At 47.1% G+C, this 283,042-nt stretch overlaps 7 protein-coding genes, 3 long non-coding RNA genes and 4 other non-coding genes across 28 annotated transcripts in view; 9 read left to right on the top strand and 5 right to left on the bottom strand.

Moving 5' to 3' along the window:
- Window positions 1-9,852: 9,852 nt before the first annotated feature.
- On the bottom strand, window positions 9,853-18,249 carry LOC141577990 (uncharacterized). The gene is made up of 3 exons (XR_012507748.1): window positions 17,958-18,249; window positions 10,286-10,465; window positions 9,853-10,029 (listed from the first exon to the last, which is right to left on the bottom strand). It is a non-coding gene; the product is annotated as an uncharacterized LOC141577990 (long non-coding RNA).
- On the top strand, window positions 17,845-54,005 carry IGDCC4 (immunoglobulin superfamily DCC subclass member 4). 5 transcript variants are annotated; one of them, XM_074366313.1, is made up of 20 exons: window positions 17,845-17,980; window positions 26,919-27,269; window positions 27,973-28,114; window positions 34,327-34,463; window positions 35,739-35,879; window positions 38,661-38,816; window positions 39,596-40,009; window positions 40,520-40,684; window positions 41,233-41,370; window positions 42,238-42,408; window positions 43,408-43,647; window positions 43,805-43,906; window positions 45,500-45,683; window positions 46,405-46,532; window positions 47,453-47,623; window positions 47,838-47,975; window positions 48,752-48,857; window positions 49,358-49,586; window positions 50,348-50,509; window positions 51,032-54,005. In XM_074366313.1, exons 1-20 carry the CDS (start codon window positions 17,911-17,913, stop codon window positions 51,449-51,451), a joined length of 3,765 nt encoding a protein of 1,254 aa, XP_074222414.1. In that variant the 5' UTR covers window positions 17,845-17,910; the 3' UTR covers window positions 51,452-54,005. The 5 variants fall into 5 exon arrangements, with proteins under 5 accessions (XP_074222414.1, XP_074222415.1, XP_074222416.1 ...); XM_074366314.1 differs by having other exon boundaries at window positions 43,426-43,647; XM_074366315.1 differs by lacking the exons at window positions 43,408-43,647; window positions 43,805-43,906.
- A 3,224-nt stretch (window positions 54,006-57,229) lies between these two features.
- On the top strand, window positions 57,230-97,593 carry IGDCC3 (immunoglobulin superfamily DCC subclass member 3). Of its 2 annotated transcripts, none has more exons than XM_074366318.1 (14): window positions 57,230-57,517; window positions 59,915-60,220; window positions 88,813-88,957; window positions 89,288-89,418; window positions 89,794-89,931; window positions 91,249-91,407; window positions 92,535-92,700; window positions 92,997-93,244; window positions 93,432-93,596; window positions 93,910-94,101; window positions 94,262-94,366; window positions 94,854-94,992; window positions 95,137-95,344; window positions 95,622-97,593. In XM_074366318.1, the coding sequence occupies exons 1-14, from the start codon at window positions 57,403-57,405 to the stop codon at window positions 95,820-95,822; spliced, it is 2,418 nt and encodes an 805-aa protein (XP_074222419.1). In that variant the 5' UTR covers window positions 57,230-57,402; the 3' UTR covers window positions 95,823-97,593. The 2 variants fall into 2 exon arrangements, with proteins under 2 accessions (XP_074222419.1, XP_074222420.1); XM_074366319.1 differs by having other exon boundaries at window positions 95,625-97,593.
- Window positions 97,594-108,167: 10,574 nt separating this feature from the next.
- TRNAG-ACC (transfer RNA glycine (anticodon ACC)) lies at window positions 108,168-108,240 on the bottom strand. The gene has a single exon. It is a non-coding gene; the product is annotated as a tRNA-Gly (tRNA).
- Window positions 108,241-113,919: 5,679 nt separating this feature from the next.
- Window positions 113,920-114,035, bottom strand: LOC123617047 (U5 spliceosomal RNA). Its single transcript, XR_006725136.1, has one exon. It is a non-coding gene; the product is annotated as a U5 spliceosomal RNA (small nuclear RNA).
- A 1,201-nt stretch (window positions 114,036-115,236) lies between these two features.
- LOC123616902 (uncharacterized) lies at window positions 115,237-179,570 on the bottom strand. 3 transcript variants are annotated; one of them, XR_006724959.2, is made up of 4 exons: window positions 178,364-179,569; window positions 164,853-164,945; window positions 159,530-159,681; window positions 115,237-117,499 (listed from the first exon to the last, which is right to left on the bottom strand). It is a non-coding gene; the product is annotated as an uncharacterized LOC123616902 (long non-coding RNA). The 3 variants fall into 3 exon arrangements; XR_012507749.1 differs by lacking the exon at window positions 115,237-117,499 and adding an exon at window positions 146,355-159,424 and having other exon boundaries at window positions 178,364-179,570; XR_006724955.2 differs by lacking the exon at window positions 115,237-117,499 and adding an exon at window positions 146,355-158,101 and having other exon boundaries at window positions 178,364-179,567.
- On the bottom strand, window positions 120,007-120,122 carry LOC123617048 (U5 spliceosomal RNA). The gene has a single exon (XR_006725137.2). It is a non-coding gene; the product is annotated as a U5 spliceosomal RNA (small nuclear RNA).
- PARP16 (poly(ADP-ribose) polymerase family member 16) lies at window positions 124,425-146,227 on the top strand. 6 transcript variants are annotated; one of them, XM_074366321.1, is made up of 7 exons: window positions 124,425-124,609; window positions 125,345-125,646; window positions 136,222-136,359; window positions 138,614-138,820; window positions 141,600-141,771; window positions 143,291-143,432; window positions 144,760-146,227. In XM_074366321.1, exons 2-7 carry the CDS (start codon window positions 125,473-125,475, stop codon window positions 144,893-144,895), a joined length of 969 nt encoding a protein of 322 aa, XP_074222422.1. In that variant the 5' UTR covers window positions 124,425-124,609; window positions 125,345-125,472; the 3' UTR covers window positions 144,896-146,227. The 6 variants fall into 6 exon arrangements, with proteins under 6 accessions (XP_074222422.1, XP_074222423.1, XP_045372760.2 ...); XM_074366322.1 differs by lacking the exon at window positions 124,425-124,609 and adding an exon at window positions 124,720-124,735; XM_045516804.2 differs by lacking the exon at window positions 124,425-124,609 and having other exon boundaries at window positions 124,832-125,646; window positions 144,760-144,841; window positions 145,189-146,227.
- On the top strand, window positions 125,655-129,542 carry LOC123616904 (uncharacterized). The gene is made up of 2 exons (XR_006724960.1): window positions 125,655-128,349; window positions 129,005-129,542. It is a non-coding gene; the product is annotated as an uncharacterized LOC123616904 (long non-coding RNA).
- CILP (cartilage intermediate layer protein) lies at window positions 177,850-191,674 on the top strand. 2 transcript variants are annotated; one of them, XM_010955717.3, is made up of 9 exons: window positions 177,850-178,165; window positions 179,601-179,769; window positions 181,550-181,642; window positions 182,298-182,567; window positions 183,816-183,995; window positions 184,389-184,703; window positions 185,480-185,588; window positions 186,357-186,514; window positions 188,566-191,674. In XM_010955717.3, the coding sequence occupies exons 2-9, from the start codon at window positions 179,691-179,693 to the stop codon at window positions 190,932-190,934; spliced, it is 3,573 nt and encodes a 1,190-aa protein (XP_010954019.2). In that variant the 5' UTR covers window positions 177,850-178,165; window positions 179,601-179,690; the 3' UTR covers window positions 190,935-191,674. The 2 variants fall into 2 exon arrangements, with proteins under 2 accessions (XP_010954019.2, XP_045372745.2); XM_045516789.2 differs by lacking the exon at window positions 182,298-182,567 and having other exon boundaries at window positions 177,857-178,165.
- Window positions 187,104-187,177, top strand: TRNAS-AGA (transfer RNA serine (anticodon AGA)). Its single transcript has one exon. It is a non-coding gene; the product is annotated as a tRNA-Ser (tRNA).
- Window positions 191,675-206,594: 14,920 nt separating the features above from the next.
- CLPX (caseinolytic mitochondrial matrix peptidase chaperone subunit X) lies at window positions 206,595-242,279 on the top strand. Of its 2 annotated transcripts, XM_010955356.3 has the most exons (14): window positions 206,595-206,878; window positions 214,101-214,261; window positions 215,244-215,361; window positions 222,922-223,076; window positions 224,756-224,915; window positions 226,499-226,540; window positions 229,746-229,922; window positions 230,282-230,446; window positions 231,290-231,378; window positions 232,336-232,500; window positions 235,369-235,668; window positions 237,276-237,368; window positions 239,196-239,302; window positions 240,530-242,279. In XM_010955356.3, exons 1-14 carry the CDS (start codon window positions 206,800-206,802, stop codon window positions 240,618-240,620), a joined length of 1,902 nt encoding a protein of 633 aa, XP_010953658.1. In that variant the 5' UTR covers window positions 206,595-206,799; the 3' UTR covers window positions 240,621-242,279. The 2 variants fall into 2 exon arrangements, with proteins under 2 accessions (XP_010953658.1, XP_074222424.1); XM_074366323.1 differs by lacking the exon at window positions 226,499-226,540.
- A 4,256-nt stretch (window positions 242,280-246,535) lies between these two features.
- On the top strand, window positions 246,536-258,279 carry PDCD7 (programmed cell death 7). The gene is made up of 5 exons (XM_010955338.3): window positions 246,536-247,458; window positions 249,464-249,602; window positions 254,895-255,131; window positions 255,399-255,486; window positions 257,109-258,279. The coding sequence occupies exons 1-5, from the start codon at window positions 246,589-246,591 to the stop codon at window positions 257,230-257,232; spliced, it is 1,458 nt and encodes a 485-aa protein (XP_010953640.2). The 5' UTR covers window positions 246,536-246,588; the 3' UTR covers window positions 257,233-258,279.
- A 136-nt stretch (window positions 258,280-258,415) lies between these two features.
- The window catches only part of UBAP1L (ubiquitin associated protein 1 like), a 25,421-nt gene continuing 794 nt past the window's right edge, over window positions 258,416-283,042 (top strand). Inside the window, exons 1-5 of the mRNA XM_010955345.3 lie at window positions 258,416-266,554; window positions 271,461-272,099; window positions 274,169-274,375; window positions 279,914-280,015; window positions 280,965-283,042. The exon at window positions 280,965-283,042 is cut by the window's right edge and continues 794 nt beyond it. Of these exons, the coding sequence (XP_010953647.3) occupies window positions 266,435-266,554; window positions 271,461-272,099; window positions 274,169-274,375; window positions 279,914-280,015; window positions 280,965-281,099 (1,203 nt within the window). The 5' untranslated portion in view covers window positions 258,416-266,434 and the 3' untranslated portion in view covers window positions 281,100-283,042. The remainder of the gene's footprint in view (window positions 266,555-271,460; window positions 272,100-274,168; window positions 274,376-279,913; window positions 280,016-280,964) is intronic.

Raw genomic sequence — 283,042 nt, forward strand, 5'->3', positions numbered from 1 at the left:
CATGATGAATTCACACTTTCCCGCTCCAGTCCCGAATCAAATCCCTCTTGCGCCCCAGTATTCAAGGCCCTGTGTCACCTGACCTAGCCTCCCTTTCCCTCACCTGGGCTCTTTGCTCAGCCACAAGCATCCTGAGGCCTTCCTCTTCCAGTAGCACCCATGCTTTAAAGCCAGACCCAGGTTCCTCTCGGCACCCTACAGAGCTTATCCGGCCATCTCCATAGGTGGTGTTGCAAAGTGACACCAGCATCCGCTCGGGAGCCTGCTTCCACCCTGGCCTCTGCTACTTGCTAGCTTTCTGGGCTTGTGCGTGTTTACGTAACGTGCTGGTCCTGGGCTTCCTTAGGTGTGAAATAGGAATAACAGCAGGACCCTCCCCAGTGGGCTACTGTGAGGATTAAATTCCTTTCATATACTAGAAAGCTCTTGGTGCCTGGCATGCAGTAAAAGCGCTCAATAAAGGTTATCTTAGATTTAGCACTTAGTTTTATACCATTCTGGTTTTGTTTCCACAGTTAGGTTGCAGGCTGTGAGAGAAAGCGCCATACTGCACTGGGCTAGTTCTCCCCACCATACCTGCTAGAGGCAGGTACGTAGGAATCACTTATTAGATACTTGAATACCAAAACTTTTTAATTTTTTTAATAAAAAAATTTTGACTTCCCTCATTTAGGATTATCTGATTGATAGATTATAGGTTCCTAAGCATTCACCGACCGATCCACTTGTAATAGTGACAAAGAAACCAAATTCTCGCCTAGTTTAAGCTTTTAGGACTCCTCTGAAAGGTCGCTGGAATTTTTATTCTTTGTCCCCCACTGAGGCTTTAGGTTTGGAAGGGCGATGCTTCTCAGCCCTAGTTGCTATTGCAATTGCCGGGGAGCTCTTAAAAACTCTGATGTCTGAATCCTTCCTACGATCAATTACATCAGCATGGGGTGGGGGTGGAAGTCTGCCATCTTTCAATAATTTTTTATAAGCTCCTGAGGTGATCCCAATGTACAACCAGAATATACAACCTTTGGAGTAGAGCAATGAAAGATTGCATTTGTGGAATATCAGAGCCAGAATAGATTCTTCGAAATCATCTCATCTACTGCCTTACTTTACAGATGAGAAGCTGAGGTCCAGAGCCAGGAAATGATTATACCATAGCCATCCCAGCTGCTTAGACTCTGCGTTTAAGCCCAGGTCCTCTAGCTCTGTCTTCACCTCCCAGAGCAATGTTCTCCCAAACCAGAGCTTAACAGAGAAATTTGCCAAAGTGAGGAAGTTGATGATGGCCCTGGCAGGGCGGAGGGAGTTGAGGAAACCATAGGGTTCCAGGCCCTCCCACCCTTACTTCAACCAGAGCAGCTGAGCTTTTTACTTACATATGATTGGGGAACCATGTTCTGTAGCTTCAAAGAAGAGGTCAAAAAATCAGTGACTTCCCATCATTTTATAGATGAAACTGAATCCCAGAGGGGATGGCAAAGCCACAAAGCTATCAAGTGGCAGAGCTGGTACCAAAAATCAGGCCAATGCCCTGAGGCACAGGCAGGTCTAGTGACTTCCCAAATGTACAGCACCAGTTGGTAGCTGAACAGAGGCACCCGAATGCAGTCTCTAGGACTCCGACTAAATTTCCTAAAATCCAAGATGTTACCATTTTTAAGATCTTCATATTGGAAATATAAAACTGTGAATAAGATTTTATCTTAGAATCAAGGAAATACGGTATTTGCCTGAAATCTGAGTTCCTTCAGGGATTGAGCTCATGCTGAGCTCAGGAAGCTTGTACTGGGTGGGTCTTGGAGAGCAATCTCCCTGAACTTGCCCAGAGAAGGAAGGGGGAGCATGGGAAAAACTAGAGAATTTGGAATCTGATAGACTTGGGTTTAAGTCCAACAGTTGTGCCCAGGAGCAAGCCCTCTGCTTCTCTAACTTTAGACTCTAAAGGGGGTTCTAATATCTTCTTCGCAGAGTTGCAGTGAGGCCAATAAGTTGGAAATGATTTATGAAGTTCAAGTTGGCACTCCTGCCATTGACCTGACCTCATCCCCTCCGAGGAGTGCAGGCTGCCAGTGGGAGCAGTCTGCTCTCTAGGACGTCAGCTGTCAGGCCCAAGCCCTGGGGAGAAGATAGATGCTGGGTGGGGAGAGGAACATGACTCAGCCCCAGGGATCTTGGGAGAACAGCAGGTTCCTGGACATGAGTAAGGAGTGTGGGTACAGAAGCCTCCCATGGGGGTAACTGGACCCTACCTTGACCTCAAATATTTCCCACCTGCCTGACCCAAGGCTGATCCTCCAGAATGGCATATTACTTTGGATGAAGGTATCATTAGCTGTAAGACCCTTGTTAGGGATAACGTTACCTGTGAGCAGGTGGCACATTTCCCTCTGAATACCAACTGCTGGCATTTATATGGTGTGTGCCCTACCACTTAACACTGTATTTCTCCATGACAGTAGCGTGCTCAGAAATCATTCTTGCCTATAATTTCAAAGGGCACTAACATCAGCAACTGCTATAAAATGTCTTACTTTGCTCTTAACTTACTCTATTAAGTGAAAGCATGTGTAGCAGATGCTGTTAGTCACAGATTAGGTGCTGATTTTGCACCTTACTTATTTGATCTTCACAATAAGCTAGAAGACATCAGTTAGGTAGTGTTATTATTCCCCTCATGGTTCCTCCCCACCCCAGAGATAGAAATTAGAGCTCAGAGAGGTTGTGTGCCTTGCCCAAGGTCACAGTGCGGAAGTGGAAGTCTAATCCTGGCTTCACTCCTCCTTGAGCAACACGAGTTGAGCAGCTGCCACGGCCTGGCTCGTGTGAAGGGATTCAGGGATCTGGGGACGCTCGGAAGAATCAGACACATTCTCTGCTCTCAAAGCATTTTCAGTGCAGAAGTGGAGATGGACGTGTAAACAAAAGAGCACAAAAAGAGATGTGTTGTGTGAGCCCCCAGCAGGCAGGGCAGGACAGCAGTTCGGAGTGCAGGCTTTGACCCAGAGTGTCTGCCACACTGTCTCCCACTGAACCACTTCCTCCTGTGTGACCCCAGGCAAGGTACTGAACCTCTGTGTGCTTCAGCCTTCTATAACATAGGGTTAATAATGGTACTCCTTCAAGGAGTTGCTGTAAGCTTCAATATGAAAAAACTCACACAAAGCTCCTCGTATCTGGCACGCAGCACTTGACAAATGTGAGCAACTGTTTCCTCTGAGCAGTGGAAAAGAGGATGGTCAGCGAGGACTAAGGGGGTGGCATTTGGATTAGGTATTAAGGAATGAGTTTCTCCAGGTGGGAGGAAGTCATTCCACACAAGGACTACTTTACATACAGACGCGGAGGGATAAAGGCAGGGAGCTGGCACACCGGGAGGTGGGAATCCGAGCGTGTGGGGGGCGGCGGGGATATGGTAGGAAAAGGTGGGAGTGCTGGGATGCAGTGTGAGCGGCTTGAACAGCGGGAGATGAGGGGGCAGTGCACCTGCCCCGGCTTTTCCGGCTCTTCCACTGGCTTCACCTCAAAGGCTTAGTTTGTCTGAAAGACCAGAGGGGAGGGCGGGTCATAGGGCAGACGTGCTTTCATGTTTGATGGGGAAAGTGAGGGGAGAAAGGCTGTTGGGTGAAACAGGCCCAGGCCGAGGACCCTGGGGAGGCTGGAGAGGATACAGAGTCTCCAGCAGAGAGGGTGCAGCTTCCAAAGAGGGGCGGGCAGTGTGACCAGCGTCACCTCCCTTCAGTCCTGCTGAAGTGCTCCCACGCTGCCATGGTCAGTGTGTCCGGCTGCAGGCAGAGCATCCAGAGACCGCGGGAGAGAGCAGGTCTCAGCCCACTGAGCCAGGTGGGCAGGGGCCCTCATAAAAGGGGACCAGAAAGAGCCTTCAGAATCCCAGCTTGCTAGGGTAGGGTGGCCTTGAGCAGCAGTGCGTGTCAAAGAGCAGTGATTCCAGCAGGTGCCGCAAGGCAGTGTAGAGAGCTGAGGAGGAGGATGGTTCAGGGCAGGGGGGTGTCTACCCGAACAATACAGAGACCTACATCACCTTTTTTTAAGTTTTCATTTTATTATGGTTACACAGGAACATAGCTTAAGGAGTCAAGTTCTAAAACAAATCTCTAAATAGATCTTAAATAAGTTAAATTTGTAATGTTTCTCTGATTTTTTTGTTTTTTATTCATTATTAGTTGTGTCCCTACTATGAAAAATGAGAATTTAGCTGTTTTCCCTTCCATCTCCACCCACATTCCCCATCCCCTCATCTTTTCAATATAGTAGCTCTATCAGAATTTTACTTAGACTAATATTCAGTGTTTACATCATTATAAACTATATTAATGTATTCAGAGGTAAGTCTTGAAATAAACTGAATATTTTCTATCATGCAGAACTTTGTTTGACCTAGTTAATTATCTTTTTTAAGTGTATGTATTTATTATTAACTCAATCCCAAACTTGTCAACGTTTCTACTGATTTTTCTGTTTTATTTAATTGCCGGTATTTTCAATGTTTTTATTAAATATATTTTCATTGCCAATATACAATCGTTCAGATAGTTAATGAATTTAACAGGTTTTGATTGGCTGGTCTGAGAACGTAGCCATCATTTGTAGTGATGATTCTTTAGGGGTGTCTGAGCCATGAGGGCTCCAACTCAAGGGGTCCACTTCTGCCGGCAGCTAGGCTCACCTGGGGGATGGCTGCAGGGAGAGCCCGTCCTTGGGTGATTTCCCAGCTCCCCGGCCCCCTCAGCCCCCCACCCCCTTGGATGGTGTTTCTCACCTGACGGGCCTGCCCTGGGGGAGGGGTTTAACCTTCTATGAGATGTCAGTGTGGCACTTTGAGAGCCCCAGGTATCTCTGGAAGCTCAGGGGCCACAGCATCAGGCATCTCCAACACTGGGAGTCACAGGGCATTTGACACAAGCCAGACACCAGGCTGAAAAGGGGAGGAAGCCGGCCCCTTCCTGCCCCACGGAGCTAGGATGCCCCATGTGCAGGAGGACCCCAGACTCAGCTTCACTACAACCTGGGGTCTCCTATACCTCCCCTGGTAGAGGGGCCCTGCAGATTTCAGAGCCCTGAGACCACCCCAACTTCTGACCCTGACTAAGGGGTTGGAGATCCTGAGACCACCCTGGGTTCTTTTCTCATGGAGGCTCCCAGGACTCCCTGAAGCTTTATACTCAGGGGCAGGGTTTGTCATGGTGAAAGGACACAGAGACAATCAGCTGAGGGCAGAGGTCAGGAGTAGGGTTGGGGGGTCCATCAGGTGTGGCTGCCTAGGGAAGCCCACCTGAGTCCTGGGGTGCAGGGTTTCATTGGGGTTCATCATATCAACATTGGGAACAGTGCACAGCCGACCTTTGACTCCAGGCCCTGCGCAGGGCTCAGGAAACCCCACCATGGGTCACACTGTCAGTCCCCATTCCGTGTGGTCAGCACGGGCACACTCCGGTCAGCCAGTGCCCGTGTGTCGCAGCCTGCAGCCACTGACCCCACTGTCCTGCTCTGAGGCCAATGGAGGGACAACGAGGGGGTGTCAGTGAGGCCGGGTCATGGTCAGGCAGGGTGAGAAAGTCTCTGGGAAGGGAGAAGGTGGCTGCCCTTGCCTGGTGAGCTGGGACCTGACATCCACCCTGTGGTCAGTCATGCTGCCCCACATCCTGGGGCTGCCCCTTCCCACGTCCTGAGGCAGGGTCACATGTGTATACAGCAGGACGCACCAACTCAAGCTGTGCATTCGGGAGCTTAGTGACAATGGAACACCCCAGCGGGACACGCGGCCAACCCCAGGAGGATTTGGGGTAAAGCATTTGGAGGCATCTGTAGGGAGCCCTCACCTGTCAGCACAGGTGGACTGAGGACACTGACAGAGGGTGGGCAGGCGGGGGAGCCCAGGGGAGCCAGGGAGGGTCCTGGGTCAGCTCTGAGGCTGGAGGAGGGTCGTAGAGCTGGGGGCGATGGTGGTGGGGATAAGGAGGTGACCACGCGACAGGAGACAGACCAGCCAAGGCAGCAGGGGAGGGACTGGCTGGCCGTGTGGTAGTTGCGGATAGGCAGGCTGCCCAGCACGCACCCAAGCTTGGCTCTGTCCAGCACCCCCGGAAAGCACCCCATGTCTGGCCAGAAGAAAAAGGAAGCCCTGTTTCCACCACCAAAAACGCCAATGTGGGGTGTTCACCATGGTCTTTACCAGGCTAGGGACCCAAACATTTAATTGGGGAGAGTAATGGGGTTAAGTGGGAAAGTGTGATGCTTAGACCTAGAAAAGAGAGTTTCCTGTGGCGAAGAGACCCCGGGGAGCCAGAGATGGATAGAGGATGGGCGTGGACAGGGATAGACATGAACAGAGGGTGAGCATGGGGCGGGGGGATGGAAAGGGGCGGGGGACAGGCATGGGGTCAGACAGGGATGCACACAAGCTGACAGACATGGACAGGGAGGTGGACATGGGGCAGGGGGACAGGGTTGGACAGGGGGATGGTCAGCGAGTCCAGTAGTGGAACACATCTATTCTCCCTTGGGCCACCCCTCCCCACAAAGCTGAGTCTATAAACACAGGGGACCCTGGAAGAGGGGGTTCCATCTGGTTGGTTTGCCGAGGCTGGACGTTGATGGGGACACAAGCATGTCTGGTGGACCTGAAGACATCATTCTCTCTGGGCAAAACAGATGGACACTCAGTCCCCATCTGTGGATAGTCTAGTCCTCTGGGGGTCATGTCCTGCCGAGGGACGGGGTGACCCCACCTCGGCCTCCGTTATCACACGGCTTCTTTTCTGTGTCTGTGTCCAGATTTCCCTCCTCTTATAGGGACATCAGCTGTTGGGTTTCAGGCTGTCCCTAGTCCAGTAGGTCCTCATCTTAACCACATCTGCAAAGACCGTTTTCAAAATAAGGCTTCATTCTGGGGTTAGAAGGGACATAAAATTGGGGGGACACTATTGAACCCGCAGCTGCAGGTGAGGTGTTGGAGGACAGAGGGAAAGAGAAGTGCCCACAGAACTGAGACAGCATCTTGAGACTGAAAAAGGAGGCAGGCAGCTCCATGTCATCAATGGATTGGTTTATTATCCGTAACTTACTCCCCGGGTGGGATCGGGGATCCAGTGGACAAAGATCAGAAGAATTTGCAGCTGCATTCCACACAGCCGAGGGGCCAATGGGACAATTTATGGTTAACCTGGGGGTGGTGGGGTGAGTGGTGCTTGGAAACATGACATGCATTCCTAAGTCAAGATTCATGAATGGGTAACTGGTCTCATGGGCACTAGCCATAAGTCAGCGAAGGTTTTCATTCTTTGGGGATTAACAGAGCACAGAGGCCACCCGGTCCTAATGATTATTAAACAGTATCTATTAACTAGAAAGGCCTTGAGGACAGAGAAGTGATTGACCGCACAGTACAGCCCTGGGTAGGGTCAGAGGAAGGACAGGAGATGCTGTAGGGAACCAGGACGGCACCAGCTATGCTGACAGCCTTACAGGAGGGGAGGCCAGGCTGGAGAAGGTGCAGGTTTGAGTCCCACAGGTGCCACAGGAAAGGGACGTGGGCCGGGCAGTGGGGCAGGCCTCGCTCCTTGAGCTAGAGGGGGGCAATGGCCCTAAGAAATTAGCTCACACCGGCTCGTAGGGACCCCTCTGTGCACAGTGGACATGCTGCTTCAGGGGCCGACTACCCAGAGCTCTGTGTGACCGCTGCTGGCCAGCCTGAGCCGGAGCACATGGTGTGGGGAGCCTCAGGCAGGATTTGACCTCAGGGTTCAGTGAGGGCCCCCCAGGAGGCCTCAGTGGCAGATTCTGCAGGGCAGGGGCAAGGACTCAACTCCAACCACCATAGGGAGGGTGAGCAGGGTGGGCAGGGGCAGGGTGGTGTTATCAGCTCACCTGAGAAAATAAACTTTCAGGGCTCCTGTACGTTATGTAAAAAAAAATACTTTTTTCTTTTCTTTTTTGGCAGGGGGAGGTAATTAGGTTTATTTATTTAAAAAAAATTCTAATGGAGGTACTGGGGATTGAACCCAGGACCTTATGCATGCTAAGCATGCACTGTTCCACTTGAGCTATACCTACCCCCCAAAAGTCACTTTTTTAACGTGAGGGTTTTCAAGCGGCGGGAAGTGCTCCAGCCTCACTCTGTGGCCGGGTCTGTGCTCCAGCAGCGCCTGTGGACTGACTGCAGCGCCGGCCACTTCACCTGGCAGGTCCTGGCCCCAGGACAAGAGGAATGGGACCTGGGCCCCGGCGAGCAGGGCTGTGGTTAGTCAGTCAGTGCACAGCCACCAGCCACACAGGACTGTTGGCAGTGCGATGATAAAGCCGGTCACCCCTCCAGGCACACTCTGTCCCACGGTGTTGCGGACGCATCTACGTGCGGGCCGAGCGCTGTGTCTGCCTCTGGACCATCCCATTTACACTCCACAGCCCCCACATTGTCACCTGGGGTCTCAAGAATCATGTGGGCAAGCAGAGGGTGTCTCTTGGCAGAAATGGGAATTCCTTGTGGTGTTGAGTTATTGATATGACGAACAATGATTTTTTTTAATTGTGGTAAAATATATGTAACATAAAATTCCCTAGTTACCATTGAAATGGACAACTCAGTGGCATTTATCACATTCACAAAGTTACCCAAGCACTACCTTTGTCTGGTTCCAACACATTCCCATCCCCCAAAAGGAGACACCCTTCTCCCTCCCCAGCCCCTGGCACCACTAAGCTCCCTCCTGTCTCTGTGGATTTGCCGGTCCTGAGTGTTTCCTATAAATGCAATCATACAGTTTGTGATTTTTCTTATTGAAGTAGAGTCAGTTTACAATGTTGTGTCAATTTCTGTGTACAGCACAACGCTTCAGTTATATATGACACCCTGACCCCTCCTACGTCAAGTATTTTGTAACACTCCTCTCACTTTCTGAAGTCAAATGCAGAAATAACATAACCTCTCTACACATATAATTTAAATATATATGTGTGTGTACCTATGCAGCTATAGTTCCGATAGTGAGGAGAGTTAAAGATGAATACTTTTTAATAATACACAATTTAATGGGTGAGTGCATGGCTTCAACTACACTAGGTCATCAGATGCTTGCTTAGATTTTTCTTCCATTTAGATTTAAGAAAAGACAGATGACGTTCAACTTGATTCAATCTTCATATTTAGTATTATCAAATGAGAGCAAATAGGCTTCTTTGCTTATAATTTGAATTACCGTGGTGACAGCAATCCCAGTGAATTTACTGACAATCCAGAAACTCGGAGCCACTTTACCAGGAGCTTGATTTTCCAACATGTGGGAGAATTCTTGGCAATGGTCTGAATGACACTAAAAACAAGTTTCGATAGAATCGCATCGTCACTATATTCCTGCAAAATTAAGTGTACCTTAAAGCCATACAGAAATAACTTGTGTGTGAGGTAGAACAGAGTCAGGTCCCAGTTCAGAAGATCACAGGTAGGTCCTTCCCACGAAGGGTGGGCAGGCACAGAGCAGCCCTTCCTGCAGGACGCCTGGCGGCTCAGGGTACCCCCACCATGTGCCCGAGAACCCTAACCTTTGTGTGGACCACAAACGCACAACTCCACATGCTCACGGGAGAACCCAGCTGCGACCAGAGGTTCCCAAACTGGGACGTGCGCCACCTTCCATCCAGGGAGCAGGAGAGTGCATGGTTTGGAAGGAGTCATTTTGCAGGTGGTCCTGTAACCGGCCTGCCTGGAGCCCTTGTGTGCAGAGACACTCATATGCAAAGGGACCCTGGTGTAGCCCCTCTTCCTAGGACATTAAATCCTTAAGGCCCTATAAACATAATGCTTCTTAGCTTGGCTACCACAACAAATGCAACACACTGGGCTGCTTTAACAGCAGACATTTATTTCTCACAGTCCTGGAGGCTAGAAGTTCCACTTCAAGGTATCAGCAGGGCTGGTTCCTCCTGAGGCCTCTCTCTTTCGTGTGCAGACAGCCCTCTTCCCCCTGTGACCTGGGCTGGTGGTCTCTCTGCGTGCTTCTGTGTCCTAATCTCCTCTTCCTATTAGGACAACAGTCATGTCGGATTATAGCCCGCCTTAGTGACTTCATTTTACCTTAATCACCTCTTGAAAGACCCCAGCTCCTAAACACATTCACATTCTGAGGTCCTGGGGGTCAGGACTCAACGTGTGAATTCTGGGGACACAGTTCAGCCCGCAGCAGGCGTGTGCCCGTAACACAAGGCTGCTGGCTTTTCCCAGCCCAGAGACATTTGTGTTAAGGGTGAGGACTCGACATGGAGCAGGTGGCCTCACCTGGTGGCTGGAGCCAGGATGACGCCTCGTCCATCCTTCAAGGACACGAGAATCACCGTCCCTGTGTGGGGAGCCCGTGAGGGCAAGGCATCCATAGTGCTGGTGAGGGCGGTGATCACAAAACTGTCTCACGTTTTTAACATTAGCAGTTCTTTTCAGCTTTTCTCAACACGAAAGATCCTGGGAAAATCAGAACAGGATGGGTTGTCAACCAGCACACTTTCCGGGACTGGGGTTGTGCCCCAGAGCAGATGCTCTGTGATTTCCGCCCGTTGGACGTGCTTTCCCGGAGTGGCCAGAGCTGCCTTTGCTTACTCCAGCTGTGCCTGGTCCTCATCGAGCCTTAGAAAATGTTTATAACTTCCTCTTATTATAGTATCTGTCTGTATATTTTTCTATTAATACAGTGTACTCTACCTGCTGATCTGATCTGCCATGCCCCACTCTCAGTAAATACCTTTATATTGCATTGACGTTTGACTATGACAGTCATTGAGAGCATTTTTAATTTTTAATGTCTTCTTAGTTACTTATTCTAAAGCTGAAAGCCAAACTTTAATACATGCTTAGTGCCCCCAAACGCCCCCTAACACACTTGCATGTACATTTCCAGAAAATGTAAAGTAATTTGTAGTGACAGAAAGCAGATCCGAGTTTGTCTGGCTGGGGGAGGGTGGGAGGGAAGTTCTGGGGATGAGGGTATTGATGAAATAAAAATTCATTTTTTAAAACAAGACAAGAAAAATTTAAACATAAACTTTTCCTCTGTCCTCTGGCCTCCTCCCTCCCCACTAGCGTGCACTGTGCGTCGGCATTACGTGTTAGCCAGACCTCCCCAATGGCAGAAACAACTGCTCAACCATAAAGATCAGTTTTTTCTCCTTCTGGTGCCAGCCTTGTAACTCCTTAGAAGATAACACTCCTTTCTCAGTCCTGTAAGGGGTCACGATGACCCACCACTCACCTTACATGTGCAGATTCCTTTGGTCGACTTTATGTACAATGCCAGTATATCATTCCCCTTAAAGACATTGATGGACGCAGAACTGACTAAGTCAGATGAACTGGGGAGACCCTGGGCCACACCTAATGGAAGTTCTTAGCTTGAAGACTTGTTTATGACAGTGTTAGTGTTACTAGCCATATTACTTGTATTCTGCATATTTTGCATTACCAGATGTGTGACTGGGCCCTCCCTAAAAGTCATGATGACTAGGTGACCTGAAACAATTGACAAAAGATACAGTTCTGTAAGATCAGTGATTTTAACTCGAGATGTGGGAAGAAGCAACATGAGGGAACCATTTCCTGGATCATAACATACTAGTAAGACAAACTGTTCAGAGCCTTTTGGCTACTGCTAAGCAGGTCTAGTTTCGTAACAGCACATCGAGTGGCCTCGCAACAAAATCCTCACCTGACTTGGGAATGAGCATTACTGGCACCTTGGGACAAACTGGTCACGAAATGCCTCCCAAACCTTGGTAAAAATTAAGACCAAAAGGGAGGGGATTGTAACATAAAGATTGTTGCCCACCATCCAGTTCTATAAGAGTCAAATCATTCCTTCAGACTATACTACAAAGCTACAGTAATCTAAACAGCATGAAACTGGCACAAAAACAAACATATGGATCAATGGAGCAGGATAGGAAGTCCAGAAATAAACCCACACACTTATGATCAATTAATCTACGACAAAGGAGGCAAGAATACACAATGGAGAAAGGACAGTCTCTTCAATTAAGTGGTGTTGGGAAAATTAGACAGCTACAAGTAAAAGAATGAAATTAGAACATTAGAACAATTAGAACATTCTCTAACACCATACACAAAAATAAACTCGAAATGGATTAAAGATCTAAATGTAAGACTGGATATTATAAAACTAGAGGAAAATATAGGCAGAACACTCTTTGACATAAATCACAGCACCAGGATCCCAAGGTTCTGCTGGGAGTCCGGGGGTCTGATTAGGATTCTGGGGGGTCTGATGGGATTCTGGGGGCTGAGCAGGAATGCCACTCAGCACAGGTGGATGTTAGGTTTTGCTTCCCAGGAATGACTGAGACATACTGTGTGCCAGGCTCTGCTTATTCTGCGCTGGGACAGAACACTGTAAGGTGTCCATTCTGTCATCCCTCAGCGGGGCTGCCAGCTCCACAGTCAGCTGACCCCTCAGCCTTGGAGAGGCTAGACCCTGAGGAGGAGGCCTGAACTCACGCTGGCCTGTTCCATAGGGTGGGAGAGGCTGTGACTTTGCACAGGTTCCCACAAAGCTCAGAAAGCTCCCCCTGCCCCCTGCAGCCCAAAGCAGTTTCTAAGTGTTCGCTCTGGAACAGACCCTCCTGTGACTTGACACTTTGCTTACTGCCCAAGGGCTGCTGCCTCCTGGTCTGGAGACTGAACATGTTTGCTGGAGGAAATTCTATTTGTTGGAGGAAGGCCATGCTGTTCCTGGGGTGATGGGCATGTTCGGGGCAGAGCTGAGTGTGGGGAGAAGAAAAGAGATTCCTCTTTCTAATAGTGAACCTAACCCAGTAAAAACACCAGCAGCTGTTCTGGTTGTCTAGCACTAGATTACAAACCACCTCAAACTCAGCGGTGGACAACCACCACCACCATTTGTTATCATTACGATTTCTCACAGTGCTGGGGGTTAACTGGTCTCGGGGTCTCATCGGTGGTTGTGGTCAGACAGGGGCTGGGGCTGGACATAGGAGGGGCTCCCTCACACATCTGGCTTCTGGGCTGGAACAGCTGGGGCTCCTCCAGCATCTCTGTCTCCGTGTGGTCTCCCCACGTGGTCTCTCCAGCGTGGCAGCTTCAAGTGGCCAGATTTCTTTCATGGTGGCTCAGGGCTCCAAAGAGAAAGCCAAGTCTTCTTTTATGACACACTTCAGAAGCCATGCGGTATCACCTCCACCACGTTCTATCTTTTAGAAATCAGTCACTAAGATCAGTCTATATTCAGAGGGAGGGGAAGTAGACCCTACCTGAAGGGAGGAGTGTCAAAGACCTTGTACAGCCTATGGATATGTGGCTTCCGCATATGCAGATTCAACCAACCACAGATGAAAATTTCAAAATAAAAAATTCCAGAGGGTGTGAAAAGGCAAAACTTGAATTTGCACCCACTGACAACTGTTTACATAACATTTACATTGCATTAGGTATTCTACGTAACCTAGAAATGATTTAAAGTATATGGGAGGTTGTATGTAGGTTATATGCAAATATTACGCCATTTTATATTAGAGATTTGAACATCTGGGGACTTTGGTATCCATGAAGGGTCCTGGAACCAATCCCCCATAGATACCAAGGGATAACGGGCGACTGTATTTTAAAATCATTACAGTGGGGGATTTTGCTATCCTAGAATCGTGTGCACACCACAGACGCCCACCGCTGGTCCTACAGAGCAAGTGGTCATAAATTCCTGATTTAGTGTCAGCGGGCCTAAGGAGACTTAGGGATTACTCAGGCAAGTGCTTCCCAACACTTGGTGATGCTCAAACCCCTTTCATAGCAACCTGCTATCCTGAGAACTCCCTTAGTGATTTAAAACTCACTAGTTTGGCATGGTGTATGTTAAAGGAGTAACTTTTAAAAAAACATTCATTGGGATCTTATTATATGCTGTACACTGTGCTAGATACCAGGAAAACAAGAGTGAACAAGATACACATGGTTCCTGCCACAAGGAGCTTACGACTGGCAGCAGAGCCAGACAATTTAATGAAGTATATTATAATAAAGTGTGTTAGATACTGTGATAGAAGTACCAGCTCACAGAGTAATTCCTCTGGTTCTGATCTCTCTGCCCAGATCAAAACAGCATTTCCAGGGTTTCACTTGGATGCCAGGCCACGTAGGCACCATACATTCAACACGTTAAAAAAGCAGATTATCTCCCCTCTGTCCAGGTCTTTCCTCTGTTCTCTTTGTTTGATAGCATCCTATCCACCTGGTCAACTAATAGAAACTGCAGTCTTCTAGCCGCTTCCCAGTCTCTAGACCCCTTTGTTGACTTCTCCCCAGTATGTTAGCTCTATCTCAGACTGTCTCTAGGAAGTTATTTTAAGAAAAAAAAAATTATAATATTATATTGTTAATTGAAGACAATTTTAACATTTAATTAAACTGATGATTTAAAAAGCACTCTTCCCTTTTTAAGAAGTGACAGGTGCTGATTTTAAATTGATTGCAAAAAAAAGCATGATTCGTCAACAAATGAGACTATATACCACATTTGGAGACCAAATGTACATTGAAATTTAACCATGTGTTTAGGATCAAAAATTCCTTTCACTTTATGATTGCCTTTTGTGCTAAAGTGAAAAAAGAAAAACCTAAAAATGTTGAGTTGTATTTCTAAAATACGAAATAAAAAATGTTAGAATCCATTGGGAAGTACATCTCCACAAATAACATACTGTAGGCCAAGCTGGTCTGCCTTTCTGGTAAACAAAAAGCCAATTTAGATTGGATTATCATTAGATTTTATTTTTTTAAACATTGGCTTTTGACCTATTAGTCACTGATGACTTTGACTAGAAGACTTTACCATTCTTTTCTGATGATGATCAACTTGAAGCAAATTTGCAAAATTATCATTTTAATCATGACTCAGCATCAGGTTTTTGTAATTTAGCCATCAATGCTCCTCATACTTCCTGTCATATAGCTCATGATCCAATGTGCCTATAAATTAAACAATCTATAAATAAGATTGAAAACAATTTAAGCTGTTCAATGTTAAAAACCATGACAGTGGCTAACGATGTTTACCTGAGCGTGTCCCCCAAGCCGACCATCCATAGACACCTCACACACACCTGGAGATGTCCCATGGTTCCATTTGAAAGGGGAGCATAATAGAATACTTTATTCACTGATTTAAAAAGAAAGAAATTAAGACCCGTGCCACATCCACTTTTAATGGTGTGAACTCTTTGGAACTCCTGGTTAGAAATGTGCATTGTATCCCAGCCCTCTTATTTTTCTCATTAATGCAGCTGAGGTTCAGGGAGGGGAAGGAAGCTGCCCAAAGTCACAGAGCAAGCCCGTGCTCCCTACCCAGAGTCTGTGTCCTGAGATATGAATACAGAGGAATTAATTGGATTTTTGTGTGTGGCCCTCCTTAAATTGTCAAAACTCAGGTCAAACATCTACCACAATCAGTAATTCTGTGAAATCTTTTTCCTCAAAACCCTCCACCACAGACAGTCCTTCCTTCTCTTGCTCCCATTGTCCCTGCCATACCACCTAGGACACAGTTGTCCCTGTGGGCAGTAACTTGTATTTTTTTTCCTGGCTCCCTGGCAGATACTGGTCTAGGTGCTTAGAATTCAGCAGTGAACCTAGCACACACAAAAAATCCCTGTCCTCATGAAGCCCACATTCTGGCTGGCAGGACAGTCTATAAATAAAATAAGTAAAATGTTGAGTGTGTTAGAAAGACGAGGGATAGGGAGAGTGTGTGCTCGGGGGCGGGGGGGGGGAGTTGTGAGGACATGAAGTGTGGGGGACAGAGTTCTGGAACTGCACTAGGTGGGCAAAGTTCTAGAAGCTGGAGGGAGGGGACTGGCTGTGATCAGGTTACAGCAAGGAGGCTGGTGTGGCTGGAGAAGCAGTGAGCAAAAGGGATGGTGTAGGAGCTGAGGTCAGAGAGGTAAAACAGGCCCCCAGAGCAGACAGGCTTTCTTGTCATAATAAGGACTTTGGCTTTTGCTCTGAGATAGGAGGCACTGGTGAGTTTGGAGCAGAGAAGTGACATAATCTCGTTCCCATTTTAAAAGGTTCACTCTTGATGCTACATTGAGAAAAGACTGAAGGGAGACAAGGACAGAAACAAGTGAGGGGGCTAATGCGACAACCTCAGTGAGAGGTGACGGTGCTTGGATCAAGGTAGTAGCAGGAAAGTGGAGAGCGAAGGATGTGAAAGTGAAGGGTCAAGGATGACACCAGTGTTTGTGACCTGAGCAACAGGAAGGATGGAGCTGCTAGCAACTGAGACGGGAGACTGTGGGAGAAGCAGGTTTAATAGAGAAGATCAGAGCTCGGTATTGGACATGTTAAATTTGAGATGCCTGTTAGCCAATGGAAATGTTGAGTAGGTTGGTGGATACACAAGTCAGGAGTTCAGGAGAGATGTTCTAGGCTGGAGATATAAATTGTGGGCATCTTCAGTATAAAGATATAATTTAAAGCCCCAATGACCAGATGAGATCACTAAGAGAAAAAACGAGTGATGGGCTCAAGTCAAATGCTGCTGATGGAACTGGCAAGGAATGAATAAATCCCATATCCCATTAGACCTGCAGAGTGCACGTCATTATTAAGGGTTAGCTAGCAACAGATGGGTAAGGTACCTATTAGGTACAGAGACAAAATAGCTGTAAGTCTTGGGAACACTAGAGACACAGAATGAAGAACCATGGCATCCTGGTCATTGGATCTGTACTCCTCTCCCTGCCTTAGCCTGACTATTGACTCTCTGGCTTTAGAAAAAGAAATGAGTGTGGGATACTTTGACAGTCTGGCTAGGACAGAGAAAACACAGTTGAAGAATGAGTGGGAAATGACCTTCTGGAGTCAGAAAACCAGAGTTCTCCACCTGCTGCTCCATAGCCTCATGTCCTTAAGCAAGTCACTTCACCTCCTGCAGCCTCAGTTTCCCTGCATATAAAATTGGAGCGATCAAACCTTCCTTGTCTCTCCCAAGGGTGCAGAGAGGTCTGAGTGTGGCAGTGGTAGAGTACATGCCCTGCCTGGGCTGGTTATCCAAGTGCAAAAAAAGGTCAAGAGAAGCCATCAGCTTGCAGTGGCAATGGAAATGGGGATGAGGAGGGAACTGTCATGCCCTCAGTCTGTCCAGGGTCTGTTGGTGCAGCATGTGGACGAGCTAAGGAGGATTCAGGCCAGGACCTGGTCTGGAATGGACTGGCTCAAATAGCAAGACGAGGTTATCAAGACAGAGACTGAGACTTTGAATCTGCCTCCCAGCAGCCTGGAACCGAGATGGAGGAGACCCTGAGGCAGCAGCACAGAAAAGAAACAGAGACACTGAGGCAGAAAGAGACCCGGAGACCCAGAGTCAGGCAGACGAAGAGACAGACCCAAAAACAAGTTGTCCAAATGGGGGGCCCAAAGCGACCCGGTGAGAGCGAGGCGCAGAGGCGCAGACCCAGGCAGAGCTGAGCCTCCACGCGCGCAGGTCAGGGGGAGCGGGCCGGGGTCCACGGCGGGGCCTGACCGGCCGCACTCGCCAGGCGCCCCCGCCCGGGCTGCTCGCCCAAGATGGCGATGGAGGGGCGGGCGAGGCGGCGGCGGCGGCGGCGGCGGCGGCGGCGGCGGCGGCGGCGGCGGCGGCGGCGGCGGCGGCCCTGGCCCCCGCGCCGGCCCCCGCTCGGGCCCGGGCCCCCGAGGCCGCGCCCCCGCCCGCGGCGCCGCGCCTCCCCGGGCTACTGACGCCCGGCGCGCCCTCCCCCGGCGGCGGCGGCGGCGGCGGCGGCGGCGGCGGCGGCAGCGCCGGCGGCAGCGCCGGCGGCGGCGGCGGGCGAGGCGCGGGGAGGAGGCGGAGGCGGCGGCGGCGGCGGCGGCGGCCCGGGCCCGGCCCCATGGCGCTGGGGGACGCTGGCCGCGGCGGCGAGCTCATCGCACTGACCTTCTGCCTGCTGGCCGCGCGCGGTAAGGGCGGGCGCCGCGGCAGCGGCGGGAGCGGCTGCGGGGTGTCAGTGCGTCCGCGCCCCGGGCTGCGCCGGGCTGCGAGGCCAGCGCGTCTCGGGTCCCCGAGCAAGTGCCAGGGCCATGGGGCGCGGGCTGAGCGGTCTAGCGCCTGCGATGCCTACGCTCAGGCGTTTGCGAGACGCGGCCAGGGGGGCGATTGCGGCGCGTACTTGTCCGCAGGGGGTGTGTGTCCTTGGTTTTCAGAGTCTGAAATGAGTGTGTGTGCGCGCGCGTGTTCAGAGGGTGGGGAGGGGTCGTACGTGTCCGCAGTGCGTGCCCGGTCCCGGCGTGGCATCGCGGGCCGTGGCTGCGGTGCTGGTGGCTCGCGCCGGGCGGTCTCTGTCTTGCCCGCGCGTGCCTCCGGGTTAGGAGTGTGTGTGAAAAAGGAGGGGTTGGGGGGGGTGCGTCTGCACCACCATTTGTGTGTCGGGAGAGTGTGTAATTGTGTCTATAGAGCTGAACTAATATTTGGCCTTGGCTTTTGGGGGGTGTCCTTGCACATGGTAGGGGTACTGAGCAGATTCCGGATTGACTAGGGGTAGTCGTGATAAAATAGTCAACTTTGTCCAGTGGGTGTGGTCCCTGAGGCTGATTGGGCCCTGGGGTGGGGGGTGCGGGTGGCCAGGGGAGTGTGGCTCCCCCATACCCGAGGCCTGGAGTGGGCTCGGGGAGGAGGCAGAAAACCAGTTGCTTTCGTGAACGTGTCCAACACTCGCTCTCAGGATGGGACGCGTGTCACTCACTCCTGCCTCACCCCTACTGGGGCATATCAGGGAAGTGTTGACCAGGTCTGCAAGGCCTCCTCCAGCCCCCTAACTCTCTGCGGGGTGGAGAGGGGGGTGGGTAAGAGTCAGAGTTGTCCTCGCTGGAGAAAGGGGTGGGGTTGGGGTGACGGCGAACCGAGTGCCTATGCCTAGGGCTCCTTCCACCCCAGCTCTCTCGCTTTCTGTACTGAGTGCGTTTGGGGGCGGCCCATGGGGAAGGTGGGTGGTATGGCTGGGGAGGGGGATGGGCTGCCCGCTTTGTTCGCCTAGTTCTTGCCTTCCCTGCGGAGAGGGGGAGCTGAGGATGTGTCCGGGGCTAGTCGGGGAGGGACTTGGAGGTGGGGGTGGGGAGGGGGATTTCTCTCCAGCTGCTGCGGCTTTCCAGAGACTCAGCCAGGCCACGTGGGAGGGAGGCGAGGACGGCGGAGGGGGAAAGGAGCCTCCGCCAGGCCGGCCCCAGGCCCATCACTAGGAAACCCAAGCAGCGGGTGGGAAAGTGTCAGGAAGCACTCGGACCTCTTCTCTCCCTACAAAGACACGCCCCTTTCCAGACCTAACTGCGGACCCGGCTGGAGGCCGCCTGGGGGCAGGGTCCTGGCAGCTAGGCTAGGGAAGTAGGGGGCCTGGGGTTGTCAGGTGGAGGGGGCGGGGAAGTGCCAGAGGGGCGTCTGTCCTCCCGGAGGCCAGGGGATTAAGGAGTAGTTGTGCCCACCCTCCTCTGCTCTTCTAAGAGCTCCGGGATCACGTTCGGGTCATCCAGCAAAGCGGAATCGTGGCTGGGAACTAAACTCGCTGGAGCATTATGGAATACCGGTGGTGGGGCCTCCTGCAAGGGGCTCAGTTTGCCTCGGCGATCTGGCCTCTCCCTGCTCCCCAGTGTACAAGGCAGGGGCAGGGCTCGAGCTGGGGCTCCCGTGGCAGCAGTGTGCATGGCTGAAGCAAGTATGATGGCCCTCAGCCCCAAACCCTTTGAGTGTGCAAAGGTCATCAGTCCTGGGGGAAACTATAGAGTTTTGACTAAGCCACCCTGATCTGGATGGAGGTCATTTATTCATTCATTCAACAAATATTTACTGAGTACCCCTTTTGGCTAGCATGTGACTGGTGCCTGGAATACAGTAAACAAGGAGAAGACTGACATGTAGTCCAGAAAGGTCAGGAAAGTGTTCCTCCAGGAAGTGATGAATAATAGAGCTCAATGCAGAGGGTCAGTTAGCCCTGCAGGAGAGTGATGATGGGGAGAGTTTTCTGCAGAGAACAGCATGTGCAGACACTCAGAGGTGACTTGGTGCAGACCGCTGAATGAAGCTAACTCTGGCTGGAGTTTAAGGCACGAGGCATATGGGTGGGGCAGGTTGGGGAGGAATGGGACAGGGGCCACGGGATGTCAAGAGAGAAGGCTTCAGATGGGGGCTGGACCCAACTCACGAAGGGCCTTGTAAGCCGCACCAAGACTTCTGGCCTGAGAGCGCCCACGAGCCCTTAGAGAATGTTAAGATCAGCTTTGTATCTGCTCACTCCAGCCAGTCTGGAAAATGATCGAGCAGGCTGGAGGCGGAAGCTGCAGCTTCTTGGGAGGCTGTGATAGTAATGAAGAAGAGGGGATGGTGGCACCTGAAGTAGTGGCAGTTGGGATGACCAGAGTAGCTGGATTCTAGAGATATTTAGGAAGTAGAATCAGTAGGACTTGAGAATAGACTGAGTTTATAGGGATTGAGGGAGAGAGAAGTCAAAAACAATAGGCACTGCAGCAGCCTCAACATGGCAAAATGAAGGACTGGTGTCAGAGTCAAGACAGTGACTGCCTGTCTCTCCTGAACACTGTTCGTAGATCAGGGCTTGGGAATTGGGGAGATGTTGTATGGAAATGGAGCTCGACCTGGGGTTGTGTGGGATGCCAAGTGCTTTGTTTTTACCACAGGCAAGAAGTGGGGCTCTCCCTTCCACCCAGTCAGAATTTCGGGGGGTGGTGATGCCTGAGGTCAGTAACACGGGGGCTCTAAGAACAGAAGAGCCACTTTCTCGTCACCAGGAAACTCCCCGCCCCCAGCCCATCAATCAGGATCAGAGGCCAACCTCAGTCAATCGCGTGTTGGGATGGCCCTCTCTGACCTCATCTTAGAGGTTAGGAACCAGGTCAAACATCTGGATAAGATTTTTCTTAATAGTGAATCTTCTCTGGAAGTTATCTAAACCTTCATAGATCCTGGATGTATTTTCATTGTCCAATTATATATATTATGTGTAAATTAGCATTTTCTTTCTTTTTTCCTAAAGATATATTGTTTCCAGTTGAGCAGTCTCACAATTAGCTTCACTGAATGTCAGCACTGAAGGGAACTTAGAAATAATTTAATGTACCCATTTTACAGATGAGAAAACCGAGTGACTTCCCAAAGTTACATGGATGGGGATTCAACTGGGGCTGGAACCAGTCTCCTGGCTCTTGGAGCAGCCACACTTTCCCAGGATTTGGTACACATAAGCCCAAGCTCAGTCTCTGCACCCATCCCCCTCACATGAGAAATTATCAACAACTTTGGGCTTGGCCTGCCTCAGTTGGTTTGTCTGGGCCTGGGCTCTGGAATCCACTCTCCTCCACCCATCTCCACCCGCTGCCTCCTGTTCTGCCTCCACTGTTTCTGAGGTGCAGCAACCAGACTTGACACAGAATTCCAGATGCAGAACAGATGTCATTGCCAAGCAGGCCTGGGGGCTCCTAGCTCTGTGGGTTGGTGGAAAGGAGGAGGAAGAATGGCTCTGATGGGGTAGGGCCCCAGTCCCACTGGCCGGGGTTGGGGGTGGCGGTGATGACAGTTGGAGGGAGAGAAGAAAACCAGAGAGAGAATGTTCTGGGCCTGACATGCAGAGAAGTGGAATCCTTGTCCCTGGGGCTGGCTGGCTGCCACCAACTACTGCCTCACCGCTGAGGCCAAGGCATCCTCTGGATTTGAGGGGATGTGGGGTTGCTGGGGTCCGGGAAGCAGAGGCTCAGTAAGCCCTCTCTCAAGTGCAGGCCTGAGCACACAAGCTGGTGCAGAGCCAAGACTTCCAGATGGTTCCATAAAGGGCTCAATTACCTTGTCACATAGTTTGGAGGATGGAACTCTGGCAAGTGAGTGGAGCATAAAGGAGAAAAAGGTGGTCACAGGAGGCAGGTATTTTTAATCATACTACCCACACGGCAGGAGAAGAGGTGATGTAGAGTGCTCCCCAGTCCCGGGAATGTTTGAGTACAGAATTTCTTTCATTGTGAGTTTGCTGTTCTGTCTCGATGCTTTTTAAGGATTTTGTTAGGTGTCTAATAGGTGCCACATCGTATGCTAGGTTTCCATGTGTATTATTCATGTCATGCCTAGCCTTGAAGGGAGTCCTATAATTTTTACGGATAAGGAAATTGACGCTCGGAAAAGCATAAGGAGCTATGTGTCTTCTCTTTTTGAGTGCGTCTTCACATGTCCACTCATCTGTTCAAGGAATGCTTATTGAGCACCTGCTGTGTACCAGGCACTGTTTTAGGTAATGCTGACTAGAACAATAACCTCCAGCTTGTTGCCCCGCTGGGGAGAAAGGCAAACCAAAAATCTAGAGCGCTAACTGCAGTGACCCAGGTGCCCAGGTCCCATGGGGCAGAAAAGGGAGAGGCATCTTAATCAGACCCCGGGATGGCAGAGCCATTGAGGGGCGAGAGGGCAGCACGAGCAGGGCACATGGAACAACAGTGTACTTTCAGAGAACGGGAAGTGGTGTGGCCTGGTGGGGACACAGGGTCCCGGAGAACAGGAGGGAGGCAGGCTGAGTGTGGCTTTCCTGTCAAGTCCGCTGAGGCTGAGCCTGTCTCCTCAGGATCACAGATGAAGGCAATTCTCCCTTCCCTGTGTCCCAGGCAACCGTCCCAAGCTCTCCTTCCAGCTGTTGTGGGCGGGGCTTAGTGTGTGGTAAGGGAGGTGGCCAAGGTCGGGGGCAGGGAGGGAGGTTTCTGGAAGAAGCTGACGTGTCTCCTGGGAGAAGAGAGAGGTGATGGTGTCATGGAGGATTTGCCCTTGCTGACCGAAGACAAGTTATAAATCTGTTGGGCCCTGAAATTCAAAAGTGACAAGGCACTGATGTTTGCAGCAAGTTCTCGGCTTAATGAAGGAGGCCTCTTTGCTTCGTCCCCCACCCCTACCCCCTAGCCTCTTTCCAGAGAGTTCACTGAAGAATGGAATCCTGGCTAATGCCAGGCTCCCACTAATCCGAAGAAGCAGCATTGAGCTGGCCCCAGGGCTCAGCAGTGAATCTCATTTCTGTCTGGGTTCCAGTTGGCCTCGTAAAATCTAATTTATCCTGTAAGTGGGTAAAATAATCTGTCAGAGAAAGCAGATTTGAGAGATGGCTGTGGGGCTCCCAAGCAGAGAAGCTCTGTGTCTCTGGCAGAGTCCCACCGAGGAGACTGAGGAGAAGGGATTGTGGGAGAGGGAGGGCCCCTCAAGGCCGAAAGCTGGCCAGCAGCAGGTGTGCGGTGTGTCCGCCCCAGCCCGGACAGGGAGAACTGCGAGGTACTCATGGGGGTGCTTGGGGGTCAGCCACGGCAGAGAGCTGGGGGTGGCAGGAGAGGGGTGGCCACGAAACCACGGGGCAAACATGGCCCACTCCCCAGAGCATCACCTTTACAAGATTTGGCGGTGAAGGGACCACGTTTTGATGAAAACAAACGTGGGTGTGTAATGGAGCAGAATGCAAAATGTGCCAAAGGTTTAAAAAATAAAAACATTTCAGGTAGTCAGCAAGCCTCCTGAGCATGCTCTCCTCTGCTGCTGGGAGAATTTTGGTTAAAATGAGGAATGTGGCAACTCTTAATTTTAAGGCTGGGGAAACCGAGGCTGAAAGGAGGAAATCGGACCTGAGGTCATACAACACGTGATGCGCCCAGGACTCTGACTCCAGGCCAGGGCTTGTCTGTCCCACCCAATCCTGCTGTCTGTGGAGGCGAAAGGAAGGATGGTGAGGGACTTCCACGTGGCTCCGTGATGTGAGACTCAGGGAAAAACTTTCCCCCAGGGGAGGTGGGGGCAGCTTCGTGGAAGGACGTGGCACCTGAGCTAAGCCCCTGGAAATACACGTCCCGGGCACAGAAGGTGCATTGGGCACTGAGGCAGAGAGAACCCTCTTACTGGGGAGCAACTGTCTCCTCAATGCTGGGTTCATCCCCAGGATGTCAAAGAAAGACCCCCCTGCCACCGCCCCGTTCTGGGCCTCAGTGTCCCCATCTATAAAATGAGGAATCTTAGGCTCCGTGTCCATTTCTGTCGACGTGGGTGGCTTGTACTCTCGGCACAGCCTTGTACTCTCAGAGGGGGACCCCGGTTTCTCCCCACTTCTCCATCCCTGTTGGTTTCCCATCCCTCCTTGCCTTGTTGGGTGCTGAGCTCCTCCGAGGTGGGGCAGCCAGACATCTGCTGATCCATGAATATTCAGGAAGGGAATCGGAGCCTCCTTTGGGCTCCCCAGCCAGCCGCGGCCCCTCTGGCCGCCGTCCTGCCCGAGCCCGAGCCCAGGCTGCTGACAGACCCGGCAGCTGCTTGGGCCCCAACTGTTCACATTGTTTGTTCTGCACGGCGGGGGATTTTCCAAGCCCCGGACGTGCTTTGGGGGGCAGGGAGGCTGCTGGAGGGCTCAGGGATTCGTGTCATGTGGGGCTTTTCTACCCCTGAAACTCAAACCGACTGCTCACTGGCTGGAACGGGGCAATTGGAAGCCTCTGGGCTGAGAGCCCGGGCTGGCCTTCCCCCTACCGTGTTTGCATCAGAATCGAGGGCCTCAAAGATAGGAGGGACTGGATGTTAAGAATAACGATTAGCATTTATGCATCCCCTTCCAGTTTATGAAGTGCCTTTAAAGCAGGAGCTCCCATCTCTTGACTGATGCCCGTTAGGCTCTGGGCTGGAGCCCTAGCATACATCATCTTGTTTAATCCTCACAGGCTCCATACTATCACCTCCACTTTACAGATGTGGAAACTGAGGCCCAGAGAGGTTGAGTGGCTTGTCACATAGCTGGCAGGTGGAGCATCTTGCAAGACTGGAACCTAGATCTTCTGCCCCAAGGTCAAATGCTCTCTCCACCGCAGCAAGTGGCCCTCAGTGATGCAAATGCCGGTTTGGTTTCCCAAATTAGAATGGAAACCAGGTGAGGGAAGGGCTGCCTTCTCCTCACTGCACCCACCAGTGAGGCTGAGCCCAGTTGTGTAGTTGGAGGTGTAAGCAGAGCCTTTCTGACATATTAAGAAAGGCAGTGGGGGAGGGTATAGTTCAGTGATAGAGCGCATGCTCAGCATACCTGAGGTCCTGGATTCAATCCCCAGTACCGCCATTTGAATAAATAAACAAACAATCCAAACTACCAACCTCCCCCCAAAAGAGAGAGAGACATCTGTCTGTCTGTCCTTCACACTGCAGTGTCAGAGCCCAGCCTCCTTATCTTATCCAGTCAGGATTTCTCTTTGCCTCTCTGTCTTGTACCCCTTAAGGGGTGGTGGGAAGAGGGCCTGGGGACAGACACAAGTTCTAAGTGTTGCCATATACGTTGTGTCCAGGTGTTGACGAGTGTGGTAGAGATTGGGGTGCACATGCTCAGGTGTGGAAGGTTGTCCTGTAGTTTTGTGTCTGGATGATCTGTATTTGTTCAGGAATGAGTGTGTCCGGTTCACGGAATAACCCTAACATCATAGACTCTCAGACCTCACCTGCTACATTTGAATAAACTAGAGCCCAGAAGGGGAAGTGACTGGCCCAAGGCCACACAGCTAGATTGTGACAGTCAGGTCTAGACCTGAGCGTCGCCAGATTCCCTAACCCTTGGGGAGCTCTGTCACTCATGCCTGCCTTAAAATGAGTGTGGGCCATTGTCTTTACCTCTGTCCCTGGCTCACTCTCAGACACACAATTGCCTTTAAGCATGGTGTCAGGTCAAAGGATAAGAGGAGACCTTGGGCCACTGAGCTTTGGTGGGACAGGGAGGCAGCAGGTCAACCTTCTGGGAGATACAACTTGGGGAACCAACCATTTCTCTCTGAATAGCAGTCACCAGGCCTTGCTGAAATGTTGGTTAAAATAATAAACATTGACATCTGTGTGTTTTTGCCTTAACGCTGGGATGGCGTTCCCTTCCTCCGTTGTTCCCCTGCTCTTCCCTTCGTGGCCAGGGCGGTGTTGGAGCTGCAGGCTCTTCTGGGGCATCTGGAGAGGGTCAGGGGACTGGGTTCTGGCACTGGCTTGCTGCGTGGCTCTGGGGGAATCAGCTGCGGAAAGGAGTGCTTACCTCCTCCAGTCCCTGGGGCAGAAGTGGGCGGGTAACAGCGGGCGAGAGAGATCTGTAAGATTCCAGGAGAGGGGGTGACAGTACCGAGCCGGCCACCCCTCTGCTGCACTCCTTTCCCGCACAGCAGCTCATTTAATGCTCACCCTGATGAAGGAACGACTGTGTCTTTTTAAACTGAGATACAATTCACATACTGCAAAAGTCACTGTTTAAAGTGTACAAATCAGTGGTTTTCAGTACATTCACAAGGTTGTGCAACCATCCCCACTCTCTAATTCTAGAATATTTTCATCACCCAAAAAAGAAACCTCGGTTCCCTTAGCCATCATCGCTCCTCATTCTTCCCTCTCCCCTGTTCCTGGCAACCATTAATCTACTTTCTGTCTCTATGGATTTGCCTATTCTGGACATTTCACAGAAATGAGATCATGCAATATGTGGCATTTCGTAACTGGCTTCTTTCATTTTGCATTAAAGTTTCAAGGTCTTTTCACGTTGTAGCAAGTATCAGTACTTCATTTCTTTTGATGGCAGAGTAATATGTTTACCCATTCTTCAGGTGACTGGGCATTTGGGTTGTGTCTACTTTTTGCTAAGAACTGTGATATTTTGTGGATGAGGAAGTTGAGCAGTGGGGGAGGATGGGCGCGCAGTGCAGCCATTGGCCCGAGATCAATTTGTAAGGGGTAGAGCCAGGATCCTGACACAGGTCTTTCCATGAGACATCTTTCTGTACAGTTTGCCCCAACTCCCTGGGGTGGGTGACTCGGGAGCTGGAGGCTGTGGGAGGTGGGAGGACACACACTGATGGCCCTGGTGCCCCCTCCTCTACACAGGGGAGCAGCCGTTGCCCCGGGAGACAGTCGTGTTGCTGAGCTGTGGAGCAGGGCCGCTGCAAGTGATCCTGGGCCCAGAGCAAGCTGCGGTGCTGGAGTGCAGTCTGGGGGTGGCTGCAGCCGGACTCCCCACCAGCGTCACGTGGAGCAAGGATGGGGGCGCCCTGCCTGAGCACAACCACCTCCGCTTGCTACCCAATGGCTCCCTGTGGTTGTCCCAGCTGCCAGCCCCCGAAGGTAGTGACGAGCCAGCCCCTGGAGCCCCGGAGGTCATTGAGGGCAGCTATTCCTGCCTGGCCCGAGGGCCCCTAGGAGTGGTGGCCAGCCAGGCGGCGGTGGTCAAACTTGCCAGTAAGTGCCGTATCTGGGATGAGCTGAGACCCACGAGATCTGGGGTGTGGGAGGTGGGGTCTGCTGCTAGTTACTTGCGCAAAGGCTTGTCTCTGAGCCACTCCCCCTTTCCCTGCCTCCCAGCCTACTCAGTGGGTCCCTTCCTGGTATGGTCTGCCTCACTGTTCAGTAGTCCCAATTCTTCCCTGCTCCTCTCTTCCTCCTCCTTTTCTCTCCCTGTGAGTTCGAGAGTCCAGACTTGTGCTCTCCTCCAGGAAGCCTGTCAGAGAGGCTGGTAAGAGTGTCAGGGGCACAAAGGTTCTCCCCACTCCCATAGCAGGTGGAGTATGTGGAGCCGAGCTGCCTTGTCCAGCCCACCCCTTGAGGGGCTCTGGGAAGGCACAGATCACCATGAAATCATTTGGAGGCTGGAAGAAATGTGTACCTTACTGGAGTCTGACCATATGGTGGCGTAAGGCAGGGGGACTTTGAAATTCATTCTGCCTGCAGCACCTGACCAGTCATCACCACTTCTCCTCCGACCGCCTCTTTCCAACTGTGTCTCCGTCGATCTGAATTTGCTCTGCTTGTGTTTCTATTACCCTGTGTTTCTCTGTCTGTGTGTCTGTGTTTGGGTGCGTGTTTCACCGTCTGTGCTCGCTATGGCCTCCCTTTCTCGTGTTTTTCTCCTGTCCCCACCCTTTCTCACTGTCCCCATCCCCAGCACTCGCGGGCTTCACTCTGCACCCGGAGTCTCAGACGGTGGAGGAGAACGGGACCGCTCGGTTTCAGTGCCACATTGAAGGGCTGCCAGCACCCGTCATTACTTGGGAGAAGGACCAGGTGACAGTGCCTGAGGAGCCTCGGTGAGTGTCCTGTTGGGGAGTCAGGTATAGGTCCCAGGGTGCAGGCAGAGAGGGCTGGGGTTCTTAGAGTCAGGGTGGCTCTATTTGCTCCATTGCCTTTTTTTTTTTTTTTAATTCCTGCAAAGACTTTATTAGAATCACATGGAGGGCTGCTGCTCAAAAGCTCTTTGCCTTTTAAGACCACCTGACTTAGGAGCCAACCACCCACTGATGCTCAGCTCATTTCTGGTCCCAAAGAGAAGTTAGACAAGAAGTTTTTGCTCCCTGGGAGGAACGCCACCCACCAAGCTACAGGGCTTGGGTGGAGAGTAGTGAGTGAATCCTTCAGCACCCGACCATTGTAGTCCAACCACTTGGTTTATTGAGAAAGAGACCGAAGGCCAGAGAGGGGCTGTGCTTTATCCAAGGCCACATGGTGAGCAATTGGCAGAATATTCGTTGTTCATTCAGGTCCCCAGAGGCTGCTGGGAGGGTTTCTCTTTGCAGGTTTCTCTGGAGTTTCTACCCTAGGTGGATAACTTCTCTTCCTTTCTCGGTTCTATCCAATAAAGTGCAGCATCTGATAAATGGGTTGTGGAGGTCCTTCCTGTTTCACGCTCCCCTCTCCCCAGAAAGGCAATGGGGCCATCCCTGAGAAGCACTTCTAGGGCTAAAGAGAAGCAGAGGCTAGACCCAGGACCTGATCCCTAGTGCCGCCCCCTGGGCAGGCCCAGATGTACATGCAGCTTGTCCAGAAAGCATAAGGCTCCTTTGCATCTGTGGTCTCAGAATTGGTCTCATGACTCGGTTGCCACCCCAGGAATTCATACATCTTTGGAAATGTGGCTCCAAAGGCCTCTCCCAGCCACCCTGCTGTCAGTCGTCCCCCTGCATCTCTCCAGCTGTATTACCAGCTCGCTCTCTCCTCTCCTGGTGGAGGTGGGTTTCCTTAGGCTCAGAAATGCTGGTTTCCAGATCTCCCTGCCCTGGAACTGACCTGTCTTCAGCGTACTGAGTTGTCCCAGCTCCTCTGACTTTTGCCCATGTCTGGGTAGGGGTGAAAGTGTAAGAGAAACTTGTAGATAGAAAAGCCCCAGGACATAGCTCTGCCACAGTTTTGAAGGAGGAAGAAGTAAGAGGTCAAGACATGTAACCCTGTTGACTTTGGTGATCAGGCAGCCCCACTGGCCCTCTGCAAGTCACTGCTTACTCAGCTTCATTCTCCCCATCTAGAAAATTAAAGGGGGAAAAAAAAATGAAAGGGTTGGACTAGATCATGGTTTCCAAAGTGTGTTCTTTGTAGAACGTTCATCCCAAAAGGTAACTCTTGAAAAAAAAGTATTCCATGGTCAAATAAGATCAGGAAACTGCCTATAAATCCCCGCATGCTTTTTTTAAATTGAAGTATAGTCAGTTACAATGTGTCAATTTCTGGTGTACTATACATCTGCCCTTTGGAATTAACAAGGCCCTGAGAAGCCCTGTACTGAACAAAAACCTGTTTAACTTGTTTAACCAAGCACTTCCTAGATTCGTTTGCCCAGAGCCTCTCTTGCAGGAACCCTGTTAACATCCCAGGAATGAGCATTCTAGGCAGGGGACCGTGGGAATGCTAACCCAGCCTTCCTAATGCTGACATTTTAAGTTCTGTGCTTTCCAAACGTGCGGCCTCTCAGCGCTGTTCTGTGGGTGCTTTCTGGCGGTTGCTGGGTGACACCTACTCTGCAGCCCCCGGAGAGGGTGGGAGAGAGCAGGAAACTCTCCCTGTGTTAAAAGCCACAAGAGGCTCCACTTAATGAGAGCAGTGTTTTCTCACTTAATCCTTCCCATCATCCTTCAAGATAAGCATTCCTCATTTTCCATATTTTCTCTAATTGCTTTTAGTTTATATTCCTAGTAGAAGCAGTTTTCAAATTCATATAAACACACAATAAAAGAAACAAAAATGCCTCGTCGTCCTATCACCCATAGAAAGCCTCTGTTAGTTCTGATGTCTGTCCCTTGGACTTTTCCCCTGTGTGTTTATAAATATTCTCTTTAAAAATCGGGATTATATTGTAAATACTGGGGTTTTTTTTTCAATCACTTTTTTAAAAAAGACAGAAATGGAGTTATGTTGCAGCTTTTACTTTTTTTTCACTTCACACATAAGGAACATCCTTCCAGGTCTCTACTTATGACTGTGGTGATCTGGATTGTTAATGAGGGAATTGAGGATCAGAGACAGAAGTCACTTGCCCCAGGTCACACAGCTAGTGCAAGAGTGTCGGACGCCGGAGCCCCGGTGTGGATGACACAGGAGCCTCGTGATTTGGTTGGGGTGGGGGAGCTGCAGGGTCTGAAGAATTTCCTGCTGCAGGTGGGCTTAGAGATCAGGTGGTCCAGCCGTGGCTCAGAGCAGAGAACTTCCCCAGAGCTTCTCAGCAAACAGCAGAGTTCCTTCACCTCCCAACATCTAATTCAGGCATCATCCCAAGACTCCACAGGCCTCTTCCAGGAGGCTGGAGCTGCCAGTTCCTGGGCTCTGGGAGTGTTTGCCCCCAAGTCCTCTGAAAAGTGATCCTCATCTATAAATAAGCTGGGCTCACATGTCCCGGCACATTGTGTGGGGGAAATAAAGAAATATCTAAAACAGCAGTTTGATTATGCCCAAGGTATGTATTTTTACACATGCCCAGATATAGTTCACGTACAAATATGCTATTCATAAACTCAGCCCAGTGGTTTGAAGGAGACCATTTGCCTCGGTGGAGGCTGTGCACATGTGCAGTTAATAAACACACTCTGTCAGGGTCTAGGGGCATATTTTGAGAATTTATGGTAAAGGCTAGACCCTGAGGCAATTCCCTGATACTTACACTAATTTCTAATGATAGGGGATAATTTTTCTTCCGCAGGAACCGGTAATCAGTGAGGGCAGTGTTTCCCAAATCCCAGGCATTCACAAACCCCTTTCGTAATTTTGGCCACCCCTGAGCCATTTATACCATCACTTACTTAATACATTTCTTTAAATCAGCTCTCTCTTTTGGAACTTTAACACATACTGAAGAGGAATATTATCTCACTGCAATAAAATGAAAAACCAGCAACACTGACCATAAATAGAAGCTCGCCATAACAAAGAAATGTATAGCTGCAGGAATAAAAATGTGTGTCTGGATCCACTTGAAATCATTTTGTTGTCACCATTCACTCACGCTTTAAAACCACAGCACTAATGGATTTAATTACTCTAGGCTCCCTAGTCCAGTCTTCTGCCCTACTCATCTCCCAGGGCCCATCGTGTCTGTCAACCTCATGTGACCCTCAGCTAGTGTCGCTTTTTTCCCTGGGTGGATCTCCGAACGGCTTAGGGTGGAGGCTCCTTGGGCCTCCAGAAATTCAGGGCAGCTGTCATTTCTTCTGCGTTTTTGAATCCCTGGGTCCAAGTGGCCATTTGAGGGGTAGGGGCAGCAGACTTGAGCTCAGGCTTAGAAAGAGAATGATCCCTTCCTTTTAGATAAAGGTTGCTTTTCATTCTCTAAGGAGCTATTTTGTTTTATGTGAAATTCGAATTCATTTTTAAATGATAAAATATACCAATTTAAAGCAGAGAAAAGTCACCTACTGGCTGAACACAAATATCTAATGTGAGTTCATATCACATTAATAGGGTTGGGGGTGTGAAGTAGGCAGGACAGGAATAATGAAACCCATTTCGCAGATGAGAAACCTGAGGCCCAGACACGTGATGTTATCTGCTAAAATCACATATGTTGAAACCAGTTCTCTTCACAGTGCCACAGCTGCTTCTCTATTCGAGCCAGGAGTTACAAAACAAATGCACAAGCGCACATGCTTTTTTTCCATTTAAATATTTTTTAAGTTTTATATTTCCACACTGATAAATATTCAGTATAACAAAACATTTTTAAAACACAACAAACAGGAGTCCACAGTAATCCTGCTCCCAGAGAAAACCTCCATGAATGACGTGAGCTTTGCCATCCTTGACTTTTTCTGCGCACATCCTAGCGTATCATTTATCTATTTTCCAAAAATAGAATTGCTTCATAAACATTGTTTTGTGATTCCTCCCCCCGCACCCCCACTAACCAATATATCTTGGCCATCCTTCCAAGGACAGAGCTTTTAAAAACACATTTTAACAGAACAGAAAAGATTTTTTTTTTTAGAAAAGATTTTAGATAAATATTGAAAGTGGTTCCGTCTCACTTCTGTTGGCTGTAGCAACTGCACCACTCATGAGAAAAGGTACCCACTCCTTCATTCATTCATTCCTTTGTTTGTTCCTCCAACATACATAATTAAGGCAGTGTTACTTGTCAAGGGAAATATTAGCTCATGGGTACAATTTCCCTGAAAAGACTGGGAAAATTTAGGATTAGGGAGTGTGGGCAGCTCCTGGTGGGAACCCTGCTGGTACACTCAGCTAATTTGACTGAGGCAGGAGGAAGGGTCTAAGAGGCAGAGAATATTAGATGGGGGAGACCTGGATGGGGATGGGGGCCTGGTTTCCCAGATGGGTCCTGCTTATCCTTTCCCATTGAGTTTTCCATGGCAGCAGGCTGGGTCCTGGCCCAGGATTTTCCCTCCAGCCACCCTGTGCCTCCTTGTCCCCTCTCCCCGGCTGGCCCCTGCAGCTCTTGGAGCTGAGGGTAAGATGCGGGGGCAGAGGTGAATGTGCCTGTGGGGTGAAGGAAGGAGTCATGCAGGTTCATTTTTTTTCTCCAAGTCTTTGGGCCACAGCAGATTTCCAGGCCCATGGCCAGAACTCTCTCCTCACACCCTCGAGCTAGCTCTCCTCTCCTGTGTTTAGATTTTCTCATAGCCCGCTTTCCCCACTAGCCAAGGGATCTTCACCAAGTGCACAGCTGCCCCATTCCCTCCCTGACCTCGGCCCAGCCTATTATCCAGAGGCCAGCACCGTTTGTTCTGGTGAGAAACTGAACTCTCACCCTCGAGCTGACCCTGCAGGGGTCCCAGCTAGAGGATTCGGGAGGACCCACTCCCCACCCCGGCTTCCCTGGACACTTCCCTACCTTGGATTGCATTGTCTCTCAAGCAGTGTCTCTGGGCCCTTCTAGCCCAAACCACTTTCCAGCTCTCTAACCAAAAGGGCAGAGAGTACCACCCTCATCCGTCCTGCCCCTCCATAGTCACGTACGTGTTGACAGGGGCTTGCTGAGGACCACGTCCCTTCCATTGGCACTCTCGGCCATCTAATGGCTGCTGAGACAGGCAGGTGGAAGGAACATGGGATTTGGCACCAGAAGACCTGGGTTCCAGTTTTAATTCTGCCCCAGCTGTGAGACCCTGGGAAAATACCCTACTCCCTCCAAGACTTAAGACCTCCAAGTTTTGTCACCAATAAAATGAAGTCTGTGATCCTCTCTATCTCTTGGGCTTGTTTCGGGGGTCAGATGAGATAGGGATTTTATCAGGGGAGAAGGGAGGTAATATAGGCAGGGGTAAACAAATTCAAACTATAAAGAAGTTTATATAATAAAACGTCTCCTACCGACAGCTCCCAGGCTCCCAGGTCCCCTCCCTAGAGACAACCACGATGACCAAGGACATTCGGTGCAAACATATAAGTGAACGCATCCCCTATACATGGTCCTGTACAGTACACATTTTGGAGATGGTCCTATATCAGCCCACATGGAGCTGCCTCCTTTTAACAGCTGCCTAGCATTCCATTGTATGAATGTATCCAAACAGATTTAGCTAATTCCCACCCTACAGATGGACTCTTGGATTGTTTCCAGTCTTTTGCTATTACAGACAGTGCTGGAGTGAGCATTGCTATTACAGACAGTGCTGTAGTGAGTATCATTTTCATACATTTTTGTGTACGTATATGAGAATATTCATGGCATGAAGTCCTCGAAGCGATGTTGCTGGGTCAAAAGGCACATGCAGGTTTGATTTTAAGATATCAAGAGCTTGCCCCTGAAAGAGGGTGTATCAGTTGGCATGGCCACCAACAAAACAGGACTTCCTTCCCCCAATCCCTCATCCACGAAGGGTGTTTTGAAACCTTTTGACCTTTGTTAATCTGATAGATGAAAATGGTATATTGTAGTTTCAATTTGTATTTCTTTTATTAGGAAGGAAGCTTGAAAGTGAGCTGCTGGAGGGGAGGTGGGCCCAGGACAGTTTGGGCACAGCCACCCTCCCTGCAGAGCTCCTGCCAACCTCACAGGTGCCCTCTGCCCCTTCCCAAGGCTCATCACGCTTCCCAACGGGGTCCTCCAGATCCTGGATGTTCAGGAGAGTGACGCCGGCTCCTACCGCTGCGTGGCCACCAACTCGGCCCACCAGAGCATCAGCCAGGAGGCCCTACTCCACGTGGCCCGCAGAGGTAAGGGGGCTGGATGGGCAGGGAAACCTGGGGGTTTCTGGAGTCCTGCCTTCATATAGGTGACAGGGAGTTGATGAAGCCCAGAGAAGGCAGTGCCACCCAGCAAGTCAGAGATAGAACTGGGGCAGGAACCCAAGACTCCTGGTCCAGGGCTCCCTTCCTACGGAGGCTCTGTGTGTTCCCTTTGGTTTGAATGACACTTGCGGGGCTTAAGAAGTGAGGCGTGTGAGGATGGGTGTGGTGCCCTGAAGCCCTAGTCCTCGCCCATCTGTGTGCCCCGAATGCTGTGGGCACTGGGGGATTCACTTGCTGGGCACTGGCTCCCTGTGGTCTGGGGCCCCTGTTTTCTGCATTTCTCTGAAAAGCTCTTGTCCCAGTGTGATGCAGTAGGAAGGGCATGGGCTTTGGGGTCAGAATGACCTGGCTTGAATCCTGGCTTCTCTACTCTCCATCTGTATGACCCTGGGCTCCTTATCAAATGTCCAGCTCAGGGAGGTGGTGAGGATAGCTGAGATAGGGTTGGGAAGTGCCTGGTGCCTAGTGGGTACTCACTGGATCTCACTTCAGGCCTCCCCCCAAGGGCCCCTCACTTGCCATGGCATCTCCCTGCACCCCCAACCCCTCCACACATCTCTTCCCATCCTGGACACCTCCCCTCCCACCCTGCTTCCCGGGCTTAGCTGGTGAGCTGCTCTCTCTCAGTCTGGTTTGCTCTCTCTCCAGCTCCCGGGGTCTCTGCCTCCACCTACTGGACAAGTCGGGTATTCAGCATATCAACCCAGGGACCCAGGGTCACGCTGAGAACTTGGCAGGGATTAGTCTTGGGGGGGCTGCCAACCTGGCAGAAACTCGAGCCCAACCTCTGCCTTTCCCACATGGGAACCGAAGCCCTCTGGAGAAGGGACTTTCCCAAAGTCACACAGCGCACTGATGGCAGCACTGGAACTAGAAACTATGACTGTTGACTGCAAGTCCGGACTCCAAGTCTACTCATGACCCTGCCAGTCCTCTGCCCGGAGGGTGGGTTTGATCTGACAGGAAGAATGGGGTGATGTGTCGGAGGCCAGGTTATTCCTTTCCTGGCTCCAAGAGCAAGAGCTCTGAGCTCCTGTCCCAGCTCTGCTGAGCAATGCAGCTGCATTCCCCATCTGTCAGATGGAACCCTGACTGCTCCCTGCCCCACCTGCCTCACCAGGTGACTGTGAGCATCAGGTGAGGTACTGCATGTGAAGATGCCTGATGGTAAGGCTGCCTGCTGGCCTGCCCTCTCTCCAGGGTCCCTGGCATCCACCGCAGGGCAGGACGTGGTCATTGTGGCAGCCCCGGAGAACACCACCGTGGTGTCTGGCCAGAGTGTGGTGATGGAGTGTGTGGCCTCGGCTGACCCCACCCCTTTCGTGTCCTGGGTCCGACAGGGTAAGTGGAGGGAGGGGACCTGAGGGCACGGGAGAGGGAGGGTGTGGCATCTCATGCATCCCCAAGTCAAAGAGCTGTAAGGGTGACTCTGCCACAGTCACCGACCTTTGATGTGGCAGAAACTCCTCTCCCAGGGCTGAGTGTGGGTGGGGGAACCTGGGCAAATTCAATCATCAATCCGTGTAGCAAGTTTCCTTTGTGAATGAAGCGCGCTAAGCCTGGCACTCACAAAATCACGCTTGAGACCTTACTGAAGATGGGCAGTGGGCTCGGTTCTCCACCTTACGTGTTTCCAGTCCTCACAATAGTGTGTGAGAGGAGCAGAAAGGTGCCAGCGAGTCGGGTGGAACTAGGACCCACTGCTGATCTGTTTAACTGCACAGCACCTCCTGGTCCACCCAGTGTGCTGCCACCTTTGTGTGCCTGGCTTCATGCTGGCACAGTGAATAAAATACCTGGATGAGAGTCGGCGGGGTGGGGTGCCGCACTGTGAACTCACAGTCTGTGTGAGCGAGATAAACACACACCCATGAAGAGAGGCTTGACAGCATCAGGCAGCAAGTGATGAGTGCCAAGTGGGACTGCATTACAGGAGATGCTATCGGGGTAACGAGAGTGCCGGGCCAAACATCGCCTTGCATGCAACTCACTCTCCTGCTGGAGCCTCCCGGAGCTCCTGGGAAGAGGGCAGGCGCCAGGGCTATTATTCCCAGGGGGCAGGCGAGGAAACTGAGGCTCGGAGAGGCAGGTGGAAAGCTAAAACCCAAACTTTTGAGCCTGCTCACTTTCCGGGACACTACTCCCTGCAGCCCTGCAGGGAGGAAAAGCTAGGATTATTTTTGTTTCCATTTGTCCATAAGACGTGACTTGTCCCGAGTTGACGGCAGAAGTAAGTCTTAAGCTCAGCTCTCTTTACCCTTCTTCCCTGGCTCAGTCTGTTACCCTACACTGCCTCCTTTTTGTAATTTTGTGTCTCACATTCAAGTGTATATAATGATGAATACAGAGAGTTTAAAGGAAAATAATAAACCAGCTATGTACCCCCACCGAGCTGATGAGAAAGAACAGCGCTGGTGTCTGCGCCTCTGTGACCTGCCCAGCCTCATTGGACCTGTGACACTTGCCTAGTTAAGGGGATCCTGGGGCCGGCAGGACCCTCGTACCATTACTGGGGTTGCCTGGAAGTTCTGTTATCAATGTTTCTGAAATCCTGACCAGGCATCAGGGTGACCTAGGGAGCATCTTAAAACTGCAGACTCCCTCCCTTCACGCCTCAGGAGTTATGACCCAGGATTCTTAATGCTTAACAAATGCCCTAGGTCCTTGCTACCAAAAGTTTGGTCTTCGGACCTACCTCCTGGGCATAGTTAGAAGTGTAGAATCTGAGGTGCCCTAGGCTTCTGCATCTTATTAACAAGGTCTCCTGTGATTCTGTGATTTGTGTGCATGGTAAGGATATATGCTATCCCAAGAGGGTCCTGACACCTCTGGCTCAGGGATCTCACTTAGAAAAACTCTGCTAATAGCATCCCTGGACAGAGACTGGGAAGAGAGAGTCTGGAAGAGGACTTCATTCCTGACCCTGGGCACTACTCCTTCCCTAGGAACTTACCCTACTAAGTCAGGGAAGGGGGCATGACATTTTTGTTTTGTTTTGATTTGGTTTCTTCTGATGGCAAAAGTTGTACGTATTCACTGTAGAAAACTAGGGAAAAGCAGAAACAGAAAACATCCCACCACTCAGAGATTAAAATTGTTAACATATGAGTGTATTTTCTTCCAGACTTCTTTCCTATGCATATGTACATTTTTGCCTCAAATTGAAAGCAGGCTGTATTTACAGTTCCAAGTCCTGTTTTCATTCAACAGTGTATCATAAGCATCTCCCCATCTTAAAAACTTTTTCAAAAAATAATTCTAATAACTGTGATATTCCATCATTCGGATTTAGCCATAATTTAATTAGCTAGTTCCTACTATTGACTTTTTCAGTCCTTCCCAGTTGTCCACTACTACGGTTAAGAATGCAGGGATCTGCCCTATTCACAGCTCCCCAGCGTGGGTGCCCACGCTGGAATCCCTGGCTTCAAGGTCAAGGTGGAGCCCCTGTCTAGCCCTATCAGCATTTACTTTTTCTTCAGTGTTGCAGCATACTGGTTTTAAAAACTTTCCCTGGTTGATAGGTGAAAATGAACATCTGTGTTTTGATGTGCATTTCTTTGATCATGTGAAGTTGCAGACTTTTTTGTTTCTTGCCCATTTGCATTTCTTCTCTGGATTTTCTGTTTATGTCCATGAGGCAAGGGGTTTTTAAATGGTTTTCATTTCACATCAAGATAAAAGTCTGGCGTGTATTCAAATGTTTGGTTCTGGTCAGACCTTTCCAGCCATATCTTATCATAGAACTGGCCTAATCCCATATGGGGGAGTGTATCCTTCTTGAGACAAAGGGATTTAATAATGATGGTAATAGTAACAACTGATGAGTGTCCTGAGCACCTATTATGTGCCTGCATGGTGCTTGGCAAACTCACAGACCTTACTCATTCCACCCTCAGAACAGCCAGCCCTTCCAGCTACAGACTACCTCCCCATTTTACAGACAGAGACACTAGGGCTTGGAGAATGTCATCGGAAAGTAGAGGAAATGAGATCCCAACCAGAGACCGTTGCGTTCTCTTAACTTGGGCGTAGAGGACCGCCGCCCTTCCACGAGGTCCGGAGAGTGGATGGAGAGGCAGCCCTTAGCTCCCCCCTCTAGCGCTCTCCCTCCTCCCGCAGATGGGAAGCCCATCTCCACGGATGTCATCGTTCTGGGCCGCACCAACCTACTAATCACCAGCGCGCAGCCCCGGCACTCTGGCGTCTACGTCTGCCGAGCGAACAAGCCCCGCACGCGCGACTTTGCCACCGCCGCTGCCGAGCTCCGCGTGCTGGGTGAGGGGAGGGAGGTGGGGGGGAGGACGGAGAGCAGATGTGGGGGAGATCGGATTGGGGAGGATTAGCTGGGGCCGAGGGAGGGAGGACTGGGGAGGGGGGAAATGGGCAAGTGGGTGTGTTAGAGGGACTGAAGGGAGATACTGGAGGATGAAAAGGGAGTAGGGTTACGGGGTCGAGCTCATGAGGAGGAGTACTTTGTGGTGCGGGAAAGGCTAGGTAATTAGAGGAGAGGAAGTGGTGGAAAGAGATCGGAGCGATGGAGTGAGGAGAGTTTAATCGGGGAGAGGAGAGGAGTGATTAGGAAACGGCTTGAGTGATTGAGGGGGTGTGGAGGGGTGTTCTGGGTGGGGTAATGGGGGAGGGGTGGGATTGAGGTTTTTGGGGGAGATGGAGTAGTCTTGGTGGAGAAAACTGGGGGACAGGGTTGCTCAGGGCTGGCTGAGGGATAAATCCGATAGGTGTAGGATACACGGAGGTAAGGGAGAAGGAAGCGTAAGTGCGGGAATGCGATGAGATCCTGGAAGAGCCAGGGTATTTAGGGGAGGCTGAGGAGGCCTGGGGAACAATTCGGGGAGAAGAGAATGGTCATTGTGGGGCTGGGGCAGGAAGAGAGCTATGGCTGCGCTGCTTAGAGTGTTTTGGCGGGGACGGGTGAATCAGGGAGAGGTTAGAGTGAGTGGAGGGGATGTGGGAGTCGTCAGGTATTTGGGGGCGGGGGCAGGGCCCGGGCCCCTGGTGGCCGAGCGCGCAGTTAGCGTCCCCCTCCCCGCCCGCAGCCGCCCCTGCCATCTCGCAGGCGCCCGAGGCGCTGTCACGGACGCGGGCGAGCACCGCGCGCTTCGTGTGCCGCGCGTCCGGGGAGCCGAGGCCCGCGCTGCGCTGGCTGCACAACGGGGCGCCGCTGCGGCCCAACGGGCGCGTCAAGGTGCAGGGCGGCGGCGGCAGCCTGGTCATCACACAGATCGGCCTGCAGGACGCCGGCTACTACCAGTGCGTGGCCGAGAACAGCGCAGGCACCGCGTGCGCCACCGCGCCACTGGCAGTCGTGGTGCGAGAGGGGCTGCCCAGCGCCCCCACGCGGGTCACCGCCACGCCGCTGAGCAGCTCCTCAGTGCTGGTGGCCTGGGAGCGGCCAGAGCTGCACAGCGAGCAGATCATTGGCTTCTCCCTCCACTACCAGAAGGCACGAGGTACGTCTTCCGGGGGACCAACACGCCCCAGCAAAGGCCTACGCAGGGGCGCGTGATGAGGAGGCGCGGGAAGCACAGATTGGATGACTGAGGGGCTGCCTGGTGGGTATCTCTGGGGATTGGATGGGGTGGGGTGGGAGCCCACAGGAGAGATCTGTGCAGATATGGGTCAGTGCATTTACCCCTTGGCCACAGTTTGTTATGCGAGAGGTGAGAGGGAATGCTTCTCCTCCCAGGGAAGGTGCCTTCGCATTCCTGGAACCATTTCATTAACTGCAGGAAAAGTCACTTCAGTTAGAAGCCAGAAAGAACCAGTGGAGGAGTTAATACACCAAGACTAGAAGTCAGGAGAGTATATACTCCGCAACTCAGATTATCTGGGATGACTTAGCTATAAGTAAGGCTATTCCGGAGACTGGGACAATATGAAGGATCCTTCGACAGCCTCCAGCTGACAGGTCCATGGGATGGCCCAGTGACAGTCTCTTTGTCCCTTATGTCCCCACTCAGGCATGGACAATGTGGAATATCAGTTTGCAGTGAACAATGACACCACTGAGCTGCAGGTTCGGGACCTGGAACCCAACACAGACTACGAGTTCTATGTAGTGGCCTACTCGCAGCTGGGGGCCAGCCGCACCTCCACCCCAGCGCTGGTCCACACTCTGGATGATGGTAGGGCCTCTGCACCTGCAGTGGGCACCTTGGGGCCCAGTGAATTCCCTGGGGGTGGTAGCTCAGCTTCTCTTTACTGGCGTACACCAAGGCACTTTTATCTGCTTGGTGTCATCTTTTGTGCCCTGTAAGGGGGTAGGCAAGGGTTCTTCTCCGATTTACAATTGGGGAAACTGAGGCCCAGAAATTGAGTGACTTGCCCAAGGTCAGTAGTACAGCTGGGACTTGAACCCAGGTCTCATGATTACCTATATCACATGGCCCTTCTTCCCTATACCCACGTACCATCATCCAGTCAGGCAGGAGCCAGTGACAACCCAGTGGATGCAGAAGCTTGTGCCCACAACCGTTTTCTGGCTTTGGGGTGGGAAGGATGTCCCCTCAACTCCAGCTTGTGGCTCCCCTGAGAGGCTCCCTTTCCTCCCTCAGATCCTGGTCCTGAGCCTCCTTCTGACTTGCTGTGTGACCTGGGCAAGTCTCTGACCGCTCCTGGGCCTCACCTTCCACGTCGGTGGAGCAGAGCTCATGCTGATGTTCTTCTGTCTCAGTCCCCAGTGCAGCGCCCCAGCTCTCCCTGTCCAGCCCCAACCCCTCGGACATCAGGGTGGCGTGGCTGCCCCTGCCTCCCAGCCTGAGCAATGGGCAGGTGGTGAAGTACAAGATAGAGTACGGTTTGGGAAAGGAAGGTGAGTGGGGACGAGGTGCGGGCTCCACCTGGCTGGGAATCACTGATGCGAAGGGTTGGTCAGAGCAGCTGGGCACCTGAGCAGAGCAGTGGAAAGTCCGAGGAAAGTAGGGAGAGCAGAAAGAGGGCAAGGTGAACCTGGAAAAGGGGAGTGTGGCCGAGGGGGAGGGAGGGCAGGAGTGAAAGAGAAGGCTAAGAGGGCTAGCTCAAGACAGGAGGAGGCCTGGGGTCTAGCCCCATCTCCTCTACAGCTGCAGTGGGTAATCCTGTCAGTCCCTGCCTCAGTTTCCTTATCTGTGAAGTCAGGCAGGTAGCCCAGGTAATCCCTGGGGTCCTTTCCAGCTGAAAAAGCAGATGAGGGATAGGGAGGTGGAGGGTGTGCTTGTGGGACTGGGGGAAATGAGGCATTGGTTGGGCGGGTGTTAGGGCAGGTGTCGGGAGTCTAGGGGTGGGGGTGTGAAAGGGATGCAGAATCAGAAGGCAAGAGGCTGGGGGCCAGAGGGAGGGTGGGGAGGGAAGGAAGGGTGAGAAAGCATCCTTGGGTGGTCCTCAGGGCTCTGGAAGGTAGGCGGTGCTTGATGGTCTTCACAGCCAACCCCTTGTGCCTGCGCCCTGGTGTGTGTGTGGTGGTGGGGGGTCATTGACAGCTCCGGGGGACGTGGGGAGTGCCTGCTGTGATTCTCCCCACCTGAGCCAGCCCTGGAGCCGGGGAGTCCATCCTGGCACTGAGGGGTCGGCGCTGAGAAAGCCTCAGATTCCGATGGGCCCTGAGGACTCAGGATCTGAGGTGGAAGGGTCGGTGGAGAGGTGTTTAGGAGTCGTGGTCCTTAGGTGGCCACCCAGCAGCCAGTCTTTTCTATCCCGGCAGATCAGATTTTCTCCACCGAGGTGCCGGGGAACGAGACACAGTTTACACTGAACTCACTTCAGCCCAACAAGGTGTATCGAGTGCGGATTTCGGCTGGCACGGGGGCCGGCTATGGGGCCCCCTCCCAGTGGATGCAGCACAGGACGCCGAGTATGCATAACCAGAGCCACGGTACGGGGTCAGAGGGGACAGGGGGCCGGGGGGGGGGCGATGTGCGTGACTGTATGGGTGTCAGTGTGCGCTTGGCACCCAAACCCAATCGCTCCCTCCATCAGAGACCTTCCCTGGCTCCCCCTGCTTGATGGGCAGGGGAGGATGGGGGTAAAGTGGCAAAGAGCTGGCCTTTGCAGACACCCCTGGGCTCATGTGTCCCTTCCGTCTCCTGTGAGACCTTGGACAAACCATTCACAACTCTAAGTCTTCATTTACTGTCAGGCGTGGGCGTGAGGATTAATGAATGTATTGTAGACAGAGTGTTTAGTACAGTCAGAACTTGCTAAATAGTAACTGCTTCCAAGATTGCGATTGTTGTGGGTTGGGTTGAGAGGGATTAAATGCAGCCAGACCCATAGCATGTACTATCTGTGTGACCTTGAACAAGTTACTTAACTTCTCTGAGCCTCAGTTTTCTTAAATAGGGGTAATAGTATTTCATTATTTTACAGGGCTGTAAGAGTCAAGTTACAATACATGGTACAAAGTGCTTAGAATAGCATCGGAGCTGTAGTAAGCCACCCCTCTCTTAGGCTCCAAGTTGGGCTCCCCACTTCAATGGCTCCATCCCTCCTTCCCAGCTTCAGCAAATCCTATGATCCCCTTCCAAACCAGTATCTATTTAGTTGTTCCTTCAGAAGAATTCTAGAGCCCTACTCTGTGTCAGCCCTGCCCCAGAGGTGCTCCTTGCTAACCTCCTTGCAAATGCCCCGGAGACATTCCTGCATTCCCAGCACTCTGGGCTGGTGGAATAGTGAGTTCTCCTCCAGACTGAACCTGGCACTTAGGCTGCTGGCTGAGTGGCGATGCTTTGGGAGAAGGCTGACAAGGCTCTCACTCTATGCTGTCTTCCTGCTTTTTGCTTCCTCCTGCCTCTTCCCCCTCTCCCATCCCTGGCCTCTCCTCCTCTCTCCCCATTCTCATACCCCTCCTCCCCTCCTGCTCCTCTGCCTCCAGTCCCTTTTGCCCCTGCAGAGCTGAAGGTACGGGCAAGGATGGAGTCCCTGGTCGTGTCGTGGCAGCCACCCCCTCACCCCGCCCAGATCTCTGGCTACAAGCTATACTGGCGGGAGGTGGGGACAGAGGAGGAGGAGGCCGATGGTGAGAGCCCTCCAGGGGGCCGCGGAGACCAGGCTTGGGATGTGGGGCCTGTCCGGCTCAAGAAGAAAGTGAAACAGTATGAGCTGACCCAGCTAGGTGAGGAGGGCCGGTGGGGTAGGGAATGAGATGGACATAGCTTTAGTCGGGGACTGGACAAGCTGGGCCGGTGGTTGGAGATGGACTCTCTCTGGGGATGAGAGAATGACCTCAGAGGCTCCTCTAGCCAGTGAGTGACCCGCATGACCTTCTCCAGTCCCTGGCCGGCTGTACGAGGTGAAGCTGGTGGCATTCAACAAACATGAGGACGGCTATGCGGCAGTGTGGAAGGGCAAGACAGAGAAGGCTCCCACGCCAGGTGAGGGTGCTGGGGAAGCGGGGAGGAGGGCTCTGCCGAGGGGTCTGTGCGTGGCCGCCTTCCCCTTTCCTCTGGGCCAGCCCTGGTGGGCAGGCCATCTGGAAGCTTCAGCCTCTGGCTACAAACTGTACTCACCAGGCAACCCCCACCTCCCTCTCCCTCCTCCCTGCCCCCAGCCACTCTGCTAGGCTCTTCCAGGTCCAGACAGCCTCTGTCGCAGAAAAGCTCCTGTTTGTGCCTCTTTTAGGTCTGCTAGAGTTTTCATTATCCATGAGCTGGGCTACTTTGGAAAGTTTGAACAGAGAGAAACCCCGTGGTTCATCAGTGACTTCTGATCCCAAGTTTGATCTTTAAACAGTTTTTATTTACAGTGCATCCACCCACATCACACTGTCCATCAGATTATCCCTCTGCTCTAGGCAGGGAGGGGAATGTGGCCCACCAGGAAACTGAGGCTCAGGGTCTTAGTTTGGGCTGCTCTGACAAAACACCACAGATGGGGTGACTTAAACAACCAGCATTTATTTCTCACAGTTCTGGAGGCTGAGAAGTCTGGGATCAAGGCGCTGGCAGAGTCAGTGTCTGGTGAGGACCAGCTTCCTGGTTCATGGGCCATAGGCCATCTTCTCACTGGGTCCTCACATGGCCGAGAGGGCTGGAGAGTTCTCAGCAGTCTCCTTTTATAAGGGGCACTGTTATGGGCTGCAAATCTGTGTCCCCCCAGAATTCATGTGTTGAAACCCTACCTGCCAATGTGATATATTAAGAGATAATCAGGATTGGATGATGTCATGAGGGTGGAGCCCTCATGAATGGGATTAGCTCCCTGGTAAGAGTCACAAGAGAGCTTGCTTCACCTTTCTGCTCTGAAGATGCAATGAGAAGTTGGCAGTCTGTAACCCAGAAGAGGGCCTTCACCAGAACTTGACCATGCTGGCACCTTGATCTCAGAGTCCGGCCTCCAGAACTGTGAGAAATAAATTGCTGTTCTTTCTAAGCCATCCAGTCTATGGGTCTTTGTTGTAGTAGCTGGAACAGGCTAAGACAGGCACTGATCTGATGCATGAAGGCCCCACCATATGTTCAGATATCCGATATATGAGCTTTGGGGGACACAAACATTTAGGCCATAACACTTTTCTACACACTTCACAAATATTTACTAACTTAATCCTCATAACAACCGCATGAGGTATAGGCACTATTATCAGCCCCACTGACAGAATAGGGAATGGAGGCACAGAAAGGTTAATTAACTTCTCCACAGTCACACAGTAAGTGGGAGAGTTGGAATTTGAACCCAGAGCAGCTTGGCTCCCAAATCCGTGCTCATAATTACCATGGTTTGCTGTCTCACTCTGTTACAGTCTTACAGACTAGTGTTCCACAGTCTGCTGTCTGTATGACCTTGGCAAAAATCACTTAAATTCTCAGCGCCCTCAGTTTCCTCATCTGTAAAATGGGAATGATGCCACCCAATTCACAGGATCAAAAGAGAAAGGGTAAAAGAAACTTGGGAACCGCAAACCACTGTACCTGCTTAGGGATGAGCATCCTCCCTCCCTTCCCCACGCTCTAATATTCACCCTCCAGACCTGCCCATCCAGAGGGGGCCACCCTTGCCCCCGGCCCACGTCCATGCGGAATCAAACAGCTCCACGTCCATTTGGCTTCGGTGGAAAAAGCCAGACTTCACCACGGTCAAGATTGTCAACTACACTGTGCGCTTCAGCCCCTGGGGGCTCAGGAATGCCTCCCTGGTCACCTATTACACCAGGTGGGAGGAGGGACTAATGCTGTGAAGAGGGAGGAATAGCAGACGATGGGGAAGAAGGTGGCAGGGGGTGATGAGGAGAGGGTCCTGGGTGTTTAGGGACATTTCATGACTCACGTGTTCAACTAGGGGCACGTTGAGGGTCTGATGACCTGATGGTGACAGGTGGAAAGGGGGAGTCTGTCCAATCCCATCCCCTCACAGGAGAGCCTTATACTCGACCCTAGGAAATGTGAGGCAGCACAGACCTATTTCCTCAACCTCAGAAGACGGAGAAAAGCTGTCCAGCTGCTGTCCTGAGAGGCCCCCAGTTGGATGGGGAGACAAAGACCCTGACCTGGGGAGCTGTTAGGTTGGCAGAGGAAACAGCATAAAAAAGCAATGGATATATACAGTTGCAGCTAAAGTAAAATTAAGTCAGGGAAAAAATGCATCAGAGGTAGTTCCCTGGGTGGGAAATGACATGGATTAATCCAGGAATATTTCTCGGAAGAGCAGGCCTGGCTCGGAGCTTGGACATGGCGCCTGATATCCTGGGAACAGCGTACATCCAGGCCTCTCTGCAGGTCCTCTGGATGCTGTTAGTGGCCCCAATGCCAGGGAGCAGATTTGCTGCCCAGTGTAGGGGCTGGGGTGGGGCTGGGGTAGGAGAGTAGATTTGGAGGGACCTGCCCTGCTAGAAGGGTGTCCCTGAGAGTACTTGTCATGTTTCTTGCCTCGGCAGTTCTGGAGAAGACATTCTCATCGGCGGGCTGAAGCCATTCACCAAATACGAGTTTGCAGTTCAGTCCCACGGCGTGGACATGGATGGGCCTTTTGGCTCTGTGGTGGAGCGCTCCACCCTGCCTGACCGTGAGTGGCCCTCGGCCCTCTGGCCACCAGTCCATCTTTCACCGAACTCCTACTTGCCCCAGCAGCCCTCTTCTGAAACGCCCCCGAGAACCCCATAATTGTCTGTCATTTGATTTGCATTTATGTAGGCCAGTCTTATGCTGGTCCTAACCATTTACTCCTAGACCTAATAACTTAAGATCTAAAGGAGGGTTCTGGCAGCCCATGATGATGTGGCTCTGAGATGCCTTAGAGCCCTGGGTCCCCATCCTGCCCTTGGTTGGGCCTCAAAAACCTGAACCCCCAAATCTCTGTCCCCTCCTAACTCCCCAGTCACCTTATGTCCTTGCTTCTCATCCTTCCGCATTCACCCCTGCCCCACGGGGATCAACTTCTCTAAAAACAAAACACAAAGTCTTCCAAGGTGGTACTTCTCACATTAGGGTTCCCGGGACCATGGAGGACCTGTGCCAGGGGCAGGCGTAGACAGAGGCTACACAGGGCATCAACCAACTTTATTTGAAGATTTGGGGTGGCAAGGGGAGTCAGGAACCTTAAATGACAAATAATTTCAAATACTTTTTATATTAAACTTTACCATCGAATAGATGGCAAACTTAGTGTGAGAGTTTAAAGTAAAATGTAAGCTTTCCAAAACCTTTTGAGCTCTACCCCAAGGGCCCTTAGAGTATCAGACAGTGTCTTCAATCCTTGGAGATATTTGGGTGTGGAAGCTGGCGGAGCTCTGCTTCTGAGAGGGAAGAAGGGTGGTGAATTGTTTTCCAGGAATTCCCCAATGAGAGGCCAGACCTCACTTTGCTTTGTGGTTTGTTCCAGTACAGGAGGAAGGAGGGAGGCCATGCCCTCACGCCCTGGCTCCCAGCTGCCCCCCCGAGCTCTCAGTGACCCTGCCTCTCCCCATCTCCTTCCCTGTACCCCAGGGCCCTCGACGCCCCCATCCGACCTGCGTCTGAGCCCCCTGACACCGTCCACCGTTCGGCTGCACTGGTGCCCCCCAACGGAGCCCAACGGCGAGATCGTGGAGTATCTGATTCTCTACAGCAGCAACCACACCCAGCCCGAGCACCAGTGGACCCTGCTCACCACAGAGGGTGAGGGCTCCCACCCCAGGGCATCTGAGCAAGAGCTTCCCCACCCTCTCCCCACTTACCAGCCTCCCCAGTGGCTGGGTTTGTTTGGAGCAGGCAGAAGCCACTGCCTGAGTGGGAGAAGCAGATTTCCTCAGTGCTGCTTCCCAGCGCATCCCTGCCTCGCACCCCGACCCAGTTCACCAACTCTGCTCTCCCTGCCTCCCTCTGCCCCCAGGGAACATCTTCAGTGCTGAGGTACACGGCCTCGAGAGCGACACTAGGTACTTCTTCAAGATGGGGGCACGCACAGAGGTGGGGCCCGGGCCCTTCTCTGGCCTGCAGGATGTGATCACTCTCCAGGAAAAGCTCTCAGGTAAGAGGCAGGAGGGAGGAAGGAGTAGGGTCCATCCTGGGGCAGCTCAAGGTCTCCAGAGGCTTCTGGAGTTGACTTCTAACCCTAAAGTCATCTCTTCCAAAGCCTTGCCTCAGGGCACGACTACACTTTCACTGTTTTGGACAGCTGCCCTCCTACTTAGGTGTGGAAAGGACAAATGTGAAGAGGCAATGAGTGTGGTCCGGCAATGGTTCAGTAGTGAGGTCAGATTTGTGGGAGACTGGCTTGGTTTCTTTGGGAGATTGCTTTGATTGGAAGACTGGCTTGGACTGGTGATGAGCTTTATGTGGTGGAGGTGTTGGGCAGTGGGACTGGCTTTGTAATTTGCAGGACCTAGTGTGAAATGAAAATGTGGCATCTCCTTATTTAATGAGGAAGAATTTCAAGATAGTGACGGCAGAGCATAAACCCAAGCGCGGAGCCCTTCTAAGCGTGGGCCCTGGGTTACTGGACATGTTGCACACTTGTGAAACCAGCCCTGCTGGGCAAGCAGGAGGTGTGTTTCCCTGAAAGGCCAGGTTGCTGGGGAGGAAACACAAATTCTGGATGTCCATGGTAGGCTCAGTTGGAGAGAGAGGTTGTGGTGGTCCCTCTGAGTCTGTGGGGCCCTCCTGTCCTTGCATCAGATTTCATGTGTCCAGAGGGTGAGACTCAGGCTGGTGGTCTCCGGAGAAAGCCACAGGAAGTCCTGGTCTATGAACCCTGGGTCTTCTCCTGTTCCTGATCTGTTCTGCTCCCTCCCTCTCTCCCACCAGACTCTCTGGACGTGCACTCAGTCACGGGCATCATCGTGGGTGTCTGCCTGGGCCTCCTCTGCCTCCTGGCCTGCATGTGTGCTGGCCTGCGCCGCAGCCCCCACAGGTGGGTGACGGAACCAGTCTGACTGCAGACAGGAGGGATTTCCAGAAGGGCTGCAGAGATGAGAGAGCAGGAAAGTGGCCATGACTTGTGCTAGGCACTGCCAGGAGCCCATTAAAGTTGACTGGGATGAAGGGGACTGGGGGATGGAAGGCGATGTCCTCATGACAGTGGGGGGTGGGTTTAGGGAAGCCCCCGGCCTATCCCCTCAGCAAGGGCAGACACAGAGCTGCTTCTCTCCCACTTCCTTGGTAGCTGCCGGCGTCTTGGAAAGAGGGACCGCAAATCTCCAGATGCCTGGAGCCAAGAAAGCAAGGAAGGATCCCCTCTGCAGTGTCCCAGATGTTTTGAACAATCTGAGTTTCTTATTCATTGCACAGACTAGGAAACCAAGTCCCAGAGAAGGGCAGGAACTTGCCCAGGGACATAAGCTGGACTAGATCCCAGTCCCACCCCGACCCCACTCTTTGACCACTGTGCCTGTTCCCCATCTTCCCTTCCAGGGAAGCCCTCCCGGGCCTGTCCTCTACGGCCACTTCTGGGAACCCCGCGTTGTACTCCCGAGCCCGCCTCGGCCCCCCCAGCCCCCCGGCTGCCCATGAACTGGAGTCCCTTGTGCACCCCCGTCCCCAGGACTGGTCCCCACCTCCCTCAGATATCGAGGACAGGGCTGAAGTGCACAGCCTTATGGGCGGTGGTGGTCCTGACTGCCGGGGTCACTCCAAGAGAAAGGTGAGCCTGGAGCCTGGGTAGGTCCGAGCCCCACGCCGCTCATTCCTGAATGGGACACCAGGGGGCGCAAGAGCACAATGTGTGACCCTGTGAGAGACGGGCCCCCCCACCCCACCCCGCCCCTCCCCTCCGCCTTCCTGGGCCAGCTGCAGAAGAAAAGACACTCACTCCCTCCTCCTTGAAAGGGTTGGCAGGGCAGGGGAGCAGATGGGCCTCCATCGCCGGCAGAATAGGTCAGCCTGGCTCTCAGGAGGAGGGGAGGGCCCCCCACGGGCTGTTTGCGGGTGACTGAGGGTGGCCAGAATACCCAGCTCCCTCCTTATCCTGGAAGCTGGGGAGACCCCTAAGACCCAGCTCACCCCAGTATGGGGAAACGAAGCTGGTCAGTTTGGCTTTGGCCATGTGGGCCCAGGATCCTGATAAAGTGGGCCCACACAAGGCAAGTCCCCCCGCTGTTGGCCGTGGTGGCTCATCCCAATCTCTCTGACCAGCCAGCTCGAACCCCTGAGTCCTTCCTCCCCATTTCCCTGCCTCTGTGCTGAAGGAGACCCTGCCTGCCTCAGGAGCCTCTGGGCTTTTCTGCAGGACTTCTCCATCCTCAAACTCACCCCTAAGCTCTCAGCCCACTCTGTGCTCGTCCCCACAGCCTTGGGGAGGGAGGTAGTAAGCGGGGGCAAGAGTCTGTGGAGGGGGATCCATCCACTTCCCCGTCTTAAGCTTCCCAGCCCACCCTCAGTGCTCCCGCTTCTTTCCCTGTGCAGATCTCCTGGACTCAGCCAGGTGGGCCAAGCTGGGCAGGTTCCTGGGCAGGCTGTGAGCTCCCCCAGGCAGGCCCCATGCCGGCTCTGACCCGGGCCCTGCTGCCCCCTGCTGGAACCGGGCAGACGCTGTTGCTGCAGGCTCTGGTGTACGATGCCATAAAGGTCAGTGTCCTGGGAGGAGGGGGGAGGAAAGAAGAGAAGGGTCCCCGTGCTTATGAAGAGCCAGTAGTGAATCCTCTGGAGACCGTGGTGGTAGCCTCCCTGGGGATAGAAGTCTAGCCTAGAGACCCCTGGAACTTCGGAAGGTGAGTGGGTGGAGGGCAGGCCAGGTTGTGAGAATCTGTGTTTCTCTGGGTTAGGGACAGTCCCTCCCCTGCCTAGTGGGCTGCAGCAGAATTACCATGGGTCTGACGGTGGGCCTGGCCTGAGTGCACTCAGCCCTTCCTGCTGGTCACTGAGGCCCTGACTGTGTCTTGTGCTTCTGGAACTCCTGGGCAAGGGCCAGTGTGTCACATTTCCCTGCCTCCCCATGGACCTGATCATCGTCTCTGTGGGACATTCACCTTTACCAACTTCCATGTAACATACAATGGACTCTGAACATACTTCTCCTCACCAAGTATGATGGTCATTCTTCTGATGGTCACTCTCAGCAATGGTCTTTGTGTTCTCTGCTCTGACCAGGGCAACGGGAGGAAGAAGCCGCCCCCAGCCTGTAGGAACCAGGTGGAGGCTGAAGTCATTGTCCACTCTGACTTTAGTGCATCCAGAGGGAACCCTGACCTCCACCTCCAAGACCTGGACCCTGAGGATGCCCTGCCTTCAGAGGCTCCTGACCTCACTTCGGATGTTGTGGATCTAGAGCAAGGGGCAGACTGGCCGGACAGGGAGCTGGGAGGGTGTGAACAGGTGACCCCTGGGCCAGACAGACTTACCTGCCTGCCAGAGGCAGCCAGTGCTTCTTGCCCCTACCCGGACCTCCCGCCCAGTGAGGCTCTGGAGGAGGCCCCTGGGAACAGCTGCCAGCCAAAGTCTCCCTGCCCTCCAGGAGACAGCCCAGGCCTGCCCAGAGCCCCAGTCTCCTCCTCTGCTGAGCTCCCCTAGAGGGCACAGTTTGGGACAGGCTCGTGTAGATCGTGGGACATGACATGTGTGGCCACGCACGTACACATGTGCACCTTCAGGTACTGAACATCATCAAGCCATTGGGAGCCCCCTAGGGTGCTTTGGCTCAGGGGAGAGGAAGAAATGGGTTATTCACTCCCCCTATACACTGTGACACATGTGATATGTGAGACACATGTGAAGCACAGCTATACGTGATGTACACGTGTGTGAAACATGTGTGTGCTGGTTGGTGAGTTGGGAAACCCTGGCCCAGGCAGTGGTCACTACAGCCTGACTGATCTTCCAGGTCAGGACAGTGCCCCAGCGTGGTCCATCCCCAGCCCTGTGGGCTCCCACCTCCGTCACCCAGCCTTTTTATTACACACTCTGAGAGTGTCTCCAGTGCCCTGTCTGACAGAGACAGCCCCGGCCCACTTCCCTGTCTCACGGGGCTGAGTGCAAGTAGGCTCTGAATGCCTCACATCTTAATTGCATCACCCCCCATCTCCCATGTCCCCACTGCCGGCATTGAGAGGGTGACGCTGGCCCCCCCTCAGAGCAACTCTGCATCTAATTTTGTAATCGGGGAAGTGCCTGGTTTGGAAAATCTGCTTTCTCTTGCTCTCCCCTCCTTCCCCCTTCCCCCTGCCCTCCTCTAGTGTCCATCTCCCAGTCCACCTGCCCTCCCCGTCCTCCCACCCATCTCTTCCTAATTCTCTCAGCTTTCCTCTCTGTGGTTTCCCTGTCTGTCTGTCACACCTCTCTCAGACTGTGTCATGTGGTTCTCCTGCCTGGGGTTCAATCTCTGCATCCTTCCCTAACAACATGACTACCTCATGTCTGCTTCGAGGCCATAGTGCAACTCTTGTGTCCACCATCCACTTCAGCCATCATCCTCCTGCCCCCTCCTCTCTGTACCTCCAAAGGCCCCCTCCCCAGGCAGACTGCACCTCCCCCCAGCCCAGTGCAGGCTTGGAGAAGACCTTCCAGCTTCCCTTGCATCTTTCTCCCTGGGACTGAGACAGGAGGGTTCTCCTTGGAGGGGATGAATGTAAGTCACACAAGGATGTATCTTAGACCAGGAAAGGGGAACGTGACCCAGAGGCTCAGGATAAAATTACTCCGTCCCCTCTAGGCAGGAAGGCAAGTTTGCTGGATGGAGGCGGTTTGGGGCCTTCCTTCCCAGCTAAAGCTAGAAGGGTGGTAGGGGAGAGGAAATCAGGAGCTCTGAAACCCCGCCGCTTCCCACTCTGTGCATCTTGAACATGAGCTGATTGGGTTGGGGTGAGAGCGTCCTCTCCTCCTCTGGGGTGCTGGAAGAGAGGTCTTTGCCCAGGACAGGGGTGAGGGGCTCATTTCATTTCGTTTTGTCTTTAAATGCAATCCTGAAGTCATTATCTTTTGGCTGCCACACAGGGACAAGCTTGACTTCTCTTTCCTGTGGAGAGGAAACAGTGTCATTTATTTGATTTTGCGCCTCAGCCTCTCATAGGAGCACAGAGTACGCGGTCGCGGTCTTTTCTCCTTGAATGCATCCTTTTTTTTTTTACTGATCAGCACATCAAGGGTTAACTCTGGCTTCTGGGCCAAATTAGAAATAACCAGTCTATCTTTCCCCCCCCCTTTTTTTTTTAATGGTGAAATGTCTCTCAGCGGAGTTGCAGCTTCCTCAGACCCTTTCAGCATCTGTGTTTATTACACTCGGGTGTCACTCACGTTTGACATCCGCACCTACAGTTCCTCCCCCTCCCCCTCCTTCAGCCAGCCTATGATAACACTAAAGATTATTAATGTTGGTTTTGTATCTCGTTAAGGACAGAATTGTCACTTGTACTATTTCTGTAGCATTCAGCGTTGCTGTGGCTAACATCATTGTGTATGTTTCATCATTGCTCTGAAGGTCAAAAGCCTCATTTTATTTTGCTGGTTTATTTTCCTTTAGGAAAAAAAAAAAAACTGCCCTGAATTAAATGGCTGTTTTAACAGTAGGCTCTTAGCATTACACCACATAGTCATTTTTCATGTTCTTGTTTAACAGGCACTGAGGTTCTGGTTTAAATTAAATAGCTGCAAATGAGACAATTTATAACCCATTAGGTTGGGTGGAAAATTGTTTCTCAAAAGCAAATAAGTAATAAATCTGGTATCTGCCTATAACTCACAGTTGATAAGAAAGTGGCCATTACTCACTAGCATTATATATGATTTGGGCTCTGGGTAATTTGGAAGTGTTAGGTTTGTGTCTTTGTAGCAGTATTTTTATTAGAAAAGAGTCTATTGGCCTTTTACAGGGTATTAATCCCTTTGTCACCTACCATTGATGCCTTACAGTTTTTGAGTCTCATTTAAAAACCTTTTTCTTGATGCATGACAAGTGTAATCGGTACCTGCTCATTTATTTGTCTATATTTAGTTTTGCTGTATTATTTAATTATTTTCCCAGCATTTTTATTTTCTCCTTACAAGTATGATATTCTTTAGTGTTAAGCCAAGGCGTTGATCATGTATCTGTCCTGATAATCAATTAATAAACTATTTTCCAAAAATGTTCTCTTTTGGAACCAAATGACTAGAATCCCCTCAGCCTTTCTACCATAGAAAATGTATTTCCTACCAGGGTGGGAAATGTTGGTTTTAGAGGGAAAGAGCAGGTGGTTATAAGAAAGAACTGAACCAGATCTGGAGAAAAGGGAAACTTTATACACTGTTGATGGGAATGTCAACTGGTGCAGCCACTGTGGAAAACGATATAGAACTTTCTCAAAAAACTGAAAATAGAACTACCATATGACTCAGCAATTCCACTCCTGGATATAGATCCAGAAAAACCAAAAATACTAATTTGAAAAGATACATGCAACCCAATGCTCATAGCAGCAGTATTTACAATAGTTAAGATATGGAAGCAACCTAAGTGTCCATCAACAGATGACTGGATGAAGAAGATGTGGTATGTACACACACACACACACACACACACACACACACACACACACACACACAATGGAATACTACTCAGCCATAAACAAGAATGAAATCCTGCCATTTGCAACAACAGAGATGGACTTGGGAGAGTGTTATTCTAAGTGAAATAAGTCAGACAAGGACAAATACTGTATGGTACCACTTATATGTGGAATCTAAAAAATACGACAAACTAGTTAATATAACAAAAAGAAACAGACCCACAGATAGAACAAATTAGTGGTTACCAGTGGGGAGAGGGGTTGGAGGGCAGTATAGAGGAAGAGGATTAAGAGGTACAAACTATTATGTATAAAAAAAGCTATAAGGATATATTGTACAGCACAGGGAAGATAGCCAATATTTTATAATAACTATAAATGGAGTATAACCTTTAAAAATTATGGATCACTGTATTATTGTACACCTTAACTTATATACCTTTGTACATCAACTATACTTCAATAAAACTAAAAAAAAAAAAGAAAATAGGTAACTCAGAATCCTAGAATAGGAAACACCACCCCAGCGCCCCGTCCCCCCCAAATAACTGAATCATCTCCCTCAACAAGCATTTAGGAAAAAGACTTGAACTTGGGAAAGATGTGTTCTTTGATAGCACTCTTTTAGGCTCTTTGGAGATCTTTTTCCATCCGGCCACACATCTTTTAAGTTTCTTGGGTGCAAGGGATGAGTGAACCACCAACTCCACAGATCTGGGCTCAACAACTCTTCTTTGTATAACTCTGGTCTTCAGAATTGCCCATGGCTGCATGTTCACACATATGGGCGTAGTACTTACAAGCTCAGAAACCCACACATGGGCACTCACCTTCACAAACACCCCCAGTCCATTAACTCAAACCTGGGCACAACAGTCACACACGAAACACACTTACACCCCACACAGATCTCAGGATCACTGTGGGCAGCTGCTCTGCTAAGATCTTTACAGTGCCTGGACCCGGCGTGGTTTTCTGCGGCAGGGAACCAAGAGCCAGAGGCTGCCCTGCCCAGGACCACCCCCAAAAAAGCTGGTGAGCCAGTCCCGAGTTAATTGACAGATCATAGGGAGAGATATTGCACACTTTGCATGCAGCAGAATAGCCATTATTTGCATATCACTCTCAGACCAAGGGTTGTGATAAAGAAGAATTAAACACTTGTCAAAATGAATTTAAAATGACAGCAACTCAGGACACCTATTTGACCTCTCCTGAGTCTAGGACAAGCCAAGAAGGGGTTATGGAGAATTCAAGCCCTGCGGGAGGGAGTTCCAGGACTTTGGGCCCAGGGAGGGGCCCCCTCCCCTCCCTTTCCGAGGGCCATAGAGGCCCATCATTCCCTCCTCATAATGAAATTAGTGTGGGGCTTGGAGTGCCCCCTAACCCTGATTTCTCCATTGCTTCCCACTGCTTGCTTGTACGTCCCAGGTCCTGACTCTCAGGCTCATCTTCCAATTGCTACTAAGAGTAAGGAGTTCTTGGGCTGTACAAACTCCATCATTAGTAAACTTACCTGATTTCTGGACGACTTTTCTTTACTCATCTGCACCAAAGTTAGTCTTATATATAGTTGATGCTCCTGGCCCAAGATTCCAGAGTTGGCACCAAAAGAGAGATGTAATTACACCTCTGCCATACCAGTCCAGCGCCAGAGGAGCAAATAGCTGAGTGAGGCAGAGACTACCCTCTTTAAAGCTCCTGCTCCTAGAACTTAGCAGATGCTCAGCAATTTTGATGGACTAGCACATCATGCTGGACTCAAGAGAAGACCATTTGATCATGAATGGCCAAGACTGAAGACCCCTGAGGGCCAGCATGGGTGTGTGTCTCCTAAGAGGCATGCCTACTTCTACAACAATTCTTCTGTGAGACTGATGTTGGATCCGTGTGTGCTCTCTGACATGAAACACTGAGTCTTCTTTGTGGCATAGAAATGCTATTGGGAGTTTTAACTTTAAATGCGTTTTTCCTTTTACCAGGCTATTTGTCACGACCTGTGTCCTTTAAATGTTCCTATGAGTGAGTAGGAGAGATATGATTATCTTTATCTTTCAGATGAGCTAGAGGATGACTGCCAGGGTTTGCTGAGCTAAACAGTGGGCAGAACCGGGGTCGGAACCCGGGTTACTTAAGCTTTCTCATTGTCCCATTGGGTCTGCTCTCCCAGGGCTCCGGAGGAAGCTGCCTTCCCACCCCTCCTGCCTCCTGTCCACCCAAGCGCCAGAACTCTTCAGTCTAGAGAGGCTAGTCTTGCAACTGAACGTCCTAGCCTTTGGGTGGAAGGACCAGAAACCCATGGGAAACGGAATTTTTGACAACTTTGTGCAGCTTTTAGAGAATTATCTCGACAATATTGACTTGGACACGGTGGAGGAGGGCGCGGCAGAAAGTGGGTCAGAGCGAATCCCGCAGCTTTGCGTGTTTCTCCGCAGCCCGGACCTACTCCGCAGTCCGCTGGGTTTCCACTGCCCCAGCGCCCCAAGTCCGGGGCTGGCCCGCGGGGAGGAGATACGGGGCTGTAGCTCGGGACGGCGCTGGCCGCTCCTGCCTCAGTTCAAAGCGCAGGGGGCGCGTCCGCCGCGCAGCCGGGAATGTCCGGCCGCTTAAAGCGCTCGCCGGCTCTTTTGTTCCCCAGACCGGGCCTCCGGGGAGAGGGGGCTGGGGGAGGGGACCGGGAGGGGAGGGAAGGGGGGCGGCGGGCGGCAAGAGGAGGGCGGGGCGGGTGCGGGCGTTGCGATTGCGGAGCGCGCACCCCGGGCTCCGCTGACAGATCGCCGGGGTGGGTGCAAGATGGCGCAAGCGGCGCTCCCCCTGCGCCCCCGGCGCTCCTAGGCAGGCATGTGGCCCCAGCCTCCCGCCGCCCGGGCTCGGCCCCGGCCAGAGCCCCGGCCCCGGCCCCGGCGCCGGCCCCGCGGGACGCTGTGAGCCTCGAGAGGCCCCGGAGCCGCGCGTCGCCGAGCCCAGCGGACAGCGAGCCCCATGGCTGCTCCGCGCGCCGCGACCCCGCGCCGCCGGCCCCGGCTCGTGCCGCCGCTGCTGCTGCCGCTGCCGCTGCCGCTGCTGCTGCTGCTGCTGCCGCCCCCGCCGAGCGACGGTGAGCCAGGGCGCCCGCCACCCGGCGGCTGCGGACCGCGCCTCGGGAAGGGCGAGAAGGGAGTACGCGGGCGCGAGGGCGGACCCGGAGAGAGCGGCGCGGACCTGCAGGCGGACCCCTGGCCAGAGGGACTTGCCCGAGAAGGGGAGCCGAGCGGGACGGGGCGGAGCCCGGGGAGAGGGCACCGAGGCCAAGCTGCCGGGGGCGGCAGGGGGATGCTGAGGACAGAGCTCCTCCAGGAGAGACTGGCACTCAGTCTGCTGCGGCTCCAGGACTCAGGGGAGGACCCAAGCCCCGACCGAGGGGCAAGGCGCGCGGCAAACAGGAGCTCGGCGGGCTGGCTGGAGTTGGGGAGAGGGGGAACGAGCCATAAGAGACCGCAGGGCTGAGTCCCCGTCCGAGGGGGCGAGCTGGGGTGCGCGGAGTCGGCGATGGGCACAGAGTGACCGGAGGCGGCCCAGGCAGGAGATCGCAGACCCCGGGGGCGGAGGCCGGGACGGAGTGGGCTGCGCTGGCCGGAGAGGGCATATCCGGGATTTGGAGCCGGGGCTGGGACGGAGAGTGCGAGGGAGAGACCGAGGAATAAGAAGGAAGAAGATTCCTGGTGGGCGGCGCATGGGGAGGGGGAGACCCAAGAGCACCCCACGAGCTGAGGAAAGGGAAGAGAAGCTGACCAAGGGCGAGCGGGCGGTGGGGATGCCCACGTGCCCGCCCTGCCGGGGAAGATGCACATGCGGAGCTCAGGGTCTGCCTGCTTTGCTGCCCGGAGCTCCGTCACCATCACCCTGTTCCCTCAGCTGCTGTAACGGTCCCATCTCACAGAAGAGGGGTGCAACCCTAGTCCTTTCCCCCTCCCACCCTGAGTTCTCAGCGGACACTCCTCTGGGCATTATTCTCTCCTCTCTTAGCTCCGGAGAAGCAGAATATCGCGGCCACATCTAGGAGAAACTTTATCCTCTGGTTGCTATACCGGGGTTGGCAGCTGAAACCCAGGTCTTGAGGAGGATGGGTAGGGATTTGAAGAGGCGTGACCAGCAAATGGCTTAAAATACGAATTACACATCCCGGAGGGTAGGGGAAACGCCCCTAAACCCCAGCCCTCCTCCTCCTTTCTCCCCACCCACTGGCCGGTCTCCCCACAGCCAGGGAGGGAGCTGGTCTGTTGGGGAGGGGCCAGCTCCTGGATCGCTAGTTCCCTGGAAATGTGAGGAGAGGTCTGAGGCTGCCTTTTCAGCCCAGGTGGGTTCGTTCCTCCTGGAGTGAAGTTGTAACTGGTCTGGTAAGTTCTTCGTTGGAGAAGTTGGGCACTTGGCATCATGCCTGGGATTGGAGCGCTTGTCCTTCCTCTCTGGCTTCTCCTGATTCCCAGATCACCCTTTTCTTTCTCTTCTTCCCCTCCCCTTCCAGTTCTTTTTTTTTTCCCCCTGCAGGAGTGAAGAGGTTGCTGAGAGTAAAGGTTCTAGAAACCTCCCTCCTTCTGAATTTTGGGAAATCTGAGTTGATGTTTGGTATCCCTCACCCACCTTATAACAAAGGCAAAACTAGCAAAACAACCAAACCCAGAGCATCTCAGGGGTGGGGCAATGCAGCTGGACTACAGCCTCGCCTGTGCCTGGTACTGGGCCCACACACCCTGCTCACTGCCAGGCATCAGACCAGACCTCAGATGGTTTTGCCAGAAAAAAAGAAGTAATGATTTATTACTATCTCACTTTATATTTGTTTAGAACTTTTAACTTTTCATAGTCCCTTTGAGCCTGTTAGTCATATTTTGCAACCTTACAACACAAGCTATATTGTTATTCCTGATTTAAGCAGATGAGGAACGGGAAGCCAGGACAGGATGAACACTTTACCTGAGGTCACACTATGAAAGTGTGAGGCTTCAGGGATTAACCAGGATGACCACAGAAGTGGCAGCAGCTATATTGCAATAGTCTTGCTTTTGGATCCCAGGTTTGCAACTATTAACTGTGAGGCCTGGGACAGGTTGCTTAACATCTCTGGGCTTCAGTTTCCTTTCCTGTAAAAGACTCAAATTTTTAAAAAAGATGGTACAAATAATATCCATCTCTCTGAGATGGTCTGTTGATTAAGTAAGTATACCGCATGAAATGACACTTCATAATGCATAAAGTTCTCTATAGTAATAGAGATTCCAATTAACATCACAGAATGGGGTGGGGGGTATAGCTCAGTGGCAGAGTGCATGCTTAGCATGCACGAGGTCCTGGGTTCTATCCCCAGTACCTCCATTAAAAATAAAATAAGTAAATAAACCTAATTACTCCCCCCCAAAATCCCAGAGTGATGGAGATGGGATACACATATCCAGAGAACTTGGAACCCGTGTGTCTGCTCATTCCACATTAACCTCTCCTTTTCCTCTCGATGCAGGTCTTGGCCACTCCACTGAACTGGCATTTGCTGTGGAGCCAAGTGATGATGTTGCAGTCCCTGGGCAGCCTGTCGTGCTAGGCTGCGAGGTGGAGGGGACTCCTCCAGTGCGAATCACCTGGAGGAAGAATGGGGTGGAGCTGCCAGAGAGTACCCACTCCACTGTACTGGCCAACGGGTCCTTGATGATCCACCACTTCCTGCTGGATCGAGGAGGCAGCCCTTCGGATGAGGGTGACTATGAGTGTGTGGCTCAGAACCGCTTTGGGCTGGTGGTCAGCCGGAAGGCTCGAATCCAGGCTGCAAGTAAGTGGGTGCCCTTACTTTTTTTTTTTTCCCCAGGCCATGAGAGATAGAGGGAGCCATTCCATCTTATGTAGCTTCTGGAGCATGGGTCATTTGAGAGGGGCATAGCAGTAATTTGTGGTGGAATTATAACATATACCCATTTAACTGATTGGAATGCAATCTGACAAGAATGTAGCCAAACACTGTTGCGGGGAGCAGGAGCCAGAGAGAGACAGCAAGTTCTATCCAGCTCTTAGGTCAGTGTGTCTTAGTTTCCATATGCCTGTATATTGTGAGCATCACAGTCTATTGAGAATGATTCTTGAATTTAAAGATAAACAACTGTCATACTTTGGGGGTGATATAAGAGAATTTTAAAGAGTAATTTTGGCTCCACACAATGTTTAATTATGTACTGACTTTCAAAACTTTTGGGTAGAACAAAACCTCACTGTGCAAGTGATGACATTCTGAAGCTTGTCAACAGTTTGCTTTACGAAAAATATGATAGAATAATTTCAGGGTTAACACGATGAAGACATTACTCCCACTCACCTTCATGCTGGTGTACTTTTTAATTTCAGCTTCACTGAGGTATAATTGACAATAAAATTGCAAGATCTTTAAAGTATACATTGTGGTGACATGATACCTGGTGTGCTTTTTTGAATGAGAGACAAGAGGTGTTTCAGCTTTAGAATTTTGCTTTGCTTGTACTGCTGGACCACCAGTTACTATGGTGATGAAATGATGGCTATGCTTTGCTGCCCTGTCCTGCAAAAAGTATGTTGTTGTTGCTTAATTTGTGCACACTCGTGGGAATTGTTATATAAACCAGAATTCTGTATGTATCTTGGGGAGGTGGCAGGCTGTAAGGGAGGGAGGTCATGGTTGAGAACCACTGCTCCTGAGAAAAGATCAAAGTTTTGGCAAGCGGACAATGTTTCTCCGTCTAATATCTCTATATTTCTCTGTGTGTGGAGGGATGTCCCTTTAAAAAAAGCTGCTTTAACTTTGGTTGGTAATGATTCTAGCTAATATTTATTAAGCACTTACTGCATACTGGGCACCCTGTCGAAGTGCTTTACATGAATTATCTCATTCAGTCATCATGATGCCACTGGGACATGGGCAGTTATCAACCCCCTTTCACAGATAAGAAAACTGAGACTAAGGGGGATTCATGACATTCTGGGGAGCAGAGGAGCCAGGACTGCAGTCTAAGTATCTAGAACCCTGCACCTTCATGCCTAACTCCTATGGCACACTGCCTCCTCCCCGTCTGATCGCTGACAAGTTTCTTCCTGGCTCTGAGGGCATTTGCACAGTTGCTCTGAACGGCTGGTGAGTGATGAAATCGTTCTGAGGCAGGAGCGCTTTCGTTGAGTTTAAGATGCTCCTTTGTTCTAAGGAAGGCTGATCCGGGCCCCCATATGGAGCTCTCTGGGAGGCAGCCCTGGACCTTGAGACCCAATCACTTCTGGCTCAGCAACCCCTCATCCCCCGGCCCTCCCGGCGGCGTAGGGAAGGCTGGTGCAGCCTCTGAGCAGATGGCTGGATGTGAGAAAGAGAAGCGTGGACGGAGGGTAGGGACCCGAGGAAGATTTTCGGAAGGGAGAAATGAGACTTCTCAGGGAGCCTCCAAACCCTCCCTGGCCTGTGTCAGCACCGAGGGATGGATGCTCCCCCCACATCACCAGCCTGGGATTCTGGGAGATAAATCCCCAGGTGTTTATATATAGCTAATTGTAAATGTGCTTTTCTATAAATGGTAATACCTTCAAGATGTTTGGTTTCCTTAAACTCCTAACAGTATAAGAAATTGAGCTGTGGGCTCTGGCTGGGGGAAGGGCCAGAGGGTGAGGTCAGCTTGGTTAATCCTTTGGGGTCCTGGGGAAAACTGGGGGAGTTGCCTGCAAACACTGGCAGTCTGATACAGCCTCTCTCCCCTACCAGGCTTGGGGCCCCGTGGGGGAACGCTTGGATACCAAGCAAGCGGGTAGCTGGATCCCCTTCTCTCACTTCACAGGCTGATGTCCCTAGAAACCTCCAAAGCTGATTAGCGGCCTGGGTTTTCTCCTTTAGTAATAAGTCCCTGCCCATGTGCCCGCAGGCAGGGCAGATGTTGTGTGACACGGGAGGGCGGGAGGGCGCCTTGTGAAAAGGTGTGGGGAGCCCTCCAGAGCCCCTGCTCCTCCTGCCTGCTCCCACGCCCCTGGGCATCGGCTGAGGGCTGGGGCATGCTAAGCACCCCTCACAGACACACAGTCCACCCAGTGGACTAACCCAGTGAGGCAGATAGGGGTCTAGGTGTGTGTGGGCAGGTCTGCTGGGGCCTCTGAGCTCCGGGCCAGAGGCCAATGGCTGGGAATGCCCCCTCTTCCGTCCCAGGTGGGCTTGGGTGCCGTCACTGAAAGATGACCTGACCAGAATGGGCTAAACTCCAGGCTGATTCCTTGGGGGCTTCAGCTCTATGTACCTCCCTTTTAGGATGGAGTGGCTCAGGGTCCTAAGGGCACTCATGCTTCCAGCACATCTGGTTTCTCTGCCTGGCCGTTCCATGTGTTTATAGTTTGGGGGCTGGAAATTCAGATACTTGTTAAGGATGAGATCCTGGACAAGTTAACCTGTCCGTGGCCCAGTTTCCTCACCTGTGAAATGTGCACAGAATCCTACTTTGTGGGACGGTTGTAAGGACTGTCAGAGCCCGTGCTTTGCCTGGCACATAGGAGGTGCTCAGTAGTGTAGCCAATGCTTTTTTCTTCCTTTAAAGGTGAGTCCACTGACAAGCAGACTGCCTGAAAGCACTCCCAGCCCCCAGCTCTCGCCTCACTGGGATTCAGTTAGGATGTACCCCAGGGAAATCTCTCTGGGAGTAGGATTATTCGAGCCAGAGTGCGACTTGTTCTGTTTTAACCCCTTCCTGGGAGGGCCTGGGGATTCTCCCCAGCCTCTGGGCATTGGCTGAAGCTCGGCTGGCCTATTGAGACCCTCTGCTGTCCCTCCTGAGGGGCTCCAGGAAGGGCATGTGGGATCCAGTGGGAACATGCATTGACTCACACCTGTTGAGCTCTGTGTGCCTGGATGACTCCAAAGAGGGCAGATAACTAAGGGGGGAGCCACCCCAGATCCCAGCAGGCAGGTGCCCTCAGTTCCTGCCCCTCCCTTCCTGGCCTAGCTCTTGGTCTTAGGCCCCTTGGGAAACTGGAGTACAGAGCGAGAGGGTCTAGAGCAGGACATCTCAAACTTCCCTGTGCCCGTGAATTCCCTGGGGACCTTGATAACAATCAGATTTTGAATCAGTAGGTCTAGGCTAAGTCCTGGGGTCCTGCAAGTCTAACAGGATCCCAGGTGATGCCCGTGGCACTGGTGCGCAGGTGCGAGAGTAGAGCCCCTCCCGTGTCATAATTCCTGGTGTAGGGGTCTGGCGGCAGCATTGTGAAGGCCGTGGAGGGGACCTGGGGGGGCTTGAACCCCAGCTCTGCCACTCACTGGTGATGTGTCCTCCGCACGAATCACTTTGAACTCTCTTGAGCCTTTGTGCTCTCCTCTGAAAAAAACCATGAGCATAATCCCACCAGCCTGTTGGGGTTGTTGGAGGATTAAATGTTGGACATAAAGCACCTGACACAGGACTTGGCATCTAGGAAATGCTCGTTTACATATTACTGTTAGTGCTAGGTATTGACCGCTAATTTAGGATGAGGTCCAGCCTGTCCTAATGCTGGCTGGCTTCTCAAAGAACCAGGATTGCCTCCTGGGGCCATCCTGACTAGGCTGGCCCAACGATGGTCATGAAGGTGGGCTGTGGAGGCAAAACAACCTCCAGCTGGATGGACTTGAGCCTCTCTCAGTCTCTGTTTCCTCGTCTTTAAATTGGGGGAAATAATACTTCTCAAGTAGGAATGCTGTGAGGATTACCTATAACATGGGGGAAGAATTTAGCACAGTGCAGGGCACGTAGAAAGTGTTCCTTAAATACTATTACTGTTCTGAGGAGGGGAGGTGATGGAGGTGAGAAATGGGAAGTTCTCAGCTCCTTTAGATACAGGGGTTCCAGGAAGGCTCCTGGTGAGCCCAGACTCTTGGAAAGAGAAAGTCCAGTTCTGGTCCCCAGCTGTCTCCCCCTCACTAAGTCACCTACTTCTCAGGCCCTCAGTCACCCACTCCTAAAGTCGGAATCACTCTCATCCTGCCTGAGGGAGGGCAGTTTAACCCGCTACACTGGAATCTCTTTCAGCAGCGAGATCCATGCTTGTGTGGGTCTGGGGGCAGGTCTGTGGAACCAGGTCTGGGTGGGGGTTTGGGCGAACGGTGGACTGGAGCTGCTGGGGAGTACAGCTTGTGTGGGGGGCTCAGTATATCCAGGGGAGCCCGGAGGGCCTCAGTGTAGAGCAGTAGTTTGTGCAGTGGCTGGTACTCCTGGAGGCCTTTGTCACCTGGTGGTCTGATGGGTGGAACCCAAGCTCTTCTCTTCTCCCTGATGGGCAGCTCAGCTGAAGTCACCCTGAGGGGGTCTCCCCTCTGCCCCTCACACACGTCTGCCTACCGGTCAGGGCAGGAAGCAGGCGCTGCCGCTGAGGTATCACTGGTGTGGTGGGTGAACAGCCGGGCCTGCCTTCCTGCCAGGCAGCTCACCAGTGAGTATGCCATGGCACGGAGGTAGGTGCAAACCCATGAGGGTCAAGGCCTTCTACCTGCCAGTCAGTACTCCACAGACCAGCCCCTTCTGACGCTCCTGAGAAGTTGTGAGGTTATGATGGGAAGGCTCTTGTCTGGATGCCAAGAGTCCTGTGTGGCTCTGGGCAAGTCACTCACCCTCTCTGGGCTTTGTTTTTCTCATTGTAATACTGGAGCGAGATTCACCTCTGCTCTGCGGTATTAAGGCTTCCTTGCCATCCAGTCAGTCCCTGGGACACGCCTGCCTTCGCTGGGCCTTTCCCCAGTCTATTCTTGCCCCTGCTCATCCCTTACCCGATCCCTCCCCAAAGACCACTTAGTTTACAGTAATTCCTTCTTCCCCCTGCTAAGGCAGGGAGGACTTGTGGTCTGTGGCATTCAGGCTCAACCTTCTCAGTGACGGCTGCTTGCCTTGTTAAGTAGCTGTTTTGTGGCTGGATATTCCATCTGTCTCCTCAACTAGATTTTAAGCTCCTAAAGGGCTTTCCTTTCTTTTGGATTTCTCACATCCCCTGCCCTTGGAGCTTGGTAAAAAACTGAATGAAACTGAATGAGCATGTGGCCTTCGCGGGGCAAGGCTCTGTCTCTCCCTTCTCTCTCTGCATCTCTTTTGCTTTCTCTCTCTCTCTCTCCCTCCCTGCCTCGTAATTGACAGCATAGCGCAAAGGGACAGAAGCTTGTGAACGGGGAGGAGCGTCAGGGGAATATAACACACACAGGCAGGACCACGGGTGGCTGCTGCGTGTTTATCTCTGGAGGAGCTGAGACTCTCTCTTCCTCGCCAGATGGGGTGTGAATCAGAGACCAAATTGCTTGGTAGTCCGCATGCCTGGCTTGGGGTCTCTTGCCTTGGGCTTTATTCCCTGGTTGGATGAAGCCCATGTCCCAACCTGGGGGAGTGGGGGCGGGGAGGACTGCCCCTCACCCCAGCAGCAGGACTTGAGTGTGGAAGTCGAATGCTTCTGGTTCCCACACCTTGGCTCCACTGTCGCAGGCAGCCAGCTGGCCCCTTGAACACAATGTGCAAATCTTCTCTGTTCCTGTTCCCGGGCATTGTCCGTGGCCGGGCGCCTTGGCTGGGAATGTGGGCCGGTGAATAGGAGAGGCATTTGCAGCCTGCAAATGAAACAGGCCCCCGGCCCCCCTCAGCCCCCTAGTCCCTCCCCACCCCCAGGGAGAAAGGACTTTTTCACTTCTGGCCTTCTGTACTGCCTTTCCCTCTCCTCTCCAGAGTCCCTGCAGGCGTGTGTGTGTGTGTGTGTGTGTGTGTGTGTGTGTGTGTGTGTGTGTGTGTGAAAGACTTTTCACAGCAGCTTGAAGGCTCTTCTACACAGCCTTCAATAAACGTAGAATGGAACAGAAGGGCACCCCGTATGGGAAACCAAACAGCTCACCGCTGTCTTTGTTTAAACTGGACTGAGTGATTCCGATGGCTCCCTAAGATTCTCCGGCCGTGGCCTTGTTGCAACAAGGAACGTGGAGATCAGTAGTGCGTGTGGATGTTGCCACGTGGGCCTCTTCTGCGGGCACCTGAGCATACAGGTGTGTGCTGAAGGATGTGCTCGGGGCTCAGGATTAGGGGCCAGCTCCCTCCAAATGACTTCCCCGTGGGGAATCCCTCTTCCCTTGAGCAGTGTGGCCAGGCTAGGGATCTAGAGTGGACAGAACTGGTGCAGAGCAAGAGCGGGTGGGAGATAATTTCATTAGGTCCTGCAAGGGACTATTACTTAGCCAGCTGAAGTGAGGGAGGAGGCAAGCGAGCGAGGTCGCTGGTAGAGGGTGGGACTTACATGATGGGCATGTGGGTCTGGCCTTAGTACCTCTGAGAGTCTAGGTCATAGTTTTCTTATTCACTAGGCGGGTGCCAGCAATCTGGCTGCAATCCGAGACTGCTGGCAGGGCTGCTCCATCCTTCCTCCACAGCTCCCCACCCCCCTGCCCCTAGCCCCACCAAAGGACCGTTCTTTGATTTCTGAGCTCGCTTCTCTAGCCCCCAACTTGTTCACCCTGTTCCAAGAAAGGCTGACACTTTATAACTGCCCTCAGATGCAAGGGAGGGGCAGAAGAGAGAGTGACCTCTGTGGATGGAGCAGTCTCAGGGGCTTCCTAAAGAGGGGTGCCTGGGCAGGTGATGTTGTGACCCAGGGAAGGTGGAAAGGCAGGGGCCCAGCAAGGAGGCCCAGCAAGGGACAAGCAGGAGGAGCTCCAGGCCAGACCCCAGGCCACAGGGAGATGGAGGAGGGGGGGAGTGTGGGCTTAATCCAGGCCAGCCGGCCACCTGATTCAGGCAGAGGGAAGTAGAGTTGATGCTGAGGGCTCACGTCCCAGCTTCTCCCACCCATCCTCTCTATCTTTTCTCAGGATCTTAGTCTGGAGGCTCATCACTCTTTGACACCCCCACATACGCTCTGCCCCTCCCTGCTTTCCTGTGAGGCCCTCAGCTCTCGTTTCCCCTGCTCTGCTGTCTTCCTTTCTCCAGCACTCTTTGCTGTTCTGTCCTTCCTCCCGCCTCTTTCTGCAGGTGTAGCGAGTCCTGTGTCCACCATCCTCTGCTGTGCTTGGAGGGTGGTGTCTCTGTTTCAGGAGCAAAAGGAGGTGAGCTCAGGCCTCTGCACAGAACAAAGAGACAGGAAGAGGAGACTCTGAGAGGACGAGGTTCAGAGACCCCAAAGGAAGGGGTCTGTGGCCTCCCCAGCAAGTTGGAGCCTCCCTGGGGGCTCACCTTCCCTGAGAGGAATCTGAGAACACTGGCCCCTGCTAGGGGCCTGTCTCCGAGCGCCCGGACACTGACCACGGTGGGTGGTGGGGGCAGCCCCGGGCTGCTCTCTGGAATGCCGGTGTTGGGTTGCAGTGCAGATGCGAACAGTGATAATGGGCAGGAACTGGACTTTCTGGTCTGGCTGCTGCCCCCAAGGCCATTGGAATGTGAGGGGGGGACTAGCAAGAGGCCCCAGGGGCTTGGGTGGGCAGATGGTGACCAGACCACCTAAATGGAGAGGGAAATGGAGGAGGGAGGCAGACCACCGAGCGAGAGAGAGAGAGAGAGAGAGAGAGAGAGAGAGAGAGAGAGGATGAACCCAGGCCTGCCGGCCCTTTCACTGAGTGGCCAGCTACTGCAAAAGAATCCTGAAATTCCCAGTCCACCTAGGACCTTGGAGGTCTTCCCAGCCTCTAAGTAGGGTCACAGGCATCCAGACTATGGGGGAAACTTTGGAACTCATCTGGTTCCACCTTCTCATTTTATAGACGTGAAAACTGAGGCCCCAAGGGGGTCACCTTCCCAGGGATGTATTTGGTGCTCCAGCCTGGGCAGGTAAGAGAGCCTCCGGAGTTCCTCGTGCCTCTTGCCTTCCCCAGGGCATCACTGCTCTCTGGCTGGGGAAGTGGGAGATCTTATACCCACCCCCCACCCTCGCCCCCACCTCCACCCCGACCCCGCCCCGACCCCGCCCCGGGCAGACTAGCACATTTATTTCCATTCTTCTTGTATCCTGCCCTGTCCCAGGCTTTGTCTGTGGTTGTAGTTCTGGTTGTGAGTGTTAACCAGCAAATCTTGGATGTGGGCGCCAAGATCGATGGCACATTTCTGAGGGCCTCTGAGTTTGCAAATCACACTGGGTGCTGAGCTGAGTGGTTTGAGGGCTACCTAAGTGCTGGCACTAGTGCTGAACTAACTAGTAATAGTGGAAGTAGTCCTGGTAAGCCCTATATATGCTAACTTACTTAATTCCCACATTTCCGTTACTAGGTATTACTACTCCTGTTTTACAGATGAGTAAACAGAAGGCCAGAATGGTTAATTAACCTGCCCAAGGGTACACAGTAGAGAAGTGGGGATTTAAACCCGGTCTGCCCCACCCCAAATTCAATGGCTTGAGTGTCCTCAGAAGGGGCTAGAGTCCCTTGAGAATATAATCAGTATTTCTGCCTCAGAAATAGAGCCTGGTACCTGGGCACAGGCAGGGTGGGTGTGGGGGAGTGTTGGGAAGCAGAGAACAGCTTAGAACTCTGGCCACAGTGGGAGCCACTCCCGGTGTGTGGGGCAGGGCTCCACGCTCCCCACCCCCAGCTGCTGCTGGAGGCCCGGGAAGAATCCGGAGGGCCAGTTAGGCTGGGATGCTCTGCTGGGACGCTCTACAGAGAGAAGTCCTATCTGTGAGGCTGCGCAGAGCGGCTGGGTACAGGAGAGGAAGCTGGGAGGGTACTGGGACTGCTGGAGGTGGGGGGCGTGGCTTCTTCTGAGGAGGAAAGACAGGTTCCCCTCCCCCCTGGGGCCCCCTCAGCTCCCTTTCCCTTTCTTGTTTCCCGCATAATGACGCTGATTGCTCCACATCTGTCATAATTACTCTTTGTTTGAAAATTCAGAACAAATCACAGGAGAGGAACTGGTGTGACTGAGAAGGATCCTTCTCCCCAGGGGTTCAGGGGGCGGGGTGGGGGGGGGAGGTAGTAGGGAAGAGCCATAATCAGCCCGGAGGATGGAGGAGCCAGGCTGCTGATTGTCCTTGTGCTGTCCCCTTGCCTGGGCAAGGTGGCCTAAGGCCTCATAGAGTTACCTGCCCCCTCCCCCGCCCCAGACCACAGTCCCTGCCTGCTGTGGTGGCCGGGAGACTCTGCCACCCCAAGCTGGGTAAGGGGTCTGCCTTCTTGGCCCCACTGAGCAATGTGTTGGTTGGCAGGCTTCCTGATAAACCCAGCAGCACTGCGGGGGGTAGGGGGCAGGCTGTGCCTGCTGGAAGGGCACAGTGCACGGACCTTACTGGCAAGAGGAGTGGGACACTTAGGGCTAGAGTCCCTAGAACAGGGAAGACTTTGGGTCTCTGGGTGAGAACCAGGAATGGTGGGAGGTGGGGTGGGAAAGCACCAGCCCAGGCCCCCTTGGGATCCAGCAGCGGCCCTGGGTGCTCAGTGTCTCTTCATACTCTCAGCAACCTGACTTCTGGGGAAGGTCCTGGTTCGTGCCTCCATCCCCACCTGAAGGCTTGGTTCAGGGGGCTATTTCCTGTGGCATATGCCCTGGTCTGTGGCCCTGCCTGCCAGAGACATGCCTCCACGTCCTCCTCCCAACGTGGCCCCTTCCCACCTGGGATTGTGTCTGCAAAGACCCTGCACTTTGCCGGGGAGAAATCGGGGACAAAGCTAGACCTCATCCCCAAACCCTATCAGTAGTAGAACCCCACTCACTGCTGCTGTGGGACTGGTGGTGGGACTATAGACACCCTGAGGAAGCCCGAGCCAATGACAGACGCAGATAGACTTGCACTGAGGGCTGGATCTGGGTTCAAGCTTCCTCCTTCCCTTCAAGCTGCCGGGCCTCAGTTTGTCTTTGTGGGAAATGGGAGGGAGTGCTGCCCTGCCTGTCTTTGGAAGGGGAGACGATGAGTAGGGTCCATGCATCTGGAGAGTATAGGGTTCTGCCCCCGGACCCCCATCCACCAGTGGAGGCACCCTTTATTCAGGTTTCAGAGGGCGCTGGTGTCAGCAGGGCATAGAAGCTGGGGGCGGGGGTTGGTTGTGCTCAGTCCTGGAGACAGGACTCCAGGGGAGGTACCTGGCTTGGACTGGCTTGGAAGGAACATCTCCTCTGACCCCATCATTATTTGAGGGTCATGGGAGGAGCTTGGACTCGACACCATGACTTCCGTGCCCTCCCCCGCTCCCACTTCAGTAAGAAACTGCTTTTACTATGTAAATATTCAACCCATCCCTGTTTGACTTTGGACCCACAAAGTCACTTCCTGGACCTGTTTCCCCATAGGTGGAAGGCAGCATGGAGAGGACCAGATTACGAGACTCCTGAAGTCCCCTAAAATTCTGAGACACTGACTTGTTTTGGCTTGAACACGGTTCCCTCCTCCGCAACTCTCCCGTCTACCCCTAAGGCTCGCTCTAGCGTTCTCCTGCATCCCCCTCTCCCAGTCCTCTCTCCTGGAGCGCTGGGCATGGCCTCCTCCTTTTTCAAATGTCAGGATCGAAGTTCTGCCGCAAAGTTCTCTTGTCATCCTCATCCTCTGACGTTCCCCTCGGGCCTGGTGGCCTCCCGCCTGCCTCCCGACAGCGGCGGAGCACGTGTCGGAAGCAGCCGGCCGGGTCCTTGGGGCTCAGGGGCGCGGCCCCGGTGGGTGTGGCAGCCAGGCGCTTGCCAGTCCCCGCGCGCTCCGGGAGCCGTGTCGCCTGCCACGCCGTCCCCGCGCAGGGACTTGCTCTCCGCCCCGGGGCGGCCGATCGCGGTGGGATGAGAGTAAACCTGGACTGCAGGAGCCGGGCTCCGCAAAAGATCTGCCTCCTTTGGGGAAAACGGACGTCCCCCACCTCCACCTCCAGCACAAAGCGCGGCCGCTTCTCGCGGGAGGCGCGGCCGGCCTGGGCCAGTCTGGCTGATGCGCGGCAGAATCAATGTGCGTTCAATTAACCCCGCGCCGCGCGGTCGCGAGGCTGTCAAGTCACCGCACCCTGGTTTGTCTGTGTGGGGGTGAGAACGTGTGTGCGTGTGCAAGTGTTTGAGTGTATCTCTTGTCTGCGAATGCACGTGTGTCCTCACGGGGGCTCCTGCATGGTGCCTCGGGGTCACTGCTTCCCTGGCCTTCATTTGGTAACTCACTCGGGAACTCGCCGCCACCAACCGGGAGCCTCGAAATGGTCTTGGGGAGCAAAATGGAACAGGATAGTGGAGATCTTGGGTTCCCAGTCCCCTTCCCCTCAATTGGCTTGGGGCACAGAATTTCTGACAAGGAGATGGTGCTAAAGAAAAGTTTGTGGGCAAACCTTTGAATAGGCCAGCTCTACTAGGGAAAGGAAACAGAAAGGGTCCCAGAGCCATCATAGAATGACAGATTGAACCAAGAGATGGTTGCTGGTTGCTCTGACAGTGCTTGGGAGTGTGCTCACCCCAGGGGAAGGCAGGAATGGGGAGAGGGGAGCTTTCTAGGTTTTGCTGATTGACTCTGACCCTCCCCTCCCCTCTCCCCCAGCTTCTTACCCCTAAGTTTCTCACATCACTGCTGTGGAAGCTGAGATCCAGAGAGAGGGCCTTACCCCAAGTCTTGGGTGTACAGAACTGGAACAGAAAGTGATCAGATGCTCCCTCCAATGTGCTGTTTGGCCAAATGGAATTTGGGCTCTGACTTCGGAGCCAGGATGGTAGAAAGCTGAAACCCAGTATTTGGCTTGTAATAAACAATTCTTGGATCTTTTTCTGCCATCTTCACATCTGGCTTGTTTTTTTCCTAACCCCCACCCCTTGTAGGTTATTTCTGTTTTGCCTCTTACATTCCAGATTATATGGAATGTCACCCTTTCTGCAATAATTCCCTTCACCCTAATTTTTTGAGGTCTCTTAAAATTGTATGCCAAACCTCAAGTACCTCAGAGAAACCCTGTCTAAATTAGTCCCACTTGAAGACTGGTTTAGAATATTCTTGATTTCAGAAGACCAATTATGATATCACATAGAATGAGCCTCAGGATTGAGCCTGTTTGATATTCCTGCTCTCCTGTGTTTCTGATTTTGCTTCCCAAATCAGTCATTCTCCCATCGAACTGTGACAAAATCAAGATCATTACAAGCAAGCTGGTAAGTGTAAGGTTGATGGGATCAAGGCTTTTCTGAAATAAAGCTATCTAGCTTTTATTACATCAATTCAAGAAGGATTCATCGGGCGTATGCCCAGCTTTGCTTTTTTGGGGGTGGGGTGGGGAGAATCAAAAGACACAGTCTGTTCGGGACAGTGAGTATATGCTTGTCCTTCCCACTGGTCTGCAGTCTCCTTGAGGGGAGGGGCTTGCTCTTCTGTGCATCCTCAGTGCTGAACCCAGGGCTTGCCTGGGGAGGTGAGAGAACGGGGTGTATGAAAGGGGGGATAGGAACACAGCACTTATGTCCTGCCTGCTGTGGTAGGCACACTCACCCTCTGGAGCTCAACAGCCTGGGGCTGGGGGAGGGCAGATAAAGCTGAGTCATATATTACCTGCCAAGGGTCTACAGGGGAGTTTTACTTAAGCCATTCTCTGCCTGCTTCTGAGCCCCTACTGTCAGAAGCTGAGAGTGGCCATGTCTGCGTCTAACTGTATCCTGACTCTCCTAATCTACCTTCTTCCGGTCTTAAAGGGCACCCCTATCTCCCTGTTCTGTTCCCTTCCTTGGAACACCCTTTTTCCAAGGTCCCTCTGCTGCTGGCCAGCTCGGGGGACGATTAGGATGGGACTGAGCGGCAGGTGCCATGACTGAGTGCCGAGTAGGAAGCACTTGGCCTGGGGAGTTTAGACCCCAGTCTGCCATCCCAGGGGAGGTACTTAGTCACCTCAGGGTGGGACACCCTTCCAGGCAAGCTAGAGAGAGACCCAGGATGCCAGACCGTTGGCCTCACCTCAAGAAGAGCTAAAAGGCCAGTTCCATGCTAGGAAGCACCCCTCTTTGGAAAGACTATCCCTGAATGTGCATGCCTACCTTCCTATTATCTTGAAAAGTTATAACCATGATAACAAAGCATCCTGTGAATGCATGATGCTGTGGAAATGGATAAGGGGAGAAAAAGAAAAACCACTCATTATTCGACTCATTATCTTCTTCTCAAAATATTCACCCATGGAGCATTAGTTTTAGTTATTTATGGTCTTGAGATTGGGGAAAGAAGAGATATGAAGAGAAATAAGCTTCCTTTAAGAAGCACTTTTTCAGTGAAAAGCACTGAATCTCTAATTTGGGCCTGGAGGCACCTCATGTTGTTGAGTAGTGGATCAGTTCCCAAGTATAATATTCTGGGGATTCAGCATTCAGGCACGCTTGCTGAAATCTGGACAAACCATAAAGGCACACATATAGTAATACACAGTAACAATTATATTTGTAGTTTCTGTTGAATGGTCCTTTTAGTCTTGTAAAATGAAACTAGTGGCCTGTACAGCATTGGAATGATCTTTGATCTACTACGAACTAGCTATTGTCTGCTTGGGTAATTCCCTTTTTCCTCTAGATCAGGGGACTTTAAGCATCATTCCTTAGAGTCCTTGGTTCTGTAGAGGGGGCTGAGGGGCTGGAGGTGGAGGAAAGAGGGAAGCCAGACGGTGGGGCTCCAGGCGTCCTACATCTATCCCCTCCGCAGCTCTAGCTTTTTGTTTTGTTTTGAAGTTCTCTAAACCAACTAACTGAGCAGATCAACTAACCAGGTAGAATGCGGGGGAGTCGCTCTGCAGCAGCAGGTGCTGTGATGCTAAGGGGGCTTAAGGCTCTAAAGCGTTAGGCAGAAGAAATATGACTCTAAGACGAAGATTTAGGAGAATTATAAAGAAAAACATTATGATCATATTGGAGGTTATGACCGGGGTTAGATTAAACCTTGACTCAGGATCGGCTCAGACAAACAATGAGCTATACTTAGATTTTTCTCTCCTTTAAAAAGCACGCTTTTCCTGTATCACTGTTACAGTTAGCGCTTGGTAACGTCAAATGTGGTTGATCAGTCAAAACAAGGAACAATTTTGGCTGCCATTCATTGTCTCTCAACAAGTGTTGTCCATTCTTTAATTTTATTCTCAGATAAACGGATGGATGGGTGGGTAAGATGGATGATCCTGTTTAAGAGTTTGGTTATGGGCTGCCCACAAAAGGCTTATTATCTAGTTGTGGTGACATGGACATTAGAAAAGATTGATGCCTCAGAAAGAGCTTTGTAATATGCATCATATGCTCAGGGATCCTGGGTCAGCCCGACAGCCTACTGTTGATCTGAGACCTTTTTATCACTTGGTAAGCCTGATAGGACATTGGGTCTTCTGTATGACAATCTTCCTCCAGGCAGAAATAACCTAAGAACCCATCAGAAAGGATTAGAAATTCTGTACTTCCAGGAAAAGGATACATGGAACCGAAGGATATAAAAGCAGGTCAGTTCTCAAGTCAACAAATCTCAAAGAGCATCTGCCCTATACATACCTGCCTCTGAGTTGTGTACTCTGAGGGATAGAAAGATAAGTTACCTCTTGATCTTGAAGGACATAATCTCTTCTTCCCACCCGACCAAAAAGCAAACTTACTGGGTGGTGGCGGTGAAGAGACAGCAGCCAGATAAAGCAGGGAATCTGGGAATCTGTTGAATGCATAAATAGTGGTCATCAACTTGTCCATCTGCACTGTGATCCTTGAGTGCTGATTTCTAAGTTGAGCTCTATCACATCCTCATACAAGAAAAAAGGGAAATGCCCCAGGCTAGTCTGGTTTCTGATAATGAGTCAGTTTCCACCTGCACGTAGTTGGAACTCCAATCTTTCCTATCCATCCACCACTCTCCTCGGGATCTTTCTTGCCTCAGAACAGTGGCCTCTGTGCTTCTGCCATTACATCTGAATGGTGACACCTGACTCTGCAGACTTTAGATAATTTGGACGTCCCCTTTCCAACCATTTCCCTCTTCCTCCCTGAACATGCCAGTCCCTTCTTCAGTCCAGGCTCCCGCCAGCTCTCCATTTCCTGTCCCCTTCTTTTCAGGGCCCTGCTCCTCTCCTCACATCTCTCCGGGCCATACCCTGACCTTCTCCAGCCCTTTCAGCTGGTGGCACACAGTTGGGCACTGAGGGAAATGAATTCCCGACTCCTCTCATTGTTTCATGTGTTCCCAACGAAATCTCATTAGGCCGTTGAAAGCCGGGCTGCGCCTTTTTTTTTTCTGAGTCAGGGATCGAACCGGGCGACCACAGTAGGTGCCTCTAAGAATCTGCCGGTGGTGAATATGAAAACGAGTATTTGTATGTATATGTGTGACTGAAACATTTTGCTCTACACCAGAAATTGACACAACACTGTAAGCTGACTGTATTTCAATAGAAATTAAAAAGAAAAAAAAAATGAACCTGCTTGTGGAGAGGGGAGCCCCGGGGCAGTCCACCCCCAGGGGAGACGGAAACTCCTGCCTCAGTTTCCCCGGTCCGCCGGGGCCCCGGCCCAGCTGGGGAATTTGCCCCGCCGGGGGGAGGGGGTGGCGGGAAATGGTGCCTCGCTCGCCCCAGCGACATCAAACCCTCGTTTGGCGTGCGAGGACAATGGCTGTCTTATTTTCTCCATTCGCCGCGCACAATGCCGGATTCTCTCATTCACCCGCGGCGGTGCGAGCGAGGTAATTAGCCAGCGCCATTCAGCGCGGACACTATTGCTATGCGGGGGGGCGAGGACGCCCGCGTCGGCAGGGATTAGCCGCGGGTCGGGGTGTGCAGCTGCGGCCACTTCAAAGGGGCCCGGCGGCCCGGCCGGCTGTGGGAACCGGCGCCGCCTCCCTCGGGAGCCGCCCCGCCGGCTCGGCCCCGGGCCCTGCGGACGGGGCGACGGGACGCAGCCGGTCCTCCCCCGGCCGGCAGCCGCCCCGCCGCGCCCTCGGCCGGGGCAGGCCCGGCGCTGCCCGGGCCCGAACTCCGGCCGGCGGCCGTTGTCGCCCCCCATCACACTCGCACTTTCATCAGGACCTCAAGTGCTTTTTTCTTTTGAGTCCCGGGAGTCAAAGGGCAAAGAGGGGAAGGTTGGGGGAGGAGCGAGGGGGGTGGGAGCTTGACACAAAGCGCTGACCTCGGCGGAGTGGAGCAGATGGTCCCACTTACTCCTGCCGCCGAGCGAGCGGCTCTCAGGGCCCCAGGCTCGGGGCCCTGACCCCGCCCGGCAGCCGAATGCCTGAACTGGGGCCCCGCGGGGGCCGGGCTCGCACATGCGCCTCCACCCGCCCCGCTGCCCGCTCTGCGCCTCCTGGCACTGGAGTCAGACTGCCTGGACCAGCCGGCCTCGTTGCTCCGGGGCTGGGCTGAGAACCTGCCCTTGTCGGATGCTGGAGCCTGAGGGAAGATTAGGATTCTCAAGAACTTGGCAGGCCAGGGGTTCCCAGTTCTGGCTCTGCGTATGAGGCAGTCTCGTGCGCTTTCACATAAATACAGATTCCTAAGCACCACGCCGGGCCAAGGGATCTGAACTCTGGCAAGTGCAGTGGGGAAATCTGTATTGTTGCCCAGCATCCTAGATTATTCTGACACAGAGCCAAGTTTGAGAAGGGGGGAAGGGGTGCTTAGTCCAAGTCCTTCATTTCATTGAAGAAGTTGAGACTCAAGTAGAGGAAGTAACTTGCCCAAGAATAGACAGTGAATTGTGGCCCAGTGGGGACTTGGGTGGAAGAGAACGAAAGAAACTCATAGGCTAGTAGGTGAGTGAAGTGTGAGCAGCTGACTCTCAGACAGTCTGACAGGGGCTAGGAGAGAGGCACATTAAAGGCAGGAATTAATTCTGCCTCCTTTGTGGGATGTGAAAGATGGGATGCTAGTAGAAAAGGGACAGCAGAAGTAAAGAAATATAAGCGTGAACATCCGTGATGGGAAGGCAAATTGTCTCACATGGTCAGAGTACAAATCACATGAAGAGAGAATTAGCTGCATTTGAAGCTGGAAAGATGAAATAGGACCTAATAATGGAGACCTTAAATGCCATCCCAAGGAGAGTACCTTGATTCAAGGCAGTGGAGAAGCACCAAAGGGGTCTGATGATCACATTGGATATTCAGGAGGATAATTATGGCTTCAGGATGGGGGAAGAAGGGGAGGGAGAGAAGACTGGAACTGGGAAGTCTAGAGGGGGGAAAGCTATTGCAGAAACAGCTGAGCGTGGTAAGAGCCTAAACCAAGGCAATGGGATGGAAAAGGGAGGGTAGACCAGGATTCGGTGACCAGCTAGCTGCGGTGGGGAGAGGGAGAAGGCTGGGAAAGAGAGCCCTTGGTTTGTTTCAGCTTTCGCAGTTGGTATATGATGAGGCTGTTGATAAGAGTCACAGGAAAAGGAAGCGGTTATGTGTGAGTGTGGTGATTCCACTGAATTTAAAAGAGAGCCTTTGAAACGCTCTACAGATGATTCCTAGGGCTTTAGGAGACCTCCGACCACTAGACGGCAGCAGTGAGGTTCCCCAAATCAGTCTACTTCCAAGAGTTGTAAGCCCTATCCAACCAAGAAACTCCATGACCCTCCCATGGAATGTAGGCCTCCCTCTTCCACCCCACCCCACCCCAAAACAGCTAAGGCTTCTTCTGGAAGAGTTGGAAGGCCTGCAGGCCTTAAACTGTTGTGGTTCAGTGTTGAGCTGCTAGAGATTCTGCAGAGCCATGAGAGGTTAAGTGCAGCATCAGATCAAGTTTAGCTATAGGACAGGGTCCTTTTAAGGATAGAGAGAGACCCAGTTTACCCAGTGTTATCCTAGAATCTTAATGGTATGGACCTTAGGGATTGCCTTGTCTGTTCTCCTCTACTCCCATTTTATAGATGAGAAAACCAGGGTTGGAATTGAAAGGTCACATAGGGAGTCTTTGACAGAGCCAGGCATGATCCCAGATCAGCTCTCCATTACCTAACCCCTACTATATTAGTCCCTACAAATCCTAATATATGGTTCTGGAAATTTGGGGGAAGTGTCTGTTTTTGTTGAGTTGTCCTCATGGTCATGTGAAAGCAATTTACTTAATAGCTCCAGCCTGGGCCCCCCTAACCAGACACCCTTCCGGGAGGTGAGGGAGATCCGGTATCCTGACCAGAATGATGGAAGTTAAGGATGTTGTGGGCCCAGGCAGGTTTACATAAGGAAGATTGGTGACCCTGACACGGGCGGAGACGTGCAGTCTGTGCAGAGGGGCTCTGCTGGGCCTGGACATTTTCAAGTCTAAGGCAGAGAGAGCGTCCCAAGGCACCTCCTAGCTCCTGACCCTGCACCCTGGGCTGGTGCTTGGAAGCAGATGTGCCTCAAAGGCTACAGCCGGATGAGGCTTTATAACTTGTCCAACTCAACTCCCCCATTTTACAGAGGAGGAAACAGAGGCCCAGAGAGGGGCTTTGGCTTTATCTGGATCATACGTCCAGTTATGAAAAGACTTAAGTCATTCACTGCTACCTTTCCCTTTAGCACGTCCACCTCCCCTCCACACCCCCAGTCACCCCATGGAAGCTGCTAGCATCTCACAATGCTTTGTCCTCCCCCTGCGAGAGCAGGAAAATAAATTGCTTCTCTATTTTATAAGGCCCTACAGGTGACAGGGTAACCCTCCAGGCCCCATCCTGGCAGTTTGGTTTCCTGGCTTGCCAATTTGGAAATGCTCACCTGGGGACTAGGGTCTGGGTTGTTTATTTACCTGTGTTAACAGAATTTAGGAAACGTGTGGGCTCAGTGACCATTAGTGGGGTAATAACACCACCTTATCACAGTGCTTATCTCCATCAGTTACACTCTATGAAACCTACCTCAAACCCTGGGGGAATTCAGTTCAAGTGAAGTCCGCTGTGTCCTGGGTGTCTCTGAATATGAGGCGGCATGGTGCTCTTAAGGGTCTAGGATGTTGTGTGCCTCTGTGACTTTTCTGTGCCAGTGTCTGCAGGTACGATCTGTCATGTTTGAGCAGCATTTGAATGTGTGTGTGTCTCACAGTTGTGATGCAGGAAGAGTACTGGGTTTAGAGTTAGACCACTCTAAGTTCAAGTGCTGGCTTCAGCATCATTAAATGTTAATGTGTGATCATCCTGAAATGGCTGTGTGACCTTAAGCAAGTTACTTAACCTCTCTGAGCCTCAGAAGGCTCCTTTCTTTCCCTTCCTTTCAGGGTTATACTGATATAATATGTTACCTTTGACCATCAGTGGTTTCTGCAGGTGTCTGTTGTTCAGGGATGTTATTACTATGCTAGTACCTAAGGTCTTGGTCTTCGTGCTTTCACCCTTCTGATATTTCTTAGGAGCTTGGGTGGAAAATCTAAGGACAGGGCCTGTGGGGTGGAGGGCTTTTGCTCCTGGGATGCCAGAACATCCTCTGGGACACATTAGCAGTCAGTCAGTATCTGTTGAAAGAATGCTTAGAGTTGATACAGTGGGGGGGGGGGGGTGTAAATAAGACAGATGACTTTCTCAAACCCCAAACCAGGGCACATCCTCTGACTTAGCCTGATATGTAGGATGAGAATAAGGCAAAATATTTGAAATTGGGACTGCTTTTGAAAACCTAGCAGTGGGGTAGGTAGGGTGTTCACATGGAGTAGGTGATACTTTTTCCCTCTTTCCCCTCCCCTGATTGTGCAGGGGCCACACGGAAAGCCGTGGGGCATTCCCACCCGGTGGCACATCCAGTGTGCCACAGCAGGCAGGCTCATCACCTGTGTCCCTCAGCACATCCTCCCGCAGGCACACTTCACACCCTCCACAGCAGGCTGGAGGCAGGGGAGGGAAGGGGCACTCATGGCTTGATCTAGAGGAAGAAGTGGAGCCTCCGAATTGTGGGCTGAATAATTAAAAATAGGGCTTTGAGAGGTTTTATTCTCCTTGGGTTGTAAAAGCCCAGTGCAGTGACCTCCAGGTTGCCTCCCCTGCAGCTGTGCCTCCAGGGGGCCTTACCTTCCATTGGAATCAAAGATTAAGCCGTAAAAGTTCGATTGCTGGCCAGCCTACAGTGGGCCAACAGCTGGATGCAGGGACTTTCCCAAGCTGAGTTTGGCTCCCCACTGTCCCCCACCTCCCCCCCCCCCATTTGTCAGAGGTGGCCGCCAGGAGGGAGGGGAGAGACGTGGATTTATGGCTGCTGACTTGAAAGACAAAGTTGCCTTTTGTGTTAGAATTGGGGCCGGGGGAGTGGTGAGCTGGTGGTGGTGTGGGAGGGTGGGAGGGAGGGGCTGGGGTTCAGGGGCCCAAGGCACGGGGTAAGGGGCTTGTGGAGGCAGACAAAAGGGTCCAGAGGCTTCTCAGAGCAGGGTCACCAGGCAAATGCTCAGATGAATCAATCACCCCCAAGTGAAGCTGAGCAGGGCCTCTGAGCCATCACAGTCCCCATCCACCCACACCCATCCAACACCCAAACCCCACACAGTGATTTCCCCCTGCCCCACCAAAAAAAAAAAAAGCAAAACCATACTCTTTGGATTCAGAGCCTTAATTCAGCTTTCAGACTTCCCATTGGAGGCCCAGAGAAGTAAATACAGGTCTTCTGAGTTCATACTTTCCCCTACCCCAAATGTCAACAGCCAATCAGTGTGGGGGTTCTTCCCTAACAGAGCCAAAGTCAAGGGCAAGGTGGAGACCCAGATATTGGGGAGACTTGGACAGAGTGTTGGGGAGACTGAGCCTGGGCCAGAAAACCCTGATGACAAGACCAATATCCCACTGGGGACTGTGGCAGGTCGCCAGCCTCCCAGGACTCGATCCTCTGCCATCGTCTCCCTCCTTCCCATGCACGTTTAGAGATGGGACATTTGTAAGTGCTTTGCCGAGTTTAAAGAGCATACGAGGTGGGACTTGGCTGGCCTTCTTGCCCTCCAGGGGTCACTCTGCCTGGTGGGTCTGGGTGGAGGCCAGAGTAGCCATCGGGTGTCTGAGTTCAGCAGGTGCTTTAACTACACCTTGGAGAGCCACATCCATCCCCTGGAATGAGCCTGGCCAATAAAGGCATGAGTTTATGGGCTTCATAAACATTTTACTAGAGAAATCAAGGCCTCAATTACCCAATGGCTTCTTCCAACTGACAGCTTGCCTGTTGGGGACCCCGTGAAGCCCCCAGGCAGAAGTGAAATAGAAGCCAAACTCTGGTTTATACCTGGCTACCCACTTCCCCCTGCACTGACCCTCTCTCCATTCAGCCCTTGCAAATTCTGTCTTTATCCACTTCTCCAGAAGGCTCTACCACTCATTCTTAGAGCCTTTGCCTTTCCGTGGGACGATGGCTACCCTCTTGGAGGAGACAGCCCCTGCCCCCACCTCCCCATCCCACCATGCTCTTCCATAAACTCTCAGCACTTTTAACTCAAGATTTTACTACTTTTCCTCAACAATAACTAGCAAGTATTTGCTATTTTCCAAGAACTGTGCTAAGCACTTTGCAAATAGATCTTCTTGAGTGTCCCTAGGGCAGCAGTTGTGGTGAAATGAGCCATTATCATCCCTATTTTATCAGTGAGAAAAATAGAGGTTCCGAGAGACTTAGTAACTTACTCAAGGTCACAGGGCTAAGAGTGGTGGTTTTGAGTTTTGAACCCAGTTCTGTATGATTCCAGAGCTGGTATTATTAACATCTTCACTCTACCGACTCCCTCAAAGTGCTCTTAGCAAGTATTTCCCCACTAGGAGTAGAAATCTTGTTGCATGAGGCCTTCTCTGCCTTAGGATGTGATCAGATGTGTGGGTCTTGACAGCAGTCTCTGCGTCCATGTGGCCAATAGGGGAGGGAATCTGGCGGGGGCAAGGCTAGGCTAGTGATGAAGATGGGGAAGAAAGAGGGGCTCTCTGGTAGGGCAGCAAGAGAGAGGGAGCAAGACCAAAGCAGCTGTGGGTCTGAGGTCTTGCTGTGGGTCTGGACCAGTGCTGTCCAATGGGACGTTGGAAATATTCTATTGGTGCTGTCCCTTAAGGAAGCCCATAGCCACTTGTGGCTGTCGAGCACTTGAAAGGTAGCTAGCTAGCCAGAGGAACTCAATTTTTAATTTTATTTAATTTTGATTCAAATGGCCACAGGTGGCTAGTGGCTACCATATTGGACAGCACAGGGCTACTCAATACAGATGACGGCTGAAATCTGCTCAGAGTCCTCTGGGGGTGTGAGCTCTGCGGGCTCAGACCGTCCCCAAGGGTCTTCAGGCTCAAGGCAGCTGGACATCGTTTCACATCACTAGTGACTGAAGGTGATATGGGTGCTTTCCTTCAGATGTTTCTCAGGGAACAACCCACACCTTAAGTATTTGAAGGTCTGTTGTGTGAAGAACAAAATTGTGTTTTCTCGAGCAGCACTGTCCAGTGGAAGCATAACACGAGCCACACAGGTGATTTTTAATTTTCTAGTAGTCACATTTACAAAAAGAAACTGGCAAAGTTAATTTCAGTAACAAACCTCAAGAGAGAAGGTAGAGCTCAGTGGCAGAGTGCATGCCTGGAATGCTCAAGGTCCTGGATTCAACCCCTAGTACCGCCATTAAAAAAATAAACAAATTTTTTAAAAAGCCTAATTACCCCAACCAAAAAAAAAATCTTATGAATAACAAACTTTATTTTACTTACCATATCCAAAATACTATTATTCTAACATACAATCATTATTTTAAAATTATTAAGTTTTTAATATTTTTTTAGTACCAAGTCTTTAAAATCCACAATATTATCATTTCAACTTGTAATCAATATTTTAAAAACTACTGTTATCAATTAAAATGATTTTTTCCAACTTTTAAATTGTGGTAAAATACACATAACATAAAATTTACTGTCTTCACCACTTTTAAGTGTGCAGTTCAGTGGCGTTAAGTACCTTCACATTGTTGTGCAAGCCACCAACACCATCCATCTCCAAAATTTCATCCTTCAGAACTTTCATCTCCCAAAAGTGAAACTCTGTTCTCGTTAAACAGTGACTCCCAATCCCGCTTTCCCCCCTGCCCCTGGCAACCACCATTCTACTCTCTGTCTCTAGGAATCTGGCTACTCTTGGTACCTCCTGTAGGTGGAATCATACAGTATTTGTCCCTTTGTGATTGGCTTACTTCACTTAGCATGATGTCCTCAAAGTTCATCCATGTTGTAGTGTGTGTCAGAATTTCCTTCCTTTTTAAGGCTGAACAATACTCCACTGTGTGCATAAACATGTTTTGTATATCCATTCATCCCTTGATGGACACTTGGGCTGCCTTCACATTTTAGCTATGCTAAATCATGCTGCTATGAAGGTGGATGTACAAATATCTCTTCGAGACCCTGCCTTTAATTCTTTTGGGTGTATACCCAGAAGTGAAATGGCTGGATCACATGGTAGTCCCATTTTTAAGTTTCTAAGGAACCCCCATAACTGTTTTCCTTGGTGGCCACACCAATTTACATCCCCACCAACAGTGCACAAGATTTCTAGTTTCTCCGCATGCTTGCCAACACTTGCTATTTTCTGTTTTTCTGTTCTTGCTTTGATAGTAGCCTTCCCAATGGGTATGAGGTAGCATCTCATTATGGTTTTGATTTGCTTGGTGTCTTTTCGTTTTACACTGAATCTTTGAAATCCAGTATTTATTTTGCATTTACAGCCCATCTCAATTTGGACTGGTCACATTTCAAGTGCTTAATAGCTGGCTACAATATTAGACAATGAGATTCTCAAGGGGGAAGCTGGAGACGGTGGGTGGAAGCACATGGGATTCAGGCATGTCTCTAGTACAAGGGAAAATGCTGCAATCATCTGAGCTGCTCAAGGAGGAGCAAGCATTCGGGGTGTCCCTGGTCCTTGGCAGGGACGGATACAAGGAGGGGGACAGGCCTTGGTGGCCTTTGGAAGAGTAGATTGTGGTTGTTCCTCTTGAATGGCTGTATGAGTGGGGGCAGTCAGTGTCTCAGACCCCTGGTGCCACCAGTTTCTGCAAAGGCTTTGTTCTGACTCTCCATCCCAACATGCCCACTCACCTTTTTGTCATCACACACCAGAGAGGGGTCTGGCCATAACCAAAGGGTTGGAGGCTGGGCTTGGGGGATGCTGCCGGCTTCCTTCCCAGCACTCTGCCTTGACCCTTCCTGCCCTCAGCATCCCCCTGGAGCCTGCCTAATCAGATCCAGGCCTGACCTCGCCAGAGGTCCTGGACCGGGAGGAAAGTCCCCCTCCCCTCCCTGAGCCGCTGTGGATCTGGCTCTCAGGAGACCCCCTCCCCTCTGGTGATTTATAGGAGTGTCCGGGAGCCATTTCCTGCCTGGTTCTGCTCCCTTGCAGCCCAGCGGGTTGCCGGGATCTCGCTCTGGCTCTGACCCTCCCTCCTCATGGCCTGGCTGTACCCGTGGCGGGGACAGGGAGTGGCAGGGAGATTCCTTCTCAGATTATTTAGGGACAAAGGTGATTTCTTCTTCCTTTCTCCACAATGGCCCCCGAGCAGGTCTTTGTCCTTCCTGTCACTTTCTCTGCTCCTTATACTGGAAGGGGCTCCCAACACTACCCACTCCCATATCCCAGTTTAAAGTGAGGAGCCCCAAAATGGCCCCTACCTGACCAACAGGTGTCAGTGGGAGAAAAAAGCATTAGCAGCCACGCACCACAGCACCCACTTCGTGTCCACCAGCCGTGAGCCACGCTGCCACCCACACCAGCCACAGACAGTGTCTCCAGCACAATAGTAACCTGTGTCCCACCACACAGTAACCTCCAGGATGACTTGTTCAGGCGTCAGGGTTTTCAGAGATCGAGCCCTTGGCCCCACATGGCCATGGTTGCCCAAAGACCCCCCCCTTCCCCAGAGAGACACAATGAGGGACAGTTCCTCAGCTCTGTGGCCTGCTAGTACAAGCCAAACCTGTCCCATGCTGAGAGATCAGAGATCTAAGTGGCCCCAAGAAACTTTCTCCCCGACTTCCTAAAGACAAAATGCTGTTGCCTGTGAACTCGGAGTGAATGCGAGACTCCAAGAGACCCCGGCTAAGCTGAGTGTGGGCACAGGCCTGTTTATGAAGGCAGCAGGAGTCAAAGCTGGCAGGCCCTGAGGAGTACCTGCTCACCCCTTCGTTTGTGAATGAAAGGACTGGCAGTCTTGTTACCAAGTCCAAGCTCATACTGCTCACCACACAACAGGCCAATAAACTGAGAGACAAGTTGTTGGGGCAAGGAATAGTGACTTTATTCGGAAGACCAAGAAGATGGTGGACTAGAGTCCCAAAGAACCGTCTTACCCGAGTTGGGATGGTAGTTTCTTTTATAGAACAAAGAGGGAGAAGTATGGAGGTAGAGTTAAAAAAGTGGTGAGTTGTTGCAAATATTTCCGGGGTCTGGCCAGACTCCGGAGGGGATGTGTTAATTCCTTCCTTCCTGCACTCATTTACAGGTGAGCCTGGTCAGAATGTTTCCTGTGAGCTAAACAAAGATGTTTTAGCTTAAAGCTCAGGCATGGGAGACTGGGTTCCCGGAGATGGGCCATTATGTGTACTTTAAGCTATAGGCAACATCCCTTTGGCGATTAACTTGTAGCAAAAGCAATAGAGCACAAAGCTTAGAAGAAAAGCAACAGATCCAGTATGGAGTCAGATTTGCTTTTCCCTATTACACTCTGACACTGCCTGCCCAGGGTCTCACGGCAATCTCCTAGGACACCTAAGGGATATACAGAGCCGACTGAAGGGCTGGGTAGGGGCGGGATGAAGGGGAGGGAAGAAGGAGCCTCAGATAAAGGACCACACCCTCCTCCTGCACCTCCTCCCCTGGACCACACCTGTACCCTCAGCTGGGCTCCAAGGGGATGGGACTGAGGAACTGCCTCTGAAGCTCATTATCCTCCCAGCCACTTGCAACACAGCAGAGGGCTTGGGGTGTGAACCTTCAGATTTGGGGCTGGGAGAACCACCAACCGGGCCTGGGCCTCGGTTTCCCTTTCATAGAATGAATGCATGGGCTTTGGAATGAGTGGTTTTCAAGCACGTTTAAAAGCAAAGCTACCCTTCAAATGAAATGTTTGGCAGAATTGCGGTTAAGTAAAGCAGATAGAGAAGTTTGGCGAGGTGCTGCTCTGATGGAAGGGAGACGTGGCGCTGTGGGCAGGGAGGGTCCCCAGCTGCATCCCAGGGGCCCCAGGGGATGCTTTAGACTCTGTCGTATGCAATGTGAGATGTTCAGACTGGCTCCTTACCTACCAGCCCTTCCTCTCCAGCATCACATTCAACCCATGCTTTGTCATTGTGCAGTTTTGGGGGGAGAAGGAAGGTAGAGGCAGACTTTCTCCATCCTCTGTGCCCTGATGAGAAGCAGCTCTTTCCCCCTGTATCTTCTCAGGCCAGCTCCTAGCTCTAGGCACCTCCAGGGAGCCCAGGAAGGGGGCTGGAAACACAAAGGATTCGGTTCCTTAATGAGGAGGCGTCTGTAGTCAGCAGAGCCATTAGTCCCCGCCCCGGGTCCCTGGGGGGGCTGCAGGCCCCTCTCCAGCTGGAGTGAGGAGGGGGCAGGCAGCTCCCTAGCTCCAGAATGGAGCCAACTGGGGTTGAGGGGGGTGCGGCGCACAGACAGCTGCCCCAGGGACCTGGGTGCCCTCTCCACTCCCTAGGCCTGCCTCCAGCCCTGCCTCCTGGAGACTGAAGCCTGGAAGCAGTAGAGGGGCCTCAGCAGCCATCAGCCCCCTCCTCCAAACCCCAGGGCTGACCTGCAGGCCCTTGGCCAAACACAGCCTTCGGCCTGAGACACGGCAGGCTGACCTCACATTGCTCCCTGGGGATTGTCCCACCCAGCCTGATGGGGACACCAGCTGGGGCACTTGCCCCTGCCTCCCGCCCCTAGGGCCCCAAGGTACCCTTTGTAAGGGCTATACCTACATGGGGACATGTGTGATTGATTATCTACACAGGATCAGAATCACACACCAGCCACAGGAGCTGAGGGATACAAACCCCCATTCACCCAGCCTTGGACACTCACACCGCATACACAGAGAGAGCTTCCTGGCAAGCACAGCCCTGCACACACACGAGGAGGAGCTCACACCCATCCGCGAACTCCCAGGAGGCCCCGAGAGAGGAGGAGGCAGGGCTGGGGATTTTTATGCATGTTTATATTTAATGAACCACATGCAAATGAGATGGAGAACGTGCCATAAAAGAGTCGGCCCCCAGAGACTCCGGGAAGGAGGGCACAAAGGCTTGGCCTTCCTGAGCTGCCCTGGAGTCCTGAACAGGCCGGGAATTGAGGAGGACTGAGACAGGGTGTGCCCACCCACACCAGGGAGCCAGAAGCAGGAGCCAGGACCAGCTCCAGTGTCCCTGCTGCTGTGGGGGGAGGGCTCCTTCTGGGAGGGGACAACTGTCCCAGTTGATGGAGTGTTGGAGGGGAGGGGCTGCCTGCCTGGACAGATGGTGAGCCGCCTTCCCGCACTTGAAGCAAAGTGGATTTTAATGAAATCACAGCCCTGATGCTGAAGCTGGGAGCCCGCATGGGAGGGGCCCCTTCCCTAAGCTTTACAAGATGGGGGGTGGGGATGGGTGGGAACGAGGATGGGCAGGAACACTTAACCAGCCTAAAATGGGGTGGCGGGAGCACCACAGCCCCTCCTATGATCAGAGTTCAAGCAGTTAGTTTCAGATTCCCAGAAGGTGGGAGGGGGCGGGCCTGAATATTTATGACACATTGAAATGTAGATTGGTAGGTCTGACAGTCTTCTGAGGGGCTTGTCACCTTGGATGGATACACCACCCTCTTGGGGTAAATTGAGAAACTGGAAGAAATGGGGGCTAGGGGTGATGATGAAGGGCCAGAAAAGCTCCTGGGAGCTGGTAACTAGGGCCAAACAACCAGTGGCCTTGCTGGGTGACACTGGGCTAATCTCTTCCCCTCTCTGGGCCTGTTTCCTATTCTGTAAAATGTGCAGCACAATACTTAGCACTTTCCTACCTTAGGGGGAGTTTATACAAATAAATCTGAAAGCAGCTGAAATAGTGGGGAGCAGGCTTTGGGGGCAAGGCCTTTGTGGGTCAGCGGCCCAAGATTTCCCTGTTAGAGGCTTTTCATCAGAGAATTTGTCCAGACCTTTCTGAGGTGTCCCTGCCCAGCCTATACCATCCCTCCGGGGGGAGAGGGTTCCCACAGGTAGGACAGGGTAAGAGCTGACGTGTCCCTGCCAAGCAGCTACCCTGCCTCTGCCCCTGCGGGTGAGCTCCAGGACTCCGGGACACGGGCCTGGGGCTCCCCATGCCCTCTCCCGTCCCACGCCCTCTACCATCCCCTCTGCACCTCAGCAGTGGGCCTTTCCCAGCACATTTCCCTTTCTTTCTTTTTTTTAAAAATAAACATTTATTTATTTATTTATTTATCTGCTTGGAGCGGGGTTGGGGGGTCATTAGGTTTATTTACTTATTTTTAGAGGAGGTACTGGGGATTGAACCTAGGACCTCATGCATGCTAAAGCATGCATTCTACCACTTGAGCTACACCCTCCCTGACACTTCCCCTTTCTTTCTCCAGCCATGTCCGACTTCCACGTGCATCCCCAGGCCACTGTGGGTGAAGAGGGCGGAGTGGCCCGCTTCCAGTGCCAAATCCACGGGCTTCCCAAACCCCTGATCACCTGGGAGAAGAACAGAGTCCCCATCGACACGGACAATGAGAGGTGAGCCTCGGGCGGGAAGATGGAGGGAAGACCAAGAGGCAGGCCCAGGGTCCCGGCCTTGAAGGAGGCCTGCCTGCAGCCTCCAAGCTGGTGCTTCTGCAATTTTGCTGAGACTGAGTAATCTCTGTGGCTTTGGGCCCAGATTCAATACTCAAATCCATGCGAAGACGTGTGTCTGACTGTTGTCAAGGCTGGAATTGCAGGTGGGAGTCCCCGAGGATGTCTGTGATGATGACAGTGACACTGGGACCGTGCCGAGGCAATGGGCTGTGTCCGCGATGCTGAGTGTCCCTGTGGCCGTGGTTGACCGTGCCCCGCCACCCCCCACAGGTACACACTGCTGCCCAAGGGGGTCCTGCAGATCACAGGACTTCGAGCTGAGGACAGCGGCGTCTTCCACTGTGTGGCCTCAAACATCGCCAGCGTCCGGGTCAGCCACGGGGCCAGGCTCACTGTGTCGGGTGAGGGTCCCTGGCCCTCCCTCGTTCTTCCCCCAGCCAGCCTCCTGACGTCTCCCCACCCTCAAATTGATCCCCCTTCAACTGAGTCCTGGAGCCTGGTCAGTCAAACGTGTACAGAGTGCCTTCTAAACGCAAAGCTCCGTGCTCCTTGGGGTGAGGGTTCAGAAGGCATCCGAGGCCCCTCCCTGGCTCAGCTCTGCCCGAGGAAGCCCATCGTCTCCTTCTGGGTGCTGGCATCTCCTCTAGGCCCACAGCACTGGGTTCCTGGGCTGCAGCTCATCTCCCACCTGCTGTGTCCCGGGCTGTGTGTTGGGGGAGGGAGGCGGTGAGGAAGGGTCCCAGCTAAAGTGAAGAAATGTGGCACCCCACTCCCAGGCTCGGGCTCCGGGGCCTACAAGGAGCCTACAATCCTCGTGGGGCCTGAGAACCTCACCCTGACCGTGCACCAGACCGCTGTGCTCGAGTGTGTCGCCACGGGCAACCCGCGCCCCATTGTGTCCTGGAGCCGCCTGGGTGAGCCTCATCCTGCAGCCCCAGCCTCTCCTGCCCCCTGGGAGGGCCAGTCTCTTCGCCCAGCTCTGGGGGGAGCTTGGAATCCTGTTTGTTCTCCGTGGGGGTCCATGCTCTCCAAGGCCTGGGGAGGCGGGGGTGTTTCCCTCTCCTTGGCAGGACCAGGGAGGTCCGCCTGCCCACTGCATTCTCCCTCCCCCTGTGCAGATGGCTTAGCTCCCCGGGTTACCTCGAGCAGCCCTAGTAATCCTGCACCCCGCTCCCTTTCTCCGTGCTCCCCTCACCCTCAGCATCACCAGAACCCCTCTGCAGCTCTCAGCGCCCAAAGTCGCTTTCCTGTCCTGCTCATCTCTGCCCTCCACCCCCTGATCAGGATTCCCCAGCCTGCAATCCCAAACCCCTCAAAATCTCAGGCAGTTGTCACACCCTCTCTCTGGGCGCCCCCAGTCTCGAGCCCGGCCCCCTAAATCCCCAGCCTAAATCCCTAGGCAGCTGAAGGAGAGAAATGAAAGGGTGCAGATGGGCCCACATTGTCTGAGTGGAAAGGTCACTGGGGGAAGGAAAGTCTGGAGGGGATGGGGTGGGGTCCGCATTCACAAGGAAACTGCGCCACATTGTAGCAGCTGAGTGATCGGGAAGAAGCAGGCAGCAGGCAGGATAATGGAGTAGATTTCACCACTTCAGGGGCTGAATGGGGAGCTGTCTCCTCGCATTCTGACTGTGCTAATCTGATCCTGGATTGGGGGGAGGGCCCCGGGGCCTGGGAGAGGCTGGAGAAAGTGGCCTCACCGATAGGAGGAGCCCATAAGCCCTGCAAGGACCATCTGGTGTGACATTTCCCAAAGCGTGATCTGCAGGGGGAAAGAATGGCTTGGTGGTGTAACAAGTTTGGGAAACAGAGTTAACCAGGTCCCTTTGCTGCAAGGCTTCTCAGAGCCTTTGTATTCATGGGCATTCGTTGTGACAGTCCAGGAGGGGAATAGGTATATTTCATGGAACTTTTTTCAAGAGAGACAAACCAGGCTGAGAAATGTCCATGGAATCCAGACCCCTTACTTTCCTGAGTGAGAAGCTGAGGGGAAGGGATTTGAAGGTCACCAGCGAGGCAGTGACGATGCTAGGATTAGGACCCAGGTCTCTGCTTCTGGGTGAGTTTTCCACGCTGCACCTGCCACCCCTACAAGGCCGTGATGCTCAGAAGTCAGAGTCAAAGCCTGGGGCTCCTTGGAAGACGGGTGGAATGGCCGATTCCCAGTCTGGACGTTCCTGCCCTGCCCCCTCTTCCACACCCCACTCCCTGACCCTCCCCTTCCTCTTCAGATGGCCGTCCCATCGGGGTGGAGGGCATCCAGGTGCTGGGCACAGGGAACCTCATTATCTCAGACGTGACTGTCCAGCACTCAGGCGTCTATGTCTGTGCAGCCAACAGGCCCGGCACCCGGGTGAGGAGAACAGCACAGGGCCGGCTGGTGGTGCAAGGTATGGACACCCCATCCCCACGCCACCCCTCTACCTGCCCTGTTCCTTGCCTCATGGACATCCCTGGACCAAGCCCAGTGCCTTACACTCACTCCCTCCCTTTCCTGGGCAGCAGCTCTCCCCTCCCCTCCCCAAGAATGTGTGTGTTGGGAAGGGAAGACATTCTTAGTCATCAGGCCCCTCCAGGTGCTATCACTACTCCCAACCCTGTCATTTCCACTTTATAAAATCTCAGCTGGTCTCCCCGACCTGTGTCACTCACATGTGTCCCTCCCCCCATGTGCTGTTCTCATTCACACATGTGGCCCTTCCAAGCTCACACCTGCCTGCACTCTCTCAGTGTGTTTGTCATTTTCACACTCTCACACCCCAGCTCCTGCGTCTCACACACACACACACACAGACAGCTGACCTCCACTCCCTTGGGGTGTGAGGGTGGCCTCTGCAGCTGACTGGGTCATCCTGTCCATCCTCCTGCCCTGGAGCTCAACTGTCCCCATGAACTGAACTGAGCTTGGATTCCCACTCTCAGGGGTTCCCTGTGGTTGGTCCCTCCCAGAGCTGGGGAAGAGGTGGGAGAGAGGGGAATGAGGAACTTAAATGCCTGTTTGTTTAGCATTCCATGTGCCGTTAATCTGTCCAAATGAAAGTGATGGAGCATTTCATTTCTCGGGTGTTAATGGAAGCTTGCAGCTTGGGATTGGAGGAGAGTGGAATTGAATGTCAGGGTGAGGGGGGCCGCTACTGAGGGCTCATGCATCTCCCCGTCATTCCTGCCTTCGAGGTGCAGCCAAACCTATTAGCACATTTATTTATTTAACAATTTCCTGAACAGGGAGCTCAGCCTGATTGCTTTCAGATACAAATGTCAGTCTTCTAAAGAGTCATTAAAATGGAGTCCTCTCTTGGGCCTGCCACCATCTCCTGGAGGCTGGGCCATGGTGGAGGGTGGGCTTCACCTGGAGGATTCTCCAAGGGGTGGTTGTGTGTGTCCCCACCCCACCCTGTCCCCCGCAGACCTCGGGCCCCACCCTCTTCCCTTTCCAACTTCCTTCACTCACCACTGCCCCTCCCTCTCCACCTGACTCCTCACGACCCTCATGCTTCTCTGTACCCCCCACCCCCAGCCCCAGCAGAGTTTGTCCAGCACCCCCAGTCCATCTCCAGGCCAGCTGGGACCACAGCCATGTTCACCTGCCAGGCCCAGGGTGAGCCACCCCCTCACGTCACGTGGTTGAAGAATGGGCAGGTGCTGGGGCCCGGAGGTCACGTCAGGCTCAAGAATAACAACAGGCACGTGTGTGTGGCGTGTGCAGGGGCGAGGCCTGGGGAAGGGGCCGGGGGGTGGCCTGGCATGAGTGGCCTGGGCAGGCTGTGGGCCTCCTGCCAGGGAAGAGCGCTAAATTGGGGATCTGCAGACTTGGGTCTGAGTGAGTCCCAGGTCTGCCCCTAACTTGCTGAGACACCTGGACAAATCGGTTGTCTTCTGGAAGGACTCAGTTTCTCCATCTCTCAAGTGGGGAGATTTAGCCAACCTCCAAGGCTACTCAGGAAGGAGGAGGGGATCTGAGGTTCTCCCTCCCCTGCAGCACCCTGACCATCTCTGGAATCGGCCCTGAAGATGAGGCCATCTACCAGTGCGTGGCCGAGAACAGCGCCGGCTCCTCTCAGGCCAGTGCCAGGCTGACTGTGCTGTGGGCCGAGGGGCTGCCCGGGCCCCCCCTCAACGTGCGGGCCGTCTCTGTGTCGTCCACTGAGGTCCGCGTGTCCTGGAACGAGCCCCTGGTCAACACCAAGGAGATCATCGGCTATGTCCTGCACATCAGGAAGGCTGCCGGTGGGTGGGGGGCCTGCACCCCCTTCATCTTACTCGCTGTTTCCCATCCCTCTCAATCCTGCGTGTCCTGACACACGACACCTTCCCTTCTTTCTTCCGGCTGCACCCTGGCTGCCCTTATCTCACCAACACGGGTCGGATTCCCTCATGCCCCTTCACTCCCCTGCCCTACCCTTGGCCTCCTCAGATCCCCCGGAGCTGGAGTATCAGGAAGCAGTCAGCAAGAGTACCTTTCAGCACCTGGTGAGCGACCTGGAGCCCTCCACTGCCTACAGCTTCTACATCAAGGCCTACACACCCCGGGGTGCCAGCTCCGCCTCTGTCTCAACGCTGGCCAGCACTCTAGGCGAAGGTGAGGTCTGGGCACAGAGCACAAAACCACAGATGCTCAGGACATAAGGGCAGAACTACTGTGCACGGTTGCTCAGGTTGTGCACTGCACAGGGTGCCTTGCCTGAGGCTGAGCCGGGGCTGGGTCTACTTGGAGGAAGGGGTGTCCTTTTCTAATTCACGTAAAGGTGCTATTTGAGTAAGTGGAGGCCCGAGGTCAGAGGCCAGAAAGTGGTCAGGTCCTGGCAGGGTCTGGGTCATGGGTGGCAGGTGGAAGGGTAGAGCTTTGACCACCAAGTCCTCATGTCTCAACTTTCTTCTCGGCTCGCCTGCAGCCCCCGCCCCACCCCCGCTGTCGGTGCGGGTTGTGGGCAGCTCCACCCTGCAGCTGCTGTGGGAGGCCTGGCCCAGGCTAGCCCAGCACGAGGGTGGCTTCAAGCTGTTTTACCGCCCAGCAAGCAAGGCCTCCTTCAACGGCCCCATCCTGCTGCCTGGAACTGTCTCCTCCTACAACCTCAGCCAGCTCGGTGAGGCGAGGCGGATGCGGCTGGGGCCTGGGGAACGGGCGGGGGTGAGGTGCCTTGTGCCAGGAGGTGGTGTGCGGAGGTCCCCTCCAGTTCCCGCCTGGGGCACAGCTGCCGGGTTGGGGCTGGAGTGGTCCGTCAGCAGCCTGGCCTTCCCCCCAAGACCCCACTGCAGTGTACGAGGTGAAGTTGCTTGCCTACAACCAGCACGGGGATGGCAATGCCACAGTCCGCTTCGTATCTTTGAGAGGAGCATCTGAGAGGACAGGTGAGGGTTGAGGATGGGGTGTGGCCAAAGACTGGCACTCAGGAAGGGAGGCCAGGATCTCAGAGAGGAGGGGAGCAGGCACCCAGGGAAAGTAGGAGGTGTAGGACAGTACATGCAGCCCTGGGGAACATAGGCTTAGACCTGAATTTACTGTTTGGCTGTGTGACCTTGGGCAAGTTACTTAACCCCTCTGAGCCCCGGTTTTCTCCTTTATAAAATAGAGATCGTAATATCTGCTTTATAGAATGGTGTGGAAGACGAAAGGGTCCATGTAAAGTGTTATTCTCAGTATCTGGCACAAAGTTAGTGCTTAATAACTGGTAAAAAGAAGAGAAAAGGTTGGGCTGGGGTCCCATGGACAAGGGCAGTTGGTATGTAGACTTGTGAGCGGGAGCAGCCAAGGGAGAAGGAAGAGCTGGGTGCCTGGGGGTGCCTCGGGCCGGGCCGGGAGAGCCACAGCCCCTGCCCCGCCCCGCCCCTCCCCCAGCCCTGAGCCCACCCTGTGACTGCCGGAAGGAGGAGGCCACCAACCAGACGTCCACCACAGGCATCGTCATCGGCATCCACATCGGGGTCACCTGCATCATCTTCTGTGTCCTCTTCCTCCTGTTTGGCCAAAGGGGCAGGTGGGTCCTGGGCTGGGGAGAGGGGGCTAGGCCAGCATGGGGTGGGCAGGCCTGGAGCAGGAAAGCCCCAGGGGAAGGAGAGTTTGGGGTGCATTGTCTCCATCCTCCCACATCCCTCCCCCTAACTCTCGGCTCACCCCCCAGGGTCCTCTTGTGTAAAGATGTAGAAAACCAGCTGTCCCCTCCTCAGGGCCCCCGGAGCCAGAGGGACCCTGGCATCCTGGCACTGAATGGGGCGGGACGGGGAGAGCGGGGCCAGCTGGGCCGAGATGAGAAGCGTGTGGACATGAAGGAACTGGAGCAGCTGTTCCCCCAAGCTGGGGCTGGGGGGCCGCCAGACCCCAGACCCATGGTGAGTGCCCCCTCCTCCTTCAGCTCTGACCACCTCCCGATCCTGCACCGTGGTCATAGGCCGTGGTCACAGGCCGTGGTCACCGGCCTTCGCCAAGCTGCAGATCTTCTTCAGGCACAAAGCTAGTGGCCAGTGCCTCTTCTTTGTGCCCTGAGTCAGGCAGGGAAGCCGGGAGACAGCCCCTGAGTGGGACTGGGTCCAAGGCCTGACCCTCTGACTTGGGGCTCGCAGGCGCCTGGCTTCAAACTGATGCCCGCGTGACTGGCCGTTTCCCCAGCAGGATCCCGAGGCCCCTGCCCCGTGTGAGGAGACCCAGCTCTCCGTGCTGCCACTTCAGGGGTTCACCCTCCTGGAGGACATGACATCGGAGGCCAAGGTCCCTGGCGTAGGCCCCCCAGCTGCCCTGCCATCCCAGGACATCAGCCCTGGCCTCCTGAGTGAAGGACCAGCCACCCAGCCAGCCCACTTTGGACAGTAGCCAGTGTCCAGCAGGCTCTGGAGGGAGCAAACCCCGTTCTCAGGTCAAAGGCAAGATTTCTCCTGTCATGTGAGCTTCAGATGGGGGCTTCCCAGCATTTCTGTCCTGACTGCTCCTCAGATGCTCAGGACCTACAGTAGCACCGTGGCAGGGAACCCCCCACCCCGCAAAGGACCCGGAGGGAATCCTGCAGAAGCCCCTCCCTTGGGCCAAGGGGCACCCCCCAACCTCTGCCTGGTACCCATGTGACTTGGAACTGAACTAATGGTTTTCTTTTTTAAAAAATAACAAACTTGAAATCCAAAAAAAAAAAAAAAAGAGAGCGAAGAGAGAGGAAGGTGAATTAGACTCCAAAAACATACCCCTGCTGTGGCTGGGCCCCGACACTGTCACCCTCCACGACCTTGTTTTCTCAGGATGGATTTTTGCTGTTTTGGCTCTCAGCACCTACCTCAGCCGGAATGAATGTCCTCGGGGGAGTGGGGTCGTGGCCTCAGCCCCCTGCCCCACAGAGCCCCAAATGCACTCCTACCTCAAGCCCCTTTAGGGGCACCCCCTCTCCCTCCCTACATTGTTGTCCAGAGTTTAAAAAAAAAAAAAAAAAGGAAAAAAAAGCACTTCCCTATTTCCAGGTGTGAAAGAAAATGTCTACCTCGAGGCTCGCTGGCTCTCGGGCCTGTGTTGTATCACTGGACCCTCCCTCCCGGCTCCTCACCAAGGTTGGGCCTCTTGGGGCTTGTAGAAATAAAGATGGAGTTGGTCAAAGAAAATGTGAAAAAAAAAAAAAAAAGCCAAAAATAAGAGGAAAATTGGTTCCTGGGAGTATCAATTGTTGCTCCAGACTAGCCACCTCCCTGCACGCTGTTGGTGCTCCCATCTCGTCTGCGTGTTCACTCGTGTGTTGACCCTCTCGGCCAACTCCTCCTTGACTGGCTGGGACCCCAAGACCCTCTCTGCGCCTGGACCTCGGAGGGTGGGACGTCACCCCGCAGCCTGCCTCCTGTCCCGCCCGGACACAGAGCTGGCCCCTAGGGTGCACTGTGTGTGCAGGGGGCTGTGTGTGTGCCAGGGGGGTCCCCAGCCCTCTGTCCCATGGGACACCGCCAGCCTGACCCACCTCCCCCCGGGCAGTGGAGCCACCACTGTCAGCAGATGTGGCCGGAAGCTATTTTTCTACAAGTTGTGTCTAAGGATTTATGTTCTTGTGACTTTTTGTTTCTCTTTTCTGTTGTGGTGTTCTTTGAAAGACTTAGTTAAAGAGAAAGGACAAAAAAAAAAGAAAACAAGGAAACAAAATCCTATTTTTGGTTACACTCAGAAACATTTTTTTAAATAGCAGAAAGGAAACTTTTTTTTAAAGGAGAAAAAAATGTGTATTCCTTAAATACACGATTAGACCATAAAGTCCCTGACCCCCCAACCCTCTAGGGACCCCCCAACCCCAAACTTTAGTTAATTAGCTGAGGAAGGTAGATTTGGTGGTGTTTTTCTAGAAGACGGGAGTCTTGTCCAGGTGGACTTGGGGAAGGGCGGCGGTCCCTTCTCCCAAATGCGGGGCCTGAGCTGAGGGCACCTCAGACCTCCCAGGCAGTGCCCCTCGGTTCTCAGTCCTCGGTCCTCGCAGCGACTTCTCTGCATCCCCTTTCATCCTGGAACCCCCCTCTCCCATGGGAAGGGTGGGTCCGGGGGAGGAGGGACGAGGGCCACCTGGCCTGTCTTGGGTTTTGTCACACTCATTTTGACTGAATAAAAGTCCTGTTGCCAAAGTGAATCTCGGGTGTTTTGGTGGCTGTGTCAGGTCCTGGAAAAGGGGTGGGAGTGCTGGGATCAGGGTGGTGAGCCAGGCAGACCCTCACAGGGCCCGAGGCCAGGGTGATGACAGCAGACCCGTGTGCGCCACTGACAGGCACCGTGCGTGCTGGGTCTTCTCCGCGGGCGGGGAGGCTCCCTAGGGCCTCCATTCCTCCCTGTCCTCTCTTCAGTCCAAGCTCCCGAAGCCAGGTATCTGGGGCTGCCAAGGCTGAGGATAGGAGAGCGACTTGGCTTAGGGGTGTTGTGCTGACAAAGATCCGGAGGTCTCAGTGGGCCTCAAGCTTAGTAAGATACAATGGTGTAATGCAACTGCTTAGAATGTCAGTGTCTCCTCCACTGCTGAAATGAAAAGCCGGGGCTCACCCCTGGGAGACTGCAAGTCTGGACAGCTGTGTTCTATACCGAGGGATCTTTTGAGAGGAACAAACCAGGATGGCAGTTTGCAAGATGGGTCTCCAGCTGTGGCTAGGGCCCTGGTTCTCCAGCTGTGCACACTCTCACCCAGAGCAGCTCTACTCTGTCTTATATGCTGGACTCTTCACGAGATTTCATTTGAAAACTGGCTGCAGCTCAGAAACAGTGATGATGCTGTGGATGCTGAGCTGAGAAAGGAAGCCTGAGGCTGCAGTGGTAGCTGTCCTGAGTCCTGCGGGAAACTGGTTGACTTGTCTTGACTTTTTTTCCCCCCAAAGGAAAGAACTAAGCCCACATATAGACTTAATGCCTCACCTCTCTTTACACAGAACTTCACAAACACAGGAATTCTTCATCCACATGGCGGGGTGATGGGTTTGTCATCTGTTGGAGCAGGCAGTGGTGGGGTGGGAGAGCGGGCCAGCTAACCCCCAGTGCCCCTGTCCCCTCCAAGAGTCCAAGATGGTAGTACCTCCCCTAGGGAGGGGCCCAGAAACATTTAAGAGCCACCTAACATGACCCATGTAGATACATGGAAATTGCCCACGAATCACATGCAAATATAGGCAGGGCCTGTTCTAGCAAGGCCATGAACTGGGCTAAGGTACCAGGAGAAGTGGGGTTCCAGTTAGGAAGTTTAGCAGAAATTGGTATCAAAGCTGAGTGGCCCGGCTGGAACATGGGTCCTGAGATCTCAAATCACCCAGTGGCTGCTGCAGGCTGAAGACACCCCCACCTCACCCCACCCCTACACACACACTATCTTTGGGCAGAATCCAGCAGCAGCCTGCTCCAATTATCTGATGCTCGGTAACAAACCACCCCACAACATAGTGGTTTAACCTGACATTTCTTTTGCTCACAAATCTGTGGTTGGGGCAGGCAGGGCTCGGCGGGGCCAGATGTCTCTGCTCCACGGGCATCAGCTGAGGCGGCGTGAAGCCTGGGGGCTGGAATCATCTGAAGGCTCACTGGTCTCCTGTCTGGTGGCCAATGCTGGCTGTCGGTCCCGACAGCTGCATGTGGCCTCTCCACGTGCCTGGGCTTCCCCGCAGCCTGGTGGCTGGGGCCCAGGGACCAGCATCCTGAGAAAGAGAGCCAGGCAGAAACTGCGTCATCATTTAGAACCTGGCCCTGGACGTCCCACAGTGTCACTGCCACGTTCTACTCATGAGAAGCAAATTGCTAAGGCCGGCATATTCCAGGGAGATGAATTAGATTCCACTTTTTGATGGGAGTAGAGGCAAAAAAGTTGTGGACATGTTCAACCACAGGACCACTTTGGGGGGACGCCGGGCATGGAACCACCGTCAGCTGGGAGGCTGGGCGGCGGGAAAGCTCCCCCAGAGGCCCTGGGGTGTGATGGGAGGGGCGGCAGGAAGACAGGGAGTGCTCCCAACTCCTACGCCAAGCCCTGTTCGTGGGTCCTATCCCTGTGATTAGTGAAGATTGGTCGGGATGGGGGCAATCCTGAGGTCACAGGGAGGGGGGACCAGGCCCCTGGGAACACCTGGCAAGGGGCTTCTCCGCTGCCTGCTCCCTCTGCTGGGGCTGTGACAGGTGAAGGGCCAAGGGGAGCCAGCCTGAGAGCCCCATCTGCCCGGGGTGGTAAAGCCCAGAATGACAAGAGCTGGAAGGGACCACTGACCCTCTCATAGGAGACATGGCAACCAAGAGCCACGAGGTGCAGGATTCACCCAAGTTCACAGGGAAGTTAGAGGCACAGTCAGGGCTGGAACCCACAACAGCCACACCCCACCTGGAACCCTGTCCCCTCAGCCCAGCCAGGCCACAGGCAGACTCTGCACTGGACTGAGCTCCAGAGCCCAGAGGGAGCAGGAGGGAGAAGAATGGGGAGTGGCGTGTGTGCATGCGAAGGCAGGACCTGGAGACCCGGTGGGGCAGTGAGGAGGTTAGTCACCCTGCTCAGGACTGGGCGGGAGTCTGGGCGCAGCAGGAACTGGGGGAGCAACCAAGGATGGGGTTGCTGTCCCGAACTCTGAGCTCAGGCCAGAGTCAGGGAGTGGGCCATCTAGACCCTGCCTCTCCCACAGAGAGTTACTACAGGACTGGTGCGGAGCCATTTGGGGCAGGGAGGTGGGGGAGGAGAGGCTGAGAGGAGGGCCCAGGGAGGAGCCAGGATGACCAGGAAGAGTAGGGCCTTGCTCCTCGAGATCAAGAGAGATGTAGCTGGAATTGGTGCTCCCAAGGACACGACTGCCTGTTGGTCACCCTGTGCCATGAACCCAACTGTCATGATGCAGGTCTCGCCCTGCCATCGCTCCAAAATGCCCACGGCCCGGCCTGACTCTGGATTAGGCAACAGGTTCTTTGATATGATGCCAAACAAACAAGCAACTAAAGAAAAAATAGATACTGAACACCATCAAAATTAAAAACTTGTGTGCAAAGTTGGCACAAAATGACACCATGAAGAACATGCCAAGACAACCACAGAATGGGAGAAAATATTTGCAAATCCTATCTCTGATAAGGGACTTGTACCTAGAATGTTTAAAGAACCCTTATAACTCAGTCATAAGGACAACTCAATAATAAAAAGATAATATCCCAATATAAAAATGGGCAAAGGATCTGAACTGACATTTCTCCAGAGAAGAGACACCAATGGCCAATAAGCACATAAAAGAAAAAAAAAGTAAAAACACAATGAGACACCATTTCACTCCCACGAGGATGGCTGGATTTCACGCCCACGATGATGGCTGGAATCAGAAAGTTAGATAATATCAAGTGTTGTTGAGGATGTGGAGAAACTGAAACGCTTACATGCCGCTGGTCGGAATGAAGATGAGTGCAACTGCTGTGAAAAACAACCCGTCAGTTTCTCAAAAGGCTGAACAGTTACTATGTGACCCAGAAGTTCCATTTCTAGGTGTATACTCAAGAAAAATGAAAACATATGTTTTTACAAAAACTTGTACACACACCACTGTTCGTAGCTGCGTTACCCGTCGGAGATAAAGTGTGGAAACAACCTGAATGCTGATGAATGGAGAAACATAGTGTATAACCATACAACAGTTTTACTTAGCGGTAAAATGGATAAACTTCAAAAACATTATGCTAAGTGAAAGAAGTCAGTTACAAAAGACCATATATTCTATGATTCTATTTATATGAAATGTCCAGAATAAGCAAATCTATAGAGACAAAAGTACATTAGTAGTTGGGGGCAGGGGTGGGGGTGTGGAGGAGGGCTGGGAGCTGGGAGCTGGGGCGGGGGAGGGTGGGGAGTAACTGCTAATGGGTACAGAGTTTCTCTTGGAGGTGTTATAAAATTGATTGTGGTGATGGTTGCACAACTCTGGTTATATCAAAAACAATTGAATTGCACACTGTAATGGGTGCGTTGTGTGGTATGTGAATTACGGCTTGAAAAAGCTGTCATAAGAAAAAAGTTCCCGGTGAGGGGTGGGGACAATGTAGCTCAGTGGTAGACCGTATGCTTAACATGAGCGAGCTCCTGGGTTCAAATCCCAGCACCTCCTAAAAATAATAATTTTTTTAAAAGTTCCTGAGAAGACTCGATGTGAAGAGTGCAGTTTAAGTGTTCAAATGATACCATTATTACAGGTAGAGAGCCTGGGGTGGGCAGAGCAAAGCGACCCACAACGGAGGAGGGAGTGAGCGGGATAAAGAAGAAAGAGAGCTTGACGGGACCTCTGCACCCGGCCTGGCCTCCCTGGAGCGGAGGGAGCCTCTGGACGCAGGAGCCAAGCCTGCAGTCTCCTTGCTCCCGGGAGAAGGGCTGTGGCTGGAGGGTTTTGCTGCCACCCTGTGGAGTTGGCGAGGATTACAGTTCCAGGGATTTAAAGCCTGATCTCTACCCAAGTCTGATTGAAGTTAGCAGTTAAGATGAGCTGCCGCCCCATGTAGGAAAGATAGACCCAGCCCTCAGTGAGCCGACAGTATAGGCTTGAATTAAAATAACTGCAGTTTATCCAATACCGGCAAGCTGAGGAAGCAGAAGAAAACACTGAAGGCCAGGATTAAGGAAGATACTGAGGGGGATGGTATAGCTCAAGTGGTAGAGCGCATGCTTAGCATGCACAAGACCCTCGGTTCAATCCCCGGTATCGCCACTAAATAAATAAACCTAATTATCTCCCTCCCCTCCCCAAATAACAATAAAATTAAGTTAAAGAAAAAAAAAAGGAAGATTTTGAAGAGAAAGAGTGGTCTAAATTGGTTGAAATGGACATTTTCTTTTTGAATATTGAGGAGTGACCCAGGAATGTCAGACCCTGGAAAAGAGGATTAAGGAGTTCGGGCATGTCCTAAAATGCATGTTGGGTCAGGAACCTGCCGTAGCTCCCACTGCCCCCAGAGCAGTCCAATGCCTTTAGCCTGGCATGCAAAGCCCCCTCACGAGAGACTGTGCACCCAGTGGTTAAGAGCATGGGCTCAGGTTGGTAGTTCCTGCTCAGCCGCTGTCTGGCTGTGTGACCCAGTGGACATCCCCATCCTCTGGTGCCATCATTTTCTCCTCCATAAACTATAAACAAGCATAGCACGCACTTCATAAGTTGTCGTGAGCAGTAAAGAAGTCAGTTATGTAAAGCACTGGACCGTGCTTGCTATCATTATGATTAATCGGAGCAGAGCTTCATTTTCTGCCCCTGTCATCCACGCCAGTCCTCCAAGCGGGGCTCATGGCTTCTCTGAAACACACCAACCAGGCAGGGGTGTCTCCAGGCCTTTCTGCAAGTGGTTCCTTCAGCCTGGAATGATACTGTATGACCATTCCTTCTTTCCAGATCCTTCCAAACATCACCTCCTCCAGATCCTCCCTGATCCTCTCCGACCAGAACCACCTCTCCAGCCCTTGCCCTTCCTTTGCGTCCTCTCATACAGAGTGATTTCCTTCCGTAGCACAAAACGCACATGATGTGTGTGGGTCATGCCCGCTCAGAGGACTTAGGATGTGACCTTGCTACGGATGGACACGGTGGCTTGTATCCTTTAATGACCCACCAGTGCAGGCGTGGAGCAGCACTAAGTATTCAGTAAATGCTGGTGGAAAGAAAGCAGGAAAGCAAAGAGGGAGGAGGGAGAAAGAGAAGGAGCGAGAGATGAAAGGTGAACTAGAGATGAAGCTGGGAGAGACTTAAAGAGAAACCAGCTCCATTCACCTTCCAACAGCTTCAGGGAAACGCAGGTGGAGACTGGAGACGGCGTAATTTGCATTCTTCCTTCCGTCTTTTCATTCCTTGAGCCCTGGTGTGGAAACAGACTTTGAAAACTTCTGGACTTGCTTTTTCGCCCCTCTGAAGCTCAATTTCCTCATCTGTAATCGAGATAATAATGGTCCTTATCTAATTGGGTTGTTATGAGGATCAAATGAGAAAATAACTGGTAAGTTCCTGGCACGTGGTCCACAGCAAGCACTCAGTAAATGCTGTGCATCATGACGGTGATGGTTGGGTGAGTCTAAGAACTCCAGACATGTCGGAATAAAGCTGTGCCCTGCTGGGGAGGGGAGGTGCTTGCTAAGCTTGGGGAGATGTCTATTGTCCTCAAGCCAGGCCCAGTGGCCACATAGAGGTCACACAGTGTTTTCTTTCAGACGTACCCATCGGCTCCCCACCCCAGCGAGACATACAATAAAGACTCCTGATTGCTTGATTAAAGGAAGTGGATACACAATTCATTTCAATTTTAGACCTAACCACCCCTCTCCCCACCTTTCAAAAAGAATTGCACACCCTACTCCAATTTACACACTGAACCAACGTGGAATTTTCCAGCGGGTTCTGAAACCTTTGAAGTGACCAGACCAGACTATTGATTTATTTCCAGCTAACCTCTCTCTTTGAACCCAGAAGGGTCAAGGTTAATTATATAATAAAACACACTGTGCCCAGCTGCCCCCTCTGGGGGCACAGGGAGCCCCCAGACCTTTCCGAGCCGGCGAGTGGTGGATCGTATTTCTGATCCCTTCCCCGCATTCATTTCCTTCATCAGGGCCCATTAAGAGGAAGGAAAAAAAAAAACAAAACAGCCCAACCCCCTCATTTCCTCCCTGAAAGACAAATTTTAATTTGCTGGAAACCAACAAAGGAGATCTAAGCTAAATTTCCAGGCAGCACCCTGTGGTGGATAAATCTTGCTGCACCTATCCTGGGGTTGGGGCTGGTGGGGAGAAGGGTGAGGTGGGGTGGGGGAAGGAAGCAAAGGGGTGCAGACCCTCGAGCCTGCCTCTCCCACACAGGGGGAAGGAGCCCCAGAGGGCCTGACTCAGCGGATGCTTCCTGCGCGGCTGGGTCTCCAGTAAGCCTTCCTGGGCGGCTGAAGTGAATTAACCCACCAGCCACAACTTCTGTGTGCCCTCAAGAGCCACACCACATCCACACTACCGTAGCCCATTTCCCGGGTGGTATGCAAACCAGTATCCAAGTGGTTGCAAAAACTGGTTCCACTTATATCCCAGGCAGGAAGTGACAGGGCCAGGACTGGAACCCAGGCATTTGTTTTCCTTGTAAAATAATAGATTCTTCCCACCCACCCCTGTCCTCCCACCCCCAGGGAAATATTGCAAATGTTCTTTTCATTTCCATCATTTAAAGAAAAAAAGATCCAAAACTGTTACCTAATATATAGTCCATTATCAGATGTCCCCAGTTGTGCCAACAGCGTCTGCCTCGTCCGTGTTTCCTCCATCCAGGATCCAGCCAAGACTCACCCACCCCCTTGGGCATCATGTCTCTCTGCTCTCCCCTCTCCCAGAATAGCCCCAGCCTTTCCTGTTTTCCCTGACTTGGACATTTCTGAAGGGACAAGGTTGGTTGTCTTGCAGAGTGGCCCCCAGTGTGGATTTGTCTTATGTTTCCTGCTGACCATTTAGAGTGTCCTTTGTACGGCGTCACGTCTGGAGGCCTATGATGCCAGCTGTTTTGGGCAAGGGACCCAGGATTTCCAGCTCCAAGGACAATGCTGGTTCTCAGCCTGGCTTGGAAGGGAAGGAGTGTGAAAGGTTCCGCGCGGGGGCGCTGTCCGCACGGAGATGCTCGCTCTCTGGGACTCATCCACCCCCACAGGTTGCAACCTTGAACCTTGGAAAGAAGCCCACCCATCACAGCCTGAGAGGCATTCCCCCAGTTCTTCGTGTCTGGAACGTTTCTACGTTTGCACCAAGGCCCACCACCCAGGTCTCTGCCTCCATGAGGCCAGCATGACTCTGGCACAGAACCAAGGCTCCTCTCTCTTTCTGCTTTCACAGCCTGTGTTTCTGCTTCATTCCATGACGTGTCTCAGTGTAGCCGCCACTGTGGAGTGATTCCCGACCCCCGTACATCCCGGGCCAGCCCAGTGCCCACAGTAGGTGCTCCATAAATGTCTGCCAAGTGAGGTGTAACCCAAATAAAACCAGTCCGCCCTGTGGTCAAGCTCAGCTTTACATTTGAAAGAAAAGTCCAATATCCAAAAGCAAGTTGTAGGTGAAGGTATAGCTCAGTGATAGAGCCTGTGCCTGGCATGCAAGAGGTCCTGGGTTCAACCCCCAGTGCCTCCATTAAAATGAATAAATAAACCCCAAAACAAAAACAAATCAAAACGTTGTTTAAGTCTTCACTGAACAGTCTGGGAGGCATCAGAGACTCAGTTAGATCACACCTCATATAAAGAGCCCAAAATGTTCTCTTTGCCCGTCTCCTTTCTCCTTGTCATCTCCGGGCTCCACCATCACCTGCAAACCCCTCTTCTTTCTCTCCCCAACTCCAATCTCTGCTGGATTTTCTCTTATTCTTGCTCAAACCCCTCCTCCCTCTAGATCAATTTGGTTCTTCTTCAAGCAGCATCATGCCTTTAACTTTTAAAAATTAATTTAACTCAAAGCAACACACAAAAACATCCTCCTTGTTAAAAAATAAAATATGATGGTGGTCCTCTCTCCATTGCCCCAAGCCCGTTCCCCCTCCTGGGGCAATCGTTGTCAGCTTGGCGTGATATCTTCCTAGATCTTTTTTCAGGTAATTGTAGACTTTCATACGCAGAGAAGTCAAATACATGGTGTACTAAATAATGCCATTTATATTTTCTGTTTCCAATTTTTGATGCTGCAGTGGACATCCTTGCGCCGCCTGCCCATATTCATCAGTGTGTTCTCTAGAGTAGGAACGAGAGGACTTGCTGGGGCCTGGGGCCCTGGGCCTGAGCGACTGTGCATCCTTACTCCCCGCCGTCAGACCGTGAGAGGACTGGGGCTGTTTCTGTCTTGCACGGGCACCTTCCTTCTCTCCCAAGGCTGCTCTGAGGATCAGACAGAGGATCCTGGGAATTGTGCCCATCAGTAAACGCCTAATTCAACACCAGCAAGCCCCATCTTGAGCTTAGCTGATTTTAAAAGGATTTACTCTTTAGATATTGTTCTTTCAGGTTGGAACGATCTGTTTTCTGACCTAGCTTCCTTCTTCACTTTCTCCGTGTCCTATCTTCTCCCTGTCCCCTGGTCCCTGTCCATCTTCCTAACCCCTCTTTCCCACGCACTTGCCCTTCTGACCTTTTAGTCCTCCTCACCCAGGCTGGACAGTGGCCCGGGAGCCAGTGCTGGGAGTGAACCTGCAGCCCCCGGGCCAAATCCCCCCTCAAGTCCCCACCCTTTGCTCCCGCCCAAAGTGGGCACGCGATGCAGGCAGGGTGGGGAGCGTTGCAAATATTGTGGCCAGTGCATGTGTGATTTATTCAAGAACATTAAATGTTTAAAAAGTCTAAATCACAAAGCAATAAGTAATCGCACAATAATGAAATGGTCAGGTAATAAAAATAAAACACATGCATAAAAATACTTAGCATGGAAAAAATTTTAATTAAAGATGAAACATTACCTCTTTTCATATTCCTCCTGCTCTCTGAACTGAGATGAGATTCTCTTTTTTTTTTTTTTTCCCTTTTGTTTTGATTTAGATCAATGGAATGGGCCAGTTCCTGATTTTTTTTTTCCCCCAAAAACCAGTGCCTGATTTTAGCAATGGGTGATAGCCTCCTCACAGAGCACAGACTAGAGGCCAAGCACCCATGATGACACACGTAAAACTAAACTTAATGAGGTGGATATTACTATCATCATGCCTGCTCATAGATGAAGTATCTGAGGCACACAGAAGTTAAGTGACTTGCTTGAGGTCACACAGCTAGGAAGTAGAAGAGCTAGGCTCAGACCCCAGGTGGTGTGGCTCCAGTGCCTGGGTGACGATCACTGTACCACACTGCCTTTCAGCTTTAATGTGGGTGAACCCCAACACCACTCCCCATCATTAGGCACATATGTTTGTTTTCCAAAGCACTATTCTTGTTCTGATATTTCACTTGAATCTCTCAATGACTCTGCGAGGGAAAGGAAGCTTAGGAGCCAGCATGATGCCCCATACCCAGCCTCACAGACAGACCCCAAGAAATGGTAGCTGGTGACCAAAGGCAGAGAAGTGGGTAGGTCCCCAGACTTGGCGGTGCTGTGTAGCACGCAGCACTTGGGATGAGCGTGGTGTGTGCATGCCGGTGTGGAGGTGTATGTGGATCGGCATATTTGGGCATGTGTGTGTTTGCACGCGCACGTGTGTGTGTGTGTGTGTGTGGGCGTGCACCGGCGTGTCCAGCCTGGCCATCTGGGCGTAACCATGCAGCCCCCCTCCCCCGCATCTTTCATCCCCACAGGGCGGGGCGCCTCAGTTGGGCTGGGCGTAGTGGATCAGCTGTGTCACTGAAGGCAGGGGCCGTTCTGATCTGTGCTGTTTGTTTCTGTCACACTGTTATCTCCACTCCCCTGAGCCTGGAGCTTAGCATCATAAAATGTCAGAGCCTGGACGAAAATGTAGAGATTATCAAACTCAGGCCCTCCCCTGACAAATGGGGGGGCCCAAGCCCCACAGAGGATACTATTAAAATTAAATACAAAATGGAAACCGGACTTGAGAATTCCCAGAGCAGATAAAACCGTATAAGCCCTGTGAGCAAAACTAAATCCAGTTTATTTCATGAAGGTAAGTGCAACTTAACTTAGGTTCTTTCTCTTTTTTTTTTTAAGTTTAAGTGTTTTTTTTTTTTTTCATTTAAAAATTTTTTTTATTTTGAGGGGAGATAGTTTTATTTGTTTATTTTTAATGGAGGTACTGGGGATTGAACCCAGGACCTTGTGCGTGGTAAGCACGCACTCTACCACTGAGCTATACTCTCCCTTCTTTTATTTTTAAATTTTTTACTTTCATTTTGTTGCTTATTTCTTGTTAATGCCTCTGACAATCATAAAAGACACTTTAGTCATCTTCTTAAAAATGGTTTGAGATAATCCCTCGAAGCCAATCCCCTGCCATCTGGAAACCCCATTGTAATAACCAGCGACTGTAAAGGTTAATAACTTTCTCATTTTCACTTTATAAGCCGTCCTGTAACTTCACGCTACTGAGCTTCACATCAGTCTTTGAATTCAGAAGCTCCCCATTCGTGAACTGTTTTTATATGCACAATAAACTCTTACTAAATACTATTTATTGGTTTGGTGGTTTTACTTTTGCTATTTCTGGACTTTTGACAGTTCTCACAACTGACCTCCTCCAGTTAGCGGCAGAGTGGGGACCAGAACCCACATCTCCCCGCCCAGTTTCATGCTCTTATCACTACCCTGCTGCCCCAACTGTTGTCTGCCCTGCAGTCAGCAATTACTGACCCAAGGTTCCCAGGCTGGGGCTGAGGCCACCTGACAGCTGGAGAAGGTGGTCGGGAGTCCGGAGCTGCTCCGACATGTCCCCGGCTGTGCCTTCTCCACCACCCCCTCCTCCCCGGGCTCTGGGAGGGGACTCTGGTCTCCTCATGCTGATCACAATTCAAGTGGGTGGGTCAATATGCTTTCGATTAATTACAAATAGAGAAATGACTAAATTCTTGATAAATGCAGTAGGCAAAACTTTTTCAATATGTGGGGTTCATGAGAAGAGCTAGTACTTTGGGTCTTTTGATGCAAGTCTCAGGAATTTTCATGGGATGAATGAATGGAGGCTGACAGGAGCCCTGCGAGAGACCCAGCTTGAGAGGGTTTTGGTCTCTTCATCAAAAGAAAGGGTCAGAAAATCCCCTGTGTCACTTCAGGAGGTGAATTACCCTTGAGGAGTTGGAGAGGCTTCTTCATGGTGGGGAAGGGGCTCCCCTAGACAACAACTCAATTGTTCTGGAAAAGTGGTGTACCTGGAATCCCTATGTGTTCTGGAGACCATTCCGGGGCTGCGCGTAGAAAGGCAGGATGGGGAAGGGGTTTTGAGGGTGGGCTCTGAAAGGAAAGGCAGCTGGCACTTGCAGGTGTGAGAACCCAGGGGGTTCTGGGCTCTGAGGGGTCCCCACCTCAAATGGTGCAGATTTGGGCCCTGAGGAAGCAGAGAGAGGAGCGGGGCTGCCCTCTCAGTTATGCGGCAGGCTGAGGCCAGAGGAGGGATCCCTTCACGCCCTGAAGACACCCAAAGCAAGGCCCCATCACTGAGCGGAGGTCCCCGTCTGCAGGACCAGGCCACCCAATATGGGTGCCCTCTTGCTCTCGGCACATCCCCTGCTCGCCAGTCCCTGCTTCACCTACACCCTACTCACCTGACTGACCTTAACCATAGAGCTTAATCAGTAAATGCCTGCAGATTGCCCCCAGCCCCAGCCAGTGACTGTTTTAATCTTTAGATCAGGACTTGTCTCCACCATGATAGCTTATCAAAGAGGCAGTGAGGGGCATGTTCCTCTGCAGGTTTCCCTGGTAACCGATGAGCCAAGCTGACGTCAGTTCCCTCTATAACTGGTAACCTCCTTCTCCCCCCGGGGATCGAAGACTGTGGCCACATCCTGCCTGCCGTCTGCCGCACACCGTGGGGTGTTGCTCCAGGACCTTGCTTCCCTCATCCATTAAACCACTGATGTCTCTGTTGCTGACTCTGGGCTCCTTCTTCAGCCTTGAGGCTGGGTAAGCACAGGGCTGGCAGGCCTGAGGGGTGCAGCCCAACTTCATCCTTAGCATCCTTGAGGTGCTGTTTGCCGGTGACATGGTGCAGCCAGAGCAGCACCCACAGTTCTGGCTGCTCAGCGATGCTTCAGTGTGGAAGCCACCATTGGCTCTTAAGCCTCCAGAGTTTGGAGTAAATGTGGGGCTGGGGCAGGGTGGGGGTAGGTGTGACCGTGAGTATGTCTCTGTGTGTTTCTGACCTGGGTTCTGGTTTTATTTGCCTCTGTCTTTCTCAAGCAGGTCATGCCTGTTACTGAAGACACGGGGAGGGTCGCCACAGGAAGCCCCTGAGCTACTGGTTAGTTTTGGAAGATTAGAACAATGTTTTATTTTGCGTAGCACTTTAAACATCTCCTTTTTGCATCCATCCTCTCATCTGCTTCCCATCACACCTTGTGAGGCAGGCAGACAGATATTTACCTCCATTTTCTCACAGAGAAGATTGCCATGGGAGACTGTCTTCCCCCGCACCCCCCCCCCCCATTTCCTGGGACCTACTGTTTTCTCAGTCCCGGCCAGGGGCTATAGGACGGGTAAGACAAAGGCTTTGGCTGGGGAGGGAAGCTTCTAGTCTGAGAGGAAAGCCAAGCCACAGGGATAAGAGTAACAGCTAGCAGACCATTTGAAACCAGGTGTGGTGACTTAAAATCACCACGGTAAGAGACTGGAAAGGGAGAGTCTGCATCTTTTCCTTTTCCAAAATAGTATTAAAATCAGCTTGTTGAGTGCCATGAAAATTCCTCTTGAAGCAATAGAAAAACTGGAGAGAAAGTAAACAGAAAAGTAGATTGGAGATAGAAGCAGAAATTAGTGAGGAAGGAAAAGATACGCTGGAGTGGAAGATAAAACTCCAAAGGTAGTTCTCTGAAAAAGAAAAATAATAAAATGGAGCACAAGATTTATAAGATCAGAAAAATAGAAGGGATAAATGATGTTGGGAATGAAAAAAGGGACATAGCAGTAGAGATACCAGAGACTTAAAACAGACTATGATGCCCAACTGTGTGCCAATAAATTTTAAAACTGCAGAAAATATATTATCTATGTACCCGTATTTCTCTTAGACTGACTCAAGAAAAAAAAAATAGAAAACCTGAATGTCTATAACTAATAAAGACATAAATCCCTAGCAAAGGGTCAGGCCTAGAGTGAAATTTTACCATTTGCAACAACATGGATAGACTTGGAGGGGGTTATGCTTAGTGAAATAAGTCAGTCAGAGAGAGACAAATACTGTGTGTTATCACTTATATGTGGAATCTAAAAAATAAAGCAAACAATTAATATAACAAAACAGAAACAGACTCACATACAAACTAGTGGTTACCAGTGGGGCGAGGGAAGCGGGGAGGGGCGATGTAGGAGCAGGGAATTAAGAGATTCAAGCTAGTATGTATAGAATAAATAAGCAACAAGGATACACTGGACAGCATGGGGAATATAGCCAACATTTTATTAATAACTTTAAATGCAGTATAATCTACAAAAATGTTGAGTCACTAAGTACACCTGAAACTAATATAATATTGTAAATCAACTATCTTAATTAAAGAAAATGATATGACCGAGTTCGGCTTTGCAGTGGACTGAATATTTGTGTTCCTCCCACGAGTTTCCTATATTGAAACCCTAATTCCGATGTGATGGTTTAAGAGATGGGGTCTCTGGGAGTAATTAAACTGTGAGGGTGAAGCCCTCATGGATCGGATTAGTGCCCTTGCGAGAGGAGGCCACGGTGCTGTAAGGACACAAGTCAGCTAGCTCTTTGAAACCTGGGAGGGAGGGCCCTTACCAGAACCAGAATCACGTTGGCACCCTGATCTCAGACTTAGAGCCTCCAGCACTGTGAGAAATAAATTTCTGTTGTTTTGAGTCACCCCGCTTATGCTATTTTGTCACAGCAGCCTGAGCTTATCCTAGGAAAGCAAGATTGGCTTAACATTTGTAAATCAATCAATGCCATTCACCACATTAACTATTTAAAAGAGAAAAGGTATATATAATCATCCTAATAGATGCAGTAAAAACTTAGTAAACTGAGAGTATAAGCAAACATCTGATAAAAAAACACCACGAGAAAAATACTCAATGGAGGAGCATTTAAAAGCAGTCCCTTTAGCAGGGGAGGGTATAGCTCAGTGGTAGAGCATGTGCTCAGTGCGCATGAGGTCCTGGGTTCAATCCCCAGTACCTCCATTAAAAAAAATTAATGAATAACACTAACTATCTCCCCCAACAAGAAGCAGTCTAAAGTCAGGCATAAGATAAAGAGGTTCTAGTTCGCATTGTATTTAATACCAACACTGTATTTGCTAACTGCTCAAAAAATAAAAGAAAAATGTATAAATGTCAGAAATGTAGAGGTGAAAAAATTGTGTAGACAGAAAGTTCAAAATAACCTATATACAAATTATTAGAGTTAATGAGAGAGTCAAGTAAGGTTGCCAGATATGAGATCCTATACAAGAGTCAACTGCATTTCTATGTAACAGGAGTGCACAGTTAGGAAATGAAATTTTAAAAATTAACAAAAGGTGCAAGATCTTTAGTAGAATATTTTAACATGTTATTGAATAATAAAGAAGACCTAAACATATGGAGAGACAAATCATGTCCATGAGTAAGATGAAATTCAATTCTAATTATATACAGATTAAATTCAGATCCAATAGGGATTTTCATGGAAATCAACAAGGCAAGTCTAAACATTTTCGGAAGAACAAAGGATACCACTTACTCCTGAAAAGAAAACCAATGAGAGGGACTAATCCTACAAGATTTCAAGTCTTATTACAAACCCAAAGTTATTAGAATGTGTGATATTAGCTCAGGGATAGATAAATTAGAGCCATGGAACAGAACAGAAAGCACAAAATGTTTATGGCATTGATTGTGGTGATGGTTTCACAAGTCTGTACTTAACTCCAAACTCATCAAGCTGCGCTCATTAAATACCAGTCAATAAATAGCGCTGGATGATTGTCAATCATTGGGGAGGGGGCGGCAGTTACATAATGATCCATACTTCACCCTGTTTACAAAAATTCAGTTCCGGATAAATCAAGGATTTAAATATGAAAGGCGTAACTTTAAAAAATAAAGAATTCCTTTAATAACGTGAGATAGTGAATTTATTAAATAAAACACACAAAAAGTACAAATCAGAATAGAGATCAATCTGACAACCTTGGAAGTAAGACCAGTTCACCAGGAGACCCTATAAAAATGGACAGGGAAGCCATAATCTGGGAGGTGAGTGCAACCATATAACTAACAGAATTACTAAAGTCTTCAGAGTCTGGCATGTGTAAAAAAATTATAATTACGTAGAAAAGGGCAACGGGGCAAAATACAAGTACAGGCATTTCATAGAAGAGAAACCATGAATGATAAAAAAAAAAAACTCAAAAAAAATGTTCAACCTCATTAGCAATCAGGAATATACAATAAAACTACTGTAAGATATCATTTTATGATTACTAGATGGGCAAAAACTAAAGTCTGAGCATACCCAGGGCCAATAAGGACGAGAAGCAATGGAAACATGCACACTAGGCCATTGGTGGAAATGGAAATAGATACATCCTTTTTAGGGGAAATTACACCCGGCTACCCTAGGTATCTGCAATTTTATTCCACACTTGCCTTACACAAGCTCAGAAGAAAAGAAAAACCTATATTCGTGAAAGAACAAGATTTGTAAACGCTCACCTGTAGGTGTACTACAACACTAAAATAATTGGTTAGCTTTATGTTAACAAGTTGAAACAAGATTACTTGAAACTTTCTTTTCTGGAAAAAAAAAAAAAGCAAAGCTTTAAGTTGTAAAAGTTGCACTATTAGATATGACATATTATGTCTTATTTTTGAACACTTCTAAGTAGCCTTACCGAAGCAAGGCCTCAAAAAATTAGCTTAAGACTCAGAGTTGTTCCTCTCCACGGAAATCTTTAGTAAAAGGCGAAAGATTTATACGATCTGAAGAGAAACCAGAGTATATCAGAAACCTTTGTAACACAAACCTCGGGTAACAGAAACTCCTAGAACACTGATAGTGGCTAGTTAACAACAACATCCGGTGCCTGAACAAAAATTTCTTGATTACTCTGTAAATAAAGGATCTAACTTGAGAAAACTTAAGTTAGAAGAAAAATTTTAATTTTGCCATTTTAAACTTGTACTGTGTGCAGTGCACTGTGGGTATGCAAATACAGAGAGTACGCGTCCTCAAGTAAAGAACTTGATATTCGTGCAGTGCCTCTGCGTCACCATTAAGGGGCGAAGCGGAGGATTGGCTGCCTGGGATCTAAACGCCGGACTGAGCAGCGACTAAGGTTTTTTGTTTTGTGCATTTGTACGTCTGAGTTTGATTTCTGTTAAAGACTGTGTTATTAAATTGAAAAAAAAAACCAAGCAAGTAAGTGATTGACACAAAATTGAAGACGTTGGTTCCTCTCTTCGGTGGAGTGAGGGCGTTCAGGGGGTTTTTAAAAGTTTGACAATTTCCTTTTTCTTAAGCTGCGTGGTGGGCGCGCGGCTGTTCTGTCTGTTTTGTACGGTGCACGGCCAGAATGTACACTCTAGGATATTCTGCCGTTGGAGAAAATTTTGTAGCAGTGTCCTGTTTAAAACTGGAGCTTGCGCGCTCGGTCTCAGGTTTCCTGCTTCACCTGATGCTACTTTTGGAGATGAAATCCTGTATTCCAGTTTCAGACTTCGGGTCTCATCCTATGTTTTTAAAATGAGCTGTGTAGTCTCTGAGACGCTCAGATACCGGCTCTGACCAGCCTACGCAGCCTCCTCCTTAAGGATTGTGGGAACAGAACCAAGAAAGGAAACTGCGGCTTTTTTTTTTTTTTTTTTTCTGGCGGCTTGTGTAAATATTCCACTTCCAACCTTGACACCGTCTCTGAACTGACACGTTTGTTTTTCATTTTGCTCGTTCTTTTGCGAACAAGTCGATCATGTTTGACATATACTTGAGTTAAACTTGCCTAATATATATTTAAAACAGCTTTTGGGGATATAATCCACTTACCATACAACTCACCTATTTAAAGTGTACAATTCAATCGTTTTTAGCGTAGTCATAGTTTTAGCAGTCATCACCACCACGGTCTAATTTTAGAATATTTTCATCACCCCTAGAGTAATCTCTGTACCCGATAGCATTTCTTACCCATCCCCCATCCCCCAGCCTCTGCCAAACTCTAACCTACTTTCTGTCTCTAAAGCGCCTATTCTGGACATTTCATATAAATGGAAGCAAACAACCTGTGGGTTTTTGTGTCCGGCTTCCTTCAATGAGCATAATGGTTGCAGGATTCATTCACACATACATTTGTTTTAATACTATTGAATTCTTGCTGTATTTCACCATGTAATCGGCAGTTAAGAGACCCACGGAGATGTGGCGTTCCTGCCCTATGATGATAGCTTGACCTCACAGGGCTTGGCCAGAGGCTAAGGCACTGAGGGGACGTGAAAGGAGCAACTCTCTGAACACCTTAAAGAGTGTTTCCGTGCTCCTAGGGTAGGGAACCTTTGGTCAGCTTCATTCTGGAAGGATCCTGGGCAGCTTTCACTGATTGGAGAACCACAAGGAAGGTTAACTTTGGCTTTTAGCCATTCCAGACTCCATAGAACATCATGGAGTTTCCAGGTCTTCTCAATCCAAAGCCTGGACTTACTTCTGATTGTAAATATGGGGTTTGAGGGGCCGGTATAATTTCATTGTTTACTGTGTCTGCTACTTCCACTTCTGGCAATAATTCATACTATTATGTAATATAAGACATACCTAAAAAATATAAGACATAAAAACCTTTATTGGAATTTTTTGATTGAAATTGTGATTTATTCTTGTCTTCTTCCTGACTAAAGGGAAAGTTTACTACACTTTATGGTGCACGTGGTGCTTGTTCCAGGGTTTTGGTTGGTATTTTTCATTGTTAGGCAGATGTTAAAGTTTATATATATCTATGTATCTGTATCTATATCTAATGAATGGATATTTGAGTTTATTAAATTTTTTTCTGCATTCATGGGATTATTATCGAATGGGTTTTTTGTTTTTGTTTTTTGGGTCTTTTTTGCTCTAGTCTCTTCCAGTGGAGGTCTACGTTAAGAGATTAATGTTAAATCAGTCTTACCCGTTCTTACGGATTGCTCTCTGGTTCCTATTTGTCGTGTGGCCGGATCCCAGAGGCCACAGCTAGGAGTGGCAGGTCTGAGCGTTCGAACACCTGACCCTTCCATATTCTGCAGTGGAGGGAGCTGCTCGAGGCTCTTGTTTCTTGCTCGTTTTTCCTGCAGCCTCTATGTTGGCCACAAGGCGGGGGGGGACTGCTTCCCTTTAGTGCTCAACTCCTGCTACAAGGCTCACATCTTTTAAGGTCAGGGATTCTAACGTCTTGCTCTCAGACCTCAGCGAAAGAATTTTGAAAATCTATTCCTTTTGCACATTTTAAAGATCATTACAGCTTTCGTAAGATAACTAGCGATACGATACGTTTAAATAGATGTAAAGGATGAATATTGTGCATTGTAAATATTGATAGTCTAAATTGTTACATCACTTTAAATTGTAACCAGCGGAAGATAAATACCCAAGGAATTTGATACCAACCATCATAATTTTTAAAAAGTTTTTACATAATTCCTTTTGCTTCTTGACCTTGTTTTTCCACTTCCATTTCCCCAAGAAGTTAATAGAATTGTATTTTTATACCTGAAAGTATTTTATTGATCATCCAATCGTATTTTTCTATGACAAAATAAGTACATCAATTGAATTTTAAAACTTTTTTCACATCTTTTGAACTTAAATTTTATGCACTAATGTTTTTCTTGTGGATTGACATTACAATTATTAGCACATGCTTGGTCAATACAACATAAATATATTGCAAATATTGATAATTATTAAACCTACAAGTGTCATTTTACTGGAACTGCATCTCTTGATTAGATGGATGCATATTACTTATTGCTAGAGAAGACAAGGTTTAGTTTCAATGCTTTTTATTCCCATTTTTATAGCTGTGACCTAAGAAACATTTTCCCATAAATCAATAGATGGAAAGGGTTTCAACAGCGTCACTCACTACTGCACTACTGTTACCAAAATGAACTTGGGTCCACTCATCCATGCGTAGTAAAGCCAGTCCACTGACACGTGGTTGTGGTGAAGAAAGAGTGCAGTGCTTATTGCAGGGCGCCAAACAAGGAGTCCAGGAGGCTAAGGCTCAAAAGACCTGAACTCCCCAAGGCTTTCAGGGAAAGGTTTTAAAAGACAGGGTGAGGGAGAGGGTTGCCGAGTATGTGATCAGCTCATGGACATTCTTCTGACTGGCTGGTGGTGAGGTATTGGGAGTCAACATCATGAACCTGGTTCCAACTTTCCTACTTGCTTGTGGGCAGCATGCAGTTAACTTCTTCCACGTGCTGGGGCTGTCAGTATCTGCAAAAGAGTTCAAAGACTATGGCTCAGAATATTATTTGCAGCTCTTGGGGAGGAACTAAAGGTCCTTGACTTTATTTAATGGCTAAACTATTCTTTTGTTTTGCTTGACTGTTTTCCTTTGTTCCTGCATTCTCTCACTTCTCTGATTAAGTTTATTCTTTGGAACTCAGGGAAGGCCTAGAAGGCTAAAGTTTTTCTACAAACAAGAGGCAGGCAGAGGACATGACGGTGTCTGTCCTGGGAAGGCCCCGTAGGGTCCTACTGGGTTATACAACCATATAATGAACTATTAGATGTTAGTGGTCTAAGTCCTCTTTAAATTCTGTTGTAAGAACAGATTTGGAATTCTTTAACTTTACAAAGGAATTTGTTGTCCAGACTCATCCTCTTCTTCACAATAGATGCAAATATTTAAAACTGACATTTTTGGGGAGCCCAGAAAGTTTTTATATCCTCCAATCTGGATTTCTTTAGGGTGCACCTGGGTAAGCTTTAGGATGGATGACAGGAAAACCTTTATTTTGCAAAGTAGAAAGACAGCCAGTAAAAGGGAGGCAGGAAAGGAGTCCTCTGTGGCTCTCCCGAAATCAAACATTCACCCTGGCCACTGCTCCTTATGCCCCGGGCTCAGCCCAGTCTCCCTGCGGAAGTGAGGTGGTTCGGTGATTCCTGCCTTGGGGTGTGGCTTCTTGCCTAAGGGAGCAGTGATGGGAATGACTGTGTTCTGTGCTGTCCAAAATGGCAGCCACAGCTCACATGCGACTGTTGAGGGCTTGAAATGTGGCTAGTGCCTCTGAGAACTGAATGTTTTATATTATTTAGTTTTAATTTATTAAATGTAAATAGCCAACAAGGCTAGAGACTACCGTATATTGGACAGTGCAGAGCTAGGGATGCAGCAGTGTCCTGGGCTTGGTTTTTCACTTGACCAAAGGACTGGATTGTTGGGTTTTTCTCTCACAGGGACGAGGAGACAGGAATCAAGGAATCTGCAGTTAGGTCAAAGCATCCCTAATCTATAGCCCCCACCTGCATGACCTCCCCCTGCTCCATACTCCAGTATGGAGGACCCCAAAGGCAAATCTTGAGACATTTGAAAGCAAAATCTTAAAGCAATTTGAAGAATTATTGGGGCTGAACGGCAACATGGATGGTGATCCCAGATCCACTCCTCTGACCTTGTGCCCTGCACCACTCTGAGCATCCATTTCTTCTGGGGTTATATGAATTGTTTTGTCCTGGCTGTCAGCCTTGGAGGGAAACAACCCAAGAAGGAGAAAGTGGGCAGGAGCTATCGTCCAAGGAGAGACAAGGCAGCTGAGCCTGCAGGTCAGGACAAAAGCAGTCCAAAGTGCTCTGGGTCTGTAAATGGTCAGGAGAGCACATTTTGTGGCTTCCTACATGGAGTGATTATGAGGGTGAAACTCGGTGGTGAAGGTGAATGTAGTGGTTAATTTTATATATCAACTTGACCAGCTAAAGGATGCCCAGATAGCTGATAAAACATTATTTCTGGGTGTGTCTGTGAGGGTGTTTCTGGACGAGATTAGCACTGAATGATTAGAGTGCCAATGCTGTGGGCATCATACAATCCATGGAGGGCCCAAACAGAACAAAAATGGTGCTGGAAGGCAAATTAACTCACTCCGCTGGAGCGGGGACATCCATCTTCTCCCGTCCTTGGACTGTGGCACTCCTGGTTGTGAGCCTTGGGCCTTGGACCCAGACTGACTTATACCACTGGCTCCCCAGGTTCTCAGGTCTTAAGGTTTGAATTGGACCCCACTGGTTTCTGGGCCTCTAATTTGAGGACAGCAGATCATGGGACCTCTTACGCCTCCATAACTGCAGGAGCCAATCCCTTATAGTAAATCTCTTTCTATACAGCCCATTGGTTCTGTTTCTCTGGAGAGCCCTAAGACAGTGGCCCTCCTGTTAAATTCTCTGAGGGAGGAAGGAGAGTAGCCTTTATGTGCAGAAAAGTTACAAACTTCTTACAAACTCTTCCCAAAATAAATAGGATCAAATGCTAAACAATCAGCAACTCCAACAAATTAGTGGCTCAAAAAAAGGGAGCATAAAATCCTCAATTTTAAGTAAGATTACTTTCCCTGAAGCAAAGCCTAAAATAAAGTGTATGGGGAAAATAATGTAAAACATCTCAATAATTACACTCTCACTTCTAGAAATTCTAACATTCTGGAAAAATCTGTTGGGTTAAATAGACCATAGCATTGAAATCAAAGTCAGCTGTTCTTATTAATGGCGTTTCTAAAACAAAAATTTTGTACCATATATTGCTACACTTATTCTCAAGCTCAAAAACAGAAAAAGAACCAACCGTTTAAAAAGCAGATGAAATCTCAACATAACAGTTCTTAACGTTGGGTAAAGTATACTAACAAAAAAGCTCAAAAATTAACAAAGCCAAACTGCTAACCACATATACAATACACCAGCAGTAACTACTTAAACTTTATATCTTTCTTTAACACAACATATGTAGCCTTGTCGAAACAAGGCCTCAAAAAATTGGTATAAAACTCAGAATTGTTCCTCTCCACGGAAATCTTTAGTAAAAGGCGAAAGATTTATGCGATCTGAAGAGAAACCAGAGTATACTTCGTCAGTTCCTTAGCTCCTTATTCTAGTAACTACAACTCCTACTGCACTGATGGTGGCTATTTAGCCCAAGAGTTACTGCCTGAAGAAATTTATTCAAGGAATTCTGAAAATAATATTATCATCCTTATAAAAGTCAAATAAGAAAGAGATTTTTTTTTTTTAAAAACTGGAAAACAATTATGCTACTTGCAGTGTATTGTGGGTATGCAAATGAGACCCGAATAATCGGCCTTTGGACTCCGGAAATACCTTGGTTAGTATTCAAACAGTGCCCTGGGGCCACCTTTCAGTGGCGAAGGAGCAGCTTGGCTGCCAGGGATCTAAACTCTGTCCTGGTCAATTAAAGACATTCTGATTTTACCTATTCGTATATTGGGACTTTGACTATGATTTCTTTTAAATAAAGGAATTTCTCTGATAGTTGGGGCCGGGGGCAGGCCATGAGGATACCAAAGTAATTGTTAATATAAAATCCAGGATATCTCTTAAATATTCTGTACTTTTTGTGGCTCCTGTAGATTTTTTAAATTACAATTTATAATTGAGTATTGCTGATATATAGTGATGGAGTTGAGTTTTATTTATTGCTCTTGGATTCAGCAGTCTTAAACTCCAGTTCTAACAGTTTATAGATTCTGCTGGATGTTGTAGGTACACAAGCATATTACCTGAAAATGACAACTTTGTTTTTTTCCTTATACGTCTTGTACTTTTCACTATTTCTTTCTCTTGTTTTACTTATCTGGCTGGGAACTCCGATAGAGACATTGAACTTGAGACCATAGTGGCTATCTTTTTCTTGTTCTAGCCATTGCTTTCTCTGGACCACTGGTAAGTGCAAAGTTTATTCTAGACGGGCAGGGCTTCGTGGTCAGGCATCTGTGCAGCTACATTGGGCCCTGTGCCCTTAAGGCCCTGGCTCTGCTGTTGCCTTCATGAAGTTCTTAATTTTTGAACAAAGATCCTGCGTGTTCATTTTGTACTGGGCTTCAAAAATTATCTCTTAGGTCACTGTTTTGATTAAGCCAGTTGCATTCTATTCCTAGTATACTGCATTTTTTTTCTTGCAGTATAGGTGGACATTGAGATAATCATGTTTTCCCTTTTAATATATTAATGTGGAAAATTAAACTCATCGGTTCTCTATCATAAATTATCTCTGCATTTATATCCTAAACTCAATTTAGCAATAATGTATTTTTAAAATTTTATTTTTAATTTTTTTGTAGGGGACAGGTAATTCGATTTATTTACTTATTTTTTTAATGGGGGTTCTGGGGATTGAACCCAGGACCTCGTGCATGCTAAGCATGCCCTCTACAACTGAGCTATACCTTATCCCCCCATTATGTATTTTTAAATAGACTTTCTTTTTTAGAAAAGTTTTAAACATACAGAAGAATTGTGAAGATAATGCAGAGAGTTCGTGTGTACCCCACACCCAGTTACCCCAGTCATTAGCGTGGTGTTATTAATATGGTATATTTGTTATAGTTAATGAATGAATAGATCATTGCTTATTCAGATTTCCTTAGTTTTTATCTACTGTCCTTTTTTCTGTTCAAGGATCCTACCCATGATAGTACACTATATTTAGTTATCCTGTCTCCTTAGGTTCCTCTGCGCTCTAAGTTTCTTAGAGTTTCCTGGTCTTGATAATTCTGACAGTTTTGAGGCATACTGATATTTTATAGAATTTCTCTCTATTGTGATTTGTGTGATGTTTTTCTCATGATCAGACTAGAGTAGTGTGTTTTTCAGAGGAAGGCCGTTTTCATCATCTCATTTCAAAGATACATACAATCAACATGATTTATCACTGTTGAAATGATGACATTAATCACCTCCAGAGAAGGCAGATAGGGTAGAGTTTGAACCAGTCACCAATGACCAATGATTTGATCAACCATTCCTAAGTAATGAAGCCTCCATAAGAAAAAACCCCAAAAGGATGGGGTTCAGAGAGCTTTGAGGTTGGTGAACACATGGGGATGGAGGGAGAATGATGTGTCCAGAAAGAGCATGGAAGCTCTGTGCCTTTTCCCACATACTTGCTCTAATCATCTCTTTCATCTGGCCGTTCCTGAGTTATGTCCTTTTATACTCTAGTAAGTAAAGTTTTTCTGAATTCTGTGAGCCACTCTAGCAAATTAATCAAATCCAAGGTGGGGGACATGGGAACCTCCATTTTATAACCAGTTGGTCAGAAGCATGCATGACAACTGGACTTGTGATTGCAACAAAAAATTATGAGACATGCAAAGAATCAGGAAAGTATTACCCATACACTGGGAAAAAAGCAGTCAATAAAAAATTTCCTGTGAAAGCAACCAGATGTTAGTTTTAATAGGCAAAGCCTTCAAAGTAGCCACTATAAATATGTTCAAGGAACTAAAGGAACCCATGATTAAAGAAGTAAAGGAAGGAATGAGGACAATGTCACATCACATTGAGAATATTTTATTGATAGAAATGAGATAGAAATTATTAAAAAAAGAAAAATCAAAATGCTGGAGTTAAAAAGTACAATAATTGAAGTGAAAAATTCACTAGAGGGCTCAGCAGTAAATGTAAACTGACAGAGGAGAGAGCCAGCAAACTTGAAGATAGCTTGATAGAGATTATGTGATCCAATGAACAAAGAGGAAAACAATGAGGAATTAACGGAGCGTCAGAGAAATATGGGACACCATTAAACACATCAACATATGTGTAACGAGAGTACCAGAAGGAGAGAAGAGAAAAAGTAACAGAAAAAAATATTTGAAGAAATAACATTGGAAAACTTCCCAAATTATAGAAAAACAATCATTTACACATACAGGAAGTCCAATGAATTCCAAATAGAATACATTCAAGGAGCGCCACAAATACATCATCCTTAAAATTACAAAAGACAAAGACAAAGAGGGAATCTTGGAAGCAGCAAGAGTATAACAACTCATCACTTACTCATAATAGCCCAAATGACCATTCACTGATGAATGAGGTGGCATACCCATGGCATACTATTCAGCCATAAAAAAGAATAAAGTGCTGATACATGCTGCAACATAGATGAACCTTGAAAGCATTATACTAAGTGAAAAGAACAAGTCACAAAACACCATATATTGTATGATTGCATTTGTATGAAATGTCCAGAATAGGCAAACCTAAAGACCGAAAGCAGTGTAATGGTTATTTAGGGCTAGGGTAGATGAGAGTATAGGGTGGTGATAGCCTAAGTATATAGGGTTTCTATTTGATGTGATGAAAATGTTTGAAGTTGACTGCAGTGATGATTGCATGTATATGTGAATATACTCAAAATTACTAAGTTTTACATTTCAAATGTGAATCGTATGGGCTGTGGATTATATCTCAATAAAGTTGCTTAAAAAAAAAACAACACAGTGACAAGATTCTAGATAACCCAGTTTGCTTTCAAATGTTCTCAGACTCTGAGAGTTGTACCCCTGGAACATGGGTTTTATCACTACGATTCTCATTTCATGTGTGAGAAAACATACTAAGTGAAGCAAATTTCGAGGCCAAGGAGCTGGCCTGATCCAAGAGCCCACAGTGAAGAAGAGGTGGAATGAGGGATGGTTCCCAGGTCATTTGCACCTGCTGCTGTGAGCTCTGCCTTTCTGGGCCTGAGCTTCGCAGCTGTGTTAGGGTTCCTGGGTCCCATGAGGCCCCCAGGACTTTGGGGGCATTAGGGGCCTTGTCTGAGGCCAAAAGGCTCTCAGACACTCTTTGATGCTTCTGGACCAGTCCAGGACTCACAGCAATGAGAGGATGATGGGGACTCCCGGAAGCAGCCAGCCCTCATTGTCTGGCCTGGGAACCTTTGTGGGCGCTGGGCTTCTTCCAAAAGTCATACGTACAATCCAACAGCAGGGACCACTTCTCCTCTGAGGCTAGGGTCCTGCTCAGCTTGGATGCAGACGGTAGGGAAGTTCCACTCTCCGAGGATGCTGGAGTGTGGAGGTGTGGGCAGGGTACTGAGGGGCTTCTTGGTGTGGGAATTAGCAATGGCCTATGCTTAGGTTTCTATGTGACCATGAGGCCAAAATGTGGGGTTTTCTTTAATGAGGTTGTGAGTTGGAAGAGGGGATGGGATTCTAGTCCCTTCCCTCCAGCAAAGTTAGGTCAGTCTCCCCTCTGCCCTCCCCCATTACTTGTATCTCCAGCCTCCCTCCAGGGCCCCAAAGGAGGATCTTGGCACGTATTATCTGAGACGCCAGAGACTTAAGCAATGCAGAGAATGCTGAGGCTGAACGGCTGAGGAAAGGTCTTTTGGTTTTCAAAATCTCAGATTCACACCATCTGGCTGTGGGACTTTGGGCAATCATGGCAGCTCTTAGTTTCCTTGTGTGTTAAATAGCTTCTTCCGCACAGCCTATTTTGGAGGGAAGCGAGTCAAGAGGGAGGCAGTAGGTAGGAGCAATTCCCCAGGAGAGCCAAGTAGGCTCAGCCCGCGGAGCTGTGACAAAGGCAAGTCCAAGAGCGGGTCGAAAGGGCGCCTGGGTCAGCGTCTACTCGCCGCTTCCGTGAGGACGGTCCGCCGCGGCGTGGCGGATTCCGCGGGGGCCGCTCACCTTGCAGCGGGGGACCACTTGGGTGGGGACGGGCGGACACACCCTGCGCCCGGGATGGGGCGGGGGCGGGGGCGGGCGCGGGAAGGGGCGGGCCCTCGCCGCGCTGGGCGGAGTGCGAGGCCGCGCCGGGCGCGCGGCGGCGGGGAGGGCTGGTAGGCCCCGGCGCGCGGCGGGGCGCGGGAGTTCCTCCGGCGGGGAGCGCACGGCCAGCGGACGCGCACGGCTGGCAGGACGCAGGCAGCGCCGAGGGCAGCCGCGCGAGCGCCGGGGCTTCGGCGGCGCGGGCCAGAGGTGGGGCAGGAAGGCCGGCGCCGCGCCGCAGCCTCGCCCGGAGCGGGGAGGGAGCTTGGCCTGCCGTCCTCGCTGGAGGGGTGCCCCCACCCAGGCACCTACAGAGGACACGTGTCAGTACGTTGTCGTCTCATCCCGTGTCACAGCCCCTCGCCCAGGCCTGGGATTCCCCGGTCCGCCCGGCCTATTATCCCCAGGCCCAACCCTCCGCGCTGACCCGGGATCCGGGCCGGGTCCCTCTCCTCAAACGGCGCGTCTCCCTGGGCAGGGAGCGGCCCGGCGCCCGCCGAAGACATCCCCCAGCACGTTCTCACCCCTGTCATCTCGTCCCTCTGCCTAGCCCGCCCCACGCCTGGGAACCCCGGCCCCCTCTGGCCCATTGTCCCCGGGCCCAGCCCAGCGCTGACCGCAGGCTCAGCCCCATCCCCTGTCCGACGCGTCTCCCGCGGCAACGCGCCGCGACCCGGGATGCAGCCCGCGAGCTGGGCGGCGGTCAGGGAGGCGGCGGGCCGCGACGTGCTGGCCGCCGACCTCCGCTGCAGCTTCTTCGCCTCGGCCCTGCAGAGCTACAAGCGCGACTCCGTGCTGCGGCCCTTCCCCGCGTCCTATGCCCGCCACGACTGCAAGGACTTTGAGGCCCTGGTGAGTGTGCTGTCCCCCGGCGCTGTCCACGGCCACGTTCTGTCCCAGGCCATGTTGCCTGTGGAATTCGCGTTAGTGAACGTGCCAGCGCCTAGACTTGACATTCCCAGCCTGGCCTTGGGGAAGGTTTCCAGGAGCTAAGAACACTCCCGGCACCCTAATGTTGACCCTCCCAAGGGACTTGATGGCTGCCTCTTGTTAATACAAGTGACTCCCAGGGGTGAAGTGAGAAATTCAACAGTTGCACAGGCCTCCACAACGTTTTCTAGTGTGGCCAACAAGAGGATGTTGATAAGAATCAACTTATTCTGCTAAATAGGAAGTTATCTATCCCTTTGCAAATAATTCGACACCAGAAATCCCCAAAGCCAGCTGGACCTCTATCTTCAGATGAGGTAACATGTGGGCAGTACTGCTATAAATTATAACATACGGACAGTACACAAGTGAGCTGTTATTTCTCTGATGATTCAGGACGCACTTAATTTCTTGCAGAGTTCACATCAGGGTCAACATTCCAGATATCAGTTAACTTTGTAATCTAAATGGAATTACCTAGAAAAATGTAACTTAAAAGTTGATTCTGTAAGAAATACAAAATTGAAAGCCTGTAATCATTATAGTCATTAAAGTCAGAATTAGTACTCAATGACTTTCAGAGAAAACTCCAGGCCTACTTGGTTTCATTGGTGAGTTCTACCGATCACTGAGGGAGTAAGTAATTTCAGTTTTATACAAATTCTTCCAGTGTTGAAAAATAGGTTAGTGTAATCTGATACTAAATCTCATAAGGATGATAGAAGAAAAGAAAATTATAGGCCAGTGTCACTCAAGAGTATGAATATGGAAATTCTCCATAAAAAATTAGGATCCTGAATCTAGCAGTATATGAAAAGAATACTTCTTATTAATAGGTTGGGTTTATCCCAGGAATGCAAAATTAGTTCAACATTAGAAAATGTCTTAATGTTATGAACCACACTAACAGAATGTTAATCGTGTTTAGAATTAACATGTTTAGAATTATCTCTGATGAGGTGGGCAGTGTTGGGTTCCCTCTTTGCTATCACTCAGAAGGTCAAGGGACAATGGCCCAGCCTCCTGGCCCCTACCTGGTCCATTGCAGCTTAAGCAAGGGATGTGTCGAGAGCATCTGAGGCCTTGACCACAGTGCGCAGGGGTTTCAGGGACAGGGAGTAGGAGGTCGGAGAAAGAGGGAAACAGACTGACTTCCCCTGTGGTTTGTTCTGCAGGTTTAGATACTCAATTTTGTGAGTTTGTGGTATCAGAGCATTGGGGATGTAACTTCCTCCAGTTTTGTCAATGGATATTTATGGAGCGCCTGCTCTGGACCAGGTGCTAAGGATACAGAATGAAAGACTCAAGGGGAGGTTAACAGTCTGCTCAGCTATAGTAGGGAGTAAGCCCTTTATCTACAACATGGAAGCCCAGAGCAGGGACCCCAGCCCTTGGCGGTGGGCTGGAATCGGGGAGCACTGACCAGGGGTAGTTATGATGCCATGCTGAGTCCCTAGGAACATGGAGGATTTCAAGGAGCAGAGAATAGGAAACGGGTATTTCAGGAGGATGGCAGGATAGTCAGAAAACCAGGAGCTCACTGAGAAGGACAAGTCTATACTTTAGGGTGGCTTTCGTGGGGAACAGGAAGAGATGAGGACAGCCGGAGCAAGGAGGGCTGGCCATGTCCTGCTAAGATGTGTGGATTTTATCTGTGGGTTGGGGAGGGCATTGGTGATGTCCAGGGTGCATTTCTGAAAGACCCCTGTGGTGGCAAGGGTATAGAGAGGCAGTAGACAGAGGAAGAGAGATTGGGGTCAGAGGGACCAAACTCACTAGAGATGATGCCCCACCACGTGCTTTATTAATTTTTGCCAAGAAATATCCAAATGGACTAGAATGCTCAGTGTGTTCTCTTTCTGCTGGAAGGTCGTCTTGGGAAACAGAAGTCAGGTTTATTTGATGAATATGGGATAAATGCAAAAGGAGCTTTGGAATTGTTTCGATTTTTTTCATGCTTTTGAAAAATTTTGTTTTAATTACACAAGTAATATTTAAGTATATTCTTGTTACAAAAAATCCAAGTGATACGAATAAGTACCAGCGCCCCTGATAGAGCTCACCCCATCCCACATCCCTCCCCATAGGTATCAGTGCCCTCAGTTTGGGGCATACCCTTCCTCCCATACCTGTACTCCCTAAGGAGAGTGTCAGCAATCCGGGTGGCCCCGAATAGCCACCTGCTCTGTAGGGACAGGCTGTCCCGTGCACAGGGCTCATGGTGCCAGTTTTAGACAGTGCACACTTTCTCTCGGGGGCCACTGGAGAAACACAGACAGATTCTTACCACCCCATCCTGTTGCCATATTCCTTACTGGACACCGTTGTTAGGGAAACTAGCCCAGGCCGCACAGATTCTTGGCTGTCTGTAGCCATGGCTTTCAGGGGCACTTTCTGAGAAGGCGGCTCAGCGGGCAGGGCCTGGCACGGCCTCTGGGGGCATGCGCACGTTCTTAGGTAAACACACTTCAGGTTTCATTTTACCACATGTTACATGAGTTACAGAAAAGCTGCAGAGATCTTGGCATCTGAAACTGTCTCTCTGACTCAAAGGTTAACTTTTAAAAGGGAATCATATCTGGACTCAGCCTTCGGGATCATTTTGTGGTTCCCTGAAGGAGGAAGGTACGGAGCTGTTTAAAATGTTTCTCATTTTCATTTGTTGAGCTAAAAGCACTTGGAAGTAATGTAAAACAGTGTATCGTTCTCAGCCATTTAAAATTAATTTTCTCCACACTGTGAGGTGTCACAACACACCTGTAGCACATGTGTTGCAGTTTCCAAAAATCAGAGCTCTGGCTTGAAGTACTTTCTGGACTGTTGCTTTCCTGAGACTGCCCACCGCTGAACCATGCTCTGGGCTGTCACTTGACTCTGGCTTTATTCTGTCCCAGCTCCCAAAGTCCCAGATCGTCTCTCAGGTGCCATGTTTTGAGAACATTTCTTTTCTGAGTCAGCACTTCGATTTCACTCTAGGAGTTCTTTGTATTCGCAGTGTCTGGCCTGGGACCAGGTACTTTTCAGATGTTTGAGGAATCAAATTGGGTATGTGCTGATTGGCCAGGCTGAGCGTTTCTGACCTTGTTCCTTGGGACAAGGGTTGGCTGAGCTCTTATCAGGTCAGGGAATCTGTAGCATTCTGGGAATGTCCTATAGCCCTCATCTTCGGCCCCCCCAAGCTTCAGGTTGAGCTAGCCCAGTTCACATTCCTGAGTCACAACACAGAATCTTGTTACTGGTGTCACAGCTGTAAGGATTTTTTGTTTTGTTTTTCCCCTAGGACGCACCATGCCCTGGTTCTCCATTAGCTTGCAGCCCCTATCTGGGGATGGGAGGCGGGGTAGGAATGGCTCCTTTGTATTAATTCCTGCCCATGGCCACCCAGAGCATGGTTGAGGACCAGCAGCATCAGCATCACCTGGGCACTGACCTGCCAATCAAGATCTGCACGTTAACGAGGTCCCTGGGTGCTGGTGTGCAGAGTGAAACCTGAGAAGCACTGCATCTGGCCCGTCCTATTCCCACGTACTGTTTTGGGGCCGAACTGCTCTAGTTGACTTTTCCTGGTTCTGGTCTCTGGGTTGCACTGCCTAGACAAGCTGACTCCTCAGTGTCTGGGTTAAAATGTGAGTAAGCTGCTTACCTGACCCCAGGGCCTGCCTGTCCTCCCCAAGCCATCCCGTTCTTTGTACAGACAGACTCTCCTTCATCCCTCAAGATGCAGCTGGAACCTCATCTTATCCTGTGCCTCCACTTCCTTCCTCTGGGTTCCTACACAGTTTTAACAAATTTGCTCTTATAAATAATGCTCTGGTAAACATCCTTCTACCTTAATCATTGTTTACATTGCTAGTTATTTTCTTGAAATAAATTCCAAAAGGTGAAATTGCTGGCTCAAAAGCTAGTGAACCTTTCTAAGGAAGACTTTTGATGCTTATTTCCAGACTGGAAATGGAATGTTAACATTTGCTGGGGAGATCATTCTTTATAAGGGTTTCAACCTCGGCTTGCATAGAGCTTTCCTTGGGAAGCTTTGGAAGATACTGACATCTGGTCTTGACCCCGAGAGATTCTGGTTTAATTGGTCTGAGGTGGAGCCTGGGCATTGGGGGTTTTTTGTTTATTTGCAGAGCATACGTAGTTTAAAATTTTTCCTACTGATTGATTTGATCATTTTCATGGGTGCTTGGTACCCACCTGCTGGTTAGTGAGGGAATGGTAACAATCAGATTCAGTCTAGTCAATAAGGGACCTTTAGGGACATTCTTGTATCTCAATGTACAATTCTCAGTCTCTTGGATTACCTTTTTATTCTCAAAGATGGCATTTGAGGAGTGGGAGCGAAAAAGTATACAGACATAGGTATGTGATGTGACCGTCGTTGGGTATGTGACTAGAAAGATGTCTCAGCATAAGGGAGGGTGATGTGGAACCCAGGGTGGGTCAACCTCCCAGTAAAAGCTATTTTCTCCCTTCCCAGCTGTCCCAGGAATGCCGGCCTTTCCTCAGCAGGTTGGGTCGCAGTAGAGAGGGAGATCTGAATAACAGTAACAGTAATATAGTACCTTACACTTGCACAATAGCAATGGTACTTAGTACTTGCCTATTCTGAGCTTTTTTTTTCACATGTAACTCAGTTAATCTTCCTAACAACTCAGCAGTTACCATCTCCATCACCATCAGCCAATCAGTATATGTGCTGGTGGTAGACCGACCACCCTCCAGCCCCCAGGTGATGCTGGCGTGTAGTCAGGGTGGAGAATCACCCCTTTAGAGGGTTCCCATGGTGATGCTTTTTATGTAGAGGACTCTTATAAAGTAGACTCTTACTCCCATTCTATTTTAGTAAATCTGGATTTTCATACCTTAGGTTTGTGCAAAGCAAGGTAGGTGTACCTGGATGTAGCGGTGTAACTGTGCCATCCGTCTTTCCCACCGTCATCTCAGCAGCCCACCCCACTGTTCCAGGTGCCACTCTATCAGGTCCCAGAGGTTGGAGACCTTGGCTGTGCCTTTGGATCACTTCCTTCTAGCACCTCCACCCATGGCTAGTAATTACAACCTCTGGCATCTTCCTAGGCAGGAATTTTTTTCAGATGTTCTTTCCTGCTGCCAGCCCTTCTAGGACAACATTGCTTAACATCTAAACCTGAGTATCCCCACCTTTTCCTGGTGATAAGAATCACCTGTGTCAAGTTCCCTAACCAGAGATTCTTGGGCTGCTGCCCCAGGAGATTGTGATCTGGATGGTTGCAAAGTCTCCACTGGGCTGATTTGAAGCAGGGAAATTGAATTGTCTCCTTCTGAGGTCATTGGCCCTCTCTCTTCTCTGCTAGCCCCCTGCTGGTTCCCTGGCCTTGGCTTCTCAGTCACCCTAACCACCTCTTTCCTGAGACTTTCTTTCTCGAACCCCTGTGACCGCCCGGCACTGCCCACCACTCAGAACTTGCCCAGGCTCAACAGCCACTTCTGCAACTGAATGCTTCCCTACTGCTCAGAGCAGGGGCTGTGAAGTGTGGCCTGTGGGATGACTGGTTTTGTTTGCCCTCTTATCTTTTAGAAATTGGGAAATTTTAAAAAAAAAATGCAGCTTGCTGATTTCTTTTAAAAACAAAGGCTCCCCAGCCTGGGTGGAGGTTGCCCTTGGGCAGAAAGCAGCTGGAGCTAGGGGTTGGTGGCTGGGCCCTTTGCTAGGCCAGGGGTCTCCAGTTCAGCAGAGTCCTCACCACTCTTTCCTAGACAACCTCTTACTCATTTCCATCACCTCTCTGGCCTTGGGAGCATTTGAACCCCGGATGACCCTTTGGGACTGTTCACTGCGTCTTTGTGACACTCTTTCCCACTGGGAATGCTCTCTCTCTCTGCTTCTTAAACTCCCCCCGTCACTTCAGGGCCCACTCCCATCCTTGCTTCCGTAAACCCTTCCCTCTGCCTTCCCCCGAGCCCCCAGAAATGCCTGCCTTCTTCCTAAACACTTTCTCCTCAATCTGTTGATAAATGCGCTCCACTATCATGAACTGTGGCTCGTAAGTCTTGTCTAGATGGAGAGCTTTCTGTCTCCTGACGCTGCTCCGTACTGCGCATGGCATCCATCTTTCTCCCTGCCTTTGACAGGGCTTGGGCACAGCCAGTGGCTGTCCTTCTTGCGTAATTCAGGAAACATGCCCGAAGCTTCCCAAGCAGCCTCTTAAAGTTCACCTGGAATTGCTCTTTTGGGTTAAAATACGCAGTCCACTACTAAATTTCTCCACTGATTTGGTAGGAGAGCATCACAGAGAATGGACTCGAGCACAGGGGAGGAGAGACCACCTGGCTTCATGTCCCTGCCCTGCCACTGAATAGCTGTGTGCCCCTAGGCAAGGTACTTAACTCACCAAGCTTCAGTGTATCCATCTTTATTTTTATTTGGAAATTTAAAAAATTTATTGAGGTATGACTGATTTACAATATTATATAAATTTCAGGTGATTAAGTGATAACATACAGTATTTGTCTTTCTCTGTCTGACTTATTTCATCCTCCAAGTACATCCATGTTGTTTCAAATGGCCACATTTCATTTTTTATGACTGAGTAGTATTCCACAGCACGCGCACGTGTGTGTGTGTGTGTGTGTGTGTATACACACACCTGTCTTATTTATCCATTCATCTGTTGATGGGACCTAGGTTGCTTCTATATCTTGGCTATTGTAAACAACACTGCTATGAATATTGGGGTGCACGTATCCTTTCAAGTCAGTGTTTTCATTTTCTTCAGATGCATACCCAGGAGTGGTAGGTAGCTAGGTAGATGCTAGCCATTCTGACAGCTGTGAGGCGATATCTCATTGTAGTTTTGATTTGCATTTCTCTGACAATCACCTTTAAAACAGGCTGTCGTGAGGAAAATGAGACGCTGCTTGTGCAGCATTTAGCCCAGTGCCTGGCACATAAGGCCTCAGCAAATAGTGGCTGTTACTATCTCATTCCGAACTTCATGCCAGACTCCAGGCTGGCCTCTGGGGCTCTGGGATAAGTAAGATGTGGGTGGCCCTCAGGGAGTGTTTGTCCCAAGCAGATTTGAGATGGCTCCAGAGAGTCAAGTAGCAGTGTAGGATTCTGCACTGAGCACCAGGGGAGCGCAGAGGTCGTGTGTGGTCAGGGAGAGGGGAGATGGCCTTGCAGACTGAATATCATGCTGGGCAGCTGCAGAAGCACAGTGGAGGAGAGACATAGTGCATCGGGGGAGCAACGTGATGGAGCAGGTGGGAAGTTTTGTAGCCAGAGGTGCTGTTAGGCCGACGCTAGACGAGATTCTGAAGGGCTTTGTTAAGGGGAGGGTTGCTAGATAAGCAGGTAAAAAATATAGGCCACCTACTTAAATTTCCGTTTCAGAGAAGCAACAAATAATTGCTTTAGTACAAGTATGCCCTAAATATTGCATGGGTTATACTTATCTTTAAAAAATTGTTGCTTATCTGAAATTCAGATTTTTTTTTTTGAAACTCCAATATAACTGAGCAGACTATTTTATCTGGCAACCCTACTTGGGTGCCTGGACCTCAAAAAGCCCTGCTCAAATGCAGAAAGGTTTTGGTCATAAGAGGAAGAATCCTGTTAACTTTTTGTAGCAGATTAATTTTTTCAGAGTAGCTTGAAAAGTGAAATGGGACACGGGGGAGGTCAGTGGAGGGGTTAAGAGTGGGGACAAAGAGGGCAGCCCAGCAGGACACACTGGGGGCCCTGGAAGAGGCCTGGCCCCAGGGGAGCTCAGGTGAGGATTGGGCCCAGCTCAGTGTAGGGAGGGCTCTCTCCCACTTTCACAGACGGAAGCCCTGAGAGGGGCCTGGCTTGGCTGGCGGTCCCTTTGTGGGGCTCCCTGTGCCTCGGTCTGGGCTGTTGACAAAGGCTGTGGCTCACAGGTGGGATTGGAAAGCAGTGATGGAAACAGTGGTCATGGGAGAGAGAACTCTGCTCTGGCCCTGGCATCACACGTGTGGACCAGGAGTAGAAAAGAGGGTCAGGGGAGGCTGAGGTGTACCTGAGGGGACACCATTTGGAATACAACTCCAGGTACCGTTAGTGGCTCCGTGATTCCTATAGAACAGAGGCCAGAGTCCCCGAGAGGGTACAAGGCCCTTCACAGGCTGATCCCAAATCACCGTCTTGCTCCTGCTCCTCCTGGCAACCCCTCCCCCAGACTCTAGGCTCCAGCCACACCCAACTGTCTGCAGTTAATGACAACAACCATCATGGCAGTCCCACTAACTTAACACCTTCCTGTGCTCTAAGCTCTGGACTACTTTGTTTATTCTTTAATTTTTTTGAGGGAGGGGAGAGGAGGTAATTACATTTATTAATTTTTAGAGGAGGTACTGGGGATTGAACCCAGGACCTTGTGCATGCTAAGCATGCGCTCTACCGCTTGAGCTATACCCTCCCCCCTGTACTGCTTTAGTTTGATTAATCTTCACAGAGAGCCCATGAAGTGGCTATTGATATTATCCCAATTATGTGTTTGAGGAAACTGAGATAGAAGAGGTCAACTCAGCCAGGTCACACAGCTAGTAAGGGGTGGACCTGGGCCCCCTGGAAGGAGAGCCCACACAGTTAACCACCTCGCCATCCATCCACGTCCCTGTCTACACGCTGCACTTCTGTGCCCTTGTATGTCAAGCCCGGTCACAAGCACCTGCCCTGCAAAGCCTGTCCTCACCACCCCCTTTTCTCCCAGCCCCTACGCAACACGCGTCCCGCCTGGTCCCCTTAGTAGTTTGTATCCATCGTTGTTACAACAATGAGTAGTTTTAAGTCATAATTATTTACCTTTCTGCCTCCCCACTGTGTAGCAGCAACACACGTGGAGCATCTACACACCCCTGTTTTTTAATTGGATCCTCCCTGATGGCCCACAAGGCATATAGAGATAGTATTATCAGAAGTCTGAGGCTATTGGCTGAGTCTTGGAAAATACAGACAGGAATAAAGCAGCCCTGAGATATTTCTGACTTTCAGTTACAGGGTTAAGAAATAAAGCCCCTTTCCATCCCCACAGTTGGCAACAGTGAAATTTCTAGAAACATGGAAAAGAACCACTGGTATTCATGAAGTACCAACTATATCCCTAGCAAAGGTGTGTCTTGGCCAGGGAGAAATGCAAATAAGAAGAAAGGAAATAGACATGCAGCATATAGACCAGGCCCTGTGATTCTGTTACCTTCTCTAATCTTCCCGACAACCTGGAAGGAGATGGTAGGGTTCCCGTGTTAGGAGATTGAGGCTCAGCCAGGTCTAGTGCTTTGCCTAAGGAGCAGGGATTTAGACCAAGGTCTGTCCACTCTTTCCTCTACATCCAGGAAACAGGAGAATTTGAAAAACGCAAGATAGTCCTTGGTCTCCAGGAGTCCTGTCTACTCGGGGGAGAGGGTACTGAGGCTGAGTGCTTTAGGGGTCTGGAGGACAGGGGTTGCCTGGCTTGGTAGAGGTGGGGGAAGGGGCATTCCAGGGGCCAGAGTGAGCCAAGTTTGGAGGAGGTATGTTCACAGATGGCACCAGTCTGCAGTGGCGTTTTAAATGCCATGCTGCAGAGATTTAATTTCTAGCCACTTTTAATTTCTAAGCAGAAGCTCCAAATACCTTGTAAGCTATCTGTTAGTCTAGGTACCCAGTCCCTTATCAGAAGTCCTGGCACCAAATGTGTTTCAAAATTCAGACTGAAATCAGGAAGCTCTGGGACGATCACAGCTCACAGCAGGGTGTGTTGTTTCTGCTGAAATCCTTGCTGTGGTCCACAGAGAGGTCCAGGAGCTCGTCTTTGCCCCTAATAGTGACAACTCAGGTGTAAGAAGATGAGATTCACATGGGATGGAGCAGGAACTGCTCTGGTCTAATGAAGCCCCACATTCCAGGGACAGAGGCAGGTCCCTCTAGTAAGAACACCACAGATCTAGCTGCCAGGGTCCTTACAAAAAGTCACTCGGAAGCCTCAAACCATGGATCCCCCACTTACGGTTTCTTCCAGTCCAGATGTAGTTGACCATGCTGGGTCATCTTTACCATAAGCAATGTTGCCTGGTTATGTAGGTAGTTGCTTTAGTACCTTTGTCTGGTCTCAAGGGAACAGGCTAACAGGAAGTCAATTAACTCATGCTGAAGGAAAAAGGCTTTGGTAGCCCTTTGCTCACACGTGTATATACCAGGTATGTGGTAACATCTGCACCATCCCTGCAGCAAAATGTATCAGTAGTAACACAAAGTGGGATAAATAAAGATTAAACGAACCTCACATCGGTTCAGGTCAGGTTTTGTACCAATTCAGTTACAGAACAACCTTTCAGTGTTCAGAGCGTTTGGAGCTGGCCATTATTGGAAAAAGATCCTAAACTTGTGAATTTCCCTCCTAAGAAATCCCCTGAAACATGAAAGAAGTGCAAGTTGCCTGCCTCACCACTAGAGGGCACCTGGTTATTATCATTTTGTCCAGGATCCTTGCTAATGGAGGTTTTTCCTCACTCCAGCTTGCAGATGCTAGCAAGTTACCCAACCTGAACGAACTGCTTCAGTCCTCCGGAGACAAAGACAAATGGGCCTGGGACCTGGTGAGCTGGATTTTGTCCTCAAAGGTCCTGACAATTCACAGTGCAGGGAAGTCAAAGGTGAGACTTTTTGGTCTGTAGGATCACAGAGTCTGAGCACTGAAAGGCTCTGGAATATCTTTATGCAGCGGAATGATCTGGGCAGCTTGTTGAAAATGCGGATTCCTGGACCTCATCCCCAGAGATTCTGATTCTCTGTCTAGAGTGGGGCCCAGGAACTTGCACACTGGTGGTGCAAAGCCATGTTCTCCCTCGTACTAGCTGTGCAACGTTGAGCAGGTTACTGGGTGTACGTCATTACCTCAGTCTCCTCATCTGTAAAATGGGGATAATAATAGAGAATTAAATAGATTTTCTCACTTAGAACAATGACTAAGGACTCAGTGAATGTTGGGTATCACAGGCACCCCAGGTAATTCTGGTAAGGGTGGACCCTCGACCACAGCTTAAGAAACACTGACCTCATCAAGCGGTCAGGAAACAGAGAGGCAGAACCCGAAGGGGTGGAAATCCTCAGACTCTGGGTTCAAATCCCAGTCCTATCTGTTGTTATTGAGTCTTCTTCTCCCCACTTGTAAGTTGAGAACATTGACAGTTACCTCAGAAGGGAGCTGTAACAGAATATGTGTCATCCCCCCAGTACAGTTTCTGGCACAGGCCAGACATTCCATGATTTGGTTTCCCTTGCCTTGCTGGGATCTCCCAGGCACAGGCTGGGCTGACAAGGGTCAGATTGTAGGACCGGCAGATCCCTAATCTGGTGTTCTTTCCTCTAAGCAGCAGCAGGGGTTTTGACTCTACTGAACTTCACTTAATTAATCAATTTTAATCTAAGAGCATTTGATGTTATAAGTTCCTGCTAAAGACAAAAATCCTCCCTAAGTGGTATAAAATTTGGTATCTTGCTTTCTGGTGTCAGGGACACCCTCCGTCTGCACTGGATGGTAAGGTAAAGAGCTCTGGAGTGCGAGTCAGGAGACCCGTATTCAGGTCCAGGCTGGGCTGCTAACTCCTAGATGATCTCTGGGTTTTACTTTTGTCATTTGTTAAATTGAAATTTATTCATTCATTTATTCATTCTTCATGAGGGCATCAAGTGCCTACTAGATGTTGGGTGCTATATGTAAAGTAGATAAGGCAATAGCTACTTGACTTTTGATGATAGGCCAGTTAAATTCCCTTCAAATACTGAGTGTTGGGACCCAGGATTATCAGCTTTTTATTGTGCCCAAGTAAGGACAGTCTAACTTGTATCATAATTTTTAAAGGATGTTTTAATACAAAAAAAGGAGGATGGTCCTGACCTCAGACTAAAGGACAGTTCTTCCAAAGAAGGGCTCATGGTATCCTTACATCCATATAAAAGTATTTGTTAAATTGCCGTTATTTTTGTCATTTAATCACAACCCGGAGAAAACTTTACCACAGACTGGCTTTGGTCTGTGATTTACTGTTTGGAAGTCTTGGAGATGGTGTGCTCTCTACCCTGAAGAGGATTATTACCCTTTAGGAAGGAGCTTACCCTTCTGTATCAGTTAGCTTTTGCTTCATAACAAACCATCCCCCAAATCTACTGGCTTAAAACAATATTGATTGCTTCTCATGATTCTGTAGGTTGGATTGGGTGGTTCTTCTGGGTGGGGCTGGCTCACCTGGGGCTGATCCAGGGTAGCCTCCCTTACATATCTGGGATGGCTGCTGTGGTTGGGGCCTTCCTCTATGAGGCTGTCATCCTGTAGAAGGCTAGCAGGGCTTGTGAAGGGCTCCCAGCAGCCGACGAGGAAGGCCAAGCCCTTTTCAAGTCTCTGCCATGTTTACCAAGGTCCCATTAGCCAAAGGAAGTCACATGGCCAAGCCCGGATTTAAGGGGTAGAGAAATAGATTCCATCTCTTGATAGAATCTTGGTGGAATTCCACTTGCAAATTCACATTGCAGAGGGGTGAGTGGACAGGAATGGGAGGAAAAAGTTGTGGCCATTTTTGTAATTTATCATACCTTTCTACCTCTCAAAATTTTTGTCAAGATGGAATGCAGGAAATAGATGTGAAAGTGTTGGGAAAATTAGAAGTGATCTTTAGTTAGAAGGAGCAATTCACGCTTCTCAGTTAGCCTACTGGAGGGAAAAACATTAGGGAAAAGCAGTGTTGAGTTATAAGCTCTGAGCTTGTTTATAAGTTGTTTTTATTCCCAGGAAACCGTTTGTCCTCATGAGCAGGACCCACAGGAGTTAAGCCCAGGGCTTTAGGAGGCCATTTTGGCAGCACATTTTACCAGCTTCTCAAATAAAATTGTGACTTCCTGCATGTTCTCAAGTTTGAAAAGATCCAGAAGCTGACTGGTGCCCCTCACACGCCTGTCCCCGTACCGGACTTCCTGTTTGAAATCGAGTACTCTGACCCAGCCAACGCCAAATTTTATGAGACCAAAGGAGAACGAGATCTAATCTACGCCTTCCACGGGAGCCGCCTAGAAAACTTCCATTCCATCATCCACAATGGCCTGCACTGCCACCTGAACAAGGTGGGGCCCAAGTCTGCCGACTTGGGGCACAGAGCTGGTGGGGTGGGGGTGGGTGGGTTGGCCAAGGCCTCGCCACTCAAAGTGTGGTCTGCAGACCAGCAGCAGCAGCATCGCCTGAGAGCCTGTAAAAATGCAGAATCCTGGGCCCACCTGGACCTTCTGAATCAGAACCTTCAGTTTAACAAGATCTCCAGGTGATTTCTATACTGATTACCGTTTGAGAAGCATCAGTTTAAAGATGGTTCCCAGCCTTGGCCACACGTTTAGAGTCACTTGGGGAGCTATTAAAAATCCCAATGCCTGGCTGCGTCCCTGTCTGATTACATCAGAATCTCTGCCAATGGGGCCCAGGCATCAGTATGCTGTCAGAGGTCACCAGGTGATCCTAATGAGTGGCCAGCCCGTGCTCCTCAGCATGGTCCCTGGACCAGTGGCGTCTGCATCCCTGGGAGCTTGTTGGACCTGTGGCATCTCAGGCCCACGCCAGAACACCTGATCAGAAATCACACTTTAACAAGCTCCCGGGTGATTTATATGCATGTTGAAGTTTGAGAAGCACTGGCCTAGGGGGCAGTCCAATAGAGTTGGCCCCTGGAGAAATTGAGGGATGTGCCAAGGAGAGGTCCTTTTCCTCCCTCCTTGAGCTCCTTTCCTCCCTTTTTTAGGAGCCAAAACGGTGTCAACCACCCATTCTTTGCAGGCATTTATTTTGCCCCTCAGTGAAGCGTAGGAAGAAGAGTACAGACGAGCCAAAAAGACTACCTTTGCAGCTCTGCCATCCTTGGCAAATTTACTTAATCTCCCAGAGCCAGTGTCCTCATCTGTAAAACGGGACACTGTTCCCCACCTTCTGGTATCCCGAGAGGACTGAAACCGTTCATGTATGCAAAAGGCTCTTCCTGTACTTAAGTACTGAGGAAGCAGTGGCTGCTTTTAGAGGATGGAGAGGGAACTTGGCGTGGCTGGAGGGCTGAGCTTTTCCGCCAGCGGTGCCAGCCTCTGCCTCGTCTGTGGGGCTGGCTCCACCAACCGTGGACCCAGTGTGGCTGATGTAGCCCGAGGCTGGAGAGACTTTTCCGACACGACTGCAGCTAATTAGCACAGTTGGGTTTTGCTGAGGATGACGGGCTTGGTTACACTGGCTCTCAGCTTATTATTGCGGCCAGGCTACTGGAATCCAGGGGGCCTCTGCTTTACCCCAGAGCCGGCCTGGAGAAGTTGCCTGCGGATGACAGCCTTGTCACCAGACCTTCACTTCAGTGCCCGAGGGAGTTTGCTGCTTAGAAGCATCTCATCCGAGTCCTTTGGAGATGTGGATGCTCTTCTGGCCTCTGACTGGGTTTTCAGTGAGGGGCTTTACTTGAGGGAGCCTCCCTGCCAGTTGAAGCTATGAGATTGTGTTCGTTTAGAGATAACGCCAAGTTTCTCGCTGTGGTCCTCCGCTGCTTAAGGCTCTTGAGTCTAGGGAACGGTGTATACATGGCAGGCATCAGCAGAGAATGGATGTGGGGTCAGATGAGAGGACATCCGGTGTGCTTGGAAAAGATCTGTGTCAGCTTTTGAGACAGGGGGACACTGTGTAAAAAGGCCAAGCCAAAGCTTATCTCATTTCCCCTAAGCTTCACTGACCCGGCTTAGAATTGGGGAAGCCTGGTGCCACTGATTAAGACATTTCTCAGTTCCCAAGTGGAGAATGTTCAGTGAGCTTTTTGAGTCCATTCATCGTCTTAAGATACTGACACTGTGGCCCAAGGATAACAATTGAATTTCAACTTGTATCAAATTCCACCCACCGGTAGTAGCTACCTCGTGTGTCGTGTTGAGAAGGATTCTGAGTCAGTATAAGTGCCACGATTGACATTTTTATGTCGGCATCACGGTTGACTGTTGATGTCTGCCATGGGCAAAGGGTGTGTTTACTGTGCCCACTGTAGCCTCAACGTGCAGGTATTTTACCTGAGATTCTCTCGGCTGGCATGCTTCCTTGTGGAGGACACCAAGTTAGCACCTACCACCAGGGACCTGCCTCCTAGAATTTTGGACATTTGCTTGGTCAACACCAACACAAAGAGTGCAGCTTACCCTGCCCCTCATGTAGACCTGCCTTATTTGGTTCCAGTTTCTGTCTGAGAGCTTTGTTTCTTTTCCAAGTAGTGACTCAGATGACTTCTCCCACTCAGGTGCGACCCCTCCCAGTACATAAGGGCATAACTTTGCTTCTGCAAGCCCGTCTGTGTCACCATGCTTAGCACATTCATGCAGCAGGAATTACCGCCGGGCTGTGACATGAGAGCCGGTGATGGAGTGCCCGCTGTGTCACGTGCCAGGCGTTCTGCATAGTGCTTTGTGTGTGTCAACTCACCGGGCCCTCACCGGGCCCTCACCCACGACCTTGTTATCGCCACTTGTAGATACAGAAACCGAGACCCCAAGAGTTTATACAGCTGGCTACCTTGTCAGAGGCATAGGCACGATTCAAACTTGGACTCATACCTATGTTTTTCTTTCTCAGCCGCTGGAACTACTAGTTTGCCAGGTTAGTCAGCCACATCCCAGTCAGTTAACTGCTGTCAGCTTGGAATGTGTTCTGTAATAACCCTGTGACGATGTCATGTCATTATTTGACGTTATGCCTTTTGCTGGGGAAAAAAGGGGCTTGACGATTTTATGTTAACATATATATATATAAATCTGTTGAAGAAAGACCTGTGTTGTCTTGCTGCTCCAGCTCCGCGTTCATACAGCCCTTTTTCTCTTCTGTTGACCTCTGCCGTTCCAGACATCCTTGTTTGGGGAAGGGACCTACCTCACCAGTGACTTGAGCCTGGCCCTCATTTATAGCCCCCATGGCCACGGGTGGCAGCGCAGCCTCCTCGGCCCCATCCTTAGCTGCGTGGCCGTGTGCGAGGTCATTGACCATCCAGACGTCAAGTGCCAAACGAAGAAGAAGGGTGAGTGAGCATTTGGCCCAGACCCAGGCTGCCGGCCTCTGAGTGTCAGGCTCTTGCCTTTGGCCCAGCTGTTGGGTGGAGCGTGCGTTGCACACCAATGGGTGGGCTGCGTCCAAAGCAACGTAGAACAAGGCATAAGTTACTCAAGGAGTAAGTCGTCTCCTTAGGGCCTGAACACACAATGGAAAGGACATCCCTTACTACAAGGTAGTCGGGAGGGCCGGGTGAGGGTGCTGATGAGGTCCTCGGGGGCAGCTCAGAGGAAGGAGCAATCCCGGTGGGTCCAAGCGCTCTGACAAAGCATTGGGCTGGAGGAGATGAAAACGAGTATGTGAGGCCAGAGCACAAGCTCCTCGAAGACAGAAACTGGGTCTCATTCATTCTTGGGCACCTGGTGTCAGCACGGAGACATTCAACATACATTTGCTAAACTGAAGGTAAAGATGTGGGTCCACACCCCGTCCCTCCAGGCTGTCTGCTGTGTGCTGGAGCCCCCGGAGGATGTGAGGGGCATCTGAGGCCATGGGAGTAAATCCCGGGCTCTCCAGGGAGCGGATGACGAGTGGGCCGCCTCAGTCCACTCCCTGGATATGTCCCTTACGTCTTCGCCCTGTGCGACCCCCTCTTCGGCCTTTAGAGGCAGAAGAGTCACAGAACTGTGGTTCTAATCCCCAGAGCTGGCCTGTGGGTTGCACTGAGAAAAGGAGAATTGAGAAAACCGTCTGTTCCTGGCGCTAATGTAAAACAACTGGAATCCCGAGGATCGAGCCCAGGTCTGACGCCACTCTCCCAAAGCAGAGCGTGTGAACGTTCGCATTTATGATTCCTGGGAAGTGTGCTTCCAGGGTGACATTAAACATCGGGACAGAACCTCCCAGAGTCTGCTGTTATGCAGCTTTGGTCTCTTGTGGTTTTTTGTTGTTGTTTTTTGGTTCTTTTTGGTAAAGCTCATGTTATTAAAAGAAAAGGTTTTGTTTTGTTTTGTTTTGTTTTTTAAACAAGTCTTGGTACAAAGGGTGAGAGATAAGTGTTCTAAGAAGCTCAAATCCAGGATGGTTAATTTAAAATGCCTGCTAAAAGGCTCGTTTCAGACCAAGTCCTGTTTCCAGTCTCATGCTGTTTTTTTGTCATGGCCGTCAATCTGCTTCTTCCCTCTGCTTTCCCTACTCAGTTTTGTTTTGTGTTTTCTCTTGTATCCCTTATATTTTCCTGTTCCTTTTTCCCTCTTTCTGTTGTTTTTTTTTTTTTTTTTAGGGGGAGGTAATCAGGCTTATTTTTTATTTATATTTGGAGGAGGTACTGGAGATGGAACCCAGGACCTCGTGCATGCTAAGCATGTGCTCTACCACTGAGCTATACCCTTCCCCCTTTCTGTCCTATTTTTCAGTCCTGCTTCACGTACACACACGGGGCTTCTCCAACCTCAGGACCAGGAGGCTTGACCTGTTCCTGTTCAAATTTTGCTGCTTTTATTATTGAGTTTTTCCCCTGTGAAGTTGTGCTTTCTCTCCTTTTTCAGATTCCAAGGAGATAGACCGCAGGAGAGCGAGAATCAAGCACAGTGAAGGGGGCGACATCCCTCCCAAGTACTTTGTGGTCACCAACAACCAGCTCCTGCGAGTCAAGTACCTGCTGGTGTACGCACAGAAGCAGCCCAAGAGGTGAGAGGGACAGTCCCCGCGTGGGTCCAGGAGGATGACTGAAGGCTGGGCTCTTAGTTACCAGCACCCCGTCTCCCCCAGCCGTAGACGTCAGCATGTACAAAGTGTATAAAGCTCTCTGCTCTATGTGAGGGGTATGAGGTGATGAATACAGGTCGAATGAAGTGTGGTCCTGGCCCGAAGACTGTATATTCTAGTGAAGAAGAGCTTTGTTAACACAAATAACTTGAGGGACTGAATGAGGCCAAACTGGTTGCCACAAACTGTGAAGCCCCTCAGCTGCCCAGGTTTCTGAAACCCACTGACTGGGGCAGGGCAGTGCCTGGGTCTGGCTGGGATTATGTGCTGCCCAGCTCAGTCACTTCCCACAGTGGCTGTCGGACCTCCCCCTGCTCCTCTCTGGCCCTGAGATGCCTCATCGTTATCCCTAAAATGAGTGTGTTGAGCCCAACAGCAGACGAGGCCCCTCAGCTCCTAAGGACCGTGGCGGATTTGCCACCCCGTCTCAGCAGTGTGGTGCTGGGGGCTGTGGCAGGGCTCTCCAGGTTTGGGGGTCACTTTGGGATCTTGCTGCATTGTTGAGGTCGATGGTAGAGTTCCTCGTGGGGCTGAGCAGCAGGTGAGCAGGTAAGACAGGAGTGGGTTATTTTTAATTCTCTTGACTCCTCCTCATACACACCAGTGGTTTCCACGCTCCAGGATTTAATAAACCAGTAAAATCCTCCCTCTCTTAAATCTGGGAAATCTGTACACGGTTCCTGAGTTTGGGGGACATTATCCTTTGGTCTGAAATCATCTGGCTTTTTCTACTTGAAAATTCCATTCCTTTCCCACTCCTTCCTGGAGTGTCTCTTCAGTGCACACTTGGATGGCTTAGATCATCTCCCAGCGGGCTGGAGAGGATTTCCCTCGCGCAGAACGATATCTGTACATGTCTGAAAGTGAAAAGCCTTCTGCTAAATACCTTGCCATCTGCTGCCATCTGGTCAGACACCCTTAACGAGGTCATTCTTCTGGATACCAAAGCCTCGCTTAAGAAAAGATGGGTTATAAAAGGTACAAGAGGGGCTATAAAAAAAAAGATCAGGATGAGCTCATTGCATAGCTGTCTTTGTACATTTAAAAAATGTTCTGGTGAAAGGCGTGTCAGCACCAGGGCAAACAGCCCCAGACTTTTTGAGCAAAGGAGCACGCACGAAGCTTCATTTCATGGCTCACCCAGAGGATGAAATTCATCATTTCATCTCCTCTGAGCCAGGAGTTGTTGCATACACTTAAAAAAATGTTTTTCTCTTTGTGCCAACATCATTCTTTCTTCCTCCTGAAGCAGGGCTTCAAGCCAGCTCTCCTGGGTTTCCAGCCATTGGTTTACGGTCATGATATCCCTGTATCTGCTGCTGCTGCTCATAGTGAGTGTCATCAACTCCTCAGCTTTCCAACACTTTTGGAATCGTGCAAAGTGATAATCTTTCTGGGCCTGGTGTAGGGGCCACCTCAACCACGTGCCTTAGGACAGCTCGTCCCGTACCTCCCGTGTCCCACATCCAGCCAGGCTGAGCCTGGGGGCCGGTTGGGGACCACAGGACAACGTTCACATGCCATAAATGTATCAATTGCCTTTGATGATGCTCTCAGCCATGCTCTGGTCAACAGGGGCTGCTGGCCCCTCACTCTTAGGTTTTGGGGGAGATATCCTGTCTGCTCCTTCCTAAACAAGTCTTAGGGAGGTGGCTTTTTTTTTTTTTTTTTTTGCCAGGGCCAAAGGAGAAGGTCCTGCTGCATTTAAAAACAAAGTGTCCAAGCTGTCAGTGGGATGTTTACAATCGCTTCTGGCGGACGTTGGCCCTTTCTCTAATGCCTTCTGGAAGGCGGAAAATGTGTAGTGGGGACTATAAATCACTAGGCAGTTGCCTTGTTTTGACTTGAGACACCCAAGAGGAACAGTCATGTTTCTCATAAAAATTGGTGGGATCGTTTTGAATTCCTTCAGGCTTTGTATGTGAGTGCAAAACACTTTTCACAGTTTTCTCAAATCAACAAACAGCGTTCTGCTGCAGCTGTAACCCCTCCGCCCCAATCACGGATGAGAAAGGAAGGAGTCAGAGACCTGAAGAAAAAATACGAACTTAACAATGAGCAACTCAAGTCGTCTTTTTCTAAAAATTACCAACTGCTGATGACAGCTGAAACGGAACCAAATGTTTGTTTTCTGATTTTATTTTTTAATATATATAGCTATTTGACAAATTCGTCTTTGCGAGCTGAGTAAAAGGGGAAATTTCTAAACCTAGAGCACCATTTGGCCAATGTCCGTGGCCTCTTTCCTAGCTCTATTTTAGAGAAAAGGACTTGAGCTGCAGGCCTGCCTCCTGCTCTCGTTCTCACGAAGCTGCCTTGATCGCGGCCTGTCGGCCACAGTGCCACACTGCAGGCCTTCTCCTCTGGGCGGCGGCCTTTGAGATACAGGCCTCCCTTAGTGTGCCACAGATGTGTGTGGCCTGAGCCTCCCTCACAGGGGTCACAGGGCTCTGGGACTCAGCCTGGGCTTTAGATGTGCAGGAAAAGCCTCTGACTGCCCAGAGAGGGCGGTTCCACCTGCTGTATCCTCTGCCCCTCCTTCCTGCCCCGTGTCAGCCCTCACAGAGCCCTGTCTGATTTAGGGGGGAGATTTCTGTAGAGAAGGTGGAAAGTCATATTTCTGTAATTTGTAAAGTTGCGAAAAAGCCACTATCGTGGTTTTTACATTGAATATTGGAACATTTCAAAAATAATAAAGGTATTTTCCTAATTTCCAAGTTGCCTTTGTGACTGCTTTCAGCCTCAGCATGAGACCGCTGTGTATTCATTGCTGTGAGAACTCATCCTCTCTTCCTACCTTGTTCAAGGTGGCTGTTTGCTGGACAGTGTTTATCTCCAGGATATCTGTAGGCATTGGATTTCTAGTCACTGATTTACCAAATATGAGCACCTACAGCGTGCCAGGCACTAGAAATAGGAGCAGGCTCAGGTCAAAATGCCCCTGCCCTCACGGAGCTGACAGTCTAGCCAGGTGGGCAGGTGGACAGACATGCTCCAGGAGTGAGGCGGCATTATGTGGTATTATAATGGAATTTTGGAAAATACTTGGCAAGGAATCTTAACATGGTCTGGGGTCAGGAAATGTGGAGGCAAACCATGCAGCAATGCAAGGCACCTTCCACGTACTGATTTCTTTAATCCTTACAACAGATAAGAAAGGCAAGTCCCAGAGAATAGCTTGCCCAAGGTTACATGGCTAGAAGTGGCAGAGCTGGGAGGTGACCCTGGCAGACTGGTTTCAGGGTCATTTTCATAACTACCATGCTGTCCAGCCCCTTGGGCGTCCCAGGAAAGGTGATGTTGAACTGAAACCTGAAAGAACAGTCGGTGTGAGGCTAAGAGGTGCAGGGGAGTTTCAGGCAGTGAAAACGGCACACGCAAAGACCTACAGTTCCTGCTGGAGAAGCTAAAAGTAGGATGGTCATGAAGGAAGAGGCTGTGGTGAGAGGTGGGCGGGGGCCAGATCATAAAAGACCTTAAAAGCTGTGGGCTGGGGAAAGCCCTTAGGTTTCAAGCAAAGAAGTGATGTGATCAGATTTGGTTCACAGAAAAATCGTTCTGGCTGGTGGTTGGAGAATGGATTTAGGGTTATTTTGAGGATTAAGAGAACTGACAGTTAAAACAGCCCAGCACAGAGCAAGTAGCTGATATGTTTCAGCTGCTATTATTATTCTCATTATTACTTGCTTTTTAATGGCCCAGCAGAGGAGAAGAGCATGCAGAGGAGAGCGAGCAGCAAGTCCCAGGGACAGCTGAACAGTGAGGTGTCACAGAAGTGAAAAAGGACATGGAAAGACTTGATGAGCAATGTCAAACACTGCCAAGCAATCAGGATTGTTCCTGAGAAGCGTCTATTGGGTTTACTGAGTTGGAGATCATTGGTGAACTTGGCCAGAGCAGTTTCAGCAGAGTTCAGTGGAGGGGATGCAGGCAGAGTCCACCTGCACAGGCGTGAAATATTGTGTGCAGTTTCCAGGGGTTCTCATGCAATATTTATTTAAAACCCAATGCCCTTTTTCTGAGGTTACACACACACACACACACACACACACACACACACACACACAGAAAAGAGGCAATGCAATACCTGATATGACTGTGGGGCAGGTGCGGGGCTTATGAGGGGGGACTTGAGGACGGATGAAGAATGATCCTGTCTTCCAGGAGCTGCCTGGCCAGTGGGGGCCATCGGACAGGTACATTTTGATATGGGGGGAGGAAATCTCTGGAGCCTAGAGGGTTGGCATGGACAGGAGGGAAGACTAGGACAGGGCCATATTGTGACTTCCACGAGCCCTGGGCACTTTATCTTTTATACTTTATGACTGTGTTGGTATAAATATGAATGCATTACTATTATGTACCAAAATGTTTTCTTCCACTTAAAAGCTCATTTTCCCCCCTTCTAATCTTAAATGGAAGAAAAACATTTTTGTAATGAAGACTTCAGGCCCTGTGCCTACTCTGCCGAGTGGATGAGACAGCCCTGGACTGGGGTTATAGGAGACAGTGTGAGATCCCTGGGTACCTGGGGATGGAGAGACAGGAAGGAGACAAACCCTGAAGACTTAGTTCTATTTTGCACCAATCCCACATCTAAGGCAGACCCCATAGACCAACCAGCTCAGGAAAGGGCAAAATTGGGTTCTGGGTGTTGAGAGCTCAGTTGTTCATGCTGCAGACACCTTCATGGAGGAGGAAGCATTAGTCTCTTTGCTGACAAACTCCCTGTGGACCAAGAGCTTACCAGGCAGCTGATGGCAGAGGAGACCAGATGGTGGTTCAGGTGGAGCCACCTCACATTGGAGCCCCAGCTGCCTTGGTCTTGTCAAAGCAACCCCATCAGCCTTCTGTCACTAGTGTCACTGTCAGGGGCACAGTTTTGGGAGGTGGCAAGTGGACAGGCTAGGCTGGGAAGTGCCAAGAATCTCATGAGCTGTCAGCTTCCACCACAAAAGGAAGGATTTTACCCTGTGGGCTTTTGGATAAGTGTGCATGTGTGTGTGAGAGATGTGGTTCACTATTGTTTCTGATTAATTCATTTTATTATACACTGATTGCCTGTAAAACCAGGGGTGGGTGGGGAGGTTGTGATTTTAAAAGCCCAATTCAGATCTTTCTCTTTAGAACATGGCCCATGCATCTGAGCCCATTCCTGCCCAGGAGGTTTGTGTTGGCTTGGAATCAGCCATATTCACCCTCCCCATTGCCATGGTGATTCTTGGTAGGGGATGGGGTGGGGGCTGGATTCAGCTCCCCATAAAAAACCCAGGACTAGGTCCCTTCCACAGCCCCCACCAGTCTTTCCCTCCACTTCCCTCCTCTCCACCCTGCCCCACCTCGTGAGTTTTCCATCTCTTGGCCTTTGTTTGTTTTTACTTTTGTGAGTCTCTCCCCTGGATGAGATGGGTTTCTGTTTGTTTCCAAACTGTCTGGGGCTAATGCACCATGGAGACAGTGTCCTGGCCTGCCTCTAGCCCTGATCTGGTTAGAATAAGCCCCTCTCCTGTGCATGAATCTCCAACCCGACATTTGGAACATCCAAAACAAATCATGACATTCTGAAATAAGATAGAAACCACCATCTCCACCCACTCCTGCTGGCACTCTTATCCACCTGGAAAGGATTTTGAGAAAATTTCCAGTGTTCTACTGCAGTGCCCACATAGTACAGCCCTGAGAAGGGGAAGCAGCATTCACTGAATACCTACTGTATACCAGCCACTGGAACAGACTTTGCTTGTATTAAAAATCTGATGGTGAAGGTGACATTTCCTGCACTAAAACTCAACTGCAATGCTTAAGGGCAGGGCCCAGATCATGTTAGTATCTAAATAAACCTGAGCATCTAAGATATGGCGGATACTCAGGAAAAGTTTGTTGAGTGAATAAATGAAAGTATGCAAGAAACTTCCTTGCCATAGTAGAGAGAAATGGCTAAATGTCAGCAAAGGTGACTGAAGTCAGACTTGAGAAAAAATTCACTGGCAAGCCAGTGTGGATGGGTGGGGGTTTCAGAGAAGGTGTGGACATTTGTTGCTTGATTTTAGGAAGTCTCTTTTGCTCTCTGTCACCAAAAATATGTTTTGGGAGTCGAGTCCGGTGGACAGGACAGAGTCTTTTAAAAGTTTTATTGAAAAGGCCCAGACTTAAAATACAAATGGTTCTGAGAGAGATGAAACTATTGATTTGATGTTTATTCATACACAAGTGTAAATGACTGACGATGAAGCCTTTCCTAAGAACAGGTATTGGTAGGAGTTTTGAAGGTGGTGATGGTGTAGGGGAGGTAGTGGTGAGAGAGAATCACTGGAGATTCAAAGGTAGGTGGAGCTTTGACCATGTGACAGCAGATGGGGAGAGGGCTGAGGCCACTAGAGTCAGTCTCCCTGCCCCAGTGAAAACAGCCATGTAGTGCTGACAGGCCTTTCCAGCCCTGGCAACATTGTTCATTTCAGTCAAACTGCCTGCTAGCGGTCAGGAAGAAGGCCAAGTCAGTCTGAATTCCTGGGAAGTATGGTTTGCAGACCGGTTTAAAGATGTAGTTTTACCATTCGTAAGGTAAGTCCAGGCTGTCCCAAATGGGCCCATAACACAGAGGTTTGGACCCACTGATTTCCTGTGTTTGACATCTATTGTTCTTGTCGCCCCCAGTCTATTCTCTATCCTGGTACCTACCCGTGCTCCTCTGTGGGGAACCAGCCTCTCTGCGCTGTCGCTGGATCTCGCTAAAGCCGACCGCCCCTCCCCCCACCCCAGGCGGTGAAGCAGTGGCTCAGGCCGGAGCCAATCAGTGAGTCACATCCTCCCCTCTGCCTCAGTGATTGGTTCCGGCATGAGCATGTGACCCAATCAGAATCCACAAGGAGACTTGCTGGGGCTGCTGAGAAAGAGAGTGGCTTTCCTCTTGCTGCCATCTTTGCTGCCGCGTGAAGCCGCAGACTGACGCCAGCATGGTGGAAAGCAGAGCCAAGAGAGGAAGAGAAACAGTCCTGGTGGTGGTGTTTGAGTACTGAATCCAGTAGTGCCTAAAGCCAGACTAATCACTTAAGTGACAGATAAATTCCTCTTTATTAACAGAGTTTAAATTGGATCTTGTGGTGAGTAAAAAAGGAGGGGGGAGTCCATAACTTAACACCCATTGTCATCCCGATGTTCCATTATTTTTGGTGTAAACATTTTATTAAATATAGAAATATGAGGTTTTGCAGACGAGTGAGTCTGGATTGATGAAGTTTGACTGTTTTCACCCCTGGGCTCTAACCACAAGGTCACTCAAACCCGTGCAAAATGAGAATTGGGCAAAACACCCAAAAAACCAGCATGTTCTGGGGCCTTCTGTAGCCTCAGCATCAAGGTGCTTCCTTGGGTCACCTTGGTCTCCTCCCTAAAGTCTTCTGGCCTGGGGTGTCCCAGAGCACTCAGGTAGAGCAGCAATAGGTGGATGTGACCAGGTTGGGGTGTTATAAACTACACTGGAGGGTTCTGGCCTTCAGGAAAACCGGAGGTTGGGTCTGTAGCAGTAGAAGGAGTGAGGGAGAAAGGCATTACCATTTATCGTGCCTCCTGTATGACAGGCATATTGAAAGAATTATTTCACCCTCACAATATCCTTTCAAGGCAGATCTATCACCTTTATTTTACAGGAGAAAAAAAGACTTGGAGAGGTAACTGCCCAAGATGAAAAGGCCTGAAAGAGGCAGAGCCAAAGCTGACCCTAGAGCTGAAATCATAAGAAAAACAGGTAAATGCAAGGCTGAGCAAAAAGGATCTGGGCTGGTGGTGTTGGGAGGCTGGAGTGAGCAGTCCCAGTCCCAAGGCGTGCCAGATGAGCTCCCTTCCCAGGCCAAGACTCTTAGCTCTGCCGTGTCTCATAAGCAGGGGTACCTGGATGCTGAAAGTGGGACCACGGAAAGTCCTCCCCCCACCCCCCCGACACCCACATTATTAATGAGAGCTCTGGGCTCAGCTCCATCTGCCTTTCCAGTCCCTTCACTGCAGACCCGGGAGGTGAGCTCAGAGGCGCACATGGCACTGAGTGTGGGGCAGGGAGGGGTGGCCTCTCCCTTCCATCCCCACTGCCTGCTCAGAGCTTGGGTCATCAGCCTGTTCTGATTAAGTTGACTTTTTCTAGGCCTTGCATCCAGGGGCTGCCAGCAGCCAATCCCCCTGATTGTCTGAGATGTTCCCGACATCAGAGAATAAACAGTCTCCCCTGTCCAGCCAGCTGCGCTGAGCAGCATTCCTGTCTCTCAGCCCGCTCAGCTGGGTGGGGCTGCAGCCCTGTGTCCACCTCCAGCAGAGGCCTTGGGGACCTGGTGGATGGCTGGAAGGGGGAGGGGAGGTGGCCATCTGTCTTCAGACCGCACAGGACATTCCTGTGCCTGCATCTCCATTTTGCTCCAGTGCCAGCACCTCAGCCTCAACCACTCCTGGCACAAGCTCTGTGTTTACTATAATGATTCTGTGACTTAAGAAGAGGTCAACACCAGGCCACCGTCCCTGGGTTTGGAGCCCCTTCACCCTTGCCCAGGGGCTGCCCAGGGAATTTGAGACTCCTACATCATTCTAGCTACATCTGAAGGCATCACACCCATGTGGCTTATTTTACAGCGGTGGATGCAGCGAGTCAGCTTAGAAGTGGGACTAGACCCTGGGTCTTTCTTGCAATCCACTACCTTGAGATGCTGTGGCTAGAATGACGTGAGCGGCTCTGAATGAGAGGGGCGGCCCCTGTTTTTGGAGAGGAACAGAGGTGTTTTCATCCTACGCCTGTTTTGGAGATCAGGCTTGTGGCCGAGCTATTTCCTGAGGAAGCAAGGCCTCTGGAAAAGCACTGTTCACCAGCCCCTCCTAAATCATCCTGTTGGAAGTAGAGCTGGGGCAGCAGGACCTGAGTGGGGCTGTGCTACCGTCCAGAGCCCAGTGCCCAGTCTAGGCTTGGCCAGGCTGTGGGAGGTGGCCACAGCCGGAGGGCAGATTACTTGGGAAGGGGGAGCCCCCCCAGCACACACCATCTGCTTCTCTACCCTAGGGCTCTGGCCTGGGACTGCGGGGGAGGAGAAAGAACAGCCTTTCTCAGCCAGTCTGCAGAAGGAATTCCTCTAGGAGCCCCTCTGGCCGCAGACAGGAGGGGGAGGGAGACAGACAGTGTGGGAGCCCAGGGCAGCCAGGGGGTCTCTGTGGACAGGTGGCTCACTCTCAGTCTGTCTTGGGCCTATGGCTTTGCCTAGCTGCATGTGTCAGTGTGGATTCGTGTGGCTGTTCTGTGTTTGTATGTGTAGGTGGCTGCATTTCTGGCTGGAGTTGGGTTCAGTGGGAAAGTTGTCCTCCTGTGTTTGTCTGCATGTGTGAGCTCATATATGTGGGTATCTTCAAGGCAAAGTGTGGGCTTCTGTGTCTTGGCATAGATGAGTGGGTCTACACCTGACTACATGTGTCTGTGGGAGTACACATGTGAGCATTTAGGTTATTTTGGTGTGAACATACACCTGTCTTTGTAGATGTGACTTTAAGCATGTGTGTCTTTGGGAGTGTGGGCATTTATTTGTCAATATGTTAGTGAGTCTCTGAAAGCATGTATACTTGTCTGTTTATATTTGTGCAGAAGGATTCATTCACTCAATCTTTGATTCATTCTTTAAGTGATTTGTTTATTTACTAACAGACATCTTTAAAGTGCTTGCGCTGTGACCGGCCCCACACTGGGCACTGGGAATTTAGAGACGTGTCTCAGGCAGCTTCTAACACTTGAAAGACCCAGGGCAAGAGTACAAATGAGGGCTTATATCCATATGTCTAAATATTTAAATGTTATATAAAAGTCAGAACAACAAACTGCTAAATAAAAGACTCAGTCCTAATACCTGGAGGGCTGGGTTTGATTTTAAATTCCTAACTCCTCCAAGTTTTGTGCTGGAGCTCAGCAACACAGAACGAGTGGCTGCTTCCTCTCCTTCCCCATCTCGGCTCCATCCTGTACCTCGAGGGGACTTGCCTGCATGTGTGACTCCTCACATGTGTCCAAACTCCATGCATGCACTCCACCCCTGGGCCGCCCTTTGGATCTAGGGGTGCCCATAGCATTGGCAGAGTCTGCCCAAATGGCTCCAAGAAGGAAATCATGGGGTCCCATGTACCTAGAATGGGCTGTGGGCTCCTGGTGGACCTATCTTTTTGACCCCAGGGACTTCTCACCGTGTGGGGTGCAGTGTGACCATCTAAAAAGTAGATCCCGTGTAAGGGCCCTTCTTGCTTGTTTCCTTGTGGAGCTATGTCTCTGCATGTCTGGCTGTGTGGATGTCTGGGTATGGCTATGTATGTGTTTCTCTGTTCATCTTTGTCTTGTCTTCTAGAGGGCAGAGCCCACAGGGTTTCTCCCACTCTTCCCTCACCTGGCTTGACTTAGGCTATGAGACAGGCTGGGGTGGTGGGAGGAACACTGATCTAAGTCTGAGTCTCTGTCGTGTGCTCAGCTCAAACGCTCTGTGATCTGGCCTCAGTTTCCTAATCTGTAGAATAGAGGGCGGTATGGCCAAGTCTTTAATTTACAGGCCTTGCTTGGTTTACAGAAGGAGTAATTGATTTCCTGAGTTAATTTCTCAGTGTTCAAATTGGGAATGCCTAATTGTAGAAGGTCTGGGTTCAGACAGAACCAGGTTTGAATCCCAGCTCTGCCATATATGAGTTGTGCCTCCTTTGGAGTTACTTAATCTCCCTCGGTGTTGTGAGGATTAAATAAAATAACACATGTAAGCATCATACAGGGCTCACAATAGATGTTCAATAAACATTAACTTCTGTCCTGATCTGAGGTCTTTCCAGCTTTCATACCTTACAAATTCTGGGTTAGTAGACATGTTGACTAGTTGAATCATTGGAACCACATGTTTAGGGAGTTCTGGAGCTGTGTTCGTTGGGGGGGCGGGGGATAGGGACAGTTGGGTGAGAAAGTCTGTCTCTTTCTTCAGTGCCTCTAGGAAGCTGCCAACCCAGATCTGTGTGTGAGCCACTCCCTCCACCACATTCTCTGATGTGGACCCTTGACATTTTCGCAGTCTTTCGTAAAGCACTATGAAACACAGATTCAATGCCCTCTTCTGACGTGATTCTGCCCCGAGCCCATCCCTGGTGCTGCAAGACGCTGAGCTAAGTAGGATCAGGTCACAGGGAGGAGCTGGGTCAGGTAAGGCTCCCTGACATGTCTGGGCCTGTCTGAGCAGCCCCAGTAGTGGGCAGATCCTGCTAGGCAGAGGGAGGGCATCTGTCTTCCATGATTGATACTCCTGGGAGGGCATCACTGCTCCTGGAGCAAGTGGCCTTTGGGTCCTGGAGCACTGGGGAGACTGAGGAGACCTCCATAACCCCTGTCTCCTCAAGTCTTCTTGAATGGCTAAGTTCCAGCAGGAATAACACAAGAGAGTTGGGGGAGAGCAGGTGACAGCGCCTCTCAGCCAGGGCGGTTGGGGGTGACCATCTTGGGAATCCCCTGGAGCCTGTGAAAACTGGCAGCTCTTAGGCTCTCCTGAAATATCCCTGACCCGCAGGGAATGAGGGAGGGGTCTAGGGCCTAGCCAGGGTTGCTGAGTTGAGAAATGCTCTGACTGTGACCTCAGGGTGGCTGAGGCCCTGAGAGAGGCCTTCAAGGAGAGGGTCTACCCTTGAGGTCATGCTGACCATCCCTCTGACCTTCCCCACACACGGGTGACTGAGACTTGGTTTGATGTTCTCCATCTCCAGGGATTACAGGGGAAGTGCGAGCAACTAAACCTGCAAAAGGCCTTCTGAGAGTCATTGTGATCTCCCCTCACCATCGCTGGGTTGCTCTGTTTGGGGCCAGAACTGGGAATTTTCCTCTTTAAAAAAAAAAAAATTGAAAACAAGGGCACAAGTGGGTTGAGTCCAAAGAAATTTGTTTAAGGAAATTTCTGCTTCATGCTGGCTAGGACAGGGAATGTCTGGTCAAAGAGCTGCTGACGGCCAGGGTCTCTGTGAGTAAACAGACCGCCTCCGACGGCTGCCCTGAGCTCATTTCCCTCGGCCGTGTGTGAAGAGGATGATGTCACTGGAGCAGGGCCTCCTGGTCATGGAGTCTGCCAGTGAGCAGGATGGGGGCTCAGTGATTGTTGGTGGCCTGGGTGCTGCTGCTCAGTTATTGCAAACAGCTGCCTCCCTCACCAGAGGTTCTGACACCCTCCTACACATACTCATCTGTGATGAGCGTCCAGCCACATCCCTGACCCCACAGCCAGGGTGTTCCTGGGGAAACTTTGGATTAACTGTGAAGTCTCCAGCTTCTGTTCGAGGCCTCTTCCTCACCCAGAGAGCCGGGACCCCTCTGGTCTATGGAGAGGGACACCTAGGATGGGTTCAGTTGCACTGAGTGGCTCCCAGAACCACAGGCCCACGTCCTACCCCCATGGAGAGCACCACTGCCTGTCTGCTGGGGCCAGACAGCCAGGTTCAGTAGGGGAGTTTCCATGAGCAGAGGGCCCAGGTCAGGGGAGGTTGGGAGGTGGGGTGGAGAAGAGGCCACAAAGCCCTCTGTGTCTTCTGCACAGGCTCTTAAGCACAGCAGACACCAGGTAAGGTTTTTATGGGGTTTGGAAGCCCTGCAGCAGAGTTGTGGAGGATCAGCTGCCAGAGATTGGGTCAAGCTCTGTAGCCTTACCCCTGTTTACCCTGTACCACCCTTGCTTCACCTCCTGGCTGGGCAATTGGGAGCAATGAGCCTCCAAGTAGACAGGTGGCCAGAAGCTTTCAAGGGTAGGCCTTGGCTTTTCATTTCTTTGTGGCCCCCAGAATCCAGGGCTGACTTCACAGGGGACTCTTCAGTCACACAGACCTACCCCACAGGGGGAGTTGTCAGTTGATTTTGACAAAGGTGCCAAGGCAACTTTGGGAAAAAAAATAGCCTGTCAACAAATGGTGCTGGAACAACTGGATATCTGTGTGTGGGAAAAATATGAACCTCTACCCTCACCTCATACCATACACAAAAATTAATTCAAAATGGATCACAAACCTAAATGTAAGAGCAAAAACTATAAAACTTCTAAAAGAAAACATGGGAGAAAATATAACTTTGGGTTGGATAAAGTTCTCAGATACGACCCCAAAATTGCTAATAAAAGAAAAAGGTGATAAACCAGACTTCAGTAAATTTAAAACTTCTGTTCTCTGTAAGATACCACTAGGAAAATGAAAAGATGGTCACCATTGGGAGAAAATATTGGTAATACATATGTCCAACAGAGGACTTGTATCTAGAAAATATTTTTTAAAAACCTTTTTATAGACCTAGAATACATGGAGAAAGAATTTGTATCTGGAATATTTTTTAAAATATGCAGCTCAATAGGAATACAGAAAAAAATCCAAATTTTTTCAATATGAGCAAAACTTGAAAAGACACTTCTCCAAAGAAGATATACAAATAGCAAATGTGAACATGAAAACATGCTCCTTGGTTATCAGGGAACTGTAAGTGAAAATACAATTACACATCCACTTTTAGGAAAGCTAAAATTAAAAGACTGATCTTACCAAGTGTTGAAAAGCATGTGAAACATATATATACATAAAATATTATAACACTCCTGCCCTGCTGGTGGGACTGTAAAATAGTGTAAACACTTTGGGAAACATTTTGGCAATTTCTCAAAAAGTTAAACAAACATCTCCCCCTTGATTACTCTTCTAGGTATTTACCCAAGAGAGATGACAGCTTAATTCCACACAAAGTCCTATATGTGAATGTTTATAACACCTTTATATATAATATCTAAAAGCTGAAAACAACCCAAATGTACATCATCAAATGAATGGTTAAACAAACTGTGGCACATCCATACAATGGAATACTACTCAACAATAAAAGGAACAAATTACTGATATAGTGAAAAACATGGAGAAATCTCAAAATAAGCCATATAAAAGAGAGTATATAGTATACTGTTCAATTTATATACAAATTCTAGAAAATGTAAACTAGTCTATAGTGACAGAAGACAGATCAGTTGCTGCCTGGGGATGGGAGGTAGGGGAGGGAGGGTTCAATTTCAAAGGAGCATGAGGAACCTTTTTAGGGCAATAGGTATGTTCTTTATCGTACTGATGATTTCATGGAGGTATACATATGTCATAACTTGTCCACTTTAAGTATATAGTTACTTGTATGTTGACTGTACCTCAATACAGTTATTTAAGAAACTACAACCTGATCTAATTTTTTAAACTCACTCTGGCTACTGTAAGGAGAAGGGACAGGAGAGGGGATAAGAGTAGAAGCTGGGGGTTGTTAGGAGGCTGGTGCAGTCATCTGGGTAAGAGATGCTGGTGGCTGTAGTGACCATGGAAAGGAAGAGGAGTGGACAGATTTGAGAAATATTTTGAGACCTAAACAACAAGACTTACTAGCAGACTTACAAGATATGAGGGAAATAGAGAAATAAATCTAGGATGGCTACCATCTACTTCCAACTTAAGTGGCTGGGGATGCCTGGCCGGGAAAATTTGGGGATGGAGGTTGGAGTGGACCAGAGTCTTCTTTTCATCTGCATGAAAAGATGGCTGAACTTCATGTGAAGGCCCTAGGTGGAGATAAAATTTGGAGGATATTAGCAAATAAATGGCCTTTTAAGGCCACGTGAAGGGATGAGCTCACATAGAATAGACAAAGAAGTCTGAAAATGGAGCCTTGGGCGTTCCAACACTTGGAGGTTCCCTGAAGGAGCCACTAAAGCTCAGCAGGAAGGAACAACTAAAGAAGTCCTCAACTCTATTAATTTCTTTTGGTTGCTCTAACAAATTACCGCAAACTGGTGGCTTAAAACAACCAGAAAGAAATTTATTCTCTCAGTTCTGGAGGGCGTAATTTCACAATCACATCACTGGGCTGAAATCAAGGCATCAGCAGGGCCGCATTCTTTCTGGAGGCTCCAGCTTCTGACAGCTGTTGGCATTCCTTGACCTGTAGCCTCATCACTTCAGTCTCTGTCTCTATCACTCCCCATTACTTCCTCCTCTTCTGTCCATGTCAAATCTCCCTCTGTCTCACTCTTTTAAGAATATTTGTCATAGGATTTAGGGACCACCCAGAAAATCAAGGATGATCTACTCTTCTCCAGATCCTTAACTAAATTATGTTCATATATGACTTTTTTTCCCCCAAATAAGGTGACATTCTCAGGTTCTGGGGATTAGCATGTGGACATATCTTTTGGAGGCCACTATACCACTGTACCAACTGACTGGCAGACTAAAGTGACTAATTGAGTAATGCAAAATGGCAGGACTTCCTGCCTGGGAAGAGGGACCAAAGAGGTCAAATACAGGGTGCAGGAGCCTAGCCTAGAGACACAGAGCCTAGCCTGCTGCGGCCTGGGCATGTGTGGGTGAGTCTCATGGAGAGGGGGAGTGCTGCAGACAAGAGTCTCCCAGTCCTTCCAGACCTGACTCAGCATCTGGCAGGGGCCACCCACACAGGAGCCAAAGTGATTTTTAGATGACAGATATGTTCATATCACTCTCCAATGAGTTACCCTTCAGCAGCTTTCTGCAGCTTTAAGGCCCGAAACTAATATTCTCACTTGGCCTGAAAAATCTGGGAGCCTGGCCCCAGCCCACCACTGCAGCCTTGTCTTACACCACCCTTCCCTGCTATCTGCCTCCAGACACACTGGCTGCCCCTCAGGCTACCTCGCCTCCTGCCCTAGGGCCATGGCCTAAGGTTCCCTCTGCCTAGAAGGCTTTCCCTCAGCTACTTTCATGGAATTAGCATCCACTCATGCTTCAGATCTCAACCCAGATGTCTTCTCTTCTTCAGGGAATTCATCCTTGGGTCCCTGGTCCAGGTCATACAAATGTGTAATAGAGTTTCTCATGGTGGCTCCCTGTACTCATCTTCCAGAGCACTGTCAAAGTTTACAATTGTGTACATGTTTGTAATATTATTTTATTAGCATTTATCTCCACCACTAGACTGTAAGTACCATAAGGGCAGGATTTGTGTAACTCACCCAGTCTGTTGCAAGAGCCTTGTCCAGTGCTTGGCACACAGAAGGGACGTGTGGTGGTTTTAAAACATGTCTGCACATTTTTTGATACTCTTCCCATCAAGACGTAGAAGAAGTCCTCAACTCTATTGACCTCCCGTTAAATGCGGACTGGTCTAATAACAGAATGTGGCAGAAACAATACAGTGAGATATCGAGGCCTAGGCCGTGGAAGGTAATATGGTTTCCTCCTGGTGTGCTCTCTTCCTGAATCCTCCCTTTCAGTACTCAGCTGCTATGCTGCGAGGATGCCAAGTCATGTAGGGAGGACACACATAGGTGCCCTGTCAGCTAAAGGCCCCGCTGAAAACAGCCTACAGCCACTATCAACTGCCAGACATGCACTGAGGGAGGCTTTGAGATGATTCCAGCCTCAGCTGACATCTGATTACAACCACATGACAAACCCTGAGTGAGAATTACCTCGCTGAGCCCAGTTACTCTTAGAGCCATGAGAGATGAGAAAATGAATGATTGCTGTTATTATTGTATAAGTCACTAAGTTTGGGGATGATTTGTTATGTAGCAGTAGACAGTAGGAACAGGATCCAATAAATACTCACTGAATGAGTAAATGTGGAGAGGTCTGGTTGACAGAATACTGCCTATGCTTTAGTCTGTGTAAGTGCTGGTTGACAACTGTCAAGTTTCTCCTTCCCTAAGAGGCCCCGGAGACCCTGGAAGACCCAATTCAGAAACTCAAAGGTCTGTACCCTTCATACTCACCCAAGAGAAGGCTCTTGGAAACTCTGCTCAGGGCAGAGAACATGGCGTGGCCAACAAAAGTTAACTTTGGCAGGAACCTCAGAGAGCATTCACATCATTGGAGAGTCTTAATCTAGGGCCCGTGCATGGTTTCAGGGGAGCAAAAACATAGATTTCCTCTGTGTGTATTTTTCTGGGGAGAGGGTCTCTAGGCTCTAATTTTTATCAAATTTTTTTAAGGCCTGTGTCTCCCAAGTGTTAAAAATCACTGATTTAGCACAACATTCTCAATTTCTAGGTTACGAAACAGAACAGTTCATTTCTGGTAATAAGGTAGACGAGGTACACTAAATAAGCTTCCTTCTGCAAACAATTCTGGATAAGATGAAAAAACCAACTTTGTAAAAATACTCTGATGAGCTGGCAAGAAAGTGAGGAATACTCAGGCCAAGAAACTTAAGAATCCGGAGAGGTAAGTTGAGCTATTTTATTCGTTCATTTGTTTATACCGTGGATATATATAGATAGATCACGAGATCTACCCTCAACAAAATTTTTAATGTACAGCACAGTATGGTTAACTATGAGCACAGTGTTGTACAGGGTAGATCCCTAGGACTTTTTCATCTCAGACAACTGAAACTTTATTATTTTTATTTTTTAACTCAGTAAACTTGAACTTGGTCTCATAGGGGTGGGGTGATTTGAGAGAAACCAGTGGTGTACTAGTAACTGACTCTCCAGCAAAACAAAGTACCCTGTTTTTGTGTTTGCTGATTTCCATGGGGTAAATACTTCCACCATGACCAGTTTCAAGCTCCTGATGGTACCAAGAGGGCAGGCGCAGTTCCTAGATATTTGGTGGTTCTGTGCTGGTAGGAGCCAGTTCCAGCACACGACTGAGAGACACTCAAGGTGGGAAGTCTGATAAGACCTTCCCCACGAAAGATTGGGACTTTAGAGAATGATTAACCAGAGAGAAGCACCACCACCTCCAAACAGACGGAAGAGAAAAATTCCCACCTTTATTTCCCTCTTCTCAGGAGAGAATAAAATAGCCCCTGCAAATTCAGAACTATACGCTCTACCTATGTCATTTGAAGCCCAAATACACACTACTTAGATGGTCTGAAAAATGTCAATCCAGCATTTAATTTAAAATGGGCTCACTCTGGTAACACCATAAGCATCTGGTAAATCAAATGCAAACACTCCTGGAAAAAACCTCTCCATCCCAAGCCTCAAGGATTCCCACAGAGGAAGCTCCAAAGAAATAAGTAGCTCCTAGTTGAAAATTACAAAACACTCAAGGAAACCACAGATGGTGGAAATAAATCTGCATAGACTCAGATATTAGAATTATCAAATAGTATAAAATAACTGTTTATAATGCTGAAAGAGTAGAAAAGAAGCTTGAAAATTTAAGCAGGGAACAAGAGACTCTGAAGAAGGACCAAGTATATTTGAACAAGAAATAGGATGTCCCTCTAGAAATTTAAATTATCACAACGAAATCTACAAATTCAAAGGTTGTGTTTAATGGAAGTTTATACACAACTGACTCTATCAGACACAATAAAATTAGAACTGGAAGACAGACCTGGAGAAATTCTCTAAAATGAAGCACAGAGAAATTTTTTAAAAAAAATGGTAAATATGAAAGAGTAGTTAAAAGACATGGAGGATAAAGTGAAATGGTCCAAAATACATATAATCAGAGGTTCCAGAAGGAGAGGAGAGAGATTATGGGACAGAAGTAATATTTGACTAGTTAGTGACTGAGACTTATCCAGAAATCCATCAATTCATACATTCAAGAATCTCAGTAAATCCTACAAAGAATCAATAACAAGAAATCTACAAGTAGACACATAGTGCAAATGCAGATTACCAAAGACAGAAAGTGTTAAGAACAGATTGTTTTCAAGGTAGTGACAATTAGACTAAAACAGCTGATTTCTTAATAGCTGGAAGATCGTAGAATTATATTTTCATTGTGCTGAGAGAAAGTGACTTTCAACCAAACATTCTAAAACCAATGAAAAGATATTTTAAGAGTAAGAAAAAATAATGACATGATGAGATGACAAAAGCTGTATTTGCCACCAGCAGAAAGAAAGTGATGGAGTGAAAGACAAGAAGAAATGCAGAGCAGAGAAAGTGGTACCTACATGAGTTAAAGCAAATATTGTATAAACAATACTAACAATGTCTTGTAAACTTAAAGATAAAATTCAAAGACATAAAAGCAGTGGTATATGAGCTAAAAGAGCGGTGATTAGAATTAGTTCCAAGTTCCTTTTTTATTTAAGAAAGATTTAAAGATACTGATTAACTTTAGGCTTAGACAAAATGTGCATATTAAAGTTTCTAGTATAAGCACTAAGAATAGCAAAGAAAAGATATAATTTGCAAACTAATAAAGGAGAAAAATGAGAAAAAATAATCAAGAAAGCAGGAAAGAACAGAAAAAGAAATCAAGAAAAGGCAGGGAGAATACAAAATAATAGGGTATAAATATATGTATACACACATAAATATATAAATAAATATATAAATGTATATATCAGCATTTTAATAAATGTGAATGGACTAAATGGTTCAGTTAAAAGAAGGCTGCCAAACTAGACAAGGAAAATGTATCCAGCTATAAGCAGTTTACTTATTTATTTTTGTGGAGGTACTGGGGATTGAACCCAGGACCTCATGCATGCCAAGCACGCACTCTACCAGTTTAGCTATACCCTCCCCCAGCTTTTAGTATTTTTATGGGTGGGAATTTTAGTCTCATTTTATAGATTAGGAAGTTGAGAGACTTGGAGAGGTTAAATAACTGGGATAAGGTGCTCCTCCTCAGAAATCTTTAATGTCAAACTCCACTGCCTAACACAGTCTTCTACAATCCTACTTGTGGACAACCTTAATGCCCCTTAACTTTTTTTTAACTTCCTGGAGACCTCTGGTCCAGTCTTTTCGCCCCTTCTCATCAGGCTTCCTCCTTTCCCAGCCTGAACCTCTGGAGGGTCATTTGAATCCTTCCCTCCCCAGTAGCCCTGATTCACTTGCTCCCCTGTCTTCCCAGGCTCAGCCTGTCCTTGAATCATGCATAGAGCCCACCTTTTCTGCTCCTGAGATTGGCTGGCCTGCTGAGCCCTGCTCCAGAAAGATGCCCATCTCTACAAATTCTCCCAGTTCCTGAATCCCATTCCCCTCATGAATTCTGGGATCTTGCCCTAGATCTATAAAACTGTGTTCTCTTAGCTCCTTCTCCTTAGGCCAAGAACTTGCTCAAGTCTCTTCCATTCTACAAAGGATCCTCTCGTCCTCTTTCTGGCCACCGTGTAACCCTTCATTCCTCTCCCCATCCAAGTTTCTCCAAAGAGTAATTAACAATGTCTCCACTTCCTCACCTCCTGTCCTTCCTCATTCTTTATAGGCTGGCTTCAGCCCCCAACACCCCCCTGAAACTTCTCTTTCTAACATGATTCAGAATCTAATTATCAAGTCCAATAGGTATTTTTTCAGTCTTATAACCTGGGCTCCCCAGGCTTTAATAGCCTTAGGATATAAATGGAGCTACATGAATAAAAATGAAACAGTAAGCACCAATTCCACCTGTTGTTTGCATCCCCCTGCTGAGGTGGGTGAGGAGCCCCTCTAGCCCCTGCAAAGTCCACCCACATATTTCTGACAGTCCTCAGGTCATTGATCCTGTGGACTCACAAGCAGCCTGATCCAGTAGGCAGGCCAATGGCCCTACCTTTCCCTGCCTTGACTGAGTCAAAGAGCCCTTCTGAGGCCAAAGCTGGAAGGCTACTACTACGGAGGGGGAAATGTTTCTCTTTGCTTGGTGAGTTCCCAAAGTGGATTTGTTTGCTCTTTGAAGTCCTTTTTATTTTTTTCATTACACTAGCTCCCTTGGTGGGTCTCAGACATGAATGAGTCCAGTGGGCCAGATTAGGAGGTGAATCTGAATGCAGACTCAGAAGTGAACTCAAATTCGTCATCCTCCCACTCCCCTGCCTCCCCCTGGCACTAAAGCGTCTCCTCTGGGTCAAGTTCATAACTTGAGTTATTCCCTCAGTGAAGCAGGCCTTGCTGCTTGGCTACCCAATGGCCATTCCCCCTTCCTTTTGCTTAACAGCCCCCTGACCTTTCCTGGGCATCCACTCTCCTCTGAGAATGACTTTAGGGGACGTAGGGCCTAGCCCCATGGGGAGAGTCACCATTAGTCTATTGTCATCAAAGTTGTCCCAGTTCCTCCAGCTTGGGATTGTTTTAAGCATGGAATTCTTCTAAATCTTGTCCCATTTCCCTGAGGCTGAAAAACTGAGACTCATGTTTATTAAGTTCAAACAATGTCTTCAAGGTAAAAGCTGATCTCATTGCTTAGAGTCCATTGCCCCTAAATTCTAGCTTTTGTTTCTGTCTGGCCTGAGTAGTCCTTACTTCATTGCCAGCCAGTATGGGTTTTCACACAAAATTGCACTCCTTCTTGGCTTGTTCCCCTTCCCCTACTATCCTGATTCTTCTTCTCCCTTACCAGTTTCTTCTGGGGACATTTCTTTACTAAGTCACTTACGTGTGAATCTTCATCTCAGGACTTTCTTCTGGGAGAACCTGACTTCGACCTACAGCATGGGTTCCTTTGTGAATCCGATGAAAGTTATGGACCCTGTGCCCAGAAAAATATACATACATATGTTTAAAATGTTATACCTTTTGCTCTCCCCCCCCCCCCATCTGTGGGCCCAAGATTAAGAATTCTGGACACAATGATCTTTGGGGAACCTCCATACCTAACTTTGCCGTGTTCTCTGTCCTGGGTGGGTCTGAGCTGAGCTTTGAGTTTATGAATTGGGGCTTTCAGGAGTGGGGCATCCAACATCCCTTTGTAAATTTCTTTTCTGTTTAATTAGTCAGCATCAGTTTCTGTTGCTCTCAACTAAGAATCTTTCTTCCTTCTTTTTTTTTTTTTTTCCCAATAGTTCAGGGAGGTAATTAGGTTTATTTATTCTTAGAGGAGGTGTTGGGTATTGAACCCAGGACTTCACGCATGCTAAGCAGGTGCTCAACCACTTGAGCTATACTCTCCCTCCTCAACTAAGAATCTTGGCAGAGACACTGCCACGTGCTGCATCTTCCAGCACCTCCTGACTCCTCATTAGCAAAACCTCCACACATACTCATTTTGCTGATGCTGTCTTCCTTGCCCAGAGTGCCCTTCCTCTTCCTTTTTGTCTAATTGCCATTCATTTTTTATACTCAGCTATCATAACACCTCCTCCACGAAGCCTTCCCTGAGACTCACTGTTGGGAAGATGTCCCAGAGGGACCCCAAGACAGGTGGCCCACACCAACCCATGCAGTGGTCTCATCGTTTTGCAGGGTCCATCTCCCTATCTATGGGGTAAGTTCCTCAAAGGTTGGGGCTGTGCTTTATTGTTTTCTATACCCCCAGCACCTATCTCAGGGCCTGGTACATAGCAGAAGCTCAAAGTATTTGCAGGAGGAATAAATGAATACAGGCAGTTTATGGTGGAGACAGGGTTTAATTCTCTACCTTAGACAGCAGGGCGAGGGGGCAGACTTGTTGAGACTGGAGTTTTTCCTAACTCATAGTCCCCTGTTCCCCCTGCTGAGGCTGTGGATGCTTCTCTGGAGGCCACAGCCCAGCTCCAGTGTCCCAGAGCCTCACTGTGCCCCAGTGCCTACCTTAACATGCCTTCAGTTGGAAAATGAACCTGAGCAGGATGGCACTCCCTGAGGTGGTGGTCGTGGCCTCTGTTCTTCCTGGGCTTCCCTCTGGTGGGGCCCAGTCTGGCAGCTAAACCGTCCTCTCCTCCTTCCTGACTTCTGTGCTGGACCCCCACACCTCACTCCCCATACCTCCTTCCCTCCCTCTCCCTCCCTCCAGCCAGGAGCCTAGGACCTGGGCTGTGAGTAAAGCCCTGAACAGGGTCTCCAGCGACCAGAGGTGCTGAGGACCAGCAGCCTCCTCTCCCCATGGCCGAGGTCTCCCAGGGTGGTCTAGCCCCCTGGCCTGTGTCCTGCCCCACTGCAAACCTGGGCGGGGAGGCTGAGGGCTCTGGCCTTGGTCGGGGAAGTTGGACTGTGGCTGTGCCGCCCCCTGGAGAGAACCCCTCCTCCTGCCTTTGTCCAAGGCCAGGCGCATGGGGCCCAGGCGCTGGGGGGTGAGCGTGGCCACTGTGAGAAGTGTGTTATTTCCACCCGCCCCCCACCCCTCCCCAGGCGCCTGACTCTCCAGCTGTTTTCTTCCTCTGGGCTGTGGAACCTTCTGCAGATCCTCTCCCAGGACGAGGAAAGCAGATGTCGCTCTTCCCCAGCAGGCCCCTGAACACCCTCCCCCTCTCCCCACAGGGCACCTGGCTCTCTCCCTGCTTAATTCTCCAGTGACTGCTGCCCTTCACTGCAGCTCGGGGGTCGGGAGCAGGGTGACCTTGGCCCCCAGCTCCACTCTCTGGGCTCAGGGCCTGTGTCTGGAGAAGGGAGGCTCGGTTCCCCTGGGGAGGACCTGGCTGCCCAGCAGAGGGGTCACCAGGCAGGTTTGCTGGGGCCTGGCCTGTGTCTGAGGAGGCTGGGGGCTCAGAGGCCTCTGTCTGCAGGCAGGACTGGCTTGGAAAGTCACAGGGCACACGTGCAGGGCCCCTCGCCAGCATTTTTGAAGTGCTTTCTCTCCACCCGGATATATTCAGGAAAATGGGGTGCAGTGCCTTCCCTCATCAAAGCAGCAGCGGCACCTGTCAAGAGTCCCTTTAGAACGCGCCTTCCTTCCCCATCAGAGCAGTGGGTCTCAGCTGCGAGAGAGCATCACCTGAGAGCTTTTAAAATCTACCGATGCCCAGGCCGCACCCACACCAGTTAAATCAGCATTACCAAGGGTGGGCGCGGCAGGGTGTGTTTTAAAGCTCCCAGATGATGTGAATGTGCAGCATTTGGGCGTCACAAGGACCCTGAAAGAGGTTGCTATCATCATCCTCACTGTATAGGCGGGGACCTTGGGCTCAGAGAAGTGAAGCCACCTGACCGGGGTCAGAGGGCAAGTGGGAAGCGTGGGACTGGAGTTCTAGAGGGGCCAGGACAAGCAGGTGGTGCCCTTCTGGCAGTGGATCTGGGCTTCAAGTGGGGCTTCGAGTGGGACCACGAGGCCTCAGACCAGCCCGGGAGCTCGTCTCCTCGGGCTGGGGAGACATTTCTGCCACCTCTTTCTCCAAAGTGCTGGGCTGGGCCTCCTTTAAGCCCCAGAATGAGGTGGGTCACCTCCACTCACCCTGCCCGGTTCCTCTCACTGGAAAGGCGCGCCCTTTGGTCAAGGGGAGGACGCATTTTTGAGGTGAAATACTGTATAACAGCCAGGAACGGAAAATATTAAAAGCCCCTGGGCGCCAGCAAGGTTCGCGCCAGGGCCAGAAAGTTCAGGAGAAAAGGAGGAAGTCTCCCTGTGGTGGAGGCCCTGGGGTGGGGCGGAATCAGCCAGGCAGTCCACACCCTGTATCCCAGGCTGCCTCCATCTTCAGGGTTAGAACAAGCCTTGCCTGGGCCTGGGGAAGGTCCCAGGGTGGTGACCCCAAGAGGAAAGCCCCACGGGTGTATTAGGTTTGATTTACCCTGCACTGCAGAGGGCATGGTGGGCGTAGGGGAGTGGGCCATTGAGGGGGCAATATCTTACTGGGCGCATGGGAGGCCAGGCCAGCCCAGTCCACAGACAGGTTCTGAACATCCCAGGTGCTGGGATGCTGAGGGTATGAGACATGATCCCTGTCCTCTAGGGGTTTCACCATAGAGATGGGGCAGGCAAGAACACAGACAATCTAAATAGAATGTGCTGAATGCTCTGCTGGAGGCGTGCATAGGACACAGGGCTCTTAGAAGACAGGAGAAGGGCAGTTAGCTCAGTGCAGGGCTACAAGGAAGGGTTCCTGGAGGAGGTGATACAGACTGAGTCTTGCTTACAAATAGATATTGTAAGAATGTTCACAAAGCTGGAGTATGGGTACCTGCCCTTAGGAGCCTATCTCTGTGTGTTTGGAAATCAAACACAGAGATCTAAGCATAGGGACCCATTCTCCCTGTGGGGCCCCTGCCATCTCTCCCTTTCCCTCTGACTGTCACATGCACACCACGGTACAGACACACTTGTAGTCACAGACAGTTACACTCAAACACATACACGTGGCCAAGGTAGTGGAGAATGTACTTGCATTCTTCTGGGGAGAGAGCTGTTCCTGTAAGCGAAAGGCTTTAATAAGAGCTGGAGGTAGAAGATGAGGCCCCTGGTAAGCTGGGGATCTGCAGGGAGGCGGGTGTTAGAGGCTGGGAGAGCTGCTCTGCTGAAAACAGGAAGAGGGGTCTGGAGGGAGGTTTAAGGAGCAGTGGTGGCGGGGGAAGAGGAGGGAGCTCTGGAGCCTCACCCTCTTGTTTTACTGTGGAGGAAACTGAGGTCCAGAGAGGGAAAGCAAAACGCCTAAGGTGACATTATACTTGGGGATCAGAGCTGAGTGCAGGCACACACGCGTCACAACGTGCCCACTCAGGCTTGCACGCTCCCTCTTGCACAGCCACACATGCTACACACTTGCAGAGGAGGCACACAGGCTGGGCTGAGCAGCTGGTTCAGCCTGCTTGTCTGCTTCCCTCTCCCACTGCAGCCCTCGGATCCTGAGGCCCATAGTGGGAAGCAGAACATTCAGGAACTTGGGGTCAGGCTGACTGTGGGTCTGCTCTGAGCATCCCCTGGAGGCTAACCTGAAGCAGGACAGGAGGTTCATTCCCAGGACTGACTCAGGGCTGCCCAGGTGTCAGGGGTCAGGGCTGGGGCTGCATCCTCAAGGGAGGATGTCTCAGTGTCTCAGGGCAGAGCCAGTGGCTTCACATCTCAGTGAGATGCCAGGGAGCCTACTGGAGGCAGACAGGAGCCTAGATGTGGCAGGAGACTTGGGCTCCACCCTGGCTCTCTCCCTCCTTCCATGAATGGCCTTGGGAAGCCCCTTCCCCTCTCAGGGATCGACAAATTTATGACATTGAGCCAGGTGCTGGGGCGGCAGAGATAAAACACAGCCCTTGCCTTTTAGAAGCTCACAGTCCAGTGAGGGAAGACAGCATTTCCAGGTGGAACAAAGAGCTCTTCAACTCAGGGTGAGACTAATTGGGAAATGGTGAGACTGGGGCCAGGGCAGCTCAGAGGGTGGAGAGAGCTGTGGGCTGGAGAGCTCAGGGCATGTGTCTGCCTGTTTGAGATATGAGGATAAGCTCCCGTATTGTGCTTGTAACCTTGAGGGTGCCACCACACCCCAGATCCCCTCCTAGGCATAATTGCACATCCATCGCTCCCTACTTAGGGAAGCACTGTTATTGTGGTATTTGGCTGGGAGTGGCCACTGATTGGCTCAGACTGAGTGTCCGACCTAAACCCAGGCCATCCATCCACTGGCAGTTGACTGGTGGAGCAGGGCTTCTTGGGAAAGGCTCCACCCACTAGCTGAGCCAATCAGAATGACTCCTGGTGGAACGTGAACTAGGAAAATGCAGGAGATGGACCCACGAGGAGCAAGGGGCAAGCGGGGCTGCTCCATAGAAGCAGATACACCACAGACTCCTGACTTCGGCATCTTTACAAGCCTCTTTTTTTCCAGAATGGCCTGAGTGAGTCATGGTTCTTGTTCTCTGAAGTGCATAACCAGTTAAGGAGCCCCCTCACATCCCTGGCATGCCAGAGAGCAGCCAGCTCTCTCCTCCATCCTGCATGAGAGGCCACTGTGAGAAATTGGAAGAGCAGAAGATGGGAAATTAGGAGACTCAGCCTGGGTTTGAGCCTGACTCAAGTTCCTAAGCTTCCCCAAGAGCCAGGTCTTGGCAGAAGTCTGTTACACCTTGCACAGAGTGCTTTCTCCTTCACTGGTTACGATCAGGCGCAAATGAAAATCCACAGCAACTCTGACAGATGAAAGCAGCCAGAAAAGCAAAGGCAGCTGCTGCCTCCTCAGGGCATCCTCCCGCTGTTTGATGGAGGCTGATTAGTTGGGTGTAGAGGATCCAAAACCTCTCTGGCCAAGGGGTCTCAGGAGAGATATGAGAGTCTTTGGAAAGGAGGGGCAGTTCTGGACCCAGAAATGTGCTTGACAGTCTTAGTCTCCTGGGGCAGTTCTTAGCAGACTCGTGTGAGTCCTAGGGAGAGCAGAGGGGCTATATGTAAAAGCTAACATCACTGTTCCCCTGAAAAATCTGTCTTATTTGGGCATACGCAGTCCTGTTTTGAGATCAGGCAAGAGAGGCATTTTTTCCTGCTATGCTTCTGACCTTTGTGCATGGAAAAAGCTCTAGGGTGCTGGCACCAATGCCTTGAAGACCCACTGTTTAAAAAAAAAAAAAAAGGCAGGGGGAAGCTGGTCAATGGAGAAAAACAAGTCTTTTCAACAAATAGTGCAGAAACAATTGGACATCCACATGCAAAAAAAATGAACCTTGCACCATGTGCAAAAACTAGTTAAAAATTAATCCTAGACCTACTGGAAAAACTGAAAAAATTCCTAGAGAAAACATGAAAGAAAATCTTTGTGACCATGGGCTAGGCAAAAATTTTTAGATCCAACACTAAAAGCACAAATCCGTGAAATTAAAAATTGATAAATTGAACTTCATCAAAATTAAGAACATCTGCTCTCCCAAAGACACTGTTAAGAAAATGAAAAGACAAGCTACAGACTGGGAAAAAGATACTTTCAAAACACATATCTGATAAAGGACTTGTACCTAGAGTATATTAAATTCACTCAAAATTCAATAGTGAGAAAACAATAACCTAATTACAAAATGGGCAAAATATTTGAACAGACACATCATCAGAGAAGACATAGGAATGGTACATAAGAGTATGAAAAGCTGCTCGACATCACTGGTTACCAGGGAAACGCAAATTAAAACAAGACACTTTACAACCGTCAGAAAGGCTAAAACAGCCAAACGCGGACCTTTGACAGTATCAAGTGTTGACGAGCGCGCTGAGCAGCTGCAACTCTTGTTTTGCTGGTTGGAATGTAAGTGGTGCAATCACTCTGGGAAACAGTCTGGCAGTTTCTTATAAAGTTAAGCATACATTTAATGAACAAGCTAACAATCGCACACCTAGATGTTTATGCAAAAGACATGAAAAACATGTTTACACAAAAATCTGTACGCGAATATTTATAGCTAAAATGTAATTGCTAAAACCTGTAGACGTCCCACATGTCCTTTAGCTGGTGAATGGATGAGTAAATTGTGGCACATCCGTAGCATAGAATATTACTCGGCAATAACAAGGAACGAACTACTGACAGGTGCAACAACATGGGTGATTATACTTAGTGATAAATGAAAGAAAGCAGACTTAAAATGCTTGTTACCAAAGGATTCCTTTTATAGGACAGTCTCAAAAAAGGCAGAATGACAGGGAAAGAGAATAGATCCGTGATTTTCGGCAGCTGGGGGTGGAAGGAGTGGCTGACCACCAAGGGAACTACTGAGGTGATGGAAGTATTTTTTATCTTGATAGTGATGGTGGTTACATGATTGTTTGCATTTGTCAAAAATCATAGGACTGTCCACTCAAAAGGGTGGATTTAACAAAATGAAAATTATGCTTCAATTTAAAAAAATTGTGGGATTCAAATTCCTTCTTCCCTTTCTTCGCCTTCCCTGTCACTGACCAACATTCTGTCCTGAAAGCTCTTGGTCTCCTTGGGGGGAAGAAATGCCCCAATTCAGCCACCCTGAACACTGCTTTGCTTCTGGGGGCAAAAAGTCAACCCACTAAGAATGGTCTCTGCGGCCTATGTGTCTCTTTCGCTCCATCCCAGCCTGTCTGGCTAAGCCTGCTCACCAAGGCCTTTCTAATGTCTGTTTCCCCTTCCCTGCCTGCTCACCCTGGCCATCTGGAGTCCGAAATCCTTACAGCTCAGGCGTCGTGTGATTGAAAGATTCTGCTTGGATAGAGGGAGGCTCCTCACACTCAGTTTTCCACAGCACTAGCCCATTAAACAGCCACATGTCCCGGGGACATGCGGCCAGAGTGACCGCCCCCATCACTGCCGCAGGCTCTTCTGGGCTGCCGGCATCTTGGTCAGAGCTGAAGCCACACCACACCCAGAGCCACCTGGGGCCTCTCAGGGGAACCATGGAAAGAGTCCTCGGGTCACCCACAGCAAGCGGCAGAGTCTGGTAGATGCACTGGGGCAAGCTTGCTGAACAGCAAGGGTGAACACACCATGCCGAGTGTGACTAGTCAAGGAGGGGAGTGTGAACACTCCCTGGTAAGTGCTCACCCCCTAATCCTATGCAAAATCACGAATGTGGGTGTTGCTGAGAAACACAGGGAGGCACCGTGGGGATGCCATGATGTCCACATATGGAATAGTGTCACTGGTGTGTGTAGTAAACACTGCAATGTCCCTGGGTGGGAGCAAACTATGGCAGTGTGGTGAAGGCACTATGGTGACTTTGAGCGTGGCATGACAAGCTGGGGGAACAGCGTGGCAACATAGCAGGAATACCCCCGTCAGTGGGGAAAACACTGGGGCTTCTGGGTGTGTGAGCACATTGTGGTAAGCAAGGTGAACACTAGAGATGCCGTGGGTGAACACAGGCTGTGACCATGCTGAGTACACCATAGGGACAGTGAGGTGGCCTCTTTTTTTAAGCTTTTGGAGCATTCTGTGATGACCGCAGTGAGCATATTACACAAGGTGGAGGGCTGTACCGGATGTGTTTTGGGGTATCTGCCAGACCATGGCCCATTCTCAGGGAGTGTGCTCCCACCTACAACCTGGGCGGAGTAAGCACACCCTTACAAGAGCAGGTGCTGACCTGCAGGCGACAGTGTGCGCAGCAACCAGCGTGGCATGCGTAGTTCCGAAGTTTTCTTTCTCTTTCTTCCATTTTCTAAGCTGGAGTTGTTATTAAAGTTGTTCAGTTTTGCTCACCTCTTCGGGGATGTGTTGATGTGGTTACAGGGTAAGGGGGAGTCATACATGGTGAGTTTGCAACAGAACAAAGTGGGGTCGGGGGGAGGGTATAGCTCTAGTGGTAGAGCACATGCTTAGCACGCATGAGGTCCTGGGTTCAATCCCCAGCACCTCCTCTAAAAATAAATAAATAAATAAATAAACCTAATTACCTCCCCTCCAAAATGAAATAAATAAATTTAAAAATTAATGTATAAAAAAGCAAAGGGAGGACGAATGCTGAGGTTGATAGCTATTAAAGTGGTCTCGACATCAAAACTCAACGGGTGGTATCAAGGTTAGTAGTTAGACATTTCGGCATGACTCCTACTAGGAACGGGGTACTTATGTTCGTGGTTGTATTTTTAGTGGGTACATGTCATTTTTTGCTTCCTAGCATCCATTCTTCCTGCTTCTGGTGACAGCACCACAATTTTCCTTTGGGAGAAATCAGTCCATCTGATCCCAGTGGGATGACCTACCCCTAGCTTCAGAAATGGGCCAATCAGAGCTTTCCATCCCCACGGTTACAGGGACGGGGTCAGGAATAGGCCAATGAGAGCCCTTCCCAGGACCTTTCCTGGAACAATGAGGGAAGAGACAAGCTTTTTCCATTGGATGTTCAAGATTTGCTGGAAGGGGGTCTGGAGCTTCTGAAAGATACTACATGGGATCAGTGTCTGTTCCAGTTACTGTTGCTGTGTAACAAACTACCTCAAATCTTAGTGGCTTAAACATTAATCATTTTTATCATATCCCCTGAATTCTGTAGGTCAGGATTTCATTTAAGGCTTGACTGGGCAATTCTACTTTTTATAACCTTGATTTGAGACCACTCAGTGGCACTCATCTGGTAGATGAGATGGTTTAGTCCGGAGGGTCCAATACAGCTACACTCACATGATTGGTGCCTTGGTGGTAAGGGCTGGAAGGCTGGGCTCAGCTGAGACGCCTCACCAGAACACCTACACCAGGCCTCTCCAGTGTAGGGAGAGCTGCAAAGAATTTCTGGCCATATTTAATCCACCACAGTATGACAGCTGGATTATGTTAGATGGGGACATTTTTGAAATTAATGTGTATATAGGAAGCAGGATGTGTGTGCCAGGCAGGCAAAGCCAGAGTGTTCTAGCATGTTCTCACTGAAGAGCATATGATTGGAGAGGGATATCCACAGTGGGTCCTCTGAGCTGAGGGTGCCCCATGACAAGGTCTGTACTAGATCACGGATTCCCAGGGGGCAACTCTGAGTTGAAGGCTTGCTGTGTCTGAGTGACTTCACCTTTCTGAGCCTCGGTTTTTTTCCTCTGTAAAATGAGCATGATCATCCCAGCCTCGCAGATCAGCTGTGAGGCTGAGGATGCGATGACCATGAATGTGCTTTGTAAATGACAGCACGCTCTCCACATAGGACTGAACATTGTCATCTGAGATCTGAGAAGGAATAGTTGAGGTGGGCCTGGGTGGTCAGAGAGGGCAGGAAGGAAGAGACCGAGATGGAGCATTGAAAGATGGGGACATTCACACAGGTGGGGAGGCAGGGCTGTGTTTCAACATGGGCAGCTGAAGAATAAAACTATAAAAGCATTGAGTTGGAAAAGTGACAGACTGTATCTGGGACAGGGAGGAGAGCGACAAGGTCAGAGAATAAGCTCTCCCACTGCTGGAGACTCTGGGTCTCTAGGCTCCCATACGCACTGGGTCAGCAGCCCCTGAGGGTCACTCAAAGCTGCACTTAAGTCCTCCAGTCTCCAGGAATCATCCATGGCCTGTCCCTACCGAGGCCTGCAAAGGCCCCTGTGGCCACGGGGGGGCGATCATGGGAGCATGGGAGAGTGGTCAGAGAGAGAGAGACAGAACACCTTCCTCTGGAGCCACTAGCATTAGGTCAGACCCCTCCCAGTATTCCCAAGCTTCTGTTCCCTCAGCAGGGTGGGGACCCCTGGCCATAGGCTTGGGTCACAGATGGCCTGGCTAAACTGGGCTCCAAGCCCCTCGATCCCCTGGATAGGGGTGGGGGTGATTGATGGGTTTCCAGTGTGTTCCAGGCAGGGGTTTGGAGCTGCTGCAGACTAGCCTGGCCTGCAGAAGCCCCAGATGGCCACTCGTGGCTGAGGCTGACCCATCTAGGCCAGGCCCTGGACAGTCCAGATCTCTGGCCACCTCCCAAGTCCTGACTGTCCTAAGATCCTGGCTGCAGAGAGCAGCAGCCTCTCCCTCAAAGGAGTCCTGAGAGCAGGGGATGGGAGTGGGCTCAGATTCCAGCCCTGCGCAGCTTACAGCTCAGTCCCACCTGGGGACAGGAAGGGATTCTTTGATGGGGGGAGGTGGGAGGAGATGAGGAAGAGGGGCACCGATGGCTGGGTCACACAATCAGCACACAGGGATTCTAGCTTATGGTTACTCAGCCCTGTGCCAACCGTGACAATACCCTCTGGCCATTTGGGGCCGGGTAAGTGGGGGCCTCAGTGTGAGTTCTGGGCAATGAGACCCAGGCAGGAATCGTGGCCTGAAGGGCTTTACTTTGCCAAGCCCTCCCCACATAGGCTTCCCTGTCTCCCACACCGGAGAAGAGAGGGGTGCAACTGGGGGGCTGGGGAGGCCTCCTTCACACACCCTGGGGTTCCATGGAGAGGAGGCGTTGGAAAAGAGCAGATCACCCTGACCTTGACCTCTGATCCTATGGTTTACCTGCACCCACTTTCCTCTCCTGTCTACCTGGTTCTCCTTAGCCAGCCTCGGTGGGCACGTGGCTTCCCTGGCCTGCCTCCTGATCTCTGGCAGCAGGACTTTTTGGAGCTGTCATTCTTTCCTTTCTCTCCTCCCTGCAGTGTTTGTTGTCAGCATCTTACCAAACCTCGCAAGAGCCAGTGGGGGCCTGGGCGCTTGCTCAGTCCAGACTCCTGTTGCACAGGTGGGGACACTGATGTCCAGGGTCACTTGGGTTGTTACATGTCTAAGATCACACATCAGAGTTAGCAACAGAGCCAGGACTAGGCTTTTGACTCCCAAGATCCTGTTTTTTGCCTGTCCTTTGAACAGACTATTGTGGCTCAGCCTCTGTCTGTCTGTCTTCCTGCCTGCCTGTCTGTCCTTGGACCAGCAGAGTTCTTATGGGCTTCACTCAGTTCAGACTTTGCCTTCAAAACTATGGCTGGAGCTGCTTCATGGCTTGGCTCTGACAATACATGAACCAGACTTGGTCTAGCTACAGGATCTAGGGCTAAGAGCTGGGGGCCAGGAAGGAGACCAGGTTCCAGGAGAAAAAGCAAGCCAGCTCTGTGCCCCACATCTGCTTAAGGGCTGTCACCGCGCAGCATCTTTCCTCTACCCATCCACCTGTCCCCCATCAGCTCCTGTCCAGGGTGACGCTCAGAGAAACAGAGCTCCTCAACCCTTGCTCACACACACACACACACACGTTCACACAAAGAGAAAGACACGGACAGCATATACACAGGCGTATACATACAGAGAAAAGCACACACACACACACAAGCACATACAGCTCTCTGGATGAGGGTCTGCACTTCCATCCAAGACTATTTCCTCTGAAAGCATGGACATGTCACCTCCCTCTGGCATCTCAGTATCCAGCCTAGAGCCTGCCCGTTCTGGGAGCTCAATGAAGGTGTGTGGAAAGAGTGAGCTGACACTGGTGCGGAGGGCCACAAGGGCCAGGCCTCTGCCGCCAGGCCCGGGCATGAGGCAGAAGGCCCAGCCTGGGCCATGTGAGCCTGGGACGTGAGGCAGACCTTGGCAACTTCTGCTGTCTCCCTAGTTCACTCTCTCCTCATCTTCTGCCTCCAGCTGGGACTATCTCCTTGTGTGGTCCATGAACCAGCCCCCTCAGAATCACCTGGGAGCCTATTAGAAATGCAAGGTCTTGGGCCTCACCTCAGACCTACTGAACTAGAAAGTCTGGGTGCGGGGCCCAGCATCTGGTTTAACAAGCCCTCCAGAGGATTCTAATGCATGCTGAAATTACAGAGCTGTTGCCTATGACGGCAGGCAGACTCATGCCGGGAGGGAGGAGGGAGAAGTCTGGAAAGACAGGCAGCTGCTTGCGCCACCTATGGGTAGGGCTGCCGTCCATCGCTGGTGGGTGCCCATACCTGAAGTCAGACACGCTCACACACGCATATGTATGAGCATCTGGCAGGACCACAGAGAATCCACATGCAAGGGCTCCTCTGGGGTCCAGTGGGTACAGGCAGGTACCCAAATGGAAGTAGGAAGGGGTAGGGAAGAACTGTTCTCATCTCTGCCCCTCATTCCTCTGTCCCTTGTCCCTTCGGACGTTCCCCGAGTGTTCCCTCAGAGGCCAGAGAAGCTAAGGCATTGCCCAACTCAGATCAGGCACTCCCAGCTGAGAGGCCAGGTGACCTGTGTGCCTAAGAGAGTCTGGGGTATGTGCTAAGGCCAGCAAAATTTTTTCTCTGTATGGGCGGGCCAGGGCCAGGGGAATGCAGGGGATCAGCAAGCAAAGCTTAGGCAAGAGCATACCACCCCCTGAGCCCTGAAATGCTGCCCAGATGTAGAATTCCCCTCGGCCCCTTCCCAGGGCTGCTCCCAGCGCCCACCCCGCCTCCCCACCCATCCCTCTGCTCTGGCAGTTGGAGCCCCAGGCAGCTGCCCACCTGGCCCCTCCCCAGGCCCTGTGGCATCTCCCTCTGAGGATCTGGAAGTGAGATCCGGACCTCTGGAGGCTGCAGGGGATGTGGGGAGGGGAGTGGGAGGCTGAGCTTCCTCAGGCTCAGATCTGGTTTCACTGCTGCTTCCCGTGGCGCGCTGCCACGGGCTGAGCCACCAGCTGTGCTATATAAGGCCCGGTGGCCGGACCGCTGGAGAGAGGAAGACGTGGACCCCCCAGCTGAAGAGTCCCGCTCAGGACACGGTGAGCCCCACTCCTGCTCTCCTCAGCCCATCCCTGCACCCCACTGCCCGGCTCAGCTCTTCCTGCCCTCCCCTGATCACCCTGCATCTTCCCCTTCCTGCTTTGGAGTTCTCTCTTTTCCCTCTTTAGCCCACAGTCTTCTCCCTCCTCCACCTGGGGTCAGGGACCCTCAGATGGTCCCAGGCAGGAGCTCTGTACCTCTGGGCGCTGTGCTTGTTTCCTGCGGTCAGCCAGTCTTCTTTGTCCGAGAGCTCTGAGGTCCACGGGATGGGGAGTCTCACCAGCAGAGCATATGCTGAGGAAACTTCACTGGGCTGCCAGATGGGAAATGGTTTTTCCATAAGGTGCCTCAGCCACCTTGGCCTCCCAGACAGTCCTGGATGGGTCCTGGACTGAATGCTGTGCATGTCCGCGGAGCCTGCAGCTCTGCTCAGAGCCCGGGAGCCTGGGGTAGGATACGCAAGGGCTGGAGACCTTGGGGACCCTGGTGCTCCGTCCCCTTGGCTGAGAAACAGGTGGTGACGGAATTAGTGGGCTTAGAGCTGCATGGTCTGCAGGGTGGGATTGCTCTGTTCCCTTGGGACAGCTAAGTGCTTTTGAATCTTTCTTCCAGAAAGGAGGGATCTCCCTTTTCCCACCACACCCTGGACTTTGGAGGTTGAAGGAAACCACTTTCGAATCTCCGGGAACTGGTCAGATTCTGGGTTGGCCAGAGCTCTGGGGAGAGAGAACACTGAGCAGGAGCCTGGACCACTCCCTACGGGTCCTTGCTCTATTGCCTCTCCCTGCTCCTGCAGCCCCCAACCAGTGCTTAGCAGTTACTGGGGGGCCCTGGCCTCTCCCAGTGCACGCCCCCTGCTCTCCCTAGCAGGCTCCTGGCTGTGTAACTCCCAGCCAGGCCCCAAACAAACAGGCCAGAAATGTGTTCCAGCTGCAGCCTGTGCACATCTGGGAATGTGTTCATGGAGGTGGTGTGTCTGAAGCATCTGCACCCTCCATCCTGCCTGCCCTGTGAGGGGCCGCTGCTGTTGGGGTGGGGGCTGCACAGCTTAATATGTAGCCCTGTTGTGTAACAGCGTGAATCCCACCAAAGGGCAGTAAATCATGCCCCCAGGCCCAGGTCTGGGAAGTCCTTGGCTGCTGGGGGTGAGCCCAGGCCCCTCCTCATTGGCAAGGAACTTCCTCACTCCTACTCCCCCGTAAGTCCCACCTCGATGTGGGGCCCTGGCACCTGGACCCAGGATTTGAATCCAGGTCTGCTTCATTTGAACTCAGATTCTGACTCTGCATCTCCCAAGCTGCCCAGATTTGCAACTTGGGCAGATGTCACCTCTCACAAGACTTCATTCTGTCCCCTTCACCCTTGATAGGTCAAGAAATAGTTCTGCTCAAGCCCTATTGGATGTGGAACCTAACGAGCTTTGTTTCTTTGCAGGTCATTGATCTGAGAAACTTCTCAGGGGACCACATTCCAGGGACAACTGAGCTCTGAAGGAACCCTTGCTCATCTCCTGCCACCTTCCTCATGGGACCTGGGGGAAAGATGGTGGGGACCAAGGCCTGGGTCTCCTTCTTCCTGGTCCTGGAGGTCACCTCTGTGTTGGGTACAGGCTGAGTATCTACTATCTCCCAAATCCCCTGCTTCCATACTGAAGTCACATCTGGTCTGGGAGCCAACTCTGCTTCTGCCTTAAGCCACAGCAGTGGCACTCAGACCTGAGGCTGGTTTGTCTATTTATTCATAATTTACACCCTGTTTGTTTTCCTAGAGGATTTGAGATGGTTCCCAATATTAAAACTCACAGAACAGAACTTTTTAAATGAGGAGAGGGATAAACTGTCACTGAGAAGGAGGAAAAAAGATAAGAGGGTCACCGCTGCCCCTGAGTGCTATTTTTAGCTCTGAGCTCCCTGATAGCCAAAGCAAAAGGGAGTCACAAGGGATCGCTGCGTTTTCACAAGCAGATTTGGGATTTGATCTGGTTTCAGCTTCATGAAAATTCATTTAGACCCTGTAGCCAAATTTCACAGAGACACTAGAACCCTTTCTGGTCTCCTTGTCCTCTGACCTCTGTTGTCTGGTGACACTGAGTTCTCAAGGGAACAGGTAGAGAGAATTTGCCTGGTGGGCTCCCTGAGGTGTCTAAACATCAGAGCTCACAGCACTACCCCAAACACCCTCTGTCTCGCATCTCCCCTTCCTTTCCTGATTTCTAACCGCATATTCAGGTAAAGCAAAAAAAAAAAAAGCTCAAAATCCTCCCTTAAAGCTGCACGCACTGCAGGCTTTGTGAGCACAGATGCAGGAACAAAGGCTGTCTCGGCATCAGGCCAAACCCTGTGCGTGCCCACCTCCCGCCTTGCTCTTTCTACCCTGACAGCTGCTGGTGACGAAGATGATTAACATTCAGCTGTCTGAGGGGAAATCAGAGAAGTTTGATTAAAAGAGCTCCTATCACCCCAATTAAGCAGCATAGAGAATTCTGATCTAACTCCTCACATGAGAGTTAATTGCCTTTCAAAGCTTTTGCAGCCCTCCGCTCTCTTTTCTCCCTCCCATCTTGGAGCCCCCAGCCCAGCCACAGGTGGAGTGGGGCTGGAAGCTAGCTGCCTGTGGCCTGAGGTCCCTGTCCCAATTCTCAGCCAGACTCCAGCAGCCTGAGGTCAGAAAATTGAGAGCCACTCCTCCAATTAGGCCACATCAGCCCTTTAGGGGAGGGTAGACTCCCAAAGCCAAACTTCGCCCGGAGAAGGGAAATGGACGTCTACTGTCCAGGCCTTGAGCTAAGAAGAACTGCTAACACTGAGTGCTAGGCATTGTTCTAAGTGGATTTTATGAATGAGCTTATTTAATCCCCATAATCCTCTGAGAGTGGAACTATTATCATCCTCACTTTATGATGAGGGAACAGGGGCCATATGAGTTAAGTATCTGGCCCGGGGTCACACAGTCAGAAAGTGTGGGCTCTGTCTTTGTATACTTCAGAGGTATTTACTTGTGTTATCTCTTGGAATCCTCATGCCAACTGGACCACTGCCTGTGTGGTGGAAATTCATATCTCCATTTTACAGATGAGGAAAGTAAGGTTTCAATCCACCAAAGAGGACAGGCCCAGACCCTGAAATAGGAACCCCAGCCCACTGGCTGCCCGGCAGCATCTGATGAGCCATTTCTAGAACAAAAGCAAAAAGAGAATCACCATTTGTTGAACATGCACCGCATGCCTGGTCCCTTTACCTTCCCTAAGTGGCAGAGTGAGGATTTGAACTTATGCCCAGTGCTTATGCTCCACCCCTCAACATCACACTGCTTCCTTACGTCTTGAGGGACTGGTAACAGGACCCTAACAGTCTTGGCCCCTCACTTCTCCTCCTGGCCTTCAGGGAGACAGATGTTGCTCACTCAGTCGGTGAGAAGAGTCCAGCCTGGGAAGAGGACCTCCAGCATCTTTGCCAAGCCTGCTGACCCCCTGGATGGTAAGTTGTGGCTGAAGGAGGGGAGGGGTCAGGAGGGGGGCTCTTTACTGAGCTTGCTAAGAGAATCTCTGCAGCCAGGGAACAATGTCAGTGTTCCACAGAAACCCACTTTTAGAAGGCATTTGGCCTACATCTATGTCCAGGCAGAGGGACCAAGTATATAGGGCAGCTCAGAATCACGAAGCTGCCTGATATATTCCAGGAATGCTGTAGGGCTTGCTGGGGCCAGAGCACAGAATGACAGGGAAAGAGCGGGGAGGTGAGGATGGAGAGATAGCAGGGGGAGGCGCACCAGCATCTGAATGCCTGGCTGAGGGGGTTAAAGCCGGGAGTGATGTGGGCCAATCCACAAGGAGAAAGCTCACCCTGACGCAGTATCGAAGATGGGTGGGGATGGGGTGAGGGGAAGCTGGAGGTAGAGAGAGGAGGCAGGAAGTTACTGACCTGGTACAGCAGGCTGCTGAGAACTTTAACAGAGCCTTTGGCAGTAGGCTGTGCAGAAAGGTAAGAGATTGGAGAGATGCTGGAGAGAGAGATGCAATGGGGCCTGAGACCAGTGAGGGTTGGGTGAGAGGTTTCAGGGATGACTCCCCGGGGTGGAGCTCACCTGGGGCTCTAGGGCCCGGCTCCCCTCCTACCTGGCTCTGTCTCTCAGGTCCTGGGGAGTGGACAACATGGTTCAACATCGACCACCCAGGTGGGCAGGGCGACTACGAGCGGCTGGATGCCATTCGCTTCTACTATGGGGACCGGGTGTGCGCTCGGCCCCTGCGGCTAGAGGCTCGGACCACCAGCTGGACACCCGCAGGCAGCACTGGCCAGGTGGTCCATAGCAGCCCCCTTGAGGGCTTCTGGTGCCTCAACAGGGAGCAGCGGCCGGGCCAGAACTGCTCCAATTACACTGTGCGCTTCCTCTGCCCTCTAGGTGAGCTCGCATGGCCCCCACCTCCTCTGTCCCAGCAGCCTGGGCACTGGGAGAGGCCAGGACCTGCCTGGGGCCCCGGGAGCTCTGGACATCACACGCTTCGCCTCCGTAATAACCCATTAGCGTCATGAGAACCATAATCTTCCCATGAGTGTTCTGTGTTTTGGGGTGATTTCCTTTCAGTCCACTTTATTTATGTGGCATGGTGGTGAAGACCTCAGACTTTGGAGTCAGGCTGCTTGGTTTCAATCCTGGACCTGCCCTCTCTACTCTTTTCCTTAGGCAGGTTCTCTGAAGCTTTCTGAGCCTCAGGTTTCTCACATGTAGACCATGGGTAATATTAGCAAATCTTCTTGGGGGTTTTTGTGAGGATTCAATGAGATAATGAAAGTAGAGGGCTTAATGCAGGTGAATGTTCACTAAGTGTTACTTTCTATTTTAGTTCCTCTGGGCCATACACTGTGCTAGTTATCTGCATGACTGAACTTTAACAACTGACTTGTGAGGAATCTCCATTGTGACAAGTTATTCCAGGTTCAGAGAGGTTAGGTAACTTCTTGGGACGACACAGCCGATAAGTGGAAGGCTGGGATTTAAACCCACGCCTGTGTTTGCAGAGTCCAAGAGTCGGTGCTCTTTCCGACCTCTCTCCCCACTCTGGGTAATTCTGAGCCAGCTGCAGGCCCGCCCGCTTCTTGGATGCGCACGCTCCCCTCCTGGGCCTCCGCCAGTGCACAGGGCCTGATCCTGTAGCGGGTCTTTAGTAGGAGCTCAGGCTGGACGGGGTCTCCTGGGCGAGGTCTCAGGCCCCTGTTCTCACACATAGACCTCAGGCCAGAGGTGAAGACCGTGCAGAAGGGGGCTTGATGTAATTGAGGCCCCAGGCCCTGGCTTCCCAGGGGGCCCTTCTGGAGGAGCACGGGGTTGTTTCAACACTGGTGGAGGGTAAGATGGTGCTACCCCTGCACATCCTAGGACAGCACAGCGAAGTCCCAGCGCTCGGCCAAGAAGTCCCTCTCAGGGCCACCCCAGCCCATTCAGTATCTTTGTGAAAACTAGAGACGCTACCTCCTCAAGACTCTTAACTTCCATCTGTTGGAAAAGTTATCACAGGAAATATAAATATCAGTGACATCGATGACATAAACAGAGGCCTTGCTCTCTGAGAAAAAACAGCCTTAGGGTCAGATTTCCTGACAGAATCCCCTTGGGAGGGAAGTCAGACCGTCTGCTGATCCTGCTTTGCAGGATCCCTGCGCCGAAACACACAGGGCATCTGGAGCCCGTGGTCCCCCTGGAGCAAGTGTTCTGCTGCCTGTGGTCATGCTGGGGTCCAGACACGATCACGTACCTGCTTGGCGGAGTCGGTGTCACTGTGCGATGAGGTTGCTGAGGAGGGCCGGCTCTGCATGGATCAGTCCTGTACAGGTACCTCCTCTGCTCCTGGTACTGGGCAGGGCATGGGGCTGAGCCTGGAATAGGTTGGTGGGTCAGACCAAGACAGATTCATTCATTCATTTGTCCATTAAGTGTTAACTGAGCATCTATTATGTGCTCTGATGGTGGGGGTGTAGAGGATAATATGGGAGCACAGAGCAAGGTCAATTATTATAGCTTAGGGGAATCAAGGAAGGCTTCCTAGAGGAAGTGTCCTGAGCTAAGTCTTGAAGGATGAGTAGGAATTAGTCATGCAAACTGATAGGGAAGGGTAACAAAGGCCTAAGGAGGAGAAGAAGCATGTGTGAGTACACAGACTGGGACATGGCTGAAGGAGGACCAGAATTCATATAAGCCCTCCTGATGTGCCCCTTTCTTCCACAGCCTGTGACCTGACCTGCCCCATGGGCCAGGTGAACGCTGACTGTGACGCCTGCATGTGCCAGGACTTCGTGCTGCATGGGGCTATCTCCCTCCCTGGGGGTGCCCCAGCCTCAGGGGCTACTGTCTACCTGCTGACCAAGACACCTAAGCTACTGACTCAGACGGACAGCAGCGGAAGATTCCGAGTCCCTGGCTTGTGTCCCGATGGCAAAAGCATTCTGAAGATCACAAAGACCAAGTTTGCCCCCATCAAGCTGACAGTGCCCAAGACTAGACTGAAGGCAGCCACCATCAAGGCAGAGTTCATTAGGGCAGGTACTTAAGTTCTCTGGGATAAGGCTGGGGAGGATGGCTGGACTTTTAAATAAAGGGATTACTGTGTTAACAGCTGGCTTCCCAGCTTGCACAGAGTAAAACTCAAAACTCCACAAGTTTCAACATTATATGCCCCTCCTCCATTGTTTCTCTTCTCTCTTCTCCTATTACAGTCCCCTCTGCCCCCACTGGGTCACTCTACTCCAGACGCAATGGCCTCCTATCTGTTCTTCAAACATATTGGCACATTCCTGGCTCAGGGCCTTTGCACTTGCTATATACTCTGCTTAGAGTGTTCTTCCCCCAGATATTGGCATGTATGTATTCTTTCCTGGTAACCTTATGAAACAGTCAATTATAATACAGTGAAATATTTAGAGGTCACAGAGAGAGAAGCGAGGGGAATTCAGAAACAGTGCAGAGTGGCCAAAAAATTCTGCTGGAGTCAGCAGAGCAGGAATATCACACTATTCAAAACAGCTAGCTCTGTCTCAGAGGCAGTGATTGGAAATCTTGTCTGGCACAAGGTCCCATTGGTTCTCCCCTGCCTCACCTAAATGCTACTTAAGAGGCCACGGGAGCAGGTCCCAGGCTGAACGGATGGAAGGTATAAACTCCATTCTGGACCATTTCCCTTATTAGGACCATTAGAGAGGGGCTGGTAGCGGCTGTGAAGCATACAATTTTAACACATGTCAAAGAATCTTAGGGAGCAAGGCTCTGGAGAACCTGTCACAAAGAGAAACCAAAACACCATTTCTCATCTTTTGTCTCAGAGACTCCATACATTGTGATGAACCCTGAGACAAAAGCACGGAAAGCTGGGCAGAGCGTGTCCCTGTGCTGTAAGGCCACAGGGAAGCCCAGACCAGACAAGTTTTTCTGGTGAGTATTCTGCCAGCTACCTGGCCCAACTGTCCTCCTGAAAACCAGCGCTTTCTTGCATTGGGTCTGGGCTTATTAGTTATGACAATAACCAACAGAATAAAGTTACAAATAAGGCCTTGGTGTGGAGCCCAGAAACGAGCACTTGCCAGTGGGAGGCAGCAGGGTTGAGGTCACCCAGACAACCAGTAAGCCGTGTTGTCCTGTTGAAGCTGGTGTCCTCACAGAGCATCCTGGGCTTGGGGTCCTGTCTTGCATGTCAGGACGCAGAACAAGGGTCTCCTGTCCTTTGCCCCAAGGGGGGCAAACAAGGTCAGAGTCCCCAGTGGCTGTGAGTCTTTTGTTCCCCTTTTATTTTCCCTTAATGGAGGTGCCGGGGATGGATCCCAGGACCTCGTGCATGCCAAGCTCACGCTCTATCACTGAGCTATACACCCCCACCCACTGTGAGTCCTTTACCCTTCACAAACATTTCACAGCCATTATCTGGTTTGACCTTCTCAACAATTCTGTGGCGTCAGCTAGGAATCACTGCTCCCGCTTCGTAGAACGGGAAGCTGAATCTCAGAGGTGAAATGATTTGTTTCAGGGTCTACAGCCCATTAGTGGTGGAACTGAGACTCAGAATCAAGTCCCCTGACTCCCAGGCCAGTCACTGCTCTGGGATGAGCTGAGTCAGTGGTGGTGCTGGCATCTGCACGGACCCATCCACCATCTGCCTTGCTCCTGGCACTTCCCGCTCAGGCTGTCCCTCTCCATCCCTTGCAGGTACCACAACAACACGCTGCTGGACCCCTCCCTCTACAAGCACGAGAGCAAGCTGGTGCTGAGGAACCTGCGGCGGGACCAGGCTGGGGCGTACTTCTGCAAGGCCCAGAGCGACGCTGGGGCTGCAAAGTCTCATGTCGCCCAGCTGACTGTCATAGGTAAGCCTGTCAGGGCCCCTGGGGAACCCCTGCCCCAGGGCTGGGGAGCACCCCAGTGGGCATAACTGGGCAGTAAAAACTTGGGTTCCTCTGTGCTGTGCTTCCTGGGACACAGAGATGGCACAGACGTCCATTCTGCCCTCACACAGCTGCCACTCCAGGAGGGGTGAAGAAATGTAAATATGAGACAAATCGATAAAGATAGAAAAATGCAGCTAAAACAAGAATTAGGGGCCTTGGACTCTATAGATGAAAGACAGAGGCCTTCCGGGTGGGAGTGGCCAAGAATGGTTGCTTGAGCCTTACATAGCGGTTCTCAGCCTTGGCTGCCCACTGGGGTCACCTATTGAATTTTTAAAATTTCTGATGACTGAGTCTTACCTCCAGCAAGTCTCATTTCATTGGTTTGGGATGTGGCCTGGGCACGCACAGGTTAAAACTCCCCGAGGTGATTCTAATTTGTAGCCAATGTTTGGAAGTTCTGGTCTTAAAGAATAGCCAGGGTCAGTCTGTACAGAGATGGGGGGCGTTCCAGACCAAGGGGCCAGCCTGAGCAAAGGGGTAGAGGTAGGAACCTGGTTAGGGGGTGGGTGGTTATAGCTCAAGTGGTAGAGTTCTTGCTTAGAATGCACGAGGTCCTGGGTTCAATTCCCGGTACCTCCACCAAAAAAACCAAATAAACAATCCTAATTACCTCTCCCCTTACAACCTCCCCACAAAAAAAAAAAAAAAAAAAAAAAAAAAAAAAAGAAGAAGAAGTAGGAAACTGAGGGGGCTTTACAAGAAAGAGTGACCTGATTAGAGCTGGCTTCCAGAAGTGATCTGGAGGAGAAAAGCCCTGGAGGCCAAGACCAGTCAGGAACCTGTACTTAGACAGTGAGGGGGAAGGAGGATATCTTAGCAGTTGGCCTAAACAAAACCAAACCAGAGGGAGAGAAAATTTTGTTGGGAGGATTCTGGAATATTTCACAGACTCCAGGAAAGTTGAGTGACACACATCAGGACAGACAGGACACAGGACACTTGGATCCTGGTAGAGGAGATGTGGAGCCCCATCAGCAGTGGGTCCCAGGTCCTTATACCAATGCTCCCCGTTTGTCTCAGTTATTGCTCATACTTTAAATTTTTAGTATTTTAAATTTAAAAAATAGTTTCACTATTGTGACATTCAATTTATAGATAACTACATGTAATTTCTAAATATATATGCACATAGCCCTAATAACATAAAAGGGAAATACAAAGAAAATAATTTCAATACAAAATAGTATGTATTTCAATACGTACATGCTTTGGCATAATGACACAAGAGTGCCAACCAAGAGATCGGACAATCGCACTTGCATCCAGCCACCATGCATGTGACAGCTACAAACCCTGATGGGTACAGGGGCATCATTTCACATTCCATGGGCAGTGTCGTAGGTACGTCACTTTTCTGAGACAAGAAGCAATTCTTGGTATTTTTGCAAGCTAAACCAAGTACAGTCTTAACTTGATTTATACAGTAGTTATATTCTTGAAAAATTCAACATATGGTAAAACCATGTAGACAATACCAGGCAAAAATAAAAGAAAAACAAACCAAAAAATGAAAAAAACTAAAAGAAAAAATACCAGGCTCAGGTCATTTTAAACAAATTTTCCACCTACATGGATGTCTGGTAGGATATGTGAAAGTCAAACAGGATGCAGAAAAGTGCCTTATGTGGGCCATGCTGGGCGCTGTGGGAAACACAGCAGTGGTGCCCCCGCCCACTCTAAGCCAGGAGCACTCCCAATTTTGGTGGTAACTCAAACACCCTCACAAATTTTCAATACCCCTCCAAAAAGAACTATTACACGAGTGGTCTCAGCAACCGACTCTGCTTCCCCATGTGTCAGATGGGATCAGTCACAGCTGTTCTTCCTCAGAGGAGTTCCGTGAGAACTGGGGTCATGGATACGCAAGTGCCTTGAAAACCCTAACACACAGCAGAGAGGTGAGGGTGAGGTCCCCTTTGTACAGGATAGGAACTTACATTTAATATCCACACTATTTCCCTCCATAGCCCCTGATGAGGCTCCTTGCAACCCAATCCCCGAGAGCTACCTTATCCAGCTGCCCCATGATTGCTTCCAGAATGCCACCAACTCCTTCTACTATGACGTGGGCCATTGCCCGGTCAAGACCTGTGCAGGGCAGCAGGATAACGGGATCAGGTGCCGGGATGCTGTGGAGAACTGCTGTGGGATCTCTAAAACAGAGGAGAGGGAGATCCAGTGCAGTGGGTACACGCTGCCCACCAAGGTGGCCAAGGAGTGCAGCTGCCAGCGGTGTACGGAGACCAGGAGTATTGTGCGGGGCCGTGTCAGCGCTGCTGACAATGGGGAGCCCATGCGCTTTGGCCACGTGTACCTGGGGAACAACCGTGTGAGCATGACTGGCTATAAGGGCACATTCACCCTCCATGTTCCCCAGGACACTGAGAGGCTGGTGCTCACATTTGTGGACAGGATGCAGAAATTCGTCAACACCACCAAAGTGCTGCCCTTCAATAAGAAGGGAAGTGCAGTGTTCCATGAGATCAAGATGCTTCGGCGGAAAGAGCCCATCACCTTGGAGGCCATGGAAACCAACATTATCCCCTTGGGGGATGTAGCTGGTGAAGACCCTGTGGCTGAGCTGGAGATCCCATCCAAGAGTTTCTACAGGCAGAACGGGGAGCCCTACACAGGAAGAGTAGAGGCCAGTGTGACCTTCCTGGATCCCCGGAATATTTCCACAGCCACCGCTGCGCAGAGCGACCTGAACTTCATCAATGATGAAGGAGATACCTTCCCACTTCGGACATACGGCATGTTCTCTGTGGACTTCAGAGATGAGGCCACCTCAGAGTCCCTTAATGTTGGTAAAGTGAAGGTCCACCTAGACTCAACCCAGGTCAAGATGCCAGAGCACGTGTCTATGATGAAACTCTGGTCACTCAACCCAGACACAGGGCTGTGGGAGGAGGAAAGTGACTTCAAATTTGAAAGCCAGAGGCGGAACAAAAGGGAAGACAGAACCTTCCTGGTGGGTAACATGGAGATCCGAGAGAGGAGGCTCTTTAACCTGGATGTCCCCGAAAGCAGGAGGTGCTTCATCAAGGTGAGGGCCTACCGGAGTGAGCGGTTCTTGCCCAGTGAGCAGATCCAGGGGGTCGTGGTGTCTGCAATCAATCTGGAGCCCAGGGCTGGCTTCTCCTCCAATCCCAGGGCCTGGGGCCGCTTTGACAGCGTCCTCACTGGCCCCAATGGGGCCTGTGTGCCTGCCTTCTGTGATGACCAGTCCCCTGATGCCTACTCCGCCTACGTCTTGGCCAGCCTGGCTGGGGAAGAACTGGAAGCAGTGGAGTCTGCTCCTAAGTTCAACCCAAATGCAATTGGCGTTCCTCAGCCCTACCTCAACAAGCTCAAGTACCGGCGGACAGACCACGAGGACCCACAGATTAAGAAGACAGCTTTCCAGATCAGCATGGCCAAGCCAAGGCCCAACTCAGCCGAGGAGAGCAATGGGCCCATCTATGCCTTTGAGAACCTCCAGGCATGTGAGGATGCACCGCCCAGTGCAGCCCACTTCCGGTTCTACCAGATTGAGGGGGATCGGTATGACTACAACACGGTCCCTTTCAATGAGTTTGACCCCATGAGCTGGACTGAAGACTACCTGGCATGGTGGCCCAAGCCAATGGAGTTCAGGGCCTGCTACATCAAGGTGAAGATTGTGGGGTCACAGGAGGTGAACGTGCGATCTCGCAACATGGGGGGCACCCACCGGCAGACAGTGGGGAAGCTGTACGGAATCCGGGATGTGAAGAGCACACGTGACAGGGATCAGCCCAATGTCTCTTCTGCCTGTTTGGAGTTCAAGTGCAGCGGGATGCTCTATGACCAGGACCGCGTGGACCGCACACTAGTGAAGATCATCCCCCAGGGCAGCTGCCGTCGAACCAGCGTAAACCCCATGCTGCATGAGTACCTGGTCAACCACCTTCCATTGGCGGTCAACAATGACACCAGTGCATACACCATGCTGGCGCCCCTGGACCCCCTGGGCCATAACTATGGCATCTACACTGTCACTGACCAGGACCCTCGCACGGCCAAGGAGATTGCACTTGGCCGGTGCTTTGATGGCACATCTGATGGCTCCTCCAGAGTCATGAAGAGCAATGTGGGAGTGGCCCTCACCTTTAACTGCGTAGAGAGGCAGGTGGGCCGTCAGAGCGCCTTCCAGTACCTTGAAAGCACCCCGGCCCGGCCGTCCCCTGCAAGCACTGTCAGCGGAAGAGCGCCCTCCAGGAGGCAGCGGGCAAGTAGGGGTGGCCAGCGCCAGTGGCTCGGAGGGGTGGCCTCTCCGGGGTTTCCTGGGGTTGCTCAGCAGCCTCTGAGCAACTGAGGCTTGTGGTACTTCTCGTCTCTCCCTCCTCATGTGACAGCCATTGTGAGACTGACGCCCAAACTGTCACTCGGTTAATTTAAGCCCATCTGTTCTGGTGCAACTTGCTTGTTTTTCCTTCATGCCTTTACTTACTGTCCTTGTCCCATGATACAGACTGGCACGCAGCCTCCAAAGTGTCAAAATCAAGCCCCTTTGTCCTGTTCTTACAAGAAACACAAGAAATTGGCCATTGGCAAACTCTGTGGCTTTGACCGTTCTTCATTCAGTGCCATTGATGGAAATGTCCTTCCTTTTCTTTTCTTTTCTTTTTTTTTTTTTTTTTTGTGATTTTGCCCACAAAAAAAAAATGGTAATCTGATGTTGAAGATTAAATAACCAATATAAAGCATATTTCTTGTCCTTGCTCCACAGGACGTAAGCAAGGCCTCCATCACAGTTCATACTTATAAAAGGTGGTGAAATAAAGGAATAAACTACGATATTATTACTTGAAATGTAAATAACTTATTTATTTCTTTGCTGATTCTGCAACTCTAGTGCAAGTTTAATGTTACAATGTTGAATATAGGGTAATCGTAGTTCCTCTGCCAAGTCTGGAAAAAAACATCTCCTGCTATCCTTGACTGCACTAGGTTGCTAATTATATTAGTGTGTTTCCCTTTATATTCGCTTTTGTTCTTGCTAGAAACCCAGTGTGGCCCAGAACAGATGTCAATAAATGCACATTTTGTACTTGATTTTGAGGCCACTGTCCTGTCTATAAACTATGAAAGTGAGCCAACTGCTCAGAGGGACAGAGGGGTCTTTGGAAAGTGGTCACAAGGTGGCGTGAGGCTTCACACCACCCACCCCCAAGTTACAGGGCTGGGTGACTAGGCACACACTCTAGTGATCAAGTTTGTTCTCATGGGTCACATTTTCCATTTGCAGAGAAGAACAGAGATTCTTGGAGTCTGAGCATGTTCTGGGCCCCTGAACAAAGCTGAAAACATGTCCTGATTTTTTCTTTCTTTCTTTCTTTCTTTCTTTCTTTCTTTCTTTCTTTCTTTCTTTCTTCCTTCCTTCCTTCCTTCCTTCCTTCCTTCCTTCCTTCCTTTCTTCCTTCCTTTCTTTCTTCCTTCCTTCCTTCCTTACTTTCTTCCTTTCTTTCTTCCTTCCTTTCTTCCTTCCTTCCTTTCTTCCTTCCTTCCTTCCTTCCTTCCTTCCTTCCTTCCTTCCTTCCTTCCTTTCTTTCTTTCTTTCTTTCTTTCTTTCCTTTCTTTCCTTTCTTTCCTTTCTTTCCTTTCTTTCCTTTCTTTCCTTTCTTTGACTGGGGAGCTTATACAATGGCTTGGCCCAGGGTCCGGCAAACTGGCCAAGTGGTCCTTCAGCCACCCCCCGCAGCCTGCCGACTTCTCCAGCTGGGCTGGCTGAACTCACTCCAAAGTGATGGGATTTTTCTTTTTTATTCCAAGCTCTTCTAAACACGCTCAGCTTTTCCAGACTCTAGATATCTGTTGTGTGTAACAGCCTCTGTCCCTTGAGTAAAGTGACGAGTCCAAATGGACAAAGTTTTGTTTTTGGAAAAGGTGTTTGGTTTAAAATAGTAAATCAAAGGCCACTGGATGTTGCCAGAGTGACCTTGGAGGCTTCAACAGCCCGGGTGGTAGGGTGTGGGGTTGAGTGAGATGCACTGACTGCCTCTTTCCCAACCCCTCCAGGATCTATTAGGAAAGAGGCCAAGGGGGTTGGGGGCAGAGAGGGCACCGCTTACAGTTAGAACAAAAAGCTGCCCTTGATCCCCTGGCTGGCACAGTGAAGCTCTTTTTGGCCACCTCTGGTCCAGCCTGGATTTGTACTCTTGGCTTAGCATCTGCCTAGCTCCCAGGGATTTTCTTCATAATCAATTAGAAATATCTCTGGCTAAGCACCTATCCCTATGACCTATAAGACAGTGAGCATATGCAGGGCTGGGGCCTGGTGGCCTTGTGATTGCTCCTTGACCCACCTTCAGACTGCACTTCCCAGGGAGTAGCTCCCACTGACTGATCGGGAGGGCTTGACTGCCCCTGCCAAGGGGTCAGTGGTCAGCTCTCTGTAGCACAGATGCCTCGCTGCTTCAGGAGCGAGTGGGTGCTGCTTCATCCTGACCATCCAGGTCCCTTCAAACTCACCAAAAGAGGCCGCTGGGAAAGGTGGGCTGACTAGGCTCCTAGCCCATGGCCTTCCCTTTCTGTTCTCCGTTGAGGGCTTGAATAAATGGACTCCAGCAGGCAGCGGCTGGTACTTGACTTTTTTCCTCACTCATCAAATATTTATTGAGTGCCTATTCTATGCAAAGCCACGTGTGCAAGTAGACAGGCCTTCATGAGTATATAACATATACTACACATCGTGGCACCAGACTTCAATGGGGTGGTGGTCAGAGGAGGCAACATTTAATTAGAAGTCTGAATGATACCTAGGAGCTGGCTTGCTGAAGGTGTGACTGTTAGGAGCAAGGGACACAAGAAGACACAGCTTATGCAAAATCAGGGGGTGGAGGCTGGGAGGGGAATAACTCTCTTTTAGATAAGGAAACACTGTTGAGTTGAGCTCATCACATCTAATTTCTAAGTGTCTTGCATCCAAAGACAGCTGTGCTCCCTGCTGTTCATAATCAATTAGAAATATCTCTGGCTAAGCACCCCATCCCCATGTGTGACTTCGGTCATTTTCCTCACCTATAAATGAAGGGGTTGGTTGTACACCTAAAACTAATACAATGTTATACGTAAATTATACCTCCATTATAAGTAAATAGGAAAAAATTTAAATGAAAGAGTTGGTCTAGTTTAGAATTTAAACCATCTCTAAAGTACTTTCCATGATTTTCAGTGAGGCTAAGAGCACAGTTTCCACGATGCCTTTGCTTTACCCAATAGCTGATGATTCACCGGGTGTTCCCTTCCCCTGTGGAAACTCTGCACACCGGATGGACAAAGCGTTCACTTCAGAAAAGCCCCAGGGTTTTGATCTTAGCCTGCTGTACCCTGGCTGATAACCCAGTTACTGAGGGTGAGCTGTAAGAAGATGGACCCCAGATGGCAGGGAGGAAGGGCACAGGTAGGAAGAGAGAGGGACCAATCAGGCTGCTTCTGCTTCCAACCACGGAATTTCTCCAGGCAGAATGCTCTCTACAGTTTGGAGAGCTCTAGCCGCTGGATTGATAGAGAAAAATGTCACCAATATCTCAGGACAAGGACAGAGTCTTGGAAGACTGAGAGGATTTAGATAAGCCAAGATGGAGGCAGCGCAGGACAAGAGTTTCAGGCAGAGGGACTGGAGTTTCAGGCAAGGAGCAGAGGTGGGACTGCACACTGGAAGGCTTCTGGTTACAAGTTACAGAGGTGCCAACAGACATCAGGAAAGGCCAGAACCCAAAACTATAAAGTCATCAGAATTTAGGCCATCAATCTCTGGTTTTCCCCTCAAGTTAATTAGGACATAGCAATTTGGTAAATTATATTTTTGTAAGTAGAAGTGAAACATTTATATTTCTCTCTATCTGATGCTTCCAGAAATTGGAAACTGTTAGGTTCCCAGCAGCTTTACTGGGCAAAGAAAGAAGACTACTTCCTAACAGGTGTAGGAGTCTCGAGATATTTGGGGGATCTTAAAAGGAGAAGAATTCACCCAAATCTATAGATATCGTAGGCAGAGTCTATGACAAGCCCTTGGCATGGCTTTCATGCCCTTGAGAGGTCTTTTAAAAGTTCAATCTGAGATTCCTTGTAAAAATTTCCAGCACAGCCAACTTAAAAGAGCCTGTGTGATCAGTTATACTTATGTAAATAATCAGGCCACGTTTACTGAAACCTGGTTTACTTTGCAAACAAATTAGTCTTAATTTGACTATACTTGGTAGAAATGAGAGTAATTTTAGAGAGAAAAAATTATGTTTCAGTGGATATTAAATTCTAGTTTTGTTAATTGAGGTCTATATTTATTGCCAAAGACTCACTACTCAGATGGCTCCTTGTTGCTCATGCTACATAATTGTGAAGTTTGTTTCTGAAGCTTATCATAGTAACCTATCTTTGGATGAAGATCAGATGTGCCCTGACCTGCAACCAGGAGATTATGCATACTGGAAAAGACATCAGATAAAGGACTCCTTACAGCCACGTTGAAAGGGACCAAATCAGGCCTCCTCTCCTCAATCAGCTGCAACTCCTGTTTCTGACTCCTGATTTTGACTAACTAAGACCAACACTACCTATGAGACCAGGACAAGAAGATGACATCTGAAGTAGACAGCTGACACAAGCTGCTGGACCAGGCCTGTACGCTAATTACTTAGACAATTGCTCACACTTTTTGCTTATGATCCAAATGTATTTCTTCCTGGGGCCCAATCATTTGTAAGTTTCAAAAAAAAAAATCTATCCAATTACTGGGTTGTGGCCAGTTGCCATGTCTAGTACTCCTAGGTTACCTTGATGGAGTTCTCCTCTCCAAGGCTTTAATTGGATTGACCTTAGCAATTTTATTTTGCTGTCTGTCTGGGAGCTGTCTGGCCTTTGAGGCACAATTTCTCATCATCAATTTGGTAGCCTAATTCAGAAAAGAGATACAATATGAACAACTTTCTGAGGACAGTGCAGTGGATTGGATGTGTGCTGCTTCAGAGTGTAGCTCCCCAAGGAGTTACCCTTGGGTTGGTTGACTATGTTACATGTCTCTGACAGTCTAAAAAGGTTGTGGGTGCTCGGTGTACAAGATGATCAGTTTTTATATCGTGTGTCCCCGGATAAGCAGTATTTACTTGTTGGTTGTAGTGGGCTTCCCCTGTAGGACCGCTGCAAGTCATGAGGATTGACCCTCAGTCACCTGACAACACCTTGTGGCTAGAAGAATCAGATGTCACTTGTTCTTTGGAGCTGAACTAATTGTCCTTCATTTCAAAATAGCAAATGTTTTGTTCACACCATGTACCAACCTTTTTTTTTTTAATTTAAGCCAAATTTAATAGAAACCCAGCCATCTATGTTTCCCTGGGCCTCCTGCCCCAAACCCCCCAGGTCCCTGCCTAGGAAATTCACCAGTGGGTGCCCCTTAAGACTCCAAGTCTTAAGTAAAAACAGCTTGAATAAAATTTAGGGCATCATCACTTAATAGCAATGAGGTCCAGATATCAGGAGAACTCACCAGAACACCTAAGGAGTACCGAGAAGACAGAGGGGCTCAATGGGTCTATGCTGGTACCAAGTGCCAGTCTAGGGGTAGACTCCAAGTGTCCTCTGGAGAGTATCTCTGCTATCCTGCCAGCTGCACCACGAATATGTCGATGAAAAAAATTAATTAATAGTTGATCTAAGAAGGAAGTGGAAAATTTCATTCAAGCCAACCTGAGGATTATAACCTGGGAGTCTTTCAGAAAGCTGCGAGGACTGTTCTGCCTGTTAAAGGTCAAAACAGTTATATAAGTTTTAGAGACGAAGGTTTACACGTCAAACGATGTATTACTGATGTTTATACAATCCAGATCTACATGTTCAAAGCATGGTTCACGGGTCATTGCGGCCCCTTAAAAGATAAGAAGGAAGGTTACCTCCTAAGTCGTTGTGACCTTTTATGAGATTAAAAAGGAATGTTATCTCCTAAGAAGGGCTAGTTACGCAGATGCACAATACATACTAAAGGGGAGGAAGGAGGCCCAAACAGGCAGAGAAAATTTTTATTTAAATTTCGTCAAGTCTGAATTTTATTTCGTTGTTGACAGTTTAACTCAGACTTGCTCTACGTGCTCTATTTCTCAAACTGTCTCTCTGACTCCGTTTCCCTCTCTTTCTAAGCCCCTCTCTCTAGTCAGTGTGTTTTTCAGTCTCCCTCTCACTATGTGGTCTCTTTTCTCTGCAGGAACCCCTGGTTTCTTTGCAGATCAGCTTTCTCTGTTCCCCAGCGTTCACAGAAGAGGTGGCCATCTCTTCAAACTAATGAAGAGCCCTGATGGAAGCCTGGATTCCTTGGAGAATCTGATTGGCTCATTTTGAATTGGGGCCCCACCTCTAGACCAATCAACAGTGGCCATAGTGGGGAGTAGGGTATAAAGAGCAGCCTTATTATACAGTCATGGTTGTGAGGGAGGTGGTGCAATTCTCAGCGTTGAGAAGACGCCCCAGAGGTGAATACTTCAGTAGGACAGTGAGCAGATCATTGTGGGTGTGTGTTCAGGCCATTGAAGGTGGCTGTTCTCTTGCTTTCTGTCCATCCCCTGCTCATCCAGGCCCTGCTTCACTCTCATGACTATCCAATCCTCTTAATTATAGGGCTTAATTAGTAACTATCTACATGCTTGCCCACTGCCCCAGCTGCTGGTTTCCCTGCAATGAGTCAACCTGACTTTGATTCCTCCTGTACATGGTACCTCCTTCTCCCCTGAGTAGCGAAGATTGCTGCGGTGTCCATACAAGGTGGGGTGTAGCTCCAGGACCCTTTGTTTTGGCCGCGTAAGATCCCCTGTCCAACAAACTGTTAATGTCTCTGTCACTGTCTCCAGGCTCTTGAGGCTGGGTTACTACAAGGCTTGCCGTCCGACAGTGAGTTTACTGGGAGTTTAGTTTTTCATGACCAAGTATCAGGGGACATTAGATACATCAGATGAGATCTATGTGGTACCCATTCTTTGAAATCTGTCCTATTACTTCGTGACCTAGTACTTGGTCAACTTTTGTAGCTTCTATGTGCAATTAAAAAAAAAAATATATATATATGGTTTCTAATCATTGGGTGCAGGGCTCTATATAAGACCATTAACTGATACTTGTTTAGTTCCATAAATAAGAAGTGTGTTGAAATCATCCATTAGATGATGCACATCTCAGTTTCTCCCTGTGAGTCTTCTATTTGGCTTTATATATTTTGAGGCTATTTTAATAGATGCTCATTATGTATTGAAGTGTCATGCCTTCTTGTAAGTTGAATCTTTTATTATGTAGTTATGTTCTTTGTTCCCGTAATGTTTTGTGTGTGTGTGTGTCTTAAAGCCTATTTTGTCTAATAATATAGCTCCCAACTTTCTTTTGGTTAGTATTTGCTCAGAATGTCTTTTTTATCTTTTTTACTTTTAAGCTGATGTGTCTTTTTAAAGATATTTCTTGTAAATAGCATTATAGCTGAATATTAGCTTATTTTATTCAAACTTACAATCTGCTTTTTAGTGATTCAAGTGAATACTACATATGGTGCGTACAATTACATTTGGACTTGTTTTTACCATTTACCTGGTGGATTTTTAAAAAATCACTTTTATTGTCAACTTTTGGATTGACTAATATTTTTCTTATTCCAGTTTTGTTTCCTTATATTGATTTGAGTTTTATACTTTTTCTATTCTTTTAGTGCCTTCTCTTTAATTTTTATCATACATACTACTTCCAACAAAATCAAAAGTAAACAGTATCAGTTAAACCCCCTCAAACAATAATTCCTTTTTTTGCCCTTCAAAATATTTATTATTTTATACAATGTTTATTTAGATATATTTACATGTTTATCACTTCAAGCCTTGCTTTTAAAGTAATTTTTCTTCTTTCTAAAGAATATCTTCTAGAAATATTTTTGTGAAGGGCCATTGTTGGTAGAACTATCAGGTTTTAAAATGGAAATATAATTCATATAACATAAAATTCACCATTTTAAAGTATACAATTTAATGGCTTTAAAAACACAAAGTTGTAAAAACCACCATCACTGTCTATTTCTAGAATATTCTCATCCCAGAAAGAAACTCCATACCCATTAGCAGTCACTCTATCCCTCCTCCCCCAAGGCCCTGGCAACTACTTTATCTTTATGGATTAGCCTATTCTGGACATTTCATATAAATGCTGTCCTACAATATGCACTGGCTCTTTTCATGTTTTCATGGTTCATCCATATTGTGGCATTCATTGCTGTGCCATTACTTTGTATGGCTGAATAGTATTCCATTGTATGGATGTGCCATGTTTTATCTATTAATCAGTTGATGAACATTTGAGTTATGTCCATTTTTTGCTGGTTTTGAATAATGTTGCTATGAACATTCCTGGACAGGTTTTAGTATGAACATATCTTTTCAATTCTCTTGGTATTACAAGAGTGGAATTGCTAGGTCCTGTGGTCATATAGTAAATCTATGTTTAACTTTTGAGAAACTGCAAAATCATTTTCCATAGCAGCTGTATCATTTTACATTCCCACCAGCACTATATGAGGGTTCTAATTTCTCTACATCCTTGTCACCTCTTGGGTATTTCCTGCTTTTTTGAGTTACAGCCATCTAGTATGTGTGAAGTCACATCCACTATTTTGATTTGCATTTTCCTAATGGCTAGTGATGTTGAGCATCATTTTTACCTACTTTTTGGTCATTTGTATATCTTATTTGGAGTAATGTTTATTCAAATCCTTTGCTCATTGTCTTAATCCATTTGGGCTGCTATAAAAAAATATCAAAGACGGGGTGGCTTATAAACAATAGAAATGTATTTCTTACAGTTTTGGAGGTTGAGAAGCCCAAGATCAAGGTGCGGATATATTTAGTGTCTGGTGAGGGTCCACTTCCTGGTTCATAGATGCAAGGTGGGCAGGGCAAGAGAGCTCTCTGGAGTCTCTGTTTTAAGGGCACTAATCCCACTAATTAAGGCTCCATCCTTATGACCTAATCACCTCCCAATTATCCCACCTCCTAATACCATCACACTAAGGATTAGGTTTCAACATATGAATTTTGGGAGGACACAGATGTTCAGTCTGTAGCACCCCCTTTTTAAAATTGGGTTGTCTTTTTACTGTTGAGTTGTAAGAGTCCTTTATATATTCTGAATACTAGGCCCTTATCAATGCTTGATTTGCAAATATTTATTCTATAGGTCGTATTTCCACTTTATTGGTTGTGTCCTTTGAAGCACAAGTTTTTAATTTTGATAAGGTCCAATTTACTTATTTGTTTTTGGTTGCTTATGTTTTTGGTGTTGTATCTAGGAAACTGTTGCCTAACTCAAGGTCAGGAACTTTCATCTCTATTTTCTTCTAAGAGTTTTTATAGTGTTAGCATTTGCATTTAGTCCTTTGATTCACTTTGAGTTAATTATGTATTCGTATATAGGTAGAGATCCAACTTCATTTGTATGTGGACATCCAGTTGACTCAGCACCACCTGATGAAGCTTCTTCCTCCCACTGTATGGGTTTGGTACTTGTTGGAAATTGACTATAAAAGTGAGGGTTTGTTTCTGGATTCTCAATTCTATTCTCTTGCTCTGTATGTTTCCTCTAATGACAGTATCACTCTGTCTCAATTACTGTAGCTTTGTAGTAAGTTTTGAAACCAAGAAGTGTGTCTTCCACCTTTGTTCTATCAGTTTCTATTACCTGAAAATGTCTTTTTTTGTCCTAATGCTTGAAGATAGTTTTGCCACTACACAAATATTAACTCAATTTATCCATATTTTACCAATTATATTTTTCATCTCAAAAGGTTTTTGTTGTGGTGGTTCTTTTTCAAAACTGTATGGTCATTTTTTGGTTTGGTTTTTTTTTTTTTTTTTTTTTTAATATGGTCACTTTTGATAGCCTTCAACTGCTTGCTCACTTTAAAAACAATTCTTGAATTTGCTTTTGATTCTTTAAAACATTTTATATGACAAATTTCCATCCTTTATAGTAACATAAGAGTTTTCATGCAAGTTCTTGGAAGTTTTTATACCTTTTAAAAGCCTAACATTGCAATAGAAAGTTTATTTCACCCAAGAGGATCTAACAGTGAGCCCTGCAGAGTAGAGCACCGTGGTCAAATGCGTGACTCTAGAACCAGACTACCTGGCTTCAAATATGGGTTCTTTTACTTTTTGACAGTGCAGTCTTGGACAAGTTATTTAACCTCTGTGTGCTTCAGTTTCCTCAACTATAAACCTGAAGAAATAATATGTACCTCATGAGGCTATTATGAGGATCAGTTGAACATATGTATGAACACAGTATATGTTAGTAACTAAAGGTTTGTACCTCTTAATCCCCTTCACCTACTTTCCCCACCCCGTTGAACACCCTCCCTTCTGGTAACCACCCATTTGTTCTCTGCATCTATGAGTCTGTCTTCTTACTGAGTTCTTGCATCTATTTGTCTGTTTCCTCCCTTTTTGTCAGGCTCTTAGACAAGAACCCTTTGGCTGCTGTTAACATGCCTGCTTCCAGCACCTCTTTCTAATTTACTTACTCATAGGAAGGGGGTCCATATGCCCAAATCAATGCTTTAAGTGAGTAAATAGACAGTGAGATTCTGAAGGCTCAGGTATGAGCAAAGCTCATGAACTGTGAATTGCCAACTTTGCAACATCTATTTTGGTGGCTCAGAAGCTTTTCTCTTCATTTCTTCTTATTGACTAATTTACCAGTGGGTACTACTTTACACACAAAGCCCAGTGGATGCTTGTGTATAATAAATATTGCTTGCAAGTATAAATGATTACAATTGTTACTGAAGCATAAATATCTCTCATTTTCCAATATCATGGCTAATGCAAGTTAATTGCAAATTGTAAAGGACTTATAAACCAAGGGTCCATATCCTCTCTCTTTCATCTCTCTTTCTCAATTTTGCATTTGAAATCAAGCAAGCTCCTTCCAGTGCCAAGGTACAATGGAACAGGCTGATGTCATCAACAAGTTGGCCAGGAAGTACATAAAAAAGGAATTTTTTACAAGCCTAAAAGGAAAGCCATAAATAACAGCATTGTACAGTAAAAAAAAAAAACAAAAACTTTATTTATTAAGAACCTACTTGGTACTAAGGGTCATAGAATCATTTATTCTTCACATTAACCAAAGGAGGTCAACAGCACTCCAATTTATAGTTGGAAAAACAGGCTTATAAAGTTAAGTAACTGGCCAGAATACACACTGATAAGTGACCCAGCTAGGATCCACACACCAGTCCTCCACCCGACATCTGTGCCCTTTAGAAAATACTAAACAAGAAGGGTGGGTATAACTCAGTGGTGGAGTATATATTTAGCATGTGTGAGGTCCTGGGTTCAATTTCCAGTACCTCTATAAAAAAATTTTTTTTCTTAAAAAAAAAACAAAAAACTAAGCAAGTATTTCCTAGCACTGTCTTCAAGATCTGGTACACCAAAAGCTAATGGATTAGCTTTAAAAACCCTTCACCTACCCTATCGCCCCTCTACCCTATGGATTCAGAGGGAAGCCATGGTGAGTTAGTGCCATCTGCTGACCACCTCCCTGAATATCAGGGTAACGGACTGCTCCCTAATTGAGGATAAGGTAGTGTTGGTGGAGGGGCACTTGTGCTATCTCAGGTCACCACCAGTTCCCAAGGCCAGGCCCGGGAGGATGGTGAGCATCTTCCTGTAGAACTCTTGGTCTCCCTACAATACCAAGGCTGGGCAGTGACTCACTGAGGGAGAAGGTGGTGGTAATTAGAAGGAGCCTTAAAAAAAGGCCTTGAGAAACCAAGGTGTAGGTTTTTACCACCACAGTGAAAACAGTCTTTATTCATTTTTGCAAATAAACCTTAGCATCTCCTGATTCTAGTATTCTAGCAATATAGATTCCTGAACCCCATTCCAGACTATTTTATCAAACCATTTAGGGGAAGGGCCTAGGCATATTTTAACAAACACACTAGGTCAATCTTAAAAGAAGGAAGGATAGGGGCAAGGGTCGTCACTGCCTTAATAAAATGGCAGTGTTTGAGTCCCTGTTGTGAGATATTTCTGAGTAGGGAGTAGAGCTTCTGCAGACCCCTAAAATCTTACCAACTTTTGGAGGAAGGCATAGGGAAGTAATAGAAACAGTAGTGGAGATTATTAGGGTGTGAATCCTGGTTCTGCTGGACTCTTTGGCAAGTCACTTAAACTCTCTGTGTCTTTTCTCAGCTGCAAAACCAGAGGGCAGATAATGACAGCACCTCACTGGATTGCTGTGAGAATCAGATGAGAAGCTGGCTGTGAAAGCACTTGTAAAATTCCATATGATGTTGTTAGTATTACTTTGAGTTTCATACTACCTACAGACGTAGTCTTTATTTTTTTCTGTCTTTATCTTTTAAAATATAAATGTTGAGTTCCTGTTATGTGCCTGGCAGGATCAATGTCTACTGATCTGAAGGATCAGTGTTCAGCCATGAAAAAAAAGTCTTTATTCAGAAGATACAGTGATTCTCAACAGAATTGTGCTCTCTGAGAGGCTGTACCAGAATCTCTGGTGAAGGAGAAGGTAAGATTTTTCCGTTTATCAAAAGGAGTCTTGGCTTAAAAAATGAAAATATTAAAAAACAGAGTTTTTAAAATTAGGAGACTTGGGCTCTAGTTCTCTTTTTGTTTCTGGCTTATGGTGTGACCTTGATCAAGTCCCTGCCTTTTTATAGGCCTGTTTCTTTATCTGAATAATCCAGTGCTATATTGGATGACTTGCTGACTCTAACCTATAAAAATACTTTTCACTTAGCAACTCACAATGTTCACAATCCTGGGAGGTAGAATCGAGTATAAAACATAGGCAGTGTACTTTTAGCTATGTAGTTCACAAAAAGTAAGTAACTCAAGATGAGGAGTCAACTCAAGTGAAACTGCTTGAGCTGGAAAACTGCATTTGACTTTCCTTTTTAAGCACCATCAGCCTATGCAGAAGAGAGATAAAAGTCGGTGTGATGTGGAAGTATTTTCTTCCAAAAAGCTGATAAGACCACGGAGTATTTGCCATCACTTTCCCGACAGAGGATTCATTTTATCAAAGAGAAAATCTCAATCGACTCTGCTTCCAGATCCAGAACTTGAGGGGTGGCCTGACAGGAACCTGACCAGAGGTTACCCATGAAGTGCCAAGTGAGAGAGAAGGGTCCTAGCGTGCATTTGTGTAGTGCCCCATTGCTCTTTGCCCAAACACACACTAAACTCTGCTCCATCTCATGGCTACCTGGCCATACTCGGGAGCAAAGACACTGTCCCAACCTGTGATTTTCATGTCAGGGAATGTATGCTTATAAAACTGAACATGCTCCTTTGTCAAATAGACAAGTGGTTCATGAAAAGTGATCTTTTACATGTGAATCCTTTCCAACACAGATGTTATTTAAACTTGACATTCCTCTGTGCTCAAATACCAAACGGAAGTCTTGGTATATCCCCATGGTACCAATTCCCCACTTTGAATTACACTATAAGATTTACACCACCAAAGAGCCTAGCACAAAGTTAGAGTCCCAATCCAGGTTTGTTGGGTACTGACCTTAACAATCCAGGTATATTGACCAACAGAGCATAGTTTTGGGGTGATGCATTTGAAACTACCAAATTCTTGTTGCCTGTGTGATGAAACCACTACCAGTCTGATGCCAAAGCCACCTGACCCTTGCTCACATCTGAGAAAAAGTTAAACTGAGTTGTGTACAGCTCCCTTTGTTTTGTACTTTCTAGGACAAAGTCTACACTCTGTTAATGAGGCATTTCCTGAGAATTCCTTCTGGGACACTCAATTAGTTGGATTAACCACTGTATAAATTTGTAGAATTTGTGTCTATTAACAACTTTTGTCAATTATAATTTTTTTCTGATTATATGTCAGATTTTCTGGAGACACCATCCCAGCTTTCTGCCAAGCAAAAGTATTGTTGGAAGGTAAGTATTGACTGAATTTCTACTGTGTATTCAGCCCACGTATATAATGAAATACCTGCCTTCAAAGAGATCAGAGTCCAATTGGGAATACAGGCTAAATACACAAAACATCAGCCCATAAATAAAATTAAATGCTCAGTTGCCATGGGAATGATATGAAGATATATTACAAAACAATATAGTGGTATTACCATGTCATCATACCAGTGGCACATATTTTTGTTTTACTTACTGTCTTATCTTTCCCTACTAGAATGGAAGCCCCATGACTGAAACTTTTTTTTTTTTTTTTTTTTTTGGTTTAGTGCGATTTCCTCAGTGCCTGGCATGTAATTGGTGCTTAATAAATATTTATTGACTGAATGAGTGAGAAGTCAAGTGCTTAGAAGTGACAGAAAGGGAAAGCTCCGTGGAGTGTCCCCAGATGAGCCTTGGCTTAATTATGATTTTTTTTGGCTTGCTTTATATCAATCTGTAGATTTTAGCAAACAACTTCTTTGTTTCTATAATAATAAGAAAATGTGTGTATAATTGAAATAGAAGGTGGTGTGAAATGAAAGAAATTTAAATTGGGTGTTTCAGTCCATGAGACCTGCTTAGCTTAAGGCTAAAAGAGGTTTGACCTAGAATCAGTAGTTTTCAAACACGGTTTTACAGCAGAACAACTATATTTTCAAACAAAACCTCAATAAATGAAACAGATAAAAGCAGAGCTGCTCTGGTTGACTTTGGGGTGGCTCAGAGGAAGGGGAGACAGGGAGGTCCTCCCTCTTAGTCCCCTCAACTTCGCAAAAGACCTATGGCTTCTGAGGGATTCTAGGAACACAGTGTGAACTTTAGAGTCTCTCCTCTCTCAAAATTCTGTTAGTGAAGGCAGCTGAATAGGACCTGGACTCCCTCCTGGACTTTGTCACTTTAAGCTGAGGGAGTACCAGGAGTCAGCTCCTGGAGACACAAACAACACATGTGACCTGGGCCAAGGCCGATGCCCCTTCTCATGGCCAGACCCAGGGAACTAGAAGCCACATTTCTCTGATCAAAGATGGATTAGGGTTAAATAACTCGATTGTGGCTTGCATTAGCGCTCCCCTCCCCACCAGACCCTCCCGCCGGCTCAGAACTAAAGGTATCCAAGATCACTTGACAATTTCTCTGGGCTTTGGAGTTGATTAGAATCTTATTCACAAAGTAAATACTCAGGCTGGTGCCAACCCGGATGGGAAAAGAATCTGTTTCATTTCTCAACATCCTCCACCTTGTCAGCTAGCTGGTTGATCTGCTTTAGATATCCAGAGAGGAACCAGCCACACAGACAGATGTCCAAGGGTAACAGAAAAGAGTTTAATGAAGGAACTACTAACCAGGGTGTGGTCAAGTTTAAGGGAACCGACAAAGGGTTGTAAAGCACCGAGGGGCTAGCAACGTCTGGAAGAGTCATCACCCCTAGGCTTGAAAGAACAAGTTAAAGAGAGTTGTCATGCAACAGTTGTTGCTCAGGTTAACTTGGTAAAAATTCCACTTCCATGTTACAAGAGAAGTAACTAAAGATAAGGAAAAGATAAGGAACACAGGATGTTTAATCCCCGGGAGAAGGAACTTATTTAATTGGCGGCTTTCAAGACTCCTCCTGAGGCCGGCTAAGCCATATGTCTCACGTTGAAATTCCCTGCCACCAGTCGAAAATGACCAGTTTACTGCGACAAGTTGGGACTACAACTCCCAGCACGCACTTCTCCGCTTCTACCCCACCCCCAAACTTTTCAACACTAGGCTTAAAGGAACTTCCCGAAGAATTGTATGCAGGGACTTGTAGTTCTCCATTTGGGGTCGGCCGTCCGCCTTAGCGCGCTCATTGGAGCCCGGGTCGCCGCCCCCTTCCCCTCGGCGCACATCGGTGTCTCACGCACGCACACGCCGCGCGTGCCCACGCCCCCTCCCTAGCCCTACGACGCAGGCGCGCGCACGCTCCTCGGGCCCGATAGGCGGGGAGGGGGGCGGGGGGAGGAGTAGGGGGAGGGTGGGGGGGCTAGGTGTCTATTGAGTAGACGGCAGTGGGGCACTAAGAGCGCGAAGGCCTTGCTGCCAGGCGCGTGAACTCTGTACTGGGCCTACAGCCGGCAGGAGGTTCTGGAACCAAGCCAGAGAACCCTGCGAGTAGGAGTCGACCGCCGAGACCCGGAGGGCAGCAGGGGGCGAAGCCCCGGCCTAGGCCCCGCGGAGATGTCCGGCTGCGGCGCCTGTACTTGCGGCGCGACGGCCGCGCGTCTCATCAGCTCCTCGCTCGCTTCCGCGCAAAGAGGTAACGAAGTAGTCCCTCACCTGAGCCATTGACCCCGGAGGGTCCCGGCCGACGGTGGGGACCGCGGGGAGGGCAAGAGGCCTATACTATCTCTCCGGGGTGTGAGGGGATGCATGGCGCTTCGCTTCCTCCCCGCCCTTTCCCCCTTGGGATGGGGCTCTGCCAACCTCTGGAGCAGCTGTTTCTCAAATTTGAGGTGAACCCCTTGTGCTCCTCCGCCCGCGTGCTTTCAGGCCTTCTGACTTTGGGGCTAGAATGGGGCCGCTTCGCAGAAACCCCTAAAGAGGCACGAAATGCTCCGTTCGTTAAAAAGTGTCCCCAGACCCCACTCGGAACTCCGCCGGGGGCTGCCGCCTGCCCTGCCTGCGGCTCCTCTTCCAGAGCCCGGCAGGGTTCCCCTCGGGCCTGCGGAGGGCTGGGGGAAGGGCTCGGCTGAGGGGCTGCCACTGTTGGGGGTCCCGCGGGGCGAGGAGCCGGCCGTCCCGGACGCAGGCCGCGCGGGACCCGTCGTGTCACACACAGTCATTGTGCGGTCGCTTATGCCGGGACAGAAAGGGGACTCGCAGTACTTGTCGGGACCCGCAGGAAAGCGCCCGAGGAAATGGAAATTCCCGCAGAAGTTGTTTTTGAAATACTTCGGCGTCTCAGCAGCCGTTTGCCGGTTTTCCTAACTTGACAGTCCCAAATAGTTTTTTTAAGAGTGGCGCTTGTTTACATTTCTGTTTATCAGGAGCTGTGCAAGACTGGCACCCCAGCCAAGAGATTCCGGAAAAGAAACCATTTTTTCCCCCCTAAATCTATGAATATCAGACAGCGAGGCTAGATCCTGTTAGAATCACTAACTTGTAGACAAAATTCGTTTCATTTTGAATTATCCTCTTATGCCCTCTGGATGAAAAAACACCATCTTTTCCAATTTTTTGCTTCATTGTGAAATCCTCACCATTTACTAAATGTGTATTTTCTGACAGTTATTTCACAAAGAGGGATTACAAGAAGTAGTGTGGGCAGAAGCATTTTGTAAAATGGTACATAAATATAAAGGAGTGAATTTAGTCCCAAGACACTGTTAAACCTGAGCAAGTAGCTGTCCCTGTTCCAGGAATTTGAGTTGCAAACAATTGAAAGTGACAGATATTTAAATTAAGTTGTTTGACATATTTGTTGAGAATCTACTGTGTGTCAGGTCCTGTTTAAGTGCTGGAGAGGGAGCGGTGAGCAAGTCCTTACCTTCGAGTTTACATCTAGTGGAGTTGACAATACCGTTTCTGGTCGTTTATAAGGTATATGTGTGTTCTCTTTGGTCAGGAAAGACTTCTTTGACAAAGCTCTTCATCTCTTCCTATCATTTGTCCCTGGAAACTGAATTATAAGAGGCGTGCAGTTATTTCTTTATTTTTCTTTTCAAAACAACTACTGCTTTAAAAATTAAATCTATCGTGAGGTAGATAAACATAAATTAATGGCTTATTTAGGAATTACCTATTTGTTTTTCAGTTAATATAAGTTGGCTAGAGGTTTTCAGAAACACCAAACCGTAACTTCCACTGTAAGGGAGTAAATTAAGCTTAAAATATGAGACATTATCCAATATCACTATAGAATTTAATATTTTTACATGATACTAAAACAGCAACTAGCTTTCACATTGATTTAAGACTTTTCCAAGGCTGGTGGGAATGCAGTTTGGTGCAGCCATTGTGGAAAACAGTATGGAGATTCCTCAAAAGGCTGAAAATAGACTTACCATATGATCCAGTAGTTCCACTTCTGGGCATGTATCCAGAGGGAACCTTAATTCAAAAAGACACCTGCCTCCCAAAGTTCAAAGTAGCACTGTTTACAATAGCCAAGACATGAAAACAACCTACATGTCAATCGACAGATGACTGGATAAAGAAGTTGTGGTATATTTATACAATGGAATACTACTCAGCCATAATAAAATAAAATAATGCCATTTGCAGCAACATGGATGGCCCTGGAGAATGTCATTCTAAGCAAAGTAAGCCAGAAAGAGAAAGAAAAATACCACATGGTATCACTCATATGTGGAATCTAAAACAAAAAAGACAAATGAACTTGTTTACAAAACAGAAACAGACTCACAGACATAGAAAAAAACAAACTTATGGCTACCAGAGGGGAAGAGGATGGGAAGGGATAAGTTGGGAGTTTGAGATTTACAGATACTGACTGGTATATATAAAAGAGATAAAACAAGTTTATACTGTATAGCATAGGGAACTATATTAAATATCTTGTAGTAATTATGGTTTAAAAGAATATGAAAATGAATATATGTATGTTCCTATATGACTGAAGCATTGTGCTGTACACCAGAAATTGACACAACATTGTAAACTGACTCTACTTCAATTAAAAAAAAAAAAAAACCAAAAAACAAAGACTTTACCAAGGCTTAATTACATGAAATGTTTTTCCATGGTAGAAACTCTTAAAGTATATGTGAATCTACAAGAATATAGAGATACTTTCTTTAAGGATTTAAGAACCTCCAGGATGGTTCTTTTTCCTTAGGATTCCCAAAAAGAGGAAGAAAGATGAAAGATAGAAAAATCAGAATTGAACTTTAGTTAGTTTATTATTCTTATAAACAGTAGAGTTAACAATTTCAGCAACGTTAATTTAAATAAATAAGAATTTCATTAATATAATCTTCTAATAAATTATACAATGAATTAAGAATAAAAGGGGAGATTTCAGAGCTCTGAAATACAGTGGTATTCTCTGTTTCTGTTGGCTTGTCTGTCATGTTAGACTTTAAAAATTTTTAACAGTATTTTGAAAGATTATTTGCTAAATTGTTGTACTAGACACTGAACCGATTTTCTTTTCCTGATGGGCTGTATGTATCCAATTTAATGTAGTTCTCCTCACTATTCCCTTTGAATATGAAGCCTACAGTAAAGTAAAAATTTAAAAATTTTTTTCTACTTGAATTCTGGCTTTCAATATTGATGTATAGTTTTAAAAATGTACTTTGCGTATATAACAGTCAGTTTGCAGTCTAAATATGTATATTCAGAAATGCTTGATTGCATTTCCAAGTGACTAGGTCTGAATTTGGCCTTGTGCAAGAATTTTGGGATCCTGTGTAACTCCCTTGATTTCTGGATGCTTTCTGTCCTTGTCCATTTGCAAGGGTGTCACTTCATGTGGGTGTAAATGAAAATTGAAGATGCTCAAACATGTTGGTTGGCGTCCATAATTTTTATGATAGTTACATAATCTGCCTACCTTAATAGTTTTTAGTTAGATTTTAGTTACCTCCCTCCCTCCATATCTCCCTCTCTCCCTTTCCCTCTCTTGTAGTTAAATCCAGTACAAATTAAATAAGACAAAATGTGTAAATGTTAGAGCATCTTTATTTCTGGAATTGCAGACTATTTCCTAATCAGCATTTCTCTTTTCTTGGTGAAAACCTATCCAACATTTTTAAACTTGAGGAAAGCGCTCATAGTAGTGATGTTATTTTTCTTTATTAAGAAGTATTCAGAATTGTTGAGACAGTAACTTGGGCATAAAATGAAAATTTGAGATTAAAAAGCAGTAAGCATCTAGTAAGTTGCCAGTATTGTTTGTGAGTTTTTGTTGAGTTTTTTTTCCAATTTATGTTAGAGGTTAGAGGCCAAGTGTTCAAGTGGGCATTTAACCTGATTTGCCATTTCATCAGTTATTATATACTTAACTATTGTCACTACAAATAGCTAATTTTTAATTTTCATTAGTTCTTTTGCTGTATTTCTAAAATGCAAATTAAAGATAGGTTTATCTTTTAAGCTGAATCATTTGTATATTTTTGGAGAATGCTTAGTTCAAGATTGAATATAGGAAGTCAAATACTTAAAAATAGAAAAAATTACTCTAGTTTTTTTTTTTTACATTTTTTATTGAGTTACAGTCATTTTACAATGTTGTATCAAATTCCAGTGTAGAGCACAATTTTTCAGTTATACATGAACATACATATATTCATTGTCAGTTTGTTTTTTTTTTTGCTGTGAGCTAACTCTTCTAGTTTTCAATAGTCCTAAAATCATTGTACCTTATTCTAATACTTTTTTTTTTAAAAACAGCTGCTCTGAAGCTCAGAGCTTTATTCATATGACAAAAGTTTTGTAAATGGTTTAACTTTTTAACTGTCTTCTGTCGTTGTTGCCAAGTAGTCTTTTGAAATATACTTTACAGAAATACTTCCCATTTTTGGCTTTTAGGGTGCTTTGTTTTGCTGATATCTCAAAATATTGTTTATATTTTCCACTACTTTGAAATCATGGTACTTATTTAAAAAGCTGTTAGATCTTATATAATCTTGTTAGTTAAGAAGCATATTTTTATAATATTTTGATAACTTCTTCAGTATAATTGGTTTCCTCTGTTATGTATTTTATTCTATACATTTAAAAACATTATTCTGAATAGGCTTCACCAGTCTGGCAAAGGGGTTCATGGCACAAAAAGGGTTTAAAAACTCCTGATTGGTTTCATGCAATGATTTCTATAATATAATAATATATAATAAATAATAACAAATGAGGATGTCAGATGATTAGTGAATGACTGTTCATTTTTTTTTTAGTAAAGTGGCTTTAAAAAGTGTGGTCCCAAGACCAGCAACAGCATGATTACCTGGAATCTTGTTAGAAATACATTCTTGGGTCCCACCTCACACCTTCTGAATCAGAACCAGGGAAGATCCCCTGTAGTCTGTGCTTTAACAAGCCCTCAAGGTGATTCTAATGCATGCCCAAGTTTGGGAACCGATGGTTTAGTATTTATAGCATCTTGTTGGTATAGCCCATAGATTATAGAATGTTAAAATAGCACTACAGTACCATACCAGCAGGGCGAGCAAAGAAATTTTTAAATTTAGAAGTTTCAATGACATGAACATTTTTAGATAGTATTTTCTGTGATGACTGTATGGTTGCGTTGGCTTCATACATTACTTGTTATTTAAGGTGAAGGACTTAACTTTTCTTTCTATCAAGTAGATGTTAAAAGGATCATGCTCGTAATTTTTATTTCTCTTATTAAATTCCCAAAGGTAATTACTTTTTAGCTTATTTTCTAATAATACTAGATGCTGTGAATTGTTGAACACTATTTTAAAAAATGTATTTTATTGTAGGTGGGGCTAAAACATTGTATGTGATAACTTCAAGGCTAAGTATTGTTCTAAATAATCCAAGTACAAATAACCTCACATAAAGCTTGTTATAATTGTAGTTTTCTTTGTGAATACATCGTAATGGTTCAATTAAAAGGTAACACTTGTTACATAGATTATAATTATTTATTGTATCATGCTGCCTTTGATATAAATTTACTACGGATGTTTTTGAACATTCTTGATTTTCTACGGATGTTTTTGAACATTCTTGATTTTATCTATCCCTCTTCCCCATTACTTTTTTTTTTGACTTGCTTTTTAGATGGACAGTCTTTAAATCACAATATGTCCTTGGAAAAACATTAATGTTAAGCTTCAAATTTGTGAACTACCTTAGATCTCATTCTAATGAGAGTAATGGCTATCATCATTTGCTGTAAGAAATGGAAATGTTATACTTGAGAAAATTTGAATTGTCTTTTGAAAACATTGCTTAGTAGGAAAACATCAAATGTCGTTTTTTTTTTCCTCATTAATATTTAAACTTAGTAGTGTTAAGCAAAATTTTACAGTCTTCGGATTGGGGCCAGGGTGTCATAAACCTTAATCCTTTTTTGGTGTTCTTTGTAAATTTATATAGAAATGAGACAGTTTGCTTCCTCTTATTTGTATCTTTCCTAAGTAGTTTGGTGGCTTCATTTTTGTACTTTGTGAAACTGGAGATGGCTTACCATGATAAGTAAATAAATAAACTACTTGTTCTAACAGTGTCCAGAATTGTGTTGGAAAATGGGAGTTAGCAAAACAGCAAATTATATAGCTAAGCAACTGTTTTTGAATTATTTGAAGTACATAACTTTCAACCAGTTTTTGCATTTGGATACAATATATACACATGTGCATGATCTCTTAAAAGCTCTTAATAGGTGTAGAAATAAAAATTTAAATCCTGAGTTGAGAATTTTGCAGGGAATAAAATGAGAGAGGCAGAATCAGTTTCTTAAATTTATTTAACTATTAACTTTACCCCTCCCCACTTTTGCTTGTTTATTACCTTCTAACAGCACTCAGGTAAACCGCTTGGAAATTTCCTTCTTGGCGATTCATTAATGTACTTTAGCTTATGCAAGGTTCTGAGTAACCCTACAATACTGAAATCTATGGAATTTTGTTTAACCTACAACCATTCAATTTTCTTGTGTAGAGAACACTCTTTTAAAGACACAGTTTGGGAAACGCTGCCTCACAGTATATAGTATGGCTTTTTTGCCATTGACTGTAATTTATTTGGGGGCTTATTTTGCATTTATAGAGAAAAAGCAGGGGTCAGCAAACAGTGACTCTGTGGACCAAATCTGGCCACACTCATTTGCTTACATATTGTTTACATTTACTTTCAGGTTACAGAGAGAGTAGTTGAGACTGAGACTACATACATGGCCACAAAGCTGAAAATACTTACTATCCTGGTCCTTTACAAAAAAAGTCTTCCAGCTAAGTCAGTGATCAACCTATATCCTTTTTAAGAATTTTGACTTCAAATATGGCAAAAGGTTAAAATGTTTGAAAGCAGGATAGTGGTTACACAGTCTGTTTTATTGAATTATATTTATTTTTTCTATAGGATTGAAATATTTCATTTAAACATGTGTTTTAATGAACAGCACATAACTTTTCAAGGAACATTTGAAATTTGTTGCCATTGTTGCACATATTATCCCCATATAACCAAAGAGACAAATAAGAGTTCAATTGTTTACTCTCATTGATAGAAATAATATAAGAAGTATAAGAATATAGGGCATAAATGGTCTTTTTCCCCTGCAGATGAGATAGATGCTGAACTACTTATCTCTCAGACTTTGGAAGAGCCACTCATTGTTCTGACCTGGGTGGTCGCTCCTCACTTCCAAAGCACAGGTCTGGCCTATTTTTGAGGATGGTGTTACCAGTTTGTACTACTGCTGTGAAAACTATAGCTTTTTCAACCTCCTCTATGCTTAAGGAATTTTTGTTTCCAGGGGATTTATTGAAGGCATGTTAATATTTGATGTGTGAACTAAATAAATTTCATTATCTTTTCAGGTATTTCTTGTGGTCGCATTCATATACCCATCTTAGGAAGGCTTGGGGCGTTTGAAACTCAGCTTCTACGAAGAGCTCCTTTTAGAGCCTTTACAGAAACACCAGCATACTTTGCCTCAAAAGATGGAATGAGTAAAGATGGCTCTGGAGATGGAAATAAGGTATTTTATCTTTATTGGCATCCATACATATATTTGACTTCCCTCATTTAAACAATTGATTATAGTAATAGTACTCTGTATTTTATTGGTTTATATGTTTTCTGTAGGAAATGTGAAATAAATAAAATGATCTAAAAAATTTTATGTAATTTTATTTTGTGTTTCAGTCTGAACCATAAAGTAGTTTGATAAGCATTGCACTTAGTAAGCAGTAGTTAAAATTTCTAACAACCCAAAGCAGTAAAGAAGCTTCATTAAATAATCTATGTAGTTAGTCTGTGATAGTTGGATTAGGAATAGCCATCATTTTCTGCTTCCACACAGCTCTCAAAACTCAGGCTAGTATTAGCCTTACTTCATCCTCTACCTGAAACTCTTGGATATCTGTATGACTTAATGTTGGGCTGCTCTCTAGCTAGCAAGTAGGCAATTGGTGATTGTATTGGGTCAGTGAATTATCAGGTTTTTTTAAATTATGTGTATTTGACTAACACTTGAGTTAATAATATGTGTGAGAGACAAAATGCTAGGTGATTTCATACCCACACTTAATTCTAAAAATGACTCTAAAGTAGGTAAAATTATCCCTATTCTAGAGATGATAAAAGTTGGATTCAAGAAAGTTAAGTCACTACTTGCCATGATTAATAACTCCTGATTCAATTTCTTTAAAATGTAGTTTTTTACGTATAGTAACTTTTTTTCCTAGAGCTTATTGACTGTCATTGAAAGAAAGCTAATTGTTATGCACTCTGGCATATACCATGGAAGGAAGGAGTACTGTAAATACGTGTTTACTAGAAATTATATTTTTTTTTATAACCAGTGATCATAGAGATTTAAATTATACTAATAATTCTATTCTAGAAACTGTAAAGATTAGAAGATTGATTATAAACAGTAGAGTTTATATTTGAGTTATATGGTGGTTGCCTGAAAGTAATAATTGACACTTTATTTTTTTCTCCTCCACGAACATTAGAAATCAGCAAGTGAGGGAAGCAGTAAGAAATCAGGCTCTGGGAATTCTGGGAAAGGTGGAAACCAGCTTCGCTGTCCTAAATGTGGCGACTTATGCACACATGTAGAGACTTTCGTGTGTAAGTATTACTTCTACTGTTATTTTTTTCCCCTGCCTTTTATATAAATCATTAATTGCGTAGAAATATATAAATTATATAAAGCAGAATTATTTTCTTCCTGAGCTTACATGACTCTCTGTTATGTTCACCAGATACTAAAAATCCCCAAGACTAGTTAGTAATACTTTGTACTATCGTGTAAGAGAAAATTTAAGAAAACTATTTACTTCTTTATTTTGCTTACATGTGTTTATATAAAATTTGGATTTTGTGAGTTTTTATGTAGTAACCATTAAGCTGTAGGAGAAGCAAGGCTTATTTATTTTGTATTTATTACTTCATTCTTCAAATACCTATTAAGCATCTCATATAGCTAGAGAAGTCAGACATTCAAATATGAAGGTATTTTCCATCTCTGTATACTAATCAGGGGAGCTAAGCCCTCAATTTTAGGAAGTCTCTGATAGTGATTAGTGATTTAAACACTAGAGAAGGAAGAAATCAACAGTTCTATTTTTGCTGTTAGTGTCAGTGACTCTTTCTGAATTGCAGAGATGCTACTGCTGATACTTGATGAATCAGATAACTAATTTTCTACATGATTAGAATTAATGGTAGTGATTCAAGAGTACTTTGCACTACTGTGTCAGCATGGTACATGCAATACAGTCCAATTGTGAAAAGGTTGATGGTCAGGTTTGGCAGAAGTTTTGGTTTCTAATGACTAGTTGGAGAGGATTCTTTGTATTCTAACCCAAATATTGAGACTTCAGTTACAGTTTCACATTTATCATTAATGTTAATTGGTCACTATATGGAAAAGTGTTACAAGTAGCGTGTCTTTACAGCTTTGAAGAGACTTTTAAAATGTTTCCATTCTGTAGCTGGAATGTTGAGGTTCTCTTTGTGGTTGTGCCTAGTAGGAGATCAAAGAGAAGAATCAGTCAATGAAAATTTAGATTGCAGCATAAGATGAAAGTAGTAGACCTGGATGATATAATTTCTAAGTAACATTTGCTATTAACAAATTTCATGCTATATAATAAAATTTCAGTAAGTCTGAGGATTGCTCAGTTCATACTGGCAGTGTTGTATTGCATTTATTTTAATCAAGAAATTTTCCTCTTTTTTTTCCCCAAAGAAAGATTTCCACCTTTATTAGGCCTATAATTCTACTCTTCTTGGAGTAGAAAAGGAAAGAAACTAACATTTAATAAATGCCAGTATATGTAATTTTATTCTTGCAGTCTTATTTTTGTTAGGACAGAGAATATCCTCATTTTTATAAATGAAGAAGCTGAAGTTGAATAAGTTTCAGTAAATCATCCAAGGTCACAGAGCAGTGAAGATTTCCTGTTTAGAAGTTCCTTTCCTATTCAGAAATTCCTAAGTGATACCTTTCTACCAACGGGAATTGTTTCGGGATAAACTAGGTCTTCCTGAGATTAAATTTTTCTCTTATACAATGTTTTCAACTTCCCAGATTGTATAAGTCAGTGAGGGTGATTGTTAAACATACAGATTCCCACCTTCCCATTAAGATTATCTAGATGTTTGAAAACAATTATAGGTATGTTACATGTATGACTGAAACATTATGCTGTACACCAGGAATTGATGCACCATTGGAAACTGACTATACTTCAGTAAAAAATAAAAAAAGATTATCTAGATGTTGGATGGGGTCCTAGAATCTGATATTTAACGAGACCAACTGTGAAAAACACTATAGTTTAGTGTTATCTAATCAACTCAAGGCTGTTTGGAATTCTAATTAGGGAGGGGTAAGTGGGAGTAGAGAATGTGGAAGAAAAGAGTAAAAGAAGAGTACATACTTATACATAATTTAGTAAACAAATACCTGTTAAATCAGACGGTGCTCAGCTGAGACCATACACAGATGAGCATGACACTGTCCCTGTCGTCTGGAGCTTTGCTACGCAGGAGTAGGAGGCCCCAGCAGTGTGTTGAGGCCCTCTTCCCTTGGTTTTGCTGGTCCATAATAAAAGTCTCTTCAGAATACATCCCTTTTGAATACTGAGGATCTTCTGTGTCTGCTCATTGAAAATTGGGTCATCCTAGTTCTAAAGAGTTTTGTTTGAATCTGCATCTCTTTAGTTAATACTTCATAAACATCTTTTTATATGATTTTTGGTCCTTTGTAATCTTTTGTTTAGGCCTGTTTAGGTAATTATCTACTTTTTCATCATTTAAAATTATTTTTAATTACCTGAGAAATACATGTGTATATCTCCCTTTGTTAAAAAAGTAGAACGTTATAGTAATGCTAAAGATATATTTCTGTAATGTATCTTCATCAAACATGTAACTTTTAAGAAGCATAAGTGATTTAATAGTGTTCATATTTTTGCAGATTGCTTTTTTTCAATTCAGCAATGTTTTGAGAGCTAAGTATGTTAATACATACAAGTCTAGTCCTTTCCTTTTTAAAATTTTAAATTTTTTATTGAGCTATCATTCGTATATCATACAATTCACCCTTTCAAAGGGTACATTGCAGAGTTTTTAGTATATTCATGAAGTTGTACAATCATCACCAGTATCTAATTCCAAGACATTTTCATCACCCCAGAAAGAAACCCCATACCCCTTGGCAGTCACTTTCCACCCTTTCCTTTCCCAGTCTTGGCAACCGTTAACCTACTTGCAGTCTCTATGGATTTGTCTATTCTGGATATTTCACATAAATAGAATTATACATTATGTGACATTTTCTGTCTGGCTTTTTTCACTTAATGTGTTTTCAAGGTGATCTGTGTTATATTATGTATCAATACTTTATTGCTTTTTATGGCTGAATAGTGTTCCATTGCTTATTCATTCATCAGTTGATGGACATTTGAGTTATTTCTGCTTGTTGGCTAATATAAATAATGCTACTACGGACATTTGTTTATAAGTTTTTGTGTGTACATGTGTTTTTACTTTTCTTGCATATATGCTTAGGAATGGAATTGCTGGGTGAAATGGTAACTCTTTATTTAGCTTTTTAAGGAACTGCCAGACTTTTACACCGTGGCTGTACCATTTTACAACTTAGCTAATGAAGGGTTCCAATTTTTCCACATCCTCTTCAACATTTATGTTTTTTTTATTGTACCCACCATAGGGATATGAAATGGTATTTTATCATGGTTTTGGTTTATGTTTTCCTAATGAATAAAGATGTTAAGTGTCTTTTCATGTGCTCATTGACCCTTTGTATATCTTCTTTGGAAAAAAGACTTTAAATTTTTTGTCCATTGTTAAATTGTTTTTTTTTCTATTGTTGAGTTATAAGAGTTCTTCATATATTCTGAGTACTAGACCCTTATCTAGATAGGTGATTTGCAAATATTTTTTCTCATTCTGGGGGTAGTTATTTGCTTTTAAATACTGATACCAGGAGTCAGCAAACTTTTCTATAAAGGCCAAATAATAAATATTTTAGACTTTGTGGGACACATGGTCCCTGGTGTGACTTTTCTCCTTTGCTGTTATAGTGTGAAAGCAACCACAGACAATGTAAATGAATGGGGATGGCTTTGTTCCAATGATATTTTGTATATGGGTGCTGAAACATACAACTTTCAGTGTCATTTTTTTCTCAGATGTAAAAACTATTCTTAGCTCACTGATCTTGCTGTACGTACTTTATCTCACAAGTAATTTGTAATCATTTTTATTTTTTTTTATAGTATTACTCTTGCTTGACTAACTTTGTTGAAATAAAATACCATTTTTATAGACACTGTTACGAATATAGAGAAGATCATTAGAAATTGAAATAAGAATAATACCTAAGATTGTTGATCACAAGGATATATACTATTTCTTTCATTTTCCCCTGCTCATTTGAAGAATAACTTGTCAAGGATGATTAGTTCATCTACTTTTATTTAAGGTAGAGTCTTAAGTAGTGGTTAAGTAGTAGTAGTAGGTAGTTTTTATTTTTTTGTGTCTAATACTTTTTGAAAGCTTACTATAATTGTATGTCTCATAGGTTAGGAATAAACTTTTCTGCAATGGCTTAGGGATTTTATTTTGGACACTGAAACTTGTTCAAAAGTGTGAAGAACTTTCATTTAAACAAATATCCTGAAAAAGTTCTTACTAAGGTAGTCTTTCTCACTACCAGTGAGGTATCACCTCACCAGTAAGAATGGCCATCATTCAGAAGTCCACAAATGATAAATACTGGAGAGGGTATGGAGAACAGGGAACCCTCCTACACTGCTAGTGGGTATGTAGTTTGGTGCAGCCATTATGGAAGACAGTATGGAGACTCCTCAAAAGACTAAAAATAGACTTACCACATGATCCAGCAGTCCTACTCCTGGGCATGTATCCAGAGGGAACTCTTAATTCAAAAAGATACATGCACCCCAGTATTCACAGCAGCACTATTTACAGCAGCCAAGACATGAAAGCAACCTAAATGTCCATCGACAGATGACTTGATAAAGAAGTTGTGATATATTTATACAATGGAATACTACTCAGCCATGAAAAGAATAAAATAATGCCATTTGCAGCAACATGGATGGACCTGGAGATCGTTATTCTAAGTGAAGTAACCAGAAAGAGAAAGAAAAATACCATATGATACCTCTCATATGTGGAATCTTAGAGGAAAAAGAGGGCATCTACAAAACAGAAAGAGACTAACAGACATAGTAAACAAACTTTTTTTAAAAACACCTTTATTGTGGTATGGTTCCTGTAAACTACACATATTTCAGATATACAATTTAATGAATTTTGATAGATGTATACACCCATGAAACCACCACAATTAAGATAGCTAATATTTCCAACATTCCCCAAGAGGTGCAATTTTTGAATTCTCAGTTTATTCCTTCCCACCGTCTTTAACCGCTGGTAACTAAAAGTTTGTTCTCTATGTCTGTGAGTCTGTTTCTGTTTTGTAGATAAATTCATTTGTGTTTTTTTTTTTTAAGATTCTACATATAAGTAATATCATATGGCCTTTTTTTGCTCTGGCTTACTTCATTTAGAATGACTATCTCTAGGTCTATCCATGTTGCTGCAGAAGGCATCATTTTATTCTTTTTTATGGCTGAGTAGTGTTATATATATATATATATATATATGGATATGTATGGAGATAGATATATGTGTGTGTGTGTGTGTGTGTACATCTGTACACACCTTCTTTATCCAGTCATCTGTTGATGGACATTTAGGTTGCTTCCATGTCTTGGCTATTGTAAACAGTGCTGCTGTGAACATTGAGGTGCATGTATCTTTTCGAATTAGAGTTCCCTCTGGATATATGTCCAGAAGTGGGATTGCTGGATCATGTGGTGTGTCTATTTTTAGTTTTTTGAGGAACTTCCATACTGTCCTCCATAGTGGCTGCACCAATTTACTTTCTCACCAAGTAAACAATCTTACGGTTACTAGGGGAAAGGGATGGGAAGGGATAAATTTGGCAGTTAAAGATTTGCAAATATTAACTACTATATATAAAAATAAACAGATTTCTTCTGTATAGCATAGGGAACCATATTCAATATCTTGTAATAACCTTTTATGAAAATGAATATATATATGTATGATTGGGACATTATGCTGTACACCAGAAATTGATACATGGTAACTAACTACACTTCAATTTTAAAAAAAGGTAGTCTTTCTGTTGTTGGTAATACTATACATGCAGGTTTATTGGAATCAGTATTCTGTTTATAAAGAAATACAGGATGTGTGTAGTAATCGTTTAAAGGAAAGAGGTTTTTTAAAATCCCCTTATAATTTAACAGAATTAGATTTTTGCCCCTTGGTTTTAAGAGTAAAAAATACGCATTGCAATGTTTGTTTTTCTGACAGTGAAACTAAATCCTTGAACTTGGGTATATGTTGAACATGTTTCAGTGTAAAAGTGTATTGCAGATATTCAGGTAGAATTTAAGCAACTCTTCAGCTAAGCAAAGAGGAATGTTATTTTGTCAGTGTTTAATCTCTTTCCCTTTGACCTAATTTCTTCAAAGAAATATTTTGTTCTTGTGTTCCTAGGCCAGATTTTCCCGTCACACAGCCTAAACTAGATCAGAGGCTTCTTTGCCCTTTAATCCTTGCCCTGTTTACCATCAGTAACAATTATAAGCTGGTGCCTCATCATGAAATAAAGACACTGTCTTTCCCATTGATGGAAAATGGTGATAATGTATTTGGGTTTGTGTTAATTAGAGGTACTTGGAATAGCTTGATCTTTAGGGAAGCACTTTTTTTTAATAGGTGATCGATAAATAGAATAGATGAATGATCCCTTGTCTCGTTTAAAATTTGTGACTGGAATTTGTCTAAAATGTATTTTTGATTGGCCTTGTGTTTAAGAGCAGACATCTAAGAATTAAATTGATTGAATCAATAGTTAAATTTATTTTTTTTAATGTGACATTGTTTTTTAAAAATTTGGATTTTTTTTTTTGGAAGATTGAGATGTGCTTGCCAATGCAGTTTTTCCTTTAATCTGTATATAGGTAGTTTTAGTTTTCCCAAAGGAGAGAGATTCCTATAGTTTTAAAAATTCTTTTTCTTTGCCTTTTTTATTTGTTTAGTTAGGTTATACAAAGGTAACCCAAAAATGTATTACCTAGACTTGCCAACGTGTGACTAATTCCTATGTATCTTTTGCACTGTATCTGTTAATAGTCTGTAGTCTAATAGTCTAATAGTCTAATATGGGATTCTCTTCCCATGCTGCTTTCTGAGGTCCCTGGTTACCATTGATAGGATTAGGTTTAGAGAAGTTTAAGAATATATGTTCATATGTCTGAATCCTAAATGAGAGAAAAGAAGAAATCAGCTTTGGTTTAAACACAGGGTGCCCGTAGCTGAAGCCTTGGCATTGAGAAACCCTTTTTACCTTCACTTAACTCCCCTTGTGTTATTTTCAAAAGCTGTATGATTAATACAATATTGAATTAATAATTCAGTATGACTGAGAATATTGTTATTTTGTTTCTTAGTGGTTTTTAGGTCAAAGAAATAGGAATTAGTGAAGTAGTTAAAGTTGAAAATAAAGAAGGTATGATTTTATATATTTACCAAGTCAAGGTTTTAAAAATTCTTACAGGTTTGAAAAGAACCTTAAGAATATAGTTTTTAGGGATTAAAATTGATTTTTCTTTCAACTTTTGTATATGTTTATAATTTTTTGTAATAAAATATTGGAAAAATAGAATAATTTACTTGTACTTTGCTTTTTTCACAGTTTATTTGTCCAAGTATTTCAATAAAATAATTACTTAATATAGTGTTAGAGTTTAGAACTTAATTTTTAAAATTTAGTGAATGGGGAAGTTGAAAGGATTTCAACCAATCTTTTCTGTAGATGAAGTCTATTACAAGTGAAAGAACCTAGTTGAAATGAGCAAAATGTAGTTATCTGAACTCATCTTTATCATTTATCTAGGTGTAAACTAGGCTGTTTATTGTGGCTTGTGAAGTGAACTACAAGCATTCTGTCAAGTACACGGTTTTCATTTTCAGTGAATCTTTAAGGTTAAACACAATTTGATTTATTTTTCTCTGCTGACATTTCTTTTACAGCATCTACCCGTTTTGTGAAGTGTGAAAAATGTCATCATTTTTTTGTTGTGCTATCAGAAGCAGACTCAAAGAAAAGCGTAATTAAAGAACCTGAATCAGCAGCAGAGGCTGTAAAATTGGCATTCCAACAGAGGCCGCCTCCTCCCCCCAAGAAGGTATAGCTCCAAGCTCAGCCTTACAAGCATTTTATCTTGAAAACATTTTATTGCTTCCCTCTCTCCAGTTTACATTAAATCTTAATACTAGTATCTAAATAAGTATTATAAGTTCTTAATATGGACTATATCTTGCTGAATTGTTATCGATATTTGATACTTGAAATTTAGGTGTGGAGTCCATTGCTGTTTTCCTGTGTCATGATGACTGTATTCAGTTATAATGAAATATAGTTGATGATGATTAAAGTGGTATTAATACTAAATAAATCTAGTGCTCACTTCAGCAGCACATACTCTGAAAATACTAAATAAATCTAAAATGATATCCTTAAAATAGAGCAACTATGGATTTATTTTTATTAGTTTGGGCCTGTAATACCAACCTGCAGCTTTTCATCCTTAGATTAATCTACTTTATGGTAGAACAGCTTCAGGCTAACAATAAAAGCACGCAGTTTTTTTCATAACCAATGTGCCAGGGCTCTCCTGTATAGCACTCTGGCTTGTGGTATGGGCTTTTTCTAGGAGTCTCAGACAGATTGTGATTTGTCCGTAAGAAACACAGCAGAGTGTACCACCAGCTCCACTGGGTCGTTGTCGTGCGCTTTCTGAGAAGGAGGAGCCCTGCTCCTGGGCTGTGTGCCCTCTGTTCTGGCCATACATCAGATAGTTGCACACTTAGTTATTTCTCACCTATGTCTGCCTCAGTGTGGCTTTCTTCTACTGTTTAGATGCTAGTGTATTTGTCTCTAATTCCAAATGTGCTGTGGCAGATTTAATAATTCACGGGTATAATTTGTGAGGAATGGCAATTTTTAAACTCTGTAATAAAATGCATAGAGTCAACAACTAAGGAATTTGTCGTGTAAAGATAATATAGTAGAAAATATAGCGAATTTGTGTAGACTTTAGACATCTGAGTCAAAGTTGTAGAAAATGAATAAGCAATTTTTTGCTTATAAATAATAAATAAAAAAGCTATTTTAAGGAGTTAGTGAATATTAACAGTTAATTTCTGTTTACTAAAAGTTGAAGGAATTCACCCCAGGTTCGAAACTGTAGGCAGTATCCAACTTTCAAATAAAGCTTTAGTTTCTACCAAGAATAGGTCTTTTAGATTGCCATGTAGATAAATGCATAGCTTTAAAGTGAATATCTGAGAAAAAGTTAAATTTTTGAGTATTAAAACATTTATACTGGTGATTTAACTTTTTATTATACTGCCTATTTTGAAAAAGGTAATTTTATATATTATCTTTGTGAAGAATATTATTCGTATGATTGTGAAAGGTGTAGAAAGGATTTTTTAAAGTAATTTACATTAATGATAATAACTTTATACCCGTGGTAGCAAGTGGAGGTGTTCTAAGTGACTTTAATATTAACTTTCAAAAATTAGGATTAATGACATTGTTTATAGAATAGAAACTGGCATAACACTATAAGAGTACAACGATACCTTTTTAAGCTAAAGAGCAAATAAACTGTGTTTTTGTTCCTTTAGGGTTCGGGGCCTCTGTATCATTGCTACCTGGTGTATCATGCCCCTGGCATTTTGTTTTGATGAGTCTTTGTTCAAATTTTAAACTGTAAGCAAATGAGCTCAGTATATGACTTTTTAATGTGTATTTTTGTGATAGCTCATAGTAAATTATTAATATGTAATCATTTTTCAGATTTATAACTACCTCGACAAGTACGTTGTTGGCCAGTCATTTGCTAAGAAGGTGCTTTCAGTTGCTGTGTACAATCATTATAAAAGAATATATAATAATATCCCAGCTAATTTGAGACAGCAAGCAGAGGTTGAGAAGCAAACATCATTAACTCCTAGAGGTTAGTGTTTTGATAATTGACCAAAATAGAGATTACTGTGCCTAGAGTGCAACTCCTTGCTTTTGTCTTAAAATACTTTTAGTATAGTATAACATTTTTCAAAATGCAGGTCACTTCCCATTAGTGGCTCATGAAATCATTTTGGTATGTTGCCAATAGCATTTTTAAAAGAAAGTAAGTGTCAGTAGAAATTACCAGAGTACTTAAAAACTTGTAGTTAAGTATTGTTTCTTAAAACTTTTGTTTTCAGTTTTATGAGCTTGGGTTCTTAATCACACAGTAAAATGTATCTCTCAACAAGTGTCTTAGTGAAAAATGAAAGTCACTGGGGTACAGATTGAGACATCATTTTTGAATTGTAGACTTCACTACAACTAGCTCCCCATGACTGGATCATTGCAGTGCTCTGTACAACTCTGAGTTCTTCTCTTTTGGGTTCAAGATACAGAATTTAATTTGCTTAAGGCAGAGGTATATGGAGATGATAATTTACAGAACATATCCAGCACTCTTTCCTTTTTGGGCCCTAGCTACAGAGTGCAAGGTTAAGGGCAAATTTGTAAGTGACTCAAAGTATAATTCTTGTTAATGATGGATTCTAACATACCAGTATACTGTGTAATCTCAATGTACCGTGGACAGTAACGTGTGTTATATTAGTATAATTTTATTTTAAAAATGTGAATATTAATCATTTGAAGTGTTTTTGTTTGGTTGGTTTTTTTGGTCAAGGAGCTATGGTTTCTTACTTAGTCCTACATACAGCCTATTGTTTTAAATTCTTTTAGTCATCATTTTACAATTTAAAGCTTTTTTATTGTTTGTGGGGGGAGTAGGTAATTAGGTTTATTTATTTATTTTTAGAGGAGGTACTGGGGATTGAACCCAGGACCTTATGCATGCTAGGCATGCGCTCTATCAGTTGAGCTGTACCCTCCCCCCCATCATTTTACAATTTGAAGGAGTTCTGCTAACTACTTTTCGTATTGAATTACTTTTAGTAGCTACTATATATATAACTAATTGGCTCAATGAAGACACTTGTTCACTGGTTGAACCTACTGCAAAATAGTTACGTAGTAGTATCAGTTACTTTATTTTTAGAAAGTGAAAATCACAATAACTAATGGAAGACTTGGAACCTTCATTTTTCTAAGGTCCAATAGCACTGTTTAGTCATGGAGCAAAATGATTTTTTCTGATTCCTTTAGTCAGCAAATCAATAGTTAGGCTGTTCTAGGTGCTGGAAAGCCAATGGGTATATGGTATTTATAGTATGAAGGATTTAAACTCTTACTGAAGACTTACATTATTGCTACTCTTTTCTTATAAATATCAACTTTGTATTTGACAAGTGTGAATATTAGCGACTGGACAGCCATCATTAAGCATGTTTGGGTTTTTTTAATTTAGAAAAGCGTTAGCAAATAAATTTGTTAATAATGTGAAAAGCTAAAAAAACGTTAATGAACATAGTCTTTAAATATATTTGGAAGAGGGGAAGAAGTGGGATGCTCCTTGTTTGTTCCCCTAAACTAAACAGATATATATTTTCATGTTGCCATTTTCATCCTCTTTCATAGAGTTAGAAATAAGAAGACGAGAGGATGAGTACAGATTTACAAGTAAGTGACCTCTCCTCAGGTCCTCCTCTGTAATCATTCTTCCTTTTGAGATTAACCTCAGTGAAGTATGTCAGCAGTAGTAACAGTAGACATGCATTTGCTTGTGTTTTACCCAAAAAGATACTATATATTATCTAAAGCTATTTATCGGACATGGTATATATAACTTTGGAACAGTTTTGTTCATAGCTAATTTGTGTAGTTTGTAGATGTTGGGTTATTTTAGATATGTGATTTAATCTTTTCTGTTGTGATATTTCTTAAAAGCATAATGTGGAGAGATAAAAAGTATTATATATAGTTTTCCTTTGTAAATATAGATCTGCATATTAATGGGAGTTGTATTTTTAAAAATCCATAGCTTGAGTTTTATATCCTTTTTTTAACCATACAATTAGAGTTGGCCTACTTATAAGTGACAGATTTTGGGAGAGGCAGATTATCTTCCAGCTATTCTTTGCCAGGAACCACACTGTTTATTTTTTGGTGTTTGTGAAACATAGTATATAGACTTGCAAATTCTAAATAAGCCCCAACTCACTGTTGCCAGCCCTAGATTGCCCCATAAACATCAGATGGTCTGATGGAAGTTGTGAAAGGACCTGGGACACTAAGGCTAATGGCCATTATGATATCTTGCACCCATTTCTTTGGAGGTGGATATAGTTGCTACACAGAGGGTAAAGGTTTCAATGGTGTCATAAAAAGATTCACATGGCCTTTTGTATTCCAGTAACTGTAGTAACAAACAAAAGAAGACAATAGATAAGCCAGCATGAACATTTTTCATTTAAAAGTTTGATAATTTTACATTTGCCTTTGAACCAAGTGGTATTATATATCGACTTTTTGAGGTGTCCTGTATATTCAGGGTGAGCCATGAGAACATAACTTGTATACCAGCTCTGGAATGAGATTTATTACATGTAATAAAATGTGCTGTCAATACTATATTCATAAATTTGAGCAGATGGCTAGTGAAACTGCTATGAATTAGTAAAGTCTATAGTGAATATTTTGAAACAAATATCATAAGTGTAGTGATGTTTTTAATGTATGTAGTGATTTAATGTAATTTAAATGTTAGCAAGTAACAGTATTTAAGAACTTAGGTAAAAAGCGAGTTGTAATTATATTATTGATTGACTTGGAAATTAATATTTTGAGAGTTTAAATAGAATTAATTTTCATGTATAGTTTAGTTTTGTCCTATGTGGGATTTTAAGTTCTAAAGTTAGGGCATTAGGCCAAAATCATATATAATCAAAATATTCTTGAAAGTTCCTTTGGAAATCACATGTTAGAGATCAGCGTGTATCTCTTTAACATGTTAAGACTGAGGGTTTTTTCCATTATCATTGGAACATAATGTTTTTCTTAAGTTAAACACTAAATTAAATAGTTGGCTTGTGCTTAAGGGCCATATTATTCAGATAGTTAAACAGTTGGAAAATATTAATTCTAATAGCAGGTGCTTCTAAAGCACTTAGAAAGCTATCTCCCAGGCACTGTTGTAAGTGTTTTACATGTGTACATACTCATTTAATCTTGCCCAAACCTGTGAGATAGAAACTAGTCTTTACATCACCATGTTAACTATAAGAAAACTGAAGCACAGAAATTTAAAGTAGTTTGCCTAGGGCCATATAGCTGATGAGCTCCACCCAGCCAACTGAGCTAGCCTACTTGCTCATGGTCCTTCTCATTATAGAGAACTGCTTATGCGGTGAGAGAGATGCAAGAACAGAGACAACTCAAAGAACAGGAAGTTTATCTCAAGTTTATCCTGAGGCATATTTTCATAAAATGGAATGGAATACATCATTTGTTTTGTATTCTTTTAATTGTTCCTCTTTATTAAACTTAAATCATAGAGTAAGTTAAATATGTGTCTCATGTGATTGCATTGTAGTTAATATGCTTCTTGCAATTTTGTTCAAGTTATTCACCTAAATCATTTTTTCCCCATTGGGTAGACCTACACTTGAGCCAAGCACCTTTTATATTGTCACAATTCCTAACTAGATTTTGCTGAAATTTAAATTTTGTGTGTGTGCATGTGTATGTGCTAGAGACAACTAGCTAACTGAACTCATATAGAAGACTGCATTTTTTGCCTCATGTGGATTATAATGAGACATAGCATTTATTAGAAACAACCTAAAAATAAACCCAGAAAATACAAGCAACTATGTTATAAGCACAGATACCTTAAATGCTGAGAGCCAGAAGCAGTATCTATTTGAAAATTTGACTAATTGAAAAGACTATTGGGATTCTTTCCTTCAGCCAAGAGAGGGAATAAGATTTTTTTTAAGGGACCCAACTGATAAAATGTTAGTTCATGAGCAATGTCAATCCCATCTAGTTAAGATTATGTCTCCAATAAAGGGACTAGAAAGATCCAGTTGAGATTCTGTAAAATCAGAAATTCAGACAGGGCCAGGGATAGTGACTCTTTGCATAGTTGGTTTCTCTGGTAGACCCACAGGATCATTTTTAGATGTGGAGGAGACTGTAGAGGTCATATGTCTCAGTATTTTCACTTTATAGGTAAGGAACCAGGCCCAGTAAAGCTAAGTGACTTGCCATGGTCTTACAACACAATGATAGAACCGAGAGTAGAACCCAAGTTCCCTATTTTTCAGGTCAGTGTTTTCCCCTTTCTCTACAGCCCTGATTCTTTTCCTTTGTACTGAAAAAAATAATACACCTTTGTTTGTCTTTCAAAGTGTCTCCAAATCAATTGTGTTTTGTTTTTACACTTTACAAAGATGTGTTTGAAATTGATAGGATGGGTATTATTGCCATCTTATGGATTAGGACACAGAAACACCAAGTTTATATGACTTGCTCAAGATTATAGCTAGCTATTTAGAGACAAAGACCAAAGCTAAAGCTTCCTGACTCGTAGCACTGTTCTATTATACTGCCTTCTTTTGAGTGAAAGGGCATTCTTCATACAGGTTTGTATAAATAAGGAGGGTAAAAAGAATGCATTTCTTTGCTTGGGATTCCCTGAATAATCATTATGTATTGTACATTTGTCACTAGATAAGTTGAGGTTTTCTTCCTTTTTAGGTAAGAAAGACAGTATTTAAATTTTTTCTCAATAAGTGGTTTGAGATGTAGGGTTTATTGGGCATTTTTTCAAATGAAGCTCTGGTAAATTCCTTTGGCTTTTTTTTTTTTTTTTTTTTTTCAGAATTGCTTCAGATTGCTGGAATTAGCCCACATGGTAATGCTTTAGGAGCATCAATGCAGCAACAGGTAAATCAACAAATACCTCAGGAAAAACGAGGAGGTGAAGTATTAGATTCTTCCCACGATGACATAAAACTTGAAAAGAGCAATATTTTGCTGCTTGGACCAACTGGGTCAGGTAAATAACTTCCTGGGAAAATTTACTACTCATTTAAAACATAGGATATAAATAATTTTGTAACCTGTGTCTTGTGATTGGGGGGGTTCTGGCTTCTAAGAAGAAAATCTAAGACCAATCTTATAGATACATTACCAGAATGTATACAAGGCTTCAGGCTGAACTTGAGACATTGGTATTGCCCTTTAGACCTTGACAGGAATAATAAAAATAATGTACCATTAGATCTAAATAATGGTATGGAAAAGATGTAACCATAATTTTTTTATTACATACTATTCAGATTTATTTTGCATTTCTGTAGAGAAATCGTACATCAATATTTTTAGTAAAGTTTCGGTTACTGGTTCTACTTGTAGGTAAAACTCTGCTGGCACAAACTCTAGCTAAATGCCTTGATGTCCCTTTCGCTATCTGTGACTGTACGACTTTGACTCAGGCTGGATATGTAGGTGAAGATATTGAATCTGTGATTGCCAAACTGCTCCAGGATGCCAACTATAATGTAGAAAAAGCACAACAAGGTATGTTTTCAGCACAGCTTGTCTGTCCACAGATGTAGTCCCCAAATGTAGGGAAGCAGTCTAGTAGTAAGAGATAATATAATTCTTAATTTTGAGTCAAAGAGTAAAATTCTATAATTACATAAAAGTAGCTGTGTTAAACATTTTCTAGCATACTGAATAAGGGCCACAAAACTTGCTTTGCCTTATTGATAAGATGGCTAGTAGGGTGAAAATAGGCCAGATTACTATTCTGTTAGATTTTTAATACTATCATTGTTTTTCCTGTTCTGATTCTCCTCCAGACTCCTAATGCTGGTGTTGGGATGGGGAGGGGATAAGGCAAGAGAGTACCAGATGAATATAGAAACAGATGAGCCTGTTGACCTGCAGGATGTCATAGATGCTACATTTCTCCTTTCCCCATCTCTTATCTGTCCTTGTTTTCGTGAAGAACTTGACAGCCTCCTCTCTAGCTTCCTTTAAGACAAGGATGTAGATGGGAGAGAGTAAGCTAAAGTTTTGCTAGCACAGGCACTGTATCTACCTCCTGTTTTCACTCTATAGCTCTATCTCAGCTTCCTAGAATAAGGAACCTCAAAACATTAGTGAGGTAGATAACTGTGGTCATACCCATAGTTCGTTATCATACCCAAATGATATTCTGTGGAGTAAATTATAAAACATTTGTACAAAATGACGAGTGGAAAAAGTAGCAGTATATTTTTATAATATTAAGCCATTGCATATGTTAAATGTGAAAGATTGAATAACCTTGCTCTCTAGCTACCTAGTCTTTTAAAGCTGAGATTGTCTTGTGTATATCTTTTTCATGTTATAAATAGAATCCTCCTTAAATTATAGGAATTGTCTTTCTGGATGAAGTAGATAAAATTGGCAGTGTGCCAGGCATTCATCAGTTACGGGATGTAGGTGGAGAAGGCGTTCAGCAAGTAAGCAGTTGAATATTTTGTTCAAGCCCACTAAAAGGAAGGGAATACATCAACCTCCCAAATATTGTACGTTTGGTTTCACATTCAATTAGATTGTTTTGTTTATTTCTCCCACCCCAAAACTCCACATACCATTTAGTTCAGCTAAGAGAAAGCTGTTGGTGATTTTAAATACCAAATTTCCTTTGTTAAGAAATTAAAAAGTCTTTAAAGAACAGAAAAAAAATTGAAGTTTAGTTTTTGTTGGTTTTATTCCTCAAAGGCCCAATTAAACATTTCTAGAGGACTCTTAAAGTTCTGGTTCCAACTATACATAAATGAACTACGTACAAGTATCTTACTGTATGCGCTTAGTTAGAAGGTAAAATAGTGTTTTATTCCTTGTAGAGTCATAAGTCATAATGATCTTTGGTCAACCTGACCTTTTACTGGTAACTAATTATGACATAAACTGCAGGGTAAGGAAAATTGCTTTTAATTTTTTTGACCAGAGAGAGGTGCAATCACACTTATAAAATATGCTGCATAATTCCTCATAAAGGCATCTCAATAAAAGTATTCTCAAAGTTTAACACTAGGAGTAGAACAGAATTTTAATTTACATGAAATACAAATCTTCAAATATTTTCAAATTCTGAATGTTCCCACCATGGTTGGGTAACATCTTACAGAGTCATATTTCTCTTTATGTCAGAATTATGTCCTTACCATCAAAAACAACCTCTCAGGTTAATGGTAACAGTTTCCTGAATACATAAGGAGTCCAGTAACTATTCCAAATAAGTTTATGAATTATCGATGTGATTTGCACTTTAGTTGTGGAAATGTGGGAGGTTTCTTCATTTATGCTCATTGACCATAACCACATATTATTTTCCCCATTGAGTCCCGTAATCTTAAGTATAATAAATAATACACTTACATGATTATTCCATAAATCATTCATTTTTTATTTAGGGCTTATTAAAACTACTAGAAGGCACGATAGTCAATGTTCCAGAAAAGAATTCCCGTAAGCTACGTGGAGAAACAGTACAAGTTGATACAACAAACATCCTGTTTGTTGCATCTGGTGCCTTCAATGGTTTGGACAGAATCATCAGCAGGAGAAAAAATGAAAAGGTAAGTTTTTCTGAGAGGTTACTAGTAGAGAGAGCATTTTTAGTTACAGAAGATGGACCCTCAGTTTCTAACCTCATATCTGCTGGCCGCCAGCGGTGGATTTTTAAGAGTTAGGTTTTCTTAGATTATACCAGAAATATATTCCTAGTTATTTTTTAAAATCTCGGAGTAGTAAATTGGAAAATTTCTAAATATCATCTGTATATGAGCATTTTTAAAATATAACTTGACGATTTTGATTTTATATTTCACTTAAGGGATTCTTCTGTTATTTGAGGTAGCTGCTGAATCAGTAAAATATATATTCATTCATTTCTCTTGCCCAATTCACTGGAGCCCAGTAAAGAGCTTGTCTCCATTGCCCCATCCTTAGAGTCAATTGTAGATCACTGCTCACTTTCACAGATGGAGGAAAGCCCAAGGGTGTATATAAATAGAGAAATTATGCTAGCAAGCCTGCTTGTAACCCCTCAAGCTGAGTTGTGATCTCATCTAGTTTTACAGATGTTTCTTAAACATTCTTCTAAGCCTTGATTTTAACTATTTTAACTGGAACTTATTTCTTCATATCCTCAAGGTCTATGCCCAGTAGCTATTTGTTGGTACATTTGATTGATTACAATAAAATGTAATGCCAACATAGTTCTTGCCCCCAAAGTGCCTATTTTCCATGTTTTTCTGTTTTACGTAATAGCTAGCCACAAATGATCTCTTTTATATATTATTTTCTATTTAAATGAATATATCATGGATCCACTTTTTTCTGTATTGCTTGCTTTAAGTCTCGTTGGCCTTGCATGCACTAGTTTAAGTAGCAGTAATAGTTAAAAAAAAAAAAAAAAACAGCGCTGCTAATGGGAGGGTTGCCTGTGGTAATTCTTCTGCGTAACCCAGATGAGAAAACTCTTGTACAAGTACTGAGCCATGTAGTGCTCTTATTCCTCAGTGCCTGGCCTTACTCAGTGTGGATAAGGTTAGATTTTAATTTTTCATAGTAGTTAATTTATGTTTTTCTTGCTTTTGAAATTCTGCATAAACTAGCCTAACAAATTAGAAAGAAGAAATTATTTCTTTGCATGTGTGCACGTGAGAGAGATGAGGGGAAGAGAAAGAGAAACAACTTAATATTTGAAATTTGCAACCAAATGCAGGGACCATGTTCTGATATTTATTTATAATTCATACTTCCAAAAAGAATTTGAAGCTAGAAACTTGTAGAAAAGAACAATTAAAAGTAATGTTAGAAAAGAGATCAGAAACATATAGAAGGAAGGTTTAGGTCATAGTTTCAACTTAATGGAAATTGTCACTCCATTTAGCTTCAAACTTCTTAATGGAAAATAGGGAGAAATAGTGAGCTGGTTTTTATTGCCTGAAAGAGGAAGGGTATTATGTCTTTATGAGACATAAAGATTTAAAAACAGTTTGTCACATAGATTTTTATGAAAAGAAAATAGAAACATAAGAGAGTCTTCAGCAGTGATTTTATAAAGGATTAAACACATCCATTTGGCTGTTGTTTTTATCAAACCTTGTTGAAAACCAGGGGTACAATATTAAGTAATATATTCTAACCATATCAAACTGCTTGCAGTCCTAAGTTTTATTCCTATTGCCTTTGCTCATGCCCCTCCCTGCCTCAGTCTGGTTGGCAAACACTTGTTTATCTTCTAAGGCTCAGTCTGTTAAAAAAAAATTAGGCGACTCCTCTGTGAAGGCTTTCTTGATCACCTCCTACCCTCCCTCCCTAGTATGTGCCTGTTTTCCTCCTTTCCACTGCCAGGGTTTCCTGCACAGTTGTCCTTCATTACACCTATGATACTTTAATATCCTCGTGTGTTCTCACTGTAAATAAGCCCCGTTAAGGTAAGGGCTGTCTTCAGGTCTGTATCCTCAGTGTTTTACAATAATGGTTAATAAATGTTTATATATATATGTGTGTGTGTGTGTGCGCGCATATATGTTTGTATTACCATATGTGCTTACATGTGTATACAGTAAATGCTTAATAAGTATTTATTGAATGAAAGGTATTTTGTTTTCTGATACACTAACTGTCCGCATACAAAGCTTAGAGACTCAGGAATGGATTTTTAACTTAGGCTGTTTTTTCACATACCATGTAACTTTTCTTGTACTTTTGACAAGCTGTATGACATATCAAAATTAAACTTTCTGACAGTTGTCTGGAGTATGGTTCTTTTATATTGACTGAAGCAAGATCCATACACCTTGGATACCCAACCTTTTACAGCCAAGTTACCATTTTTGTTTTGTATAATCTTTAAATGTTGTTCTTTATAAAATCTAAATTATTCTAACTCATAGGGTAATGTATATAACCCCAAATCATGATTTTAATAGAATGCTTAGCAATGACTTAAGACATTTGTCGGTAATTTCCTTATAAGGCTGCTTATTCCATAGACCCTACTCCTGTTTAGAGTATTATAAAATTGACTCTGGTTATAAAAAAATTATAGCCTCCATTTTCACAGTTCTTACACATTTTGGAAACCACACTAGTCTAGAGGTCTTAAAAATCCTGCAACATTATTATCTGAGTTTAAGGGACTTCCCTTCACAGTTCTTACTTACCTACTTTTACTAGAATTCAGTCTTTGAAAATTGGTTAGGTTTTGAATTCTGAAGGCAGATAGACCTGAGTTCGAATTCTGGCTTTACCACTTAGAGCAGCAACAGCTTAGTCAAGGTACTCAGCCCCTCTAAGCCTGTTTTCTTCATTGTAAAATATGAATGATAGTAGACCTTCTTCAGTGGCAAAGATCATATGAGATATGCATGCAAAATGCTTAGCATGATGCAGCTTCATTCTGCTGTTTGTAATATCTGTCTTTTCTTTGGCAGTATCTTGGATTTGGAACACCATCTAATCTGGGAAAAGGTAGAAGGGCAGCAGCTGCTGCAGACCTTGCCAACCGAAGTGGAGAATCAAATACTCACCAAGACATTGAAGAAAAAGACCGTTTATTACGTCATGTAGAAGCCAGAGATCTCATTGAATTTGGCATGATTCCTGAGTTTGTGGGACGGTTGCCTGTGGTAGTTCCTTTGCATAGCCTAGACGAGAAGACACTTGTGCAAATACTAACTGAGCCACGTAATGCTGTTATCCCTCAGTACCAGGCCTTATTCAGCATGGATAAGGTTAGATTTTTATTTTTTATGATTTATGAGGTTTTTTGCTATTTTGAAACTCTGTATGTATCAGCCTAACAAGTTAAAAAGCAGTACTCCGCATCTGGAATACCAGCCTATTCTTCACTAGATACGGATCTGTTCATCTAGGAATCACAGAAGGCACATTGTGTTATATTAGACACTTAACAGTTAGCTGTATTTTTTTCTTCATTAAAACTGACATTGTAGCTTTTAAAACCCAAGGGTATATATAAATGAGAGAGAAATTATGCTAGCAGCCTGCCTGTAACCCCTCTAGCCAGGCACACAGGATTGTCTTTTTAGCCTTGATATTCTAAATGCTTCCATTGTGACATACTTTGTATACTTTTTTCTAAAGTTAGCTCTCACACCTACTTCTCTGCAGCCAGACCTGGAGATCACTTTAACCCACACAACCAATCAGATAGCAGATGTTTTGGGTTTTATGAACTTAGTGTCTTGAAATACCAGTCTCTCTGTGGCCACTGTCCCTACCTCAAGGCAAGCCCATTTATAATTCTTCACGTTTACCTGTGCCTTTACTTCCTACTTGATCTCCCTATCTCAAGTCTGTCTCTGACCACTGCCACCAAAATATCATTGTCTTCCATTTCCAGAATGGATCTTTTTAAAATTATTAGACACAGTGCCCAGCAAGTAGATATTAAGTTCTTAATAAATATTTATTGAGTGAATAAACACAAAGCTAATTATTTTACTCCCCTCCTTAAAATCCTCCAGTGGGCCCCTAGCCTTATTTAGGTGCCCCCACTCTAATGCTCTCTTAGCACTGTGTGCAAACACTATGCTGTAAATGCTGTTTTGTTAATTTGTCACCACCCAATAGACTTCAGATTCTTGAGGGCAAAGGTGATGTCTGATTCATCATTTAGTCTCTAATATATAAACACATAGAGGTTCAATAAATGTTGAACGAAGTCCTAGAAAATACGTGTTAATCTAGAAAACCTCTTTAGAGACTGAGGACAAACTTGTGATTCATACTGATACCTTCTCATAGGTTAACTGTTACAAATGCTTTCTGAAGGCAAGGTTCTAAAGCACCATGAGAGATAATTACCTCACTTAAATTTTACATTTTCTGCAGGTGGAAATTAATAACCAAAAGTTTAATACCAAGATCTTGTGAAGTCTAATGTTCCAAAGTATTTTGTTTTTTGGGGGGGGTGGTTGGTGTATTAAATTCTCAGTAATTTTTAAAATCTGGTAATTTAGAGAGGCTTGTCTAAAGTTTTATCTTTGTTCCATAGGATGAGTTGGTAACGCTCTTTAAAATGAATGTTTTCCAGAAAGAAAGTGATAACCTAAAAATGCCTCAGTCTGAAAAGGAATAGTGTCAATCAGAACATGAAGATTCTGACCCCATGTTTCTAAGTATTAGTGAATCAGTGTACTTAACTCTCTGAAACTTATATCTTTATCTGTAAAGTCAGGGCATTGGTCTCTTTTTGTTCTAAAAAGACCAGTAATAGTGGTAGGTAGTAATTGTTAATAGATCAAATGCTGTATGGTTATATTACAAAAGTAAGATTAAGTATTATCTGAGCTATTTCTTTTGAATATATTTGTAGTGTGAACTGAATGTTACTGAAGATGCTTTGAAAGCTATAGCCAGACTGGCACTAGAACGAAAAACAGGTGCACGAGGCCTTCGGTCCATAATGGTAAGTTGGCATTAGTATACAAAAAACTAGATTATTTCTTGGTCTGAATTTCAAGAATATTAAACTTACATGTCTTTTGTTTGGAAATACATGCAGAGAATTAGCCTAACATTTTTTTGTGATTTTGTTTTTTTGTTTGTTTTGGTCGCAGTAGATTATATTTTTCTTCTTTCTAAAAACTAACTTTAAAGGTGTTCGTAACAGAGGACATACACATAATATAATTAAAGAAATAGAGGAAATCAGGATTGTGGGAAGGAGAATTTCAGAAAAGTCCGCATAGGCCTTTTGACTAAGCCCCAGAGCACCTTCTCAGACTCATTGAAATCTTTTTTTTTTTAATTCTTAATTTTAATGAAATGTAGTCAGTTTACAATGTTAGTTTCAAGTGTACAGCAAAGCAATTCAGTTATACATATACATACATATATATGTGTGTGTGTGTGTGTATATTTAGATTCTTTTCTGTTATAGCTCTTACATTATAAGAAATTGTATATCATTCCCTGTGCTATACAGTAGGTCCTTGTTGTTTATCTGTTTTATGTAATAGTAATATCTGTTAATCCCAAACTCCTAATTCATCCCTTCCCTCCCTTTCCCCACTGGTAACTACAGTTTGTTTTCTGTGTCTGTGAGACTAACTGAGATCTTAATTCTTGTTTGTTTGAAAATAAATTGTAGATACCATGACATTTTACCCCTGAATTGTTCAGTATGGTATGAACTCACTTTTAATTTTGTTACAAATCCTAGAGACCAGCCTACTTTCAGCCACCACCCACTCTCTTAGCGTTCTCTCCCTGCCTATAGCTATGGCTGTACAGTGGGTTACCATTTCCCTACATGCTCCCCAAACAAACAAACACATGTTCCTGTTCTCTTTTAAGGATTTCACTGCTGAATATTACCTCTCTCATAAAAAGTAGGACTTTCTGATTAGATCTACACATTCATCACAGACAGTTTGAGATTATAGTCTCTCTTTTTTTGTGTGTTTTGTTATTTTTTAAATTAATTCTTAAAAATTGAAGTGTAATTGATGTTCAGTGTTGTGTTAGTTTCAGGTGTACAGCAGAGTGATTCAGTTATACATATCTATTCTTTTTCAGATTCTTTTCCATTGTAGGTTATTACAGGGTTTTATAGTTCCCTGTGCTCTGCAGTAGGTCCTTGTTGTTGAGATTATATTCTTTAATGAAGGTCTGGACTTCAGGTGTTAATGACAGATTTATAAACATGCAAACTAGAAGAATAAATAATATAGTGGATATTTTTTTCCAGCAAATTTGGTGTACTCAACCAGTATTTTCCTTAAGATGGAATATAATCCAGCCCCTACTCGTAGGCAAAACTAGTTTTCTTTAGTAAATAACTTTAGATCTACTGCAGCACTTGAGACAAATACTGTTTGAAGTCATAGCTTGGTAGAGATGATTTAGGATTAAATCATTTCCAAATTAAGGATAGTAATCCTCCTTAATTGGTCCTCCTTTGGTCATAGCGTATATCAGATGCTTCTGAGTAATATCTGAGTCTCATACAAAATGAAAGTAGTCTTTTTGTATGTGCATAGTGACCCACGTAGGCAGAACTACAAATAGCCTTCCCTTATAGAGTCATTTCTCTCTGAATTTAGTTAGAAGCTATTTTAATATGAAGAATATGAAAGCTTTTACATTGACTTTTTCAACATTCAGTTCCTGGTGCATAATAGGGACTCAGTAATACTTGCTGAGTTAATGAATTTGATTGATAACCTGTAGAATACAAGTACTGTGTATGTAACCTCAGTTTCCCATGTAACTCATTACTTTATCATTTTAGGAAAAGCTGTTACTAGAACCAATGTTCGAAGTCCCTAATTCTGATATAGTATGTGTGGAAGTTGACAAGGAAGTAGTAGAAGGAAAGAAGGAACCAGGATACATCCGGTAAAGTGTATTGTCAAACTAGAACAGATGTAAAACTTAAAATCCGCTCTTTATTGCTACAGTCTATTGGTTGTCATAAAATTCATAAAGGAAGCAATTATCTCAAATTTTCTGTACAAAATTTTTTAATTTTGCTTATAAAATAATATTTTGAATCTTTCTGAAAATTGATCTTCAAAATTAGCCTCCACTTTTTTCTCTTAAGGATGAAGTATCAAAAAAGACATAAAAGTAATCCAAATGAAGAGATTCTAATGAACCTTCCTGCTAATTTTGTAATTTGTGAATGACTTGTTTCATGTCTTTCATAAGACCAAAACTTTGTTGACAGAATTTGTCATATCTTATCAGTTGACAAATTTGACGTATCTTTGATTGCTTTATATAACTATTCTAGGGGTCAGCAGGCTTTCCTGTACAGGGCTAAATACTTCAGGGCCATACAATCCTTATTGTAGCTACTCAGCAGTGTCCTCATAGCTTGATAGCAGCCAGACAATCCATAAATGAATGAGCATGTCTGTGTTCAAATAAATCTTAATTTACAAAAACAGATGATAGGCTTTGTTTGGCCTGCAGGTTGTAGTTTAGTGACTGCAATCTATTCAGTAAATATTTATTAAACAGGGCTTGACTTTAATGTTACCTACACAAAAATTAGGTTTCTATCACAAAGTGCATTATGTTTTGTTTATCTTCTAAGATAACTTATGAGATGACTGGTTTTGAACAACGTTGCTTATTCAAAGAGACATAATCTTTTACTGTTGTTTGATACTAATAGAAAGGAATTGTGATGGTTTGACCATAATTTTCACTAATTTGAGTCATATTGGTTTGGTCAGAAGCTTTCAACTTCTTTGCCATTGATAGATGCTAAATGTTAAAGATTTGGGTTGAAATAATAGATTCTACTTTTTTGGTGAAGAAATGGATTTATTTTTAAGCCTTCATAATGGTAGCCTCGTTGTTGATTTATTTCAGTAAAACTTTTATTAGGGAAAATGTTAGAAAAATTACTTGCAACTTTTGGTTGTGTGCTCTAAATGTCTCCTGTATGTTATCAGTAAGCAATCTTAATGTTAAAGGTGCTCTTAATATTTTCTTTCTTTGGGTAGCTTGTGGATTAATTTATTATTTTGTTATTAATTTGTTATTTATTTTTTGAGAAGTTGTGTTTACCCATAGTTCTTTTTTTTAAAAAAAACGCATGGCTTTTCATTATAGGGCTCCAACAAAAGAATCCTCTGAAGAAGAGTATGACTCTGGAGTTGAAGAAGAAGGGTGGCCTCGCCAAGCAGATGCTGCAAATAGCTAAACTATCAGACTTCTGTCCTGTATATAAAGTTTTCCTTCTTTTGTTTAGGATCGTAACTGTCTCAGCAGTCTGACATTAAAAACATTGGATCTGTCTTGGATATCACACATGGTCAGAAGCTTTTAGGATAAAATTCAGATCATGTATATTATGTAACATCACATTGATTTATACAGAGGACATTACGTGGACTTTAATGACACAGTGTTCAGAGATAAAATGTACATTATTTTCGTTCGGTTTTTTAAAAATATGCTTTAACAAAATTCTTAGGAGTTCTTTTAAGCAATGCAGATGTTGCAGTAACTGTGGATTTTACAATAATGTTACTCTACAAATGGGAAAATAAATTCTTTAAAATTGAAGATTGAGATTCAATTCTTTAGTTTAATCTTCTCTACCCATACTTGTTTCCTGAAAATATTTGAATTTTATTCATCTTAAAAATTAGAACAAGTAGTTTCCAAGTAGTCAGAAATTTCATGGAAAAAGTACCCTGAAGAACCGTGTTTTGATGACTTGTTTAGTTGTATACTTACACATGACACTAACTTCCCAATTGGTACTATAAAAAGGCCATTCTCTTACTGACTTGTCTGATTTATTTGCCATTTTTGATCCATTTTCGTACCATAAGTGAGCAGATGGAACTGAAGTCTGCCTTAAATCTTCAGAGAAAGACTACATCTAATTCTAAATGTAGCTAGCATGCAGCATCAGTCATAGTGACAGCCATGTGCTGAGGTAAATAAAACATCCCAATGTTGTACACTTCCCAAAGTACCTAGCTAGTTTTCTGTTTTGTTTTTTTTGCTGGATATTTGTCCAATTCTTTGGCTTCATAGAACGTTAGAAAATCTATGCTTTGCTATCAGCAGAAGTGAAGTGTTCATACTAAAATATAAGTTATTAACTTTGATTATATAACAGAACTAAACAGTGGGGGAAATTTGGGGGCTTAACGATGAAAATTATTTTATTTGATTCCATGTATATTAAAATATTTAGGTACCTTTTAAGTTTTTTTTCTTTCCTTCTGTGTTGATGGAAGTTTCTGTACTATTCATTCAGTTCAGCCTCATTTGAAATTGTTTAAATGAGAGTACATTTAAATACTTGTTTTCAATTTTTGGCTTATAAACGCTTGAGTTTTCCTTTTAGCCCCTTTTTCCTAGGAAAAGAACCTTAAGCTATTAGCAAATTCTAAATCTTGTTGATGAAGAGTTGGACTTTCTGTGAAGTAATAAGAGACATAAGGTAACTACTTATGGCTGGGGTAGGACCAGAAATGCACTTTTGCAAAGTGTTTAAGCCTGGTTGCTCTAGTATGGAACAGAAACAGGTATCCTTCTTGGTCGCCCTAGCAATGGTTAAAATTCTCCTTAGGAAGTCTTTCATATTATAACTGTTCACTGTCTTTTTCTTACAGCCTCATGTTCCTTTTTGTAGAGTGAAAATTGGAGTAGCAACTAAATATATTAAGGGTACTTGTCCTGAAATAGACTGGGAGACATTTTAGTCACAACAAGTTACATTTGGTTTTGGAAGTTGTTAACAAAGCATAATCGATGTTTTTAAATTAAACACAACTGAGTATAACTACGATTTGTATCTTGAAACTTGTTTTGGCATTTGAATAAAACAAAAGGATTAAACGAAGGCCATTGTAGTGGTGTATCCATAATAACAGTACCATTTTTAAAAGGATGCAGATATCTGAGCTGCTTTAGTCTAGTGATTGGTTGATCCTTGACACTTTTATATTCCTCTAATAAATTCTAGTTGTAGATTCCACAGACAAAATGTCTGTTATTAAGGTTTATGTTAAACATTGATTGAAAACCCTTACTGAAATATCCTACATGGGCCCCACACTAGTAAGCTTTCCAAGAAGCACAGTAGTCTAGTAGAGGAAGCAAACACAAACATCAGTACATTATAACAATAGAAGTGAGATGCCAGGTATGGTGGCACAAAAAGGTGGTAGCCCAGATGGATCTGGAAGAACAAGTAGGAATTTGTCAGAAAGGAATAATGAAAATTAAATAAAAATCTCAAGAAATGTGATGCAACTAGGGAGCTTTAGGAGTTGAGAAACAGGCAACATATGACTTAAATATTACTCCTCTGACACGAACGTTGAATATGTTCTCTCCCCTCTACATCCAACTTTGCCTTTCATTAAGAAACCAAATGATGGAACCATCAAACCTATAAAACTATACGTGCTTCAGCACCCAACCTTTCTCTCCAATTACAGCTGAAGGATCCCTTTAATCAAAACTCAATCCCTCCACATCATGAGGGATCCCATCGTCCCTGTCATTTCTCAAGGCCTTCAGTTATTTTGTTAGTATCGTTACTACGTTATTGGTCTCCTTCCTTCTGAAACATTCCCAGCAGCATCTAAACACTGACTAGAATGTCTTGTCCTATAACAAACCTCCCAAGCTTATTTTTCATTTGTTTGTCTTTCTAACTACTATAGTCCCACTATGGTGAAGGCCATGCCTGTTTTCTTAACTATAACCAGTACCTACCGTAGTGGTTTGGTGTGCCATACATTTATTTTTTTTAGAGAGTATCTTTTATACCAGGTTAAGTTGTACTTTTATGCAAAAAGTAATAGGGAGCTATTAAAACTGCTTTAAGCAGGAAAGTTGGCCATCACTTGATGTGGGTCTTAGATTGTTGGAAAGGGAAGGCTTTGAGGAAAATGGAGGGAAACATGACTGGAGGCCTCCTTGTGGAGATTTCTTCAGCACTTGTCCTCTAACTCCTACCTCATCACTTTTCATCCCACTTTTCTGATCAGTTCTCATTAGCAAACAAAACAAACTCCCTTGAACCCCTAGATGTTGATCTTGCTGTTTCCAGTTCCCTTCCAGACTTTGATTTTGAATGAGGTGAGAAGTTGTTGGAAGGCTTTGCACAGAGGAAAGATAAAATAAGACAATGTTTTAAAAGGCCTCTGGTTGCAGTATAAGTGAACAGACTATAGACGAGCAATGATTGAATAAGGGACACTCGGGCGCATTGTAGTCCTACCAGAAGATGATGGATTAGACTAAGATGATAGCAATGTAAGTGGAAGAGTGGACGGGTAGGTATTTTTGCAAATGTGTCTGCAAAGTGGTATCCCATGTTCTTCAATGGGGAAACTCAATATTATAAAGATGTCTGTTATCCCTATGTTAATTTATAAATTTAATATGCCAATAAGATACCAATAAGTTTTAAAGCTAAACGAGGCAAAGGGATTCTAAAGTTCATGTGTAAAAATACACTGGTAAACAAGCAGAATGATAATGCACACTCATAGTGCTTACTCTGTGTCACTGTTCATTTTAGCACAACTATGAGGTAGATGGTATTATCAGTCCTTCTAGATGATGAAACTCAAGCCTAGAGTGGTAAGTAGCTTTCCCAAAGTCACACAACTAGTAAGTAACAGCCAGGAATTAACCTCAGGTAGATTGGTTCCAGAGCCTCTCCACTTAACACACCAAAAGAAGAATGAGGAGGGACTGCATCTTGTATTTTTAAAATAATGTAAACCTTTAAAAATTTAAGTGTGTACCAGTGTATGACAGATCAATGGAAAAGAATGTAAGGTCTGGAAATAGATCCCCCCCCAAAATACACACACCCACACACACACATACACATACACACATATATATATGAATTTAATATTAGAAAAATTAGAAAAAACATGCAATAAATTACATTGAGAACTGAGTATCCATCTAGAAAATAAGTTACATCCATACCTTACCTAATACATTTTAAGATGAAAACTGAAGCCTTTAAATATTACATACAGTATTACATAATTACTTAATATATAAGATATAAGTAATTACTATGTAGAATATTACAAAGAGTTTCTGAGAAATACTAGAAGTCCCTTGGGAAGTGGGGTCAGGCTCTGATTGGTTCTTCTCATGATACAGAGCTGGACTCTTACCCAGGGTATCATCTATTGACTGCTTTTAAAAAGTAAAGATCTAATCATGAGATGCTAGAGCAATTGGATATCCAAAGTTGGGGCGGGGGTTGAGGAGGACACCTCAACCAAAGTCTCACACCTCATACAAAAATTAACTCAAAAATGGATCACAGACTTAAATGTAAACCTATAAAACTTTTAGAAAAAGCACAGGAGAAATTTTTCAGGATCTAGGACAGAGTTCTTAGACTTGCCTCCAAAAGCGTGACCCATAAGAAGAAAGACTCATTAAGTTGGACTTCATAAAAATTAAGGACTTTTGCTCTGAAAAAAAGGACAAACCAAAAAGCATGTTAACAGGATGAAAAGACAAGCTATAAACTGGGAAAAATATGTGCAAACCACATACAAAGGACAAGTATCTAGAGTATAAAACGAACTCACAAATTTCAATAGTAGAAAACCAAACAATCCATTTAGAAAATGGGCAAAAGACATGATCAGACATTTTAATGAGGAGGGCATACATCTGGCAAATCAGCAAATAAAAAGACACTCAACATAACTAGCTGTTAAGGTAGTGTAAATTAAAACCACAATAAAATAACACTACATACCTATCAGGATGTCTAAAATAAAAAATAGTAACACAAAATGCTGATGAGAATGCAGAGAAAAGGGATGATTCATATATCTGGTGGGAATGTACAGTGCTGCAACCACTGTGGAAAACAATTTGGCAGTTTCTTTAAAAACTAAACATTTAACTGGCATATGATCCAGCAATTGTGCTCCTGGGCACTTATTCCAGAGAAATAATGGTTTGTGTTCACACAAAAATCTGTATACAGATGTTTATAGCAGCTTTATTCATGATAGTCCCAAAGTGAAAACAAACCAAATGTCCTTCAGCAGATGAGTAATTAAACAAAGTATGTTTTCATTTTATCCACACCTTTTTTGCACACTTGATTACAATGATAAGGTACACTGATACAACCACCTGGATGTAGTTCCAGAGGATTATGCTGAGTGTGAACAACAAATCCAAGAAGGTTATGTACTATGTGGTTCCATTTATATGACATTCTTGAAAGGACAAAAGTTATAGTAATGGAGACCAGATAGTAGTTGCTAGAGGTTTAGGAAGGAAAGTGGGTGGGACTATAAAAGGGCAAATAAGGGATCCTGAAAGTTTGGAAATGTTCAGTATCTTGACCATCAAGGTCAACATCCTGGCTGTGATATTGTAATACAGCTTTGCAAGATATTACAATTGGGAGAAGTTGGGAGAGTACACAGGATTTTGCTGTACTGTTTATTACAATTGCACATGATCTACAATTATCTCAAAGAGCCTTCCGTTACCCTCCTACTAAAAACTTAAGATATGAGATCCTGGACGCTACGATCTCTGTCCAGCTCCCAGGATCACCAGGCTCCGGTCGGACTTTCTGTACTCTATCCACCCTGGCATTCTGTGAGTTTCCGCAGCAGACCTACTCCTATAGTCTAATAGGGGGCTTTTGTAAATGTTGTTCCCATCTGAACTGTGCCTCCCTCTCTTCCACTATTTAACACATACTTACCCTTCAGGCCTCAGATAAAGTCTCAAACAACATTCCCCAGCCTGCTTAACTCAAATTCTCCTTTAAGCTCCTCTTGCCCCTTTTTCCTCTTTGGTAGTATATATTCACTGTTGCACTTTTGCTTTTTTTTTTTTTTTTTCATTATTACTTGATTAATGAATTTTCTTTACTGGACAGGTAGTTCTACGAGGAGCGGAACTGTCTGTTAGTCTCACTGTAAAGCTGCTAGCTCCGCATTTGGACTGCACTGTAAGGACAATATTCATAAACGGAAGGATTGAATGAACGACCACCATTCGCCGGGCTCTCTGGGTCGGGTGCGTCAAACTGGTGTCGCGCGTGGTACTACGTCATTTCCTCCCGGAAGACACTATCTTGAGGAACCACTCAGATTCCTGTCACTTCTCAGAATCCCTTCGTCGTGGCCATGGCTCTGCCGCCCTTCTTCGCCCCGGGTCGCCCGGGCCCCCCACCCCCGCAGCCGCCGCCTCCCGCTCCCTTCGGCTGTCCGCCCCCGCCGCTACCCTCCTCGGCTTTCCCGCCACCTGTTCCCCAGCGGCCCGGCCCCTTTCCGGGGGCCTCCGCCCCCTTCCTCCAGCCCCCGCTAGCTCTGCAGCCCCGGGGCCCCGGGGAAGTCTCCCGCGGCGGCGGCGGCGGCGGCGGAGCCTTCTATCCGGTGCCACCACCGCCGCTGCCTCCGCCACCGCCACAGTGCCGGCCCTTCCTGGGGACCGATGCCGGTGAGCGCCCGCGGCCGCCGCCTCCAGGCCCGGGGCCGCCCTGGAGCCCGCGCTGGCCTGAAGCGCCGCCGCCGTCCGATGTGCTCGGGGACGCGGTCCTGCAGCGCCTGCGCGACCGGCAGTGGATAGAGGCGGTGTTCGGAACCCCGCGGCGGGCCGGCTGCCCAGTGCCCCCGCGCGCGCCCGCTGGGCCCAGCCTGGGCGAGGTGCGCGCCCGGCTGCGCGGGGCCCTGCGCCTGGTGCGGCGGCTGCGCGACCTCTGCCAGGCCCTGCGCGAGGCCGAGGCCGACGGCCCGGCCTGGGCACAGCTGCATGCGCAGGCCGAGCCGCTGCGCGCCGAGCTGGCCGAGAGACTGCAGCTGCTGACCCAGGCCGCCTATGTGGGCGAGGCGCGGCGGAGGCTGGAGAGGGTCCGGCGCCGCAGGCTGCGGCTTCGCGAGAGGGCCCGGGAACGCGAGGCCGAGCGGGAGGCAGAGGCCGCGCGGGCAGCCGAGCGCGAGCAGGAGATTGACCGCTGGAGGGTCAAGTGCGTGCAGGAGGTGGAGGAGAAGAAACGGGTAAGAACAGCGAGTGCACACGGGGGGAAGGGGGGTAGGGTGTTTGGCACCTGATGGGGCGTGGGCTGTGCGCTGTCATTTCCCAGGTCTAAGCCTCTTTTTTCAAATTCGTAAAATAAAAACACAAGTTGCCTTTCCGACCTCGTATCTCCATAATGGTTGCGTGTTAATGGTGTGTAGTACACAACACAAATGCTTCAGGTGTTCTGCAAAGTTCTCTGAATTCGAAATGTAGCATTACACAGTCGTTTTTCAGGGATGACAGATCTGTCTCCTGCTCCAACGTTCTGTCCACTTGCTAACATTCAACACAAACGAGCATCTGGGTCCTTGGGTCTTGTACTGCCCTAGGTGATTTTAAGAATACAAAATAAAGAGAACTTGGAGTCTTGTCTCGAGGAACATATACCCTAATTAGCTGATGGAGTAAGAGGTGATTTCTCCAGGATTCCTATGTTTACGAGTTTTAAACCACATATTCCCCAGGTTCAACAATGGTGTTTTTGAGCACTTACTGTATACTAGGCACTATGCTTAGGTCCTTACATATGCCAGATCTCGAATTCTTGTCTACCCTGAGAGGTAGACAGTATTAATCCCAGTTTTACAGATTAGGAAATTGAGGCATAGAGAGATTAACTTTCCAACAATCCACACAAGAGGTTTGTGGCAGTTTCACACATTATTTGAGCCCAGATTGTCACATTCTAAAGCTTATTGATCTCAGGTTCTTAAGTTGAGGGCCAGGGTGAAACTGGAAATTGGTCAAATATTTATGGCATTCTCATTACTTTTGAGTGCCTCTAGGGACTCCCTCTCCCCTCCACTCTCCACAACCAGCTGGTGTTTCCTCCCTCTTCCCTGTGTCTGTTACTGCCCTAGAATCTGGTACAACTACCCTCTGAAGTCTATTGACGGCAAGCTTTCTCTTCATGCCTCCAGGAATATATCAGTACTTTAAAGGAAAATACTTGGAGGCAATACCTTAATCCAAGGGATTTTGAGTTGGTTCAACAGACTTAATGAGGGGCCATTATGGCAGACCCAGTGCTGGGTGCTGGAGATAGAGATGAATAGGACATAGTGCTTGTCCTTGAGGGACTTAGAACACTGTTGGGGGAACATGTCTGTATTGCATGGTGTGTATTAGGATTTCAACTATAGGTGCTATAAAGCCCAGAGAAGGAATTTCTAATTCATTAAGGGAAGGTATCAAGGAAGTCTTCCCAGATGATATGGTGATCTTGAACTGAGTCTTGTAGGAAATGTCAGAGCCAGGTGAATGCAACAGGTGCAGTTCCAGAAGAAGGAGTAATACAAGCAAAAGAGTGAAATAGCATGGTGTATCTGTAACAGTGAAATTACAGGCGTTTATTTGCCAGATGGGAAAGAGAGCTTTAGTCAAAAGGGTCCTTCCTGCCACTTACTGTCAGGGTACTTGGAGACAGAGTCCTGTGAGTAGCAACTTGAGGAACCAGGGTTGTTTAGTCTACATGTGAACCAGCTTAAGAAGAGTAAGGTTGGGTCTTCAGATGTTTGAACAGCTGTCATATCAAAGAGATCCTTGGGACCTTAAAGCAGTGGAACATAAACTGTGCTTAAGTTGTCAGTGAGAACGTTATAGAGTTCTGGGCCTTTCCAGCCCCATTCCTTATCTTCCCTGCTAGTCTGAATCTTTGGATCCCCAAGTCTGAATTTTTAACAAGGGAGCCCCAGCTTAACAAGACAAATTGTATATAGATGTTCCTTGGACTACACTTGCAGAAGCTCTGAGGAAGAAACCGAGACAAGAGCCCACATGGAGGCTGCAGAGAAAATAATCCGTTGGCTGAACCAGTGTGGAGGGGAGTTGTGCATGGTCTGGGAAACTGGGATGCAGAGCCAGTAGAGTCTTTCTTAACCCTGGGACTGTCTGGTCCTCTGAAATCTCCCTTCCAAGCAGGGTTTCTCTGCTGAGATAAGTTGTTCCTTATACTAGATCTCATGGCCTCTCTTTGTCCCTCAGGAGCAGGAACTTAAAGCTGCTGCTGATGGTGTCTTATCTGAAGTGAGGAAAAAACAAGCAGACACCAAAAGAATGGTGGACATTCTTCGGGCCTTGGAAAAATTGAGGAAACTCAGGAAAGAGGCTGCAGCAAGGAAAGGTAACTATGGCTTTGCATTTCTTCTTCTGTTCCCCTGTTCCTTCTCTTTCTTTACCCTAGCATCCACCACCCTCTCAAATTTTTGAAGGAAAAATGCTTGATACTTCATTATTTTCACCCAATAGGGTAACTAAACTTGTCAGCAGTACCTCAGAACTTTTGAAGCAGGAAGCCTCAGAAGATGTTTATCCCTGGGTAGCCAAGATTAAAAAGGATGTGGGAACCCACTGCCCTGTCTTCCTCTTGACTCATCATTCCCACCCTAGGCATTCCTGGCTACGCTTTTTGAGTGAGGTTGGCATGGCTGGTCAACTTTGCCCGTATGTTAAGGTGAAAGTTGTCCTTTCTTTACTTGGTACTTCAGAAGGTGTGGAAAACTTAGCATAATCCTTCAGATACATTCCAAACCTGAAACATTGATATTTGAAGAGGTAGGATGGTTGCATGGGGCAAGGAGTGCCCTGCAGACTGCATGGTATGTCACTTTTGGACTCAGAAAACCTCAGTGGTCTCCTCTTGCCTCTAGAGGGAGCACTGGTTTTCTAGAAGCTCCCAGCTGTGCTTTTTGTTTTCCTGTTTGGATCTTTGCTCTTGCCAGTTTGTTTGTCTGGAGAGTCCCGTCTTGGCCATTTTACGCTCTCACTATCCTTCAAAAGTAAATACAGATGCAGCATCCTCCCTCCTTCTCTGATCTGGGCCGAGGTGACCTAACTGCTCCTTCTCATTTGCACCTGGCTTGGGACAACATGCTGCCTTGTTGAGTGGGCTGTCGGCCATACACATTCACCAGGGGTATTTGAGAGTACACAAATTAGCAAGTACCACAATAACAAATAATTTTCCTTGTGCGGTTTAAAATATAACTCCAATTCAGACCCTTAATAAAATTTTGTTGGGACATGTGCATTCAGTCAGGCTCATTCATTAGCTAAGTGATTAGCTTCTGCATGCCAGCCTCCGGACTGGCTGGCTCAGATTCAGTCTCAGAATCAGATGATCCCACAGGGCATTCATGAGTCAGAGGGATGTTTGCATCTACTGGGTCTTCCTATATCTCTTCCTTATAAGAATGCAAAACCTGAGGGCTGCTATTTAATATTCCCCTACTTCATGTCCTCCGTGAAGTGAATGTTCAGTAAACTTTTACCAAGTGAATTTACCAGCATAATTTTTCACTATTAGTCTTCCTCACTTTTGTCGAAAAGAAGGAAGAAATTTTAGGAGAAATTATACTCTAAAAATAAGCAGGCTCAGTAGAGTTAACTGACTAGAATGTGAAATGATTTAGTATCTAGTAACTGGTTTTGTTAGATACTTTAAAAAAAACAGAGCAACTTTCTGACTTCTCTCTTTAAGGCGTGTGCATCTCCAAGTAAGTGCTGAGAGAATGAGCTTGGATGTGTAAGAGGGCTATGTTGCAGAATGTCTTATGGGCTAGGCTAGACATCTCACCCATGCTTAAAGCTGAGTGGAAAATCTTCCCAAGGGGAAGATTGCAAGCAGAGAGTGAAACGATGACAAAGATCTGTGCTGGCAGAGCAGAGCAAAGTTTGGGGTTTCTAGGAGTGAGGAAGAAAGAGAGAGACTGATAAGGCTGCTGTAGTCTGGGCAGGGATAATAAGGGAGTGTGAGCTAAGGGTCAGATGGTGAGTTGGGGAACAGTAAGTGGATTTAAGAGATATGAGTAGTGTGTGTATGTGTGTATATCTAATGGGGAACTCAGCATGTGGGAGCTGAAGGAAAACAATGACTCAGGTTCTCACTTAACCTATTGACTGAATGATGATCCATTCTGACTGACTGACCAGCAGATCAGGAGGAGGAACAGGCTTGGGGCTGACGAGTTCAGTTTGAGGCCTGTTGTGTTGGTTGTGCCTGTGGTGCATCCTGGATAAGAGTTCATCAGGATGGACCCGTGAGGAGGAATGACCTTATGGAGATTTTGTAGTGTGAGATGAGGGCCAAAAAGACAAAACCTAGGGAGTGTCAAAATCAAGATGGATAAGGTGAAGGCCACAAAAGAGATCAAGGGAGCTCAGAGAGCTAGGAGGAAAGGACCTTCTGGAAAGTGGTAGATGCTCAGAGAGATTGTGTGATCTTGAGCCTTGGTTTTTCCTCATCTGTAAGAAGGGAAAAAAGTACCTATCCATGGGGATCTTGCGATGATTAAATTAGTAAACATGCAGAAAGTGTTCAAAATAGTCCCGGCATATAGTAAGTACTGTGTAAGTGTTACCTTTTTTTTTTTTTTAGTAATATAAAGATTAAGAAACATCATGGCATCATGGGAATTAGTACCAAATAGATCATTAGTGACCTATGTTAGGTGCATTTCAGTGGGGCGGTTTGAGTAGAAGCTGGACTAGACTCAAAGAGGGAATAGGAGGTAAGAAAAGCAAACAGTGAGTTTAACTTATTAAAAATTTGCCTGTGAAGAGAAGCAGGAGGGACAGTTGATGGCTCAAGGTCCTGCAGGAGGTTGGGAGATTCAGATCCCAGGTGGAGGGGTTAACTTAAGTGGAGAAGGACCCATCTTTCACTGGAATGAAAATGAAGACAAGGGTGGGTAGTAATACGCAGATAAGTGAAGTCAGGGGCAGAAAGTTAAGGGATTTCCTGCCTGATGGCCTGTTTTCTCTGGGGAAAATGCTACATGGTTTGCTAAGAGTAGAGAAATAAGGCTTCAGGAGAGCAGTGAAGGTTTGAAATGATTGCTGTGAGGCATGAGTGAGAGCCAACCAGAGACGCACAGAGTAAGGCTGCAGGGAGGTGCTATTATGGGTCCAGCGCATAGAACTGTATGCTGGCACTAGGTCACATAATCAATTGACTCTGACAGGCGAACACAGAGCACAGGGCTCTGGGGTTTTGCTTTATGAGTGAGAATGAGTGGAAGAAGGGTGGAATCTGATATATCAGAATGGAGGTTTTAGTGACACTGACAGTCTTGGAAAAGAAGGAAGTTAAGTACCCAGAGGGTAGAAAGTCAGAGAAGAGAATAATTGGATCTGTGACTTCAGAGGTGGACACTTTTTTTCTGATCATGCCAAGGGCCACAGACTGGGTGAGGCCTTAAGTTCTGGGTGGCTGAAGGGGGATAAAGAAGAAGGCATTAGTACCCAGGAGCTGCAGGAAATAGAGAAGTTGCGGTTAGAGGTGGAGGGAACCTAGACCATGTCGGTACTGGGTGGGGGTCCAAGGAGGATTGGGTGAGGAGTGCCCTTTCCGAGAGAGTGTGTCATGGTGGGCAGGCGTGATCCCTGAAAGGTTGAGGGAAAGGGAGGTTGGGGAGCGGGGCGCAGGCCCAGCCGATCAAGATGGGAGCAGGCCACACCTTCTCATGGGTCTGGAGGCACTTTTAGGTTGATGGAGTGTCTGTATTTTTGCTGTAGTGGCAGATTTTAGTACTTGCTACAGAGACCGTATGACCCACAAACCTAAAATATTACTATCTGGCCCTTTGTAGGAAATGTTTGCCCATCTCTGGTTGAGATAAAGAAATTAAACAAAACTATGCAATTATTATGAAGCAACATATTGGCAGCTTAGATTTCTCAGTGCATACAAATTTTATGTTTTGGAAGACATTGGCAACTTAGTAGAAGATGAATTTGAGTTAGTAGAGTTTCCATAGGTGGGAATGAGTGGATGAAAACTTGTTCAACCAAAGAAATCGTAAGAAAGTGATCTGGAGAAATATCAGCTTTGGAGGTAAAGACAGGAGAGCTGCAGTCTCTGAGGCAGAAAAGAATCAGACCTCCAAATCAAACAGCTTCACAAGACAGAACTGCTGTATTTAAGGAACCATTATTTTGTGACATTTATCAGCCAAAATTGAAAATCGAGTGCTCAAAGCTGGCAATATTGTACCTGACTGTGGCAGCATAAATTGCCAAAACTGTTGATAACCATTCATACCTTGAAGACATAAATGTTTATTACTTTCTCTGTGTCAAATGTTAGATACTGAGTAAATGTATAATTCTTTTAGGAAACAGTTTTGTACCGCATTTAAGTTAGTCTTGGAAATATCTGTAAACATTTCCACTCTTGAGAATTTCTTTTATGGAAATAATCCATGGGAAGGAAAAAGTAAACATGCCCAAGAGTATTCATTGTAGCCTTATATGATAACGGGACATTTGGAACAGCCTAAGTTTCCAGGAGTAGGGAGCTTGTTAAGTAAATTATGGTGCAATGATTTGTAATTAAGTAATTATAAAGATTGGAAAAGAGTGTAGAGAATGGAGATGTGGAAATTACACACATATCATGTTGAACTATATGGACAAAAACACCTGGAGGTTTAATGTGGGGAAATAAAAATGGTTGATTATGTTAGTGGGTTTAGGATTTATTTTCTTCCTTGTATCTGGTACTGTTAAAATGCTCTCCATAATAAATAGATTTTCCTTTATAATCCCCAAGGACTAGCAGGATGGACCACACCCATATTACTCCAGGATGAATCACCTCGCAGCTTCAGCAGCTTTTATCCTGCAGGGCCATTATGGTAATGAGTACACAACTGCAATCCACCTAAGTATTCATTAAATTAGAAGTTTTTTCCTCATGAAATTTTATGAAAAATTTCAGACGTGTACAAAAATAGAACACCTAAATAAAACACCCATCATCACCTATGATGCCATTATCACACCTAACAAAATTAGTGGTAATTCTTTGATATCACCTAACAATTAGTCTGTAATCAAGTCTTCCCATATGTGACTCTCGCCATGTAGACTCTACTGTTAGCTGACTTCACAGTTAAATCAGGGTGACCAGTCATCCCAGGTGTCCCAGGACACTGGGCTTTCATTCCTAAAACCAGGCAAATGAAACATTTGGTCGCCCTGCTCTCAGCAGCAGACTGTGAGGTTATTGTGGTTGGGTAAGTATATTTCTTCCTCATTGTCCAAGTGTCCAAGTTTGTACTCTGTCAGAGGAAGAATTGTTTATTGGTTGGGTCTGGGAGTCTGTGCTAAAGAAATTTTACAATAAAGAAGTCAATGACAATTCCTCCCTTTAGTGGAGGAACTCTCCAACTGAAGGATCTAAATCAAAGGTTAAGTGGTGTGATCCAGAAAGAGGAGTTAGCAAAAATCAGGTTAGAGTCAGATTAGTTGAAGACTCAAGAAGATCAAATCGAGCCTTTGAAGATTGGTTAGAATTTGTAAACTCTAGCCAAATTCATACTGAAAGTAGGACTTTGAGTCTGCTCTTTAGAGCATGAATTTGTGGACAAGAAAAAGTTTGTGTCTAAAATGCCATTTGGTTGTCTTTGCTCAGGGGTTTGTCCCCCAGCCTCAGCGGATGAGACTTTTGAGCATCACCTTCAGCGACTAAGAAAACTCATTAAAAAGCGCTCTGAACTGTATGAAGCTGAAGAGAGAGCCCTCAGAGTTATGTTGGAAGGAGAACAAGAGGAGGAGAGAAAAAGGGAATTAGAAAAGAAACAGAGGAAAGAAAAAGAGAAATTTTTCCTTCAAAAGCGTGAAATTGAGTCCAAGTTATTTGGGGATCCAGGTAAGTTCCTCTGTACCCAGTGGAGAAAAGGAAGACACTAGACTGACAGCTCTTTTCCTCATGGATGACTGTCACTTAAGCTAAGAGGTGGTAGGTGACAAATGTTACCCTTAAGAGTTGAAATTCTAAACTGTATCCTGGAAATCAGGATTAAAGATGAAACACATTTGATCCTATTGTATAATCATAGGCTTGGTCCCCTTGCCTTGAGAAAGGCACTCTATATATGAAGTGTGATGACATGGTATTGTGCCTTTTCTTTTCCAGATGAGTTCCCCCTCGCTCACCTCTTGCAGCCTTTCCGGCAGTATTACCTCCAGGCTGAGCACTCGCTGCCAGCGCTCATCCAGATAAGGTCAGAGGGCCATTCTCCATGTCTTCTCTCCCTTAGGTAGCCAGAAGTAGTTGACAAAATGCTTATGTTGTGGAGGTCTACTGCTGTATCATTTTTTTTTAAGTTCCTTGTGAGTTTATTTAATGTTTCCAAGTTTGAAGGATGCCACATACGTCTTATTTAATCCTCATCTATCCTTGAGAAGTAGATGTCCCTATTTTAACAGGTGAAGACGCTGAAACTCAGGTTGTGACTTGCCCTTTGTATTATCCCGTGCTGCAGTGGGTCTGTTGACTTAAAGCATTGGCTTCATTTTCCTGATTCTCTTCTGCTGCTACACAAACCAAGGAAGAGAAACCCTCTGTGTATACTTAGGTGTTTAAAGCTCACACTAACTTGTGAGTTCCTATGGGTCAGAGCCAAGAGAGCTAGGAACAGTCCCATCTTAATCTGCAGTTACTGGTGAGTTACTGGTAAAGTTTTCAGCTGAGTTTCATTTTCCTCACCTATAAAATGAAAATAGTGGACTAGAATGTGGCCTTCAAACATGAGCAGTAGGACCCTCCCCAAATGCAGTCTTTTGAGAGATTAGTTTGTACGATAGTTAGAATGAATGAATGGGTTCCACAGACAGTTTAAGTCTGTTATCAACTAGGGAAGCACTTTGTTGTTTCTAGACTCCCCAGAACATCTGCTTGGGGCTTAAGAGGTCTTAAAACTTGGTTTGAAAGACCACTGAGCTAAGTGATCTCTGAGGTTCCTTGCAGAGGTCCAACAGTGCTCTTTAGCAAACCAAGTTTATGTTCTGGGAAAAATGTACTTCCGGCTAGTATACAAATATTAGTGTTTAAATATAGTTGATTCTCATTATTCACAGTAGCTGTATTCTATAAAGCTGCAGACGCTGAATTGGAGAACACTGAAGTGATGCTCCTAAAGGAGATGCAGACTTAGGTTCCTGGGAGCCTACTGACAGTTCGTCAGCCGATCAACACATAACATTGAACTCATGGCCAACAGCACTATAACTCATGCCTGAAGGTCGCTTGTGTAACACATTCTCTGTAAGGCACATCACAGCCTTCTCATGCTAGCCAGCACTTCAGCACTATTCTTGGAGAAGATTTTAAACAGCAAAATGTCAATAAAAAGCACCAATGTGACTAATATGGTACTAGATAAACTACAAAAAAGACACTTGTTTACAGTCAGAGAGCTGAAAACCAGAAGGCGGGGTGTCACCTTGTTCAGCCTCGGTTGGAAACATGCCGGTTGGTGACTGATTTTTCACTGCTCTGTGCATGTCAGCAAGTGACCACGGAAACACCATGAGTAGTGATTTTAGGCTTACAAATAAATTTTAGTGAATAGGCAAATTTGCAAATACAGAAGCTGCAAATAATGAGGATCAACTGTATATTCATTATTTGGTTATCCATAAGATTGTAAGTTCTTTGTAGTTTTTTCCTCTTTATATGTATATTTAAGAAACAGTCTTTTGCATAATTCCTAGAAAGCAAGTTCTTTAGTGGATTCATATCAGTCATTTGAAAGCTAAGTCCTGAAATAGAGTATTTATTTGCTAACATCTTGCTTCGAATAAAACAAAAAATAAATAGTTGTTTTACAATATTCTTATTAAGGCATGATTGGGATCAGTACCTGGTGCCATCTGATCATCCCAAAGGCAACTCCGTTCCCCAAGGATGGGTCCTTCCCCCGCTCCCCAGCAACGACATCTGGGCAACCGCCATTAAGCTGCATTAGTAAAGATGCTCCAGGAGTGTGGTCCAGCCAAGGCTCTTTCCAGCTCTAAATATTAGTGATGGTGCCATCTTCTTGTGCTGTAGACTAAACCACAACCTTTAAACTCCATTTGGCATTGCCCAACCCAGAAGTTACATTTTCCTTCCGTGCTCTGTCCTGGCCAGAGGTGCCTCTTGAATCAGATTAATAAGGTTCTTCAGGAAAGGACCTAGTTGAACTGGGGTTATTATGACAGGCAGTGACCCTGGTTCACCGAATTCGCCTCTGTTTTGAGGGGCTTGGTCCAGAGTGACTTGTAAGTTTATTCTTATCTTCCTTGTGTGGTGATGGGTAAGTACACTCTATATACATATGCAGTCGACACAGGTGTGCACTGGGCAGATTTAGCAGGCCTTTCCCTAGTCCTGGTTGTGAAGGCAGGCTTGATGCAAGACCTCCTTACCCTTCCTGCCCAAACAGCCCTCTGACTTCCAGGAAGGGAGGTCAGAAATGCTTTATCTTTGGTTTTGTGAATCCCACTTTTGGTGCAGCTGGAGAGACTGCAGGCTGGGCTGCCGGAAGGGCTGGTGGCCTCGTCTGGTAGTCATGTGGAGAACCTGGAAAACCTGAAGACTACCTATACCCAGACTGGATCATGCTTTAATGGATGATGGCTGCATTTTCCCCATGTTAGATGGATCCTGATGAAAGCACCTGCTTTTTAAGTTCCTAGAGATCTGGTTGATCAGAATCCCCAAGGATAAAAATTAATTTCCCTATGGGAGTGGGACCTTGATTAATCTCACTCAGTCACATTGTAGGGGCTGGTATAGTTGTGGAATTTTTTTAAAGAACACAAGCTTCCAAAAATATACATGTAGTTTAAGCTGGGAGAAAGCAGATAAAAATAATAAAATTTATTTTTTATATTCATTAATAAATACTGTTGTGCCTGGAGCTAATCAGTCATATAACATGTCAGTTTTTTGTTTTGTTTTGTTTTCCTTTTTGTCATTAATTGTTATTTATATTTCCAAAAAGCTAAATAAATGTCATTTTTATTTTTTAGTTTGAGCCTTTGCCCCCAGTTTGTTGCCTCCCAAATCACTACACATTCTTCCACGTTGATGAAACACATTTACACTGCAGAGTTCAAATTTATTAACTAGGCATTTGTTACAGGAAGGTGAATGACAAGCAGCAAACTTTGTTTGCAGAATCCAACTCTGGATAAACAGGAAAGGATACATCGACTTTGGAAATGATTCATGTAACTGGAAGTTCTTGGGTACAAGATGCTAACACCTGCGTCCTTTTTTTGTTTGTTTCATTTGCCTTGTTAAGTTTATATATTATGCATTACAGAGTTAACAGACAGGGTATGAGGTCCAGCATGCCTCCAAGTGTGTCTAAACTCATAAGCCTTAGAATCTGATGTGATAAACCACATAAAACCCCACAGGCCTGTGTGCCCTTTTGTTGTAAATCGCCACCATTTGCTCTCTGATGAGATGCAGGAAGAGTAGAAATAAAACATGAATTGTATAATGTATGTTTGGTGTCCAGACAGCCTTGCCACTAAGATACCTGCATCGATGGGGCCAGGAGTGTGCAGCAGGGACTCAGGAAAACTCAGGCAGCAGAACCCGAGGAGAAGAAGGTATCTAACCGCAGGTGGAAAAAACCACTCCCTCTTTCCTCTCATTCAGCTTCTGCAGCGTTTTAATAAAGGAACATTATTTTTTGTTATTTGGTTTTTGTTTTGTAAGTTTTTGGTTTATTGCCCTAAGTAGTGGTGGTGGCAACTTTATAGGTTTAGAAAGAAAGACTTAAACAGTACTGTCTTCAACAAATTGTACTTCTGAAAATATGAACAGTATCATTATAATCTTATCTCACTATCTTTTATTTTAATTGTGGAAAATTTCAAACATATTCAGAGTAGTATAATTTTTTTCATCATCTGTCTTTATATAATTGTCAACTCATGGCCAATCTTGTTTCATCTGTACCCCTACCAAACACACTGGATTATTTTGAAGCTAAATCCCAGACATCATATTACTTCATAAGTGTTTCAGTATGAAGCTCTAAGATATTTTAAAAATTTAACCACAGTGCCATTATTGTACTTAAAGAATAACTCCTTTAGTATCATCAAATATCCAATCAGTGTTCAAATTATTTTACCTCATAACTGTGTGTTTCGCACTTTGTTCCAAATCAAGATGTGCATGCAATCTATGCATTGTCAGTTGATGTGTCTCTTAAACTTCTGATAGCCCATAGTTCTCACTCCTTTCTCCTGTGCATTCTTGCACCCTTTCACTCCTTTGCAAGTTATTACTTGAAGAAAATAGATCATTCTTTCCCCAGAAAGTTCCCAGTTTGGATTTTGCTAATTGTATCCTTGTGATGGCATGTTCCTCTGTTTCCATTATTTCCTATAATTTAATGATTAATCAGCTGTACTGTCCAATATGGTAGCCATGTATGGCTATCGGGCACTTGGAATTGAGAGTTTGAACTGAAATTGAGTTTGACTTGAGTGTACAATTACACGTGTGGCTCACATACTTCTATTGGACTGTACTGATCTGGCGCTTTAGTCACATTAAGAGTGGACTTTTCTGGCAAGAGTACTTCATAGACCTGGTGTGTATTCCATTCAGGAGAACTAACTGGTTGTCTCATTTTGTGGTCTTAGCAGCCATTGATAATCAAGACCTAGACTCATTCATGTGGGTTTGCAAAACAGTGATAGTTCAATCGTGGCATTGTTTCTTTCATTAGCTGGGATACTGAAAAGAGAAACATACCCTCATCAACTATTTGGTTACCCGACAGTACAACTTGTATAGAAAAGGTAAAAAGTAAATACGTATTTTTTCTTTATTTACTAGTTCTCAAAATAATGAGCTGGTTCCGTAGCACCCTTCAAAGGTGACCAGTGGATTTTGGTTTTAAGTGTCATTATGAACTCAGATCTAAATATATTTGTCTTTCAACCTATTGTTGGTTTTTTAAAAAATTGATTGGTTCATATTTGGCCAGTGGGAGCCTCTTTAACTCTGCTCCTGAGTTCCCCTCAATCCCAGTATTCTGTTCCTAGTGTATCTTGTACATTTCCTATCCCAGACCTATGCCTATATTCTCTATGTATTGAACATAAATTAATGAAAATAGAGAAATAAATTCCTTCAAAGACTAATCAAAAATGTGTTGATTCATCATGTCCTACATGCAAAAAATTGTTCATCTTATCTCTTAGTAGAGTAGACTTTGAATTTGTGAGAAACTCTAACAAAAGCATTATTTTCAAGAAATTAAGTAAATACAGGGAAGATTGGAAAATGAAAGAAATTAATTGTATGTTCAATACTAAGAGTGTTTCGCCGGACTGCCTGAGCTTATGACGTCAAAGAATTTGCTACAGCCAACCGACTTAATCACTCTAAAACCACTTGTGCTCCTATGTCCACATGACTTTCGTGCAAGGATGTATTGAGAAGCTTAGCTGGGATTATACCATCTGTGGCAGCAATTCATGTCTACAGGTTTTGTCCACAGGAACGCTGTCCTGGGAATCACAAGGTAAGTACAAAATATGTCTTGTTCCATCCAAATAAGTGTAATATGTAATATATAGAAGGAATGTGACTGCCGTGAAGTATTAGGAGTGATATTTTTAGAGGCTAGAGATTACATGAGTCATTTCCAACTCAATTTTTAATTGCTTCCAACAAATAAGCTGTTCCCTTATAATTAACTGTTAACTTCTGGGTGCACCCGTCAGTAGCTCCTCACTTGCCACACCTGGCTATCCATCAAGGATTTGTTTCCAATGCAGGCTCCATTTGCCTTTTGGAATAAGTTGGGTTTCTCATAGTCTCTGAAGCAAAGAATGAAGTCTTTGAGGCAGGTGGTTCTCAACTTCATCAATTCATGCTTGCCAGAATCTAGTCACCAGGATTTGAACTATGTTCTTGAAATGATTTTTATTTGCCACTTTTCCAGGTACAGTGTTAAGTGCTGGAGACATAAAAAGGAGGAAACAGACAGGATTCCTGTCCTCCTGGAGTTAGAGTAGAGAAGCTTAATGATTATACAGATAGAGTCAGTTTTAATTGTGATAAGTGCTACAGAGAAAAAGTGCCTCATCACAAATTTATATTTTTCATTGTTCAAATATTTATCAAGTGCCTGTTGAGGCTCAGATAACTTGCTAAATGCAAGGGCTACAAGTGAGCAAAATGTCAAATACTCCCTAATAAAAGTTTTGAGGGAGATATTAATCCAAAAATCATTAAAAAAAAATATGCCTTTAAAGGAGAGTTCTTTAAAGGAGAGGTATGGTTCTATAAGATTATTTAGGCTTCCTTTTTTTCCCCCAAGCTGAGTGTTCAGTACTGCTTTTAGGTGAAATAATACAAAATATCTATGTATCATGAAGTAAGGGTAAGAATTTTAAAATTATCATTCAGTTTATGTATGTATATGCTAGGTCACAAAGTCAAATGTATTTCACACTATGGGTCACAATAGAAAAAAAATTGAAAGCCACTGTGCTGGTTGGACCTACTCAAGTTTGAGGGTCAGGAAAAGCTTTTTTGAGGAAATGCTGTTTCAGCAGAGCTCTAAAGAATAAACAGCTATTAACTAGTGGGAAAGAGACAAGAACGTAGCCAATGCCCTCTGTTGAGACCAAGGCAATTGAAGGCCCGCATGGCTGGAGTAAGACAGTGGGTGAAGGAGTAGGGGCCTGATGCTGCACAGCTTTGGAAACCCTTGTCAGGAGTTTAGTTTTATTCTGAGAGTAGCTGGGAAACACTGGAGGCTTTTAAACAGGGGGATGACTCAGTTTGCTGTTTTGAAATGATCACTTTCATCCGAACATAATTACAATAATAAGGCATGAGAGGGTATAAGGACACTGTCCAAGTGAGAGATACTGGGGGCTTGGATCCCCATGGTAGCAGTGGAGGTAGCATGAAAGGGCTGGATTCCAGAGATTTTGGAGAGAAAACCCAGCAGGAATTTGAGATGGGCAGCAGGGAAGGAGAAGAAGGTGTCGGGGATGAGTTCCGAGCTTGTGTGCACCTCAGACATTCCTGGAGATGAGGAATCCTGGGGGAAGAGTAGCAGTTTGAGGAAGGGTAACAGCAGAGTTCACTTTGGGTATGTTGAGTTTGAGGCACCGTTCAGACATGTTGGAGGAGATGCTTTGTAGGCAGTTGTATTTATGAGTTTGATCTCAGAAGAGAACTGGAGAATTTAATGTATGAGCCTTTGGCACATAGGTTTGAAGCTATGGGCAAAGATGAAGTCATTTTGAGAGTATAGTGGAGACCTTTAAAAAATAATACTAATGGCATTGGCTGGACCCCACGTAGACCAATTACTATAATCCCCACCCACCCAGCCCTTGCCCGAATATTAGGTACAGCCATATGGCCACAGACCTATGGACTGCTGTTGCAAAGATCCTGGATTATTCAGTTTGCTGAAGCATGCATAGACTGGCTTTACTAGTATCCCCACTTTCCCACCCTCACCCCACTGCTTCAGACCCCTTCAGTGCTTTCTCCACTGCCTACTGAATGGAATCAGCACTCAGCCTAAAAGTCAGCACCCTCCCCTGCTCCACCTCAATCTACCCCTTCAATCTTGCTACAGACTGCCGCTCAGCACAAAGGATCCACTTGAATCAAGCATCTTGTCTCCCCTTCACTCTGCCCTGCCCCTGTTCCCTGGCTCCAGCTGTTCTGCCCCTGGAATTATGCTCTCCACCCCACCTTTTCCCCACTCACAGGCTGTTCCCCTACACTCCAGGATCCAGGTCAAGTCCCATCTTTCCCAAAGTTTCCCCAACCCCTTTAAGGACTAGAACACACCCCTTCTTCTGAAGAATATTATCAGTGATCGGAACCTGTCAGTTTGGGTTTAACAGAGGTGATCATCATTTTAGAATATGTTCTAACTAGATCATGGCTTACACTGTAGCACATGCTGCTATTAAGAAGTGTTTCCAGAATCCTCAAACTCTTAAATCACTCTAGAAGCAAGTGGGGAGCTGAGTAGAGAATACCTGTTAGGATGCAGGTGCCAGGTCAGAGGTAGGGAAACAGGAGGGTGGCCCTGTACTTGCCCATTGGAAAGACAGTTCACACTTGTGTCTCAACAAAACTGTGGTCCTTCTCCATAACTAAAAATTTTAATGATAGCTGAAAATGTGAACAATAAATCTGAGAATGCCACAACTTTCTAACTTTCCTGTGTCCCCTACAAGTCGCTGTGTCTCAAAGGTTCCCTGTAGGAACAGGCTAATGGGTCAGATAACTTACTGATCACACTGGGAGCTGTCTGATCTTACACATAAAGACCCACTCCCCAGGTGCTGGGAGACTGTCTCCCAGCATGGGGTGGAGAAGCCTTTTGAGTCTTACTTACAGTGAGACACTGACAAGAGTGGGCAGACAGCAGAAATGAGGGAATTAAAGGATTTGCCCATCTGGCCTCACTCGACCTCTCTGCACTCAGATTATCTACTGTATCTCTTCACATGATGCACTCGTGGGCATGGGGATGACCCCAGTGACCCCAAGCAGCAGGGCTTTGCACCAAAATGATAGGGGTGACATTGTATTGAGCCAGACGTACTCCCTGGTGTGGGCTCCTTGGTAAGCCCTGACTATTTGCAAAATGCCAGAGTATGCTCAGAAGTCTAGATTTAAGTGTATATCATAGGTGGTCATGAAATTGAATTCTGTGTGAATAGAGTTTTGTTTTCTGTATTAAGAAAATAGAATATTTAATGTGGTTTAAAATACATAAAATCAAATCCCTGGGTGTTGTGAATATTATTAAACTAATACTTGATTTTAGGGAAAAGGTTCAGAAGCCATGTGTCAATTTTTAATTCTTAGATTCCAGCTTGAGTAGACATTGTTGACTAATACTGGTTGGCTTTCTCACCAACAGTGCTTGAGAGTTCCAGATATTCCACATCCTCATCAACACTTGATATTGTCAGGCTTTTTCATTTTAACCCTTCCTGTGTGTGTGCACTTGTACGCGTGTAGTGATAGCTTACTGTTTTATTTTGTAGTTCCCTGATGGCTAATGAGATTAAACGACGTGTATGTTGATTGGCTATTTGGATATCCTCTTTTGTGAAGTGCCTGTTAAAATCTCCTGCCTATTTTTGTATTGGGTCTTTTTCTTCTTGATTTGTGGAAGTCCTCTGTATATATTGGAAACGTGTCCTTTATCAGATGAATGTGCTGCAAATGTCTTCTCCCAGTCTGTGATTTACTTTTTCACTCTCTTAATGGTATGTTCTGGATGGATGAATGGACGTTCTTAACTTTAACGAAACCCAATTTAACAGTATTTCCTTTATGGTTAGTCTTTTTTTTAACCTTTTAGGAAATGTTTGGCTTTTCTAAGACTATAAATATGTTCTCCTATTTTATATTCAAGCTTTTTGTTACCTTTCACATTTAGATCTACAGCCTACTCGGAACTGATTTTTTTGTATATTATGATATGAGGTAGAGATCAAGATTTTTTTTCTTCTAGGTGGATATCCAGTTGATCCAGAACCATTTATTAAGAAGACCTTCATTCTCCTACTGTTTTGCGGGGCCAATTTTGTCATAAATTAAGAATTTATGCACGTGTGGACCTGTTTCTGGACTTTCTTTTCTGTTCCATTGGCCTCTTTGTAAGCTCTCATGTACTGTCTTAGCTCATGTAACTTTAAAGTAAGCCTCCTGATATCTGATAGTATAAACCTTCCAACTATGTTGCTTCTCCTTCAAGATTGTCTTGTCCTTCCTCGGCCCTTTGCATTTCATTTAAAGTTTAGAATTAGTTTGCGCATTTACACCAAATGTGTTGAATTTTGATACGTGGGATCTCCAAATCAATTCAGGGAGAATTGACATATTTACAGCACTGAGTCTTACAAGTCATGAATGTGGTATATTCCTCCATTTAATCTAATATTTTATAGCTTTCTGGGTAGAGGTCTTATACATCTTGTATTAGATTGAGTCCTAGATAGTTAATGCTAATATAAATGGTATCTTTTAAAAATCTCTAATGAAATTTTTTAAAGATAACACTTGCATAGTTTGTTGTTTATATACATACAGTTGATTTTTTTGTATGGACCTTGTGTCCGATGACCTTGCTAAATCAATCTACTAATTCTAAGAGTTTTATTCATAGATTCTTTTGGATGTTTCTACATGTAATTATGTCGTCTACAAATAATGGTGGTTTTGTTTCTTTCCAGTCCTTACACTTCTATTTTCCCCCCTCTCTTTGCACAGGCTAGTACCTCCAGTGCAATGTTGAACAGAAGAAATGAGGGGGACATCTTTGTCTCCTTTCCAATCTTGGGGGTATCTTTTAGTATTTCACCATTAAGTAGAATGTTTGCTTTGGATGTTTTAGAGATATTTTTTGTTAGGTTAAGGAAATTCCCTTCTATTCCTAAGTTGCTAAAAGGATTTTGTTTGTTGTTTCTTTAAATCATGAATGGATATTGATTTTATCAAGTGCTTTTTCTGCATCTATGAAGATAGATAATTATATGTTTTTTCATTTTTATTCTATTGATATTTATCTTTATTCCCCTTAATTAATTGTGGAATGTTAAGCCAATCACTCATTTCTAAAATAAACTCAGCCTGGCAGTGTTGTATTTTTCTATCCATAATTTTTTTTGATAAGATTTTTGCATTTATGTTCATGAGATATCAGCCTCTAATTTTCTTGTGAGGCCTGGTATTAAGGTGATGCTGAAATCAAAAGAAGTTAGGAAGTATTATCCCTTCTCTTCTTTTTTGGAAGAGTTTGTGTAATTTGACACTTCTTGCTTAACCATCTGGGTGAAAACTCTTGATGAAATGCTTTAGAACTAGTGTTATAGACCATGTTTTGAGAAACAGTGGTCTAGAGAGCAAGACTTCAACATGAAATAGTCAATTCCTGTCAGTTTGAATGCTCTTGTTTTCATTCCCTTCCTCCTTTCTGCAGCACAGGCCACTTCACTTGTTGCTTCCGGGCTGTGCGGGGCTCAGCTCAGTCACCACATAGAAGAGCACTGAGCCATTTGAGGACTCCGCCTGGTCCTCAGGGATACGCTCTCTCTGTCTGCCACCAGGCGGCCTGCCCCAGCCCTGCTCAGCCATCTCCACACTCCTCTGACAGAATGAATGCCCTGGAGGGTGTCCCCTTCAAGGTGCCCAAGGGCTTTGTGATAGGCACAGAGCCCCTCCCCGGGCCAGAGCTCAGTATCCCAGACTGCAGGGAGCTTCTGCTGGGTTCTATGGTAAGTGTATCTCTTGGTCTATCTCCTTGTCCCTGGGTCTGCCGTTCTGACATTGAGCCTCATGAGGCCTTGTTCCTTGATTTCAAATGGCAACCAATCCTGTTTTGGTATATTCTAGGAAGTCTGGAAATAACCCAAGAGAAAAAGATATTTCATGAAGAAGACTGATGGCCTGCTGATGAGGGTTATTTAGCAGGTCTTATTTATTTATCTATTCATTTATTTATTTTTGGAGGAGTACTGGAGAATGAACCCAGGACCTTGGGCATGCTAAGCATGCACTCTACCACTTGAGCTATACCCTCCCCCGCAGTGGGTCTTATTTTAAGTTTAGAATAACTGGAAGATTGCCTATATGAAGTGACTGAGAGTCACTGCAAGGATGCTCCACTTCCTCTCTTCCCTATCAACCCCACTGCCATGTCTAAAATTCCTTTCCACCATTAAAAAAACTCCTTTGGGCTAAGACACTATCTGCAGAATCCTCTGTTAAAATGCAGTTACATGGGACACATCAGAAAGGACTACTATTCCACAGACCCAAAGCATATCTACCCTGGGGGCACCCTTGAAGCACCCCGTGCCCCATGGCTCACACACTGGGATATGCACCCAGTGTATGTGGTGGTATCACACACCCTCAGCATAAAAATGATTAACTTCCAAGTGAGTCAAGTTTACTTGAAGATTTAAGGGAAAAGCTATTGCATTCATACCGTAACACAGATGTATCATGAGGTCGAAGGCAAAATTCACGTGAATTTTTTTAATGAAAGAACAGGGTTTCAAAGAATGTGGAGCTGGCATTGGGCCTCCAGGCACGAGCCTTCAGACTCTTGTGTGCTCCTTCAGCACTGTCTGTAGGGTCCTCTGTAGGAAAGTTTGAAGATCTAGTTCAGCTCTCACTCATTTTGCACATGAGGAACTTGAGGCTCAGAGAAGGAAATGATCTGTCCAAAGTGAGAGGCAGTGGCAAGACTGAAACTCAGGCCCTGACTCCAGAACTTTTCATGTTAGCTGAGAGCAGGATGGGCACATGAGAGACACCAGGCAGGTGAGGTTCGAAGGCAAGAAGAAAAGGCTTGTGGGAAGTGAGGTGTAGAGGGCACAGTCCAGGAAGGAGAGGGCTGGGGAGGGTCAGGTAGAGGGGCTTGAGTGGCCTGGGGGCTCAGGAGCAGGGGACTCGTTAGCTGACCCTGGAGTTGCACTGAGGCTCCTCAGGACTGAGGTTTCCCGAGCGCAGCGTCCAGCAGCCCGTGCTCTGTGGGGCAGGAGCTCTCACTCTCCCCGGGCAGCCTGTGCTGCGGGCCCTCACTCTGCCAGTAGGGCCTGTGGGGTTGGAAAGAGGAACTTGCTTTACTCAGCTCCAGTGCGGGGAGATGATCACAGCTCTTCCCTCTCTGCTGAGCTCAAGCCAGGCTGGAAAGGGGCTATTCTGAAGGTGACATCTCCCAGAAGGCTACCCTTCTGCCAAGTTGCTGTCCAGGGCCCTAGCCCGAGTGCTGACCCTGCTTCTGCCCTCTGCTCTCAGGGCGGGCATCTGTGCTCCCTTCAGCCTGTTTCTTTCCTGAGCCTCCACTTCTTTTACTGCCAGGCCAAACTATCAAATAGAGAAGCATGAGACTCCAAGTATGATTTACAGCCTCTCCTGGTCAGTCTTCCCAGTTCACTGGGCTGTATTCCCAGTGTTTGGAACTTGAAACACATTTTCCCATAGCAACAATGCATAGATCATGCTTCAATTGCCAGATAAACCTACAGTGGTCTAAAGGGGAAAAAAACCAGCTACCATTTATTGAGCACCTGCTATGCACCAGGCCCATGCTTGATCTTCTTTATATGTCCGTCTTCTCTCTCATTTTTATGACCCTTTCAGCAGGTGGGTGTTCCTTCCCCATGGCACGGAAACCAAGGCTCCCACCCAGGTGATCCACAGGGTCACATGGTTTGGGAGTGACACAGCCAGGACTCCAACCCTGGTCTGACAGGCCCCAGAGCCTATGTCCATCCCCTCCACCCTGCTGCCTTCCCAAGGAGACTTGGCAAGTCTGCGTTTTGTTGTTTCATCATAGTTTCCCTTTCATTAATTTCCCTTTTGTCATTTAAATTTTTAGAAAATATATTCACACAGTCTTAAAATGAAATATATATATATATATAATAGTATATATATGAAATATATATAATAGTATAGAGCAAGGGTCGATAAACATTTTCTGTAAAGGGCCAGGTAGTAAAAACTCCAGCAGTGACTCATTCTGCTGTTGGGAGAACCGCCACAGACATTATAGAAAGGGGTGGATGGATCTGGCTGTGTTCCAATAACACTATATTTATAAAAACAAGGTTGCGGGTCATTTTGGCCCCCAGGCAGTTTGCCTTCCCTGGAAATGTGAAACCCTCCCGCTGACACCTTCCCTTCTGTCCTTTTCTCCACCTTCACTCTCTCACTGGTGACCTCTGTTGCTCATTTTTTATGTATTCTTCTGAGATTCTTATGTGTGCATATTAGCAAATACAGCTATTTCCTCCTTTTTTATCCCACAGCTAGCATTTTATATACACTATCCTTGATTTTTTCACTCAATATATTTTAAGAGCTTCCATATCAGTACACAGAAAGCATCATCAGTTTGTTTTCACTGCATAGTTTTGCATTATATGGATATATCACACTTTATTGAATGAATCATGTCTTGATGGACAGTTAGGTTCTTCCTAGTCTTTAGCCATTACAATGCTGCAAGGAAAGGCCATAGGCAAATGTCCTTTTGAACTGAAGCATACTGCTAAATTGCCCTCCATTGGGGTTATACTGATTTACATCCAACCAGCACTCTACAGGTTGAGGTACCTCCTCCACTCCCCAACAGAGTGTCATGAGACTTTGGATTTTTGCCCAGGGATAGGCACATGGTATCTCTGTATAGTTTTATTTTGCCTCTGTCTTATCATGAAGTTGAGCAGCTTTTCATGTGTGTAAAAACCATCTGCATTTCCTCTTCTGTGGACTGTCCATATCTTTTGTCCGTTTCCCTGTTGGGCTGTTGGTCTTTTTCTTATCTATTTCTAGGCACTCCTATATTAGGAAAGATAGCACTTTGTCTGTATTATCAGTGCTGTTTCCCCTCCAGTTTGTGATTTGTCTTTGACCTTGCTTATGGGGTATATTTGCCATGCAGATTTTCACACGTGCATGTGTGTCTTTTCATGGCTTCTCAATACTGATTCAGAATGAGAAGTGTTTTTCCCACTTGAGGTTATAAAGGATTTCTCTTCTGTTTTCTCCTAGTACTTTTATGTTTTCATTTCATACATTTGAATCTTCGATCCTTTTGGAATTCATCCTTGTATATGCTGTGAGAATGGATCTAACTTTATTTTCTTCCAGCTAGCTAACACCATTTATTGACTAGTTCCTTCTTCCCATTGCTTGAGATGCCACCTAATTATTTACTAAAGTCCCAGAGGTATTAAGGTCTATTTCTGGACTTTCTATTCTGTACCTTTAATCTGTCTTAGTTTTAATTATTGAAGTTTTATAATATATATTAACAGCTGGTATGGCCAGTCCCCCACTTCTCTTTTTGTCTCCGGACTTTCTCTGGCTATTCTTATTTGTTTGTTTTTTTCATCTTGCTTAGTCCCACAAATCACAAGTGTTGGTATTTTTGTCAGGTCTTTGTGTCCTTTTATCCCCTAAATCCCATTGTCTCTTTATCTCTCAGTCTCTTTCTCTCCCTGTCTGCCTCATAAGTTCTGAAGTTGTCTTTTTCCCTCCTCTGTCCTTCACAACCCACTTATTTTGCTCCAGTTGCTTTCTCTAACCATTTATTTGGCACATACTTACGAATGTTCCCTTGGGGCCAGAACTGCCCTGGGCTCTGAGAATACAGAGAGGAATAAGACACAGTCCCTGACCTCTCTGTCAAGGAGCCACACTTAGAAGAACTAACTTACGTTCCTGTCCCCAACACAGGATCATGTCAGGGGTACGAGGGGGCAGTGCCTGCGATCTGCATCTGAGTGTCCCATTCTCACACACACCACTTCCTCCAGCCTCAACTGCCCATCACAGAGCACTGAAATTGCCTTTTAAGAATAGATATATTTTTTAGGGGAGCTTTATATTTCCAGTTCTTAATTTTAAAAGTAGGTAACCGGAATATTTTATTTTTGCCTCAGTTATAAACTCTCAACTTAGATTATTCATGTTGGCTCCAGATTTCTTTTTCAGGTGGTCCGATACACAGTACAGAAAGCACCACAGTCAGACAGACCGAGGAATCCCAGCTTAACCACTCACCACTAACCTGACCTCAAGCAAATTAAATTTTCTGAGTCTCATTTTCATAATCTGAAAATAAGAATAACGCTAGAACCTACCAAGTAGAGCTCAACAAAAGTTAGCAATTTTTTATATTTCCTGGGCCCCAAAGTAACCTCGGATGGCAGCGAAGGGATGGGGGTAAGTCCTACTCGGCAGAGAGGTTTGCGTGCCTCCAAGGCTGATTTCTGAGTGGCAAATAGTGCTGCGCTCAAGTGAAAGGTTCTTTGCTAAGAACAAATTTTGTTGGAGAAAATTTTGAAGCCGCTGTTTTTCAATTACATAATGAATGGCAAAGGGACTTTGATATTGGATTTCACTACATTTCATTCTATTAACCTATTCCTCATTTTGTCCTTCATGCGGCTTGCCATTAAATTGTTATTGATAGCTATCGACCCCTGTGCTAGCTAAACCCGAAGATGAGGACAGGCAGCGATAGATGCCTGGGGCTTAGAATCAGAAACAATGCAGGGCTGGTGAGTCTCTGGTTGAGCAGGTCTCCCGGAGGCCAGGGGTAGGGGTGCTCCCAGACCCTAGTTTGCCTGGTGGAGCCTCACTCTCTCCTTCTTTCTGCAGCACGACTTCAGCCTGGAGAGAAGGACGCTTTTCTGGGTGGAGGCTGTGGTCCAGGGACCCTGCCCGGTCCAGTGCGATGCCCCAGAGGCAGCTTCCGCCCCTCCCGCCTGGCTCTTGCTGGTCAGCCCCGAACAAGGGCTGGTGCCCACGCCTGCCGCAGCCGAAGGTTCTGAAGCGGGGCCCCGGGAGCAGCCTGTGGTGCAGGAGGAGGAGGAAGAGACGGAGGAGGAGGAGGAGGAGGAGGATCAGGAGGAGGAAGAACCCTCCTCTGCCAGGGAGGGAGAGCCGGATCCCTGCAGCCCCCAGCCCAGCTCCCCGGGGAGCCCCAGCCCGGGCCATCACCGGTGCTCACTGGACGTGCTGCGCGGCGTGAGGTCGGAGCTGGCCGGGGCGCGGAGGCGGCTCTCCGAGGGCAAGTTGGCCGCCCGCCCCCGCGACCTCCTGCACCGCATCCGCCACCGAGCATTGAGCCTCTGTCCCGAACCCGCGGCACCCCTGGGCCCGGTGCCCCCGCTCCCCAGCGCCCCCACGCCGTCCCCAGGTCCCGCACCATCGCTCCCCAGCACCCCAGTGCTGCCCCCGCGGCCCTCCACGGCCGGTGCCATGCCCCCACTGCGGAGACACAAGCCCACGGTCGCGGTAAGGAACCTGCCCTCTCGGCCAAGGCCACAGCCTCAGGCCCCTTCTCTCCGTGCTCACCTCCCTGCCTGCTCTCACCTGGCCCTGCCCCACACACCCTTCCTGCTGCCTTTTGCCTAGAATATTCCCTGCTCGGAGGCCCCATTCCTTCTATTTCTCAATGTGCCTCCTTTGCTTCTATTAGGGCGCTTGTCACAGTAATTGTAATTACCCAGTATCTTTCTCTAGCGAGTTCTTTAAGGGCAGGGACTGGATCGCATTCATTTTTATTCCTAGAGCACCCAGCAGCTGACTTGGCCCCTAGAGGGTGCTCAGTGAATGTCTGTTGAATCAGTGTCTGTGGCTCAAATTTAAGGCTTCCCACCCAGCAAGACTTTCTGTAGGATGAGGGAGCTGGAGGTTCAAGGAATATTCAGTGTACTTCCTGCAAGAGACTGGATTGGAAGAGATAAGGTCAAAAGCACAGGACAGGGAGAGTTGAGCAAGGGAGTGTGAGACAAGGCAGCACTGTATAGTGGGAAGAATCAGGTACTGAGAGAGAGGGGTGAGGGTTGCTGCAGGCTGGGAAGGCTTCAGGACAGAGGATGTGCACCAGGAGGAACTCGGAGCAGAAATGAACATATGGTGAAACCAATGAAGCTTAAGCCTTATGCCTTTCACGTGGCTCCTTCCAAGGCCTTGTACCTAATTTTATATCCATAACTGTGTCTTTTTTTTTTTTAAAGAGATCCAAATGGTGTAATTATCAAACTCCATAAAACCTGGATCTGGCGCAGATGGGGTAGGTCAGGATTAGCAGCAGGAAGCAGCAGCTGGGCACAGCTTTCTGCTCCCCAGCAGTCCCACAGTCAGGCCAGGAGATGCGATAGAATAAGGCCAAGGTGAAATTAAATCCAAAAGACAGACTCATGGTCTAGCTTTTCCCACTCATTGAACATATGAGTTTAAGCAAATCAGTGAACTGCTCTGAGCCATCCCTTCCCTACCTGTAAAGTGGGCAGCAAACCCTCACACAGGTATTTAGACGAAACAGACAGGTTACACTCACATCTCAGACTAGATGTAGATGGTCCCCATTAAATTTAACTCTAGCAACTGCCCTGTAGTGGGGTGGGAGGGATGGGGCAGATGGGGCAGATGGGGCAGCTGTTCTATAGAGGAGGAAACTGAGACAGCAGTTAAGAATCTTTTTTCAAGATCACAAGAGTAGACTCAGATCCTAAGATTTGCATGTTTTTCACTCTAGGGGTAAAAGGCAGATCCTAGGGTGTGGTCATGGCAGGGATACCCCTGAGAAGATGAGGATGGGTAGGGCATTCACATGTCACACGTACTCTGCTTTAGGAGCCAGGCAGCAACTAGGCTTTCCTTGGGGAGGAAGGGACAGGATGGTGTGTTCAGGGTTAGCAGATGGAAGCTTCTTCATGGGGGAAGGGGTTGGGGTGATACCAGCCAAACCAATTGAAATGCCTTCAAGCCACCCTCCTTAGTCCAGGGTCTGTGTGGGTCTCCCAGCACCACAGCTGTACCCAGTTCCTACCCTGCTCCAAGCCGTGACCCAGCCAAACTTAAGAAGGAGGGTCTGCCTGGGAAGATCACCCCTGCATCCCCATCACTAAGGTGTGGGATGGAGATCCCTGGATTTGATTCTGAGTAGGGTTCAGGTCCCAAAAGTATGTTGCTTACCAGGTCACTAACTTTTCTGAACCTTGGTTTCAATATCTGTAAAATAGGATGGACCTATATTTCTCTTGCAGGGTTGTTTGAAGCAGTGTCACCTACTGGCGGTTTCTGTACACCAGGCCCTTTTGCTAATCACTTCTTTCACCTTGTCTTTAAGCCTTGTAACAACCCTGTGAGGTATCTGGTATAACTGCCTCCGTTTTACACATGAATAAACAGTAGAGAGCTGGGATTTGAACCCAGGTCTGCAGGACTCCAAGCCCCCTGCAATGTGAGCCCTTACTCTCTATAGACAAGGTGGTATAGAAAGTCACCTTTAAAAATGTCCTACCCAGCCAGGTGTCACCTCCAGTGATAACTGACACTCCAGCTTGTCTGTGTTTCAGTCCCTCAGCCCGCACACCTGCCTGCCACCTCCTGGGCAGGCGCCGCAGCCTCTCAGTGCCCACAGGTTGCACCCTGATTCTGCTGACCTGCTGTCCGCCCTGAGCCAGGAGGAGCAAGATCTCATCGGGCCAGTGGTCGCCCTGGGGTACCCCGTGCACAGGGCCATCGTGGCTCTGCAGAAGACGGGGCGGCAGAGCCTGAGCCAGGTGAGTGGGGGACCCAGAGCTGGGGTGCTGTGGAGCTGGAGCCAGGTGAGTGGCCACATTGTTTTTATCTTCAACTTGAAGAAATTTTGTGTTTTTCTCTAGGGGCAGAATTTCAGCCTGGAATTAATTATGGAGGGGTTGTGAGCAAGTTTCTAGATGGTAAATCTACCTTCTCCGTAGAAATTTGTCAGGATCATGGGGATCCATGCTTATTTGGAGAGTCTCAATATTCTACACCTGCCGCAGTCTCTGCCCCAAATACAAGGACTGGAGCCTCGGGCAGCCAAGAATCTCTCCAGAGCTCCTCAATAGCACTTTCCACAATGAGAGAGTTTTATACCTGTGTTGTCCAATACGGTAGCCACTAGACATATGTGGCTACTTGAAATGTGGCTACTGTGGCTGAGAACTTTAATTAATTGTAGTTACTTTAAATTTAAATGGCCACATGTGGCTACTGGCTACCGTATTGGATGGCACAGCTCTAACCACTTCCCTCAATGAATAGTTTATCCATACGCATATCCATCTCTCTCTCTCTCCATCTACCCATCCGTCCACCTAGTCGGCAGTACTTATTGGGCACTTCCTGGGTGTTTAGATGCAGCTAGGACCTATGTGAAAGTTCAAGGTAAATAAAAACCAGTATTGTAGGTTGGGTTCCCCAGGAAGCAGACTCCGATTGAGCTTGGCATACAGGATATTTATTAAGGAGACCCTTGGGATCAACTCCTGGGGAAGGGAGAGGACAGAAGCAGGAATGGGTAGAGGGAGAAATGGAGCTCTGTAGACCCAATAACAGCCAACCCCACAGTTCTGGAGCATATATGGCCCTTCCGCATTGTCCTAAGAGGGGTTGAGATAGTTGGGCCTTTATATCTCTGCCTCTGTCAATCACTGGACATGGGAAGGGGGTGACTTGAGAGAAGTGATTCTCGGCAGTCCTGGAAGGGACAGTGAGCTGAAGGGGTCTACCAGCTCTCCCAGCGTCTGCAACAAGACCTTCAAAGAAGGCAAATCTGGAAGGTGTATCACAGAGTCTACCACACCCAGATTCTATTTTTAAAGACTTCATTCTTATAGAAAGAAGGGTGGACACCCATGATGGCATTCAAAGGGTAGCACCCCAAGCTGCCCTAAGGTTTGGGAGCAGATCTTGACCCCTAGTACAAGCCAAGAATGTAAGAACACCCACAGGAGAGTAAGAGCCCCTGAGTTGCCAAAAGAGAGGTGCTGGTGAGAAGATGTCTGGGAGCAGAAGGGATGTGCATGCTGCAGGGCTGCTTCAGTTATCTACTGCTGGGTGACAGTCACCCCAAAACTCAGTGGCTTGATACTATAACCATTTGTTGCCCATGATTCTCTGGGCTGGCAGTTTGGGGTGGAGTTAGCCAGGTAGTTCTTTTGCTGGTTTCACTTGAGTTCTCTCATGTGGCTACAGCTTGGTGACTCAACTAGAGATGAGTGGTCTAGGATGGCCTTACTCACAGCCCGGTGATGGGTGATGCTGGTCAGCTGGACCACATATCTCCAGCAAGCTAGCCCACTTGGTTCCAAGAGTACGAGAGCGAAAGCTGCATGGTCTCTTGAGGCCTGTGTTGGAATTATAGTCACTGCCACCTCATTCTATTGGCCAAATGCATGTCATAGGCCAGCCCAGATGAAAAGGGTAGAAAAATAGACCCTATCATTTGATGGGAGAGGCTGCAAAGAATATATAGACACAGAAAGATTCCAGTGATCAAGAAAGGCTTCACAGAGGTGCCATGCCTTGAGCTGGACTTCAAGGATGGATAAGATCTGAATTCGAAGGAAGGAGAATGGATGATGTTCTAGGCAAGGGGAACAACATGAGCAAAGGAGGAGAGGCAGGAAGGGCTCGGGAGGCCCTGATCCAACAGTCTCACTGAAGGCATGATGCAGGCTGGTGGGAGGTAAGACAGGAAGAGGAATTGAGGGCAGATTAAGGGTGCCTTGAAGGCTGGCCTGAGAATTTTATCAGTGACCCAGTAGCAAAAGGGAGGCATGGAAGAACTGTGAGCAGGGGCAGGGGGTGACATTGAATGCCATTCCCCCACCTGAATGTAACATCGCCCTTTGCAATGTTTTCTACACACTGGGCTCTTTGTGGTTGGAAAGCTGGGCCATGGGTATTGAAAGACCCCAAGGCAGTTGGTGCTTATTCCTTTCTCCTGTCTCTGCCCCACCACCATCAGAGGGCTTGGACGCCCTCTCCATAATCACTGATGACTGCCATATGCTGAGTCCCCGAGGTCTGGAGCTGCCTGCTCCTGGGTGAGGGAGTGACAGAAGGCCAGTGACTCAGGAACCAAAGCAGGATGTGCTGCAGGGTGAGGAGGTGGGAAATGCACCCTTTCCCACCCACTCCTGCTTCCTGCTCTACTTAGGGTTCCTCACTCCATGCCTTGTCCTAGAGGAAAACTTTCAACATGGTGACCCCCATGTGGCTAACATGGTGGGGGGGGGGTAGTTGGTGAGGGTGTTGCTACCATTTATTGAGCACCTTTGGTTCAGTCCCTCAATCTGAGAGTATTCAATTAGGTCTTCTCAATTCTGCAAGGTTGCTTTTACTGTCCCCACATTGCGGATGGGGAAACTGAGGCCAGAGAGGTTCATATAACCAGTCAATGGTGGCACCAGGGTTGAGGCCAGGCTGGTTTCTTTCTGAATCTTTGTTGCACAGCACTTTTCTTTCATTTTCTGTTTGAGAACTTTCCAGGGCAGCACCCTAGGCTGATCTGATATTTAAGAATAGATCTAAAAAAAAAAAAAAAAAAGATCTAAAGTTGCCTCTGCCTTTAGCTGCTGCTGAAAAGCCAGGACCTTGGCCAAGAAGCTGACCAGGAGGGCTGTGAGGGGTCAGGCCCATGGTGGGGGCTCTGACATGCCTCCTCAGCCCCTCTAGACCCTGTGACAAGGCTGAGGTCTCAGGCCATCTCTTTGGGGGTCTGAAGATTGGTTGGAGCCAGCACAGGGCACTGGCCTCCCTGTGGGTGGGCTGGAAGAATCTCACTGCATCAGGGACATGGTGTTTCCAGGCATAGACTGATCTGTGGGCCTTCTCTGCAGTGAGCAGTCGAGGGCCAGGCCCTAAGGGGTGAGTGTGAAGGGCCACTGGATGACTTCATCTATCCTCCCCCACCAAGTTAGTATTCCTCTCTGTTCCTTGCAGTTCCACCAGTAACTGAGCAACTCCTTTGGGTTCAGATCCTTCCTCCCCTTACAAACACTCCAGTAAATCCTTTTTGGTCAGAGATAAATGACAGATGGTCCAGGAGGGAGGGCATCAGGTGATGGAGACAGGGCACCTGGAAAAACCAGGGAGGGAGGAGAAGGTACACAAGGTAAGCTTTGTCCATCATGCCTTCCTTCCTTCCACAAGGATCGACTTGTCAGTGTGTCCACTGACTGCCTACAGGACAGGCGTGGGTAGCATGTGTGAAGGTCCATAGGCCAGGCCCAGACTTGCCATGGGACTCTAGGCACATCAGGGCCCCTCTCTCACCCTACTTTCACCAGTCACAGAATGGAGGGGGAGTATGTGTTTACAAGCAATGACTGCTGGGGGCCCCATCCTGGGGTCTGAAGGTGACATCCTCACCCACCCTGGGGCTTGAGGTAGACCTGGTAACTGACCAAGCAGCAGTATCTTTACAAATGCTTGTCCCCAGGACCGACTCTGCAGGGTCCCAGTCAGTGGGTCTGGAGTGGGACCAGGGGCCTATCACTTTAAAAGAACTGCGGATGGTTCTGATATGCAACCTGGCGTGGGTCTCCTGGTACTGACTGAGGCAGAGATTCTCTGCTTTGGCTGCACATGAGAATCACCTGGAGAGCTGTAAAAATTGCAGTGCCCAGGCTTCCCGCAGCCCAGTCATACCAGGGTCTCTGGAAGTGGGCACCAGCAGTTTATACTGGATGCCAGCAGTTTTAAAGCTCCCAGGTAGCTACAGTCAGCACCGAGGCTGAGAACCTTTGCTGTAGATGAACCAAGAGGTGAAGGGAGCATCCTCTGCCCTCCCCTGTCCGGGTTTTCACTTTCAGAAATCCTGTCTGCTTTCAAGCCAGCTCACAGCCCCTCCTCTGGCAGCTGACCCCTGATGGACAAAGCACTGGCCAAAAGGTCAGGTGATCTGGGCCCTAGTCCTGGGGCCCTGGGCAAGCCGCACACCCTGCCTGGACCTCAGTTCCCTCAACTGTGCAAGGAAGGCTTGGCCAGGTGGTCTTCAAAGTGTGCTCAGAGCAAGGTCCCTGAGGTGGGCGCAGTGGACTCCGGGCTCCCTCCATGTCCTGCCCCCAATTCTTCAGAGCACCTCTGACCTGACCCTATTACTACTGAAGTCCTCCTGTGCTTGGACAGTTCAGAGGCTAAAACAGCTTGAAAACCATTAACCTATGTGATCTATGTCTTCTGCCCAGTTCTGAAGGTCTGCAGAAACCTGACCTGTTTCTCCTCCACTCATCCCCCAAATTCTGATCTTCTAGAGCCTTCCTTTGGCACTGACTCCTGATCAGTCCTGCTTTGATTGGCCTGGCATTCATGTTTTCCTGTATCTGGTTTATCTCCCCCACTGAGCCGTGAGCTCCTGGAAGGTAGTTCTTAATTCATTTTATAAACATAGCACGCATTTACTGAGCTCCCTCTGCCTGCCATGCTGGGTGGTGGGGACACAAAGGTGAACAAGACGGACACAACCCTCCCCTCGTGGAACAAAAAGTGAGTGGATGAGGGAGATGAGAAAGACAGTAGAGCAATTACAAAGTTGTGTGTGAAGGGATGCACGAGTGCTGGGGGAGCCCCAGGGAGGCAGGGCAGAGCTGCTCCCCTGGGAAGAGGGGTGAGGCTGGCCTTGGCTGAGGAGCGAGCCAGATATGCAGGGGCCTGGGGGTGCTGAGGGAGCAACTGAGCTGCTGACTGGGGCAAGCAGGCCTGTGAGCCCCGGTTGGTAAGCAGCACTTTATCCTGACAGCAAACGCAGCCCCGATGACTAAGCAGGGAGTGGCCGGAACAGGTTTTCAGCCCTGTGGGTGTTTTCTGTTCTCTCCCCTTTCCAGCCTGGTGTAGGACTGTTGCAGAGTGGGGCCCGCAGAGTCCTGGATCACAGAGATGTTACGTGTCTTGGGGGTGGGTGGGGTGCACAGGTGTGGGCGGGACAGGAGGCACCTTCACCCAGGTAGGTGCTCACCAGGGAGGGTGAGCAGGCTGGGTGGTGGGTGGTCACTTATGTTTGAGGCTTGGCCCGTTCCCTTAGCCCACCTTGACAGCCCTGTTCCTGGATTCCAGTCCCCAGCTTGGGACAGTTGGTGAGGCTTTGCTGTCCACCTGTCCCCAGGTCCCCAGAGGGCCCCTGTTCTGTTGGCTCACAGGTCTCTGGGGCCACGTTGTGTGTGATGATTTTACCAGTCAGCCTGACCCTGAGCTCAGGCTTTAGTGAGGCCCTTGGGTGCCTCCTTCACCCCATCCTCTACTCCTGCCACGCGTCTTACCATCCTTCCCTCTGCCCCTTTCCGGCCCAGTTTCTCAGCTACCTTAGCGCCTGTGACCGGCTGCTGCGACAGGGCTATGAGGAGGGCCTGGTGGAGGAGGCTATGGAGATGTTCCAGTTCTCCGAGAGCCAGGTCAGCAGGGCCTCCTGCCTGGGCCCCCGGGGAGGGGAGGTGTGGGGTGCACACATGAGCCTGGGGTGCAAGCGTGGACTAGTGCCAGAGGCAGCCTGGGAGCCACAGCAGACAGCCTGTTTTCTCTGCTCTGAGAAGGAGACAGCCCAGCGAGATGATCCAAGGGAGGGGGAGGAGGTGGGGAGGAAACAGGAGGCAGGGCGTTAGTGTTATTTAACTGAATCCTCACCACAAATACTGATTGCCCACTCTTGGTCAGACACCCACTTAGGAGCCAGATAGGCGGCACAAAGATGCTTGAACTCTCTGCTCCGGGAGTTTGCCACCTGCCTGGAAACCCAGAGTGCATGCCACTGTGGTCCCAGGAGGACATTCTAAGTGCCCAGTGAATGCGACGTGTCCACAATTGGCAGTTGGCCCAGGCAGAGCAGCTCTTCACAGAAGCTAAGGGAGGGATGGAGGGGCAGCAGGGATGCTGAGGAGGACTGGGGAGAGGCAGGAAGTTTCAAGCACTGAGGCCGGAGGAGGAGGAAGGCAGGCAGAGGCCATGCTGTGCGAGACCTTGGCAGACCAACCTGGACAGAGACCCCGGGCTGTGTATCCCCTGGGTACCAGTATGCAGCCTTCCTCTTCCTGCCCTAGTGCAGCGCCCGAGCACAGGGAGTCAGCAGTGAGCCAGCAGTGAGCCGGACTGGGGTAGTAAAGCCAGGACAGAGAGCCGTCGGCCAGGCTGGGGCCTCCTTCCTTGGCATAGGAAGGGAGGTCTGAGTCCTTGTCACCTCGTGTCACCAAAAAACCACAAGTGCTGCCCAGGGTCAGGCTTACCTGGCCTAGGGGGCGGGGCAAGGCTTTCTGGGAGTCTGTACAGTGAGCACCAAGGAGGGACTCCCCAAGGCGGAGACCCAGCCTCGCAGAGTCCCCAGCACCGTCTCTGCCTCCCCTTTCTCAGGCAGGGGAGTTCTTACGCCTCTCGGAGCAGTTCAGCGACATGGGCTTCCAGCAGGACCGGATCAAGGAGGTGCTGTTGGTCCATGGCAACCGCCGCGAGCAAGCCCTGGAGGAGCTGGTGGCCTGTGCCCAGTGACCCTGGGGGCAGCTTGCAATGCCCGTGCATCCTGGTCCCATGCTAGACCTGGCAATCCATCCTGGCTGTATTATGAAGATCATGTAAGGATAACAAAGCAATGCAAGCTCGCTGTCAAAATGCAAACAACGCCAAGGGTGGGAGCAAATACTGTAGGGGAGGCAAAAGTTTACCCACCTTAGGATTTCAACTGGGGCTCTTTAACGAAAAGACAGATTAACAAGAAAAAACCAAAAGTTTATTAATGCATGTGGCACACATCATGCCCGAGAAACTTCAATGAAAATAAGAACTCTGGCTTATATAGCAGCTTCAACAAAAGACAGTCCATTCGTAGAGAAATGACAGGTCAAAGGAAAACAGTTTTGGCTTCCAACGATAGCAAACTGCGAAGGTAAATATGTGGGAGGAAATTAATGGAGTAAGTTTTGTTTGCATCTTCCCCTGGTGTAATTTTGGGCTGACAAGAATCTGTCTCCTGAAAAGAATTTATATACTGCCTTGAGGCAGCAAAGAGGGGAAGGACAGAGAGAGCTTGTCCCGCACTTGCTGCTTCTTAATTGCCTTCAGTTCAGAATAACTGTTACATCAAAGAGGCATGTTTTGGAGTGACATTCTGGTTTCCTTCAGTACCAAAAAATCAGCTCAAAGAGATGAATGTGGTTCCTTATGGGGAAGGGCAGATGGGGGTACAGAGACAGGAACTGTGGTTTTTAATACAAGCTTTGTAAAATGACTGATATTTGACTCTTTGAACTGTGGGCATTAGTAACTGAGTTTAAGAAAATCAAAACAAATAAATGATGGAAGACATCATTTCTGATTTTGGTTCTGCTGATGACTGGCTCAAGGCCTCTGTGGGCCTAAATTTCCCCGGGACAAGTGGAGTGATCAGATCTGACTGCCCTGGGGAATTTGTTAAAAAGAGTTCCCGGCCCCACTCCTGGATAATCTGGTTCAGAAAGTCCAGCTGGGTAGCCTGCACGAATCTGATTTGTTTCTGTAAGAAGCTCTCTGGAGATTCTTTTTCCTTTTCCTTTTCTTAATTGCTTTTTTTTTGTTGTTACTGTTGACCCCCTTCACCCATTTCTCCGCCCATCCCTCACCCCCTGCCTCTGGCAACTACCAATCTGTTCTCTGTATCTATGAGCTTGGTTTTTTGTTTTTAGTATTCCACATATAAAAGAGATGATATAGTATTCGTCTTTTTCTGTCTGATTTCTTTCACTTCTTATAATGCCCTCAAGGCTTATGCATGTGGTCACAAATGGCAAGATTTCATTCTCTTTTTTAAATTGCTGAATAACATTACAGTGGATGTATACGCCACAGTTTCTTTATCCACGCATCCTTAGGTGGGCTCCCAGGCTGTTTCCATATCTTGGCTATTGTAAATAATACTGCAGTGACCGTGGGGATGCAGATATCTTTTAAAATCATTGTTTTGTTTTTTCTTTTTCCCCTTTGGGTAAAATCCAGAGGTGAAATTGCTGGGTCATGTGGTAGTTTTATTTTTAATTTTTTGAGAAACCTCCACACTGTTTTCCATAGTGGCTGCACCAATTTACATTCTCACCAACAGAGCACAAGTGTTCCTTTTTCTCCACATCCTCACCAACATGTCATTTGTGGTCCTTTAGATAATGGCCATTCTGACAGATGTGAGGTGGTATTTCGTTGTGGTTTTGATTTGCATTTCCCTGATGATTAGTGATGCTGAGCATCTTTTCATGTACCTATTGGCCATCTGCATGTCTTGTTTTTTGTTTTTTGTTTTTTTGGCGGGCGGGGGGGAAATGTCTATTCAGATCTATCGCCCATTGTTCAATTGGATTTTTTTTTTTTTTTTTTTTTTTTGCTGTTGAATTGTGTGAGTTCTTTATGTGTTTAGATATTAGCTCCTTATCAGATGTATGATTTACAAATACCTTCTCTCATTGTAT

Source organism: Camelus bactrianus, chromosome 6 (genome assembly GCF_048773025.1).
Source record: "Camelus bactrianus isolate YW-2024 breed Bactrian camel chromosome 6, ASM4877302v1, whole genome shotgun sequence".
NCBI classification, from domain to species: Eukaryota; Metazoa; Chordata; class Mammalia; order Artiodactyla; family Camelidae; genus Camelus; species Camelus bactrianus.

Coding starts and splice junctions, on each gene's coding strand:
- IGDCC3 (XM_074366318.1), top strand. CDS start 57,403: ATGGCTGCTCCGCGCGCCGCGACCCCGCGCCGCCGGCCCCGGCTCGTG. Junction 57,518..59,914: donor GCCGCCCCCGCCGAGCGACG/GTGAGCCAGGGC, acceptor CTCTCGATGCAG/GTCTTGGCCACTCCACTGAA. Junction 93,245..93,431: donor GCACATCAGGAAGGCTGCCG/GTGGGTGGGGGG, acceptor TGGCCTCCTCAG/ATCCCCCGGAGCTGGAGTAT.
- CLPX (XM_010955356.3), top strand. CDS start 206,800: ATGTCCGGCTGCGGCGCCTGTACTTGCGGCGCGACGGCCGCGCGTCTC. Junction 226,541..229,745: donor GGATGAGTACAGATTTACAA/GTAAGTGACCTC, acceptor TTTTTTTTTCAG/AATTGCTTCAGATTGCTGGA. Junction 232,501..235,368: donor GCAGGAGAAAAAATGAAAAG/GTAAGTTTTTCT, acceptor TTTCTTTGGCAG/TATCTTGGATTTGGAACACC.
- PDCD7 (XM_010955338.3), top strand. CDS start 246,589: ATGGCTCTGCCGCCCTTCTTCGCCCCGGGTCGCCCGGGCCCCCCACCC. Junction 249,603..254,894: donor AGAGGCTGCAGCAAGGAAAG/GTAACTATGGCT, acceptor GTCTTTGCTCAG/GGGTTTGTCCCCCAGCCTCA. Junction 255,487..257,108: donor CCAGCGCTCATCCAGATAAG/GTCAGAGGGCCA, acceptor ATTCTTATTAAG/GCATGATTGGGATCAGTACC.
- CILP (XM_010955717.3), top strand. CDS start 179,691: ATGGGACCTGGGGGAAAGATGGTGGGGACCAAGGCCTGGGTCTCCTTC. Junction 181,643..182,297: donor GCCTGCTGACCCCCTGGATG/GTAAGTTGTGGC, acceptor TCTGTCTCTCAG/GTCCTGGGGAGTGGACAACA. Junction 184,704..185,479: donor GGCAGAGTTCATTAGGGCAG/GTACTTAAGTTC, acceptor CTTTTGTCTCAG/AGACTCCATACATTGTGATG.
- PARP16 (XM_074366321.1), top strand. CDS start 125,473: ATGCAGCCCGCGAGCTGGGCGGCGGTCAGGGAGGCGGCGGGCCGCGAC. Junction 141,772..143,290: donor GTGCCAAACGAAGAAGAAGG/GTGAGTGAGCAT, acceptor CTCCTTTTTCAG/ATTCCAAGGAGATAGACCGC. Junction 143,433..144,759: donor GCACAGAAGCAGCCCAAGAG/GTGAGAGGGACA, acceptor TTCCTCCTGAAG/CAGGGCTTCAAGCCAGCTCT.
- IGDCC4 (XM_074366313.1), top strand. CDS start 17,911: ATGGCGCTGGGGGACGCTGGCCGCGGCGGCGAGCTCATCGCACTGACC. Junction 27,270..27,972: donor GGCGGTGGTCAAACTTGCCA/GTAAGTGCCGTA, acceptor CCCCATCCCCAG/CACTCGCGGGCTTCACTCTG. Junction 42,409..43,407: donor TATGCATAACCAGAGCCACG/GTACGGGGTCAG, acceptor CTCTGCCTCCAG/TCCCTTTTGCCCCTGCAGAG.